The 283,549-nt window shown below is 35.3% G+C and overlaps 1 protein-coding gene across 3 annotated transcripts; it reads right to left on the bottom strand.

The window, feature by feature from the left end:
- Positions 1–62,729: 62,729 nt before the first annotated feature.
- Positions 62,730–258,936, bottom strand: LOC150104901 (uncharacterized). 3 transcript variants are annotated; one of them, XM_090395414.1, is made up of 9 exons: positions 258,572–258,935; positions 196,980–197,018; positions 166,860–166,912; positions 123,640–123,726; positions 121,450–121,479; positions 118,133–118,260; positions 89,776–89,943; positions 72,313–72,529; positions 62,730–63,210 (listed from the first exon to the last, which is right to left on the bottom strand). In XM_090395414.1, exons 1-9 carry the CDS (start codon positions 258,684–258,686, stop codon positions 63,004–63,006), a joined length of 1,044 nt encoding a protein of 347 aa, XP_090251540.1. In that variant the 5' UTR covers positions 258,687–258,935; the 3' UTR covers positions 62,730–63,003. The 3 variants fall into 3 exon arrangements, with proteins under 3 accessions (XP_090251540.1, XP_090251541.1, XP_090251542.1); XM_090395415.1 differs by lacking the exon at positions 196,980–197,018 and having other exon boundaries at positions 258,572–258,936; XM_090395416.1 differs by lacking the exons at positions 166,860–166,912; positions 196,980–197,018; positions 258,572–258,935 and adding an exon at positions 128,369–128,529.
- Positions 258,937–283,549: the final 24,613 nt, after the last annotated feature.

The following is a 283,549-nucleotide window of genomic DNA, read 5'->3' as shown; positions in this document are numbered from 1 at the left end:
AGTAACATCAACTTTAGAATTTCCTGAAAAATATATTTTTATCTTATCTCGGCGTTATCTTCAATGAAAAATAAAAACGCATCTACTCCTATAACTACACATCTATGATCACATTACACATGAAACTAATTTCCAATTATCAAATTATATTTGGCAATTAATTAAAAATAAATATTAATAAAAATAATAAATAAAATATTAATATTTATTGTTTAAGTAAAAGCAAATGACTTATTTAATTTTTTTTAATTCAGGAAATTTTCAAAATCTTATATTGTACACCATATTATAAAATAAATAAATTGTGTAGTGGTCAGTTGGATTATTTCTGGAACAATCATGGTTAGAGTCTTGGAGGGTAAGGGATGGCAATTCTGTAGCCAATGAAGTTCTAACTGAAGCTCAGCTATTGCTGTTACCCTCCTGCCATGATCAGAGCTTTAATAGCTCAATAACACCTTATCTCTACACTGTCCTCTACGGATAACGGAGAAGATAAAAAGGATTCTTGCTTCTCCCCTTTAAGCCAGTCATTTTTTTTTTGAACAATCATCAATGACTTGTTGTTGATGGGAAGTGTAGATTTGATTGATTCGTAAACTATCCTTAATTTCCGGGCGTTCGTCTTTTTTCTCTAATTTTGACTGCCATATACGATCAGAGTCAATCACGTGACAATCTTGATTTCATAAAATTAGTTTCGCGACGAAATTCTTGGGTAGATTTCATCTTATAAAGTCGCTCCTACAACTAAAAACATGCTAATGCAGTAATTTATGTTTGCAATTGACTGAAATTTAATTTCTGGTTTGATTGATCAAGATTGGAATCGACTCATAAAAATAAGCATCTACAAACATACCCAACAGCAAAAGATCCCTTTCATTCAGTCAGAGCAGATAACTTTTTTTAGATATGTTGTTAGATAATTTAAATATACTCTAAAAATTAATTTTGATTGCAAATAATTTTTTATTATGTAAATAAATTTAAAAGTTATGAAATATTTATTTACAAAATATTAATAAAAATATATATAAATTTATTTCTTAAATTTGGATTAATTCTTAACTTCCTTTGAAATATTATATTTACATTATTACACCATAAAGTGTAATAAATAAAATTATTATATATAATTGAAACTAGATGAAAAACACCTTAGATTCGCTCAATCCAATACCCTTGGAGGGTAATGGATGGCAATGCTGTAGCCAATGAAGTTCCAACTGAGGCTCGGCTATCGCTGTTACCTTCCTGCCATGATCAGAGCTTTAATAGCTCAATAACACCTTATCCCTACACTGTCCTCTACAGATAACGGGGAAGATGAAAAGCATTCTTGCTTTGCCCCTTTAAGCCAGTCCTTATAAGGACTATAAGAAAACACCTTATCCCTGTACACTGTCCTCTACAGATATCTTTATACACTGTCCTCTACAGATAACGGGGAAGATGAAAAGCATTCTTGCTTCGCCCTTTCAAGCCAGTCCTTATTAAGGATAAGCATTTGAAATGAAATTTAATAATGGTTAATAAGATTATTCCAGACTCTTTGAAACATTTTATGTTCCAAAGTCACTTAATGCTACTTCTGTGGTTTCACACCATGTGAATTGTGATAAACGTTTATTTCACTATCTGAAGATGCCACAAACATCGATACCGATGGTGGAGATTCTAAACCGCTGCCTGATGGTTGTAAATACATATACGCTAACCGCTCAGCCAACCAGATCAACAAGGGATGAATTTCAGTTTAGTGAAGCATTCAGAAAGATTTAACATGGTGTCTGAGTGGAATAGCAGACCGGCGGACACTTAAAGGCAATCGCTTTTGATTTTTTCTGTTAACATTATCATTTCATAATCTAGCTATTTTATTTTAATGAAATAGATAATTTTTTTATATTTCTTTTACAAAAAATATCTTTTTGTAAGTTATCTTCAGAATTTGTAATTATTATTTGGTCATCGGCAAAAAAGGAGAAGGTTTAAGTTCACAGTAAGAGAAAGTTAATATCTTGATTGGAAATTTTATTTCATGTAAAGAGTTGCTGAAAGGGGACATCCCTGTAGGACTCCTTGGTCTTCTTTGTATTTGATTATATAGAATATTATTTGGTATTTGTCTTTCTCTTAATATGTTAAATAAATTATTTCTTTTAACTTTATCAAATGCTTTTTCAAAGTCCATAAATGTGATATGTGTTTCTAAATTGTATTCTCTTATTTTCTCTATTATTTTCTAAATCCATTTTGTACTTCTGAAATAAAACTTTTAGAATATTTTATTAGTTTGTTATTTAAAATTCTGCTGTATATTTTGTAACAGGAATTTAGTACATCGATTCCTCTATAATTTTAGGTTCATTTCTACTACCTTTTTTAAAGATTGGGATTACAATTGCTTTTTTTCCATTCTATTGGTGAGTTAATTGTTAAATGGATTTTATTTTAAAATAATGAGAGCCTTTCTTTAAACCTTATTCCTGCATATTTATAAAATTCTGAATCTAAATTATCTTCTCCAGGTGATTTTCCATTTCTTGGTTCTTTCAGGCTGATTTCTAATTCTTCTTTAGTTATTTCCTTTTCAGTTTCATTAAATGTTTGCCGGTTATCTTTTTTAAAATATGTATCTGTTCACGATTCTGTACCGAAATTTAGAAGCTCTTCTCATTTCAATTCGGTGTTTAATTTTACGCTTTCTAAACTTGGTAACTGTACTTAAATGTTTCGAAATCTTATATACGAGACAATGGGTCTTATTTTATATATATCATATTCTAAATTGAAACCAAATTTCTTCCATGATTCTCTGTGTTTTTCTGACTTCTCTTTTAGTTATGGCTGTTGTTCTTTTATATTTCATCTTCTAATCTTTTACTGCTTAACCATTTATGATAGGCTTCTTTTTTCATTTTGATTATTTCTTCGATTGTATCATCCCGTGTCTTCAGTTTTTCTTTTTATTGAATTTTTTGGTCTTTCCTAAGCTTTCATTTGCTGCTGTATTTAATATCATTTTTATATTAAGCCATTTATTTTATATTTCTTCATTTGATTAATTCTTTGTTCATATAGCAATTGTATATTTGAGCTATTTAATAATCTAGTTTTCTAAACAAATGTTTTAAATTTTCTTTCTGTTCTTTTTAGCATTTAGGTGGTAATCTTAATTTTATTTTAACGAGGAAGTGGTCTCACCACTTGGTTCATATCCTCCGTGAACTCCTAAAGAGAACTTTGATGTCTTTTCATTTAAGATAAATCAATCTAATATTGATTTCCATCCTCTTGCTGTCCAAGTATACTTATGTATGTCTTTATGTTTATAGAAACAATTCAATATTTTAAAGTTAACGCCTAAATAAAAAAAAGTCCCAGGTACAGATGGCATCACCAACAAAATCATAAAGTTACTCCCAAGAAAGGCTATAGGGCACATCGTCAACATAACAAATGCTATCTTAAGGATGCAATACTTTCCCACAGGATGGAAAACCGTTGACACCATAACCCATAAAGAAGCCAGGCAGTGACCCCCCCCACACACACACGCACAGCTCCTCCAAAGTTACCGCCCCATTAGGTCTCTATCCAACCTAGGAAAAGTCACAGAAAAAGTCATCCTCGCAAGAGTACAAGAAACAACAGATAAACTAGAAATCATACCAAATGAACAATTCGGCTTAGCACGAGAGCACGGCACAGTTCAGCAAATCCACCGACGAGTAGAATACATCACAACAGGATACAACGGGAAACAGCCTTATATCTAAGTAAAGCCGTCTCTAAAAATTCAGACGATCCCTAAACCACTCTATAGTGGCCAAAAGACCGTCCATCTCAGCGTTGGCTCCGCTCAGTGACGGGCTTCCTCACCACCGAGCAGAACCGCTCGCATTATATATTATTACAGAGAAAAGCATCCACCGACACAGCCCCTCAGCGGGCCATGTCGGACAACACCCTCTCCGGAGACTCAAAATGCTCTCTCAGGGCAACCCCCCCACCTCAGCGGGAGCAAAACTTCGGAAGAAACCTAAGAGAGCAAAACTTATAATAGCAATAGAAATATATTATAATAGAAACTTATAATAGCCTCAGTTAAAACTTCATTGGCTACAGCATTACTACAGCATTATAACATAACAAGAAACATAACAAGAAACAGCACACCGGAGAGGTATTCCTAGGCGCGCTAAAGCCTGTGCTAAAAACAGTCGAAGTTTAAATTTTAAATTACTTTATTTATATTATAAAAGGGTTTCCTTTTGACTTCATTGGATATCGTAGATAAAAACTACATACACTTGACAATCAATGTAAAGATTTCTCTCTTTTTATTTCTTCGATATACATGAATAAAATTTTCTTTGATGAAAGAACTGTCGTTCACGCAGGGACAACATTCCCATTAAATCAGAATCGCACGGAAATTCCCAGAACGACTTGCTTTTGCAATAATAATAAACAAGTGCAGTACAGTGAGAAATGACCACATTTATGAAATAAAATAAAAGCAATGATAGACCACAAATCATTGATGGCCTACGGGTTTCAAATCCCTGCTCTAGACGATTTCTAATCTGATTCGTTTTCCAAAGATTAAATCCATTAATCTCATAGAAATCCCAAATTCCCATATCGCTGGCAGGCACTACGATGAAACCCATGGTAACAGACATGCGCAGTGTAAAAGAACACGATAAGTTCTGATTATTGACAAATTACTAGGGATCTTTCTAGCTGTGAAGGCAAATATTTTTTTTTTTTCAGACCCGAATGTCCTTCTCGTCGACCCTGGTTGTAGTAAAAGTGTTTTATGTGAAATAGGGTGACGAGAAGTTGGTTTAGCTGGTACTAAAAGGGGATTTTAACTATCGAAATATAAATGGGAACGAAGAAATTGCACACAGAAGAAAGGAGAGAAAATTCTTGAGATCTGAAGAGATAACTATCTGATACAGTTTATGATAGAGGGACTGGGTTAAGAATAATAAACTTAGTAATAACGTGGAATAAAGTGATTTGGGACAAATTATCAATTTTTTTCTCTAGTTGATAACAATGATCATATAGTCATGACCTGAAAAGTGCAAAGCCATATACACATACCCACTACTGAATTAGAAAAAAAATCGCTAAAAGTCACTTACTAAGCATATATTTCTAATTCTAAGCTATTCTAGGCAACTATGTAAGAATGTTGCTGGTCAGTAATCGTCAGTAGAGTAGATCACAATGGGAAAAACAAAGGATCTTTCGGAGTTTGATAAAGGACCTATTGTCGGTGCCCGTCTGGCTCGATCACGATTTTGAAAACAACAGAGCAGACTGGTTTCTCAAAGAGTGTGTTTATTCAGTGGAAAAATAATCCACATTGCTTGTCTAAGTGGCGCAATTGTGCTCCTAAGACAGACTGTCAGGAACAAGATCACTGCGTCTGAGAAGGCTTGTACGGACAAACAGAACTTCCTGTGTGCAGAAAGTGACCAAAGCATTTAATGAAAGCTGTTTCCGACCTATGCGCAGGAAATCGAAGAGGATTGGTATTGGTAGTTCTATACGGAAACTGCCGTGTCAGGAACACCGTGGCTGGATACTGGAAGACGGAAAAAAATCGTGTGGTCCGATGGATCCGGGTAAACCTTGTTCTGCACCGACGGTACGCAGAGATTTTGGAGGGAGTCTCATGAAGCAATGAACCCATCTTGCATTGTAAACACAACTAAAGGTTCTGGGGTGGTGTCATGGTGATCGAAGTGTTCTTTTGGCATAGAACGAGTCTCCTGATATTACTGGGAGTTCGGATGTCCTCCGAGGAACATCTGAACAATTTTGGCGATCAAGTCCATCCTGCAATGTTGAATTTTTATCCTGCAGGTGACGATTGTTTCATGGACGACTACGCTACTCTCCATCGCACAAGAACTGTGGTTCAGTGAGTATGAGCTCGACTTCCACCATCTTCTCTGGCTACCACAAAGCCCGGACCTGAATCCCATTGAGAATGTATGAGACATGATAGAAAAACAGATCAGGGACCAAAGTCCTCTTCGGCGAAAGCTAGTTAAGGGAATGTCTGGTAGACGTCCCGTATGTTGTTGACGTAGATGCAATCCACGTCTACAACAACTCGTGCTACCGAATTACAGTGCATATGCCGAACCGCATATGCACTGTAATTCGGGCTATAAGAGGTCCAACACCTAGTATTAAATAAAGGTTTATTTAATATATATATATATATATATATATATGCTACTCGCTACTATATATATATATATATATATGCTACTCGCTACTATATATATATATATATATATATATATATATATATATATATATATATATATATATATATATATATATATATATATATATATATATATGCTACTCGCTACTATTATATATATATATATATATATATATATATGCTACTCGCTACTATATATATTTGAAAAAAATATAGATTTAATGACTATAAGACCGAGATAACATATAAAGATTTTAATGATAAATACTACTAGTTTCGGCATATAGCAGCCTTCTTCAGGTATTTATAAAGGAAAAGAATACTAATAAACATTGAATTATTTAACAAACTGGAAATTACAGGTACAAATTGCCTCACATAATCGATACATAAAAACGTTGTATTTTTTCAAGTTGTTCCAACTGGCGTGCCATTGTTTGTTGCAATTGTGCGTGCAGATTCACGTGAACGCCAATATTGAATAACTGCAGCATGGCTATCTGGGATGTTATAACTTAAATTGTTGTTTAAGTGGACCGGGTTCAGTAGGATTTCCCTTGATTCTACGATTTTCCTTTCAAACTCATCATCACAGCGAAAGATATTTTCTGATCTATTCCAGCAGACAGAGTGGCTTCGTTGGATAACGCAGTTGCATGAGATCTTTTGTAAGAGATGTCTCTCTTATGCTCTTCTATTTGTTGTTCAATAGATTTGTTAGTTTGACCAAAGTATGGGATATTGCAATCGCACCACAAAATAAGAGTGAGGTGATTTATTTTTAAACAAAATGGATACTCTGAAAAAACAATTAAGAAATTTCTTCTGAATCCTCCTAGGCAGTGCACAACAGAGACTATTAATTTTAAAGGTAGCATCTCCATTCCATACATTAGCACAGTCTCTAAGAAAATAGCTAAAGTTCTTAAAAAATATATCAGGACCTTCTTCACCACACTTCTAAAAATCCGTTCTCTAATCAGCCATCCAAAACCTACTCATCACAACCTTAAGTACCCTGGAGTATATAAATTGTGGTGTGATTGCAATATCCCATACTTTGGTCAAACTAACAAATCTATTGAACAACGCATAGAAGAGCATAAGAGAGACATCTCTTACAAAAGATCTCATGCAACTGCGTTATTCAGTCATGTTCTTTTTTCAAATAATCCTAATGTTCTTTTAAGAACTCTGCAGTAGTGATGTCTCATGTTTAAGTTGCTATCACTCAATCATATCTGTTATTGTGAAATCATGATTTTCTTTAGCGCAAAGCAAATCGAACCGAAACATTACATATCTGTGACAAACATCTTGAAGAGAGAGAATTTACTGATGTACTACTTGAGGATCATATAATGCTTCTCTGACTATCGTGTTACTTCTTTTAATGACATCAATTACATTTTATTGTACAATCATCTTCCATCTAACAATAATGATTTATTATGCGTTGCTTTGCCTTTAAATACACATACCAATCACTGAATTAGCAACTTTTATTTAATACCGTGTTGGACCTCCTTTAGCTCGATTTACTTCACATATGGGGTTTAACATAGACTCCACAAGGTGTTGGTTGCGTCTACCACACACACTAAGCGTTCGCCAGACAATCCTTTAACTGGCTCAGATTTGAAGGACGAGGCCTTTACTCCAAGATTTGTTTCTCTAACGTGTTCCATACGTTCTCAATGGGGGTTCAGATCTGGGCTTTGCAATGACCAGAAAAAATAGTAAAAGTATCTGTCCTGCTCGCCTATTCTGTCAACGTTGACTTTTTATTGCATAAAAAGTCAACGCTGCAGAATAGGCTTGATTGAGAACAATGTTCAGTTGATCCTTGGAGGACTCCGACCGTCCAGCAATATTAGGGGACCAAATCGGTATTAACAGAAATCAGCGGTTTCCGTATAGGCATGCGACTGCCAATACAGATCCTTTTCAATTCCGTGAGCATAGTTCGGTGAGATATGGATCGGGAAAAGCCTTCATTAAATGCTTCGGTCAACTGATGCACACAGGAAGTCCTCTTTCTCTGTAAAATCTTGTCAGACGATCTCGTTCCTGATAGATTGTCTTAAGACCACAGTTACGCTTCTTAGTCAAGCAATGTGGGTTGTTTTTCCATTGATTAAACAGCCGGGATATCTCACCTTTTGAGAACCCAGTCTGCTAAAAGTCCTTTATCGATATATATATATATATATATATATATATAATGATGTTGCATTCATAACTTTAACCGCCTTTGCTCGAGTTTCCCCCTCCCCAATATGCACTATTTTACTATATTGATTCATTGTATTTTATAGCAGCGGTTCCCAAACTCTTACAAAATACAGTTCGCTCATAATACTTAACACAAATAAAGTAATCCAAACTCCAAATGTAATTAATAATTACAAAAAAAAATTAGAAAATAAAGTAACATTTATGTTTCATTTCATAGCCCTTAGCAGCCTTTTTGATAAGCTTTTATACGCAGTTACTATGCTAAAGAAAGTGTGAAATATTAGCAAGTTGCCCCTGCTGACCAATACTGTCAATTAGTATACATTAGAGGAACAATAGTACAGATTAACTAGTAAACGAATAGAGACGCTCTTGCAATTCCTGCCACACACACAGCACATACTCGATTTATCCCCACTTTCATTATCCTGAACTCATGCACTTGGAGACGGAAGAAGCTAATTACGGAAAGTCGCAGCCATTCAGGTGATCTAAGCCTTCCTGAATGACTGAGATAAAGCTAGCATTGCCTTGCAAAAAATAAAAAATAAATAAATAAATAAATAAATGTGAAGTTTAAATAGTAGTGACTTACGATCCTGTATGTGTAGTATATTGCTAATAAGTAATATATGTTCTAATAAATATTAATCTCTATAGGACTATAACGCATATTTTAAATCGACATTCATGATATTCATCTTCTTCTATATTCTTACCTTAACTTACTTTTATGCTGATTTATTTCCTAAAAACTTCATATAGTTTATATTAGAAAAAAAGCCAATATTAATTAAAAAAAGCTTCTGGTCTGCTACATAGTAGTGTACTAAAATCCGTAGAACGTTACTGACTATGGGTGAAGCACAAGTGCTTTTTGTATTCCCCTTTATCTGAGTATCAAAATCTATGGATTGATATTATTGAGTTTTAAGCTCGTCCTATGAGGGCAGTGAGATTAACTGTATTCAGCTGGATGTAGGATTGAGTTGGATCTTTTGTATTTGCAGTGTTCCGCTTCGTTGTAGTCAGTAGCTTGTTTGATCAGTGGGTTAGGGTGATTGCTTGTCTTGGTAAAGAACGTTTCTGCTAGATCACGGAGAAGAGTACAGATGTAAGGAATGTTGACTTCTCTATAGATCTGGGAGTTTCTAATAAACCATGGGGCATCTCGAATCATCCTCAGACATTTGCTCTGGATGCTTTGTAATTTTAGAATATTTGTTTCAGAGGTACGGCTAAATGCAGGGAAAGCATAGGTTATGACTTAGCGTATTACCATCTTGTAGATAAGAAACTTGGTTTGAATATGGAATTTGCTTCTGCGATTGATCATGGGGTAAAGCTGAGAAATTACTTTGGATGTTTTCGAGCCTATGAGTTTTATATGATTGTTGAATTTCAGTTTTTTTTTTTATCTAGTTACACTCCTAGATATTTAACTTCTGTCTGCCATGAGATCTGGTCTCCTAAAAGATGGATGTCGTCCTTGCTGTAGACCTTCTTTCTGGAAAATAGTAAGGGTGAACTCTTTTGGGGATTTACCAGGATCCTCCAGTTTGCCAGTCACTTCTCCAGAATATAGATACTGCCTTGGAGTCTTCTGATTGCTAGATGTTGACTAAGAGATCTTGCTAGTATTGCAGTGTCATCTGCATATAGGGAAGTAATGGTTGTACTTGGGTTTTGTGGGATGTCAGCTATGTAGACTGAGAACAGTAGAGGGGCCAGAAGAGACCATTTTGGAACACCTGCCAAGATTTTACGTCTGTTGATATTATTCCATCTATTTTGATTTGGGTAAATCTGTCTATAAGGTATGCATAGATTCTTTTAACCAACTTTATTGGGATGTTAAATTTTATTAGTTTGAAAAGAAGCCTTCGCGGCATCAATGAAAACTGCAGCTGTGTTGAGTTTCCAGTTGAAGCCTTTTGTACTGTGCTCAACCAGTCTGTGTATCTGTTGCACAGTGCGATGACCTTTTCTAAATCCAAATTGCTCGTTTGGTATAATTCCAAGTTTATCTATTTCAGCTTGAAGCCTTGTGAGGATAATGTTTTCGGTGACCTTTCCAAGACTGGATAGAAAACTAATGGGTCTGTTACTTTCGGGGAGTTGGGGATTCTTTAGTAGCTTCTTCAAAGGCATGACGTCGGCTGTCTTCCAAGCTACAGGGTAGTGCTGGCATCTAAAGATGGCGTTTGTTATGTTTACTAGATGTACTATAGCTTTTCTTGGGAGCAATTTTATTATTCGGTTGGTAATGCCATCTGGTCCTGGAGTCATTTTGTTGTTCCGATGAGTTATGATGTTTATCATAACTGGGGTAGTTGGAGTAATAGGTTCTGAGTTATCCTTCTGATTACGTAAGGTTTTATTAACCTGGAAGTGTACCTTGTAAATGAGGTTAATGTTTAGGTTTTCATAAGAAGGATTGCATTGTGTTTCTAGGTTATCTATTAGAGGTTCTGCTTTTTCTATATCTGTGTGAGCAATTTTTTCTTGATGTGTATCAGGGAAATGAGTTGACTTTTAGTGCGGAGAGTTCTCAAGACCTTCCAGATGGAGTGATACTCTTGGTTTATATTGGCTAATTTGGTTTCTCCATTCATGATTTCGGTGTTTTTGAAGATCTTAAAGGACTTGTTTATTTAGACTGTTCGATATTGTTTTTTCTTGTGGGCTCTTATGTTGTGAAATCTCTTTCTAGCTTTGTTTGGAGAAGCGTGTCTAGAGTTCTAGAGATCATCTCCCAAGCTATAAAGGAGTGCAGCGAAGATAGCTGCTCTTGTGTACCGAGTTTAAGCTGAATGGGGTTGTGGTCCGATGTTAACTCGTTTATCGTTTCCAGCTGATATTGATATCTGATGTTCCTGAGAATGGCGATGTCAAGTACATCTGAGCTTCCAGATGGGCTGTGATGGGCATGCTCCTTGGGTGATCGGCTATGGAGTTTTGTGTTTTGAATAATTGTATAAGGTACATCCTTTGTTGTTGGATGTGGAGCTGAAACAAGCAGTATGTTTGGCGTTAAAATCTTTAGCTCAAATAATGAAGTCTGTGGAGCCGAGGATGGAGTCCAAATTAGATGCCAATAATGGGATGCTAGGTGGGTTGTATGCAGCATAAATCCTGATTCTACCGGCATTGTCAGTATGAACTTCAATACCTGTTATCTCAAGATTCGTGGTTTGTGGATTGGTTAAGACGTTGTGGCTTAGAAAATTTTCAATGAATACGGCTGTGCCTCCTCCACTGGTAATGAGTCTGTCTGTTTTGCACATTGCATAGCCTCTCAGTTTAGGTTAATTAGCTGGTCTGAGGTGCGATTCGTTGATTAAGATTATGTCCGGATTATATCTGTGAGTGAACTCTTGCAGTTCTAGGATTTTGTTGGTCAGACCATTTGCGTTCCACTGAGTGATGATGATGAGGGAGTTAGGCTTATATTTCCTTTTACTCATCATTGATGGCTGTCAGAATTTAATGGGTACTTGCAGAAAAAATTCAAATTGCAACTGTGAGGAAATAAAAAAATCAATGTAATAACTTATTTCGGATTAAAATTTATAGTAATTTAAGTGGGAAACCGCACATCACCGATGTCGTAAATAACGTAAGGATTATTATTATTATTATTATTATTATTATTATTATTATTATTATTATTATTATTATTATTATTATTATTATTATTATTATTATTATTATCTGAGACCTCCAGGGGAGTCAAAGACTCGTCTAGAGAGGCTATAAACCACCCACACCAGCTATCATACCTTCCCTTAAATTCATTCACACTAGATGCACTCACTACCTCTAATGGCAAATTATTCCACTCACTCACTGCTCTCTTGGAGAAAAACCTAGCTCTTACCCCTTTTCCTGACTGTGAACAAACTTAACTGCCATGGATGCCCCCATGTGCTCTCTTCACCTTCCACATAACGAAAAATTTCATCATTTGAAATCCTATAACACTCATTCAAAAGTTTAAAGACCTCTATCATAATCATCCCTCTTTCTCCTGTTAACCAGAGTCTGCAATCCACATACTCGCAATCTCTCCTCATAATCTTAATCCCATATTCCGGATATAATCTTTGTAACTCTTCTTTGCACCCTTCCTTTCCACAGCTACTTTATCCCCTTCAAACCCGGGAAACCAAATATGCTCACAATAATCCAGGTGTGGTCTTATCAAAGACTTATAAAGAGGCAAAATAGCTTCCTTATCCTTACATGTCATGGTTTGCTTCAACATCACAATTATCCCCTGAGTTGTATTTGCAACCTTTGCTATGTGACCGCAAATTCCAATTCAAATTCCTATCCACCAATACACCAAGATCCCTTGCTTCCTCAATTTCTTGTAGCATAACCCCACTAATATAATATGCCGGTGGAACTCTAATCACGCCAAAGTTCATAACCTTACACTTACTAATATGAAACTGATAGCCATTTTCGTTTGCCCAAATCTCCAGTCTATTCAAATCATTTTGTAATTGCTGAATATCAATAGTATCCCTGATTGCCTTCCTATCTTCGCATCATCGGAAAACAGTTGCGCATCTGATGATAGACCCTGCCTGATGTCGTTAATGTATGGATTGAACAATGATGGCCCAAGGACTGAACCCTGAGGTACACCACTGGTCACCTTAAATCTGGCAGGCTCATACCCACTGTATACCACTTTTTGATATCTGTCTGTCACCCATTCCCCCCCCCGATCCAAGTCAATAGATTATGTTCCAATCCCATATTCTCCAGTTTATGCAACAGCCTTTTGTGTGATATCCCATCAAATGCCTCAGAAAAATCCAAAATTATCATAGTGTATCCATTCCCTTTATCCTTTATAACATTGTTATAAAATATGAGCAAATTGCTAAAACATGACCATCCTTTAGTAATTCCATGCTTTTCTTGCAGAGTATAGCATGTTTCTCTACCCATTTCTGTATGCGCGTTCTTACCAACTTCTCTAAAAGCTTCACTACCACACCAGAGATATCGATAGGTCGGTAGTTAGACACATCCGTTTTTGCACCGCCCGTGTACAATGAAACTATCATACATTCCTTCCATTCCTGTGGTATCATTCCTGAGCTGAGACTCAAGTTATACAAATGTGTGAAACACAGACATGTTACACAGACTTTACCACCTAAATAGATTCTTAAATTTAAATATGTAAAAGTATTATATTCTGCATGGATATATATAGAGAGGGTCATTAACCAGTGCCTAATATCTCTCTTCTGCATCGATTCAAGTCAACCTTTTATTATCTTTGGAATACTATCCAAATAAAGGTGAGAACAATATTCAAAGTTCGATCGGACTGTGACTTATGTACAGAAAGGAATTGTTTCAAAAAAAATCACTGCATTGAGAAAAAGAGAAAACCTAATTTTATGGATGATAACGATACGGTGCAATAATTTAATTAATATAGTTAATATATTTCTAACACAATTACGTGAAAAGAGAATATCTAGGTTAGAGTAATTCCAAGTAGAGAAGTTTAATCCAAGAACTCCAAATTTCTCTCATAACAGCTGACCTAAAGATAAACCAAAAGAAGACCCGAGTCATTTTCAATAGCGCTGTCCAACCAGAAATAATAAAAATAATTTAATTAATATAGTTAATATATTTCTAACACAATTACGTGAAAAGAGAATATCTAGGTTAGAGTAATTCCAAGTAGAGAAGTTTAATCGTGCTAGGTCTCGCCTGTGTTTCTGTTGCTGGGACTCGAGACATTAGTTTCATATGTCCCGGAAACTCCCGGGACAATACATTTTCTTTGATGTAAATTATCTTTTACATATTTATTATTTACTATATTTTTTTATAAAATGCGCCAACAATAACGCAATGAATGCCATGATTATTGAGAGTAAATTTTTAACTGCGTTAACCTGTAAATTTATGGATTTTCTCTTCATCTATTTAAAACAAAAATGTCTTTATTTTTATTTTTATATTTTTTTAATGATTAAAAATTCTTGCATTATGTGAATTCACAATCCACAATATTCTGGATATCAATAGAAGAAATTTGAATGAACAATAATAATGAACCATTTTTTGTTAATTAGTTCATACTGATCCACTCATCCAATGTAACACTAAAACAATATTTGCTCTTTTTTTTTAAGTAAACATTGATGTTTTAAGGATACTTGTGACATAAAGACTGAATAATATATGCACGTAAACACATGAAAGATATTTAATTAACCATATATTTCGGTCTGGAAATAGCAGACCATCTTCAGTGGCACTACAAGAACAGTTTTTTTGATAAACATTAACTTTAAGATATCTGATTGACTGGTAATACATAATTCTGTGCTTATATGTACCAAAACGAAATATTCGATGGAAACTTGCGGAAAGGTGGTGTAAGCTACAATAGTCTATTTCGTAACATATGTTTAAGAAATTTAGTTAATAAAATACTTAAATTTATAATAACTCTGTATTATAAATTCTCTATAATATAGTAATCGATAATATCAGAAATCTTGTAACATATACAAATATTCATAATCATCTGTTCTGATACCATTCATTAATTTTAATATGAAAACCTCTTTAGCGATCTTCAGCGGCTACGTCTGAGACACATTCGGGTGGAAACGTGTCATACAATTCCACTTTTCCCGGCCAATTATCACTCAGCAGCTTTCCTAGTCTGAGGATTATACTTCCTCGAATTTGGTTTCGTTCACAAGTTTATTCATTTCAAGACACAGATGGAGAAAGAGTAGAGATTTCTCAGGTGTCCCGAGCAGGTAAAGATAATCCTGTGGACCTTTGAGGGTCCACTAGCAAATCCCGTAGACACTCTTAGGTGTCTACCAGCAATAAACTGTCACTATAAGAAACAAACAAAGGCGATACTAGCGGCTGTAGGCCTAGCGAATCGCCCTTGTAATTCAAAATGACAAGATTGAAGAAAAAATGGCGGATCATGTGTTAGTGTTTAGTGTCGTGTATTATTGATGATGAATTATGAGTTGGTTTGATATGTTTTTAGCGATTTATATTTATGCTTATTCATTAGTAATAGTAGTTAATTGCTTGCTACCATAAACAGTCACTTTATTTTCCATAGTGCTTTATCCAAGTAAGTCATTTGTAATTACAAAGGCGATTCGCTAGGCCTACAGCCGCTAGTCTCGCCTTTGTTTGTTTCTTATAGTGACATTTTATTGCTGGTAGACACCTAAGAGTGTCTACGGGATTTGCTAGTGGACCCTCAAAGGTCCACAGGATTATCTTTACCTGCTCGGGACACCTGAGAAATCTCTACTCTTTCTCCATCTGTGTCTTGAAATGAATAAACTTGTGAATGAAACCAAATTCGAGGAAGTATATAAGGAATTCCTCAGACTAGGAAAGCTGCTGAGTGATAATTGGCCGGGAAAAGTGAAATTGTATGACAAGTTTCCACCCGAATGTGTCTCAGACGTAGCCGCTGAAGATCATTTAGAATCAGTGCCTTCTACTTCTTCAGACTTTGTAGAAGTGCGCGCACGCAAAAAGCGAAGAACAACAGATGAACCGCACAATGACAATAGTGAAATGGAACAAGATTCTCAGGGTTCAGACGCCACTGGTTCTCCCAAAGAAAAGGTGCCTCCGATCATCCTTAGAGAAAAGCATAAGTGGGCAGCTTTAAAATCGACAATGTCCAATTTGCACATTGGCTTCATTAAGGCCAAAAACATGGATGAAGGCATACAAATCCAGCCAGCAACAGTGACAGACTATAGAAGGTTGTCCAAAGAACTGGACGATAGAGGCATACAGTATCATACCTTTGCGCTCAGCTCCGAAAAAAACTTAAAAGTAGTCCTTCGTGGTGTCTGTGAAGACATTGACACAGCAGAAATAGCTGCTGACCTAAATTCTCAGGATCTGCCCCCAGTCAAAGTGAGCAGAATGTACAAAGCTGACAAGACTCCCATGCCATTGGCCCTTGTTGAGATTCATAAAATATACAAGGATATTTACAACTTACAAACAGTCTGTGGTCTCATCGTCACACCGGACCCACTCCGTAAAAGATCATCTTCTGGGCAGTGTCACAGGTGCCAGAAGTTTGGCCATGCCCAGAATCTATGCAGAGCGGAATATAGATGTTTAAAATGTGGAGACAGCCACCCAACCAATACCTGAACAAAGCCGAGGACTACCTCGGCCAAATGTGCCAACTTCAGTGGCCATCATCCCGCGAACTACAAAGGATGTATTCAGCACCCAAAGAACAGACGGATGGAGGCAATCAATCAGCCCTCCTCCTTCAGCATAAGAACACCAGAGGCCCAGACATCAAAACAGGAGACTCAGCGGCCACAGTCGGAGACACCTGAAAGCAAACAAGAAGCTATGCTGATGTGACCCGTACAACTAGACCAAATCCAGAACAAAATCAACCAACAGCACCTACAAACCTAACAGCTTTTAATACGGCCTCACTAGCAAACATGCTACAAAATTTCAGCCTATCAAACCCTACTGAAACCTCCACTAAAAGATTTCTTCGTGAAACACACGTCATCCTCACAGCTCTCATAATTGAACAGTAACAAACTCATTCCAGCATCTCTTCAGATAGTTGCGTGGAACGCAAATGGCCTTAAAAACAAAATTCTGGAACTCCGACACTTCACATCTAGGTATCAACCAGATGTTATTTTAATCAGTGAAACTCATTTAAAACCCTCAGACAATCCTACAATAAGGGGCTAGCACCTATACAGAAATGACAGACTACTCTACAGAGGCGGCGGCACTGCCATCTTTATAAAAAACTACATTAAGCACCACTCTGTGAGCATTCCTTCAACCACTAACTTTGAGATCAAAGGAGTGGAAGTAGTCACCAGCTCCACTGGAAAACTGAAAATCTACTCAGCTTACAACCCTCCCCAAAAATCTCTAATTCACTCTGATCTAAATGCCATCTTATGTACCAGAGAGCCCACCATTATTGCCGGGGATCTGAATTCCAAGCATCCTGCGTGGAATTGTACAACCACAAACAAGAATGGTTGCATCCTTTACAATTACTTAGGATCAAGCAACGCTGTTGTGGCAGGCCCCCACCGAACCAACTCATCTCAGTACGTTCGGCACAGGTGACATCCTGGATATAGCTATCCTTCAGGATATTAAACTTCAATTCAGCATCATATCTATGGATGAACTATCATCCGATCACAATCCAATTCTACTACAGCTGGGAAATAAAGAATACCTATGTCCTCCTTCTCACTCCTACATTGCATGGGAAAGACTGTCAGCAGTACTGAAGGATTATATTGGACCTGTTCCTCACAAAAGAAGAAGTAGAAACTGCAGTTACATATCCCACACAACAAATTAATTCTGCTATAAAGGTAGCTTCCTCCTACAAATCTGCCCGTAAGCCAGATCATTTGCCTGAAGACATCATGAACTTGATCAGACAAAAACAGAGCTAGGAAAAGATACCGTAACACGTGTGCACCACAAGATAAAATAAATCTAAACAGATTAAATGGGGCAGTAAGAGATGCACTCAGAGCCCATAGAGACCAGTATGGGATGAAAAGTTATCCTCCATTTCTCCTACTGATCACTCCATTTGGGGACTACTGAAAAATACCAAACACAAAGACAGATCCCCCCCCCCAATATTCTCTGACCAGGGCCTCGCTCACACAGATGTAGACAAAGCAGAAGTTATAGCACACAACTTAGAGGAGCAATGCAGGCCTTCGTATGGAAACCTTGACTTTGACCACATATATAAGATTCACAGCAAGGTCAGACACTCACTCAAACTTCCTATCTCCAGCACTGACCATATTGCACCAACATCAACTGCTGAGTTATATGACATTATTAAAAAATTAAAGAAAAAAAAAGCTCCTGGGCCAGATGGCTTTACTAATCGGGTGATTAAACTTCTGCCCCAAAAAGCAGTAGTGCACCTGACCAGTATAATAAATGCAATTTTAAGATTTCACTATTTTCCTTCCACCTGGAAACTGGCTGACGTAATTCCTATACATGAGCCAGGCAAAGACCCACACCTACCGCAAAATTATCGTCCAATCAGTCTTATCTCAAATCTGGGTAAGGTTGCAGAGAAGGTCATCCTCTCACGACTCCAAACCTCAGTAAATGACCTAAACATCCTCCCTAAAGAACAGTTTGGTTTCAGGCAACACCATAGTACTACCCAGCAAATCCACGGAATTGTGGAATACATCACCACCAGCTACAACTGGCACCAGTGCACAGGCGCTGTTTTCCTAGACTTATCCAAAGCATTTGACAAAATCTGGCATTTTGGACTCCTGCACAAACTTATCTCAGCCGGCACCTCACTAAAAATGGTTCACTTAATTCATTCATATCTTCAGAATAGAACAATGCAAGTAAAAATCAACGGTTCTACATCCTCTCAGCGCCACATCTTTGCTGGAGTGCCGCAGGAATCTCTACTGGCTCCATTGCTGTTCTCTATATACATGTCAGACATCCCACCCAATCCGATGACTTCCATTTTGGGGCTGTATGCGGACGATACAGCAATACTAACCAGATCTCTCAAACCCCCATTTTATTACCAGAAAGCGTCAAGAAAACATTCTAAAGCTGGAGGGTTGGTTCTCTAAGTGGAGATTGGAAGTCAACCCCCAGAAAAGCTCAGCCGTTCATTTCTCAAAAAGGCCAATGTCTCCTGCAGGAGATGTGTTACTATTCAATACTAAAATTCCCTGGCAGACAGAAACAAATTACCTGGGTGTGATTCTCGACAAAAAGCTATCTTTCAATCAGCACACTAAGTCTGCATGCACAAAGGTATCTAAAGCCAGCTCTCAGATCTATCCGCTAATTAATAGAAATAGCAAGCTCAGCAACAGAATCAAATTGCAACTATACCTGATGACAATTCGTCCAATAATCACTTATGCCTCTCCGGCCTGGAGCCACACCTCTAATGCTAACATTATTAAAATACAGCGAGTGCAGAAAAAGTGCTTGAGAATGATTCTGATCGCCCCGTGGTATGTTAGAAACAATCAACTCCACAGAGACACAAATATTCCCTATATTCACTCTTATCTACAATCCTTAGCATCCAAGTTTTTCCTAAAGACGTCCACACATCCCAACGATTTGGTTCAGCAAGCTGCAGCATACGATCCAACGGACATATTCAAATACAGAAGACCAAAAGCTATATTAGCCTCCTTTAGTGATGCATAATCTCCATGCCCTTTCAGGGCGAGCAATCTGCTCATAAATTTTACCTTCACTATAACCACAACAGATAGCGGGGAATGTGAAAAGCATCTTGCTTCACCACTAAAGTCATAAATGTCAATTACCAATTACCCATAATGCATTGCAGTATACCTCTTCTAGTGAGATGTGCTTTATACATTATGAGAAAATACTAAGAATAGTGATCAGAGCTTTATCCACTTTTACAATGCGTTGCCCTGGTGTTTTCACATCTTTAGACTTGAACTTTGTTTCAGGCGCAAACTTAATTGTTTGCATACCTGGGATTAGGAGTCAAAATAACCAAGTTTATAAAATTACTTGGTTATCCTAACATACAATATCCCCAAGTTAAAAAATTTATTACATTTATATATATATATATATATATAGCGGAATATAACGCGAATATATAACGGAATATATATAAAGCGGAATATATAACAGAATATATATATATATATATATATATATATATATATATATATATATATATATATATATATATATATATATATATATATATATATATATATATATATATATATATATATATTCTGTTATATATTCTGTTTTTATTAAGGATTAAGGACTATTCTGTCATTTCTAAATGCTATTCGTAAATATAACAAAGCCCTGCATAAACAATCCAATTAATCAATCCACAGTACAACGAAGCTGTGGGATTATTATTACACTTTGAACAATAATACCACATTTCATTGTTTCATTGCCATCAATACGCAGACATTCAAAGACTAGTGCCTTACACTTCAGAATGCAAATCTATCTGTACCAAAGAAAGGAAAAACCACAGTAACAAATCTTTCCCGCTATCTTACTGGTACGTTAATATTTTATTTCTAATGTCTTTCTTTGTCTTTGTTAACGATAATGAACTTATTTGAATTAGTAATTTGAGACTAGAGAATATGAAGGTTAATTGCATCAGTGCTGTGGACATGACTGGAAATAGCATTTCATTTTGCAATAATGCATATCATCGCTTAGTTCGAACAGTTGAAATAATGTTAAATCTATAAAAACAAATGTTAATCTTAAATCTTTTAATATTTTTAACTGTTTTGAAATAGTGTGAGATCTAATATCTTCTTAATATAAACAATATTAAATCTATTATAAAATAATGTTGACATTATAAAAATAATGTTAACATTATAAACGATTTAAGAAAATTAATTATATATACGCTAATAGGATGCTTATAACTGTTATACTGCAATAATTATGCTTATACTTTGCATTTCTATTTCCATCGCTATCCAAAATAACTCAGCTACTTCCGTGTTTTCTCGTCACTAGATGGCGAGAATGTAAATCATTACAGAAAGTTGGATTTACTTGGGATTAGGAGTTAAAATTGTTTTATTTTAACTATTTGTGGAAATAATTTTATTTTAATTATTTATGTAAGAGAACAAAACAAGTGTTCTCTTCCATTGTTTTTGCATGGCTGTCGCCATGCAAAAACAATGGCATCACTAGAGTTAGCATTAGAAATACACAAATGGGTCATTATATCAACCAATACTTAGTCTTTATTTGAGTTGTAGGTCAGCAGTTAGATTTGATGGAAGTACAGGTTTAATGTTAAATCTGGTGTCTTTATATATTTATTCTTATAGTCTTTATAAGGACTGGCTTAAAGGTGCGAAGCAAGAATGCTTTTCATATTCCCCGTTATCTGTAGAGGACAGTGTAGGGATAAGGTGTTATTGAGCTATTGAAGCTCTGATCATGACAGAAGGGTAACAGCAATAGCCGAGCCTCAGTTAGAATTTCATTGACTACAGCATTGCCATCCATTACCCTCCAAGGGTATTAATCACCTCATCTCACGGTCGATTTGAATCTATTTATATTTATAATCTTATAGTCCTTATATATATAAGGACTGGCTTAAAGGGGCGAAGCAAGAATGCTTTTCATATTCCCCGTTATCTGTAGAGAACAGTGTAGGGATAAGGTGTTATTGAGCAATTAAAGCTCTGATCATGACAGAAGGGTAACAGCAATAGCCGAGCCCTAGTTAGAACATCATTGACTACAGCATTGCCATCCATTACCCTCCAAGGGTAATATGATTACCAATTTCGACCGTCGTTATCCTTCCATATAAAATATGGAAGGATAACAATGGTCGAAATCGGTCAATCTTATAGTCCTTATAAGGACTGGCTTAAAGGGGCGAAGCAAGAATGCTTTTCATCTTCCCCGTTATCTGTAGAGGACAGTGTAGGGATAAGGTGTTATTGAGCAATTAAAGCTCTGATCATGGCAGGAGGGTAACAGCAATAGCCGATCCTCAGTTAGAACTTCATTGGCTACAGCATTGCCATCCATTACCCTCCAAGGGTATTGGATTGAATGAATCAATCACCGCATCTCACAGTCAATTGATTCATCGGTCAATTGATTCATCGATTGTAAAATACCTATTCAATTTCTAAACAGGTGTGTTATATCTATGACAAAAGTTTAATAAAAATTTTAATTATTAAAATTATTTAAATTTTAAAAATTCATATTTTAAATTTATTTATGATTTAGTTTAAAATTTGTTGGAAAATATTTAAAATACACACATTTAAAACAGACGCATATTATAGTTAATGGTTTCTTTATGAATTAAAGCAAGTCTAATGTACATTTTGAATTATTTCTTACCAGTTTTTATAACACTTTTCCGAAGAAATCTCTTCCAAACATTTTTAGTGGTAAAAATATATAACTTTCAATTACAAAAACAATTCTTATTCAGTAAAAAAGCTTGTTTCGTGTAAAATGGAATTTGAAGTGCTGCTAGTCAATAACTTCAACTATTGAGTACAGTAACATAAATTGAAAGCCAAACGGCTATTTTTCTGGCATTCTTAATAATGATTAAAGGGATACAAATCCCTTGTTGTTCAACTTGAGATTCGTAGTTCTCGATCTTCGAGTTTTGCTTACTGGCAGTTGAACAACAAGGGATTTGTGTCACAGTAATTATTATTGAATACAATATTAAAATATACCAGTCTGGACATGCGCATTATGTTTGTGATTACGTCATTAAAGTTGTCATTAAAAGTGTCATTCTCTGGAAAACTTCGCTTGACATCATTGATGTTATATTATTCTTATATAGTGTTTCACTGACTTATGTTTTTCCAATATTATTATGAGTAAGAAATTAATAATGTGAGTATTATTATTATTTTTTCGATCCTGTACATTTTCTCCCAAGTATAGTTATATTTTCTCTCTTTATTTGTGAAAAAATCACTCTACTGTATTTCCCAGCTCTGTTCAGTCAGAATAAGCTCTTGTAAAAGCGTATTTTATTCTTTAACAGATTTCTGACATTGCGCCTTCCTGAATGGTTCCATTCTCCTTAAAGAAAGTCTCGAAAATGCAAGCCATCCACCTCATCGAAATCCTTCCATCAAATTCACCTTGTCAGATTATATTTTCCACAAAATAAATGTTTTACTTTTATACGTTTTCAGACAATTATTTTGTTTTTTTTTCTTCCACAAAGTTTTTTCCCACCATTCCTCATACATAATCTGCTTTTTCATTTAGCCTCTGTCATACCATAGCAACAGTCATACCACATATATTTTGGAGATATTATCCTGACCCCCGCTTCTATTGACCCCAAATCCATTCAAATGCAAGCCGTCCACTTTATCGAAATCCTTCCATCAAATTCACTCCACACATCCACAAAGGCCAGACCATTCCTCATCCCTATGGCTTTCAAAGTGAGGTCGATTCCACAAATTTAAAACAACTCTTCCTGATAAGAAAAAAAAAAACTGTTGTTTGAACATATGACAGTAAAACACTCATTTTGTTGAAAATATAATCCGAGCAAAAACTGCTCGGACATTACCGATAAATTCTCAGAATATTAATAGAGATAGTATTGATCCTTATAGTCCTTATAAGTAAGGACTGGCTTAAAGGGGCGAAGCAAGAATGCTTTTCATCTTCCCCGTTATCTGTAGAGGACAGTGTAGGGATAAGGAGTTGAGCTATTAAAGCTCTGATCATGGCAGGAGGGTAACAGCAATAGCCGAGCCTCAGTTAAAACTTCATTAGCTACAGCATTGCCATCCATTACCCTCCAAGAGTATTGGATTGCCACTCCTGAGATAGTATTGAATATTCTAGGTATATATTTGAAGAAAGATTATATAAAAATAAAAGTGGTGTGAAGTAAGTATTATTTTTTATAAAATCATTTAAAGAAATCTCCAAATACGTAAAAAAATTTTAGTTCTTCAAATAATTTAATAATAGTTTTATAAACAGTTTTTTGTTTAAAATGGAATTTAGATTTTTATCTTATTAAAGTAGTTTTTAAACGAAACTGCCGTAAAAATTAACCATAGCAATAATAGAAAAGGAGAACATTAAAAATATTATAAAAACCTGTACAACGAAGAATAAATATCTGTAAACGCTAATATACGGATAAAACAATAAAAACAAGGAAACAAATCTGGACTAGATTGTAGACGAAGCTGCCAAGAGAAGAGACTGCATATACAGCTCGCATAAAGCGAATTTAGCCAAAGGAAAAAAAAAAATGGAAGATTTCATTTGGATGCTATTTGTTATGGTATAATAGAGCGAAGATATCCATAGATCCCACCTCGGAGATGAAAGGAGTCAAAGATGTGTGGATGAGTAGTGTTTCGAGACGGTTAAGATATGCTTCCGTCAGGAAATAAAGGGCAGACCGAACGCGGAAGTGAACATCTTTATGATTAGAATGTGAGAGTGCGTATATCCTCGAATATATGTATATTTTCGAATATACATGAATTGCATAAACCCATAATTTAGGTGAAGGGTTATGCTATCAAAATATTGCCGGCTTGGTTGGCCGAGTGGTTAGCGTATCCGCTCTCCAGCCAAAAGGCTGCGGGTTCGAATCCCGCCATGGAATGGATGTTTGTGATTGTCGGTGAAAGTGCTAGTGGTGGTGGTGGGCGGTAGATGGCGTCGGAGTAGTTGTGGTTTATTGTAGTTGGTGGATTGAGTGGTGGAGACAGAGAGTTGTAGAGTAAGTCCTCCATCGATGAGTCTTTGGACTCCCTGGAGTATCACTTAATAATAATAACAGCGATTCGATGCATAATCTATGTAGAAAAAAGGGCTGCCGGTATTTGAATGTGTGGAGTGAGTGTAAAGGAAGAAGGGATTTATATAAGAGGGATGGCCTGCAGATGTGCATTTGGCATGAGCAACTTAAGGAAAATATTTATTGCAATAAGACCAAAGGGAGAGACAGACAGTGAGACGAAACGAAACTAGATTATGTGCTGAGGAAATGGAAAAAATCTATGTTCTTTCCACTTAATCGTAAGAACGACTAATCATCTGTTTTCATGATGAAAAGGTGAATGCGTATTGGCCAGGTTCAGACTTGATAAATATATTGAAGAATGTCTGAAAAAGGAAGCGTTATAAAGGAAGTACACAAAAAAATTAGAACAAAAACATGGATTTAACTTATTAAGGCTGCGTACAAATGCCTGGAGAATAAGGAACAATGGGGTAGAAGTTGCAGCTTTAATACGGTGGAGCCAAACATTGTTAGCCTTAGTCAGAAATGGTTCACAAATGCCGATATATTAACTGGTATAAAGTGTAAATGGATACGACATCTTATTAAGGAAGAAATTCTTGGGGGAAAAAGATAATGTGAAAATAATACCCCAGGCATAAGAATGATGACAGCTATGAAAATTATAAGGCTCTGGCCTAAAGAGTGACAACTATTGTACGAAAAACTAAATGTGGCAATGAAATGAAACTGGCTCTGCAAGCTTAAACACTCCCAAAAGAATTCTATCTTTTTGTTGCAAGTAACAAAAAGTGAGTGTGAAAGAATAACTCCCCTCAGTTCGGATGGTGTGCAGGTGGCGGCTGCAGAAAAAATTGATCAACTAAACAGTATCCTTTTGATAAATGGTGTCAATCTGGTGTAAGCAACATCCATCTCACAGCTACCTCTATACTGAAGGAAATAATTCAGGTATATATGAGGAGCAGGTATTAAAGCTTTTCTTAGCATAAATGGAATACGAACACGGCAATAGGGATTTGTGTGTGTGTGTGTGTGTGTGTGTGTGTGTGTGTGTGTGTGTGTGTGTGTGTGTGTGTGTGTGTGTGTGTGTGTGTGTGTGTGTGTGTGTGTGTGTGTGTGCGCGCGCGTGTGTGTGTGCGCGCGTGTGTGTGTGTGTGTGCGTGCGTGCGTGCGTGCGTGTGTGCATGTGTGTGCGCGTGCGTGCGTGCGTGTGTGTGTGTGTGTAGTACAGCAAAGTGCCCTCCCGCCGTCAGTCCTTGGACTCCTTGATAGTGTCCTGTAATAATAATAATAATAATAATAATAATAATAATAATAATAATAATAATAATAATAATTCCTTTGCACAAGAGATATGATATTTCATGGCAAAGAGAAAAAAAGACCTTCCTGTCCAAGGTCAAAAAGGACATTTACTCATTTTGATGAAGCTCTCCCAAGCGAATGAAGATGAGCTCAAACCCTGAAGGGAGGTCCAACGCTGATAAAAGAACTGGGAAATCCATCACGAAAACTTCTACTAAAACTATAACATATCCGACTACTCAAATGTATACAATAAAAATCGCTCATTGAATGTCCGTACATTACAATCAGAGGATTAGATTAGTAGAATTACAAGAAACCCTTGAAATAAATGAACTGGAACATCATGGGACTTTCAAAGGTGAGACGTGATATCCAAAAAATTATCGAAAGAGACAATGGCTTTCTATTTTACCATAATCAAAGCGAAAAGGGACTTTATGGAGTCGGTTTCTTAATTAAGAGAACATAGAAAAGCATATCGCAGAATTTAAAAGCTATACGAGCAGAATTGCCTTCTTGAAGTTAGAATTAAGAAACAAAAATCACTAACAATAATGCAGGTTTATGTTCCCACCACAGGAACAAATAGAGGATTATATGAACTTACACTAGCAATAACATCTCACAACTCCCAGGTTATTATAATGAGAGACTTTAATGCCCAGGCAGGCACTAAGCAACAAAAAGCAGATTTAGTTCTTGGAAACCATGGCAGCCAGAAAAGGAAAACGAAAACAACAGAGGAAGGTGACTCCAACAATTCGCTTTTAATTGGAAATTCCTTCCTTAGGAAAAGAGAATAAAGAAGATCGACATGGATTTCACCGGAGGAAAAAACATTAAATGAAATAGACTGTATTATTAAAGATTCACTTAATCTATGTAACTGTGAAGTTCTCATCAATTTCAACTTTAATTCAGATCATGGATTAATAAGAGGAACCTTCTGGTTCCAAAAAACCAAAAACAGGAATAACTGGTTGAGAAACAGACAACCAGGAGTTCAAGATCTACAAAGAAACCAGAAGAAATTTAAAGACAACTTAAAGCAAATATTAACAACTCAAAAATCAACCAGGTTAAACAATACTAGAAAGCTATGGAAATTGACTATTTGGGAAATATTGATCAAGTATCTAAGAACAACTATTTTAATACCAACCAGTTTCACCAACTTAGGCTGTTGGTATCTTCAGGGTACAGAACTGATGATAGGCACTAAAGCTAACAAAACATGGTACAAACTAGACATCAATCGAATTCTAATTATAAATTACAAAACAAAACTGAACGTGTGCAATACACGTGTAGCGTGCACATGATATCACTTGTTGTTGTTTAGGAGCGTTCTATTGTTTGCACTAAAATTCATTTCTTGCATGCTTAGAGATCTAATAAGTTTCTTCCAGATCTCGGATAGGATTAAACCTTGGTTCCTATTAAGGTTTTCTACAGAACGGACGACTGTTGTGGCTTCTTTAAAAATTCGAGAGCGGTGATCCTCTTCTATGTAATTAATCCACCTTTTATCCCATTCAATTATATGGTTGGTTCTAGAAAATGGGAAGATAAGCCCGATTTATCTTGTCTGTTGTTTTTGACATATCCGATGTGTTCTCTCTGTCTTTTCTCAAGGCTTCTCGAAGTCTGGCCGATCTAACTTAAACCGCACGAGAATGGGATATTGTAAACGCCAGCATATTTAAAGAAAGGATGGATATCTTTTGGAGATCTTAAGAGTTTTCGAATTGTTTCTTCAGGTTTAAAGGTCACTCTTATTCTATGTAGTTTGAGGAGTTTAGCAATCTTGTTAGAGGCTGTCCCCACGTATGGAATGACGATTGTGGTAATATATTGAGTGTCGTCTCGTTGTCTTTGTGGTGGATCAGAGAAAAGAATCTTGTTAACGAGTCTCCCGGGGCTAGACATTCATGGTGAGGTTGTTAGATATCAGTGTCAATTCGTCTTGGAGATCTTTTTGATCTGTTGTAATCAGGACAACTCTCTTCTTTAGCATGTGTACAATACTGAGTTTTGGAGAAAGTGGTGCGAGGAGCTGAAGTGTAAATAACGTCCTGTATTCGTGGGTTTTTTTTTGTGTGGTCAAGAAAAAATAACGTTTAATAATACTAGAAAGCTTTGCGATAATGTAGAGGAAGTAACGAAGCAAGAATGCCAACCACTAAGTAGCAACAAGAGAAGTAAAAAGTCAAAAATAACTGATAACACCGAAAACTTAATAAAACGAAGAAAATTAATAAAGAAAACAAAAGGTTCCAATTAATACAAAACAAAATAGAATTTGTTGAACTAAACAAATTAGTCAAAAGAGAAATTTGAACAGATGTAAGGAATTTCGGCATAAATAAAATCAAATAAACCCTAGAGCAGCTCATGTTTAAAAACAACAAAACAATGGCCTAAAATGGCAAATCCTGGATCTCTTTTTTAGTAGATGAATTTCGTCATAAAACAAATAACAGATCAGAAATTCTCAAAATAGCAACAAAATTCTACCAAGAATTATATCGAAGTAATCAAGCAAATGATCTAAGAGACAACCAAACAAATAGAATGTGTGATGATGGCATCTTGGAAATCATCGAAGGAGAAATAGAGCAGGCAGTCAAACAAATGTAAAACGGCAAAACACAAGGCAGTGATCAAGTTCCAAATTCTTCAATCAGATTAGACTCGTGGACTATTACCAAAACTTCTCAAACGATACAATGGCATCATACACAACGACAATATCACGGTAGTTGTAAAATTCAGAAATAATACTACTTTATAAGAAGGGCGTTAGCTTAAACATAAGCAACTACAGACCCATAAATCTCGTTTCACATAATTATACAATATTTTTAGGATGGTCCAAAATAGAATTACAAGCCAACTAGATCAGAAATAACCCTATGAATAAGCAGGATTTAGAAAAGGTGTTTCAACTCCTGATCATCTACATACTATCAACCAAATTATTGAAATTATGGAGTTTAAAAGAATGGATGAAGGGAACACTACTAATGAGCCTGAAATGCAAACTGTATAATATGATCATACTAACCATTGTAACCTGAATGGTAATATGTCTCTCTTGATCACAAACATGGTCACTAACAACTGAACAAGCGATCCTGCTAATAACATGCCAAAGAGCAATGGAAAGGAGTATGTCAAACATCAAAATGATAGAAAAAATAAGAGCCCTAGAAATAAAACAAAAAACCAAAGTCACTGACGTCATAAGAACAATAAAATCCCTAAAATGGAAATGGGCAGGACACTTGATGAGAAAACAACATGACACATGGGATAAACGCACCACTTACTGGATATCTGGAGAAGGAAAGAGAAGTAGAGGTAGACAGAAGACCAGATGGACAGATGAACTAATTCTAACAGCAGGACTAACCTGGTCGAGAACAGCCCAAAATGGAGCCGAATGGAATAAGATGGGGGATGCCTTTGCCCAGCAGTGGGATTATAGAGGCTGACAGCAACAACAATTGCACAAGGGTGGTACAAATATTGATGCGTCAACTTCACTACCGCTCCAGAGATATCAGGATCTCTGGAGCGGTGGTGAAGATTTTGAAAATGTTTTTGAAAGCACATACAGAAGCATGTTGAGAGTGATTTTTTGTTCTGCGATGAACAGGCTGGGTTTACTAAGGGTAGGTCGTGTTTGAGGAATTTTCTCGCATTATATAGCAATGTCGCAGTTGAGTTTGGCAAGGTCAATTGTTAGACCATGAGAATTTTTGATTTTTTATAGATTTTTCCAGGACTAAGCATTTGATGGCTGTTGCATAAGTGGACGATAAGGAATTGGAATAAAAATTACATTTTGGATAAGAGGATGGCTCTGTGAGAGATATCCAAAAGAGGTGTGGGGGTAATGAGAGTCTCCAAGATTTAAGGCGACCACACTGTACTTTAGGAATGAGTCCTTAGTCCAATTCTTTTCAGTCTTTATATTAATATTATCGTTTTTTTCTTGAAATGCGAAATGAGATTCAAATGTTTTGTCACAAAGTAAACTGATAAATTTTTAAATTTATCAATTCGTGGATTAGGCCTACCGGGGATACCACGTTAAAAAAAACGCGCCTGGTGCTCTACCCCTGAGGTGGTGTGGAAAAGAGTACACCTTTATCAGTTTTCTGTTCTGTCAATTTTCATTAATCAGAGATTTCGACATTGTTCAGAGATGCTTTTTGGATCCGAATATTCTTGTTTGATGCATGCATTTTCATTTCATCGACATAGTTAAATAACTATGTTTGGAAAATCCAAATAAATCCCGTAGACTAATCTCTGCCAACAGAAAAAATCGCGCACTACCAAAGTGGTAATGTCAGCAAATACCAATATTCTAATGATAAAAAATATATTAATAAAATCTGCCTTATCCTTATCAGGACTGGCTTAAAGGGGCAAAGCAAGAATGCTATTCATCTTCCCCATTACCTGTAGAGAACAGTGTAGGAATAAGGTGTTTTTGAGCTATTAAAGCTCTGATCATGGCAAGAAGGTAACAGCAATAGCCCAGCCTCAGTTAGAACTTCATTGACTACAGCATTGCAGTCCAATACCCTCCAAGGGTATTGATCACCGCATCTCACGGTCGATCAATCCTATAAAAAATCTGTCTTATTAGTTCTTATAAGGACTGGCTTAAAGGGGCGAAGCAAGAATGCTTTTCATCTTCCCCGTTATTTGTAGAGGACAGTGTAGGGATAAGGTGTTATTGAGCAATTAAAGCTCTGATCATGGCAGGAGGGTAACAGCAATAGCCGAGCCGAGTTAAAACTTCATTGGCTACAGCATTGCCATCCATTACCCTCCAAGGGTATTGTTCACCGCATCTCCCGGTCGATCTCAAATCCCATGCATGATGATATACTCTGAAAAATATTGACTATAGAAAAATTATTATGGCGTTTATATAGTTTATTGGAACATATAGTCTAATTTAGTTATAATAATACAATAAATAATAAATTTATAAATATATAAATAAAGTTATTATAAATATAGTTTAGAGATAAAATTTATGCTTTATTTTCACCAACTTAAGGTGTTGCATCATTCTAAGAGCAGAAGCTGACTTTTAATTACAATTCGTGCATCCAGAAATATTGTACATTCAACTGTTTTGAAAGTTTAGTGTCATTTAAATTTCAGTGATTTATTTTTGCCACTTCTGATACGCATGCCACACTTTGGGAAAATTACCAATTAGAAACATTACGAAAAAAGTACATAATAAATTAGTTAATTAAAACAGTATTCAAATTAAATTAAAACAAATTTAGTCCGCGCGGTTGGCCTAGTGGCTGTGCGCTTCGCAACCATATGCCTGGGGAAGGAGTGTCCTAGGTTCGATTCCCGTCCACGACGTGAGGAGCTTAAGGATCTTCCTCAGCCATAGCCAAGTTAGCCGGTCTTGGGCGTGGACAGCAGGGTTTTTCCCCAGTTTATTCTGGGGTTTTTCATCCCGCCAAGCAGGCAAACTGGCCTTGAAAACTCAACACTACAGCCCATAGGATATACCGGGGCATAGGGCTGACCACCTAATCCTGTAAACGGATTGAGGTCCGATGATCAATGGACCCTCAACACCGCAAGGTAAAAGAGATAAGGAAGATGATGAACAGTATTCAAAGCAGTGTGAATTAATTGTCAATTAAAAGGATATTAAAAGGCATATCAATTTTTATTTTTTTTTTAAGTTTACAACCTAATATATTTGATGTTAATCTCAAAAAACGTTTTTTGGTTAAAAGCCTTTTGGTTTGTTTGTTGTTTCTCTACAGCAGTGTTTCTCAAACTTCAGATATCCCTTCTTAAATTTTCATTATTACCAAGTACCCCTGATTAATTAATAAAAAAAATCCATTAATTAATTAAAATTAATAAATTAATTAATTAAAAAATAAAATCTATTTTATTTGAATTTATATATTCATGTAAACACAAAATATGATTTATTTTTAAATTTTGGTTCTCTAGAGATGTCAGACGACACTCTTATCAATTTTATTTGATCCACATGCAATATCAACGTTTTCTTGTTGCTTACAGCTACTTGCATCTGCTATGTTGCTCTCTTTTGGGGGTTTTATAAATCCAATCTTTAACCAATGATCCATACGTAAGAATTTGGAAGCTAAAAAAATACTTTATTTACTCGAATATAACTCTAACTTTTTTCCCAAAATTAAAGCTCAAAAATCGTTTTGCGAGATACGTGCGGGAAGTTTAGGAAAATAAAGTTTTCAGAAAAAAACTGAAAATGGTGCGACTTACCAAGAAGCTCCTACTCGCTATCACTACTTTTGGCATCGAGAACAGTTTCTTTGTGTGCTTCGTCAAAGTTATCTACCCAAATAGCGTCATCTTCTTTCCCATTATTTCAAGCAAAAATTACCGGTAATTTACAAGACTTGAGATACGTAGATCAGCGAAGAACTGCATATGATTGGTGCGGTATTAACAAAAGATCGCGCGAACCAAAGACAAATTAGCGTTTCAACAGTTGAGTTGAAATGCTCATTCCCTTCAACCGAATTCCGTAATATCTGAAACACATTCACTATATATTTCTTAGTTTTAACACGTTTACGACGTGCGTGGTGTCAAACAAAACCATATGTTCCACCGGCAACATATGGTTTTGCTTGGTCTATATAGCAGTTTCTGTTGGAGAGGGGGATGTGATTCAGTATTTAGTGCCGCTTTATCCGGGTTGTTTCTAATTGCACTGTTTGTTGAAAAATATAATGATTCCTTTAATTATGCATAGCCGAAAACTGTCATGTACCCAGAGCCGGCGCTAGGGTCTTTGCCGTCTGCATGCAATGTCTATCTAAGCGCCTCTGTAACGATCCGGGCTTGTGTGGTTCTTTTACAATAATAAAAATTTAAATTATTTGAAATTTCTTAAATAAATTTTGACAGAACAGCCACACGTTGGTTCGCTAAATGTAACGAACGGTGGGTGTTGACTGAGCAGGATAATCGGTAAAAACCCGAATATTCAAAAAATTCTCAAAAGTTAAAGCAAATTTTGATAAAGCCACCTCACTTTAATCGTTGAATATAATGATACAGGAATTATAGCCTTCTCACCGACCAGAATCGCTAAAAAAATTAAAATGAATTTTAATTAAAGTTAAAATTTATTTGAACTAAAGTTTGAAAAATTCTTGCATTTTACAAGTTACTAAATTCTTATAACTTGTAAAATTTTTTTAATAATTTTTATAAGTGGAACTATCTTTTAGGAAAATAAAAGCAACTCAAGATAGATGAGAAAATAAGAAAAGAATTCAGAAATAATTAGAACATTTAATATAAGTATTCAAAAAATAACATCTTTACAGAATAACAGAAAATAAATTAATTTACATAAATAAACTTGAATTTTTTTAATTAAAATTTTAGGGTTTTTAATTGCATATTCATAAAATTAGAAATAATGGTCTTAACGTCTAATTCCGCACATATATCATTTTCAAAAGCTATTAACGCGAAACTAACAAGCCTTTTTTGTGACATACTTGTTCTTAAGTAGGTTTTAATCAATTTCAACTTAGAAAAGGAATGTTCACCGCTCGCTACACTAACAAAGTAAGGTTAATAGTATTCTTAAAGCAATTGAAAAGTTAGGGAAAGATAAATTATTGAACAAAATAAAATTAAGAATATTCAAAGAGTTTTGAATATTTAAATTATCCTTCCAAAAAATATCCCGGAAGGCACATAACTCGTCATATAGTTCTATTGCATTTACTTCTTTATTGTCGCCGTCCTTCAAGAGAATCTCTAAATCGTCATAATTTTTTCGTAAATCTTCGTTATTAATTTGTAGTAATCTATACAAGAAATTGAAATTATCATAATGTGTTTTTATTTGTTCAAAACGTTCTATTAACGAACACATTGCAACGTCTAGAAGTGTATAAAACACATTCACTGTAAATTTATCTTCTGGCGATTGTGGCGTTTCGTGATGATGCATGTAGTCAAATTGCCGTGTCTTCTTTCGTCGTCGGACTTCCGTACCAATTTTAAATTCTTGTTCTCCGTCCACCTCTTCACTCAGTTCTTTTACCGTTTTAGAACTTCTTTAAAATTTGTATCTGATCGATACTCTTGTAAGTATATTTTTAAGTTTTTGATAGATTGTAAAGCAAGTGTAATGTTCATATTTTTGTTGGGTTTATTCTGTTAAGAAATCATGCCCAGTTATTAGAGAGCAAATAAATTTGTAGTCCTTTATTTTAGCACATGATGTTTGTGCTTCATGCTGAGTTTCTTTATTAAAATCTTCATTATTTAAAATTTCAAAAAGTGCATCGTAAATTTCTCCTAACTGATAACGTAGAGGGCGGATTGCATTAATTTTACTTTCCCATCGCGTATCTGATGGGTGTTTCAATGTTAATTTTTTTACGAACTTTAAAAGGATTGCCCAACGTTTGTAAGAGAATGAAAAGAAATTGTATATTTCTTGAATAATTGCGAAGAAACTAATTGTATCTGCATTCACTTTGGCTGCATCGTTAATGATTAAATTTAGAGTATGAGCAGCACATGGCACGTAAAAAGCTCGAGGATTTTTGTTTAAAGGCAAATTTTGAAGCCCATATTTTTTCCCTTTCATATTTGCCCCATTGTCATACCCTTGACCACTCATGTCTTCAATGGGAATGTTCCATTTTTCCAATTGTTCCATTATTGTTGCGCATAAACCACGTCCTGTGGAATCTGATATATCTGCAATACCTAAAAAGTTTTTCCTGATCTTAACAATTCCATTGTCACAGGAAACAAAGCGAATAATAATGGTCATTTGTTCTGTTTTACTTACATCAGGTGTGCAGTCTAAAAGTATGGAATAATATTTAGATTTTCGAATTGATAATAAAATTGTATCCCTGATTGCGTTACTTAAAGTTTCCAATATTTCATTTTGTCTCTCTTTACTCAAATAGTGTACTCTATTGTTTCGTTGTAGTCCTTTCAACATGATTTTCCATAACGGGATCAAACTTCGCAAACAGTTCGACTAATTTTAAAAAATTGCCTAATTCCTTTCATATAATTTATGAGATGATCCGCGAAAAGTTAAATTTTGGCTACCAAGGAATTTTATAATTTCAATCAAGCGTTCTATAACACTCGTCCAATGTTTCTTTTCCATTGAGTCTCTCAATCAATAGTAGTTTTTATTTTTTAAATTTTTATCAACTTCCTTCCATTTTAAGAAATTTTTCATGTGAGTTAAACTAGTCTCATGTATATGCAAAGTTGTACTTACATTTCTCCAATTGTTATAGCCTTCTACAAGACTACTTGATTCGGTAGGTGCGAATGGTTTGCAACAAAAGCAAAAAACAGAATTTAAAGTTTCGGAATAAATGAGTCATGTTCTTGGCACGAGGTCACCGTTTTCCATTTTTCAATTATAATACGTGTCGCCAAATTTATGACGATATGTATCTCTGGGATATATTATATTTTTCTTTTGAACAGGCCCCATTTCAATTAAAACAACTCATAATTTTTCATCAATATTTCCCCATTGACCGGAATCTTCTAAATTTACAGAGACTAACAATGTGTTAGTTTCGTGGTCAACTACAACTAAATCTTCTCCTAACTATTTTTCACTTAAATCATGCATCTTGTTATCTTGTTCAATAGTTGCAATAGTACTTTCATGCGAACTGGATGATGTACACTGTTCTTCAACTCTGATTTCTGATGTATCGAGTTGGTTACAATCTACATCAGAATATTTTAATATTTTAAAAAATTTATTAAGAGCCCCAGTTTGTTTCTTAATATCTGCTTCTTTCGCAGCATGACGCCTTACGATTTTGTGCACCGAATAACTTTTTTTTTAATTTTTGATTCCATTTCTATTTTATACTCACAAGAAATTATTACACAAGGCGACACAGAGGCGAAATAATAGTCCGCACTGCGCTACTGTCAGTAGCCTACTGAAATGCGTACCATATAACTGGTTAACTAGCAACAAATGTTTTGTACGAAAATTCGTTTCTGACATAAAAACTGTTCACCATTTCACTTTAGATAGACTGCAGTAGACACAACATTCTTTAGGCAAGCATTTAGCCTGCTCTTGCTGCAAAATTGTAAAGAGGCGGCAATATACAATTTTTTTTTAATTTTTATTCGGTGTATCCGGCCAATATTTATTTTAATATTTGTTTTCATGATAAAAATTTTGTTTCTTAAAAATGAACTTATGAACGGTGCCCCGGCGGCGGCGCACCCTTCGTAGCGGCGCCCACATGTACCGCATGCCTGCTTCCTCCGGCCCTGCATGTACCCCCCTAACGACCTTTCGCGTACCCCGGGGGTACGCGTACCACACTTTGAGAAACACTGCTCTACAGCTATCAGACTTAACTAAGCCGATTCTACACCGTCGTTTAAAAGAAAATGTAATAAACATTGAATTACGAGGGTCATAAAAGCTTTTATAGTTTTAGCTCCTAACATTATTTTGCACACTGGCGTAAGAAGTCTGCAATGGTAGCACAAAGGAAGAGTGAGTAAAACAGCAAACTGGAATCATTGCCCATGTTAGTTCGGTCTTATTGCTTTGTACCGAAAGCAGCGAACTTCATTACTGGTATTATTAAAGTCGGTTATTGTTAACGCGGATTGATCTTCGAAATAATGGCCTAAACTACTTTTGTCTCTAAATATATTGGACATTCACTATTTTAAAAAAGCCAATGCTTGGCATTATTTTAACTTTAAATTTCTTCTACAGCTAACGTATTGACCTTTTTATACTAATCGTTCGTTAAATGACGCTATTATATGTTAATTTTATTTTTTTATTTTTTTATTTTTTTATTTTATTTTTTTGGGGGGGAGGGGGAGTGAGACTGCCGCTCTCCTTATTGGAGACCCGAAGTCGCTTGAAAAAATTTTCATGTTTGGTCTCTAAGAGTACAGTTTTGGGTCTATGTAAAACATATAGCATAGATGCAAAAAAAAAAAAAAAAAAAATGCAAAATTAATCAAAAATAGAAAAACAATTTACCCACTCTCGGTATGAATGTACCAGAGGTTTAAAAAAAAAAATTACTGGGTGGAAGCCGAATAAAAAAAAAGAAAAAAAAAAAGAGAACAAAAGGAAAAGCAATTCTAGCACAGAAGAAAACCAGTTGGCCCTCTTTTTTTTTTGTAGTCTTAGAAACTAAGTAAAAAACTGTAGTCAAGAGGCAAAAGGATGTTTTGGAGACAAAAGAATGAAATCTTAATAAGATACACAAGATAATTTTATAAAACATATGTTTTTGTTATTATTATTAGAAAAAAATGAATTGGTTTATTAATAATTCTAAAACGTTTCTGTTTCTTAATCAAAATTAGGACACATTTATAAAACTCTTAATGTATCCTTTAAAACAGAAATTACTAGAAGCATTGTGTGGTATTGGTGTGGTAAGGGCGATACCGTGAGATGCGGTGATTAATACCTTTGGAGGGTAATGGATGGCAATGCTGTAGCCAATGAAGTTCTAACTGAGGCTTGGCTATTGCTGTTACCCTCCTGCCATGATCAGAGCTTTAATAGCTCAATAACACCTTATCCCTACACAGTCCTCTACAGATAACGGGGAAGATGAAAAGCATTCTTGCTTCGCCTCTTTAAGCCAGTCCTTATAAGGATATATTTGTGTTATTTTATTTAAAGTGATTTGTGGTTATATGTTGTATTAGGACTTAATACTGAACATTCGAGTTCCATATTTAAAGCACAATGCATAAAAGATCGGTGTTGAGATACAAAATGAGCACCGCTTAATACAAAACAATACTTTGGGCTGCGAATCTCGTCCTGGCCCACCTGCCATTTAACAACACCGTCATGTTCTTCATACTAATTAATATAAGACGAGGAGAACATCCTACGTCTACATCGCATGTTTTTGTGAATCTCGACAGTGGGTGCAAAAAGACTAGATAATCCAAAAACCTTGCTCTACGGATCAAACCTGGAACTTCTTTCAAGCCACTTCACATCTCCAGTAAGCAAGGTGGTGGGATTCGAAAGCACAGCCTATTGGTTGGTTGGCCATTGAGCTGTCCACTCGACAAACAAGTCCAGCAATAGTCATTAAATAAAAATCTGATTTGTTTTGATGTATTGTGCAACATCACAGGCGTTGTCATCTTTCAATGAACTATTCTCCTCAGATACTTCTTATGCCACAAAATAAAACAAAGAAACGACAATCCTCGATGTACATCTTATTTTAATCATTTTTCTGGTACTTCTTATGTACCTTCCATACATGGTATTTTGAAGAATCTATAAGTACAATTAGTAGTTACTGTGCTAACTGAAGGAGCATTAGGATATGGAATAATCCAATAAACATTTCGGTGCTCCTGTGGACTTCATTAGAAGATAACTGAAAGTGAGCGATACTCCAGGCTTAGTCTTGATGGTAAGGTTTCCCTAACCATGTTTAATACAGCTAAAGAGTATCACGGAAACTTTTAGTACGGCTCTGCTACTGTCACCAAAAATAAATAAAGATAAAATAATACCGATAAAACAAATGTTATTACTGCTAGTTAGAACACAGACACACATTGTCCTGAAACTCGAACTTTACTTAATTTTTAATTAAGTAAATATATATATATTTATATAAACATATATATTTAACATATATATATAATATATAAATATATATATATATATATATATATATATATATATATATATATATATATATATATATATATATATATATATATATATATATATATATATATATATATATATATAAACATATAAAATAAGTTTAATGACTATTACCGAGAGAAAAGATGGCAAGATATATTTAACAAGATACTACTAGTTTACTAGTTTCGTTACAAGAACATCGTCAGGTATCATACTCAAAGAAGTATATAAAAAATTACAGAGACCTAAAATTGTACTAACAGAACAAGTATAAAAAACAGTACGTGTTTGAAAAAATGCAAGTATGAGTTCCATACAAACGAATACTACGCATTGTCGCGAGTGCGCCAGTACTGAACAGAAGCAACGTGTGCGTCCAAGAGATTGTAACTCAGGCTGTTGTTGATATGAGAGGAATCTAGAGAAATTCCTCTTGATTCAACAATCTTTCTTTCGAGTTCATCGTAGCACACATGGATGTTAGCAGTTTGAGTCCAGTTTACAATGTGCTGGCGGCCTTCGTCTGAGTTAGCAGAAAAGAGAACGTGGCTAGAGAGAGCGCTAGCTCTAGTCCTGTTATAGGCGATATCTCTAAGGTGTTCATCCAAACGTAGAAGGATGGATTTAGCAGTCTGTCCATAATATGGCTTTCCGCAATCACACAAAATCTTGTACACTCCTGGAAACTGAGTAGGAAGATGTTTCTGTTTATGTTTTCAAAGTAATGAACGAAGTTTTGGAAGAGTAGTGAAGCACGTTTTGAAGTTAAATTTCTTTAAAGTAGAGATATCTCCTATAACAGGACTAGAGCTAGCGCTCTCTCTAGCCACGTTCTCTTTTCTGCTAACTCAGACGAAGGCCGCCAGCACATTGTAAACTGGACTCAAACTGCTAATATCCATGTGTGCTACGATGAACTCGAAAGAAAGATTGTTGAATCAAGAGAAATTTCTCTAGATTCCTCTCATATCAACAACAGCCTGAGTTACAATCTCTCGGACGCACACGTTGCTTCTGTTCAGTACTGGCGCACTCGCGACAGCGCGTAGTATTCGTTTGTATGGAACTCATACTTGCATTTTTTCAAACATGCTACTGTTTTTCACTTGTTCTGTTAGTACAATGTTAAGTCTCTGTAATTTTTTATATACTTCTTTGAGTATGATACCTGACGATGTTCTTGTAACGAAACTAGTAAACTAGTAGTATCTTGTTAAATATATCTTGCCATCTTTTCTCTCGGTAATAGTCATTAAACTTATTTTATAATATTCCAACCGAGTAAAAATTAATTCTCCTAATATAAACATATATATATAATAATTATTTCAGAAAGGTATCAATTTTATCAAGACACATCTCTATCGAAAACAAAACCGGACTTGCAAGAAGAGGCACCTCTAGGATTCTTAATGTTGATCTAGATTACAAACAAAAAAGAAAGATAATGCATATCAACTCTTCCTTCTTCATATGAAGTATTGCTTGATATAATGTTCTGTTTACATCAATATAATTGAAGCGTTTTGAGTAGCTTTTCTCTTGTCATATGCTCTTTTCTGATTGACGAAATTTTAATACAGATTGTTGTTCTAATTCCATGATTTTCCTATTTTTCTGAAAATTAAATTTTGATCATGAGCACCTCTTTTGACCTAAACCCATCTTGTTCTTATCTAAGCTTCCTTTCCAGAAATTTTCTTAACGTTTTCTCAAGTATGGTTGCATAAATCCTAAGAGGAAGTAGGGAAAATCCCTGTAATTCTCATATTCAGTTTCATTTCTTTTTTTATAGATGAGTTCTATACGTCCATCGTCCAAAATTCGACACTCTGACCAGTGTAGCTACTGCAAAATGTTTATAACCCCATACTTGAACATTTCTGGCCGAATATCATCGGCTTCAGTTACCTTTCCACATTTCGGTTTTTGATGACTTTTCATGCTTTCGAGTATTGGTAGTTATTTTTGTTAATGTTTTCTACCATAGCACGTCACTGCTTGCTTCATTTCATTTGAAAGCAACCTTTCAAAGTAATTACGCCACATATCTACACAAACTGGCCACTGAATTAGAAACCTTTATGCAGATGCATGTAAAAGCAGCGTTTATGCAAAATACTTGGCTAGGGGACGGTTTAAGAATGCTGCTGGTTAGTAGTCGTCAATAGTTTCGATCACAATGGGAAAAACAAAGAATCTTTCAGAGTTCGATAAGGGGCTTATGGTGCCCGTCTGGCTGGAGCAACAATTTTGAAATCAGCAGAGCTGACTGGTTTCTAAATCGGTCAACGTTTTTTTTTCAGGGTTTGCAACTGAATCTTCAAGGTTTGGTTGTTGTTTTCAAACTCTTTCATGTTTTTGATGTTTGTGTATTTGAGTCTACAGTTCGCCTCTGAAAACTGCTCAACTTTGATTTGTTTTAAAACTTTCTTGACCACACTTCTCTTCAATAGAAAATGCAATTTTATCCTGCTCAAAAGTAAATAGTGATGACTTCCAATTTCAATTCCTCTGTATATTCTTGTATTCTGGACAAGTGGGGAAAACATCGCTACCAACAATAACATAGTCAATGAGAGCTTAGACTTTTCTTCTTTTTGCATTTTCTCTTCATGTGAATTTGTATACATTTCTATACTGGAACATGGTGTTAGTAATAACTTGTCCATGTTCTGAACAGAAATCCAGCAGTTACTTACCATTATCATTCGAGTTTTCCCAAAATATTTGTATACATATTGTAATCATTTTCTACTCTGCTGTTTGGGTCTCCTACAAAGACCAACGTTTATTTTTTCGTTCTGTTAGCTGCCTTCTCTAATGCTTCGAAAAATATTCCTCCACTTCTTTAGTAGAACCATCTGTCCTTCTGTTGGACCAGAGTCACAGATGTCTCATTGTTCAGCTCCCATTTCTGATATTTGCCCACATCATGTTGATGCTGCATGCCATTCAAGATTATTCTCATATTTAGAGGTGAATACTACACCGTTGCCTTCTTTTCGCTGACTGTTGTTGCCTAAATATAATATTCTATTTTTATGTTTTGGTGAATGTGAAAAGGTAGTTAAGAGGGTGGTGACAGAGGTCTTTCCCACAATGCTACCCCACCCCACCCCACCCCTAATCCCATCTTCCCCTATTCTCCTGCAGAAGATGTCTGCTCAGGCTAGTAGAGATGAGCGAGCTCATCGTTTGCAGATATCTTTTAGTGATGTCACCTCCAACTGATACTGATATCTTTGGAGGGAAAAAACCTCCAACTGATACTGATAAATGTGCAAAAAAAAGAAAGAAATGCTTCCCTACAATGCTTCCTCACCCCATACTCTAACCCCTTATCCCTCACTCCTCCAGAAAATGTCTGCTCAGCAATGTGGAGAGGAGCAAGCCCTTCATTTGCAGATATCTTTTAGTGCGTTTTTCCCTCCAAATTTATCAGTAGATAATTAACCCAAAAACGTGACTTAAACTCTTAAAGTTTGGTATAGAAAACATGCTTTACTCTGCAGATAACATAAATACATATTTTACCTTTTCCCACACAAAGTAAGATAAAAACACACCAACAGTATATTCAACAGCATGCAAAAACATGTTGTTGAGTCATCTGCAGAAAACATTCATTTTTGAAGGAACAGTCTGGGAATGGCATAGTAAGGGTAAACAGTACTATAAGAAAAAACCATAGCATCGAGTGACTTTGGACTTAAGGTAATCGTTCATCGACTGCGGCTGCTATATTGTGTTGTGGTGTTTTGTGTTTGGTAATGTAGAAATAATGGGTCAGCCACAAAATTCTTTGAAACTTTCTTTGTGAAAGTTCTAATTGGTCAGTATTTTGTAACAGAAAGTTAATATAAAATATATGATCAGAGCTAATAATCAGTGAAATAATAATAATAATTATAATAAATAACTATTTATTTGTTGGGCCAAATGAAGTAATGTAAGAAGAAGAACGAAGGAAAACGAATATGCAAAGTGGGTGAAAAATACGTATTTTCGGTTATCATTGCTATAATGGATGTTCAATTTCCTTTGAATAAGACTTCAAATTTATTTCCTAAAGAAATGTGTATTTCTGATGGAATTATTGTAAGATATGCATTGATAAAATCACTTTTTAGTTGGAAAGAATTACCTGAAAGAGTTAAAAAACAGAATTCTTGGTTAATAAAATATAACCATCAGCTGAAGTGGGAAATTGGTTCACTATCTCTGAACAAATAAGAAATTGGATGATAGAATCAACATGCAAATATCAAATATTACTCGCCAAAGGAAGATAAAAATTAAAAAGATTAACGTGGATAATATGGAGGCCTGTTCTTAATTTAAAGGAAATTGGATGTCCAAAAGATAAAAACATGTGATTTTAAATGGTTTTGGAAACATAATTAAAGATTCTATGCATTTAATAATTCTCAGTAGTATATGTATTGGTTTCAAAAAAATGAATATGCAACCCTTAATTTTACTACAGTAATAAATTCCCAATGATCACCAAATGAAACTTAACTTTCAGATGAGAGTCACATTGTCGAAAACCACATGATGGGAATTCCACAAGAATAGGAAGAACCTTTGAACAATAGTGCAAATTTGACAATAAGAAGATTAAGGAACAAAAAAATAGATTGTATTTTTTACTTTATTTATTTTCTGTATGTTAGATTCAGTAAATACAATTTGTAAATAATATTTCATTCAATTAAATATGTAAATTTAAATGAACAAATTGGGTGTCGTTGATGTGTTAGACAAATTTAAATAAGACCATAACTTTTTTCCTTGTGAAATTTCATGCCACAAAGTAACCAAGAGTCTTTTTTACTCAGTGAATTAAACGTTTTATTTGTTCATGCAAACCCTCAAATATTTCAAGAAACTGTCAATACTTGGAAATAAAAGGAATAAGCTGCTATTAAATTAATAGCCAGAATTTTAGTAGAGAAGATTTCACCTGAAAAGTCACAATACTGTTCGGAATTGGTTATTTTCCAGAGATGCATTAGGTATTTTAAACCAACCCGTACTAAAGCTTTTTAAAAGGTTGCTGTAGAAAAAAAAAGCATCGTTGTGTGCAGATAAAATCAAGTGAATCAACATGCATATATCAAATAATACTCGTCATTGGAAGAGAAAATAAAAAAAAAACATTAATGAACTTAATAGCCAGTCCCGTTCTTCATTTAAATGATACCAAATGATGAAAGCAATATTTGCAAAATTTTCAAAACTTTGAAATATATGATGAATTTCTTGTTTTCTGTGATCATAAATATTTATTTCAGGGTAAACATTTTTTTCTTTCTTTCTTACTTTCTTTCTGTGCTAATTTTCATTTGAAATAAGAATAAATAATTATTTATTTGTATTGGAAAGAATATCTAATATAATAATTGTGTTAAAATATATATATAAATATCCCTATTGTGAAATAAATGTTGGGCTGGGCGGACAACGATCAATTGGGACTAATGGAAATGAGTTTTACATAATTGACTATGTAAAAACCAATAATTCAACTTGTTTTGAAATGTCACATGGAGAAAAATCATGTGAATTATACGTAAGCACCAATGGCAAATCATATGCTATGAACATCAGTGCAAATGTGAAATCAGAAGAATAAGAAAAAAATACTGTCTTTTTCATTTTATTTAATTACTGTCTGTTAGATACAGTAAATACAATTTGTTAATAATATTACAGTCAAATAAAAGTTAATATAGTAGTTAACAAAGTATATTTATTAGAGAGCTAATATTCATATGAAATAAATTCCAGTTTCCTAGCTACACAAAATGTAAACAGACAAACAAGCCATCTACTTGAAAACAATAAGTGTATAAAATCCTTAATCAGGAATGAATAATATTAGGAAATATGTGATCACAATCATGTGAATGCTAATGACTTGGTCATATGTAAGTATTTGAAAAACATCCAACCGTGGGAAAATGATACCTTTTGATCAATACCGCAACTCATATATTACAGGTTGTGATTAATACAAACAGACTAATATGGGAAATAAATGAGATAAATAAATAAATAAATCAACAATTTGGAATATTCAGAAAACCTAAATAGTACCAAGATGTTCCCATTCTGGAAAGAAATGTAAGTTAATTTGTGTTTTTAACTTAAACATAACAATTGATAATTGTAATTTCAATAATTACGGCTCACATGTTTTGGTAAGCATAATTGCAATACTGAATAGTTTTTTTTTCATAAGAATTATCATGGGGTACATATTAGAGTATCAACATGGATACATTAGAGACTTTTCATGTCTAATGTGTGTGTTTGAAGACACCAGCATATAATTAAATTATTCAGAAAAGCCTAATCACTGCCGCCATCACGTCTCTACTCTAAGAATTCCCAACCTTTAACAGGAAAGAAATACTCCAAAATATATTGGAAAATTAGTACAACCATCTATAGAGAACCAAAGACAAAACATGATGACAGTGATGAATGTGTGTTACCCTGGGAAAATTCCAAGATATCTTATTTCAAAAACGTTGCCCACAATTCCAAGACAAACCAAACACCATGTGGTATCACAGAGAGAAATATGTTTCCCAGAAATTTCCGAACACATAACATCATGATACTTATCTCTAAATACCACCCACAATACTAAATGTGAACCCAACACACCACATGATCTCCCTGACAGAAGGTGGGGGACCCAGCGAAATTCCAAACATTCCAAAATTTATCTTATCATTATCCATCACCCATAATACCATACGCAAACCATTTACTTATATACAACTTATAACAACTCGCATCCTGGACACTGATGTCGCTTTCACTCTACCCCTATTTGTTTCATAGTGTCCCACCAATCACGACACTAATGCTTATCCAATAATATATCTCCCTTTTCCATTCAAAACAAAACGTCACTTATTTACAACTAACAGATGAGGTCACTTATCTACATCTGATAATAAGAAACATTTATGACACGATTCCTTATCTTATCTTGATTTTGATCTTGTTCAAAGTGTTCCACCAATCACGACATGAATCCTGATCTCTAATCATCACCCATAATTCCATACGCAAACAAAACAAACAACGTGACGTCACACACAGATGGTCCCCAGAAAAATTCCTAACATTCCAAACTCATGACGTCACACACAATGACGTCATCATCTCAACAACCAATCACGTCACGAATCCTTATATTATCTTGATCCTGATCTTGTCAAAAGTGGCTACCCTTCTACCAAATCCCTCAGGGCGAGCAATCGGTACATAAATTTTTCCACTCACTGTTTCCCTACCAGATAGCGTGGAGTATGAAAAGCATTTTGCTTCACCCTTTATGTCAGAAATGTTAATCATTAAATAAGTGATAATCGAAGGCTTGGGAATTTGATGAGATCATACATGTTATTTTAGACTGTGCCTGATTGAATTTTATATAAGGTTTTTTTGGAATCTCACAATGCACTGGTGCTAACACAGTTCGAAACCTACTGTCTCCCCTCTGCATGAAAAATGCATGAAGTCTGATGGCCATGTAGGCCCCACCCACGAAGAGGACCAGTGGTGAATGTAAGGTACCTTAGGGAAGTAGATTTTCGATCTGTGGCCAAATGAGTGCATAACACTCCTTTCTCCTGTTATTAGGGCATTATAAACTTTGACATATATTGTTTTGCTGGTAGACACCCGTGTGTCCACGGGATTTGCCAGTGGACCCTCCAAAGTCTACATAGGATTATCTTATAGACACCGGAATATTCTTTGACAATATACAGTGAACAATAATAGAAAACGTAAAACACATTATGGACGCCATTCAAAATTTAAACAAAGATCTGACACTTGACGTTCTTAAACTTACCTTAAAGAAATTTCAGACAGAATATCCTGGCTGTCTGAATCTCTACTCTCAGGTTAATGACACGGAAGAAGTTAATGTGGACACTGAAGGGGACTTCTCACCTGTTCCACCACCAAAGACTCACCGCCAATACGATTGTTCGCAGGAGGAATAATCAAACCAAAGACGAAGAACATCTGAAGATGATATGGAAGAGGATGTAGCAACACAAGTTACCAAAGATAGAAAAGAAAATGTCCCTCCAGTTATCCTCTGAGATAAAGAGAAGTGGATTTCAGTCTCAAGGTCCCTAGGAGAATAAAACATCAACTTCTCCAGGGCAAGACATTCTGATGAGGGTGTAAAGATTCCTTCTGCTACTGTTTCAGATTATCGTAAGATGACGAAAATGCTGGACAACTCCGAATTGCTCTTCCATACCTCTACCTAACTGTAGAGGACCACATCCCGCTAATTACAAGGGATGCCTTTTCAACCCAAAAAATCGTGAGTCAGCAAGAGTGAACCCTGCTCCCCAATGCAATGACAATAAACAACCAAGCAGGTCGCCCTTCTGATCGAAAAATACCTCACATTTAGCAGCACAGAAAAGCAATTGACCTTCATCCATGACCAAAGCATATGCAGAGGTGACACAAACTCAGATTCCTTCATCTCAAGAGCAAACAAGCTCCAAGTTAACATCAGTTCTAACTGCTTCACTTGTTACAATGCTTCATGAATTCAGCAAAGCAAGCACCTCACCATCTTCCAGAAAGAGATTTTATCTAGAAACCCAATCCATATTGACAGTTCCCTACACTGTATAAAAAATTCAAACTCCCTCATGATTATAGCATGGAATGCTAACGGCCTGACAAATAAAATTCTTGAGCTGCAAGAATTCTCAAAGAGATACAATCCGGACATAATCTGGATCAGCGAATCCCACATCAGACCATCAAACAACCAAAGACTCAGAGGTTATATTCTATATAGGTCAGACAGACTTATCTCGAGTGGTGGTGGCACAGCCATTTCTATTAAACATTATTTAAGCCACAATGTTTTAACCAGCCCTCAAACTTTAAACCTTGAAGTGGCAGGTGTGGAGGTGCACACCAACAATGCAGATAGACTTAAAATCTATGCAGCATACAATCTTCTCAGCATTCCGTTATTGACATCGGATTTAGACTCCGTCCTCAGCTCCACGGATTCCATCATTCCATCATAGCAGGAGACTTCAACTCCAAACATACAGCTTGGTTCAGTTCATCAATCAACTCCAAAGGCAGTACTTTATTTAGCTATGCATCACTCAACTCTTCAACAGTAGCCGGACCTACCAAGCCCACCCACTACAGCCCATCAGTAAATTCAGATGTACTAGACATAGTTATCCTCATTAGCAGCACAGAAGACTTATTTCAGATCATAATCCGTTCTAACTCAAGCTAGGTACCCAGGATCAGCTCTCCCCTCGAAAAAACTCTTTTATAGCATGGGAAAAGCTCTCTAAGGTTCTCTCAGATCACATCAGCCCGCCTCCTGTTATTCTCAAAAAAGAAAACATAGACTTAGCTGTACACAACCTAACAAGACAAATAACACAATAATAACATCATTCACACAAACCACTGTCTTACAGTCGGATTCCGGAAGAAATAATGGACATGATTAAGGCTAAAAATAAAGCCAGAAAGCGATACCACAACAGGAGACCACCGTAGGACAAAACAACCTTAATCAACTTGAACAGACAGGTTCGCGAAGCTCTCCAGAAACACAGGAATTCCAAAAAGTTGTCTTATCAAAAGACAACTACTCCTTCTCCCTATGAAGACCACACATGGAATTGCACACTCAGATGAAGAAAAGTAGAAGCCCTAATTGACAACCTGGAAAATCAATGCAGCCCATCTTACAAAAACTTAAATTCTAGTACTTTCCCACAGCTTGTAAAACTTCTGACATCATCCCTCTGAAAAATTTTGGTAATAACCCACAACTCCCAGAATGCTACAGGCCCATCAGTCTTCTTTCCTGCCTCGGCAAAGTAACAGACAAAGTCATCCTAACAAGGCTACAACTAGTAGTGGACAAATATAAAATAATTCCAAATGAGCAATTTGGTTTTCGCAAAGCTCACAACACAGTACAACAAATTCACCGATTAACAGAACACATCATCCATTGTTTCAACTGGCACCTTCACACTGCTGCTGTGTTCATGGACGTTGCCAAAGCCTGGCATCAAGGCCTTATCTTCAAACTTATTGAAAACAACATCCCAATTAAGCTAGTAAAACTTATTAACTCATACCTTAGCGAAAGATACAAGCAAGTAAAGCTTAGCGGAATTGTTTCATCAAGGCGAAAAATTCTAGCTGGTGTACCTCAAGGTTCCCTTCTGGCCACACTACTGTTCACAATTTACGTATCAGACATCCCTCTAAATTTAAGAACAACCATTACGACCCTTTAAGTCGACGACACCGCTATTCTAGCAAGGTCTCTCAGCCCTCACCTGGTAATCAGTAGACTCCAAGGAAGTATCAATGCAATGGAAAAATCGTTCACCAACTGGAGGATCCAAGGACTCAAAAGCTCAGCCATGATGTTCTCTAGAAAAAAGATCTGCATTAAAGAATACATCTTGCTCTCTGGTCAAAAGATCCCATGGCGATCAGAGACCAAACATCTTGGGGGTACTACTGGATAAGAAACTCCTTTTTAACAAGCACATCAATCTCACTGGATCCAAGTCTTCCAAAGAAATAGCTCAGCTCTACCCAGTGATCAACTGCAAGAGCAAACTGAACTTACAAAATAAATTATTACTACTTTACCTGATGGTTATACGTCCAGTTATTACCTACGCCTCACAGCATGGAGTCACACTTCACGATCAAACATTTCAATACTATAAAGAATCCAAAATAAGTGCCTAAGGATGATCCTAGACGCCCGATGGTTTATTAGAAATTCACAGATTCATCGAGAAACCGGCATTCCGTACATCTCCTCCCTTCTTCGTGATCTCGCAGAAAAATTCTTCGTCAAGTACACATTCAAACCCACTGATCGTACAAGCTATCAATTACAATGAAACAGAGTACTACAAATACAAAAGACTGAAGGCTATTCTACTCCCAGCGGATCGTAACTAATAAACTGCCCCCAGAGGGCGAGCTTAAAGCTCACAAAACTCCCTTTCCCAAATAACTTCCTTTACAGACAAAGAGGAATATGAAAAGCATTTTTGCTTCACCCATCCTGACAGCAGCGTTATACGTTATAAGTGATAATCGACAATAAATAATAGTAATCAATAAATAGCGATAAATGAAAGATAAATAAATAATAACTTTCAGCAATTTCCGTTTTGTTTTCATGCATATATGGTATATTACTGCCAGGAAAAAAAAGGATGGAAATTTTTTTTTTTTTTAAGTTAAGGGATATTACATCCCATATTGTTTCTCAGCTGAATAAGAAACTCAAAGAGTTTCATGCCGAACATAGAAACTATATAAAGTTCGGCGATTCCAAGCGTAAGCAAATACCTGGATAGTGCAACACCTGACCCATTTGGTAGTGCAAACTGAGGCAACTCATAGTAAGGATAAAGCAAGCTCCGATCACTATTCTTGGTATTTACCCATAATGTGAACTTAGCTCCTAGGAGCTGTATTTACTGTTCTACATTATGTATACTACTACTCACTGATGAGACCTCAATAAAGGTTGAAACCGGTCTGGGTAGTGACCTTCTCTCATAATATAGAACAATAAATACAGCTCCTAGGAGCTAAGTTCATATTATGGGTAAATACCAAGAATAGTGATCGGAGCTTGCTCCAACTTTGCTACGAGTTGCCTCAGCTTGCACTACCTTAAGGGTCAGTTGCTGCAGTATCCAGGTATTTGCTTACGCTTGCAATCGCCGAACTTTATATAGTTTCTATATTCGGCATGAAACTCTTTGAGTTTCTTATTCGGCTAAGAAACAATATGGGATGTAATATCCCTTAACTTAAATAAGTTCATGTCGCCGAATTGAAGCTTTTGGCTCTTCATATAATAAGTAATAGAAAAAAATGTTTATCGATGATTATTTATTCCAGTAGTATTTGTTTTAAAAAAATAAAAATGAAATAAAATAAAATAACCGAGTAACTCCAACGTAAGCAGTGATTTTAAGGATAAGTATACTTAATCAGATATGATGCATTAATTTAAATTCGACTCACTGTTCTATTTTAATTATTTCTGTGTCACCATGCATGTTTAAAATAAACTTTGCTATCTTCAAAAAACTTCTCATGAAGTGCAGTAGTGTAATTCCGTTTATTTATTTATTAACCCAAACGTCATTACAACCAGACTTCACTCGGGCTCCCATGAGAGAAACTTAAATGCCCTACAAAAAGATTTCCGGTTATTCCGACTGACCCTACTTTTACTATAAAAAATGGAAAATTCTCGTAATACAACGAATACATTATCTCATAAAATCATACTTCGTTTCATTTATAAACTTTTTTATCAAATAAGAGTAAGATAATTCAAAAAAAGTGATAGGCTCTACTAAAGAAAGCATTGCATTAATAATTCCATTTAGTATACATTTTTAGAAATGAAGTTCTGTAATTTTATTTATGGGTGAAAGATGGCGCCACTTCACAGTAGATGTTGAGAGCCTGAAAAATGTTTTCGTAAATAAATTCCATTAAAGCAGGGCATTATTATTGTTGTTAAGTTAATATTCAATTATTATTTATTTTTATTAGTTGTATTATTGAATTACTACTACTAAAAATAGCAATAACTGGAAGTCTTATATAAATTATTATGAATAAATTAAGACAGGCAACAAAAGAAAAAAAACATTATATAAAATTAAGATTTAAATTAAATAAAAGTGAAAACATTGAAAGGTTGGCTTCCATGTGGTTAGGGTCGAGATGAATTTTACTGAGAGCATTAGTGATTTATAAAGAAACTGAACCTACAGATAAGTAGGAAATTAACCAGAAATACTCTACTTCATGACCTTAAAATATATATAGCACAAGCGTTCTCTTTCTCTCTCTCTCACAATCATTTCACATTTTACTCCAGGTGTTGGAAATCGCTGATCGCTATTGCACGCCTCAGCAGCAATCACCGAATCCATTTTATGTAACATCTGCTGAGTTAGTTTCATTAATTTTTTTTTTTTTTTACTTTACTTTGAAACAGTTTAAGCGCAAAATAAAATCAGAAAATATTAAATTATTTCCAAAAGAAATTTTTACTTTTTGTACATTACACAAAGAATTTATTATTATTATTACATGATAATAAAATTAATACTTTGATGTAGTTGATATATTTAGCTACATTATTATTATTACATGATGATAATAATAACCACAAGGAATCCCCGGACTCATCGAGATAGGGCACTCCACACCACACAAACTCACCGTGTACATTGCTTGATCCTCAATCAACATAATACGTCACATCTTCCATCTACACACTACGCTATCTATTGCTATTACTAGTATTTTTGTTTGTTAATTGCTTGTGTTCCTTGGCCAATTTTCTAGGCGGGATGAAAAACACGCGTGAAAAACCTTACCTTCGTAATTTCCAAGAATTGAGATCGGCTAACTCAATGAAAAATGCCTATGTGGAGATTCCTCTCGTCACGACTAGAATCGAATTTAGGTGTTTTCAAATAGTAATTGTACCTCTTCAAACTGAGCCTAAGCCTACGGAGGGCTATTATTTCAAGTTCAATTTTAACCGACCGCAATTTTTTTGCTGCAAAAATGGTAGACTTGTAATGTTATCGGAAGAAGGTGGTAGAAATAACTAAAAACTTCACCTATTTTCTCTAACGAAGGAAAGTATATTCCGATTATCGGAAGTATACGTGAAGGAAGGAGAAAAATGCATGTAGTTGACATATTTAGGTACATTAATATTTATTCATATTCATCATAACTTGAAATTCTACGCGTCCTTTTCTTCAAGTTCTTTTCTACTTGTTTTCTTAAAGTGTGATTGGTTGAAAGTAACGGAATCCTTTTGTTTAGAGTACAATTTATTTTTCTGATGAATACGCTTTGCAAATGACTCTTCTATTTATATTGCAACTGGCAATCATATTTATGCATCTTCTGTTGTAAAAAAAAAAAATGGTGAGGTTGCAGTGAATGCAGGGAGAGAGAAACATATCAAAGGCAATGCTTGTTGGCACATTCAAATCAATGAAACTTCAACTGATACTTTTGCGATAGCAATATTTCTTTTGCTATAATAGTTTGCGTACACAGTCTAAATTTTATCATTCCTTCCAATTAAATTAATAGGATCGAATTATAAGACTGCAATTGTTTGAAAACCATCGTTTTCATTTTGTTGCAACGTACATCAGTAAAAAAGCTTTATTTGACACTGATAACATTATTTGCTTACGTGTATTATTACAGTGCGATCATATAGTGGGAACGTTGACACAAAATAAATATTTCCCTGTTTTCATCTCTTAAATATCCTGGCATAATACGTAATTTCTATGAATTACATCAGATTTTTGTCCACGTGACCACCGATATGAAAAACATGTGATCATATAAGCTTAAATTAGTCAACTCTATTTAGAATAATGTAGTTTTTCTAGTCTATGAAATGGCGTTTTCGAAAATCATACGAGGGTTGTTTGAAAATTGATAAAAAAGTAAGTTAAATACATTTTTTGGAAAAAATCACCTTTATTTCTCAACATAGTCTCCATCAAGGTCTACACATTTCGTCCAGCGAGTTTCGAATTTTTTCATCCCATCTAAAAAGTGGGATTTGTCAAATTGTGCAAAAATCATTGACAGCCTTGATGACATCCTCGTTCAAAGAAAATTTTTTTCCCACCGAGTCAAATTTTTAAGTTTGGGGACAAGAAGTCACACGGGGCCAAGTCAGGAGAATACGGTGGATGTGGAAGCAATACGAACCTTAATTCGTGCGATTTTGCCATTGCGACAGCCGATGTGGGACGGTGCATTGTCTTGATGAAAGAGAACTTTTTTGTGCTCCAATCTTGGCCGTTTTTTCTTCGTTCTTCTTTTAAAGGGTCCAACAATGACGCATAATAGACTCCTGCTATTGTCTTACCCTTTTCCAAATAATCTATTATGATTATTCCTTGGGAATCCCAAAAAAAGAGTGGCCATCACCTTTCCAGTTGACAAAACGGTCTTCGCTTTTTTCGGTACTCTTTGGCCAGGGATTGTCCACTATTTTGACTGCTGCTTGGACTCAGGTGTGTAGTGGTGGGATCAAATGCGAAATGCGATTAAACATCCAAACACTGTGTCAAAATATCTTTTTTCATGCGTTTTGATCGACAGTCAACAATCGCGCATACATCTTTTTCATGTATGCGCGATTATTTGGCAAACATTTAGAATGACCGTGTTCGCATTTTTCATAAAAATGGAGAAAAACGAGTTTCGTGCAGTGAAAAAACACTTGTTCAAATTCAAAATTTTAGCCACGGGCATTGCACGTGGCAAAAATTTTGCCAGGGATGATGAAAAAGATGATATATGCTGACACTAGTATGAATGAACGAATTGTGTCGCCGTCTATTGGAAATTTACCAAACTTTTCAAACAATCGTTCGTATATAATGCTCGAAACAAATATCTCCGTCAGCTTAAAAGCAATTTATTTACGTTATTTTACTCATTTGATACAGACTACTCACTCTTTTGTTTTATTTTTCTGTTCTATTATTCACAGATAATAATAACAATAATTTCGGAGCAGCTAAGGCAATCAATTAGCAGCCAGTGTATTACACGTCTGCTAATTGATTGTTATTCGGGCAGCTTATGTTTTATGGTATGAAAAATTTGAGTTACCGGAAGAAAAAAATATGCCGCTTGCGCAGCTTTTACGAGGGGAATCTGTCACTTGTGCAATGGACTAGCTAACTCATCTCCATTTGAAAAGTCCTTATGAAACGTTTTTAGGGAATACCGTGTTTGTTTTCTGTCGAAGATTTTCTTGGGATATAACAATCGTTCATCGCTTCTATTGCATATATTTTGGTAAAGATACACCAAGCAACGAACATTAATTTAGTAGTAAAACATTCACAAATACAAAAAGTGGTTGGATGAACAGTTTTCTACGTATGATTACTCATCAACTTCGGAATGATACAATATGTTGTTTTGGGTTAATTTAATTGATACCCAATAGTCTGTTGCGGTTATTCACTCAAAACTGTCGTGATAAACACATCGCCATTTTATCTATACACTTTTACACGGAGAGCTACCGTTTCGATTCGCTAGACCAGGGCCAGCCTTAAGCCTATTGGTCGACTGGGCTCAACTCGGCCGCAAAGCAAGAAATTTAAAATTTGATAAGTCTGGAAAATTTTGCTGAAAAAAATATTTATAATCAATAAATATATATTTATTATTTAATTTTTAATAGTTTAATAGCATATATTTCCGAGACCTAACTAAAATAATAAATAAAAGACCAATCAAGTGAGTCACGATAACACGTTATAGATGTTATGTTGAAAGATATTTCTTTTTAGAAATAAAACGTAAAGCAAGCAAGTTATGTGGAGTGTAGAAGCACAATTAAGCTGTTGCATTATCAACTCTTCTATATCTACCCTACATATATAAAATGATAAGCCTTTTTATGTCACGTGAAACTCGGGGGCTACTCTGAGTGTCGAGTCTTCAAAATTCGAATCATCAGAATTCAAGGAGAACTGGCCTACCAGTCCGGAACACAGGGGGTTGGGCGTCGTAGCCCGCCTAGTGTATATATATAAAGAAGAAAAGCAATGATCTTGTAAAATAAAATATCTAATTGTAGCTAGGATTGTATTAGAATTTTCACAACTAGTACAATAGTCAATAAAATAGTTCTATCCCATCTGGCACATACTCGTGAAGTAATATGGGGAGAGAAAAAAAAAATGTATGTCAGCATTTTGAGTTTTGCATACCCCAAAACAGTACTAGATGAGGGGTACCACTTTATGGAACATTTCTGTGTTACTAAGAAAAACATCACGTCCATGTTTAGATCTCATTTTAATTCTCCTGAACTGCTTCCAATATTGTTGATGGGCTTTAACTGCAAAGCATCATAATAATAATAAATAAACAGTCATAACCTTCGTTACAGCATTACCTTCACGAAAATATTTCTTAATGGAATATTTAAATTTAAAAGTATTTTTAGAGAATGTGATTATGATATGTGAGCTGTTCAAGCTGTGCACTTGCTAACCTCCATTTCTTATGGAAAAGGGAGAGGGGGGCTTCCTGTGTAGAGTACTTTTTGATACAAGTATCCAGACAACAGCAGGAAACTGTATTCACCATACAGAAACACTTTAATAATTATCATTACAATGAAAGGGTTTGGGAGTGAATTGTCTTTAACTTAATCTGAATTCACCCAGAATTAGTCCTATGTATACTGACGTCCAGAAATGAACTTAATAGGGTTTTCTAGTTTACATCCCTGCTGCTCCACCAAAGTAATGTCTGTAGAATCCATCAATTTCTTAACGATGGTTTGAACCTTTGATTACTTTCAACAACTGGTCCTGGCTTCAGCTACTGCTCATTTGTTGATTACTTCAATCAGCAGATTAAGTGAAAAGGAACAAATACTCGGCAATTGTTTATCCCCTTTACTTTTCACCAAAAGGAAGAATTGCCAAGCAAACTGAGTGCTTATTGCATTTGGTTTTTCCTACTAATCCCTATCTGTGTTGCATGTTCATGATTGCAAACTTTCAGTAAATTTTTCATCCATGTAATTTTAAGCAAATGTTCAATTTTTGTACGTGAGTTAAGTTCATAGCATCTTGGAAAACCTGCTTTGAAACTCACCGTTCACGCTGCTATCTACAGTGTGAACATCTTGGAAACATCTCAGCCTATTTAATAAACGATGTAATTTTATTTCGTCTTTATATGCTCTATTATGATTATATTGTTATATCAGTTGAAAGAAATATATTGCTTATTTTGCGAGACTCATTTGAGAAACTAGCTGCAAATCGTGGTACACTGAGGAAGGAATATGCTGTCATCAAGAAAATATTCTACCTCTTGTTAATTAACGCAATTTCTTAAATGCTATAAAAAATCTGACTTTCACAAATTGCATTTGTATAAATAAATTGTAAAAAAAATATGTATCATTCAAAAATGGTATATCCATCACCGAAAACAGCAAAAAAAAAGTCACTTCAATAGATAAATATGCGTATTTTTTTTCTTCAATATTTAATCATTTTCTCTTTCTCTCCTGAAAAGCTTTCATTTATTGATAATTTGAGCACACTATCAGCAAATAATTGAAGAATGGAAACTATTTGCCTACTAATCTTAAAAAGTTAATTGGGGATAAAGGAACTCTGTCTACTCCTTTTGGAGAATAAGTTGTCAGAAGATATATATATATATATATATATATATATATATATATACACACACACACACAAATACTGCTTGGAAAGAAGTCAATGGACACCACAGCATGAGGAACAGACAGGTGTGGTGCCAACCTGAATAAAATGTAGAACCTCCTTTCAATGCAATGACTGCAGCAATCCTATGGGGCATACTTTTCACAAGCGTACAAGTCACTGGGAATTTTGGACCATTCTTCCTGTGGGCAAGTAATGAGGCCCTGGACTGTAATGGGGCAGATATCTGTTGACCTCAGCAGATGCTTCAGCTCACCCCACAGAGGTTCAATAGGGTTGAGATCAGTGGAGTATTGTGAAGTTCCTGCCCACAAACCATGCAGTTACAGCATCAGCCTTATGACGATGTTTCTTGCTGAAAGAGACAATGGCCATTTCTTACTTTATGACATAGAAATGCCATAAAGTAGGAAGCATTGCATCGTCCAGAATGTTCAGATACCTCTCGGGGGTTGTGTTCGTGGCACCACAGTGATCCAAGGCCACACCAGGAAAAACAGGACCATACCATCACATTGCCACCTCCAAATTTCACAATTGGAGTTGTGCCCCCTGGTACGAGACGTTCACCAGCGATCTGCCACATCCATACCAGTCCATCTGCTCAACACAGGATGTAGTGTGATTCGTCGATCCATAACACAGCTTTCCAAGCTTCAATGTCCCACTGTACATGCTCTTTGCCACTGAAGATGCCTGTTGGTTTTGGGTAATGTAGTTTTTGTATATTGCAATCCTACCATGGAAACTCATGTTGTGAGCCTCAATTCCGAATGATTTTGCACAGGTTCGTGTTTCAGTCGATGTCTGGATCTCTGCATTCGACTTTTCCCTGGCGAATGGAGGTGTTTACATATTATCCTTCATAGCTTTGGTCACGTTCGGTGAGTGTGGTGGATCGTCGACTGCGGGGTAGCACTTGAAGTTTACTCCCTGCGCTTCCATCTCAGTATGGTATTGTTGATTGTTGACTTACAATGGCCCAATAAGTCAACAATTTGTCTAACAGATAGGCCTGTAACCTGGCATCGTACCACAATGCCTCTTTCAAACTCCATTAGTTCCCTTCTCACAGCCATTTCACGCAGACACAGTTGCAATGACTCGGGAGCACCATATTCATCCAATTTATACAGCTACAAACATGACTTGTTACATGTTATGATTAAATAAATTTAATGACCAGAAGCTGATATATATATATAAATATATATATAGCATGTGCAGATATGAAGCTCTACTTCATAGAACAAATCATAATCGTAACGACTTACTATTTTGAGGGTGGTAAATTGTTATATTCAATTGCGTTAAATATACTGTATCATAATTAATTTAATTATCATTTTGGTTCAATAGTTTTAACTAAACGCGCAACTACTTCTACAGAGGGATTGAAATTCGGCACGTGCTGTTCTGCTTTATTGTTCAAATTTCTCATCGTTGTTCTGTTTCTTGTCATACGATATGTCATCATCATCATGCGTATCAAGGATTTAGGCCTAACATGGCCTGTTCCGGCCTTAGAAGTCATCGTTGAATCGTTTAAGAGGACATCCTGGTTTTCTTTTTCCTAATGGCTTGTACTTTAAGGCTTGTTTCGGTAATCTTTCTGTTTTCATTCTTTGAACGTGTTCCATCCAATTATGTTTATATTTTTTAATTTTTTCTATTACTGGTTCTTGGTTTAATTCTTTCATTATTTCTTTGTTTCTTTTGTGATCAAATAGGATATACTTTGCAGTTTTCTCATAAACTTCATTTCTGCTGTTGATAACCTTTGTCTTTTTGTTTTATTGTCCAGATTTCGCTTCCATACATTAAGACGGGTAGGGCTAATGGATTGTATACTTTTAGTCTGGTTTGTTTTTGAACAAGGTTTGGTTTAAATATAGTTAATTACACCTGTTATTTTTATATATTTTGCAATTTTTATGTATATATCATTTTCATATGTTATCATACATCCTAGGTAGTTAAATGAATTCACCTGTTCTAAGATCTTGCGATACGTAAACGAAATATTTGTAAAATGTTTTTTATTGTGGCACAGGTGTGAATGCTTAGGTTGTTATTATTGCCACATTCAGGATGGTATGGGAATCAGTATTTCGGACACATATTGTAGATAAAACATCTGTAGCTTCAGATAATTTAAGTTCTGCAAGGCTGTCATATGAAGTTAATGACATCCCCCCATAACTTTAGACAACTGAGGTCAGAGCAATAGGTCGATAGAGAGTAGACATGTCACCATTTTTGGAATCTGTTGTATGTGCGCTTGCTTCCTTGCTCTAGGATAGATGTCAACTGAGTATGTAAGCAATGTCATATACAGTTGATTCCAAAAATGGTGATGTGTTCTACTATTCTGGTGCACACTTCTTGAATACGATTGGTAGGATTCCATCAGAACTAGAAAATTTTTGTTATCCAAGAATGCTACAGGCATGTGTTTCAGATGAACCTGGAGATGATTTACCCTGGTCATCTATGCAGGAACTAGTTGAAAACAATGCCAGGCAGTCACCTTCATCTTTAAATGTTGCAATAGTACCATTATGGTGAGAAAGAGGTAGAACTCTTTCTCAACTCTTAAGCCAAACATCAAAAAGGTGAGATGATTAGGCATCTTCTAGGAAGGAATATTGGATTGCACAAAAGCTCGTGTTCAACCCTTTTTAGTCGACTCTTACATAATGTAGTTTGGACAGTTAAAATAGACTGACAGTTGTGGCAGTGATTTGGGATTATCGAATACAAAGATCAGTTTTGGATGTTTACAGGTGATGGTACAAAACACTTGCAGGCAGGTTGGTGTTTTATGCAACAAATGCTGGTGAAGTGAATGTGGAAGAAATTTTTTGGTGTTTTTTTTTTCTTCACTTTCCACACATCCATAACTGACAGTGTTTCATCATCATTTAGCTTGTTCAAAACATACTGAAATGTTCGTCTGACAATATGTTTTTAAAAGTTGCAATAATACCCTGATCTAGAGGTTGTAGCAATGATGTGGTATTGGGCAGCAGGAAAAAAAAATTGAACATTTGGGGGTTCTATGGCAGGATGACCGGGTGCATTATCAAGAATCAAAAGCACTTTAAATTAAGAGACCCTTGTCATTCAAATAGCATCTAACTTCTGGCACAAAATGTTTGTGGAACCACTCAGTGAAAACATCAATAGTCACCCAAGCTTTCTTGTTGGCCATTCAATGAACTGGCAATTTTTGAAAATCTACGTCTTTCGTTGGCCATGGTCTTAATGATCGATTTATGTTTTAACATCCGATCTCCTAAAGCATTCGAACACAATAGGAGTGTTATGCAATCCTTTGCTGCTTTGAACCCACCAACAGTTTTCTGCATTTTTTTCCAGAAAAGGCCGGTTTCATCCATATTCCAAACTTGTTCACAAGTGTAACCTCCATCTTCAATTATTTTAGCAAGTTTTTGTGGAAATGCTTTAGCAGCTGTTTCATCAGCAGAAGCCATTTCACCTTTAATTTTTATATTATGAAGAGCATTTCTTTTAATAAACTTAGCCAGCCAACCATTGCTTGCATGAATTTCATATTTTTTCCTCGATTGAGATGAAGTATCTGGCTGCAGTTTTTTAATCTGTTCATAAAATCTCAATGCTGATTGCTTGATGGAATTTCTGTCAACTGGCATTCTTTTTTATACATTATCTTCTATCCACATCACTAAAGCTTTTTCGGCCTTTTCTAGAACATCTCTTGTATATGATGAAAATTTTGCACTCGATTTTGTACCAGAACATACCACTTTTCTAATAGCCTCTTCATTTTTCTTTATAGATCTGACAGTTGATTCACGGACTCCAAAATGCTTACCCACAGCCGTCGCACCTTCCCCAGTTTGAAGACTATCTGAAATTTGAATTTTTATATCCAAGGAAACGGCTTTCCTTTTTTTTTTTTTTTTTTTTTTTTTTTTTTTTTTTTTGTTATCGGCAACATCGTGTGAGGGCTGCATTAAAATCTTCGGTTAATGAAATGAAAGTTTGAAAATTACATATAGCTTACCATTTATTATTTCTTGGCAAAATTGTTAATTTTATAACGCGATTTTTATTTTGATTTCACTTAAAAAATGCAAATGCAAAAAATGCGGTAACTGTGTTGTCTACTCAAACTGCTAAGAACTGCTTTTTTTTATATGCAGTCAGTTATGTAATTCTGAGAATTCCCAATAAATGATATTCATAAGAATTTAGAATTTTCTTAATTGAAACGAGAATGCAATTCTACAAAATTCTCAGAATTTTCTTGAATTGCAGATTTTTTCCTAACTTAGACTTTAGGTTAATCACGTAAAAGTGAATAAAAATCGCATAAAAAATTATTTTTGATATCCCAATTTGTGTAAAAAAATTTGCATAAAAAGAGGTTTAGGTGTGTATATATATAAAATGTGAAAATACCATTCTTAGAACCATGTAGATATTTTGAAAATAATATAAGCATTTAGTTCATGGTACAATTTCTACTGAGTATTGAAAACATTCCTCACATACCCATTTTAATGTTACATATAAAAAAAAGTTCTAACAAGAAACTTTGCAGGACAGAATTTTAATTAAGTTTTAATAATGGAATACCGTGAGCAGACATAAATAAAAAATTAACACGTTCGCTGCCAACTACGAGTATACTCGTAGTTGGTAAACCAGCCACATAAGCCAGCTACGAGTATACTCGTATGACGCTTAACGCTGGCAACGAGATTACTGTACTAACCTTGAAGAAGTGAAAATGCTTAGCTTGTGGAGCTAGCATCAAAACTGTGTATTCTCATAGATGGTATATGCTCTGCACAAGCCAACTACGAGTATAATCATATGACGCTTACCGCCGGCAACGAGATTACCCTACTGACCTTGAAGAAGTGAAATTGCTCAGTGTACGGGAACAGACTATGCCGAAGTAGCGTGGCAGCGAACGTGTTAATAATGGAAAAACTCACGTAAAAAGATTATTTAATAGTATAATTTACGCCTGTGTGTCAGAGGCATCTTCAGTACATTTTAAGCTCAAATTAAACAATAATTGACAATTCCAAAAAGCGCCAACCTAAGTAGCTAGTACCTTAGTTGTCTTATGCTAGCTACTTAGGTGGAGCTTTTTTGGAATTGTCAGTTATTGTTCAATTTGAGCTTAAAATGTACTGAAGATGCCTGTGACACACAGGCGAAAATTATACTATTAAATAATCTTTTTACCTGAGTTTTTCCGTTATTAATTTTGTATTTAGAATTTTAATTCATGTCTAACATCTTTATTTTCATTAGTGAATGTTTTATCTTGAATTAATAAATTCTACAGAATTTTAAGAACTTTATTTTCAAACATACATAGCTAAGTTTTTGTTTTGTTTTTTTAATGAAAATATCATGAATATGAGAATTAGTACATTTGGAATTTTTAAAGCGACTACCTATGTTTGATGTTTTCAATTACAATGATAAAGATATAATGGATGAATTGTGTTTTATGTCTTGATGGTAAAAACTAGCAAGAGATTTGGAAAATACCACACTGTGAAAAACTACAAGGCTGGATGACAAAAATGGTTTACAAGTAAGTTTGTTTCTATAGTTAACGAGATTTACTTCTACTCCTGCTGCGACTGACACTTCTTTCTCTATCACTGTGATCCTCATTTCTTTCTGGATTTCCATCTTCACTTCTACTGCGACTTCTGCTATCTCTTGAACCATAACGCTTCTCAGGTGTGCCACTATGGCTGCGACTATGACTGCGCCTTTCTGCATCTCTTCCATTTTCATCATTATCATCATGTTTCTAAACAGAACATGACTATATAATTATGTAATACTTCAATCTGAATAGTTTATTGCAGTTCACATTAAGACTTGAGAAAAAAAACTACAAAAAACACAACAGTAATTCAATTTACAACAGTAAATATTTCAGATAATTTGTTTTTGCCAGGGAACCAGGGCGAACAGCAAAAAGTCAGCTACTGGAACAAATCTGAAAACAAACCCCAACTCAACATCACCAGAGTTAAAGATTGGTACTATCAACGTAAGAAGCCTGAATGGCAAAGAAATGGAGCTAGCTGAGGAATTAGATAAGTACCAGATCGACATAATAGGAGTGACTGAAACAAAAAAGACCAAAACTGGTGAGATCTTTCAGAGCAATATATACAAAATGTTATATTCAGGTAATGACAATCAAGGAAAAGAAGGTGTAGCCATAGTATTCAACACAAAATACAAGGCTAATCTTCTTGAATGGCAGTCAGTCTCAAGTAGAGTAATGTGGGCAAATATGAGAATGGGGAACTGGACAATGAGACTTATTTGTGCCTATGGTCCCACAGAAGGTTCTACTAAGGTAGAAGTGGAGGAATTTTTTGATGCTTTAGAAAAAGCAACTGACACAATGAAAAAAGGAAAAGTTGGTCCTTGTTGGGGATCTAAATATCAGAGTAGGAAATGATTGTGAGACATACAAAAATATTTTGGGAAAATTTGGAGAAAAGAGCAAAGCTAATAATAATAGCAAATATCTGTTGGATTTCTGCTCAGGACATGGACTGGTTATTACTAACACCATGTTCCAACATAAAAATGTGCACAAATTCACATGGAAAGAAGAGGCTAGGAATAAGAAAGTCTCATTGACTATGTTATTGTTGATAGTGATGTTTTCTCCCTGGTGCAGGACACCAGAGTGTACAGAGGATTTGAAATTGGAAGTAATCACTATTTAGTCTTGGGCAGGATAAAATTGAATTTCATATTGAAAAGAATAACATGTAAGAAAGTTTTAAAGCGAATAAAAGTTGAGCAGCCCTCAGATGTGAACTGTAGACTAAAATACAGAAAGATTATTGAAAAAAAAATGAAAGAGTTTGAGAACGGGAATCAAACCTTGGAGATTCAGTGGCAAACTCTGAAGAAAACATTGATTGATTCTACCAGAGAGGCATGTGGTGAGGTTGTCTGCAAGGATAAAAAAATCAGAACTCCCTGTTGGACACAGGAAGTTAAAGAGGCAGTGAAGGAAAAGAAGAAAGCATATCAAAAGTTCCTGTCAAATAAGTCAGCTTGTGCTCTTAGAGAATATAGAGAAAATGCAAGAATGCTAAACGCTGTGTAAAACTAGCTAAACAAAAGTCATGGGAAGACTTTGGCAAGAATATAGAAAATAAATATCAAGAAGGTGGCAAAATATTCTGGAGGTTGTTGAAGAAGCTTAGGAATGGAGGAAAGAGTGCTGTAAAAGCAGTTAGAGATGATAAAGGTGACATGAAAACAGGAGAAAAAGAAATCCTTGAAGAATGGAGTAATTACTTTGAAAAACTGCTAAATGAAACAAGCAGTGATGACAGCACAGTGGTAAAAAGCACTGACCAGGCATGCAGTCAAGAATACATATCCATACTTGAAGTAGAAAAAGCCATCAAAGGCTTGAAATGTGGAACGGCTGCAGGAGTAGCTGAGATGATATTCGACCAGAAATGCTGAAGTATGGAGGTATAAAAGTCTTACAGTGGCTGCACTGCATAGTTCAGAAAGCCTGGACAGAGGGATGAATTCCCGATGATTTGAGTAGAGCTCTCATAATACCCATATATAAAAAGGGAAATAAAACTGAATGTGAGAATTACAGAGGTATTTCCCTACTGATTGTTCCTGGCAAGATTTATGCAAGTATACTTGAGAAACGGTTGAGAAGAATTGTGGAAGAAAAGCTTGGTGAAGAACAAGCTGGATTCAGGCATAATAGAGGCTGTCAGGATCAGATCTTCACTTTGCGACAAATAGTCGAGAAAGCATGGGAATATAACAAAGATCTGTATTTAAGTTTTGTCGATTTGGAAAAGGCATATGACAAGGTGCCAAGAGAGAAGCTACTCAATACGCTGCAGTTATATGGTGTCGATGGGGCATTATATCAAGCAATACTTAGTCTTTATTTGAGTTGTAAGTCAGCAGTTAGAATTGAAGGAAGTACAGGAAGATGGTTTAATGTTAAATCTGGTGTGAGACAAGGATGTACATTATCCCCTCTGTTATTCATTATCTATATGGATCACATTATGAAGGAAAGTGGTATTAAACATGATATCAAAATTGTAGATGTTAATGTCAGCCCTTTGCTTTATGTGGATGATGTTATACTTCTAAATAAATCCGCTACAAGTCTGCAAGATTCTCTGACTAAATTGAATAGCTGTTGTAATAGATATGGTATGAAGGTCAGCAATAAAAAGACAAAGACAATGAAAATAGGCAGAATCATTGAAAATGTCAACTGTGTTGTGAATGGAGAACCTGTGGAACAAGTAAAACATTTCAGCTACTTAGGCACGATTTTTACTGAAGATGGTAAATTAAATATGGAAATAGACAACAGAATCAGCAAAGCTGGTATGGTGGGAAGTCAATTGAATAAATTCATATGGAATAAGAGAGAAATTAGTCGGAACACTAAATTAGCTGTATACAAGACAGTGTTCAAACCAGTTTTAACTTATGGATCTGAGAGCTGGGTCAAAAGTAAAACCCTTGACCAAAGACTAGAGACCGCAGATATGAGAGTCCTGAGAAAGATTAGAGGCATGAACAGATGGCATCAATGGCAATATCATATTAAAAACTAGGATATTAGGAAAGAACTTGACATTGTCAGCATCCAGGAATGCGTTAGCAGAGCTAATCTCAGGTGGTATGGTCACTTAAATAGAATGGGTGAGAAAAGATTAGCAAAACAAGTGTTCTCTGCTAGGTTGGCAGGAAAATGATACAGAGGAAGACCAAGATATAGGTGGATTGATACGGTACAAAGTGCCTTAGACGATAGAAATATAAGATCTGATAATGTTGGAGTCTTGACAAGTAACAGACTGATTTGGCAGAAAATTGTAGATAGGAAGTTAGTAATGATGTAATTTTTTCATGTAGTACTATCATATCCTGTACACCCCTTGAGGGTAAATGGCAGGAATTTGATGATGATGATGAAAACAAAGTAAGCAAAGGTACATTGTTATATGAGATTAAAATTTCAAACATCATGTACAAAACAATCGTGTCTGAGCATAGTTCATGTCTATAGTCCTGTAGTAATTCATTCTTTATTATGATGCTTTAAAGATTCAACCAGTTAGACACTTAAAAGGCTTGATCCCAAATTTCTCTCTCTCTCTCTGACACGCGTACACACACACACACACACACACACACACACACACACACAGAGAGAGAGAGAGAACATTTTATACGGCTGCTAGTGTTTCACAAAGTATCTATTCATTAGGAGCCAGAATGCCATACAGAAGAGCACTGTTCTCAGTGAATGGCATACTCTCACACACTGATCTAATGCTACTCTGAAAAAGAGAGCAATTTCTCTTCTTTCCCACTGTAGCGAAGAAGTGGGATTCACGTCTTTTAATCAACTTTTGTTACCAGATTTTCTAAACTTGGTGTACAGTCTTAAAATCTTCACATAATGTCAATTGGCAGGCTAGCTGGCTTAGCAGGCATCCAACAAATAGGATGTGGGCCTGAATTCCACAGAAAACATAGATATTTGTTAATGCCTTTTGAAATATATCTATGACCATAAAAGTCATAGATATATTTCAATGTCTTATGTTTACAATACCACCATTCTTGTTTAGTTTTTAGAGCAGTGTTTAAGGATTATCAAACCCTTAGTCCACTCTGACAGCATTAATATATATAATACATTTACAACATTTTTGTAGGTGGGATTCATATTTTAAAAAAAATTACTGTAGAAAAAAAAAATCCTGCATGTCAGCTTTCTGGTAAGTACCTTTCAGTGTGGTTTCCTATTAAATTAAATTAAATTAAAAAAAACAAGGTTAACACCATTTAGTAGATGCTGTATCTCTAGGAAGGGAAGAAAGCTATTTATTTCTCTTTCTATAGTGAAGTGCATTTTCAACTGTTGGCTATACAAGAATAAAGCCAATGTATATCTAAGCTACTAGACCAAATAGCAAGTATTATCCACACAGCAAAAGACGAACCACTAATTCGTGAATAGAGGCACTGGACTCTTGGGTTTTCTTGAAATTTCATGTACTGACTGGTTGTTCTGTTGTTTGACAGTTTGCATCACTCTGCAAGTACTGCATATCAGCAGCATTCCTGATTACCCTACCTATCTTTGTATCATCAGCAAATAGCTGTATGTATAACCCTAATTCGTGAATAGCGGCACTGGACTCTTGGGTTTTCTTGAAATTTCATGTACTGACTGGTTGGTCTGTTGTTTGACAGTTTGCATCACTCGAAAGTACTGCATATCAGCAGCATTCCTGATTACCCTAGCTATCTTTGTATCATCAACAAATAGCTGTATGTCAAATCCTGTCCAATATCATTAATGTACAGACTGAATAACAGTGGGCCAAGCATTGATCCTTGTGATACATCACTTGTTATTTATTTTATTTTATTTATTTATTTTTTTAATCTATGAGAGAGGAAAGTACTGAATTTGTGAATTACCACGTGAAGTCCAAAATTTTAAAAAAACACTTTGCATTATACATATTATAAACATTATATATCTGAGGTGGTTTAACATGGTAACATTTTAATTTTAACTTTTGGTAATTTTTTGAGAAACGATTCGAATTGTTTCACTTACTCATTGTCATGTGTAAACTGTAACATGTTACTTGCTCTGAAGATGCTAATTTGAAATCTGGCAAAATATAAACCAGTTAATATCTTTTTATAATTTAGTCTGATGTTGTAAGTGTTAAAATAAGTTATGAATTCCTTAGATGATTACTAATCTAAACGATTAGACTAGGAATCATCTTCATTATGCAGTTAATACTGTACCGTTTACTGAAAGAGAGAGGAAGACTCGCAAAAATTAATCATCATCAAATTCCTGACATGTACCCTCAAGGGGTGTACAGGATATGATAGTACTACATGAAAAAAGTTACATCATTACTAACTTATTCCATACTTCTAGGATATCTTTATCTTCAGTTTTCATGTTGCCTTTATCATTTCTAATTGCTTTTACAGCACTCTTTCCTCCATTTCTGAGCTTCTTCAATAACCTACAGAATACCTTGCTACCTCCTTGATATTCATTTTCTATGTTCTTACCAAAATCTTCCCATGACTTTTGTTTACCTAGTTTTCAGCATTTTTGTTTACAGCATTTAGCTTTCTCACATTCGTCTCTGTATTCTCTAAGAGCACAAGCTGACTTATTTGCCAGGAACTTTCTGATATGTTTTCTTCTTTTCCTTCACAGCCTTCTTTAACTTCCTGTGTCCACCACGGAGTTCTGATTTTTCTATCCTTACGGACAACCTCACCACATGCCTCTCTGGCTGAATCAATGTTAGGGCACTTGCCACTGGATCTCCAAGGTTTGGTTCCTGTTCTCAAACTCTTTCATTTTTTCTTCAATAATCTGTGTATTTTAGTCTACATTTCACATCTGAGAGCTGCTCAACTTTTATTCGCTTTAAAACTTTCTTACATGTTATTCTTTTCAATATGAAATTCAATTTTATCCTGCTCAAGACAAAATTGTGATCACTTCCAATTTCAAATCCTCTGTACACTCTGGTGTCCTGCACCAGGGAGAAAACATCACTATCAACAATAACATAGTCAATGAGACTTTTCTTATTGCTTGCCTCTTCTCTCCATGTGAATTTGTGCATTTTATGTTGGAACACTGTGTTAGTAATAACAATCATTTCCTACTCCGCTATTTAAATCCCCAACAAGGACCAACTTTTCATTTTTTTTATTGTGTCAGTCACTTTCTCTAAAGCCTCAAAAAATTCCTCTACTTTAGTAGAAGTTTCCACCTTAGTAGAACCTTCTGTGGGACCATAGGCACAAATAAGTCTCATTGTCCAGTTCCCCCATTCTGATATTTGCCCACATCACTCTACTTGATATTGCCTGCCATACAAGAAGATTAGCCTTGTATTTAGTGTTGAATACTATGGCTACTCCTTTTCCTTGATTGTCATTGCCTGAATCACATTTTGTATTTATTGCTCAGAAAGATCTCACCAGTTTTTGTCTTTTTTGTTTCTGTCACCCCTATTATGTCAATCGGGTACTTATTCGATTTCTTGGCTAGCTCCAGTTCTTTGCCATTCAGGCTTCTTATGTTCATAGTACTGATCTTGAACTCTGGTGATGTTGAGTTGAGGTGTGTTTTAGGATTTGTTCCAGTAGCTAACTTTTCACTGTTTGCCCTGGTGAAAACAACAGGTACTTGTTTAACCGGGTGATGCCTCAGCTGACATGAAATTCTGTCATGTTGCACAATGTACTGCTTCTCTTCTGCTCAACTCCTAACACTGACCTTAGAATCCTTTTCTCACATCTGGGGTGACAACCAAAACATTCTTCCCCAAGAGCTCTTGACTGTACACAGAAGAGAGCAATCTATCTAATTAGTGACCTCTTGTTGGATTCTGAATAAGGAGAAATTTAAATTATTAATATTCCTTACAGAATCCAACTTAATCCACCATACCAAAGGCTGTACTTGTAAAAATTATTTGATATTAATCCCATGATTGTAAATTATTATTCATGTAATTGCCTTGAGTTTATTTATTAAATTTTATTAATTAATCTAAAATATGTGTAAGCAATGATAGGACCTTGTAATGAAATATTATTCTGTTTATTTTGATTATTCCTAATTTAATATTATGAGGAATTGTATATATAAGTTTAATATGCCTTATGTGAATTATATTTTAATTTTTTATTTATCACTACCAGTATGTAAAGGTATAATGTTATGCAATATTTCTGTTTTTTATTTTATTTTGTTTGTTACTATGGAGACGGGCTAGAAATAGCTAGCGAGTGCTTGGATCGCGAGATATGGTATTCAACGGCAGAGAAAGAATTGACATAAGCTAGAGCATGAGAAACAATTTTGGGGGGAAAAAGAAGGGAGGTATATAAGCTGAGAGCGGAGAAAACAGTGGCTCTTCTCTTTTTCAGAACAGACCATGGTGGGACACGAGAGCATGGAGTATAGCAAAGACAGACGAGGAGAATACTGAGAGGCAGCAAAGTGAATGCAAAGGATTGCTGTGTCTAGAACTTTAGTGCTGTAATTGGAATATTTAAGGACCGGGAAAGTAATAAGCAACTGAGTATAATTCTAGAAGTTAAAGAATTACTACGTGTTCCAAGAGTTTCATGGAACTTTAACAGAGAGCTGAATTGGTCAAATAGTGTTAAAGAAGGAATGAGCATTTTCCTTTATCCAAGTACGTCTATACACGTGAAGTGCGACCATTAATAGTTCAGTTATCATTGAGAAGATTTATTCTAAATAGTGTTGTCATAGTGTACTAAGTAAATATAGTTATAAAGTGTGCTCATAGTGAAATTGATGAGCAAAAGATTTATCTGGTAAGAACTGTCCAATTTTATGTTACTTCAGTGCAGAGATATATGTGTAATTCCTCCTGTTATTCCCCACATTAACTATAACGTTTTTTGCTGAAATCAGCCAGAGTATGAAGTATAAAAGCGTATATTCATGAAGCAGTTGTTGCCACCATTAATGTATTGAGACTTTACTGACTGTGTGATAATAGTAAAATTTGTTACTAAGAGTTTTTGTGATATTGAACTCTATTAAAAGCTATTTTAATATTGTGAAAGCTATAAGTCTGATAGCAGAATGCCCATAGGCTGAATCTGTAAGATGTTGTGGCCAGTTAAGTTAAGACATTTATATTATCTTGTTCTCAGAATTGAGTTTATGCGTATAAGAATTAAGTGTTTTGTTTTGATGATTTTAAAATTGTGTTTGACTAAATCTCCTTTACTGCACCGTTCATGAAATTATCGGACTTAGTGGGAGCTTAAAACATAAGGGATAAACTCGGTCTACTTAAGAAATAATATTGATATAAAATTAGTTGATGCTTGGTGTCACTACATTTCAGTAGTACACTAATCTAGATATAGAGTGGTGCAGTCTACAAATATAAATTTCTCTATATTTAAATTAGTAATCAACCAGCAACTTATTACTTGGTTAAGAACAGAGTTAAAACAAGACGGCGGATCAAAAACAAGGAAGTACAATCCAACACACTCTCTCTCTCTCTCTCCCAGAAGTCCTCTAATCATTTTCTTATAGGCACTGTTTCTGCATTATGCTTTTTTGTAGGTACCTTCATGGGTGTTGCTCCACTGATATTTGTTGACCAATGACTGCTTTTATTCTTATATGATTAATGAAAAGAAGAGAAATGGTAATGGACAGCAACCATGCACAGTTCAACTCCAAACAGAAGGGAGGAAATTACTTTTTTTTTTAACTAGATCATCACAGAATACAAATTGATCGCTTTAACACACACACACACACACACACACACACACACACACACACACACACAGAGAGAGAGAGAGAGAGAGAGAGAGAGAGAGAACTTAAAGATTCTAATTCTATAGAACCAAAAAGAAATGAAAGTGACAGTTATCTTTTAGGATAAATAAATGAGGAGTAATGCTTGTGGAATTTACAGAGCAAAATAAATGCTGTCTCAAACTATGTCCTTTACAAGAACCCGAAGATAAACACACAATGGATCAGATGCAAGATGATGTTCAGTTCTGGATCCTAACACAAGGTCTACAATTCTACACTGCTTGTATCAATTTAATGATATTAGGCAGTGAAACATTCTACTGTCAAGGTGACTGTGAAAAAACAGTCTACAATTGTACACACGAATAAAAATATGTTCTTACTTGACAATCCTAACATTATATATTCCCAGCATATACAATGTATAAATTAATTTTAAATTATCCATTCATTAAATTCTCTTAAAAAAAGTTCTCTCTCCAAACATACCTTCTCATCAATTTCTTCAGTAGGGGTGACACTTCGCCGAGGTGACTTGCTTTGCCTGTCTTCTTTCTCCCTGTCCCAACTTGCAGAACGGCTTCGGCTTTTGCTCCTACTTTGACTGCGGGCTGGAGTTGGAGATTTGCTTGCACTCTGTTCACGACTTTTGCTGCGAGAAGCCTTCATTCTTTTTCTTTTTTGTTCTACTTCCTTGCTTGCAGACCTACAACAGAGAAAGTAATACAGATAAGAAAATAGAGAATTTTAAAATGGGTTCTAATAAAACAATTTTCAGAAAATAGACATATTTAAGATTGAAAAGTAGTTTTATATTACTTTCTTATACAGGTGACTATAACAAATTGCAAAACAAGTAGCAGCCAAATCCCCACAGGTCCAATGCTACTCCAAAGAAAATTCATTATAGCAAACTATCCATCATAATGAAATATATGAGCTTGCCACAGGGAGAGTTCAATATATTTTGCTGGTAATTTTAAACTGGCATCATCAGACAGGAATGAAAAAAAAAACCTACCTCTCAAGTGTCTGGCCTCCAGCCCTCTAACCCTCACTTTATTCAAACACTGCCATGACTGTAAAATCAGTTAAAAATGAATCTTTCCATCAGAAAGATTCATTAAAAGAAAGAAAAGAAAATGTCTCTCAGTTTGCAAAAAGGTTAGAATTATTTGTGAGTTAGAATGTGGTGTGAAAAATGTTGAAATGTGTAAAAAGTTTTCTTTGTCCTCTTCAACAGTATTGACATTATGAAAGAATAAGTATCAGCACTAGAAAATAACAATCAAAACAAACAAACAAAAAAAATGAAAAGTGATGCACTGCTTCACTACACAAAGAAGTGCTGGATTCTCAACAGACGGTTCAACCTTGAAGGCTCAAGTAGGAAAATTTGCTAAACAATTTGGGAAGGTGATTTTGTACGTAACAATTTTTGGCTGTACAAATTTAAAAACCGACATAGCATCGTTCAGTTTTTTAAAAAAAGACTAATTGAAATCATTTAATTAATTATTGTTTTTAATTATGGAGAAATAAACTGTGTTCAGTATTATTTTAGTAAGTGTATTGTAGTTTATACAAGCACATTCATACAAATAACATCTAGGTTATGTAATTATATTAGTTTTTCTTTCTAATACTTCTTTTATTTGAATCTATTTTTTATCGAGTTATTGAAAACTAAAAAGAAAAATAGGAGGTAGATTTAACTCATCACTGACATAGAAAGTAATGGTTATAATGAGGAAATTTTTTGGTCCTGTGGTGTGTTCATTATAACCAAGTTCAACTGTATTTCCATGATTATGAATGATGGACATAATCATTTTTGTTTAGATTTGGGTGATGTAACAAGACCTCGTGAGATTTTTCTGAAATATGCAAATTTAGAACAATTACAATGGAAAAGGATCACAGATTTCTCTATCATATAATCTGTTAGCCAAAGCATTGTCTGTAAGTCCTGAATTTCCATGTTGATGAAATCTGAGTTCGTACATCATTTTCTTGTAATTTCTACAGAATGACCTGTCTATCCATAATAATCTAACAAGTATATTACTAGACAAGCCAAATCAGAACATTTTCGTAACTATCACTTGAGTAAAAGACAACTTAGAAACAGACTAACTGTGTTTTAAAGTTTAGTTATTGAAATATCTCTCTCACTCTGATCCAAAAGTTGGCCTTGTTCTTTCTGTCTATCTACTAAGTAGATTTCACTCATGGTCTCTCTTTTCCAGGAATAGTTTAAATTATTATGGAAGACTGGTTATGTTTATGGAAATTAAAAAAGAACACAAGGGCTATATCCAATTTCACCAACATAGAAAATCAGGACTCGAAGACCATGTCTTGGCTGCACACTAAAGCCCAAGGCTCAATGTAATGCTGAAAGAGATTAACAATGCAATTAAACATAGCACTGTTACTTTAAATTCTAAATTCTAAAGCATCTTTTAACATCCAAACTGCCTATGGTAGATGAAATGCATTATGTTGTATACCTATGTTATTTGAAAGGTGTATCAACAGCGACTGATATCTAAACATGGTACGGCCAGTAAGGTGATTAAATAAAATATGTCAGTGTAGAGAAAACTCTAAGTGAGTCTAGAAGGTGGAGGGGGGGGGGGGATATTCAACAGAAAGAAACAGGCATAATGCCCATTGAAAAACAGCATAATCCCTATCCATTAAAGAAGTGACATGAAATCCTGAAGACAAATACATTTGCAAAGTTATGCATAAAATAACACAGAATCAATCTATGAAGCACGTGCATGAATAAAACTGAATGGGGAAGAATAAGCTGCCTTTAGCAGGAACATTTGACAACAGATCAGAATGCTACTCCATTATGTATCCAATAAAGACAGCTATTTGTAGTTTAAATAAGCCTTCATCACAATAAATCACAACACGATTGAGAGAATAATAAACTTCTTTACCAAATATTATCAAAGGGGGGAAAAAGATAATTATTACAAAAATATCACAATAGAAAAAGGATAATACCAGATGTATGATCTTTCTCTCCATCTTTGTTAACAATTACCCTAAAGAAAGAGTACACTATTGAAGATAAAAACAGAATAAATATAAATGGATAGAGAATCTACCAGTTCACATGAATGAGGTGAGATTATTTTTTCTCTAAACACTCAGTTTTTGTTTTCATTTTTTTTTCTTTCAGGAGAAAAAATTCTGCTTCACATAATGGATGCTCAAAAAGATTTGCTCCTCCCATAGCCATATACTAATAAAAATCTACTAAAAAAAAGCCTATTAATTAAAATATAAATATAAAATATAACCCCCCCCCCCTTTAACAGCCTAAGAGATGCTACAAAAATCTATGAACTGTTTATTACTGGTTATTTTTTCAGAATGAATCCCTCTTCCTTTTGTTACCTTAAAATCATAACAAACAAGCAAGTAATTCATAATTACAGGCTTGTGTAATTCATCCCCCATCAAAAAATAAATAAAATAAAACAAACAAAATAAAATAAAAAATAAATAAATAATAGGTATTATTTCTGGGAAATTCCAATGTTACTCCTCTTAAAAACTAGTATTTTTACGGCTATTTTAGCCTGTTTTCGTTTAGGAGTGCCCCTTATTTTAAATACATTGGCTTTTTACTCAAGAATTTTTAGGATATTATAAGTGTATTTTAAAGGTAAATAACAGAGACAAACAGAGGAAGAAATTTTGCAGGTACCTTGTTTGGATGTTAGGATGACTTTGTTCTCCATACTTCTGCTGTTAGGCTGTTAGATGGGGGGGGGGGGGGGGTAGAAAAACATGGGGGATGATTGGGGCAAGGTGTGAAGATTAATTAGAAAACCTGTTTTTTTTATTAAAATAATATATATACATACAGTAAAACTCCTTTTTTTTACACTTTTCAGGGGACTGATGGAAAAAAGTATAAATAGCAGGAGAGTGTCAATAGCAGGAAATATAAAAAAATTTTTAAATAAGGCTAAAAGATGACTTACTGCTAGTATGTGAGTCTACATACCAGATTACAAAATTTAATAACTGAAAATAAATTAATTTACAATTACTTACATTTATCTATTTAAAATAATCATTATTTGTTGATTGTTTTTTTTTTTTTTTTTTTTTTTTTACATCACGCCAGATTGCTTTGCATTGAGTTCAGTGCTTGACCTGTTTTTTTTTTACTATCGTATTTAAAGTGGACAAGGAGAGCCCAAGATCTTTTGCTAAATGCACACGTGTTCCAGAATGGCAATCTACACATCACAGAATTGCCATCTTTTCTTCTACCGAAATACATTTTCTGTCTTTTTTCTCCATGTTACTAAAATGGATAATCCACCACCACAACTTGAAAGCAACTTTTGCACGCTAAATTACTTAGCAGAAATTCTGCAATATCAATTCACACTGTGATTGAAAAATCACGGTATCACTCATCACTACATTACTGCGGCAAGCGTGCAGATCACCGTGAGTGCGGAAACAAAACTACAGCTGAAAGTAAGTAACGCCATCTGGGAACAGAAATGCGCAGATTTCCGCAGCAATCGATTCAAAAATCAGTATTGCCACCCAAGAAAAAAACGTAAATCACGGGAGATAACGTCCACATCAAGTTGTTAATGGCGCGAAAACAATACATCGTAAGAATAGGCCTTAAGACGGCACCAATGGAAAATGACGTAAATGGCAGGAAAACGTAAATTGCGGGAACGTAAAAACGGAGTTTTACTGTATATGTGTGTGTGTGTGTGTGTGTGTGTGTATATATATATATATATATATAATATATATATATATATATATATATATTATTATTATATTTAAGGGTGCTTCTTTGGGTTAGGGTTTTATGGGAAACAGGGGCGAGGGAGAGAGCGTTAACAGGGTACGAGCCGTTTCAATCGTGCTATTGTCTTCAGAACATTTCGGGATAAGTGTAGGGCTATGTTATAATGACTTGGGGTATCTGCTTTAGGGGAGCTTGCGTTATTGCTCATTGGTCAGAGTCGTAAACTAATTTTTATGTTGTGGAGCTTCCAACACTCGGAAATTAGGTAGGGTCGGTGGACGTTGATTGAGTTTTCGTCACATTTTATGGCAATTGTTTCCAATATTCTAAGCATTGTTTCATTGTCTTGTATGTCTATTTGTATGACAAGGCCATAATAACAGACAAACAAGATAACGAAACAATGCTTAGAATATCAGAAACAAATGCCATAAAATGTGGCGAAAACCCCAATTAACGTCCACCAACCCTACCTAATTTCCGAGTGTAGGAAGCTCCACAACATAAAAATTAGGTCATGACTCCGACCAAAAAGCAATAACAAGCTCCCATAAAGCAGATACCCCAAGCTGCCATGACATAGTCCTACACTTATCCCAAAATGTTCTGATGACGATAGCACGATCGTAACGACTTGCATCCCGTTAACGCTCTCCCCCGCCCGTTTCCCATAAAACCTTTCACCCTTCCCCAAAGAAGCGCCCTTAAATAGAATAATATATATGTGTGTGTGTGTGTGTGTATTATTTTTAAAAAACTCTGGTTTTCTAATTAATCTTCCAACCTTGCTTCAATCACCCCCCAATGTTTTCCTACCTCCCCGACTTAACAGCCTAACAGCAGAAGTATGGAGAACGAAGCCATCCTAACATCTAAACAAGGTCTGTGCAAAATTTCTTCCTCTATTAGTCTGCATATATTTATCTTTAAAATACACTTATAATAACCTAAAAATTCTTGAGTAAAAATCCAATGTATTCAAAATAAGGGACACTCCTAAACAAAAACAGGCTAAAATAGCCATAAAAATAATAAATAAATAATAATAAAAATAAGTTCTCTAAATTACTGTGTGTTTGTCTTCCTATCTGGTTGCCCACTAGTCTTCAAAAAGTTACTCAGGGATTAAACTGGCATCATACTCCCTTTCCTTTGGAGAATAAAAAGAACAGACATATGTATTGAATTTCTTGAAAGTTTATTTTTCACTTGGTTAGACTCTAATAAATTTAGTTTAATCCTTTATCCAAGTGTGAGCAAACAAAGTTTGCACCTGAAAGTATCTTCAGGACTGGGGTAGGTAGTACAACACCGGGCAACTCGTAGCAAAGGTGGACCAAGAAACCATCACTCCTATCTTAGTATCTCCCATAATGCAAAACACATCTCCTTGCGGATATGTATAATGTTATGCATTAAGGGATGGGCCCCTACCCAGGCTAGTTTCAACCTTTATTGAGGTCTCTTCAGTGGGAGCCAGGCCCAGACGTGGAAATACCAGGCAGAAGCAATAACGAGGTCATCTTTACCTACAGGAGTTGCCAAAAGGTGTGCCACCTTTTTATTAAATTACTCTGGATTTAGAGAAAGATGTTGAAAGTTTATTTTTCACTTGGTTAGACTATAATATCTCCAAGTCTGGGCCTGGCTCACACTGAAGAGACCTCAATAAAGGTCAAAACTAGTCTGGGTACTGGCCCTTCCCTTAATACATGACATTATACATATCCGCAAGATGTATTTTGCATTATGGGAGATACTGAGATAGGATTGATGGTAGCTTGGGCCACCTTTGCTACGAGTTGCCCGGTGTTGTACTACCTTACCCCAGTCCTGAAGATACTTTCAGGCGCAAACTTTGTTTGCTCACACTTGGATAAAGGATTAAACTAAATTTATTATAGTCTAACCAAGTGAAAAATAAATTTTCAACATCTTTCTCTAAATCCAGAGTCTGGGCCTGACCTACTGAAGAGACCTCAATAAAGGTCGAAACTAGTCTGGGTACTGGTCCTTCCCTTAATGCATGACATTATACATATCTGCAAGATGTGTTTTGCATTATGGGAGTACTGAGATAGGAGTGATGGTAGCTTGGGCCACCTTTGCTACGAGTTGCCCGGTGTTGTACTACCTTACCCCAGTCCTGAAGATACTTTCAGGCACAAACTTTGTTTGCTCACACTTAGATAAAAGATTAAACTAAATTTATTATAAGATTGAATTTCCCTTTATAACTTATTTTTTTATCACTATTAGTTTTATAATTTTTTATAATTATACATTGTCAAAAAGCTGATTCTTTCTCTTATAGTTTTTGTATAGGAGAAAATATTATACATATCACAAATTGTGTATTTGTGATAAAAATTCTGGAAAGTACATATCACCATTAGTAGTATCCATCTGATATGCAAACAGAAAATAGAAGATAACTGCATGACCAACTAATGAGTAAGTGCAACAGAATATAATTGATCCCCACCTTCTCTTAACTGAATATCTTAAGAGAAGGGAAAAACTACAAGCCTTCAAAATGGAGTGCCTTAGAAAAATATATTTCTAAGGATCAAATGAATAGCTTCTATAAGTTAAATTTAATATAGCATTGCCTATGGAGCTTTTGAATGGAACTTTTCAGATAGTTGCTATACTAAGTGACTTACCTATAACATTTGCTATAGCGAGATTTGATTTCAGAACCAGTTACGCAGAGAACAAAACAAATAATGTGGCAAGGGAAGAGATGGTGCATTAGCAAATGCCATTAGGGAACTCACTTAGTGTAGCAGCAGTATAGGAAACAATTAGAGTAAAATTTGAAAATGTATGGGAATGTACCATAACAGATATCGACACAACCTGAACAGGAAAAGCAGAACATCTGAAAGATCCTGGATCCAACAGATCACAACTACACGAGCTACCAGGCGGAGTGAGTCATAACACACTCCACTTGGCAAACTATTTGCTATAGCGAGTTACATGTTACAAATTAGTTCCCTGTTTCAGAACACTGAACATTGAAAACTCAAGCAAAGAGAAACAGATTAAATAAAAAAATAAAAATAAAAGCCATCTCCTCCACACCTTCTTCAAGATTCACTTCACAAATATGTCTGTGCAGCTGCTACATCACAGCAACTATTTTTTCTGAGAAAAACAATTTTCAGCTTCTTCAACGACTATTCATCTTCAATCAACTGCTCTTTGTCCAATTATCTGCTCTTCAACTTTGTCTCAAAAGCGGCATTCATGCATGTGTTTGTTCTTATATCCTGTGTAAGAAAGTCCAACTCAGAATTTCTCTTTTTCAGCTGAAACTCATATTCTATCATGCTTGTTTGCTATTTTATCACTCTCCTCATATAACCAACCATTCATAATTTGTAAGATATTAAAATAGATGTTGAAAATTTTTTTTCCCCATTTGGTTAGACTATAATAAATTTAGTTTAATCCTTTATCCAAGTGTAAGCAAACAAAGTTTGCAGCTGAAGTATCTTCAATACTGAGGCAACTCGTGGTAAAGATGAACCAAGCTCTCATCAGTTCTTGTCCCAGTATCTCCCATAATGCAAAGCACATCTCCTTGCAGACATGTATAATGCTATGCATTAAGGGAAGGGCCACTACCCGGACACCGGTTTCGACCTTTATTGAGGTCTCATCAGTGGGAGCCAGACCCAGAAGTGGTGATACTAAAGCATAAGCAATGAAGAAGTCATATTTACCTATACGAGTTATCAAAAGGTGTACCACCTTATTATTAAATTACTCTGGATTTAGAGAAAGATGTTGGAAGTTTTTTTCTGCAAGGAAATGTGCTTTGCATTATGGGAGATACTGGGACAAGGAGTGATGAAAGCTAGGTCCACCTTTACCACGAGTTGCCTCAGTCCTGAAGATACTTCAGGCACAAACTTTGTTTGCTTACACTTGGATAAAGGATTTATTATAGTCTAACCAAGTGGGAAAAAAAACTTCCAACATCTTTCCCTAAATCCAGAGTAATTTAATAATAAGATGGTACAGTTGGATCGTCCTTCCTGTCTTTTGATCCGCCATCTTGCTTTAACGTTGTTCTCATTAAGGTTAATTAATTGTATGTTGATTACTAATCCAAATATAGGAAAATTTCTATTATACTGCACTACCCTATATTCAGATTAGTCTATGTAAAATAGTGTAATCAAATATTAATTAACTTTAGCAGTCTAATGTTTACATATAGGCCAAATTTTACATTAACATTTAAGGTTCCCGCTAGGTCCGATAATTTTATGAACGGTGCAGTGGAAAAGAATCACGCTAACAACAAATTGAAATCAATAAAACAAAACATTTAATGCAAGGTTATATAATATATACATAAGTATACTTTGGATACAAGATAATGCAAAATTAACTCTGTTCAAACAACTCATAGCATTCACTCAACTCTTGGTATTAAACACTGAGCTTCAAAATCTAATTTCTCCCTAATAGGCAAAGATAGTTCTAAAGTTCATTACCACTGAAATTCACAGCAAATATTTTAACAATTGTATTCTTTATCTATCCCTTAGTCAGAAATCCCATAGTTCAGTCAAGAGATAGCTATCACTTTAAGGGGGGGGGGGGACTATTAATCTTCTAGCTTCGGCTAATTTCAGCATAAACACCACAGTTAATGTTAGGCTTTAACAGGAGGAGTTAATTCTTAAAACTTCACTCTAAAATGCTATAAAGTACAACTGTTCTTACCGGAATAAATCCACATATTATTTACTGAGGCACACTTAAAACTTTAGTTAATTATCACACTGGAGCAACACATTTCAAAAGTAATCTTCTTTAAATTAACTTAATCTTTAATTTCAGTACATCACAAATGCAGACACACTTGCTAGAAAATTCACTTATTCTTCATATACTACTTTATAATAGAATCAGCTTTCCACTAATCTTCCTTGATAGCTGTGGAATACAACATTAACTTCAGAATTCCATATCAATATTCAGAGTTGCCAATTTACATCTCGATCCTTCGTAATTTGATTACAGCACTTAATTCTTTGTACTACAGCCTCTTACTTAACTCCGTGCTGCTAATAAATTATTTCCTCATCTCTATCGTACTGTTCTGAGTGCCGTTCTTGTGCTGAGTGCTCCAACTGTATTCAGTACCTAGTTTCCCAGTTCTAGTGCTATGACTGACTGTCGACCAACTGCTCCTGTTTACTCTCGCTTTCCGTTTATATACCTTCACTCCTTTTTTTCCACCAAAACTTGTTCTCACCGTCTAGCTCATATCAATTCCCTCTCACGTCCATAACTCATGCGCTACCACGCTCGTGCTTTCTACTTTTAACTCCGTCTCCATGACAACAATTAGAGCAGTACATAAGCATTACATAACATTTTACCTTTACATACAGAAACTAAATAAAAAGGATATTCTTCAATTCAAATAATATATAATTAAATATGAACACAAATTCTTCTACTATTAATATAGGAATAAACAAAATAATCTGAACGTTATTTTTATACAGAGTCCTTTCTATTATTAATACATATCCTAAATTAAATAACTAAATAAAAAAACCTCAAAGGTAATTATATGAATAATAGTTTATAACAAGAGATTTACATTAAATAATATCTACAATTGCAGCCTTTGCCATGGTGGATTATGTTGGATTCTGAGGGGAGTATTAATAATTTTATTTTCTCTTCATTCAGAATCCAACAGAACACTTTTTGGTAACTTGTATAGATAAATATGACTTCTCAATTGCTTCTGCCTTAGTATCACCACTTCTGGGTCTGGCTCCCACTGACGAGACCTCAATAAAGGTCGAAACCAGTTTGGGTAGTGGCTCTTCCCTTAATGCATAGCATTATACATGTCTGCAAGGAGATGTGCTTTGCATTATGGGAGATACTGGTACAAGGAGTGATTGAGAGCTTGGTCCACCTTTACCACGAGTTGCCTCAGTCCTGAAGATATTTCAGGCGCAAACTTTGTTTGCTAACACATGGATAAAGGATTAAACTAAATTTATTATAAAATAGATGTCATGGATTCAGCCATATTTTATAGACAAATACAGAACAAAAAAGTTTCAAAAAATTACCAGAGAATTTATGAGAATATAATCTTCAGCACCAGAGTTGCCATGATTTGAAATACTTAAGACCCAAGAGCCTATGTTCACCTTTTATTATTGCTTAAATTAGGTTTCACTGACCTGACAGCTGTTTCAAACTATTGGTTCTCATCAGAGACCAAGCAGAAACCTAGATAACAAAAACTTTCAATACCCACCAAGAATTCATTCATGATGAATTTAACTCTATGACATTAGATTGCTATTGTAGATGGTTTTTGATCTGTACGTCTCTGATAGGAACCTGATCTCTGATGAGAACCAACAATTTAAAATATATCAGATCATTAAACTTATTTTAAGCAGTAATAAAAGGCAAACATACAGGCTCCCAAGCAGTACTTGGATCTTTTATAAGTAGTGCAAATCAAGGCAACTACAATGCCAAAGGTTACATTTTCATAACCTCTCTGGTAAATTTTTGAAACTAAGTTTCTTTCTATATTTGGTTATAAATTATGGCTGGATCCAGAATTTTCTGTATTTTAATATCTTATCTATGACAAATTGAAGGCTTTCAGCTCTATACTTTCTATCTGATTTTCCTTTTCTTAAATGTGGATTTTCTGACTAACTTTCTTATTAAATTCATCTTCCTACGAGATTTTGATAATCACAATACCAACAAGCTTTCCTTTTCCAACTACACTGATCCAGCAGGTAGAGATGGAAAGGTATTTGGTATCACACATGATCGCACAACTTGTTCAAATGCCTATCAGAAGACCAATTAATTCTAACCTTTCCAAACACTTAAATCAACAATTTAGTCTGATCAGAAGTGTAAAGCTCATTGATGATTCTTCTAAGTATATATGAATGTTGTCTGTCCTTTAGGCTAAGCTCACAACCTAACTTGCTCCTCCATTTTCCATATCTGGTAACCAAAGAATGTCAAATGAGATGGTTTTCATTATTCTGTGTTTCATTTCTTTACCGGATTATTGTTTTCAGTCTTTTATACAAGAGATTTGCACAACATGCATCAGTAAAACAATTCTTTCCCAATTCTACTTTAAATTCTGATGCATTATTCAATCTGTGATTCTCCAAGAAGTGTGCAAAAGACATAAGAAGAGTTATACACATTGCAACTGACTTGTGTGGAAATCTCCACCTTCCTTTTCTGCTTATATTAAAGAATGAAATAATTAAAAGCAACTTACCATATTTAGAACTAATTTTGAAATAGCCAAAAATAGGATAGATGCATAATTCCAAAAGTTATATCGTCTTTTTTCCATAACTCCTGATTAATCCATCTACTATTTCCATCATTTTTTGTATTTGGATGGTTCTAATGAATTGTTATCCACACAAAAAAAGCCAATATCATGGTGTTTTTTTTTTTTTTTTTTTTTTTTTTACTTTTTTGTAATTGCTTGCATCTCAGTAAATATCCTCCCATCATTATAAACTCAAAATATTCAGTATATTTCATCTAAAATGGATAACTGAAAATCGTTTGGTCCTCATGACCTTTCTGCAATTTTTCAGAAGGTTTGTAGTTCTGGGTTTACTTCTGTCCTATGTCACCTTTTCCACTAGTATCTATCCTGCAACTTGGAAATTAACCCATTTTCAACATATTTTTCTAAGAATAACAAAAATATTTATAATCAAATTATAATATAAATTATATATAATTTAATTTATAAATATAATTATAATGATTATAAATATAATTTATAATTAAATTACATTCAATTGCTGGCACTTCAATTATTTCTAAGAAATGCAGAAATCTCTGAGAGGTCAGCTTTTGTATCACCTGGAAATCTCGATTAAAACATGACTGCCAGTTATGAATTCTGCCACTGGCAATTGACATGGACACCTATCTTTTGGGAAAATCTGAATGAAAAGTCAAGTTTCATCTAACATCCCTAAGGCATTTGATCAGGTTTGGCACAAGTCTATTAAACAAACTCTGATCTTACAGCCTGTTTCCCGACTTCTGCAGTCCCAGGTTATGTGTGATGGTGAATGGATCATTATCCTCAAATACTGCAAGTATTGCTGGAGTACTAAGGGATTCTGTTCTTTCACTAACTCTCATATGATATTAATGACATTCTCTAGTTGACTGTAAATCCAATCCACAGTTTTGTTGAAAACAGTAGTACATTGTATTTCTCTTTTTCATTTGAAAAACTCTGCACTATATTAATGAACAAAAACTCCTAAAATATCTTTTTCATCATCATCATCATCATCATCAAATTCCTGCCATGTACCCTCAAGGGGTGTACAGGATATGACAGTACTACATGAAAAAATTACATCATTACTAACTTCCTATCTACAATTTTCCTCCAAATCAGTCTGTTACTTGTCAAGACTCCAACATTATCAGATCTTATATTTCTATCGTCTAAGGCACTTTGTACCGTATCAATCCACCTATATCTTGGTCTTCCTCTGGGTCGTTTTCCTGCCAACCGGGCAGAGAACACTTGTTTTGCTAATCTTTCCTCTCCCATTCTATTTAAGTGACCATACCACCTGAGATTAGCTCTGCTAACACATTCCTGGATGCTGACAATGTCAAGTTCTTTCCTAATATCCTCATTTTTAATATGATATTGCCATTGATGCCATCTGTTCACGCCTCTAATCTTTCTCAGGACTCTCATATCTGCGGTCTCTAGTCTTTGGTCAAGTGTTTTACTTCTGACCCAGCTCTCAGATCCATAAGTTAAAACTGGTTTGAACACTGTCTTGTATACAGCTAATTTAGTTTTCCGACTAATTTCTTTCTTATTCCATATGAATTTATTCAATTGACTTCCCACCATACCAGCTTTGCTGATTCTGTTGTCTATTTCTATATTTAATTTACCATCTTCAGTAAAAATCGTGCCTAAGTAGCTGAAATGTTTTACTTGTTCCACAGGTTCTCCATTCACAACACAGTTGACATTTTCAATGATTCTGCCTATTTTCATTGTTTTTGTCTTTTTATTGCTGACCTTCATACCATATCTATTACAACAGCTATTCAATTTAGTCAGAGAATCTTGCAGACTTGTAGCGGATTTATTTAGAAGTATAACATCATCCGCATAAAGCAAAGAGCTGACATTAACATCTCCAATTTTGATATCAGGTTTAATACCACATTCCTTCATAATGTGATCCATATAGATAATGAATAACAGAGGGGATAATGTACATCCTTGTCTCACACCACATTTAACATTAAACCATCTTCCTGTACTTCCTTCAATTCTAACTGCTGACTTACAATTCAAATAAAGACTAAGTATTGCTTGATATAATGCCCCATTGACACCATATAACTGCAGCGTATTGAATAGCTTCTCTCTTGGCACCTTGTCATATGCCTTTTCCAAATCGACAAAACTTAAATACAGATCTTTGTTATATTCCCATGCTTTCTCGACTATTTGTCGTAAAGTGAAGATCTGATCCTGACAGCCTCTATTTGGCCTGAATCCAGCTTGTTCTTCACCAAGCTTTTCTTCCACAATTCTTCTCAACCGTTTCTCAAGTATACTTGCATAGATCTTGCCAGGAACACTCAGTAGGGAAATACCTCTGTAATTCTCACATGCAGTTTTATTTCCCTTTTTATATATGGGTACTATGAGAGCTCTACTCCAATCATCAGGAATTCGTCCCTCTGTCCAGGCTTTCTGAACTATGCGGTGCAGCCACTGTAAGACTCTTATACCACCATGCTTCAGCATTTCTGGTCGAATATCATCTACTCCTGCTGCCTTTCCACATTTCAAGCCTTTGATGGCTTTTTCTACTTCAAGTATGGATATGTATTCCTGACTGCATGCCTGGTCAGTGTTTTTTATCACTGTGCTGTCATCACTGCTTGTTTCATTTAGCAGTTTTTCAAAGTAATTACTCCATACTTCAAGGATATCTTTTTCTCCTGTTTTCATGTCACCTTTATCATCTCTAACTCCTTTTACAGCACACTTTCCTCCATTCCTAAGCTTCTTCAACAACCTCCAGAATATTTTGCCACCTTCTTGATATTTATTTTCCATATTCTTGCCAAAGTCCTCCCATGACTTTTGTTTAGCTAGTTTTACACACTGTTTAGCTTTCTTACATTTATCTCTGTATTCTATAAGAGTAAAAGCTGAGTTATTTGACAGGAACTTTTGATATGCTTTCTTCTTTTCCTTCACTGCCTCTTTAACTTCCTGTGTCCATCAGGGAGTTCTGATTTTTTTTATCCTTGCACACAACCTCACCACATGCCTCTCTGGCAGAATCAATCAATGTTTTCTTCAGAGTTTGCCACTGAATCTCCAAGGTTTGATTCCTGTTCTCAAACTCTTTCATTTTTTCTTCAATAATCTTTGTGTATTTTAGTCTACAGTTCGCATCTGAGAGCTGCTCAACTTTTATTCGCTTTAAAACTTTCTTACATATTTTTCTTTTCAATATGAAATTCAATTTTATCCTGCTCAAGACTAAATAGTGATCACTTCCAATTTCAAATCCTCTGTACACTCTGGTGTCCTGCACCAGGGAGAAAACATCACTATCAACAATAACATAGTCAATGAGACTTTTCTTATTCCTAGCCTCTTCTCTCCATGTGAATTTGTGCACATTTTTATGTTGGAACATGGTGTTAGTAATAACAAGTCCATGTCCTGAGCAGAAATCCAACAGATATTTGCCATTATTATTAGCTTTGCTCTTTTCTCCAAATTTTCCCAAAATATTTTTGTATGTCTCACAATCATTTCCTACTCTGCTATTTAGATCCCCAACAAGGACCAACTTTTCCTTTTTCATTGTGTCAGTTGCTTTTTCTAAAGCCTCAAAAAATTCTTCCACTTCTACCTTAGTAGAACCTTCTGTGGGACCATAGGCACAAATAAGTCTCATTGTCCAGTTCCCCATTCTCATATTTGCCCACATTACTCTACTTGAGACTGACTGCCATTCAAGAAGATTAGCCTCGTATTTTGTGTTGAATATTATGGCTACTCCTTCTTTTCCGTGATTGTCATTGCCTGAATATAACATTTTGTATTTATTGCTCAGAAAGATCTCACCAGTTTTGGTCTTTTTTGTTTCAGTCACCCCTATTATGTCGATCTGGTACTTATCTAATTCCTCAGCTATCTCCATTTCTTTGCCATTCAGGCTTCTTACATTGATAGTACCGATCTTTAACTCTGGTGATGTTGAGTTGGGGTTTGTTTTCAGATTTGTTCCAGTAGCTGACTTTTCGCTGTTCGCCCTGGTTCCCTGGCGAAAACAACGGGGGCCTTGTTTAACCGGGCGACGCCCCAGCCGGCATGAAATTTTGTCATGTTGTACCATCATTTTCTATTTTGGTTTAACCAATAAGAATACAATTTGGTCGGCTAAATCCCAAATTGCCAGCCCATCCTCGTTCGTTCAGTATCAAAGTAGATACCCAACAGGGTGCACCACGAGAAGGTGAGGATTGGACATTAGGTCAGAAGCCCTGGTTGGTTATTGGTGATCTCTAAACCATTGTTCAGTATATATCCTTGTTAATTTTGATGCTCACAGAACTCACTCCAGTTTAATGCTTACCTTTAATCTTTCTGGGCATAAGCATATTACTATTATTGCCTCCTCAGCAGCTTGGAAATCAGGTTTTTTCTTTCACTCCCATTTATTATTTTACCTTTGAAAGCTAATGGTTTTTTATGTGACTCCCACCCATGAAAGGCTATAAACCTATAAGTGCATTAATACCATGTGGGATAAGTTTTTTTTCTCTATTTTTATATCCAAAAACCCCACCTTAGAGACCAAACGTGGAACTTTTTTTCAAACCATTTTGGACCCCCAACTTACTGGGGTCCAAAGTGGTTTGGACATTCATTAAATTTCTGCAACAGAAATCATCCACTGGGCAACAAAATTCACCTCTCACCTACAGACAATCACCAAAACATCCATGCTCACAACAGGGTTTGAGTCTGCTTGAACCAGCTGTTGGGTGAAGAATAAATATGCTAATCACTTAGCCAACCAGGCTAATAAATTGTATACAAATCACAGATCCATCTAATCATTGAATACTTCTCTCACGTTTGGGATGATGCCCCTAAGAATTCCCTAAATATACTTGACTTTATGAAATTACACTAATTAATGACCTGATTCTCATCAATTTACTCTACTCTCCTTCTTCATAGAGCTATTTCAATTTTTTCTGCTTACATTTTCTACACTTTTCATGCAACGTTTTTGAGAGTTGCAAATGAAAATCCACATTACTAATGAACTATAGGTTAAACAACCTTTCATGTGTGTATGTGTGTGAGATTGCTATATATAAATGAGAACCTAATGCACTTTCGTTAAATTTCTTCAACAGAAAATATTGTTTTGATGAACTCATCCACTGAAATGACTTCTGCAAAATCCCATACAATAAACGGTATTCCAAAGGAATTCAATACATTCTACTATAACACACTATTCCATTTTGATTATTAATACTAATGTAATTCATAGACAAGATTAAATCACTACACTTGAAAATTACATAAAGAAAATAAGGAATTTTAAAACACTAATATTTTACAATCCCACCACATCAGACTAAATACACAACAGAATATTACATAAAGCGAGAAAGAATTCACTCTGATGATGCGATAAGATAATCATTACAAAATATTAGTGTTTTATATTAAATTACTTTCCTTACATAATTTACATGTCTAGTGATTTAATCAAAACTATTCCATTGGTCAGTATGATTTCACTACAGTCATCTTACTATAGAAAACTTTTGCAGACCAAAGGAGTAGTTTGTATAGTAAATTTCCTTTAGCATAGCCTTCATGGTATGGAGCTTTTGCTGGAACATTTCAGTTGTTTGTTATACTGAGGAAGTTCATTATAGCAGTATTTGCCATACAAAGAGCATACAAAGACAGCAGTGAGAAGCGACTATAAACTTTACTCATAAAACATCATTTTGTATGAATACACTACCTAGATCTAGAATGGGACATTGATCTGGACTGTGACCTGCTCTTGCTCTGACGTTTGTTATGTCGGTCCATACTTCGGCTTCGACTCTTTTGACGTCTCTCTCGGCTACGGCTACGCCGTCTTTCCCTTCCCTTTGATCGACTCCTGCTTCTACTATAACTGCGCCTACTAAGAATATTTAGTAAACTCACTTTAGTCAAAAATAATTGTGCTGGACAGTTAAATAAACAATAGCTACTATATATGTAGACATTTCAAAACAATTATGTTTGGACTACCAGGGTTGGAGAAGATATATAACATTCACAATGGCTGCTCAATTTTCTTTATATGTAAGGAAAGACGGCTACCTCAATTTTTTGGCGCATGTGGGCAAAAAATGGAATTTCCCTGTATGAAATTTAATATTCTCTAATAAAATTTATAGCATTATGGAAATGAGCAATAACTTAATGCAGTATTTTTATAACTTTAAGTACCCTACTAGATTTACTTAAGTTAATTTTTGCAAATTAGCCTCCCCTTCCCATCTGCCCGCAAAAAAAAAAAAAAAAAAAACTCACAATTACCAATAATGATGCTGTATATCCTCAGATATGAGAGTACATTTTCATGCATCGATGAATAATACAGATAACAAGATGGTCGGACAAAAATAACATCACTATTCAAAAAGTAATGTAGAACCACATACACACACATAAATTAGAAATCTACGTTTTTTCTTTTTTAAATATATAACTGGTATATAAAAAGGAGGTAGTGATTTAAAATACTGAGCAAATTGACTACTACTTTCTGAGACAACATACATATACAACCATTTTCTTCCAAAATCTGATCTGTTAAGTCAGAAAATATGATTCATATTTTCAGACTTGAAGTGGTTCTAATCATATAAATCTATTCATATTCTGAACATCCTCTGGGTCTTTTAACTACTATTTTGACGTCGCACATCTATTTTGCTAATTTTGCAACTTGCATACTCTTGAATATTCTTTTATTTTTACCGTATCTACAAAAATATGCTCTCGTTTGCATCTTAGCTGATTAAATTAAAAGTTGAAAGAGGGGGACGCAAATTTTCTATGAAGAAATTTCTATATTCACTTGATGTAATGCTATAACCTCACTAAAATATCTGTTGTTGCCCAGTAATCTACATACAGTGTAGATATTTCTATCACGACTTGAGAATGCAAGGTATGTAATCCACAAAAAAATTACATTTTTTTTATGGGTACTTCCCACAATTTTTTTTTTCTGTGTAAAGAAATTCTTAACTGCTACTTTAAGCCAAGGAATGTAGTATAGCCTCACTCAAGATCTGACCATGTTCTGAAATTTTGCAAAAGTGGTGCATCTATGTAAAATCTAGTTCCAAATTGTTATGGTTGAGCACACCAACTACCTGCATAGTTTTTCCTATAAACAGTTACTCAGCTTCCGTAATTCTTTTATGTATTTATTGTCCACTGATATCAAACTATTGGAAGTGTGGACTCTGGTTCTCGTGTTTTATTTATTTTTTTTTTTTTATTGATCACACACATCAGAGACCACAAGACCTGTAATACAACAGTGCCATGTGACAAGTTATTAAGGAAAAAGGAAAAGAAGTAATCTATTGAGGATTTTCTTGAAAAGCTTGGGGTTGACCCACTTGGATGAAACATTGGTTTGATATTTAGAGCTGGGCTGTGTATGGTTGACCAGTGGCTGCTCTAGTACTTGCATTTGCATGATTAGAAGAAAGTGGAGGCATGGTGGCTGCCAGTGCACCGAAGCAACAACATCCATGAAACTACCTATAAAAAAAAAAAAAAAAAGGCATAATACATAAAAAGAGTGCCAAGAAACTGAAGGGAATCTGTGATAGAGAGGGAGAGGAATTGTCTATTAGGCAGAGTGCACTCTCAAGAATTAATATGGTCTGGAGTGCACCACCCCAAATGTGAGAACAATATTCAAAGGTTGGTTAGATTTGAGATTTATAGTGTTTAGGTTTGAGTAGGAGTGAAGTAGTGTTTTGAAGGGGAAAAAATATATATATCAAGTTTTTTAGAAGCTCAGGAGACTATTGATGTAATATGTTTATGGCAGGATAAGCTAGATATGAAAGTTAGTCAAAAAAAGGGGGAGGAGGAGGAGGGGATGATCTTGAAAGGTTATCTGAACATTATCAAAAGTAAGATGGAGTGAAGTAGGATCTTGCTTGCAGGTAATACGACAGGACTGTGTTTTAATAGCAATGAAAAACACTACTGAAAAGAAGAACACATACGATTAAAGAGAATAAAAGTTGAGTAGCTCTCTGATGTGAACTGTAGACTAAAATATACAAATATTATTCAAGAAAAAATGAGAGTTTGAGAGCAGAAACCAAACTTTAGAGATTCAGTGGCAAGCCCTGAAGAAAACACAAGCTATGATAGAAAAATCAGAACTCATGGTGAGCACAGGAAGTTAAAGAGGCAGTGAAGTAAAAGAAGAAAGCATATCAAAAGTTCCACACAAATAAGTCAGCTTGTGCTCTTAGAGAATACAGAGACAAACGTAAGAAAGCTAAACACACATAGAGATTCAGTGGCAAGCCCTGAAGAAAACACAAGCTATGATAGAAAAATCAGAACTCCATGGTGAGCACAGGAAGTTAAAGAGGCAGTGAAGTAAAAGAAGAAAGCATATCAAAAGTTCCACACAAATAAGTCAGCTTGTGCTCTTAGAGAATACAGAGACAAACGTAAGAAAGCTAAACACACATAAAACTGGCAAAACAAAATTCAGGGAGAACTTTGGCAAGATCATAGAAAATAAATATCAAGAAGGTGGCAAGATATTCTTATAATTGTTGAAGAAGCTCAGAAATGGAGGAAAGAATGCTGTAAAAGGAATTAGAGATGATAAAGGTAACATGAAAACAGGAGAAAAAGATATCCTTGAGTATGGAGTAATTACTTTGAAAAACTGCTAAATGAAACAAGCCGTGATGACAGCACAGTGGTAAAAAATACTGACCAGGCATGCAGTCAGGAATACATATCCATACTTGAAGTGGAAAAAGCCATCAAAAGCCTGAAATGTGGAAAGGCAGCAGGTGTAGATGATATTCGACCAGAAATGCTCAAGTATGGAGGTATAAAAGTCGTACAGCAGCTTCACTGCATAGTTCAGAAGGCCTGGACAGAGGGATGAATTCCGGATGACTGGAGTAGAGCTCTCATAGTCCCCATATATAAAAAGGGAAATAAAACTGAATGTGAGAATTACAGAGGTATTTCCCTACTGATTGTTCCTGGCAAGATTTATGCAAGTATACTTGAGAAACGGTTGAGAAGAATTGTGGAAGAAAAGCTTGGTGAAGAACAAGCTGGATTCAGGCATAATAGAGGCTGTCAGGATCAGATCTTCACTTTGCGACAAATAGTCGAGAAAGCATGGGAATATAACAAAGATCTGTATTTAAGTTTTGTCGATTTGGAAAAGGCATATGACAAGGTGCCAAGAGAGAAGCTACTCAATACGCTGCAGTTATATGGTGTCGATGGGGCATTATATCAAGCAATACTTAGTCTTTATTTGAGTTGAAAGTCAGCAGTTAGAATTGAAGTACAGGAAGATGGTTTTAATGGTAAATGTGGTGTCAGACAATAATGTTCATATTCATTATCTATATGGATCACATTATGAAGGAAAGTGGTATTAAACCTGATATCAAAATTGGAGGTGTTAATCTCAGCTCTTTGCTTTATGCAGATGATGCTATACTTCTAAATAATTCCATTACAAGTCTGCAAGATTCCCTGACTAAATTGAATAACTGTTGTAATAGATATGGTTTGAAGGTCAGCATTAAAAAGACAAAGACAATGAAAATAGGCAGAAACATTGAAAATATCAACTGCATTCTGAATGGAGAACTTATAGAACAAGTAAAACATTTCAGCTACTACTTAATCATGATTTTTTAGTGAAGATGGCAAGTGAAATATGGAAACAGACAACAGAATCAACAAAGCTGGTATGGTAGGAAGTCAACTGAATAAATTTATATGGAATAAGAGAGAAATTAGCCAAAACACTAAATTAGCTGTATACAAGACAGTATTTAAACCAATTTTAACTTATGGATCTGAGAGCTAGGTTAGAAGTAAAACACTTGACCAAAGACTAGAGACCGCAGATATGAGAGTCCTGAGAAAGATTAGGGGAATGAACAGATGGCATCAATGGCAATATCATATTAAAAACGAGGATATTAGGAAAGAACTTAATATTGTCAGCATCCAGGAATGCATTAGCAGAGCTAATCTCAGGTGGTATGGTCTGGGAGAAGAAAGATTAGCAAAACAAGTGTTCTCTGCCAGGTTGGCAGGAAAATGACCCAGAGGAAGACCAAGATATAGGTGGATTGATATGATACAAAGTGCCTTAGACGATAGAAATGTAAGATCTGATAATGTTGGAGTCTTGACATTTAATAGACTGATTTGGAAGAAAATTGTAGATTGGAAGCTAGTAATGATGTAAATTTTTAATGTAGTACTATTATATCCTGTACACCCCTTGAGGGTATATGTATCAGGAATTTGATGATGATGAAATACACTAAGTTGTCAAATATCATTCATAGCAAAACTATGTATGGTATTTGAAGTCAGAGAGAGGGGCATGGGTGAGAATACAGAACCCTGGAGTATTCCAGCACAGATAAAAGAAATCTAATCAGAGGAGGTCATTCACTATGACAAAGAATGACTAGAAATGCAGTTGGCAATCCAATCACAAAGGGCAGAAGGAAGGTGAGAAAACCTTGGTGCAAGACACAATCAAGATATATCAAGTGTGATCACGAGTTTCTCAAAATCTTTCCATAACCTATGTTCAAAGGCGGATAAGGTTACTGAGGCAGTATGTTGTAAAACAAGAATGGCAGAAAGAGGTCTACTACTGTAGAACAAGAATGGTGGAATCCATATTGGTGATCACTGATTGGTTTCCAGGCAGTGAAAAATCCTTTGGAAGTACTGAGGTGAATGGCTGACTTATCTCTCTCTCTCTCTTTTTTTTTTTTTTTTTTTTTAATAGTTACAGGCTGGATAAAGGCTTACTGTTGATAAAGGATTCCAGATGAATCTACCCAACTTTCAGATGAATTCCCCAGCCAGCTATTAGCACCCGAATGTCATACTTGGCTGATGCTTGCATGTGAATGACAGATCTTATAGAAAGGTAATGAATGAAAATCAGAATATAAGAATAATCCCATCTCCACCCGTTATTTTGAAATATAAGCTCTTGATTTATGCTGGGGTAAGGTTTCTGAAGCTTCCAACATATATCAAATTAACAAACAGAACCTGAATTATGAATTACTTATTGTATTTCACAGAGATGCTTCCAAGTATATGAAAATTTACACTTTCACATAATAATACAAAAATTTAAATATGTTAAACATATCATATACAGGACTTGAAAAATTTTGTGCTGGCTCACCAGTAAGGTATACTCTACATAGCAGTCACTAAATATATCATAGCCAGATGTTTAATCCCAGATCTGTCTGCGCAGTTAGCCTAGTGGCTTTGCGCTTCGCAATCATATGGCTGGGGAAGGAGTGTCCTGAGTTCAATTCCCGTCGCCGACATGAGGAGCTTAAGGATCTTCCTCAGTCATAGCCAAGTTAGCCAGTCTTGGGCGTGGACAGCAGGGTTTTTCCCCCAGTTTATCTGGAGTTTTTCATCCCGCAAGCAGGCAAACTGGCCCTGTGAACACACATGGATCTACAGCCACAAATACTTAACCCTCCCCATGAGGGGGCGCAACGTGCCCCAATAGGGATGGGGAGAAAAGGGAGGAAACTCCATATGAATAAATAAATAAATCTCAGATCTGGTACATTCATAACTTTTGCTAATATTGACTAATTTTTATTCTGTACCACTACCACTGCTGAAGAAAATATGTTGTTGACTACTTATATATTAGCATGTTTATCAGTCTGTGAAGAAAAAATTCACATTTTATAAAAGATAAAAGACAGTTTACTTATTTTTTTTTTTATTAATAATACACCTGTTTATTATATTTTTGCTTCTAAAACATATCTTGAATCACTTTTATGTAAAAAAATAAATAATTTCTTCTCTGCCATTATAAATAAATGTTGAAACATTCAGTATTATAAAAACTCTCAATAAAATAAAACACTCAGGTCTACACATATGATCACATCAGTGGGTTTCCTGAATTTTGACTGGCTCCAAAACATGGTTAGACAGACAGGCAAGTGATGAGATGACACAGAAGCAACTTAAACAATCAAAAAACATTTAGGTTGGATTCAATATAAAGAAATAATTTTGGGAAAATAAATAATTCTTTCTCAACTTTTCATATTCTGCATATGCCATCACTACTTAAGAAATAAGCTAACTATTGGGTTGGCAAATAAGTTCGTTCAGTTTTTCAGAGTGGAATGAAACACATTTTATTTAATGTATATAATACATACTAGTCAGTTATATATTGACCCTCTTTATCAATGGCTTCTTGGCATCTGTCCACCAACTTCATTATGCCATGCTCATAAAACTCCTGAGGTTTACTGGCAAAAAACTGATCAAGGTGTCTTTTGACAGCCTCCTCATTAGCGAAGGTTTTCCCGTTCAGAGAATTCTGCAACGATCGGAATAAGTGGTAATCGGAAGGTGCCAGGTCCGGTGAATATGGAGGATGCGACAAAACATCCCAGCCAAGATGTAACAATTTACTCCGAGTTGTTAACGATGTGTGGGGTCTGGCGTTGTCATGGTGAAAGACAATTCCTTTCTGATTTGCCAATTCAGGATGTTTTGTGTTAACTGCACGGGCTAGTCATGTTAACTGTGAGCAATAGACATTTGAATCAATCGTTCTGACTTAAAGTAACACCTTGTAGTAGACAACACCTTTATAATCCAATCCCGCCACACAGAGCATGATCTTCTTTGGGTACAATCTCGCTTTCTAGGTTATTTGCGGCGGTTTGCTCTTGTGCCTCCATGATCTTTTACGTACCATGTTATCGTACACGACCCATTTTTCATCTCCCATAATCATCCGCTTCAAAAATGGGTCGTTATCTTGGCGATGTCACAGCGAATCATAGATGGATATGCGAGCAGTCATATTGGCCTCAGTCAATTCATGTGGCACCCAAACATTGCGTTTAGAAACATATCCAAGCTTGTGCAATGGTTTTCAAGGCTTGTACAGGATATGTTCAATACTACAGCAATCTCCCGCACTTTTTGTGACGGATTTTTGTCGATGATATCCTTCACAACACTCGAATCAACCTCAGCCAGGTGACCAGTGCAAGGTGCATCACTGACATTAAAATCTCCAGAACGGAATTTGGCAAACCACTTTTGGCATACGTGTTCTGTTAAGGCACCATCCCCATATATGCTGAAAATTTTTTTATGGGCATACACAGCTCGTTTGCCTTTTTTGAAATAAAAAAGCAAAATACGCCAGTAATGTACTTTATTTCCTTCCATTTCTAAAAATATGTTACACACATGCAACTGAAGTAGGCCGAACAAAAATTCACTGAAAGGTTATGTGAAATGTCACCTTTCAACTGAGCAATAGCATTGCACAGTCATGCAACAATAGCGACAGGCGAAGCGGCATAAACTTGTGCTAACAGATAAACCAAACGAACTCATTTGCCAACCCAATACATCATCATCATCATCAATTTCCTAATATATACACCCTCAAGTGGTGTACAAACTATGACAGTATTATCAGGTCATTCCATAAGTATTTTTTTATACTGTACTTGTTCAAGCATGTCTCAGCTTGTCTAAATATGAATTTTTAAAGTTTTATAAGTACCACTAAGCTGAGGCAGCCTCATTCTAAGGAATTCCACCTTGCAATTACATCAATAAGTAAGTTATTGTTTAAATAACCCTTTATTACTATGGAGTAATAAAGGACTATTACTGAAGAGCACATTAGGCTCACCGTGCTTCATGAGTTCAAAAAAGGCAAAAATGCTGCTAACACTGTAAAAAATGCACAAGAAGTGTATGGCGATAATGTTTTGAATGTGTGAAAGTGTCAGCAATGGTTCCAAAAATTTTGACAAGGGGACTGACTTCAGCTTGAAAGACTCCCCTCACTCTGGGCACCCTGTCTCTCTTGATAACGATATGCTGGAAGCCGCTATCACAAAATGGCATTGCAATTGTTAAAGATTTAACAAAAGATCTTAATTCATCATCATTGGCCATCCATCGCCATTTACAAGAACTTGGAGTAATACTGTCTAAGCTCAGCAAAATGGGTTGCTTTCTTCACAAACTGATGAACAACAATTGAGGAGAGTGCATCGACATCTGCATTGCTCTTCGTTCTTGAGAGGTTCGATCTCTGATTTTGAGTCGTGTAGTCACCAGTAATGAAAAGTGGATACTTTACAAGAATGTTAAGAGCTGAAGGCAGCGAGTTCATTCAGAGATACAGACTAAAACTTGGCCAAAACAAGACCTTCACCCTCAGAAGGTTTTGTTAAGTGCTTTGGATATGGCTGGTATTATACACTTTGAATTCTTGCTACAAAACCAAACAATCATAGCTGAAGTATACTGTGAACAACTACATCAACTGAATGAAAAACTGAAGGAAAAGAGGTAGTTCTCTGGTTAATCGAAAGGGTGTCGTTTTTCACCATGATAACGCACACCCTTATAGTGCAAAATTCATCTGTACCAAGATTGAGGAACTCAGCTGGGAAAAGCTTCCACATCCTCCGTATTCTCCTGATCTTGTACTTCAGTTACCACTTATTTCGAAATTTGCAACATTTAATTAATGAAAAAACAATACAATACATTAGAGGCATTGAAATTGATTTTAAAATGACTTCTGTTTCCAAACCTTCTGAATTCTATAGAAATAGCATTATGAAGCTTTCACAACATTGGAAGAGCATTATTGATTCAAATGGAAAATATATCTCATCTTCCTTTTATCCTCTATTACCTTGTGGTGTCGAGGGTTTTATTAATCATGGGAGCTCAAATTGTTCACAGGATAAGGTGGTTAGCTCTACGCCCTGGTGTATCCTATGTCCTGTAGTGTTGAGTTCTCAAGGCTAGTTTGCCTGCTTTGCTGGATGAAAAACCCCAGGATAAACTGGGAAAAAAACCCTACTGTCCAAGACCGGCTAACTTGGCTATGGCTGAGGAAGATCCTTCATCTCCTCACGTCATGCATAGGAATCGAACCTAGTACACTCTTTTCCCAGGGATATGGTTGCGAAGTACACAGCCACTAGGCCAGTGATGGCAAACCTATCACACGCGTGTCAGCACTGACACACTTGAGGGTTTGAGGTGACACACCTTGGATGTTGAAAGATATTGGTATTCTGATGAAAAAACTGCAATAAATCGTGTAAGATCGCTCTCAGTTAAGGCGGAGGTAGGTTTCGGTTCATTGAAAAATTATATTTTATAGTTAGCCTATTTCTATTTTATTTTGTAGTTAGCTTATTCTATTTTATTTAGTAGCTAGCCTATAAATAACCAGCGTTTTAAATTTACGTTTTCTTTCTTAATTCTTATAATTTCTGCATAGTCATATATTATAAAAACTTATAAAATATTATTATCAATATTTTACGATACAAACTTATAAACGTATAAATCAGGCTTAAACGATTTGGATGATGTGATGAGAATTGTGACAAAGGTAACTAATTTTATTGCTGCCAGGGCTTTAAACAAACGAGAATTTAATTCACTTTTAAGCGAAGTTGAATTAGTGTACAATGGTCTATTAATGTACAATAATATTCAATGGTTAAGTCGTGGCCAAGTACTTGAGCGGTTTGTTGAATGTTTAAATTAAATTAAATTATATTTAAATACGAAGGGCATGGAGCACGAATTTTCTCAGTTGAACGATCAGCTTGGCTCAGTAAGCTGATGTTTTTCACAGATTTTTCATTGCACTTGAATGAACTTAATATACAATTGCAAGGTTTCGGAAAATCTGTCGATGTTATGTTTGGCACGATCAAGAGCTTTGATAATAAACTCAAAATATTTTAGCGTGATTTAGAAAGTAACAATTTAAGCATTTCCCAAGAGTGAAATTTTTTTTTAACGACACCAGCCCCAAAAAACGTGAACATCATATCAACCAATCTATCGAAGTTATAAAGTCAGTAACTGAGCCGTTTTCTTCTAGATTTGAGCAATTTCAAATGTTGGAACAAACAATCCAATTTATAAAGTACCCTGATGAAACAGAATTCACTGATCTTAAATCAGATGGCGTTGAGTGGTTGGATTTAAAAGATCTAGAAATGCAACTAGCCGACTTCAAGTGTAATCCTATCTGGAAAAGAAAGTTTATTGCTCTTAGAAATGAATTAGAAAAACTTGAGCGGGAAGGCTGCATGATACCGCGTGTAAAAATTCAGACTGTGAAATTCTAAGCGTGCCTTCCTGAAAACTTTCATGCTCTTAAAATTTTTGCTAAAGCTCTTCTAACAATTTTCTCTTCTGCATACTCGTGTGAAACTCTAATTTCTGCCTTAAATAATATCAAATCGAAAGGGAGAAATAGATTGCACAATGATTTAAGCGCTGCCTGTGTAGCATTAAAATGTACATACTATAGCTCTTCTATAAAGGAACTTTCTACCAGTAATCAGCAACAAATAGTCATTAAATGTAATGTAAGTTTGTAATTTCAATTTATTAAATTAATTGTATAATATGAATTCACAGATTTTATATCAATGTCCTATTAAATAAATAGCCTAATATGATATGTATAAGTCACCATCTATGATTATGTAGTTAAATTTATAAAGCATGTAGGCAAGTGGCACATCAACAACGTCAATATTTTAAAAAAAAAAAGATGTTTGACAAACCTGGGTAAAAAGGTTCGCCATCACTGCACTAGGCTAACCGCGTGGACTGGAAAAATATATATTTGATTAAATTAGCAAGTGATTTATCTTTTATATCCTTTTAAAACTTAATGCTAAAAGTGGCATTACTTTTGAGATGACCTGATACATGATTAATTAAGTTTAAATTACTAATCCCCTATCAACAATTTTTCCTCCAAATTAGTCTATTACTTGTCACAATTTCAATATTATTGTATGTAACATGTCAGACTTCTAAGGCACTTGACTGAATCAATCCACCTAGATGGATTGAGTCTTTTCCTGAGTCTTTCCTAGGTTATCTTGACATCAAACATATTTTGAAAACCTTTCATCTCTTATTCTGTTTAAGTGACCACCTTAGATCAGCCATGCACACACATTCTTGAATGTTATGAAGCAACTTGAGATTGTTAACCTTCCAGATCACCATGTAAGCATGAGGGAAAGGTTGTTAACATCTTCATTTTCAATGTGATATTGCCACTGATGCCATCTGTTTACTCTCCTAATTTTTCTCAAAACTCTCTCATATCTGCAGTCTAATCTCTGATCAAGTACTTTATTTCCAACTTTCATATACTTTACTTAACACTGGCCTGAACACTGCCTTGTATACTGCTAGTTTAGTGTTTTGGCAAATTTCTCTCTTATTTCATATAAATTTATTCAACTGGCTTCCCACCATACCAGTTTTGCTTATTCTATTGTCTACTTCCATATTTAATTTGCCATCTTCACTAAAAACTGTGTCTAAATAACTGAAATATTTTACTTCTTCTATAGAATCTCCATTCAGAATACAGCTGAAGTTTTCTATGTTTCTGCTTATTTTCATAGTTTTGGTCTTTTTATTGCTGATTTTCATGCCAAATTTGTTACAGCTGTTACTCGATTTAGTTAGAGAATTCTGGACATTTGTGCTGCATGCGTGATATCTCCAATTCTAATATCAAGTTATATGCCATTTTCTTTCATAATGAAATCCAAATACGTGATGAATGAGACTGCTCACACTTGTCTCATACCTGATTTCACATTAAAACATATTTCGTAATTTCTTTCAATTCTAACTGCTGACTCACAACTTAAATATAGACTATATATTTAAGTTCTATAGTTCCATGAACTCCATTTTCTCTGGGCACTTTGTCATACATTTTTTCCAGATCTGCAAAACTTAAGTAGAGAAGCTTGTTATATTTCCACAATTCCTCAACTTTTTGCTATAAAATGAAAGTAACAACCTCTGTTTGACCAGAATCAAGTTTGTTCTTCTCTAAACCTGTGGAAAGGCTTATGTGTTCATCCTACATGTTGATTAATTTTAATGGTATAGACAAGAACACAGACTAGACTGATAAGAAAATAACTATTTATTAACTTATTGCAGATATTTCACTGGTATTCTATCCGGCATCTTCAGAGCACAAAAAGAGTCTGTCACAGTATATGACACAACAACAATCCGGTATAACAATTATAATTGTTATACCGGATTGTAACATACAACACAAAGACTAAAGTCCCAATTAAACGTCATTTATGATGAGAAAAAAAAAAAAAAAGAGAGAGAGAAAGCAGGTATTAATTAGGTCTTAAGATGACTGTCTCCCAAATCTTTGGCAAATTTATGCAGGAAAACCTCACTTAATGCAAATCAATATGCGCAATAATTATTATTATTATTATTATTATTTCCCAAGATCTCATGGAGTCAAAGACTCATCTGGGAGGTCCTTTTATCACACACATATCTCATCGTACCCAAACTCCTTGCAGACACCACACTCTCAGGCAAGGCATTCCAATCATTCATAACTCCGCAAGGAAAAAACCTGCCTCTCACTCCCCTACTCACACCCTCTTTATACAGTTTCCAGGGATGACCTCTGGTTCTCCCCTGATCTTCCACTATTCTCTGTAGAACTTCTCCACCACTGATCTTAAAACAACCCCTTACCAACTTGTAGGTCTCTATCATATCTCCCCTCTTCCTTCTCTCCACCAGACTCTGAAAATTACATCTTCTCAATCTTTCCTCATACTCAACATTCCAGAGGTCGAAACTACCTTAGTCATTCGCCTTTGGACCCTTTCCAACATCTCTTCACCTTCTGAAAACCCGGTGACCAAATCTGGGCACAATAGTCCATGTGTGGCCTAATCAAAGCCTTATACAATGGAACAAGAATTTCCCTACTTCTACACGTTAGTGTCCTCCGCATCATTCCCAGAAGTCTTTGTGTTGTCTTCACAATTTTGGCGATGTGTCCCCTAAATTTTAGATCCTTATCCACTATCACCCCCAGATCTCTTATTTCCTCTACCTCCAACAATATATTCTCACCAAGCATAAATTCTGCATCCTATCTTTGTTTTCCAAATTTTAAAACCTTACATTTTGCAACATTGAACTCACATCCCCATTTGCTTGCCCAATCACTCAATTTATTCAAGTCTTCTTGCAAGGCCATAACATCTTCACTACTCTTTATGGTTCGTCCCAACTTTGCATCATCTGCAAACAACTGAATATCTCCATCCAAATGTTCGCCAATATCATTAATATAAAAGTTAAATAGTAATGGCCCTAAAACAGACCCCTGAGGCACTCCACTAGCGACTTTCCTTTTCCTGGATATCGCACCCCCATACACAACTTGTTGATACCTATCAGATAGCCAGTCTCCAATCCGATGCACTAATCTAATATCCAACCCCATCTGCTCTAGTTTGACTGTCAACTTATCATGAGGTACTCTATCAAAAGCTTTTGCGAAATCCAAGTATATTACTGTGTATCCTTCTCCTCTGTCCAAGGAAGCAGTCACTTTATTGTAATAAGTAAGTAGATTACTAAAACATGACCTCCCTTTAGCAAATCCATGCTGTCCATCAAAGATTATACCATTATTGTCAACCCAACTCTGGATCCTAGTTCTCACAAGCTTCTCCAACAACTTAACCACAACACCTGGCACAGAGATAGGCCTATAGTTTGCTGCTTGAGTTCGATCACCTCCTTTATGAAGTGGCACAATCTTGCCCTCCTTCCACTCTTTAGGAACTTGACCAAGTGCAAGACTCATATTAAAAAAATATGTCAAGGCAGGTGTCAACTCTCTGGCACATTCCTTCAGAATACACGGTGATGTATTATCAAGTCCCACAGCCTTATTTACATCTAGTTTACTCAACTCCACAAACACCTCTTGCTCGCTTACAGTCAGTCTCTCCTCCCCATCATCAACTGTTCTCAATCTCTCCATGAAGTCACAATCACAAGATTGAAAGATCTTTATGAACTGCTCATTAAGTATCTCCACCACACATTCCGCAACAGCTGTCTTTATACCATTTCCTCCAATCAATGTCATCTTTCCATAATCATTCTTTCTTTTGCTGGCTACATATCAAAAGAACTCCCTAGGATTCTTTTTGGCTTCCTTAGCTAACTGCTGTTCATACTTCTCTTTAGCTACTCTCACCAACCAAGTCACCCTCCTTGCCTGGTCTTTGTAGACCTCATGAAATTGGTTACTTCCACTTCTCTTATGCTGCCTCCACAATGCCCTTTTTCTCTGTATCGCAAGCTTAATCTCTTTATTCATCCATCTCACACCCACCTTATTTAACCTTCTCACCCTTGGAATACATTTAGACATTGCATCTACTAAATAGTTTTTGAAAATCCCCCAAGCTGCAATGATCTCTTTTCCAGCTAACTCCTCATTCCATGCTACACCCGCAAGCCGTCTCCTGAGCTCTTCATAATCACCCCCCCCCCCCTTGTAGTTCCATATATACCCTTTTTTCACAGGGGTCCTTGCACTGCTGGCAACCACCCAGGTAATCACCTCATGGTCACTTTCACCAATTGGTGGATGATTTGACACCTCATTTATAATTACATCCTCTGATGAGATGACCAAATCCAAGACCTTAATCCTCGTGTGCCCTCTGTTACATACTATCTAAGGTAGTTATCCCTCAAAAACTCGAAACTCATTTTCTTTACTTCCAGTTGCTATCTCTTCATTCCAGTCTATATTGCCATAATTAAAATCACCCATAATGATCACCCTTTTCTTATTTGTTTGGCTTATTTGACTATACATTTCACTATCACCACCATCCACATTACCAGGTCTATAACAACATCCCACCAAGTATTTGATACTATTCACCTCTATCTCACACCATACTGCCTCAAAACCACTGGCCCTATTTCCCTCTTGCATCTCTACCTTGTATGGACATAACTCTTTCTCTATCATCAATAGCTTCCCCTCCCTTTTTACCCCTTCTATCCTCACGAAACATATCATACCCTTCCATCTCTTTTCCTGTCAGGATGCCATCCTCATCTAACCATGTCCCACTTATTCTGACAATCTTTGGGTGAACAGATGCAATTAGTGCAACCATTTCATCCGCCTTGTTTCTTATACTTTTAGCATTGGTATACAAACACGACAGCTCATTTCTGGATCTACAGCTAGTTCCACTGATGCCACTCACTCGATGTGATCATTCCATGCTGGACTGGGGCCATTTCCCTTTCTGCTTCTTCATTTTAGAACCCTTTTCAATTTCATCTGTTTCCTCTTGATCCCTGGTCATCCCATTTCTTTCACACTGTGTACCCCTGTCCACCCTGAGCCTCCCCGTTTCCCTGCTCCTCTTGCACACCCATTCTCTCATTTTCTATACTCATACCACTCACTTCCCCATTCATTTCCACTTCTTCAATCTCTCCTGTCTTACTCTCCTGCTCTTCCACATCACTCCCCTCTCGATCTGATTCATTCTCTCTATTCACTTCTCTACCTTCCAGCAGAGTCTCTCCAAGCGACTCACACCATAACCACTCAAATGCAGTCCATCGCTCCCATACAGCTCACTTCGTCCCTCAAACTCATTCCACACATTAACAAACTGTACTCCCATCTCCTCACACATTTCAGCCAGAATATCATTCATAATCCTTGCTCTCTGCCTCATTTCACCACAATCATACCTAGGCAACACACTGACTACCCTTCCTGTCACACTATTCTCTTTTATCTTTCCAAGCAGCCTCCTGACATTCATTCTGACATGCTCTTTGTTCTCTCTCAAATCATTTGTACCAATTAATACAATTAACTCTTTTGCTCGCTCCCGCCTCATATCCGATGCCTCAATCACTCTACTCATTTTACTGCCTGGAAAAACATACCTTGTGCATTTTATCCTCTAGCACACCTTTAATAATGGAGTCGCCATACAACGCCACTCACTCATCTTTCGTTAACTCTTTCATGCCATCATGATTTATTTTAATAGTTTTGACCTGAATTCTCTTAATTTCATTCCGCATCCATTTCATTTCTTGCCTCATCCAATCCAATTCACTTTCCGAATCTCGCGACACATTCTCTCTATCATTAAATCTTTCTAACTCTCGACCCCGTCTTCTCACTTTCCCTCTCATTCATCCTTCTTTGTTTCCATACTTTCGGTCCAACATACGTCTGACTTTCACTCTCCTTTATCTTTGTTTCAGTACTTTCAGTCCAAGATGCGTCCAACTTTCGCCATCATTCATTTTTTTTTCGCTATCATTTATTCTTTCGATTTTTTTTCACTTGTGATTTCTGCATCACGCCATTTCTACTTTCATTCGTTCTCTCAATTTCGTTTCTTTCCGCACCTCACTTTCATCCCTTTTAACATCCGTTACGGTTTTCAAATCGCTCTTTTTCTTTTTCTTTTTTTCTTTTTTTTTAAGATTTTTTCGCCTCTCTTTCTCACCATCCTTCTCTTTCAAATGTGCACTCGCAACACAGTCGTTACTAACATTTTCTGTCATCAATTTCATATTTGCATTCATCAATTCCTCATTCAGGTCACACTTCGCACACACCCTTCTTCCATCCACGCTAAACATCCACAAATCATTTATGTAATCGAAGGAATACATATAACAGACCTCACACTTAACGAAACGACTGAAATCCAAATTAAAATCATGGAATGACAATGTCACTGCCTTTTTTTTTTTTTTTTTCCCTGCAGGTTACTAGGTCTAATAATAACGATTTCGTAATTAAGTTTAGGCAAGAAAAATCCCCCACACTAATAATACCGGTAGCACACAACGTTTACAGCCGCTCTTACTCAAACAATTACGCATATATAATTAATTATTCCTAGAATAACTTATCTGAATAATCAGTGCAATTGAGTGAAATTATACTATTCCCCACTTTAAGCAAGTGATTAATCAGTTAACGCGCTTTTTTTATATTATGCGCATTTTCTCGTTGGCAACCTGCAGCGAGTGGAAAAGCTGGAAGTCATTAAGAGACATGACAGTTGTGCTAGTAATACAATGACTGTGTGAGACCTGGGATACAGAGAGTCTACAGTTTGGACTATATTAAACAATAGCAAAGAATACAAAGAACGAGGAAAAGTTGCTACTGCTTTGTTAAGCATGAAGATCACCTGAAATAGAAGCCATATAATGATCAAGATGGAGCATCTTCTATCACTCTGGATTGAGGATTATAAACAAAATAGTAGAGGGAATATTCAGGCAAAAGCTCTCAATATTTTTATCTCATTGAAAGAAACCAAATTTCAAGAGGAATGTGAAAACTTTACTGCAAGTTTGGGATGGTTTGACCATTTTAAAAATCGAGCTAGACTGCATAACGTAAGAATAACTGGGGAATCTGCTAGTGCTGATAAAGATCTACAGCCAAGTTTCCTGAAGAATTGCAAAGGATAATTCAGGAGGGTGATTATGATGGTTGGCAAATATTCAACGTCGATGCAACTAATCTCTTTTGGAAGCATATTCCAACAAAAACTTTCCTAGCTAAAACAAGCATCTCAACCAGGATACAAAGTATCTAAAGATCGTCTTACGCTTTTGTTAGGAGGCAACGCAGAAGGCGATTTTAAACTCAAACATACGTTAGTTTATCGTGCACAAAATCCAAGATCTAACATCATTGAAGAAATTAGCACAACTGGAAAAAAACTTGGATTTAATGAACTGGATAATGAAGATGTGAGAAACTTATCGATTCCCATTCGGAATAGTTAAGCAAAAATGATCTCCTTCAATTAAAAGAACAGGGTGCAAATGAAGAAAATAAGGAGCGCAAACAAGAAGAGAATGTTACGACTAAGAAGCTAACTGCAAAAGAACTTGAACTAGTTCTCAATCACATTCAGCATGCTAATGAAATTTTGTTTGATGCTCATCCTGATATGGAATGAAGCTTCGAAGTCCACCGAAATCTTGACAAAGCGATCACCAGCTATCACAAAGTGTATGACGAGATGAAAAAGTGGAGCACAATTCAAACATCTTTACTTAATTTTTTTTATTAGAAAAGTAGCTCGATCAAATTTAGACATTAAATAAACATTTAATCAACTGATTTTTATTAACCTTGATGATTTTATCCTCTAATATAGCTTAAACCTACAGCCCCCTTGGGGGCTGTAGGTTTTGTTGAGGGGGGGGGCATGAAATAATGAAAACAAATTTAAAATCTTTTAAGACTAAGTAGACTTTTTTTATCTTAAAAGAAACGTATTTAATTTTTATTATTTCTTTCATGTTATTTTTTTATATTTTAATGGAAAAAAAATCACACATTGGTGTTCGTTCACAAATTTTGCTTCCTGCGTATTTTGGCACTTAATGAATATTAGTAAATATATGCTTATTCATATAAGTTTCATTTCAAAGCAGAAATTTAAGAACTGCAATTCAACTATAAAAATCAGCTAATGCCTTTTATTCCCTTATAGGGAGTAGATGAGGCCTTTATACCCTATCTAGCTTTTGGAGACAGAGTGGGCAGTTCAATCTCCACCAGTAGCCAATCAGAGATAGCTGGCCAATGTCTATCACTAATTACAGGCAGCCACCGATGAAGAGAATGGAAAACAAGTGCTGCCATCTCTTGGTACCTAACCCTAACAGGATTTATTGTCTGAAATAATGTGGATACTACGGTCGATATTCTTGAGTTTATGGGACAAAAAAAAACCTACTTGCCCGTGCCAGAGAGATACTAACTCGGGAATCGGTCGAAAATAGGCTTAGAGAAAGTTCCTGCAGTTGGCGACTAGACTTGAACCTAAGTCTCATTTCAAGCGACCAAGCACAGAGAACACAAGCGCCACTTCCACTGAGCTACACAGGCCTCCTCTAAGAACTGCAGTTTCAAATATTTCACCTGATATTAACTTTTTGTGTAGCAGTATTGAAACACATCCATCACATTAAATTGTTATTAAACTTTTATGTTTTTAATTCGTTCTTCATTACTAATTGTTTTACATTTCATGTGCTTGTACTGCAAATGTACAATAACAATATATCTATCTATATAAAATATGAGACAATGTGCCATGTCAAATGTGTATGTAAGATGCTAATTTTTCTTGTTGAGAGGCTTATACGCTGGTTAAACATGATAACTAATATTTAAGGAATTGACAGCGTATACTAGAAATATAGATTAAATAAACTTTAATATATACTTTCCGATATTTCGGCGAACGTCACATTGCCATCTTCTTGGGAACTTACTACAAGACACGTGCACACAAGTACTAATAACAGCAAATGAGACTGAGGCTAGGAAGCTAGCGTTTCCTAAAGTCCTGATGGTGCCCCCTGGCGGGCTATATTGGTAGTTCTTGGCCTTTGGGCTGAAGTTCTTCTGATAAAAGTTTCCCAAATTTGGGGCAGTTTCATGCATCCAAATTTGTTGAGGTTTGGCATGTTCCTAAGGGCCGAGGCTGATTCCATGAATAGTCTTTCATACTTGAACTTGCTGCGGTGTATTACTGTGGCGAGTATCCAGAGCGTGGTCTGCAAGCCCAGAGTGGCTGTACTGGTAAAATCGGATGTAATCCTTGTGTTCTGAGATTCTGATATTTGCTGTCCTGCCTGTTTGGCCAAAGTAGGACAGTTTACAGCTGCAAGGGACCTGGTATACACCAGGTAGGTCTAGGGGAAGTGGTTGGTCTTTGGTGGAGCGGATAAGGGATGCCAGTTTTCTATGTGGTCTGTAACAAGTGGTCAAGTCATGTTTTTTTAGGATTTTATTGATTTTTTCCGAGGTGCCTCTGATGTAGGGAATCGTGATAGATTTAGAGTAATCTTTTTTGTGAAGGGGAGGGGGTGGTGGGTTGTGGATAACTGGGTTAAGTATTTTTTGGATTTTTTGGAGGGGGTAGCCGTTGGCTGAGAAAGTGTCACGGATGTGATTTAGTTCAGTGGTTAGGGCTTGATCATTAGAACAGATTATTTTTGCCCTGTTGAATAATGTTTTAATAACTCCATATTGTTGTGAGGGGGGGTGGGATTGTTGGTGAATGTATCTGCCTGTATGGGTGGGTTTTCTATAAACTGAGAAAACCAAGGTTCCATCAGGTTGGCGGGTGACTAGTGTGTCTAGGAAGGGGAGGTTATTGTTTTCCTCTTTTTCCAGGGTGAATTTGATTCTAGGGTGTTGGTTGTTCAAGTGTGTTAGGAAGGAGAGGAGTGAATCCGGGCCATGTGGCCAAATAGCGAAAACATCATCAACGTAGCGAAGCCATATGGTAGGTTTTTGTGGGGCTGAGTTTAAGGCTTTCTCTTCAAACATCTCCATGAAGAAGTTGGCCAAGGGTGGGGAAAGTGGTGAACCCATGGCTGTCCCCTCTATCTGTTTGTAGAATTTTTCCTGCCAAACGAAATAGCCTGAGTTCATTGTAAACTGAAATAGGGCTGAGATATCGGGAGGAAATTTAGCTTGGATTAGCTCCAAGGTTTCTTTGAGGGGAACATTCGTGAATGGGGAATGTTTGAAGAGAAAGCCTTAAACCAAAGACCAACCACTTCCCCTAGACCTACCTGGTGTATACCAGGTCCCTTGCAGCTGTAAACTGTCCTACTTTGGCCAAACAGCAAATATCAGAATCTCAGAACACAAGGATTACATCCGATTTTACCAGTACAGCCACTCTGGGCTTGCAGACCACGCTCTGGATACTCGCCACAGAATAAGATGGAAGAAAGCCACAGTAATACACCGCAGCAAGTTCAAGTATGAAAGACTATTCATGGAATCAGCCTCGGCCCTTAGGAACATGCCAAACCTCAACAAATTTGGATGCATGAAACTGCCCCAAATTTGGGAAACTTTTATCAGAAGAACTTCAGCCCAAAGGCCAAGAACTACCAACATAGCCCGTCAGGGGGCACCATCAGGACTTTAGGAAACGCTAGCTTCCTAGCCTCAGTCTCATTTGCTGTTATTAGTACTTGTGTGCACGTGTCTTGTAGTAAGTTCCCAAGAAGATGGCAATGTGACGTTCGCCGAAATATCGGAAAGTATATATTAAAGTTTATTTAATCTATATTTCTAGTATACGCTGTCAATTCCTTAAATATTAGTTATCAGTAAGATGCTAAAAATGTAATATTTACATTTAATTTTTGCAATATTTGCTGTGTATGTTTTGTATTGAATATAAATACAATATATATTATAATAATATATGTCTATATTACGGTTTTTTTTTTTGGGGGGGGGGCGTGAAATATTTTAATTTTTCCAATGGGGACCCTGACATCCAAAAGTTTGGGAAGCACTGGTTTATTGTATTCGCTTAATGCGATTTCTGCTTAGCGTGCATTATTTGATGGATTAATTAATCGCATTAAGAGAGGTTTTCCTGTACAGCCATACTTATTGAGGTTTGGAGTATGTTTCAAGGCTTCTGTTGATTACAAGAACACACCCAAAAATCCATTTTACAATGGAAGTGGAAGCTAATGACTGTCTACCCTTCCTGGACACACTAATCACATGTCTTACAGATGGTTCTTTATCCTTCAGGGTAAACCCACATATACAGGGAGATATTTACACAAACAATCACACCATCACCCATCTCGATAGTATGGTATCCTAAAATCACTAAACCAGAGCTAGAGCAATTTGTTCCAATGACAATGCTCTCACTGCTGATCTCATTCATGTTACACCTTCCTAGTCAATGGCTATAATCGACATAAGATAGACAAAATATTAAATGCTCCCCAGAAATCCCCCCAACTGTCTACCACATAAGGCTACAACAAAACTGTCACCATCCCATACATTAAAGGCACATCTGAAAAAGATATCTAGTGCTTAATAAACATCAACCATGTGCTGTATTTAAACCATATGTCCAATTGGCAACTCTCATCCATTCACCCGCCTAGAATTTTTTTTATCACATCCAGGAGTCTATGAAGTATCCTGCTCATGTGATCAAGCTTACTATGGACAGACAGGAAGAACTGTGGACATCTGCCTCAATGAACATAAAAAATACATCAGCCACTATTGCTATGGCAAGTCAGGTCTGGCAGACCATGTGTGGATACCCCTGCACACAGGATCAATTGACACACACACACACACACACACACACACACACACACACACACACACACACACACACACACACAATCTTTTATAAGTCAGAGATTGTTCTTGGATTCAACTGAAACATTCAATTGAAGCCTTGAAACATACTCCAAACTTCAACAAGAAATCAACAAATTTCAACATCCAAATTATACATTTGGCTGTATAAATTGCCAAAGATTTGGGAGACAGTCAACTTATGACCTAATTAATACCTGCTTTCTCTCTCTCTCTCTGTTTTTTCCCTCAACGTAGATGCCGCCTTAATCAGGACTTTAGTCTTTGCGTTGTACATTACAATGATTCAAACTAGTCCCATTGTTATACTGGATTGTTGTTGTCTCGAGTACTATGACCAACTGTTTTTGTGCTCTGAAGATGCTGGATAGAACCAATGAAATATCAGCAATAAGTTAATAAATACTCTTTTTTTTTTTTTTTTTTTTTTTTAATCAGTCTGTGTTCTCATGTATACCGTTAAAATTAATCAACATGTTCTTCTCTAAGTTTCTCTTCCACAACATTTCTTGCCCTCTTTTCAAGTATGCTTGGATATATCTTACTGGGAACACTTAGTAAAGAAATTCCTCTGTAATTCTTTTATTCAGCCACCTGTTTTTATAGCTGTGAACTATGTGAATTCAGCTCCAATCATATGGAATTTTACCTTCTGACCAGGCACTGTGAATTATGTAACCACTGCAAATCTCTTATATCTCCATATTTGAGTATTTCTGGTCAAATATCTACTCCAGCTGCCTTTCTTCATTTCAGGCTTTTGATAGTTTTTTTTTTTTCCCTACCTCAAATATTGATAAGTACTCCTCTTTGCATTTGTCTTGAATATTTTCTATTACTGCTTGTTTTCTTTAACAATTTTTCAAAGCAATTACCTGACATTAGAATATCGTTATCTTCAATTTTTTGTTACCTTTATTTCTTCGATTCCTTTTATAGTACTCATTCCTCCATTTCTAAGCATTTTTCAATAGCCTCCAGAACATTTTGCTACCTTCTTGATATTTATCTTCTATATTCTTACCCAAGTCTTCCATGACTTTGGTTTAGCTAATTTTACACATGGCTTTCTTACATTTTCTCTTTATTCTTAGAAGAAAGCATACTGCAATCTGCTGATTTATTTACAAGGAATTTTCAACGTGCACTCTTCTTTTCCAGGACTGCTTTCCATGGTATTCTTTTTTTTTTTTTTTTATCTTTACAGACAACTTTGACAGATGCTTCCCTGGATGAATCAATCAATGTTTTATTCAATTGCCACTGACACTTCAAGGTTTGATTCTGGTTTTCAAATTGTTTCATTTTTTCCTGAATAATGTTTATCTATAAAAGCTATTCAACTTTAATTCTTTTTAAAACTTTCTTATATATTGTTCTTTTCAATGTAATATTCATTTTTATCCTACTTAAAACTAAATGATGATCACTTCCAATTTCACATCCTCTGTATAGTCATATTCTAAACTGTAAATTGTTTCTTGTATCCTCTCTCCACATGAACTTGTGCACATCTTTATGTTGGAACATGGTGCTAGTAATGACTAGTCTGTATCCTGAGCAGAAATCCAGCAGGTACTTACCATTATTATTAGCTGTGCTCTTTTCTGCAAATTTTCCCAAATTGTTTCTATATGCCTGGTGTAATTCATTTCCTACTCTGCTATTTAAGCTGATTACAGTCCACCGCACATCTATTTTAGGTGGCCATGTCGCAATTAGTTAGCACATGATATGAGTGAGTGCTCTCTAAAGATAAATTGACTGTTTATCCTATCTCACTATCTCATATTCCTATGACAAAATCAGTGATAATCAAGAAAACGAGCATTTGCAATGACCAGCCTTCTCCAATAGATGTAATAAGTAAGGTAAACAAACAAAAAAACTATTTATGACATAAAACACAAAATGGAATCAGCTCTGCATAAATAAAACTGACACTTCCGATTTTTAATCGTCAGCTAAAAATTCTCACTCATCACAGGCAAGTGCATTTTGCAAGCCTTCATTACACACATGAATTAAAAATCACATTTGTTTCATAATACCTGTATAATAGACAGTAAACAGGTAGTCATTACTGACAATATGAAAGTCCTGGTTGTGGATCATCAGGGTCTACTGGATCATTTTCTGCCATCTATGTATCAGTTGAAGGCTCAGTTCTTGAAATTTCTTTTTTAAATTCAGAAAGGAGAGTTATTTACATTTCTTTATGCCTTCTATGATTCAAAAGATGGTAACAAGACAGCACTGCATTGACTTCTCTTCTAATAGAACAGCTTCAATTTGCTACAAATCATTGATTTTTATAGACCATGAAACAGGCTTCTTTTTCTTGCTGTTCCTCAGTTAAATGTGCAGTCAACTCTTCCAGTTCAATATTTGTAAGAGATTGAAAATGGCTCCAAATAACTTAGCCACATCATCAGGCTCAATGTAGTCAAGCCCTATCTCCTTAATAATTGGTAATCTCTCAAACTGGCAGGTTTAGGTCTAGAAAGGTCTAGAAAGACAAGTAAGTTTCTAATATTAACAGAAATAGCTTCATAGACAGTACATGATAACTGGTTTTATAAGATGCTTCAGTCTTAGGGACAAGTTTCATCATTTGATGAAACATCACCTTGCTTAGTGGCCTGAAGTGGCTGTTGTCATGTCAAAACTCTATAGCAATATATCTAATTTGTCTTTCCCATCTCTTTTTACATCAAGCAGAATGGATGACACCCTTCATGATCATGTTTCACACACACTGAAATCGATTATGGAGCCTATGTATAAATTTATATACCTCATCCACACAATGGTGCAAAAGTGGGTCTGCAATATACCAGTGAATGAACTGGATAGTAACACATCAGGAAGTTTCATAATCAGCTAGTGAATAATCTCAATGCTATTTACTCTGCCATATCATACCTAGAGGGAGGGAGTGTAGTGGTATGCAGAGAGCACTGTCAAGGCCATTGCATGGAGAGGAGACCAAGTATACTATGTGCAGAAGGACTTCATGGCTTCATTCATGCCTTTCACACAAACAAAGGATATACATCGCTACTGACACACATCTGAATCACAACTGCTTCATCAAAGAGCTCAACTGGCAGCCTCAACAAGTACCATCCACCTCAACTATCCAAAATACATTTTACATATTTTTTTTTGTCAAAAGGAAAACATGTGCAAATCCTAGAATCTCCTCCTTATGACCTGGTTTGGCTCATAATTTCCATGCCACACTTTCTTGTATTCATTTGCTGTCATTACTACTTGTCAAATTCTAATGAACACTCTGAATGCTCACTGTTTATCTTGGAAGGTTGATTTTCTGCAGCCTAATTGCCCAACCAGTAAGGAAGTTTTTCTTGAGACCTCAATGTCCAAAACAAACTGGCTTCCTTTCTCTAACTTTAATGTTCAAGCTGGGGAGGAGATGATATCAAAAGTATCTCTTGTAATAAATTAACACAATTTGTCCATTTACCGTTATAATCCTCATCATTTTCCAACATCCTCAACACTTTTTTTAACCAGCTCTTTCCAAATATACTGTACTTCTTGGCAACTCTGAATATATAGCCTTGTTCATAACTTTTTCTACAGAATATTCTTAACCTACACATTCTTAGTCTCCTCCACAATTTCCACTCCTCCTTCTTTCCATGATCTGATTACTGGCTCTGATTAACTGATATAATCCTTGCTGAACTGAAGGCTTTCACACTGAACCCCCTCCTGACCACTATCTAAGGATTTATTCTCCAGCAAGTGAGCCAATGCAGTTCAAGAAGTTTAACACAAATTTAGCTTACAAAAAAACTTCCTACACACTCAGCTTGTATAGCAATTCACAATAGCTGCAATAAAAATAAAAATAAAATATTTTAAAAAATAAAAATCATTAATCAATCCAAATCAGATTTTAAAGAAGCTGAATCAGAAAACTTGTCTCCTACTCAAATGCGATCAAGACTTCTGCCCTCACACCTGCCTGATAAAGCTAATCTCCTCTGATATAAAGAACAGTTCTTTTGTTAAAAAAGCATAAGATGAATCTTTAATAATTTGCGTACCAACAATCCTTCAGGTCTGGTATCACCCTCCTCAAATGTAGTCAAAACCTGGGCTATAGAATTACCATCCATTTATTGTCTGTAGAAGCCATCATGCTCATCTGGCAGCATGTAAGTAAGCTTATATTCAGTTCATTTCAAAAAAAAAAGACAACCATCAGCCATCAAACTATCAGAGGAGATTAGCCTTATCAAGCAGGTGTGAGGGCAGAAGGCTTGATCGCATTTGAGTAGGAGACAAGTTTCCTGATTCAGCTTCTTTAAAATCAGATTTAGATTGATTGATTTTAATTTTTATTTTTTAAAATATTTTATTTTTATTTTTATTGCAGCTATTGTGAATTACTATACAAGCTGAGTGTGTGGGAAGTTGTTTTTTTTTTTTTGTAAGCTAAATTTGTGTTGAACTTTTTGAACTGCACTGGCTCACTTGCTGGAGAATGAATCCTTAGATAGTGGTCAAATCCTCCCTTCCCTCCATTCTTTCAAAAACAATGAATACCATCAACATCCAAAATCTTCACCACATGGAAGCCTGCCAATTAATTAGTGGTTACCAGTATGGATTTCATCACTCTTACTACACAGCAGATCTGTGTGATAATTTTACCCATCTTTGGACACAAGCCCTGGAAAGGTTTGAAACACTGTTTCCAGAGCATGTGAATATATCAAAACTGGCCTTCTGACCTTTGCAACTGAACTGCCAGTTTCCTCTTTAGATCTACCAGTGTCCAAGGGCTCTATACATTTTTTACACTCTCCTCCTATACATAAATGACCTTCACTTGCTAACTTTCAATCCTATCTATAATTTTTCTGATAGTATTGCATGTTATTCCACTTCTTCATCTGACAAATCTTTTAGTGCAAAAATTATCCTAACTAGAATAACAAGGTGTCTTAAACACTTTAACCACTGGCATTCTTCAGTGGAAGAGGACAACAAAGTGGATTCAATGCTACCCACTGATAAATACTAAAATCTACAGTCAAGATCAGATGTCTTTGACTTTCATTCTTTGCTGGCACAAACACATCATACCCACAGCCTCTTCAACCTCCTAAAAACTAGGTGTCCATTTCAAAAACCCCAACACACTAATTCTCACTTGCACAACTAATGCTAGGTAAATCTCTAAAGTCCAAATCAAAAGCGTTTGATGCTATCCAGAAAATGCCATTCTCATTAACATTCTGCTGGATTGGTCACCATCTTTTCTTCTAAGCCTGTAAAAAAAAGTGTAAACAGCTTTTAGTCAACATCTCCCAACACACACACTATAGCTTCAAACTTACCAAACCCACTCCTCATTCTCCTGAAAAATATCTTTCATTCCATTTATCTCTGGAACTATGAAAGGAAGACTATTTCTGTTCCAGAAATATAGTTTTCTACCTTCTCAAAAAAGCAGACCAACAGGTATGTGCCTTCATTGCAATGTTGCGCCATATGTTTCTAGGCCTCTGATGTGTGTGTGTGGGGGGGGGGGTGAATTATTTAAAAAAAAAAATCCTGATTTTGTATTACACCAGTTACCTTTTCATTGTACAACCATGAATTCCTAATCTAGTCTTGTATTACATGGTTATATTACTACTGTGTTATAAGAAGATAACAATAAATAAATATCTTTGCAAATATTGTCATCAGAACTTTTTAATCAAACCCAATCAACAAGCGATAATTCAAAGTTACTACTTTTTTGACAGGCAATGAAAAATTGCTATCAGGAATTATAGAGCCAAACAGACTTAATAATAACAATTTTTCTAATATAAAGAAATCATAACTTCAAACTTACTTATATCTTCGTGGTCTAGATCTAGAATCAGAAACATATCTTCTTGCATTATAACGATCTCTTTCAAGTTCAGGACAATCTCTGGCCCAATGACCAGTACGGCGACACCTATAGCATTCAGCATTAACCTACAATACATTGAGAAAGGTGACAACAAAATTAGCTGTTTAACACTGTCATGAACCTCTGATAGTTGCCTTTGACTATTTCACATGATTAGATGACTGAGAAGTAAAAAAGTTTTGTTTGTTTTAATAAATACAAGGGTGGTCTGAAACGTTCTCGGCCTCAACCATAGATGGCAACACTATCGGCATGATTTTTTTTTCCCTAAGTTGGTTACATCTGCTATAAGCATCAATGTTAAACTGCAAGTCATTCTATCAAGTAGTTTGTTTTATACAGCTATCTGAAGCAAAAGTGTTGTCTGTATCCCTTGAAAAGCACAAGATGGGTGGCGTGCTTGTCCACAGCAGATCAAAAACGCACTCACATGAAAATCTCTGAACAGTGCTTGGGGTGTTTTAACAAGAATGAAACTGATTTTGTGCAGCGATTTATTACTATGGATGAGACTTGGATTCACCATTACACACCAGAATTCGAACAGCAGTCAAAACAGTGGTCAGAAGCCGGTTGTTCAGCGCCAAAGAAGACAAAGTCGGTTCCATCAGCTGGAAAGGTCATGGCATCGGTGTTTTGGAATGCTAAAGGCATTTTGTTTATTAATTATCTTGAAAAGGGTAAAGCAATAACTGGAGAATATTATTCCGATCTTTTAACCAAACTAGACAAAAAAATTTGTGAGAAAAAGACCAAGTTTACAGAAGAAAAAAATCATCTTTAATCAGAACAATGCACCCAGGGCCTGCTGGTGGCATTTGCGAATTGTGCAATATACATAGGCGCCGTAGAAAAAAAGGCACCTAAAAGATTTCAAAAAATATGAGATAAGAGTTTAAATGAACAACGAATGGTACATATAATTATGAATGTACGTCGTCATCCGTTCAGGTCCCCTCAGATCTTCCAGGAAACGAACAAATAAATTCTGAAATTATATATCCTGGCCCTGATTATATCACTGTAATTTTTGATTAAAATTTATCAAGAAAAATATCTAAAATAGTTCTTTATTTTTTGATGTATCATAAATCAACTTATGATTAATTGTTGAGTTCCGTGTAAAAAAATGTGTATAAGCAGGACTAATCCGTAGGTAACATTATACTGTAAAGCAGTTTTCATTTGCTGTTTGTTTTATTCACACTTTATTTAAAAAAAACTTTTTTGGAAAGGTGCCGAACATTAATCGCACACACAAGAAAAAGACTAGGTGCTGATTGCACCTGCCCACAAAGATGTTTTGGCAATGGGAAAATTAAGGGATCTGCACTATGAATTGTTGGAACATCCACCCTATTCACCTTATTTGGCTCCCTCTGACTTCTATCTCTTCCCAAAACTAAAACTCTTCCTCGCTGGTCAGTATTTTTCTTCGAATCAAGGTGATTGCAGCTGTAGAGGAGTATTTTGCAGATCTTGCTGAGAACCACTACAGGGATGGGATAATGGCATTGGAATAAATGTATTAGTCTTAAGGGAGATTATGTTGAAAAATAAAAATAATTTTGTATTTATAAATTATTTTCATTGTTAGGCTGAGAACTTTTCAGACCACCCTCGGAGATTACAGAATTTTAAACTTTCTTAATGTTAATCTATCTGAAATGTTTATTTCTGTTATAAAAATTAAAATTTATTTATAAATTCATTAATTCAAGTTTACTGTGCATATTTATAGAGAACGGAACAGAAGTTCATACATTCCTTAAATATTACACATTGGATGACACATTTTATGATTTTAGAACTTAAGTGAAGAATAAAACCAAGTTATTAATAATAATGAAGAGCCAAAGGATCCAATTCAGCGACATGAACTTATTTAAGTTAAGGGATATTATATCCCATATTGTTTCTTAGTCAAATAAGAAACTCAAAGAGTGATTTCATGCCGAATATAGAAACTATATAAAGTTCGGCGATTCCAAGTGTAAGCAAATACCTGGATAGTGCCGCACCTGACCCTTGAAGGTAGTGTGCAAGCTCAGGCAACTCATGTAAAGGGTGGAGCAAGCTCCGATCACTATTCTTGATATTTACCTACAATGTGAACTTAACTCCTAGGAGTTGTATTTTGTTCAACATTATGAGAGAAGGACACTACTCAGACCGGTTTCAACCTTTTTTGAGGTCTCATCAGTGAGTAGGTAGACCTAGTTAATTAGCCAAATAAGAAACCCAAAGAGTTTCATGCCGAATATAGAAACTATATAAAGTTTGGCGATTCCAAGCGTAAGCAAATACCTGGATAGTGCCGCACCTGACCCTTGAAGGTAGTGCAAGCTGAGGCAACTCATGTAAAGGGTGGAGCAAGCTCCGATCACTATTCTTGATATTTACCCATAATGTGAACTTAACTCCTAAGAGCTGTATTTTGTTCAACATTATGAGAGAAAGTCACTACCCAGACCAGTTTCGACCTTTTTTGAGGTCGTTGCCTCAGCTTGCACTACCTTCAAGGGTCAGGTGCTGCACTATCCAGGTATTTGCTTACGCTCGGAATCACTGAAATTTATATAGTTTCTATATTCGGCATGAAACTCTTTGAGTTTCTTATTTGGCTTAACTTAAATAAGTTCATGTCGCCGAATTGAAGCCTTTGGCTCTTCATTATTATTAATAATTTAATAGGACACCTCTTGGCAATTCTCATTGAAGGGATGCAAGTTCTGTTCGCTACAAATCTGGTGTTAACTAGGTCTACCTACTCACTGATGAGACCTCAAAAAAAGTCGAAACCAGTCTGGGTAGCGACCTTCTCTCATAATGTTGAACAAAATACAGCTCCTAGGAGTTAAGTTCACATTATGGGTAAATATCAAGAATAGTGATCGGAGCTTGCTCTACCCTTTACATGAGTTGCCTCAGCTTGCACTACCTTCAAGGGTCAGGTGCGGCACTATCCAGGTATTTGCTTATGCTTGGAATCGCCAAACTTTATATAGTTTCTATATTCGGCATGAAACTCTTTGAGTTTCTTATTCGGCTAAGAAACAATATGGGATATAATATCCCTTAACTTAAATAAAAAACCAAGTTATGGTTATTACAACAGTTGTTAAAAACTTACAATGTTCAGAGTAAATAAGAGGAACTCGTGCTTAGGTTTTCATGCTAACAGTGATAATTAATTCATAAGAAAGAAAACTGTTCTATTGTTATTCATAAATTTAGTTTAATTCTGGACTTACCTGCTGCTTGAAGTTCTTCATTGATGAGCTCTAAAAAAAAAAGTTACTTATTACTTTTGCACTCACATAAAATCCACTGCCACTTTTGTCTAATTAAAAACTATGTTATATACATATGAAACAGTTATGCTGTTTCTGAGATTTTGTTGCGACACACGTTATTATTAAAATACTCTGGATTATAGATAGTTGTCGGAAGTTTTTCCACTTATTTATACTATAAATTAAAGATACCAAGAAATTATATACCTGGTTTAATCCTTTATCCAAATGTAAGCAAACAAAGTTTGCTTACATTTGGATAAAGGATTAAAAGAATATTGATGAGACCTCAATAAGGGTTGAAACTGGTCTGGATGGTGACCCTTCCTATAATGCATAGCATTATACATGTCTGCAAGGATGCATGTCTGCAGTTACTTGTATGACTGCACATTACTTGCTTTAGTATCCCATAATGCAAAGCACACATCCTTACGGACATGTATAATGCTTTGCATTATGGGATGGGTCATTACCCAGGCCTTTATTGAGGTCTCATCAGTGGGAGCCAGGCGCAGAAGTGATACCAAGGTTGAAGTAATACAGACACCTTTTGACTACTCGTATATGAAAATATGACTTCCGCATTACTTCAACGTTGGTATCACTTCTGGGTCTGGCTCCCACTGATGAGACCTCAATAAAGGTCGAAACAAGTCTGGGTAGCGACCCTTCCCATAATGCACAGCATTATACATGTCCATAAGGATATGTGCTTTGCATTATGGGAGACTAAGGTAAGTGATGTGAAGTCATTAGCCTCTATATGTAAGTAGCCCAGTCGTGAAGTTACTTCATGTGCAAACTTTGTTTGCTTATACTTGAATAAACGATTAAGTCAAGAATATAATTTCTTGGCAACGTGAATATTACATGCAACAAAATTGGAGTGCTGACAAGTAATAAACTAATTTGGAGGAAAATTCTTGATAGGAGATCATTCATGTAGTGCTGTCATAGTGGCCTGAACAACCCTTGAGGATGCATATCAGGAAATTGATGATATCTAGGAAATAGTTCTTGCTGTAAGACTATGATTTCTTCTCTGAGAATACTGGCAAATAGATTTATGGTATCTAAGCATGCTAGTCATCATAATCTCCATTTCTAGCAAGCTCATTCAGAGACTTTTAAAAAAGCAGGCCCTGGTTGTATAACTACCATTTAAAACCAAAAACATGGCTCCACTTGTAAGATCTAAAAATAATTTATGAGTTACCTAGGACATATCCATGTATAAACTTTACAATAGAATTGGAAATCAAAAGGTCCCTGCCATTTTCAGATATCCTCATGGAGGTCTCAAAGCAAAATGGGCCTACTTACATATCAGATGATAATTTCATGATTCGTCTTGTCACCAACACACACACAATGGAGTCTGCAAAACCCTACAGGACAGCTATATAGCATCACTAGTAGCATAGAGAAGAGAAACCCCCTGAATTAAATTCTAGGTCTTGCTTTATTTCAAAATGGATATAAACAAAGAAGTATAGAGAACATCTGACAGCCACTTTAAAGAAACCAATAGTCAGACAAACCATGGCAACAGAGAAGCAGTAACTCTTCTTTATATCAAGCATGTAAAAAAACAGATATACAAAAGACAATAAGTACTAAAAACAACCTTCATCCTCAATGCAAGATCAAGATTTTTATGCCCTCTGACCCCCACTTCTATCCAGTAATCGAAGATAAAATGACTAAAGAGCAAGTTTCAGGCATTAAAAAGAATTGTAAGTTAAATCTAAAGTAGGAGTAAAAATTCATGTGAGAGCTATGAAATAATCACTGCACAGGATTGAAATTCTTTGCTTGATATCTTTGGTGCATCAATATTGTGCAAATTTATTCTTGGCATATACATTTGTATTTGACAGGACTTCTTCACTATAGTACATGTTCACTGTTCCAATCTAACTCACTTACTACTACCCCCCCCCCTTTTTTTTTCTTTTTTTTTTAACAATTTCTTGTTAAATGAGGCTGTTGACAACATTAAGGAAACATGAGCAATATGTATGTAATAAAAAAAAGACATCTGAACAATGGATATATTTAAATTAAATCAATAGTTGTATTTATCACATTGATAATAAGCATCTAAATATCTGAACAAAAAAACAAGCACTTTGAAGTACTTACAGCTGGTCTATATGAGGGTCCTCTTGCCCATTCGACAACAATACTATGTCCACGAATTTCTCGTCCATTCTCATATCTTATGGCATCCTATCAGATTATTGAAAAAATCTAATTAGAAAAATTATTCCACAAACCTCAATCATCATAATATTTCCTTAGTTTTTCAATAGATATTAAAGTCAGTATTTCCCTAATCAAATGTCAAGATATCCCCCTACTGTTTGTATATGAATCAGATTATTAGAGAACATCTGTGAAAATAAGAACTAAAGTTGTAAAATCCTGTCCATTGAAGAATAGATATGACTGAAGAATAAATGTTAATAATGTGAAGAAAATGACAACTAAGCAAAATTAAAAAATGAGAAATCATCTATTATTAATTACACCATGTTGGAAAAAGACCAGGAAAAAGGAAGTAAATTATGATAATATCCAGAAAACTTACATTATAAACATTTATCTTCCTCTAATTTAAACTCTAATTTCAAGAAAAGACAAACCTTTTGCTATTAAGCTACAGTAACAAACCAAGAATTTCAATGAACAATATACAGACTGCACTTCAAAAGCATGGGATCTCTTGCTTTAAAGACAACTGAACTGTATTTTATCTTGATAAATTTATTTACAGAGAATGAACCCAAAAATTCCTGAATTACTGTACTCCTATGATACTAGATGGTGACTTTCTCTTATCCCCTTCCTCCCCAAATCAGATCATAATTAATACTTTTTCTGATGACTCAAATTTCATGTTCATTTCTGTGGTTCATTATTTTTTTAAAATATCAATAATAGGATTGTGTTTATTGCTAAAATTAATATAAAAATTATGTATTTCATGATGAAAAATCAATCTATAGGCATCAATCAGACTGACTTGCCTACTGGCATTCAATATTTTTAATACATAATACAATATAAAAAACTTCATTTTATAAAAATAACTCTTCAACAACACTGGAGCATTGAAATTTGCTTTAGACAAAGGCAAGTTTAACTTAAGTGTATACACTGATTACAAAAATGGCATCTATATTATTGTGCCATACACACTTAAAAATACTTTTGTTCAGCAGAAGTCAGCAGGTACAATAAACCAGAAGTTTACACTTGAATCAATTTAAGGTCAACACTCTCCAGGGCACATAGGTGCACAAGGATTATGTCATCACATCATGTGCTGTATCATCATTGTTCAATGGGATATCCATTGAATGCTAAGACTGTACTACCACGAATGGGGAAAAGGGAGAGGAAGGCTAATTGGGCACGACTTCTGGGTTTGCACCTAAGTGATTTAGCAGTTTTTAACATTTTTTTTTATGTTTATGAAATACATTTGGGCATGAATGCTTTATTTGTTGTTCTTTGCTAAGGGCAAAATGCATGATTTTGATCATCATCTGAAGTTACAGTTAATGTCAGATGTATGAACAGTGAAGATTTATTGTAGCAAAGTCACATTAAAACCTACTAAACAAGCATTTACTGGACTCCTATATATGTTGTAATAAGCATGTGTCTGTATTTGAGAAGAGATGGTTAGAGGGAAAAAAAAAAAAAAAAAAAAAAGATGCATATTCATCAATGCCATTTGCTATCCCAATAGTATGGAGAGAGCTGAGACATCATGCTAGTTACTGTAGCTTTTGTTTAACAAGCATCGCTGACTTTTCTGCAAAGTCGAAAATATGTAATAAAATACCCACATTTGCCACAGAACTTTATCACAGTATGTCACCAGTTCATAAACTGCTTGCCAAGGGTAATTTCATGTTCTTTGTGAACCACAATGATATTTCTAGTTGCCAGCTATGCAGAAGCACCTTATTTTGTAGTCCAAAGAAGAAATCTAAGCATCTAAATTGCAATGTTAGAACCTCCTCGAAAAGGGCAAACCTCACTTCAAAAGCATCAGCAAAATTTAGAACCCCCTCCCCGAATGATGACCTGTTTACTAGCACTGTTAATAGGTGTGAATGCAAATACTAGGGAAAACACATACTTGCCAAGATATGAATCAAAGCTTAGTTGGGTCTTCCACACACACACACACACACACACACACACACACACACAGAGGAATCATATGCCCATCTATTCCAGGTGCATATATATCCATATAAAGGACTATGAGAATGCAGCTTTGGTTCTTAAATATGTTAACTACAATGAATAACAGTGGAACATTTTCAGTAATCTCAAAGAAGTGACAGTATTTTTAATAGGCACACATCTGTTTCAAGAAATGTTTTTTTTTTTTTTTCATGTGATCTGGATGATGGAGCTCCACAATCATTATAGTACCACTGGAAAACCTCCACGAAGTTAGCCTAATGGCTTTGTGCTTAGCAACCCTATGCCTGGGGAAGGAGTGTCCTAGGTTAGATCTCTGTCGATGGCATGAGGAGCTTAAGGACTCTTCCTCAGCCATAGCCAAGTTAGCCAGTCTTGGGCGTGGACAGCAGGGTTTTCCCACCAGTTTATCTAGGGTTTTTCATCCCGCAAGCAGGCAAACCAGCCCCGTGAACACACACGGATTACAGTCAGTAATACTGATCCAGCCATAGGGCTGATTTGTCAGCTATGCTAGTCCCGAGCCCAGATAAAATTTGGGGGATTAAGATGGTGCCGTATCTTCCCGTAAAAGGGACTCAGACGTTGTATCATCATACGAAACTAACTAACCACTGAAAAAAGTGTTCCACATTTTCTCATGAAGCCTGAGGAATGGATGTGAAATTTAGTTTGAAAAAAATTCATGAAGGCTTAAGACACCCCATAAATAAATAAATGCAAAAATTAAAGCTTTTCATTATTATTATTAGCCAACATATCTGTACACTCACAAAGAACAGTTGTTCTAGCAATATCTTAAACGATGCTGAAAAAGCAAAAAACTTTCAAAGCTTACTGGGAATACTTTTGGGCATGTTAAAAGTAAATATTACAGATTTCGTAGATGTTACAGTCTGCATCTAATTAAGATCCTCTTTCTGCATTCATATTTGGATTTCTCTCCTCCAAGTATAGCTATTGTCAGCAAATGAATGAATAACAAACAATGCTGGATATTTCTCATATGGTATAAGTGCTCAGACAAATTGGAAATCCAGTATATTTGCTGATTCTTAATCAAAGAAATCAATGATGCCAGCTAGAGGCAGATTTCAAGGAAAATTTTTTTTAAGCTATAAGTAAATTTGCATATACAGTATACCAAAGGTTTATAAGAAATTCAGTTAGAATGTTAACACAATTTTAATTTCTGAAAAGCTAGAGGAAGGATGATGAGCTAGCTAATTTGCCTACTTATTATTATTACGTGACACCTCCAGGCAGTCCAAAGACTCATCGAGGGAGAGCGTGCCAACAGCATCGAACGATCGAATTCCTTCCAACTACTAACCACGCTCAAACTTGCTTAACTTTTTTCGTGAGCCATTAGCAGCAGAGGCTCTACTAATTGACCAATCTTTGATGGCTTTACTTTCACTCTGAACAAACAAAAATTTCATTTGTTGCTCATTTTAATTTAGGGGGAAAAAAAAAAAGTCACATTGCAGTGAAAAAAATATTATGTAAAACAGTCAAATGATGTGGTATGATTGCTGCATCCTGTGCATAAATATTCAAGTATATATATAATCACTCAAATACTATACTAAAATAGCTGATTGCCAGACTTTTCAAGTCCTCTTGGATAATCATGGATGTCAATTTATATTTTGAAGGACTGAGTTATGGTTCAAATTTGCTGTGAAAACAATAAAAATGAAAAGCAAAAATTAAAATCACTATTATGCTCATTTACAATGCAATGTATACAACTGCTTGAAACATCTGCTAGTAGATGTTTCAAACCATGGCTACTTTGATCATTCCCCTAAGTATGTAACTAAAAAACTATTCTCTCAATTCAGCATCATATATATATATATATATATTCTCCTCCACCATTTTTGTTGTGCTTGTTACAACTTTACTATCAGAAATGTAGCTAATGCTTTAATGCCTAACTACTTTCACAAAGTAGTAACAGGACCAACTGTCATGGGTCCTAACAGCAATGCAACATACCAAAATCTGGATTTGTATTATGAAACAGGCACATATAGGTGATTTTTTTAACTTTTAAATTATAAAAATTTAATTTTAAAATTTGGTCATGTGGAATAGTTTACCATATTATCAACAACTTTTTTTTTTTTTTAATTCATCTGAAATATACTTCTGATACCTATGGAAATTGATCTGAGGAATAAGGGGAATTGGCAGTAAAATTAAGATTTTAAAACTGCAACTGAAAATTTTCAATATTTGCTGCTTGCTTAAAGCACATCCAATTAATACTACATTAATGAAAAAATGTGGTTTCTTTGGTTAGCTGTATCATCATTTACAGGGAAAGAAATCAATGATCATGTTCAAGTCCTATTTATGATGGGAGTAACTTTATTAGTAGTTTCTCATTTCCCAACACAACAGAATAAAGTGAGCATTTAAGAATGAACACAGCTAAAGACAAAATAAGCAAGTGTGTGTGCAGCTGGCAGTGCAGGCCAACAGGCTGAAAAATTTTACCAAAAATTACAAGTCTACTAAACAAGTTAAAACAACTTAAAGAGCATAACATTAATGCTAAATACAGTAAACTGGTATTTTAAATAAATATTTTTGACATATTCCTATTAAAAGAAAAATACATGTTTAGAACACTTACTTGAGTTACTTGAATGAGTGAAATATCCATGGAAACTGGGAATTGTCAATCTTTTGTCTCCTAACTGGGATATGTTGTTTGTCCACTATTAGTTGTGGAATAACTGCATGGTCTGTATATCTTGGAACACCACAAATGCTCCCAAATGGCAGTAATGGAAATAAGCATAGGAGAGAGAGTTGATTTTATACTGATCACAACAGCATTTTCTTTTGACTTCTCTTATTTGCTAGCATTTCTTGAAAGTCATGTAAAACAATGTCCAGCCTATCTTCTTAATTGTTTTTATATGATAAGCACATACCACTTTTTGTACTGTTCTGAATGCAAAATATTTTAATATTAATTTTCTCTGGAAATATTCAAACTATGTCTGAAATGAACAAAATTCTTCCTCTGTTTCTTTCTTTCCTTTTTTTTTTCCCCCATTTTTTTTTCAATCAATATAGCATCCTCTTTTTTTGAAGCATCTTGGAAACTATAATGTTTGCATTTGGTACAGTCTTGCCTAAACAATCGCTTTTATAACCATAACAGCTGATCATTATTAAAAATTTGTGAGCGAAAACTTCAATATATAGCAAGTGATAAGAGCCATCCACGTATACTCTTTGCATCTTGAATATACAAAAATAGAAAGATTTTTTCTAGTCATCATAATCAGAAAAATACTATATAGAGTATGAAGTGGTAAGGGATTTACTATTCCTGAACTGTTTATACAATGCTTCATTAAGAAAACAAAATGTGATCAGCATGTATTGAATGCCAAGCAAAAACTACATCAGTTTCTATGATTGCCAAAACTTTATATCAGATGTGTCAACTAAGTTGGACACTTTGAATTGAAGCTGAGAGGTTTTTCTTTTCTAACCTCCTGGGCTATATAATATCAAAACAATGTATCTATGACAATGATGGAAGAAACTTTCCAAATCAGTTTATTTGCAAGTTTTTTAAAAGCAATATAGAGTTTAATTGGTGGAACATGGGAAAAATAACTAGTTATACCAGCATACAAACTACTACATAAATATAAGGGTGAAATACAATTCGTCTGAAAAGTTCTCAGCCTCAACCATAGATCGGCAAGATTTTTTTTTCTAAGTTGGTACATCTGTCATAAGCATCCATGTGAAGTTGCAAGTCATTCTTTCAAGTAGTTTGTTTTATACAGCTGTCTGAAGCAAAATTGTTGTCTGTATCCCTTGAAATGGATAAAATTGAGTATCATGTGGGTATAAAACTCTTTGTAAAAGAAGGCTTAACGCCAAAAGAAATTCATTCGAAGTTCATAATAGTTTATGGGCACTCTTCTCCTTTATGGGCTGCTGAGCTTAAACATGGCCGTACCAGCCTTGAAGATGATCCACGTGAAGGACGTCCAAAAAGTGTAACACCACCAGAAATCATTGATCAAATGCATGATATGGTATTGGATAACCAGCAAGTTAAAGTGCATAAAATTCCTGAGACTATAGGCATTTCAAAAGAACATGTAGGATATATTTTGCATGGAGAATTGCAAATGTAAAAACTTCACGCAAGATGGGTGCCACACTTGCTCACAGCAGATCAAAAACACATTCACATGAAAATCTCTGAATAGTGCTTGGAGCATTTTAAACAAGAATAAAACTGATTCTGGGTCGAACTTATTACTATGGATGAGACTCGGATTCATCATTACAGACCAGAATCCAAACAGCAGTCAAAACAGTGAACAGAAGCCGGTTGTTCAGTGCAAAAGAAGACAAAGTCGGTTCCATCAGCAGGAAAGGTCATGGCATCGGTGTTTTAGGATGCTAAAGGCATTTTGTTTATTAATTATCTTGAAAAGGGTAAAACAATAACTGGGAAATATTATTCTGATCTTTTAACCAGACTAGACAAAAAAATTTGTGAGAAAAGACTCGGTTTGCAGAAGAAAAAAATCATCTTTCATCAGGACAATGCACCTGTCCACAAAGGTGTTTTGCCAATGCTGCACTATGAATTGTTGGAACATCCACCCTATTCTACAGATTTGGCTCCATCTGACTTCTGTCACTTCCTAAACGTCGTCCTCGCTGGTCAGCATTTTTCTTCGAATCAAGAGATGATTGCACTGTAGAGGGGTATTGTGCAGATCTTACTGAGAACCACTACAGGGATGGGATAATGGTGCTGGAATAAATGTATTAGTCTTAAGGGTGAGGGTGATTATGTTGTAAAATAAAAATAATTTTGAAATTATAAATTCGTTTTTTCATTGTTAGGCCGAGAACTTTTCAGACCACCATCGTATATGCATACATGGATCTGTCAGTTCAGTGAGAAGAGATATTTTTGATTAAGATATTTTTGACAATTCTGCACTTGGGTTGAAATCTGCTTTCACTTCAGGTATTAAAATACAAAAATCAGACAGCACATCAGGTGCTAGTCTTTGATAGGTTTTCACATGCAGCATCAATGAGTAGTGGTGAAATCTAAACTACTAGAAATCTAAAACAAAAAATTAAACCCTAGTCTCTTAGAAATGTTTAGAAAAGAGGTGTCAAAATGAAATTCAAAATGACTACAACAAATTAAAGATCACACTGCAAGTTCAAGTTTCAACTATGTATAGAATGAGTGTAGCTCTGTTTCATATGTAAGAAATATGTTGAGTGCTACAAAAAAGTCCTGTATACTGAAAGCAAGAGCAAGTATCAAAATTCAGAAACCATGTACATACAATAAACTATTCAAATTTAATATAAGCACAATGATGGTATAAGATAACATGAGGATTTCCTTTCATACACTCAGGTATTGGAACTGAGCAGAAACCATTAGCCATGGTAAAAGTGTGAAGTTTTACAGTGGCCACAATGCATAATTAAGAAGGCATACTCATCAAATGGTTAAATTCTGGATGACCAGGTAGAGCTCTCATAGTACCAATCTATAAAAAGGGAAATAGAAATAAATATGAGAATTACATACATGAAAATTGCATAAGATTTATGCAAGTATACTTGAGAAAAGGCTAAGAAAGTTTGAGAAATTGAAGCTTTGAGAAGAACAAGCTAGGTTTGGGCTTAAAAAGAGGTTGTCAGAATCAAAATTTCACTTTAAGAAAAACAGTTGCGAAATCATGGGAATATAACTATCTATATTTAAGTTTAGTAGATCTGTTCAAAATATTAGTTATATGGTGTAAATAGGACATCATATCAAGCAATACATAGTCAATAAATGAGTTTTGTAAGCAGTAAGAAATGAAAGAGGTACAGGAAGATGGTTTGATCCTAAATCTGGTGTGAGACAAAGGCACATTATCTCCACTGTTATTCATCATCTATATGAATCAAGATTATGAAACATGACATGAAAATTTTATATGTTAATCTCCGCACTCTTTACTTCATGCAGATGATGTTATACGTCTAAATAAATCCAGTACAAGTCTGTAGGATTCCCTGACTAAACTGAATAACTGCTGTAATAAATTTGGTATAAAAATCAGCAAATAAAAAAACAAAGACTGCGAAAATAGGCAGAAACAATGCAAGAATCAACTGCATCCCCAGTGGAGAATCTAGTACAAGTAAAACATTTCAGTTATTTAGGCACAATTTTTAGTGAAGATGGCAATTAAACATGAAAATATACAGCAGAATTATCAAAGCCGGTGTGATGGGAAGTCAACTGAATAAATTATGGTATAAGATAGAAATTAGTCAAAACACTAAGCTAGCCAGATACAAGAAAGTGTTCAAATCGATTGTAACTTATGGATCTGAGAGCTGGGTTAGAAATAAAATACTTCATCAAAGACTGGGGAACTCTCATACTCATATTCCAACTTCTGAGAAAGATTAGGAGAATGAATAGATGGCAATGGCAGTATCATATTAAAAATTAGGATATTAGAAAGGAACTTGACTCTGTTTTCATTCATGAATGTTAACAGAGCTAATCTCAGGTGACATGGTCACTTAAACAGAATGGGAGAGGGAAGGCCAGTAAAACAAGTGCTCTATGAGGATGGTAGGTGAAGACTCAGAGGAAAATCAAGATCTAGGTGGATTGATGCAGTAAGAAGTGACTTAGAAGACAGAAAGATAAGATCTGATAATATCGGAGTCTTGACAGTTAAGATAGTAGATTCACTTTGAGGAAAATTATTGATAGAAAGTTAGTAATGATGTAATTTTTTCATGTAATATTATCCTAATATCATTAACACCCCTGAGGGATATCAGGAATTAAATGATGTAATGATAAATAAGGAAATGTGCAAGAATCATGTCTCCAACACTTTATTATAATATAAATACCAGTTATAAAAAAAATTCACAAAATTAAAACAAAGTTTAGCTTACACAGAGCATCCATATAGAATGGCCAGCTGATAGGAAATAGTGTATCATTCAAATGGAGTTTATGCACTGCAGTTATGGAAAATTCAAAACTGCATAGTCAAAACAGAATAAAAAATATTCACTGTTGCTATGGCTGAAGAAATGTTCCTATACTTATATAAATCTTTATGGCACAGGGGATAAATATAAGTTATTTTTTAAACATGCATGCAAGCATTCGTCATTCATCAGTATGATCTCATACACAAGATCACCCCAAGATCTTCAACATTTCAAAGGACTGATTTTGTTGCATTTCAAAACTCACAGAAACATATACAATATATTGCAAAAGTTATACAGATATCCTTTGATCCACCTTTGCTTGGGATTATAGATGTCACTCTCCTGGACAGATATTCCACAGAATGTTGTTTAACAGACATTTTTTCACTAAACTGGTAGTTAGCTCTTGTAATATATGTTGTCTTACTCTCAGCATGTTTCAAAGAGCATGGGATCAACTAAGAGCAAAGACTGACTGCCTACCTAGTGATTTCTGAGAATTAGGACTAAAGAGATGTCAGCTCCCTTTATGGGAAAGACAACAGAAAATGTATTATTTAATTTCACACATTCTTTGTCATATGCCAACATTTGAAGACTGCCTTCTGATACTTTTTTTTAAATAAATCCTCACTGTAAATATGTATATATGTATTATTTTCAAAAATATCCTCATTTCACTTGTTCTCCTTTTCCATAATGTTGATTTCTTCAATAATGTTTCCATGGTTTTCTATATCAGCTTTTATTCTTAATCTCAAGTCTCAATCCCCCACAAGATTGTATTATATAATTATGACTGTTCCACATCTTCCTATATCCATCCATCATTTCAATATTTATCATGAAATTCTTCAATTTCATATATATGCATTTCCAACATGACTTTACCTTCTACCTTGATTCATCTTTTATTATTTGGTTCTCTTTCAAAAATCACTTGCTCAATATATTATTACATCTTGTATTTTCAACAAGCTGAACAAAATACCATAAAGTTAATCAAACATAACTAGTTTATAAAAATATAAATCATAAATAAAGGTTGCATAACTAAGAACATAAATGATTTTTACATGTCACACTTTTTTTTATTGATCCCAGGTAATGCAAGATGTGAAAAAAAAAAACTGGTACACGGTGAGCAACAATCAATGCAAAGAAAACTGAATATGGAATTAGCAATTCTAAAGTTTGTGTCTAGATTAGTTTGTCTGTATTAACATTTAAAGAAGGTACTGAAACAGATGGTCTTCTGCAATTTGGATATTATATCATGAGTGACACTGTTCCTCCACCCCTTTTCTCCAAAAAGTAATTATTTTAATATGTATACAGTTGGGGTGTCCACTTAATATGATGAATTAGGACCAAAGAAAGGGGGGGGGAAGATTATCATAGTAAAAGAATATCATGAGCAATGGAGACCAGTTCCTCCCATAAAATTATGTAAATATTGCTATTATAATGACACAGTAACGTAGATGACATTATAATAAAGAACATGCAAAACTAGTTTGTGACCCTTTAAAGAAATGTGTATGTTACAATAAACCACTATAAATTACACTTTGTTTTAAAAAAAACCTTAAAAAAAGTTTACAAAAAATTTAAATGAAAAATGTCTTTTGGAAACCTAAGACAGGTAAAGGTATGTTCACTATAAGAGAAAGTTAGTTTTAATGAATGAAGTTCTTTGGTCATTTTTATAGCTGCCTGGGGAGTCAACAATAGCTCTGTTCATTTCTGGAGGAGAAAGCCACACCACAGAACTTTCCACCATCCTCAAAGATGATGTTAGGTGTAACAATAAAAAAATTTTGGATGTCTGATGCGGAGGAGATAGATTCTTGACATTCTTCTGAAAGAGGGGAGGAGTGAAGCACATTCTCCTTAAAGAAAGGATCAATTTTTGCCTGTTTCATTTTCAACATCTCATTCAGGATAAACACACAACTAATAAAAGAATCAATTCCTAAACAAGCCCTGAACACTCTGTCATGGTCATACAAAATAGTGACTTCAGTTTACATGCCATATAAACAATTTCATTCAAATTTTGAGTTGTGAATTCTTCTGTAGTCTCTGCATATGCAATTTCTGATGTAACTTCTTTGATGACGAGGATTGTTTCTTCATATGAAGTGCTTATCCAATGAGATTGGACAAGCACTTCATCTGATGTTCAAGGTTGAGATATACCTCGATCTGTGGTATTCAAAGGTCCAAAAACCTTCAGCATCAGGCAAAAATTTAAGGCCAGAATTCATTGCCACTAACAATCAGTCACCATGAAACACTTGATCCACTGGATGAATCAATAAGGTGACAGTTTAAGCTTTGAGCTGATGAGTTAGTCATTCCATCATCCTACCTCAGTACTTGGATGACAGGAGAGTCTTTATCACCAAGTAAGTTCTTAGTTTGATGATACTACTCTAATAGTAAAATAATTTGCAAACCAATCTTAAAAAATTTCATGGGTCATCCTCACTTTATAATTACTACCCTTAATCACTGGGATTTGGTTGGTTGGCCGATTGCTTTGCAGTTTTATTGGCAAAAGTCACACTGTAGCAGTACATACGGCACATCACTCTGCCATGCATTCTTTGATGTTCTCAGATTCTTAGAATGACAGATAAGTATATTTGAAGTCTTCTGAGGCATTTGATCCCAACATCAATGTTAAATGATATTTCATTTTGTCCAGGCAGCTTTCTGTTCATCCCTCAAATGTTCCTTTAGGCATTTTTCCTCCCAGAAAAGACCAATTTCATGAAAGTCAAAAAGTTTGGAAGGCAAATAATCTTGCATAAGTTCTTAAAATTTTTTCACAAATTTGTCAGCTGCAGATTTGTCTGTTGATTCTGCCTCCCTCATGTCATAGTTGGTTTGATCCAAGTTCTACTCTTAAAATGTCCTAAAACGTTCTATTCTTAAAAATCATCCATAATGTGCTTTATATTTGAATGTGCAATTTGGACCTTCTTTATCTCAGAGCAGAAAATATAATCCATGCCTTCTCACAAATTGTTTCTGCCAACACATCTGTATTTTTATTCATGTTTATCTACAAACCACTACAACATTTGTTTACTACTTCAGCAAGTAGTGGTAAAATTTACATCCTTAGCTAATTACTTTTATAGAGCTCTGTGCATGTGCTGCAAGTGATTATGTAACTAATGACAACATCTTTCACAGCTGACTGTCATGTATGCCTATGACCTCAAGCATAATCTTTTGACTGAGAATGTCATGTGCAATGTGTGACCAACGAATTTTTTTATTGCATCCCTTTTTCATTTTGATGTTGCTACCAACATGATAAATTGTTTAATACTGAAGAAGATGAATGAAAAATCGAAGACCTGCTCTTTCTCTCAAACTAATACATAAATATGCAAACATTTATTTTATGGAGTGATATCTTGTCAATTCCATATCTTGCTGCACTCCCTTTTTTTGAACTGGAAGGGAAAAATCCATGTGCCTTAAAAACTTATATTATGGAGATTAATACTTATTTGATACCAAATTATGATGGATGCCATCTTTACATAGCACTGTGCTAATAGTGTCAATTATGATGAAAGGATAATCCACACATGGCATAAATACTAGACTATGCATGTGCAAAACTCAAGAACAGATAATTCTTTCTTTTAGAGTTACACGGTGATCAGCATTCATTTTAAAGATTTATGGAATTTACAACCGTGTTAAAAAAAACTTTTATTATCCCGACGTTTTGATCTTCACATCAAGATCATCATCTGGAGCATACATCAATATACAAGACAAGCTGAGTTACATTATTAACTGTAAGCTAAAGAAACAATGATTTGATCATATGCTACATGGAACATTTTGAGCAACTTGCCTTGGGTTCCTCCCCTTTAAAACCCAAAGTCTGGCTTAGATACGTTGACGATGTTTTTGCGATCTGGTCCCATGGCCGCCAGACATTAGACACATTCCTTAGCCACCTAAACAAACAACACAAACGCGACAATTCACAATTGAAATTGAAAAACACAACATACTTCCGTTTCTGGATGCATTTGTCACACATCTTTCCTCTGGCAATCTTTCCTTCACTGTTTACCGGAAACCGACACATACGGGACAATATATACACAAACTCCTACCACCACCCCAACACAAAAACTGGGTGTCATCAGCATGCTAAAAAACAGGGCACAGACGATCTGTTCCAATGAACAGGCACTAAAAGACGAATTTAAAATTATCTTTAATGCTTTCCAAAAAAAACGGATACAGCCAAAACACTATTAACAAAATTCTCTACAAAACTGCAATAAAAAACAAAGACAAACCAGACTACAGTAAAATTATAACCATTCCCTACATTAAAGGAACATCAGACAAAATAAACAGAGTACGACGAAAATACAACCTCAAAGCCAGCTTTAAACCTCCTGCAAAATTTAAAAGCTTACTCAACTCATCCAAAGACCCACTCCCTCCACTAGCACACCCTGCAGTATACCACATTTATTGTACTTGCAACATACCATATATAGGAGAAACAGAATGCACAATTCCTATCAGACAAAAAGAACATAAATGACACATTAAATATAATAATTATGGTGAAGCTGGCCTTTCTGATCATGCCCTGAATTCCTTACACAGAACTGACTGGAAAAGCACTAGCTCTACATCGCACTAAAATATGGTATGAACGAAAATTCAAGGAAGCGTGTGATATTATTATCAACCACCCCAATCTGAACAATAATGATGGTCAAAAAATCCCAGACATATGGAAGGTATATATTCGCCCCACGGAACATTCCTCACTAAGAACAACTATAAACAGGACTGTAGAAAATCCAGTATCTTAAAAACAAAAATAAGAATTGTAATACTAAAAATAGGACATCGTTTCTGAAAGAAAACCATCTGAAAGAATGTTTATTCCTGTCATCGTAAATAGAATTTAGCTTGATGTATTTTTTTTTTTTTTCACTAGAGGTCATGCCAGTAGAATAACATGTGATCAAATCATTGTTTCTTTAGCTTACAGTTAATAATGTAACTCAGCTTGTCTTGTATATTGATGTATGCTCCAGATGACGATCTTGATGTGAAGATCAAAACATCGGGATAATAAAAATTTTTTTAACACGGTTGTAAATTCCATAAATTTTTAAACTGAAAACCGATAATTCCTTTTTGTGTAGCATCAGAGTGTGTGTGTGTGTGTGGTTAAAAAAGTGTAACTCAAGTTATAATTAGCTATGGCAATATGTGCTGTGCAGGTCGTTGGTAGATTTGAAGTACAAATCGATATATCAAAAGAAGTATTGATTTATATGTGTATGATACTTACCTGTTCCTAAAATGAAGAGACAGTGGAGTTGTAAACATTATTCATAGTGAAGACAACTGCATTCAGGAATTATTGGAGACAATATTTGTTTGTAATCAAGTGCTGATGTAGCTAGGTCTGAAGAAGAAATTATCCAAGGACTAGGGTCATTTTCTACGTTGCCAAAGATGTGACATCAGCATTACAGGATTCATTAAAATCAACAGCCTCAGAACTAGTGAAGTTTAACCATGTGATATTTTTGTCAAGCTGAAGCTAAGCTTATACAAAATACATGATTGTAAACCTATGTTTAAAAAATAAATAATAAAATAAAATAAAATTTTAAAAAAATATATACATATTTCTGCAGTCAGAGGCGGGAATCTTCATATTATTTTCGGTCTATTAAAATAATGTTACCTTTATCTCATTCATTCATATCTTTTAAGATTTCCTATAATTTCATTATTGTATACATTTCTTCATCTATTCTTAGTATTTGTTTAAATTTTTCCTTTTAATGGCTATTATCAACACTGCATAATTTGTGCATAGACTTGTACAAAAAATGTGCAATAATTTAAACATTTTGTGTCTTTTCACACTGCTTCGATACTGCACTATGCTTAACGCAACTAGATGAAAATTTAGATCGCAATTTTATTATTCATTGTTCATCATTGTCAAATGCACCAGCAGAAACTGCCAAGTCAGATAAACCAAACCCTCCATTTCTTTCTGTTCCATGTTACTTTTTTGTGGCCACTGTTCCAGTTTTTTTTTTTTATTTCCCATTAAGTAAACCTCCTATTCATTGCTACTGTCATTAATTTATATATGTCTACCACCTGAATCATAGCTGTTATGACATCTTAGCATGCTTAATGAATTTAAAGCTTAGAATTTATATGATGTAGGATGGCTGCTTTATGTGCAACACAACAAATTTTCTCAAAGCAGATATACCACAAAACTAAAACTATATGCATAATCTGACATGGACATAAGAATGCTCAAATCCATAACATCTGAAAATTCTTAGAATACAAAAAAAAAGCTGATGCTGCAAACAGTATGCAAGCATTTTTCTTTAATTAATGATACCTGAATTATGTACCAACACACAACAAGATTAGAGCTAACTGAAGCATCTGTCTCAGCTTAACACACTAATTAATGTTTATTACTTGATAGAATTTTAAAAAGTGTAGTTGTATTTTTAATCCTGCACTTGATAGCAAGGAATCAAGCAACAGAAAAATATTTTAAAATAAAAAGAAATACATACAAACTAAACTGTATTCCATACTATCATAAACCATAAGTATGATGGTTTAACAGAATCTATGGCAGCTGGAACAGTGCATAGTTAAACCTGCCCCCCCCCCTTTGTCAGGATACCAGTTGAACAATGAAAAGTGAACCACAGAACAACCTTAACAGAACTGCAGATAGACACCATCAAAATCAGAAGTATCAGGAAAAGAAAAGACAGTAGAGAAATTACAGAAATATCTCCTCGACACAACTGATGTTTCCAAGGCAAAAAAAAGTGATACCTCTAAATCATATCATAGCTACAACAGGTTATCCATAGGCAATAATGATTAGTGAAAAAAAAAAAAGTTTGCTACAGTATGCAAAACCAAATACAAAGATGAACTTCTTGAATGACAATTAACCTCAACCAGAGCAATGAGTGCAATTTCAAAATAGCAATGATAGAATGCCTATGGTCCCACAGAAGGTTCTAAAAAAAATTTTTTTTTAAAAGTAGAAGAGAAATTTTTCAAATGACTAGAGGGCAGAAGACAAAGAAGAAAAAAAAAGAGGCTGATTCTTCTTAAAGACTTACACAGCAAAGCAGGAAATGAATCCCAGACATACACAAATGTTTCAGGAAAATTTGGAAAAGGCATGGCTAATAGTAACAGGGGTATATGCAAGATTTTTATTTGTAGATTAGTCATTACTAATGGCACATTCATATACAAACTGACACGAAAGCAACATTCAGAAGCCTGATATGTTATTATCGACATATCTTTGCCAGTTAGTTTTGAGAATAAAACTGAACAGAATTGGAGATGCCAAACTTAGCTCTTTGCTTTATGCAGATGATGATGTACTCCTAAACACATGTAGTGCAAGTCTCCAGGATTCACTAACTAAATTGAATAACAACTGTACCAAATTTGGCATGAAAATCAGCAATAAAAAGACTAAAAGTATGAAAATATACAAGAGCATAGAAAACTTCATCTGCATTCTGAATGGATATCCTGTAGAACAAGTAAAATATTTCAGCCAAGTGTCTTTATATTTACATGGTATACCATGTAAATCTAAAGTCAGTGTTTTTAGTGTGAGGTTAACATTTTAATATAGTAGATGTTCTCTTAGCATGCTTAACTGGGGGATTTAAAAAAATGTCAAGATCAGTTGACAGTGGGACTATATATCCCCCCCCCCCCAAGAAATTAGCTAAATGTTGCTTTATGGTGGTATTATAGTGATAAAGTATGCATAGATGTTCTAATAAAAAAAATATGTAAAAAAACTTTTGTGACCTTTTCTTTTTCAAGAAAAAATACTAAAATAAACATGACTGCAAATTATGATGAGAAATTTTAACAAAATGTTTCTTTTTTTTTCTTTTCTGGAAACCTGCTCAAATATTAAAATATATTAACAACACTGGCCATATAATTGCATTTTAATGAAAATTATAAGAAATTTAAATGAATATATTTTCTTTGGCGGTTTATTCTAAAACAAAACACTACCTCCTTTAAGAAATCATAATTCATCAACTCAGTGAGGCAGTGCTGCTCCCTCTGTGAGGAGAATTCCCTCTAAGTCACTTTTACTGGATCAAGTTCTATGGTTTCTGTAGTTGCTTGGGAGTTTGAGTAGCTCTACTTATTTTTGAAGGAAGAAAGTCAGAGCACTGCCGTGATGTTGTCAGTTTGTTGTAATACACAGTAATGCTTTCCACAGTTAATGCGTGATAATATTAAATTGACATTTAATATTATCACACATTAATCTTGTTCAATAATGCAAAGTTTCATAAATCCATAAACTTTTAAAGATGTGATATTATATAATAATATATTTTAAAAGTTTAACATCTTTTATTTTTGTTTGAAAAAATTTGCTAGCATTGCTTTTTTCTTCTTTTTTTTTTTTTTGTAGGGATGTCATAAAAGTTATGACGTAGCAGGTAAAAGTTCATATTCAAAAAATTACGCTGAATCCCAAAGTACACTTTTTAAGAATAAAAAGTTCAAATGTTCCAAAATACCAAAACTCACATCTCTTTGTATTGTCTATCTGCAAACCATGTCAGTAGTTGTTTTTTAAACAGTAGTAAAGTTTCGTCACTTAGCTTTATCAGCATTTCTAGTCCTCTGCATGCTTTGTAAATAATGCTAAATATCTTTCACAGATGATCAGAATGACATTTGTATTCCATGAACGTATCTGTATTCTATTATTGACTTAGAACATCATGCACAATACAACCATAGAATGTTTTAATGCTTCTTTGTTCTTTCACTTTGAAAATAAGAACCAATCTTAATACATAAATATGCAAAAAGAGGGTAAAATTTTGGTCATGAAAAATCATACTGAGTGCAAATTACTGTTTACTATCTTTTATGGTGTGACATTCTATTGGTTCTGTGCTTTACTCCCAAATATATACTTATCACTAATAGGCAGTAAGAAATTTCACTCATTTGAAATGTGGAGGGGAGGTCCTTTGCCAGAGAAAATCAGTCAAGTAATTTGCTGGCTTGGTTAGCATATCCACTCTCCAACAGGTCATGGATTCAATGGATGTATGTAATGTAGGTGGGAGATGAATTTCACTGCCTAGTTACTGAAGGCTTGAAGCATCTTGAAAAAGTTCCATGTTTGGTCTCTAGAGCAGGGTTTCCAGACTATGTAAAAAATAAATAAAAATACAAAAAAAAAAATAAAAATTATTTAAAAAATGGGACAAAAAAAAACCTTAGCCCCCACATACAGTATTAATGTACCTTTCATGAATGGGAATTACATAAAAAATAATAAATTTGACCAATTTTGTTTTAATGCATCCCAGTAAGGTGGATATTGCAGTCAACTAGTATCACATTAAGCAGACATTCACTGTATTATTTTTTAGTAGGAACAGACAGCTTTTGTATTATGGACCAAGTAAAAAGGCAAACAAAGCCTTGATGGATCAACAATTTTCTAACATGAGTAATTATCAGATTGTAACTGAACACAGGAAATAACACTGATGTAGAAGTACTGAAATATTTTGTTTTGTCATTTCAAATGTGGCAATTCATTTACAACCTTACTGCCATCATAATTATTCATTCTGGGGATTTCAAACCTAGGACTTTCACAAAAGCATATACTTACTTTTAGCATGAATATGTAGAGTTATACTATGATTCAACAACTAGCAGCATCTCATATGAATTCTTATCCTTTTTTTGGGTTTAGATATAATTTACTATTATTTATTCCATGTTCTGGTCCTTGCACAAATATTTGGTTCAAATATATATATTTTTTAATCATTGTTTGAATGGCATCCAGTGGGAATGTATGATAATTTAGAGATGACACAAGTTATGATAATCTTTATCTTAATTTTTAATGGACTATATATTATAATGCATTAAAAAAAATTCTTCCATGTTGCATTGTAACAGAAATGTCATTCTTTACAGGCAGCATCCAAACCTTGAAAGTTGAAGGAGAAGCTTGAATTATTGACACAAACAAGTTTAGAAAATATGTATATTCTAGTTCTTACTGACTGGTAAGAATTCTGGACTGCTAGATCATTACGCAAATTTCATATTCTTTACTGGTGGTATTCCAAATGGCTGAATTTTAAAATGCTAACTAGTGCCAAGAACATATTTAGAATAATGTGCTCTTGTAAAAACTGTCTCCTATATATGGAAGTTTCAAGAATTTGCTATGTAATACATAGCATATGTAACCCATAAGAAATAAACATTATGAAATTAACAACATCAGATATAATTACAGTAATTGAACAATATGTAATTATTATATTGCACTACAAACCAACATCTCTGACTGATCACATTGATGATAAGCAAGAAAGCTGCTGAGTGGCCAGTTAGTAGAGATGAAAACAGTTTTTAGATATTGTGTCATTTACTGTAATAATATTAATAATGATCAAAAATGAGTTATTAAAACTAAATTGGAAGGGAAAAAAATCAGTTATTTCAAAGTAACAATTCTATACTTAAATTTAAAGCATGATACAATAAAATATTTTCAATAAACTTACATTTAAGTTTATGAAAAATACTATTTACATAGTCAATGTTATTTTGTAAGACCTGCGGTTTTTTTTTTTTTGTTTTTTTGTTGTTGTCGATAATCTGTTTAAAGAAAAGGTTGGATATAGCAAGTTTAGTTTCTTATGTCTAGGTCAGAGGGATAGATGACACAGAAAAGCATTTCATGTCAGTCTTTGAAAAAAATATAAATAAATAAATAAAATAACAAGATAAGTTGATAATTGGAATGGTTAATTTCTAGACACCCTCAATAACTCCTTGCTTTCAGCGAGACCCATGGTGTGTGTGTGGGGGGGGGGGGGGGGGGCTATTTACATGAGTTTTATTCCTGTCCAAATCTCTCTAGTGAAAGCAATCTTATGATTGTTAAACATAACATAACAATCGTAAGATTGTTTTCACTAGATACTGATAAGTTAAGGAACTTAGTACTACTGTATTAAGAAAAGCATTTCATCAAGTCGAATATTCGAGACCATCTATATCAGTATTTCCCAAACTTTTAGTGTCCCTTTTAAAGTTTTAGTTACATTGGCATACCCCTTCTCAGAAAAGGCAATTCAGGAGAAATTATATTTCATTCAAATATGAATAATTATAAGGTGTTTGTTTTAAACATTTATGTTATAATAAATTACAAACATGAAAGAATTTTTGTTGATTATTAAATACATTTTAATCATATGAATCCAACATATGTATTTAGAAAGACAAATTATGAAATTTAAATTTTTGATAGTTTATTGGATGAAATTTTTTTTCTGTGGAGAAGAAGTTCATTTGGTGAAATCTGGGCTCCTTATCTTCTTGACTCATGACCCAAACATGATTAAGCATGCATAGATGCACCCAAGGGTGGTGAAACAATTACCGAGGACCATTACAATTCAAGATAAGAATAATTCCAAAATTTAGTGGATAGTTCCAATCATGTGGTTCAAACTAGTTGAATTTTAAGTTTTTATTCAAACAATTCAAACTACATGACTGGAATGCAAGCATGCCATCAACCAGACACGACCCTAATGCAGCAAGTCAGTCGATACATGTGAAGAGACATTTTGCTTAAAACTTTAGTTTTTTAGTTATTAAAAAATTAACATAGAACAGACCTGCACTTATTTGCAACAAAAACATAAAAGTAATAAAAATTTAAAGAGTGCCTCATACTTTGGTGGGGGGAAAGAAGACCTTTTGTGTACACTTGGTGTGTATCACCACAATTTGGGAAACACTGATTGATATCATATTATACTGATTTATAACAGATAAAAATATGGTTAAAGAAAAATGGAATTTTATTTAAAAAAAAACCAAAGAAACTTAGCTGACATACAATAAAATGGTCATTTAGATAATCATGTTGAAACTATAATCTAACATCATTTCTAATAAATATATATATAAATTTTACATAGAAAGGTATTTATGAACAATTTTTAAATATTCATATTTACAGATAACTATGCTAAATATGAGAAATTCATATGGAATCAGTTTTGACGGGATTTGGCTGATATAGGAAACCTTTACAGGATTTTGAATAATCTTGAAAATTTAAAGAACTCTGATGAAATGCTGTATCTTGACATTAAAATGTGATTACCTAAATGACTGTTTTATTATTTGTGGGCTGTATGCCTTGTAGTCACTATATTCAGTTTGCTTAGTGCCGCAAAAGAGATATTAAGTCCCCTCCCCCATAAACTTCAAGGTTTTTTTTAACTGTTTCTCGATTATGAATCATAATAATAATGGTACAAAAACATGTAAGCTTAAATTGTAGTATCATCTATATGATCATCTTATTAGGGGTAAAAATATATATAAAAAAATCAATAACAAAATATCTTTATTCACCCAGAGTACTATTAATGTACTACAGGTTTACAGTCTTTTGTGGGTAAGAGTAACATAAAACAAATTCTATAACACTGTTAAATACATTTCAATAACTCTGGATTATTTTATTTTTAATTGAATTTCAATAAATAATTTTACATATTTATTTAAAACTTCATCATACCAAGAATGATAAAATAAAAGTGTCAACATTCCCAAAAACTGGTATAAATTCGGAATATTTGGCTACTGCCAAATATTCCAAATTTATACCAGTATCATAACTTTATGTTTAACTTTTGCAATATGATCCTAAATCAATATCCAATAACATGCATCAACAACTTTAACAATGTTTGACATCAGAAAAATAGCTTGCAAACTGTTCCATTAATAAAATTCATTGAAAACAATTGAAAAATATATAATCACAAATAATAATTTCACGCCATCAAGAGTTCTTAAGCTGCTAAGAGCTTGAAACCACATAAAAGTGATATGGATACAACTTTGATTAAACTGTTTTGAGGGAAAAAGTACATAAAATCTGTAGTCAAATTTAAGTTACATTTTATAAGTAATTCAAAACATGCAAAATAATAATGCTGATAATGTTCTACCAATAAGAGGAAACTACTAGAAATCATTTGCAATAGGCTGTTTGGTGTTAAGTCGCAATGCCACAAATTTTTTTTATGTCTCCCACTCACAAAAGGTTGTAAACCTATGACATTAGTACCGTCAATGGACTAAGCAATTTTTATCCTTTTTTTTTGTATTTTTTAAATTTATTTTTTTACAGTCTGGATATCCTACTCTAGAGACCAAACATGGAACTTGTTCAAGCCACTGCAGACTTCCATTAAGCAGAGCAGTGGTTGCTACCAGAAGACAACCACAAACATCCATGTGATGGAATATGAACTTACAGCCCATAGGTTGGTGAGCAGGTATGCTAACTACTTGGAAAATGAGGCTGCAATGGATACAATTCCATTGTGGTGATATTCCTCAGTTAATAATCCATTCTGACTTTTTGCACCCATAAGCAAAATTTTCTGAGGGCAATTATTAATGTAGTTTACAAGCATTTACCTAGGAGATTGATTAAAAATAAAGTTTTAGATGAAATGCAAGGCATCCAAATTTTTATACAAATAATATGAAGGACTAACGAAAATAGCATGCTAATATCAGAAATGCAGACAACTTTTCCAAAAAAAAAAAAAAAGTAGAACTGGACAACATAGGACAACATTGTCGGGTTTCTTTCTTGATGCTGTCTCTAAAACTGAAATTTTGAACCCTAATAATAATGTGGTTAATTCTATTCAGTATTAACCACTATCAAAATTATAACAAAAAAAAAAACATCACCAAATTCCTTACATATACCCTTAGGGGAACAGAATCTTGTGATAGTACTACATGAAAAGTTACATCGTTACCAACTTCTTATCAACAATTTTCCTCCAGATTAGCCTCATCATCATCATCATCAAATTCCTGCCATGTACCATCAAGGGGTGTACAGGATATGACAGTACTACACGAAAAAATTACATCATTACTAACTTCCTATCTACAATTTTCCTCCAAATCAGTCTGTTACTTGTCAAGACTCCAACATCATCAGATCTTATATTCCTATCGTCTAAGGCACTTTGTACCGTATCAATCCACCTATATCTTGGTCTTCCTCTGGGTCGTTTTCCTGCCAACCTGGCAGAGAACACTTGTTTTGCTAATCTTTCCTCTCCCATTCTATTTAAGTGACCATACCACCTGAGATTAGCTCTGGTAACGCATTCTTGGATGCTGAAAATGTCAAGTTCTTTCCTAATATCCTCATTTTTAATATGATATGTCATTGATGCCATCTGTTCACACCTCTAATCTTTCTCAGGACTCTCATATCTGCAGTCTCTAGTCTCTGGTTAAGTGTTTTACTTCTGACCCAGCTCTCAGATCCATAAGTTAAAACTGGTTTGAACACTGTCTTGTATACAGCTAATTTAGTGTTCCGACTAATTTCTCTCTTATTCCATATGAATTTATTCAATTGACTTCCCACCATACCAGCTTTGCTGATTCTGTTGTCTATTTCTATATTTAATTTACCATCTTCAGTAAAAATCGTGCCTAAGTAGCTGAAATGTTTTACTTGTTCCACAGGTTCTCCATTCACAACACAGTTGACATTTTCAATGATTCTGCCTATTTTCATTGTCTTTGTCTTTTTATTGCTGACCTTCATACTATATCTATTACAACAGCTATTCAATTTAGTCAGAGAATCTTGCAGACTTGCAGTGGATTTATTTAGAAGTATAACATTATCTGCATAAAGCAAAGAGCTGACATTAACATCTCCAATTTTGATATCAGGTTTAATACCACTTTCCTTCATAATGTGATCCATACAGATAATGAATAACAGAGGGGATAATGTACATCCTTGTCTGACACCAGAGTTAACATTAAACCATCTTCCTGTACTTCCTTCAATTCTAACTGCTGACTTACAACTCAAATAAAGACTAAGTATTGCTTGATATAATGCCCCATCGACACCATATAACTGCAGCGTATTGAATAACTTCTCTCTTGGCACCTTGTCATATGCCTTTTCCAAATCGACAAAACTTAGATCTTTGTTATATTCCCATGCTTTCTCGACTATTTGTCGTAAAGTGAAGATCTGATCCTGACAGCCTCTATTTGGCCTGAATCCAGCTTGTTCTTCACCAAGCTTTTCTTCCACAATTCTTCACCAAGCTTTTCTTCCACAATTCTTCTCAACCGTTTCTCAAGTATACTTGCATAGATCTTGCCAGGAACACTGAGTAGGGAAATACCTCTGTAATTCTCACATTCAGTTTTATTTCCCTTTTTATATATGGGTACTATGAGAGCTCTACTCCAATCATCAGGAATTTGTCCTTCTGTCCAGGCTTTCTGAACTATGCAGTGCAGCCACTGTAAGACTTTTATACCTCCATACTTCAGCATTTCTGTTCGAATATCATCTACTCCTGCTACCTTTCCACATTTTAAGCCTTTGATGGCTTTTTCTACTTCAAGTATGGATATGTATTCCTGACTGCATGCCTAGTCAGTGTGTTTTATCGCTGTGCTGTCATCACTGCTTGTTTCATTTAGCAGTTTTTCAAAGTAATTACTCCATACTTCAAGGATATCTTTTTCTCCTGATTTCATGTCACCTTTATCATCTCTAACTCCTTTTACAGCACACTTTCCTCCATTCCTAAGCTTCTTCAACAACCTCCAGAATATTTTGCCACCTTCTTGATATTTATTTTCCATATTCTTGCCAAAGTCCTCCCATGACTTTTGTTTAGCTAGTTTTACACACTGTTTAGCTTTCTTACATTTATCTCTGTATTCTATAAGAGTAAAAGCTGAGTCATTTGACAGGAACTTTTGATATGCTTTCTTCTTTTCCTTCACTGCCTCTTTAACTTCCTGTGTCCATCAGGGAGTTCTGATTTTTTTTATCCTTGCACACAACCTCACCACATGCCTCTCTGGCAGAATCAATCAATGTTTTCTTCAGAGTTTGCCACTGAATCTCCAAGGTTTGATTCCTGATCTCAAACTCTTTCATTTTCTTTTCAATAATCTTTGTGTATTTTAGTCTACAGTTCACATCTGAGAGCTGCTCAACTTTTATTCGCTTTAAAACTTTCTTATATGTTATTCTTTTCAATATGAAATTCAATTTTATCCTGCTCAAGACTAAATAGTGATCACTTCCAATTTCAAATCCTCTGTACACTCTGGTGTCCTGCACCAGGGAGAAAACATCACTATCAACAATAACATAGTCAATGAGACTTTTCTTATTCCTAGCCTCTTCTCTCCATGTGAATTTGTGCACATTTTTATGTTGGAACATGGTGTTAGTAATAACCAGTCCATGTCCTGAGCAAAAATCCAACAGATATTTGCCATTATTATTAGCTTTGCTCTTTTCTCCAAATTTTCCCAAATTATTTTTGTATGTCTCACAATCATTTCCTACTCTGCTATTTAGATCCCCAACAAGGACCAACTTTTCCTTTTTCATTGTGTCAGTTGCTTTTTCTAAAGCATCAAAAAATTCCTCCACTTCTACCTTAGTAGAACCTTCTGTGGGACCATAGGCACAAATAAGTCTCATTGTCCAGTTCCCCATTCTCATATTTGCCCACATTACTCTACTTGAGAATGACTGCCATTCAAGAAGATTAGCCTCGTATTTTGTGTTGAATACTATGGCTACTCCTTCTTTTCCTTGATTGTCATTGCTTGAATATAACATTTTGTATTTATTGCTCAGAAAGATCTCACCAGTTTTGGTCTTTTTTGTTTCAGTCACCCCTATTATGTCGATCTGGTACTTATCTAATTCCTCAGCTAGCTCCATTTCTTTGCCATTCAGGCTTCTTACGTTGATAGTACCGATCTTTAACTCTGGTGATGTTGAGTTGGGGATTGTTTTCAGATTTGTTCCAGTAGCTGACTTTTCGCTGTTCGCCCTGGTTCCCTGGCGAAAACAACGGGGGCCTTGTTTAACTGGGCGACGGCCCCAGCCGGCATGAAATTTTGTCATGTTGTACCATCATTTTTTATTTTGGTTTAACCAATAAGAATACAATTTGGTCGGCTAAATCCCAAATTGCCAGCCCATCCTTGTTTGTTCAGTGTCAAAGTAGATACCCAACAGGGCGCACCACGAGAAGGTGAGGATTGGACATTAGGTCAGAAGCCCTGGTCGGTTCTCCGCATTCCTTTAAAGGCTATGTGGAGGTCTCCTCTCAGTTATACAGCTTTGACCCTTAAGCATTCCAATATTATTAGATATTATATTTCTGTCTTCTAAGGCACTTCTTACTGTATCAATCCATCTACATCATGGTCTTCCCCTGCCATCCTGCAAAGACTTACTAGTGCCTGAATAGTAGAATTACTACTATTTAAGCACAATTTTTAGTGAAGATGGCAAATTAAATTTGGAAATAGACAGCAGAATTAGCAAATCTGGTATGGTAGGAAGTCAACTGAATAAATTTATATGGAATAAGAAAGAGTCAAAACTTTCCTCTCCCATTCTGTTTAAGTGGCCCTACCTCCTGGGATTAACTCAGCTAACACATTTCTGAATGCTAATAATGTCAGGTTCTTTCCTAATAGTCTTGTTTTTAATGATACTGCCATTTATGTCATCTGTTCAGTCCCCCCCCTTTCTCAGTACTCTCATATTCTGTGGTCTCCAGTCTTTGATCAAGAATTTTATTTCTAACCCAGTGCTCAGGTCCACTGGTTTGAACACTGTCTTGTATACAACTAGTTTAGTGTTTTGACTAACTAGCTTTATGTTTTGTTATGTATGTTTTGACTCTTTCTTATTTCATATAAATTTATTCAGTTGACTTCCTACCATACCAGCTTTTTGCTAATTCTGCTGTCTATTTCCAAGTTTAATTTGCCATCTTCACTAAAAATTGTGCCTAAATAGTAGTAATTTTAATTATTCTATAGGTTCTCCATTCAGGATGCAGTTGATGTTTTCAATGCTGATTTTCATACGAATTACAGCAGTTATTCAATATGGTCAGGAAATCCTGCAGACTTGTCCTGAATTTATTTAGAAGTATAACATGATCTGCAATGTCCCATTTACACCATATAACTGGAGCATTTTTGAAAAACTTTTCTCTTGGCACCTTGTCATATGCCTTTTCAAGATCTACAAAACTTAAATACAGATCCTTGTTATCTTTCCATTTCTCAACAGAAAATACAGGGGAAATAAAGCTTACAGTATGAAATGCATAAATTTTTAATTGGCTGAGTCCAGTAACATAACAGTGCATTATTATTTAATAATTCAGTATCTTGTCTTTTAAAAAAGCCATTAATTTTTCAATCTGTTCTATTAATAATTATGGTATGATTAATTCCATATTTTGTAAAAAAGCCTTTCTGAATGAATGTTGAAAATACATTTTTTTTTAATATATCAAACCAAATCAATTGAATAATCTAAGAAGTCTACTGTATTTGATCAGAGTAATGAATTTTTACAAATACATATAAAATTTATTTTATGTGTATTTGTAAAAATTTTACAAATGTGTTTCAGTTGCCAGAATGCAGCACTTTTTATACATTGAATGCTCCAATTGTAAGTACACCAAATTAGTATACATTTCCCAACCCTCTCCCCAACCCTTTATAACTTAGGTAGAATGATGGTTAGAGAGAATGCACTGCACAGCAAATGCACTGTTACATTACTGGACTCAGTCAATTAAATTTATGCACTTAATTACTAAACATTTTTCTGTTATAATTTTTACAGTGGTTAATTCTGTTTGATATTTGTTTTGCTCCACCAGATAAGAGAGTGGAGTCTAGGATTTTTCGTCTACTCTGCAGTTATAGATCAATTAGCCTCACATTGCTGTTCATGAAAATTTCTCAATTTTAACAAGGATGCACCTGACATTTAGATGTCAGGTGCAGAACTTTAGTAGAGGGCTAATTTGAAACAGCAGTTAAGAAGTTAGAATAAAGCAATTCCATTAATCCTCAATTTTATGCAGACATTTCTTTTTTAGTTCACTAGAACAAAGGAGAAATCTTCTGTTGGAACACTGCTCTTCCATAAATCCTATAACAGGATACTATGAAAAGTTAATTTTTCTTTTCAATGATTATTTTTCAAAAAGTTAAAATACGAATGAGGCACTTTGTGCACCACACAAACTATAAGACAGGCTTAGATATCATTTACCATTAGAATTTATGATTTTAAGATTTTCTGATCTGATAGGTTTGTAAATATATTTATATCAAAGCAGTGATGAGATTCAGGATATTTTATATAAAAAGGCACCACCTATAAACAAAACTTGGGTCTAGATAAAGTTGCAAATATCTATATGGAAACATTTGAACAGTATTAACACTTAATAAAGTAAATAATTTACAACCAAGATTCTATGCTTATCTTCTACAATGAAGATTCTGTAAAACACTTTGTTTCCATAATGTGGGGTTATGGTTAAAGCACTTGCAAAGAGTTTTTAAATCATTTGAACAACCACCAACCAAAAATCAAGTTTCTTGTAGAAGTGGAAATGGTTTGCTCCAGCAATTCTAACTATAATCTTTACTTCGATTAATAAAACTCAAACCTTGCTTTACATTTGGTATAACTGCAATGGCTCGTATTATGGACAAATAGAAAAAAAAAAAACACAGAGAACAAAATCTAAAACACATCAGAAACAGTAATTAGGGGATTTAGTGCCTGAAGCCTATATGGAAATGTACCATCTTCAGGAAAATAAAAAAGGAATGTGCTCTGAAATGGTTGAACATCACAACAAATTATGCATGATGTTATGAGATTGACAGGAAGATAGCAAAAGCGACAGATATTATGCTGGCGATATATTATGAAGTCCCACAGCCTTATTAACATCAAGTTCATTCAATTTCCCCATATAGCTCTTGCTCACTTACAGTCAGTCTTGCCTCCTTATTATCAACTGCTCTCCAATTCTCCATAATGTCACAATCACAAGAATAAAAGACCTTTATGAACTGCTCATTAAATATCTCGACTATTTCCTCTGCAGCAGTTGTTCTTATACTATTTTCTCCAGTCAATGTCATCCTTCTATAATCATTCTATTTTTTTTTTTTTTTTCTGGCTACATATTAAAAGAACTCCCAGGGATTCTTTTTGGCCTCATTAGCTAACTGCCATTCATGCTTCACTTTTACTACTCTTGCTAACCAAGTCACCTTCTTTGCCTGTTCTTTGTAATCCTCATGGAATTGATAATTACCACTCCTCTTATGCTGCCTCCATAATCCCTTTTAATTCTGTGTCACATGCTTAATCTCTTCATTCATCTATTTCACACCTATTTTATTTAACCTTCTGACCCTTGGAATTTAGACATTGCTTTCTACTAGATAGTTCTTTAATAGCACCCAAGCAGCACTGATCCCCTTTCCAGCCAACTCTTCATTCCATGCTACAACTGCAAGCTGTCTACTGAGAATCTCATAATCACCTTCCATATATATACCATTTCCTCACAGGTCCTTACACTGCTGGCAACCACCCAGGTAATCACTTCATGGTCACTTTCACCAAATGAAGGGTGATTTGACAGCTCATTTATAATAACATCTTCTGATGAGATGATCAAATCCAAGCCCCCTCAATCTTTGTGTGCCCTGTTACATACTGCCTGAGGTAGTTGTCCCTCAAAAACGAGAAACTCATTTTCTTTACTTCCAGTTGCTATCTCATCATCCCAGTCTATATTGTCATAATTAAAATCATGGCAATAATGATCACCCTTTTCTTATTTGCTTAGTTAATTTGATTATGCATCTCATGGTCACCACCATCCACATTACCAGCTTCTTAACAACACCCAACTAAGTATTTCATTCTATTCACCTCTATCTCACACCATACTGCCTCAAAACCACTGCCACTATTTCCCCCTCTTGCATCTCTATCTTGTATGGACATAACTCTTGCTCTATCATCAATAGCACTCCCCTCCCTTTTTACCCCTTTCTATCTTCATGAAACACATCATACCCTTCCATCTCTATTCCTGTCAGAATGTCATCCTCATTCAACCATGTCTCAAATATTCCAACAATTTTTTGGATAAACAGACTCAATGCAACCATTTCATTTCCCTTGTTTCTTGATCTATAACAAGTTTCACTGATATTGCTTATTAGATGTGACTTCTCCATCCTTAACTCGAGCCATTTCTTCCCTTGATCCCAGGTCATTCCCTTCCCTTTTTGTCTACACATGTTCAGATCCTCTTGGAGCATTAACTTTTCTCACACTGTGTTCCCCTATCCACCCTGAGCCTCCCCTCCCTGTTTGTCTTTCACACTTGCTCTCTCATTATCTATACTCATGCTACCCACTTCTTCATTCATAACCACCACTTCAATCTCTCTTTCCTTAGTCTTCTGCTCTTTCACATTGCTTCTTATTTGATCAGATTCATTCTCTACACTTATTTCTCTATCTTACAGCAGTCTCTCCAAAAGTCTCACCAAAACCATTCAAATCGAGTCCATCACTATTATACAGTCTCATAATACAGTTCAAGACATTTTTTTTTCGGATTAGTTCTTGGATAAACAAAACATCTACAATTGTCAGATAAAGCACAGGTTAACTGACCTTCAGGCAAGACACCAAAATTTGACCAGTGTGCATTCAGTACATATTGGCAATTCAGTACTAGAATGAAAATGACTATATAGTGAAACACATTTCTCCTCACAAACACCATACTACATATATGAAGGCAAAACAAAGTAAATTTTTGCTGCGTCATTAAAAACAGCACATTAGTGTAATTACTATAATTAGAAACAACTGTAATGAACAGCATACTGCTTAGTTGCCAACCAAACAAAGTAAAAGTTCTATTGTAGCACTAAAATACAGTAGAGTCCTGCTTGAGGTGTAACTTGGCTGAGACACAGCCTGGTGTATTGGTGTTGTCAGGCAAAAAATTGCCTGACAAAAATGCAAATTTCATTAAATAACTAAGCTTATTTGAATACTAGGTAAATATGCGAGAGATTACTGAATATTAACACTTTCTAAATGTACTACATCCATATGTCAAAGGTCTGTATAATAGATGTGCCAGTATGCTGTACCATTGCATAACATCCCCCCCCCCCCCCGATCAAAAAGCACTGGATATAGGAGTTCTGAAAAAATCAGGAAAGTGAACAGATATCAAGGCACAATATTACAAATGACAAGCCTAGAAAGGAACTTGGAAAGAACATGTAACATTTGACAATAATAAACTCCTGACATAAAAGACCACTTTGAAGGAAAATTGTCAATAAAAAGTTAGTAATATCAATCTTTTCATGTAGTATTATTATCATAGCATCCTGTATACCTTGGTGTACATATTAGGAATTGGATGATTAATTACCATAAAATTGTTAGTACATGCACAAACCTAACCAAGCATTTAAAACTACTAAAAATTTTATCATCGATACTGTTTTAGAAAGGTATTCATTTTTCATGTATATTTAAATATTAGAATAAAATTTATTTAATAAAAGCTACAGGGTAAAATTTCAGGATGTTAAAGGGTCAAAGCTGTATAACTGAGAGGAGACCTCCACATAGCCTTTAAAGGAATGCAGAGAACCGACCAGGGCTTCTGACCTAATGTCTAATCCTCACCTTCTCGTGGTGCACCCTGTTGGGTATCTACCAGGATACTGAATGAACGAGGATGGGCTGGCAATTTGGAATTTAGCCGACCAAATTGTATTCTAATTGGTTAAACCAAAATAAAAAATGATGGTACAACATGACAAAATTTCATGCCAGCTGGGGAGTCGCCTGGTTAAACAAGGCCCCGGGGAACATGGGCAAACAGCAAAAAGTCAGCTACTGGAACAAATCTGAAAGCACACCCCGATGCAACATCACCAGAGTTAAAGATCAGTACTATCAACATCAGAAGCCTGAATGGCAAAGAAATAGAGCTAGCTGAGGAATTAGATAAGTACCAGATTGACATAATAGGGGTGACTGAAACAAAAAAGACAAAAACTGGTGAGATCTTTCTGAGTAATAAATACAAAATGTTATATTCAGGCAATGACAATCAAGGAAAAGAAGGAGTAGCCATAGTATTCAACACTAAATACGAGGCTAATCTTCTTGCATGGCAGGCAGTCTCAAGTAGAGTGATGTGGGCAAATATCAGAAAGGGGAATTGGACAATGAGACTTATTTGTGCCTATGGTCCCACAGAAGGTTCTACTAAGGTAGAAATGGAGGAATTTTTTGATGCTTTAGAAAAAGCAACTGACACAATGAAAAACGAAAAGTTGGTCCTTGTTGGGGATCTGAATAGCAGAGTAGGAAATGATTGTCAGACATACAAATATATTTTGGGAAAATTTGGAGAAAAGAGCAAAGCTAATAATAATGGAAATACCTGTTGGATTTCTGCTCAGGACATAGACTAGTTACTATTAACACCATGTTCCAACATAAAAATGTACCCAAATTCACATGGAGAGAAGAGGCAAGGAATAAGAAAAGTCTCATTGACTACGTTATTGTTGATAGTGATGTTATCTCCCTGGTGCAGGACACCAGAGTGCACAGAGGATCTGAAATTGGAAGCGATCACTATTTAGTCTTGAGCAGGATAAAATTGAATTTCATACTGAAAAGAATAACATGTAAGAAAGTTTTAAAGCGAATAAAAGTTGAGCAGCTCTCAGATGTGAACTGTAAACTAACATACACAAAGATTATTGAAGAAAAAATGAAAGAGTTTGAGAACAAGAACCAAACCTTGGAGATTCAGTGGCAAGCCTTGAAGAAAACCCTGATTGATTCTGCCAGAGAGGCATGTGATGAGGTTGTCTGCAAGGATAGAAAAATCAGGACTCCATGGTGAACACGGGAAGTTAAAGAAGCAGTGAAGGAAAAGAAGAAATCATATCAAAAGTTCCTGGTAAATAAGTCAGCTTTTGCTCTTAGAGAATACAGAGACAAATGTAAGAAAGTGAAACTGTGTAATACTAGCAAAACAAAAGTCATGGGAGGACTTTGGCAAGAACATAGAAAATAAATATCAAGAAGGCGGTAAGATATTCTGGAGGTTGTTGAAGAAGCTTAGAAATGGAGGAAAGAGTGCTGTAAAAGGAGTTAGAGATGATAAAGGTGACATGAAAACAGGAGAAAAAGATATCCTTGAAGTATGGAGTAATTACTTCAAAAAATTGCTCAATGAAACAAGCAGTGATAGCACAGTGGTAAAAAACACTCAAAAGGCATACTGTCAGGAATACATATCCAAACTTGAAGTAGAAAAAGCCATCAAAGGCTTGGAATGTGGAAAGGCAGCAGGAGTAAATGATATTCGACCAGAAATGCTGAAGTATGGTGGTATAAAAGTCTTACAGTGGCTGCACTGCATAGTTCAAAAAGCCTGGACAGGGGACGAATTCCAGATGATTGGAGTAGAGCTGTAATAGTGCCCATATATAAAAAGGGAAATAAAACTGAATGTGAGAATTACGGAGGTATTTCCCTACTGAGTGTTCCTGGCAAAAGATCTATGCAAGCATACTTGAGAAACGGTTGAGAAGAATTGTGGAAGAAAAGCTTGGTGAAGAACAAGCTGGATTCAGGCCAAATAGAGGCTGTCAGGATCAGATCTTCACTTTACGACAAATAGTCGAGAAAGAATGGGAATATAACAAAGATCTGTATTTTTAAGTTTTGATGATGTGGAAAAGGCATATGACAAGGTGCCAAGAGAGAAGCTATTCAATACGCTACAGTTATATGGTGTCAATGGGGCATTATATCAAGCAATACTTAGTCTGTATTTGAGTTGCAAGTCGGCAATTAGAATTGAAGGATGTACAGGAAGACGGTTTAATGTTAAATCTGGTGTGAGACAAGGATGTACATTATCCCCTCTGATATTCATTATCTATATGGATCATATTATGAAGGAAAGTGGTATTAAACATAATATCAGAATTGGAGATGCTAATGTCAGCTCTTTGCTTTATGCAGACGATGTTATACTTCTGAATAAATCTGCTACAAGTTTGCAAGATTCCCTGACTAAACTGAATAACTGATGTAATAGATATAGTATGAAGGTCAGCATTAAAAAGACAAAGACAATGAAAATAGGTAGAATTGTTGAAAATGTCAATAGTGTTGTAAACGGGGAACCTGTGGAACAAGAAAAACATTTCAGCTACTTAGGCGTGATTTTTAGTGAAGATGGTAAATTAAATATGGAAATAGACAACAGAATCAACTTAGCTGGTATGGTAGGAAGTCAATTGAATAAATTCATATGGAATAAGAGAGAAATTAGGCAGAACACTAAATTAGCTGTATACAAGACAGTGTTCAAACCAGTTTTAACTTATGGATCTGAGAGCTGGGTCAGAAGTAAAACACTTGACCAAAGACTAGATACCGCATATATGAGAGTCCTGAGATAGATTAGAGGCGTGAACAGATGGCATCAATGGCAATATCATATTAAAAACGAGGATATTAGAAAAGAACTTGACATTGTCGGCATCCAGGAATGGGTTAGCAGAGCTAATCTTAGGTGGTATGGTCACTTAAACAGAATGGGCGAGGAAAGATTAGGAAAACAAGTGTTCTCTGCCAGATTGACAGGAAAACAACCCAGAGGAAGACCAAGATATAGGTGGATTGATACGGTACAAAGTGCCTTAGACGATAAAAATATAAGATCTGATAATGATAATATTGGAGTCTTGACAAGTAATAGACTGATTTGGAGGAAAATTGTAGATAGGAAATTAGCAATGATGTAAATTTTTCATGTAGTACTATCATATCCTGTACACTCCTTGAGGGTACATGTCAGGAATTTGATGATGATGATGTAATATTTCAGTTTCTAAAAATTCTGCTGATGTGATGGACTGCTTTGGGAAGGGGGCTATCTTTTACAATTTCAAATAAGAAAATGTGCAGTGCAGTGCAGCTATTGTAAGTATACTGAAAACAGATGGAATTCTTCATATTTATTGGTTATTCTTTACCTGCTATGTGGTTCTTCACACACACACACACACACACAGTATTTGTAACAACTGTGCATTCTTGCACAGGTAAAGTTATTTGTACTACCTACGAAGATGTGCCCCAAGATATTCAAGAAACAGATCTGACTAATACTGTAATAAAATCTAGTTTCACTGAGTGAAAACAATGGGTTAGTTTGCAAGAAAAGAAGGTTCCGATGACATTTTATTTCTGTTGTATGGTGAATTGGAAATTGTGACTATTTCTTGTGTTACTATTTCTAGTTGGTGATACATATGATTACTAGTTTGGTTGTCTGAAGGTATAGCATCTCTGCTCTCCAACCAATGGGTCAGAACCCACTGTGGCATGGTGGTTCATGAATCTTCATTGGTGAATGTTATCCAATACCCAGTGTGAGACCATCAAAGCTTAGTTGGAGGCCTACAGTGACTTAGGAAAAAATATTTTCATATTCAGTCTTTTCAGAAAGATTTTCAGATTAGCTTTTTGTCATCACATGGTGCTAACATAGTTTTATAACCTATACTATTCTTTAAATAATAATTACATCTTAATAACATTAAATTCTTATGTCTCATGAAAGTTGGGTTGCACAGCTGAAGTTTAGGATAACTTATAGGAAAACATGTAGAATGGTAAATGTTCTATGCAAGTCTTAATGCACATCAAGAATAAAGCAGAGTAAAGTCAAAACAAGATATCATAAGCTATTACCATATTATCATTTATTTTCCTTCTCATTGTTTTTTTTAATACTATTTGCAAGCAACATTATTTCCAACATCAATACATTCATACCACATACTAGAATCACTTCAAAAGATCTGCACATCACATGTATGTGCTAGTGGGATGAAGCAATAGTTTCTACCTTCATGTTAATTCTAACATTGCAAACGCATTAAAAACACTAAAACAAGACTTCAAAATGGAGGAAGAATTTTACTTATGTTAGATATTACTCAATGACCAGGATTTATACATCAAAATTGAAACCTTGTGTGAGGAAAACCCAACTGAGATTCACAATGATTTTCATAAAGCTAGTGAAGATGAAACAAGTCTTTATACAGTGGACATCTGCTTCTGTGAGTTGCACAAGCATTAAAGATGATCCAATATCAGCAGTTAAGCATCAATAAGCTGCTGGCAGAAGATGTACAAAATGTGCTAGAATTGTAAATAAAGCAACATCAACTACCTGTGTTTTCAGAATTCTGAATGAATTTTGAATTTGTTGAGAGACAACCAGCAAGGAACTTACAAGTGGACTGCAGAACTGCATCATCAACATGAGACTGGAGGTAATGTGAATATGAAATTTCGAAATGCAACTGAAAAGTTAATCCTCACAGTGGAAACACCCAACCTTTCCTCATCCAAAAAATGTTAGCATCAACAACTGAGAGTGGGTTAATGATTGTTATGGCTTAAAACAAGAATAAAGTGATGACAAAAAAGACAGAGCATGTGCAAATGTAGCTGACAGCAGCAAACTACCAGATGTTTGATATTTTGAGTCCTAAAATATGCAAAAAAGACATAACGTGTTCACAGCCATAGTCTACTTTTCATAAGATCAGATACTTCATGTGAAACAAGTCATGCAAAACAATAACCAGGATCACAAAGGTCTTTCGCAGCATATTTTGAGCTCAAAATATCAAAAGTTAGGTCACTTTAGCTTAACTAACTCAACTTATCAAACACAACAAAACATTTGCTGACAGGAATGTAAGTGTCTTCTTTAAGCTGATTTTTTTTTAACTGCATCCCATGCAGAGCAATAACTTTTTTCTGATCTGCATTATATTCATGAGTTTGAAGATTGATCAAAATAAGAGGTTTGTATTATAAGACTTGGCAGCAGTGATAAGGCAGAATTGAGATGATACTGCGGGCTTGTAAAAATATTTTATTAAATAAATGTTTACTTTCGCAACAGGAGTACAAAGTGCTGAACCTTTGAAATGATTCAGATGACAGTGAAATTTCAATTCAAGTTCATTTTAAAATTTCAATGCTACTATGTGTGAATGAAAAGATTCTAGAGTATTCTTTTGGATTTTGGCCAAAGCTCAGGCATTCATTCATTCTCAATGCTGAGCAACATTAATCACTTCACATTTGATCAATACTTTACTGATTAATCCAGTATACACACTTAAAAGCAATGTACTAAACAATGATAAATTTGCAAACAAAGCACACAAGTCATGACAAAACCAAACAACCTGTCAACTCTTTTTAAGCTTTCATGATAAAAGTTGACTAATTGTTTTAAGTCAATACAATCTGAACTGCTGATGGTCATCATAACTGCAAGCAACTCAAATCTTTTAGAGAATGATAAGTGACCTTTGCTTTTTTCCAATATATTTTATGGTCACTTAAAATCTGTAAGGCATAAACAGAACAACATAGTCTCTAAATAAGTTGCAAATTAGCAGTTCAAATTGAAGGTACACACTAATGAAGATACACAGTGCTGTCCATAAGTTTTAGGACTTGATTTGTTGTGCCTAAATACTGGGGTAAACTATAAGCAAAACCACTAACAAATATTTATTATTATTAGACACCTCCAGGGAATCCAAAGACTCATCAAGGGAGAGTGTGCCAACAGCATCGAATGATTAAATCCCCTTCCAATTACTAACCGTGCTCAAACTTGCTTAACTTTTTGCGTGAGCCATTAGTAGCAGAGGCACTACCAATTGACCAACCTTTGCTGGCATGATAATACCATAATACCAAATTATGTCTACACCACCCAGTTATGCAAGTTATGACATGTAGTGCAAGTACTTTTTCTCTACACATCATGGATATGAAAAGTGAACAGAGAATTGCAATTAAATTTTGATTTAAAGCAAGTCTTTCTGCTACAGAAATGGTTCAAAAGCAAATGAAGCTCTGAACTGATTTAATGTCTTCAGGTGATAGTCACAATTTTGTAACGGAAAAGAGTTGGCAGAAGATGACAAGAGAAGTGGCCTTCACACATTGACTTAAACTCAGGAAAAAGATTTCTACTGTCATTGAGTTGAAAAACGATCACTGAATCACATCATGGATGATAGCAGAAAATAAAAACATCTATAAGAGCATTGTTCTTCACATTTTGAGTGAAGATTTCAGAAAGAGAAAGTTATGTGCATGTTTTGTCCCACATGCCCTGACAGTCGAGCAAAGAGAAGATCGTGTCTTGTCAGGACATTATCGCAATGGTGGATGCAGAAAAAAATTTCTTTAACAAAAGCATTACAGGAGATGAGAGTTAGTGTTTCGCCTACAATCCTGAAACAAAGCGAAAGTTCTGAATGGATTAATGAAACATTTCCCAGACCAAAGAAGCAAAGATTCCAAAAGTCGTGCATCAAAACAATGTTGATAATTTTTTTTTATGAGTCATGGTGCACAAAGAATTTGTACCAGAGGGGAGAACATTGAATGCAGAATTTTATAAAGAAGTTATGGATCATCTTCTGAAACACATTCAATGTATTCATCATGCTGCATTCCAAGATTTTTTCCTGTTGCACAATGATGTGCCAGCTCAGAAAACTGCAAATGTGAATCACTTTTTCATACACAAAAGTATCCCCACTCTTTATCACACTTCCTACACTCACCAGATTTACCCACTCCACACTATTTTCTGTTCTCCAAGTTGAAAATGAAGCCAAAAGGACAAAAACCAATTTGCAGATGTTTCAGCCATTCCAAAACCTGTAACTGATGAATTAAAGACAACCGAACAAGCACAATTTTCTGCAGCTCTCCAAAAACTGTACAACAGTGCTAAAGCCTGTATAGATGCCAAAGGATCACATTTCAAATAAAGATGTTTTATCTTTCTCTTGTGTGTTTTTCATTTTTTCCATTTGTCCTAAAATTTATGGACCATACTGTGTAGGGTGATGCACAATTATACATTATCTCCACCACTGCTATCTATAATCTACATGGATCACATTATTAAAGAAGTGCTAATAAACCTGATATTTAAATAGAAAATAATTAAACAGTTTTATATATATATATATATATATATATATATATATATATATATATATATATATATATATATATATATATATATATATATATAATAACCTATACAGATGACGTTATGTTCTTAAATAAATCTCTTGTAAGTTTTCAAACCAAGAACTAGGTTGAAAATAAAACATCTGATCAAAGAATGGAGACCAAAAGGTATCAAGTTTTGAAGATATTAAAGGAATGAACAGATGGTATCAATAGCAGAACCAAATTAATAATGAATATATTAAACAACTACTTGCCTTTCTTAATATTCAAGAAAGCAGATCTAAACTAAGATGGCATAGTCACTTAAAGAGAATGGAGCTGCAAGATTAACAAAGTGTGTGAAGCCAAGTTATTTGAGATCTTGAGGATAATCAAAACATACAGTTCGTGTAATTAGGCATACTTAAGGGCAGTGTTTCTTAAACTATATTTCGTGAAATCACCACGAAAACTTGTACAGATTCCTAGAGCATTTAGACATTAAAACTTGTATTAAATATAATATCTGGGGGGGGGACCTTCAACAAACAGGGAAAATACTAATTTTTATTCAATTGATATTTCTAGAATGATTATGTTTATTATTTGTAATGTTATGTATCATTATGTTTTCTTGATTACAATATTTGAAGATAATGCATTCACTGTAAATTCCTTTATTTTTATGAAGATTTTCATAGTGATTCCACAAAAACACTTTTAAGTAGAGTTCTACAGTCAAAAAAAATTTAAGAAACACTGCTTAAGATATCAAAATACCAGATGATTAAATCTGATATCAGATCAATCTAGAAAATAGTTATTCATCATAAACTAGTCATGAGATATTGCCACAGTAATGATATTCTTGAAGGCTTATTAGCTGCAATCCAGTCTATCTAAAACGAGAAAATCATGCTACTAAACAGCCAACTACAGTGTCTTCCTGAGTGATAGATGATTCGCATCGCTCTGTGAAACATCAAACTGCTATAGGTCTGACATTGATATAAACCACTTTTGGACTCCAGAACATCTTTCATTTCCATTTTCTGTATCCCACCCATCACCATCAACTCTGTTTCATTTGTGAAATTGGTAACATCTTCAACAGTGTTACACATCCATGAAGGAGAGAGAGATTGCCTACTGCATTCAAGAGTGTGGCAGATAAAAAGATCTGAAGGTTGTTTCACATATCAGATAATTATGAAAGTCAGCTGGTGAATAATATTGCTGCCAACTATTCTGCTAGGTGTATTCTTAATTGCATTATGTATCTGTATGTACGTACGGAGGCTATTCAATAAGTTATAAGACTATATTTATACAGAAAACAGATTACCTTTAATCGTCATCATTTACATGGTCTTTTTCGAAGTAACTACCGTGAGTAGCGATGCATTTGTCCCAACGTTGCGTTCACTTCTTAAACACATGTGAAAGTCCGTTTTTTGAGAGTTCTTTCAAAACTGTCTCTGCAGCTTTTACACATGCTTTGTTGCTTTCGAAATGGCAGCCTCTTAGTGATTTCTTGAGCTGAGGAAACAGCCAGAAATGGCACGGTGCGAGATCAGCACTGTGTGGAGGGTGTGGTAGGATATCTATGTTGTTCTTCTGCAAAACGTCCACTACACCACCAGCAATATGTGGCCTTGCATTATCATGGTGCAATAAGAAGCCATTCTTCAGCAATGGACGCTTCCTTATGACGTGCTGTACCATTGTCCGTAAAACATCCGCATAGTATGAGCCGTTTACAGTATTCCCGGGTTCTACAGTGTGTTGGTAAACAATGCCTTCGTAGTCAAAAAACACTATGGTCATAACTTTACCAGCCGATTTTACAGTTTTTGCTTTCTTGGGGGTAGGCGAAGAGGGATGCTTCCATTCACTGCTTTGTTGTTTCATTGTAGGGTCATAGTGATACAACCAAGCTTCATCTGCTGTAATGATGCGTTTTAAAAAGTTGTCGCCTTCTTGTTCCAGTCCTTCTTTCCATTCTGTGCACACATCCACTCGATGCTGCATTTGCTCCGGTGTCAAGAGTTTGGGAATCCATCGGGCGCAAACACGTTTCAGTCCCAAATGTTCAGCCATGATTGAGTGAACACTTCCCACAGAAATATTCAGGACAACATGCAGCTGGCATACTGTAATTCTGAGATCCTCCTTGATGATAATCACTGCTGTGCTGATCATTGTCTCTGTGATGGACGTTGAAGGTCTTCCCTCACGTTCAAGATCTTCCACATTCTGCCTTCCTTCCTTAAAAGTTTTATGCCAGCGCCTTCGTCATTGCTTCATTGTGGAAAGCTTCGCGTATCATGTTAAAAGTGTCCGATGCCGATTTTTGCAAACGCGCACAAAATTTAATCGCATAACGCTGTTCCAAGGACGCTTCCATTTCGACGACTGGTCGCGGCTTGTAGGCACACCAAAACAAGCTTGCGTTTAGTCACGTGACACTCTGGCACATCAGCCCATATACGCCATCTATCAACCTCTTTTGTTAATACAGACAGCAACATTTTTTATTCCACAGAAATTAATATTGTGATGAGTGGTTTCGCGACAGTAAAATTAGTCTTATTACTTATTGAACAGCCCTCGTATGTGATATAAATTTATATCATTCAAATGTCACACCTTAAATCTTCCACATGTTCAATATTAATTGCTTACATGATAATTCTCACAGTTTATGTAAATCGATGTTTCCATGTCAAAAACTTTTCTTTTTTTAAAAAAAATTTATGATTTTATTAAAAGATTCAAGGTTTGAAATGTGGAAAGAACTTTTTTTCGTCTAATTAGTATGCAAGTGAACAATAAAAAAACTCACTGAAAAAATATTCTAAATAGTGTATTCTAAAAACATTTAACAATTTAACTGAAAGCAGTTACATTTTTTGTGGAAAAGCAACTTTCTCTTTGTATATACAAGTGGACATTACGTTTACTAAAAATATTCTTTTTATGTGATTCTGTTAAATTGAAACTCCATAGGTTTATTAAAAATTCATTAAAAATATAAATAACTATCTCTTAAAAAATTGCAGGGCTTGAAAAATTTATAATTTTTTAACTTGTCATTTGTAGTTCAGAAAATTCAAATCAAAATGTGTAAAGTGCATTAAAATACCTAGTCACAGACTAGCTAGCGCACCAATGTATTTTTTTCAAACCCTGCATTTTACTTAATGAGATCTGCTACTTACTACAAGAATGTACAATACAGATCTGTACCAAATTCCTGTTGGTCATTTTTCTGCTGCCAAATGGCTGATGAGGGGAAGCACAAAATTACCAGAGGCAGACAGATACAACAGGCCGGCTCAGGCAACTGTCTCTTTCTTGGCCGGCTGGGCAATGGATCAAGAGGCTATCTGAGCTTATGAGACCATTCGGAACAGTTGGATGGGGATGAAACAACTTTCGGAACCAAGAGATTGGAACAGTTGTAAGGATCTGAATGGCAAGGCTTTCTTTAGTTAGGAAACACTGGAAAATGGGCACGCTGGCTCATGGAGCAGCATGGCAGAGGATCGGAGGAACAGTTCGGATTCTCCTTGTTCTCTGATTTGGGCAGTCCCAGAATAGTCAAAACCAATTATTAATAAGCATCAAAATTAATTAATTCTGAAGTGTTATCTTTAAAGTTGAAACTAATTTTTAGCATTATCATAGGAGTATAAAATAAAGTTTAATTTACTAACAGAAATAGCAAAATATTCCTAGCTAATTATAATACATTTCAAGGCAAAGGTAGATATTAAAATTCATGCATATTATAAATTAGTAAATGCTAAAATTATCTAATTAAGAAGTACAAAATATTCACCTCAGCATCTCGTCTGTCATCATAATCCACAAATGCATAAGCCATTCCAGTCCCTAAGTAAGAAGGAATATAATATTGCAATGTTATAGTAATTCTAACAGGAAATATAGATTAATATAAATTAAAACAAAGTATAACATGGCTTGTTAACAGGTTTGCATGTAATTATCCCAATTTCCACACCATTTTCAAATTTGGTCTTTTTATTGCTAATTTTCTTACTGAACTTGTTACAGAAGTTAGTCAATTCAGTTAAAGAGTCCTTATAGTGAATATATTTAGGAGTATAATATAGCATTATCTACATAATGTAAAGAGCTGAGATTAACATTTCCAATTTTGATATCACTCAGACAACTAACTTTTCTTTATACAGGGAAAACCTCACTTAACACGATTAATTAATCCATCAATTGATGCGTGCTAATCGAAATCACATTAAGCAAATACAATAAACAATGGGAATAGTTATAATTCATCAATCACGTAGTGTAAATTTGAAAAAAATTATACAGCTGTATCAGAGGATCATCATAGTTAATAAAAATCGATTGCTTAAATTTTTATTTAATGTCTAAATATTTGGTTTGAGCTATTTTTTTTTGTAAAAAAATTAAGTAAAAATGTTTGACTTGTGCTTGACTTTTTCATCTTGTCATGCAATTTGTGACAGCTGGTGAACGCTTTCGGCAGACTTCGAAACTTCGTTCCATATCAGGATCAGCATCAAACAAAATTTCCTTAGCATGCTCAATGCAATTGAAAACTAGCTCAAGTTCTTTTGCAAGTTAGCTTCTTAGTCGTAACATTCTCTTCTTGTTCGCACTCATTATCTTCTTCTTCATATGCATGCTGTTCTTCTAGTTGAAGGAGATCATTCCCACTTACCTGTTCTAAATGAGAATCGAGCAAGTTTCTCACATCTTCCTTATCCAGCTCATTAAATCCAAGTTCTTTTCCAATTGTACTGATTTCTTGAATAATGTTATCAGCTGGATTATTAAAACCAATGAAGTCATTTGTACAGTAAGGTAAGACCTTCTGCCACATGGCTCTCATATTGTTGGTGGTGATTTCCTCCCATGCTTAATGAATATTTTCTACTGCTTGCTTGATATCGGATTTTTTCCAAAACTCAGGTAAAGAAATTGCCTTCTCTCTACTTGTTGCTTCAAGGGCCTGGGCAAAGGTTCTACAGAGGTAGTATGCTTTACACAATGATATGACGCCCTTGGTCCATCGGCTGAAGTAAAGCAGTTGTATTTCGGGTCAAAAATAACAATCTTCACATTTTTATTAAGATCATCAAAACCCCTAGGATGTCCAGGAGCATTATCCAATAACAAAAGGGTTTTAAAGGTAAGATTATTTTTCTTGCAGTAATCTGCAACCGAAGGACAAAAGTAACAGTTGAACCACTCCTCAAAAGAAGTTTTGGTCACCCAAGGCTTCTTTTATTTGATTTTCAAATTACTGGCAATTTTTGTTGGTTACATCCTCTTAATGATCTTGGATTTTGTGCATGATAAACTAACATAAGCTTGAGTTTAAAGTCGTCTTCTGCATTGCCTCCTAATAAAAGCATAACAAGATTGTAGATACTTTGTATACTGGTTGAGATGCTTCAGTTTTAGCTAAGAAAGTTTTTGTTATATAGGCTTCCAAAAGAGACCAGTTTCGTCGATGTTGAATATTTGACGATCGTCTCACCCTCCTGAATTATCAGGAAACTTGGCTGCAGAATCTTTATCAGCACTAGCAGATTCCCCAGTTACTCTTACGTTATGCAGTCCAGCTTGATTTTTAAAAAGGTCAAACTAGCCTAAACTAGCAGTAAAGCCTTCACATTCCTCTTGAAATTTGGTCTCTTTCAATTATGTTAAAATATGGAGAGCTTTTGCCTGAATATTCCCTGTACTAAGAAGTATTCTTTTTTGATTACAATCATCAATCCAGAGTGATAGAAGATGTTCCACCTAAATCATTAAATGGCTTCTATTTCGAATGATCTGCAAGCTTAAAGAAGTAGTAGCAACTTTTCCTTGTTCTTTGTATTCTTTGCTCCTCACACAATCATTGTATTACTAGCACCACTTTCATGTCTCTTAATGAACCTCAGCTTTTCCTCTGATGAAATTACTTTGCTTCTCTTTTTTTTTTTTTTTTTTTATTGCTGCTGCTTTCTTTATCAGTCTTTCTCTTTTCCATATCAGGGGTTTCTAAATTATGCAGGACAGCCACTGTGAAACTTTATACTCCTCCCCACCCCCCACATTTAGCATTTCGAGTCAAATATATTTTCTAACTCTCTTTTGTACTGTTTCATATTCCTTTTGAATATTTTCTGCTTACTTCATTTAACAATCTTAGAAAATACTGAAGGCTAGTTATTGGCTTGGTTGGCTTAGTAGTCAATGCATTTCCTCTCCACCCAACATATACAAATTTTGAATCCAGCCAGAGGAAAGAACTTCATAACAAAAGAACCTACTACCCAAAACATAATCACCCTAAGAGAATAAGAGAAGATACAGAAGAACTGCAGTTCATTACAGAAGATCACAATCCAAACAAATAACTTTGGGAGGGGGGGCAGATCTCAGACATTCTTAATACAGTGGTTATGGCCTTTTATATTACTCCATATGATTTGAAAAGTCTAAGATATAAGCAAAAAAAAACTGTCCACTGAAGAAATGTTGACGCTGTAGAAAAGTCATAGAAAACACTGTCTGCACAAATATAAATTATTAATAGTCAACATCAGAATCCTTAATGTTAGATGTTTTTAAACTGAACATGAAACAATCCTACATTCCTTAGTTTTCAAGAAACCTATTTCTTCTGTTATCAATATATAAATACCTTCTCCAAGAAATTTCTAGTAAGTTACTCAGAGTGATGGTGATCTGTTCTTGAAGTAATAGAAAGCTAGCACACCTGTAGATTGAAGAGCTTAACAAAGTAGTTTTCCTCCAATTGCCTCACATTCCTCTTAATATACAAATTCTAGTGATGCTATTACTTATATCCAGGACACCTCAGAAAAAACAGCCTGAACTTGAAAGAAATACCTCTGCACTGCCTTCAAACCTCATTTCAAACTAGCTGCCCTTACATCTCCTAAGGATCCACTCCTCACCCTCTCTGTTCCAGGTGTTTATCTTGCAAACTGTCATATTATGGATAAACAAAGATCAACCAACATCTGCCACCACGACTATAGTCAATCAGGTCTAGGTGACCATGCCTTGGTGTGTGTGTGCACAGAATCAAATGGGAAAAAAACTACTATGCTTAATCATAGTAAATATAAACTTCAAAGACTTCTAGAATCTGGTGGTATACTTTGCTATTGATAACTGAATTTTTTTAAAGAAATTACAACATAGACTAATATATTAACTAAAATAATTTAATACCTCCAATATTTTGGCAAAATCAAATTGCCATCATCAGGAAACAAATATAAGATATGTGCACACAGGCACTACACTAAATAAGGATGCTGAAGCATGTAAACTGAGAGTAAGTCTAAAAACCGAATAGCACCCTTGGTGGACTAAATTAGGTGTCCTTGGCTGTTATTAGGAAGAAGTATGAAAGATGAGAGCTTCCCAAATTTAAGGTAGTTTCATGCAACCGAATTTGTTGAGGTTAGATGTTATGGTAGTTTCTTAAGACAGAAGCAGATTCAAGGAAAAGTCTTTCATATTTATATTTGCTGCGATGGAGTAGAGTGGCCTTCTTTCAGCATATCCGATGGCAGGTATCCAAAGCATGGTCAGCAAATCCTGAGTGGCTGTAGTGGAAATGGATATAATCCATTAAGTTCAGGAATTCTGATGTTGGCTGCCTGCCTGCCTCTACAACTGACCTCATAAACACCTGGCAAGTCTAAGGACTTGTGGCTAGTATTTGGCAGAGTAGATAAAATCAACTTAATCTAAATAAATATGGTTATGTTAAACTTTCCAAGATTTGTAACACATTAATTCTTAGACCTGCTGCCCAAGAGATAAGGCTAGAAATTCCTGACAGCAATTTGATGACAATACACCCTCAAGGGGTATACAGGTATGATAGTACTAAATGAACAACTTACATCATTACTAACTTCCTATCAACAATTTTCTTCCAAATCAATCTGTTATTTGTGAAGACTCCAAATAACAGATTTGGAGTATCTGTTATTTGGATAGAAATCTTATATTTCTATCTTCTAAGGCACTTTTTACTGTATCAATCTACCTATATCTTGGTCTTCCTCTGGATCTTTTTTCTGCCAACCTGGTAGAGAACACCTGTTTTACTAATCTTTCCTCTCCCATTCTGTTTGTGAATGTGACTACCTGAGATTAGGTCTGCTAACAATGTCAAGTTCTTTCCTAATATCCTCATTTTTAATATGATATTGCTATTGATGCCAACTGTTCACATCCTTAATCTTTCTCAGGACTCTCATATTTATGATCTCTAGTCTTTGGTCAAGTGTTTTATTTGTAACACAGCTCTCAGATCCATAAGTTAAAATTGGTTTGAACACTTGTCTTATATACGGCTAATTTAGTGTTTTGACTAATTCCTCTCTTATTCCATATAAATTTATTCAATTGAATTCCTACCATTCCAGATTTGTTGATTCTATTGTCTACTTCCATATTTAATTTACCTTCTTCACTAAAAATTGTGCCTAAATAGGTGAAATGTTTTACTTGTTCTATAGGTTCTCTATTCATAATGCAGTTGATATTTTCAATGCTTCTACCTAAATAGGTAATATCAAATTTATTACAAGTTATTCAATTAAGTCAGGGAATCTTGAAGACTTGTACTAGATTTATTTAAAATTATAACATCATCTGCATAAAGTAAAGGGCTGAGATTAACATCTCCAATTTTAATATCAGGTTTAATACCACTTTCCTTCATAATGTGATCCATATACCATATTTTCCAGTGTATAAGACACACTTTTTACCTTAAAAATTCATCTTAAAAATGGGGTGCTTCTTATATAATGAAGGTAAAGATTGTTTCCTCTTTTCAAAGTCATACGCACTCCCTTTTATGTTCCAAGATCTTTGTAGGCGGTTAATAGTGCAATCGAATTGATGCGTGACCTTCACGTGACTTTTAGCGCTTCATTGGCAAAGAACGGGGAGTCCCTATTCAAGTTTCATAATATCTTATCCGAGTAATTAGTTACCGATGTTTATCAGTATTGAGTTGACGTGTTGAGATATTTTGTGTTCAGTTTTTTATTTCCCCATAGATTTTAGTGATGGAAAAAAACAGGCGACATTCATATACTTCAAGTTAGAAATTGCAGGTTGTAAAATATGCGGAAGAACACGGGAATAGGAAGCTGAAAGACATTTTGGACCTCCGCCTACAGAAAAAGTTTTTTTTTAGGTTTTTTTCCAGAAAATTGTATTAAATTTCTTGGGTGCGTCTTATACATAGGAGCGTCTTATACACCGGAAAATACGGTAAATAATGAGTAACAGAGGGGATAATGTACATCCCTCTTTAACACCAGATTTAACAAACAATCTTCCTGTACTTCCTTCAATTCTAACTGCTGACTTATAACTCAAATAAAGATTAAGTATTGCTTGATTATAATGCCCCAATGACTCCATATAACTGTAGAGTTTTGAATAGCTTTTCTATTGGCACCTTGTCATATGCCTTTTCCAAGTTTTGTAGACTTGGAAAATTTTAATTTCTCAACTATTTGTCGTAAAGTGAAAATCTGATCATGACAGCCTCTATCTGACCTGAATCCAGCTTGTTCTTCACCAAGCTTCTTTTCCACAATCTTTCTCAACCATTTCTCAAGTATACTTGCATAAATCTTACAAGGAACACCCAGTACGGAAATCCCTCTGCAATTCCACATTCAGTTTTATTTCCTTTTTTGTATATGGATACTTATGAGAGCTCTACACCAATTATCTGAAATTCGTTCCTCTGTCCAGGCTTTCTGAACTATGCAGTGCAGCCACTGCAAGACTTCTTTCCTCCATACTTCAGCATTTCTGGTCAAATATCATCTACTCCTGTTGACTTTTCACATTTCAGGCTTTTGATGGCTTTTTCTATTTCAAGTATGAATATGTATTCCTGACTGCATGCCTGTTGAGTGTTTTTTAATCACTGTACTGTCACTGATTGTTCCATTTAGCAATTTTTCGAATTAATTACCTTAAAATCTCTTCAGTTTTCATGTCACCTTTATCATCTCTAATTCCTTTTACAGTACTCTTTCCTCCATTTCTGAGCTCTTTCAACAGCCTCCACAATATTTTGCTGCCACCTTCTCACGACTTTTGTTTAGCTAGTTTTACACACTGTTTAGCTTTCTTACATTTGTCTTTGTGTTCTCTAAGAGCACAAACTGACTTATTCGACAGGAACTTTGATATGCTTCTTCTTTTCCTTCACTGCCTCTTTAACTTCCTGTGTCCAACGAGGAGTTCTGATTTTTCTATCTTTGCAGACAACCTCACTACATGCCACTCTGGCTGAATCAATCAATGTTTTCTTCAGGGCTTGCCACTGAATCTCCATGGTTTGTGTTCTCAAACTCTTTCATTTTTTCTTCAATAATGTTTGTGTATTTTAGACCACAGTTAAGATCCGAGAACTACTCAACTTTTATTTGCTTTAAAAATTTCTTATATGTTCTTTTCAATATGAAATTCAATTTTATCCTGCTCAAGACTAAATGGTGATCACTTCCAATTTCAAATCCTCTGTACATCTAGTGTCCTGCACCAGTGAAAATCAAACATCACTATCAACAATAACACATAGTCAATGAGACTTTTCTTATTCCTTGGCTGTTCTCTCCATGTGAATTTATGCACTTTTTTTTATTATGTTGGAACATTGTCTTAGTAATAACCAGTCAATGTCCTGAGCAGAAATCCAACAGGTATTTGCCATTATTAGATTTGCAATTTTCTTCAAATTTTCCCAAAATATTTTTGTATGTCTGACAATCATTTCCTACTCTATTCAGATGCTCAACAAGGACCAACTTTTTCTTTTTCATTGTGTCAGTTGCTTTCTCTAAAGCTTCAAAATATTCCTCCACTTACACCTTAGTAGAACCTTCTGTGGGACTATAGGCACAAAAAAGTCTCATTGTCCAGTTCCCCATTCTAATATTTGCTCACATCACTCCACTTGATATTGTCTGCCATTCAAGATTAGCCTCATATCTAGTGTTGAATAATGTTAGGGAAAAGGAATATGGCTACTCCTTTTCCCTAACTGCCATTGCCTGAATGTGACATTTTGTATTTATTGCTCAGAAAGATCTCACCAGTTTTTGTCTTTTTTGTTTCAGTCACCCCTATTATGTCAATCTGGTACTTATCCAATTCTTCTGCTAGTTTCATTTCAGGCTTCTTATGTTGATAGTACCAATCTTGAACTCCTGTGATATTGAGTTGGGAGTGTGTTTCAGGATTTGTTCCAGTAGCTGACTTTTTGATCTTATTAAAGGCTTAAACAGCATTTCAGTAACACTAAAGTTGAAAGTGGAATGATGAATGGCACTGAAGAATGGCAAGGAGGTCAGAGTTTAATCCACTTCATTTGACAAATCTTGTGTTCAAACTGGAACGTTTGAACACAAGATTTTTCAAATGAAGAAGAGGAAGAAAGGAAAGAAAAATGTACCAGACTAGTAAAACTATGGATAAGATTCCAAGTTACTGAGTAGGGTTCATTTATATATAAGAGGAAAAACATATGTGGAAATACAGTGCTCTGAGGTACTCCAGCAATGATGCTGAAATGTGAAGAGATAATGGTACACCTTAAAATGATCTTTTATTATATTTACTCTGTAAAAAAATTAGTACTGATTATACTGTCCAAACATCTAATTTCAGATATGTGGGCTGTTTCAAGAGACCTGGAAATGTTGAGAAGGAGAGATGCAAGAGAGTTAACCAAATAAGATTAACCAGTAAGTAGAGAGTAATCTTGTGACATTTTAGTTATAAAGGTAAGTTGTTTAAGAAGCATTACATAATGCAACTGGTGATGTAAGGAAATGAGAGGAATACAATTGACTAATTTGGTGACAGCATCTCAAGATGTGATGTTAAATTTATAAGAAGTATAAGCAAAAATTTCAGCATATCTGCAAGGATTAGATACTGGCAAGAAGGGTGAAATTAAAATAAGAAGCTTGTAAGAGAGGCTAAATGCATTCCTAAGTTTTTTTTTGTTGTTGTTGTTTTTTTTTTGTAGCCAGTATAATAAAAAAGGTGAATGAGCAAATAAATTCTCAAGTTGCTAGACATAGCATCTAGATCTCAGCAAAAAATGATCATGTTTAATGAATATTGCCAAATATTTCATGTTAGGAAGAGGAGAACAATATAAAATACAACAGATGAGTAGCAATATCCATTTAATGTTATCAAGTGCAAGTTTTGCACTTTGGTCAGGAATGCAGGGAAATGCATTCCTGAATTGGAGAAAGAGGACAATGATGAATAATAGTGGATAAGGGCTGAGGTGTAAGGAACACTGTCATCCAGGAATGCTACCAATTATGCTGATGGCTTGTTTCTTTAACATATTTTTCAGTTTTACTATATTACTACTTGAAAAGGTTACCTACTGGGACCACAAAATAAAATGCTGGAACTGCAGTTCAGCTAAGTTAAAATAAAGTATGCAAAGTAAGCTATAAATTCTTGTATTGCATTTATTCCATTAAATGCAACACAAATTCAACTATCCATTAAGTTCCCAATGACTAAGTGATGGGTGCAGGCTATCTTTTTTGCATTTGACCTCAACCTACTTCCCACCTATTTAAATAAATGAAAATTGACATGAAATTGACAACAAAAACAGAGAGGAGTAAGTATGAATTATTCTTTTTGATACTGACCACTACCTACAGAAAAATGCAACCACTCCCAAACAGAGCACTGAAAATACTTTAGTACCAAGGATCAGCATATGTGTGCTGATGAAATTCTATATGGTAGAAAACACAATTTAATAACATTCCTTAATCGAACATGGATATGGACAGCTTTTGGGTCAGTTAAGGGTTTAGTGGTGCAAAAACAGCTAAAGTAATACTATGGAAATGCAGGTCGTAGCAGTATACAAGGAAATAATTATTTAATAAATACATAAAGCAACAGCATGAACATGTATGGAAACGAGTATGTAAAAAAGAACAAGTGCAAAAGAAAGATAAAAACTAAAAACAAAAACAAACAAGGTATTAAAAGTTTAATACAGTAATTACATTCTATAAATAAAAATAATTTATATAATATATACATGATATATATACAGGGTGTTCGGGATAAATTTGACAGTTTCGTAAGGAAAAAGAAAATCTTCTTTGTATCTATTAAATTTAATGAATTGATAAAAAAACATTACAGGCAGAGTTAATTACAATACTATCAACAAGATTTACTCAAAATAACCACCATTAGCATCGATCACAGCTTCAATTCTGCTTCGGAACCTCGAACAAGCTGATGCTACAGTCTCCCTGGGAAGGGCCGCAAAAACTGTTTTAATTTTATCCATTAACTGGGCTTTTGTATTACTGGAAGTGCGATTGGTGTCTTTTTCAACTGCGCCCCATACAAAATAATCCATGGGGTTAAGATCTGGGGAGTTTGGAGGCCAAACATTTGGACTGGTGAAGTCGTAGAAATTTTCAGACAACCATTTTTGACTTTTCCCAGAGGTGTGGCAAGGGGCCAAATCCTGCTGCCATACATACGGCCTACCATTGGCTACCCTTGTTATCCAGGGCTTGACTACAGTTAGCAACTCCACGAACAAAGCCCGAATTCCAATGCCAGGGTTCTTCAACACCTGTTCCTGCAGATTTGCGAGGAATTCTGCTGTACGAACGCAATCAGATCGTCTGCTAGGGATCTTTCTTCTTGCTACATCCTCGTAGTCACCATTGCAAGTCTCTAGTTCATGCCTGATTGTTTTTACTGTATTCAGGGAGCATTGGGCAGCAGTCGTAATATCCTTATTTTGATGGCGGGCACGAATCATCATGATACAAGTTATTCTCTTCCATGATTCAGGTGGGTTCCAGCTATCCATCCTTTCTGACATCTTGTATATGAATGAAGAAGGGTCCAAACTTTTAAATGAAGAGAAGTGTGTGTTAATACATGTAACTTACGGAAAAATATAATTAATTATAAATATGTCAAATTTATCCCGAACACCCTGTATATACAGTGACAGATTTCAATGTTCTGTAAAAAATTTAAAAACAAAAGAAACACTTGATGAATCTAATAAATTCTGCCTGGCTCAGACAGATAATGAATATGATCAAAATAGTGACTCCATTCACATTAATGAAATGAAGGTTAATCTGGTACCACAGACCTCACACAGACCTCTTCCTATTGAGACATCTTCATGTCTCAATAGGAAGGAGTGTATAATATGACTCACCTGGAGAGTGAAGCAAGAACAACTTCCTTTACAGTCCCTGTGTAAACTAAACTACCACAATTTGATTATGGGCTTGATTTGATGGATCTTGGTGGTAGTGTGTCTACTCCATACTGATTGCTGCTAGGATAAAATTCTACCTTATGATCTGCCTGTAATTTGTGTAAAGCGCAGGTAGATGGTGGAAGCTTGAGAAACAAGCTCACCTGGCTGCAGTATCTGAAGCCTTCTTTCCCTTAATCCCAACATAGCTTGGAACCTAACAGAAGCAACTGCATTGATTCTGAATGAATTGTAACTTCAATAACTGAGAGAGAGAGGACATGTTAGATAAGAGAGAGTGACTGAGATATCATGAATCTGTAAGCATACGGTGGGGGGGCTGAAAAGTTCTGATAAATACCTATAACAAAAATGATATTAAAGCAATTGATATAACCACAAGAAAGAACATAAACAACAAACAAAAGAACATATCTTAAAACTCTTTAACCCCCATGTTTTATCAAATTGTAATAATTTGCTCTTTTTCTTTTAGGATATATAAGAAGACATGTCAGAAGTTTTGAAGAATGAAATTATCACACCTTCGTAATACACCTGTGGTAGCATTGCAATCTTAGGTTGTTACATTCTAGTGGGATCTGAGCAGATACATTGTTTGGAAACAGCAGATCTCATTAGAGCATCTAATTTAAGCCACCCATGTAAACTGAAATCAGAATATTCCATTCTATGGGATGCTAACAAATAACAGGAGAGGTGTAATGTTTGGGTAGCCTGCAGAAAGAAAAGCTGCATGGTGATATGTATGAATGTCATGGCAGCAGTGTATTTGATGGCATCTGTGCAATACTGTCTACTGATATTATATTATATTATAGAGATCAATGTTAAAAATCCCATGGATAGCAAAAACGTCCAATAGAGAAGTACTGGAACAAATGGGGAAATCATATGAACTTTTAGATACCATAAAAAGAAAAACTGCATATCTTGGTCACCTACTTTGTAATGGAAAATATAACATACTTCAACTGATTATAAAAGAGAAGATAAATGGAAGAAGAGGAAGACAAAGAAATCTTGGCTGGGCAGACATCAGTGGACTAGCATGAGCTCTGAGGGAGTGTTCAGAGAGACTGAGGATTGCTCAAAATTTGCTAAGGTGGTCGCTGACATCCGATAGGAGATGGCACTCAAAGAAGAAGAAGAATATTTAGAACTTCTGAAAGTGTTTCTGTTTGCACACCAAACGTCGTATGGCAGTCTGATGAGTGTTGTACAAATTCTCGCACAGTGGGCAAAAAATTGTTAGCCATGTAGTCTGGTTTTTATTTTGGCAGCATATAACAGACAACTATTGATGTAGAGCAACAAGAATGGTTCATTTGTCTCAATGTAAAAACTGGGGATCAGTGAAGTTTGAAATACTCCAGCTGCAATTCATATAGCTTGATGGTGGATAGCGTCCAACCATCACAGCTTACTCTCTGGCAGAAGCAGACTTGATACCCATAACCAAATTTTGATCTAATCAGTGCAGTGTACAAACACAACAAAGAACATATGTACTTAGAACACCCTAAGAGGTAGAAGATAGGATATGAAGGATGTTAATCACCTTACAGCACTTATCTTTGCAACTGGCATACATCAGGGAGGAATCTAACTTTTTTCCTCAAATATGAGCTCCAAGAATTTTCTACACAACTATGATTAAAGTCTGTCCTAGTCTGAGTTCTGGATCAGGATGAAGACCACATCTGTCTGCAGCAAAAATACACACCAATTTTCTTCTGTTAGGAAAATCTGAATCCATTCACAAGCATCAATTTTGAAAGAGGATTACTGGCTTGCTGCAACTGTCTTTTGATGATTCCATATTACATGAATGACAAATGATAGTTATTCACACAGAGGGCATTGCAGTTGGGGAAAGTTGTTCAGTTATTAGGTTAAGATTGACTGCAAAAAAACATTGACACTTGAAAACTGAACCTTGAAGGACTCCCTTCACTTGGGTATACAATCAGGAGAGAGCACAGCTCCACTCAGACTTGGAAGATTAAGTTGCAGATAAGCATTGTTGGAAAAAAAAAAAAGAGAGCGGTCCCCACTGAGATCAAGCTTGTGTGGGTCTTTTCAATATTCCAAATCTCAACACAGTGTTGTATGCTTTTTCATCATCATCAAATTCCTGACATGTACCCTCAAGGGGTGTACAGAATATGATAGTACTACATGAAAAAAATTACATCATTACTAACTGCCTATCTACAATTTTCCTCCAAATCAGTCTATTACTTGTCAAGACTCCAATATTATCATTATCAGATCTTATATTTTTATCGTCTAAGGCACATTGTACCGTATCAATCCACCTATATCTTCGTCTTCCTCTGGGTTGTTTTCCTGCCAATCTGGCAGAGAACACTTGTTTTGCTAATCTTTCCTCGCCCATTCTGTTTAAGTGACCATACCACCTGAGATTAGCTCTGCTAATGCATTCCTGGATGCCGACAATATCAAGTTCTTTCCTAATATCCTTGTTTTTAATATGATATTACCATTGATGCCATCTGTTCACGCCTCTAATCTTTCTCAGGACTCTCATATCTGCGGTCTCTAATCTTTGTTCAAATGTTTTACTTCTGACCCAGCTTTCAGATCCATAAGTTAAAACTGGTTTGAACACTGTCTTGTAAACATCTAATTTAGTGTTCTGACTAATCTCTCTCTTATTCCATATAAATTTATTCAATTGACTTCCTACCATACCAGCTTTGTTAATTCTGTTGTCTATTTCCATATTTAATTTACCATCTTCAGTAAAAATCGTGCCTAAGTAGCTGAAATGTTTTACTTGTTCCACGGGTTCCCCATTCACAACACCGTTTACATTTTCAACAATTCTACCTATTTTCATTGTCTTTGTCTTTTTAATGCTGATCTTCATACCATATCTATTATAACAGTTATTCAATTTAGTCAGGGAATCTGGCAAACTTGTAGCGGATTTATTCACAAGTATAACATTGTCCGCATAAAGCAAAGAGCTGACATTAACATCTCAAATTCTGATATTATGTTTAATAGCACTTTCCTTCATAATGTGATCCACATAGATAATGAATAACAGAGGGGATAATGTACATCCTTGTCTCACCCCAGATTTAACATTAAACCATCTTCCTATACTTCCTTCAATTCTAACTGCCAACTTACAACTCAAATACAGACTAAGTATTGCTTGATATAATGCCCCATTGACACCATATAACTATAGCGTACTGAATAGCTTCTTTCTTGGCACCATGCCATATGCCTTTTCCAGATCGACAAAACTTAAATACAGATCTTTGTTATCTTCCCATGCTTTCTCAACTATTTGTCGTAAAGTGAAGATCTGATCCTAACAGCCTCTATTTGGCCTGAATCCAGCTTGTTCTTCACCAAGCTTTTCTTCCACAATTCTTCTCAACCGTTTCTCAAGTATACTTGCATAGATCTTGCCAGGAACACTGAGTAGGGAAATACCTCTGTAATTCTCACATTCAGTTTTATTTCCCTTTTTATATATGGGTACTATTAGAGCTCTACTCCAATCATCTGGAATTCGTCCCTCTGTCCAGGCTTTCTGAGCTATGCAGTGCAGCCACTGTAAGACTTTTATACCATCATACTTCAGCATTTCTGGCCGAATATCATCTACTCCTGCGACCTTTCCACATTTCAAGCCTTTGATGGCTTTTTCTACTTCAAGTATGGATATGTATTCCTGACTGTATGCCTGTTGAGCGTTTTTTACCACTGTGCTATCACTGCTTGTTTCATTTAGCAATTTTCCGAAGTAATTACTCCATACTTCAAGAATATCTTTTTCTCCTGTTTTCATGTCACCTTTATCATCTCTAACTCCTTTTACAGCACTCTTTCCTCCATTTCTAAGCTTCTTCAACAACCTCTAGAATATCTTACCACCTTCTTGATATTTATTTTCTATGTTCTTGCTCAAGTCCTCCCATGACTTTTGTTTAGCTAGTTTTACAGAGTGTTTCGCTTTCTTACATTTGTCTCTATATTCTCTAAGAGCAAAAGCCGACTTATTCGCCAGGAACTTTTGATATGATTTCTTCTTTTCCTTCACTGCCTCTTTAATTTTCTGTGTCCACCATGGAGTTCTGATTTTTCTATCCTTGCAGACAACCTCACCTCATGCCTCTCTTGCTGAATCAATCAGGGTTTTCTTCAAGGCTTGCTACTGAATTTCCAAGGTTGGGTTCCAGTTCTCAAACTCTTTCATTTTTTCTTCAATAATCTTTGTGTATTTTAGTCTACAGTTCACATTTGAGAGTTGCTCAACTTTTATTCGCTTTAAAACTTTCTTACATGTTATTCTTTTCAATATGAAATTCAATTTTATCCTGCTCAAGACTAAATAGTGATCGCTTCCAATTTCAAATCCTCTGTACATTCTGCACTGGGGAGAAAACATCACTATCAACGATAACATAGTCAATGAGACTTTTCTTATTCCTTGCCTCTTCTCTCCATGTGAATTTGTGCACATTTTTATGTTGGAACATGGTGTTAGTAATAACCAGTCCATGTCCTGAGCAGAAATCCAACAAGTATTTGCCATTATCATTGGCTTTGCTCTTTTCTCCAAATTTTCCCAAAATATTTTTGTATGTCCACAATCACTTCCTACTCTGCTATTTAGATCCCCAACAAGGATCAACTTTTCCTTTTTCATTGTGTCAGTTGCTTTTTCTAAAAGCATCAAAAAATTTCTCCACTTCTACCTCAGTAGAACCTTCTGTGGGACCATAGGCACAAATAAGTCTCATTGTCCAATTCCCCATTCTGATATTTGCCCATATCACTCTACTTGAGAATGCCTGCCATTCAAGAAGATTAGCCTCGTATTTTGTGTTGAATGCTATGGCTACTCCTTCTTTTAATTGACTGTCATTTCCTGAATATAACATTTTGTATTTATTGTTTGGAAAGATCTCACCAGTTTTTGTCTTTTTTATTTCAGTCACCCCTATTATGTCGATCTGGTAATTATCTAATTCCTCAGCTAGCTCCATTTCTTTGCTATTCAGGCTTCTTATGTTGATAGTACCGTTCTTTATTAGTCTAGTTGAACGCTATTTGCAGAAGCCAGATTGTGTTCTAGAAAACAGGTTGTTTCTCTCCAGAAACCATAAAAGATATAAGCATTGATCTTTGTTTTTTTCAAAAAAAACAAAAAAAAACTTACTCAAGTACCTGGTCAGAGCAATCGATCAATAGTTTAATGGAAATTTTAGATCCGTTCCTGGCTTAGAGCAATAATAATCAACTTTTGCCAGCTATTCAAAACATTCTCACTGAAAATGATATTAAACAGGTAGAGCAGTTGATCCATAGCAAATTGCAATAGACCAGATAACATTCATCTCAAATTGAATGTTATCTAGTCCAACAAAAGCTGAGTAACATTGAAACAAAGCAGCTTTTCATTTCTTGTTTTGTGAACAACCTGTTATCTTCCATACTGCAAAGAAAACAGAATTTGTTATTTTTCTGCTTTACATTTTTGGCCAAGGAACTTCAGGGTCTAAGAGAGTGCTGATGTTTTGCAAAAATATCCCCAACAGTGTGAGTAAGTACTGTTAGGTAAGCAGTGTATATTTTGCCCTTCATTTTCTGGATTTTATCCCACTTCTTGGCCATTGGTTGGTTTTGTTATAGAAAATATAATGGATCCAGAATTTCTTTTGGTTCTAACAATGGATGTATCTTGCATGGGTACATTTGAAAGAAATGAAGTCTGTTGTCATGAAGTATCTGCAGAAGAAGCTTCAAGCTTTCTTCTGAACTTATTTCGCTGCTGTGCAATCAGTATTCCATCATGGTTTACGGGAAAATGGAAACGAACTAGACATTTCAGGAGTAGCAGTTGTGTATACACTGTCACATGATTCATTGCATCTTGGAGATGAACTGATTGTCACAGAATTGAATTCTGCTAAGGAAGAGAAGGTAAGCCAATCAGTGTGCTTAATTTTCAACTGTCACACCAGTCATGTAAAAAAGTGGATATTACTGGCAAATGATCATGCCAAACAAGTTCTCAGTAGTTTCCGACTTAAACAACAGGAGGAGGGATGATGAGCAAACAGTTAAGTCAATGGCAGTAAATGTTTGGATATGCATATGGAAGGTGTTGAAGAGGGAGAGAGATTTTTGTTGTTAACTCTTCAACTGTTTTCAGTTGAAGAGTTAACTCTTCCTCTGATGTTAGTCAGGCAATACTCCACAGAATGTTGTATCCATTTAAATCAATTATTAAAAGTAGATGGTAACTATAATATGATGTAATCAAGGTTAAGCTGAGATATCATATCTGAGCAGGAGGTAAATAGATGCAGCATATATTGTTATAACAGATCCAAATGAAAGCTGGATGGCAACTGCCTCTACATTTGTGTTAAGTGGAACTGGATGGGAGCGAGATTGGTTACCAACAAGAATGGTGACTGCTCTGAGGATGACACCATCACATATAATGGTTAATACTTCTGCAAGAGACTATCTAATTAATGTTTTGACAGAATCCATGAAAAATCATCATCATCATGCTTATCAAGGATTTAGGCCTAGAGTGGCCTGTTCCGATCTTAGAAGTCATCGTTGAATCTCTTAAGAGGATGTTCTGGTTTTCTTTTTCCTAGTAGTTTGTAATTTAAGGCTTGTTTTGGTAATCTTTCTGTTTCCATTTTTTTCAACGTGTTCTATCCATTTGTTTATATTTTTTAATTTTTTTCTATTACTGATTTAATTCTTTCATAATTTCTTTATTTCTTTTGTGATCAAATAGAGGATACTTTGCACTTTCCCTCATACACTTCATTTCAGCTGTTATTAATCTTTGCCTTTTTGTTATATTGTCCAGATTTCACTTCCATACAATAGGACTGGTAGGGATAATGTATCGTATACTTTTAGTCTGGTTTGTTTATGAACTAGGTTAGGTTTAATATCTACATCACTTGCATTAATATCCCATAATTCAAAACACATCTCCTTGCAGACATGTATAATACCATGCATTATGGGAAGGGTCACTACCCAGACCGGTTTTGACCTTTACTGAGATCTCATCATGTATAATGATCTATAACGTATAGCATTATAGATGTCTGCAAGGAGATGTGCTTTGCATTATGGGATACTAATGCAAGTGATGTGGAGTCATTAGCTTCTTTATACAAGTTGCCCCAGTCCTGAAAAATATTTAAGGTGCAAACTTGTTTGCTTTCACTTGGATAAAGGATTAAACCAAGTATATTGCTTGGTTTAATCCTTTATCCTATATATCTTTAAATATCAATTTTTGTTTTCATTTTCATATGTAATCATACATCCCAGGTAGTTAAATGATTTCACCTGTTCTAAAATCTTCTTATCTATTACTAATTTTAATTCTTACTGAATCTTGTTCTTTAAAGGCCATCGTTTTTGCTTTCATTCCATAATCTTTGGCTATCTCATTAAAATTTAAAATACCTTTCTGTAAGTAAATATCTTTCAGAATTTGCAATTATTTGCTCATCAGCAAAAAGGAGTGTGCTAAAGTTTACAGTAGGAGAAAGTTTAATACCTTGAGGGAAATTTTTATTCCGTTTTATTATTATTTCATTTAAATAAATATTAGAGTTGCTGAAAGGGGACATCCCTGTCAGACACCTTGGATTATCTCTCTCTCTCGTACATGATAATTCATAATTTAATCTGATTTGTATTTAATTATTTTCATATATACTTATGATAGCTTTTAGGATATTATTTGATATATGTCTTTCTTTCAATATGTTAAATAAAATGCTTCTTATAACTTAGTCAAATGCTTTTTCAAAGTCAATAAATGTAATATGTGTTTCTAAATTATATCCTCTTCTAGGCAAAAGGCCAGGTCTATACATGATCATCCTTTTCTAAATTCATTCCTAAATTCCTATTTTTCTAAATACTTCTAAAATAAAGTTTTTGGAATATTTTATTAGTTTGTTATTTAAAATTCTGCTGTATATTTTGTAACAGGAATTTAGAATACTTAACCTCTCTAATTTTTAGGGTCATCTCTACTACCACTTTTTAAAGATAGGAATCAGATTTTTTTTTTCATTCTACTGGTGGGTTACTTGTTAAATAGATTTTATTCAAGAAGAATAAGAGTCTTTCTTTGAACCTTATTCCTGCATATTTATATAATTCTGAACCTAAATTATCTTCTCCAGGTAATTTTCTATTTCTTGTTTCTTTCAGGCTGATTTCTAATTCTTCTTTAGTTTATTCCTTTTCATTTCATTTAAATGTTTGCCATTTATCTTTTTTAAAATATTTATCTGTCCACAATTCTGATAGAAATTCTTCTAATTTCAATTCGGTATTTACTTTTACATGTTCTATCTGTACTTAAATGTTTCAAAATATTATATATATTATGTCTTATTTTATTTAAATTATGTTGTAAATTAGAAACAAATTGGTTCCATGATTCTCTCTGTCTTTTTCTGACTTCTCTTTTAGCTATGACTCTTATTCTTTTATATTCTATTTCATCTTCTAATCTTTTACTGCTTAACCATTTTTGATAAGCTTCTTTTTTCATTTCGATTATTTCTTCGATTGAATTGTCCCATATCTTCATTTTTTTTCTTTATATTGAATTTGTCTTTCCTAACTTTCATTTGCTGCTGTATTTAGTATAATTTTTATATTAACCCTTTGACATACAAATTATTTTTAAAATTGGAACAGATAAAACTTATGCAAACTTCGTAACGTCTGCAATATGTCAAAATCAATTTTGGTGCAATAAACAAAAGACGTGTCACAGACGTCTTTGTACGAAATTCATTTGAAATTTATGCGAACTTCGTAATGTCTGCGATACGTAAAAATCAACTTTGGTGCAATAAACAAAAGACATCTTTGTATGTTAAACAGTTAAGCCATTCTATTTCTATTTCTTCGTTTTGTTTAATTTTATCTAAATATTGGTTAATTCTTTATTCATACAGCCATTGTATATTTGTGTCATTTAATAATCTAGTTTTATAAACAAATGTTTTAAATTCTCTTTCTGTTCTTGTTATTTATAGCCATTTAGGTGGTAATTTTAATTTTATTTTAACGAGGAAATGGTCACTACTTATTTCATATTCTCTGTGAACTTTAACATCTAAAGAGAACTTTGATGTCTTTTCATTTAACATAAAGTAATCTAATATTGATTTCCATCCTCTTGCTGCCCAAATATATTTATGTATGTCTTTATGTTTATAGAAAGAATTCATTATTTTAAGGTTATTATAAACTAAAGTCGATCAATTTTTTACCATTCCTTCCATGACAAATCCATTGCAGAAATGTTTTCATTATTTATTGTCATTATTTATGTCACTATCTTCTGATATTGTAAGGTCTTGTTTTCATTAGCCTTGGGATTTTTTTTTTTTTTAATTTTTGGAGAATTGTGCATGACCAGTGTCTATCACTACTTCTTCCTCAGGAAAAATATCCAAGACATTAAAATGGACTTCCACTAAACCAGGTAGTAACTGTTATGATATCTGTCTCATCTATTAATGGATCTCGAAGTATGTCTGATCTCTGCAGCACAACTTTTTTTTTTTTTTTTTTTTTTAAACAGATGCCCTTTCATCATAGAGTTTACCACTAAATGTTGCTACTTTCTTGGTATACTGCCTCTTGATAAAGGATGCCGCACAAGGTTTTTATTTTTTAGATATTTTCTTCCTTCCACTTTTGGCATGCTCAGGAGTAGACAGTGTGATCTCCCTCAACAATTAGGACATTAAAGTGTTTTGCTATTACTGTCTTCGTTCTTGTGACTTTTACTACCACATCAAGCACAGCAGTCATGACAGGTAGTGCCAGAAGCTCTGATCCTAAGTCATCAGTCAGTATACACATGCCACTGTTCTCTGCAAAATGTTCATTTTTCATGACATCACTTGGTGTTCTCAGAGGATTACGGCAGAGGCATGCCTTCACAGCCCTCACGAGATGCTGCATCCTAATACAGCATGGTTGACCAGTTCTTTGGCAGTCAGCTATTTGTTCTGTATTGTTATAATGGATATCAGTCCAATACACAAACATCATACTGATCCCGAGTGTTTTTTAGCATGCTGAAAATAACAGGTGGCTACATTCCAATGTTGTCAAGTGCTATTACAGCTACATGGTTCTCATAATCTTCCCATTGCATGTTAACGCATACAGCAAAACACACTCTCTTTAGTAATAAACAAGTGGATGTTGGTTGCGAACAGCACCACTAACAGAATCGGGCCTGCACAATTCTGTAGGCAGCACAGTACTTTGCAGAAGTTGTAACAGTATTTATAGCAAGTCTGTGTACAATCATGAGCCAAAACATTATGACCACCCAGCTTGTTTTCAGCCAACCAAGACTGCACAGTTGGTCAGAAAAAAGCTGGTGCAGATGGCAGTATCCTAGTATGAGGATTTTTCTTGTGGACATTGCTGGATCCTCTCATCCCCCAGTGAACACACACACCTTGATTAGTTATTACCTGGGGATTGTTTCATATTAGGTATTGCCCTACATGGTGAGAAAATGATGCAATGGATCTGGACCCTTCTAGCATGACTATATCCCATGTCACAAGGCTTGAAATGGACAAACACAATTCTAAGAGCATATCCAAATGTTTCCCTGAGTGCCCAAGCTTCCTGATTTGAATCATACGGAATGCAACACTCACTGGTTGATGCCAGTGCCTTGCTCAGTAGCAGTCCTCTGGGACGTTGTTCTATTCTTCACTAGATTGGAACACCTTCCATGGTCTAATGGAGTCAATGCCAAAACAGGTGTAAGGGATTATCTCAGCCAAAGAAGGCCTAACCCACAAGTAGTGTGTTAGGCCTCCTGCTTATTCTTAACAGAGTACCTCATGAATATAATACATATTCTTTTATTTCTTTTATGTATTTTTATATTTATTTTTGTTCAGACAATATAGTCAAGTTCTGATGGATAAAAACATGAAAAAGAAAGTTCAACACAAACAAAATAAATAAATATGTGTTAATTTCACACAAAAAGTTGTGAACTATAGTACATTAGGAAGGGTGCTTAAGAGTCAAAGCTGTATAACTGAGAGGATATAACCTCCACATAGCCTTTAAAGGAATGTGGAGAACCGACCAGCCTTCTGACCTAATGTCCAATCCTCACCTTCTCGTGGTGCACCCTGTTGGGTATCTACTTGGATACTGAACGAACGAGGATGGGCTGGCAATTTGGGATTTAGCCGACCAAATTGTATTCTTATTGGTTAAACCAAAATAAGAAATGATGGTACAACATGACAAAATTTCATGCTGGCTGAGGCATCGCCCAGTTAAACAAGGCCCCATTGTTTTTGCCAGAGAACCAGGGCGAACAACAAAAAGTCAGCTACTGGAACAAATCTGAAAGCACACCCCAACTCAACATCACCAGAGTTAAAGATCAGTACTATCAATATAAGAAGTCTGAATGGCAAAGAAATGGAGCTAGCTGAGGAATTAGATAAGTATCAGATTGACATAATAGGGGTGACTGAAACAAAAAAAGACAAAAACTGGCGAGATCTTTCTGAGCAATAAATACAAAGTGTTATATTCAGGCAATGACAATCAAGAAAAAGAAGGTGTAGCCATAGTATTTAACACTAAATACGAGACTAATCATCTTGAATGGCAGGCAGTCTCAAGTGGAGTGATGTGGGCAAATATCAGAATGGGGACCTGTACAATGAGACTTATTTGTGCCTATGGTCCCAAAGAAGGTTCTACTAAGGTAGAAGGAATTTTCTGGAGGAATTTTTTGAGGCTTTAGAAAAAGCAACTGACACAATGAAAATTGAAAAGTTGGTCCTTGTTGGGGATCTAAATAGCAGAGTAGGAAATGATTGTGACACATACAAAAATATTTTGGGAAAATTTGGAGAAAAGAGCAAAGCTAATAATAATGGCAAATATCTGTTGGATTTCTGCTCAGGACACGGACTGGTTATTACTAACACCATGTTCCAACATAAAAATGTGCACAAATTCACATGGAGAGAAGAGGCTAGGAATAAGAAAAGTCTCATTGACTATGATATTGTTGATAGTGATGTTTTCTCCCTGGTGCAGGACACCAGAGTGCACAGAGGATTTGAAATTGGAAGCGATCACTATTTAGTCTTGAGCAGGATAAAATTGAATTTCATATTGAAAAGAATAACATGTAAGAAAGTTTTAAAGCGAATAAAAGTTGAGCAGCTCTCAGATGTGAACTGTAGACTAAAATACACAAAGATTATTGAAGAAAAAATGAAAGAGTTTGAGAACAGGAATCAAACCTTGGAGATTCGGTGGCAAGCCTTGAAGAAAGCCCTGATTGATTCAGCTAGAGAAGCATGTGGTGAAGTTATCTGCAAGGATAGAAAATTCAGAACTCCATGGTGGACACAGGAAGTTAAAGAGGCAGTGAAGGAAAAGAAAAAAGCATATCAAAAGTTCCTGGCAAATAAGTCAGCTTTTGTTCTTAGAGAGAATGCTAAACACTGTGTAAAACTAGCTAAACAAAAGTCATGGCAGGACTTTGGCAAGAACATAGAAAATAAATATCAAGAAGGTGGTAAGATATTCTGGAGGTTGTTGAAGAAGCTTAGGAATGGAGGAAAGAGTGCTGTAAAAGGAGTTAGAGATGATAAAGGTGACATGAAAATGGGAGTAAAAGATATCCTTGAAGTATGGAGTAATTACTTTGAAAAACTGCTAAATGAAACAAGCAGTGATGACAGCACAGTGGTAAAAAACACTGATCAGGCATGCAGTCAGGAATACATATCCATACTTGAAGTAGAAAACGCCATCAAAGGATTGAAATGTGGAAAGGCAGCAGGAGTAGATGATATTCGACCAGAAATGCTGCAGTATTGTGGTATAAGAGTCTTACAGTGGCTGCATAGTTCAGAAAGCCTGGACAGAGGGACGAATTCCTGATGATTGGAGTAGAGCTCTCATAGTACCCATATAGAAAAAGGGAAAAAATACTGAATGTGAGAATTACAGAGGTATTTCCCTACTCAGTGTTCCTGGCAAGATCTATGCAAGTATACTTGAGAAACGATTGAGAGGAATTGGGGAAGAAAAGCTTGGTGAAGAACAAGCTGAATTCAGGTCAAATAGAGGCTGTTAGGATCAGATCTTCAATTTACGACAAATAGTCGAGAAAGCATGGGAATATAACAAACATCTGTATTTAAGTTTTGTCAATTTGGAAAAGGAATATGACAAGGTGCCAAGAGAGAAGCTATTCAATACGCTATAGTTATATGGTGTCAATGGGGCATTATATCAAGCAATACTTAGTCTGTGTTTGAGTTGTAAGTCGGCAGTTAGAATTGAAGGAAGTATAGGAAGATGGTTTAATGTTAAATCTGGGGTGAGACAAGGATGCACATTATCCTCTCTGTTATTCATTATCTACATGGATCACATTATGAAGGAAAGTGGTATTAAACATGATATCAAAATTAGAGATGTTAATGTCAGCTCTGATTTATGCGGATGATGTTATACTTCTAAATAAATCTGCTATAAGTCTGCAAGATTCACTGACTAAATTGAATATCTGTTGTAATAGATATGGTATGAAGGTCAGCAATAAAAAGACAAAGACAATGAAAATAGGCAGAATCATTGAAAATGTGAACTGTGTTGTGAATAGAGAACCTGTGGAACAAGTAAAACATTTCAGTTACTTAGGCACGATTTTTAGTGAAGATGGTAAATTAAATATAGAAATAGACAACAGAATCAGCAAAGCTGGTATGGTGGGAAGTCAATTGAATAAATTCATATGGAATGAGAGAGAAATTAGTCAGAACACTAAATTAGCTGTTTACATGACATTATCAGATCTTATATTTCTATCGTCTAAGGCACTTTTTACTGTATCAATCCACCTATATCTTGGTCTTCCTCTGGGTCTTTTTCCTGCCAACCTAGCAGAGAACACTTGTTTTGCTAATCTTTCCTTGCCCATTCTGTTTAAGTGACCATACCACCTGAGATTAGCTCTGCTAACACATTCCTGGATGAAGTGAAACAATTGACCAAAGACTAGAGACCACAGATATGAGAGTCCTGTGAAAGATTAGAGGCATGAACAGATGGCATCAATGGCAATATCATATTAAAAACGAGGATATTAGGAAAGAACTTGACATTGTCAGTATCCAGGAATGTGTTAGCAGAGCTAATCTTAGGTGGTATGGTCACTTAAACAGAATGGGCAAGGAAAGATTAGCAAAACAAGTGTTCTCTGCTAGGTTGGCAGGAAAAAGACCCAGAGGAAGACCAAGACATAGGTGGATTGATACAGTAAAAAGTGCCTTAGACGATAGAAATATAAGATCTGATAATGTTGAAGTCTTGACAGGTAACAGACTGATTTGGAGGAAAATTGTAGATAGGAAGTTAGTAATGATGTAATTTTTTTCATGTAGTATTATCATATCCTGTACACCCCTTGAGGGTACATGGCAGGAATTTGATGATGTTGGAAGGGACTAATGTATTTGATAGTACTTATTTCTTGTAGATAAGCTTATACATTTTCTAGACATACCTCCAATTTTTTTTTTTAGAAAATGACAATGCACATTCAATTATTAATTATAAAAACTTCAATAATTACCTATATTTCGGCAATGTTACATTGCCATCTTCAGGGATCACAAAACAATGATATGTGTACACAAGTAGTAATACTAAGCAAATGAGGTTGACAAAAACGCAACTGAATTGGTAAACTTTTTTCCCAAAATTAAGCTAAAAAAAATCGTGGTGCAAGATATATGCGGGGATTTTCGGATACAAAAGTTTTCAGGAAAAAACTGAAAATGGTGTGACTTACCAAGCAGCACCAATTCACTATCGCTACTTTTGGCGTCGAGAAAAGTTTCCTAGTGTGCATCGTCAAAGTCATCTACCCAAATAGCTTCATCTTCTTTCCCATTATTTCAAGTAAAAATTACCAGTAATTTACAAGACTTGAGATACATAATGAACAATCCTTCACAAATGACTAATGAGAAGTAAAAGCAGAGAGTGAAACAGACAGCAATGGCAGGACAGCAATGGCAGATAGAGCACCTATGTAGAAGTGCATATGATTGGTGTGGTATTAACAAAAGATTGCGTGAACCAAAGACAAAGGCAAGCCAATGGTTGAATTGAAATGTTAATTCTCTTCAACCAAAATCCATAATAGCTGGAACACATTCACTATATATTTCTTAGTTTTAACATATTCACGACAGGTGGTGTCAAGCAAAGCTTGAGTCTATACAGCAGTTTCTGTTGCAGAGGAGATGCGATTCATTAGTTAGTGCTGTTTTTAATCCCAGTTGTCTCTAATTGCACTATCTGTTTAGAAATATATTACACAGACTGCAAATGTCTCTGTACCTTATTCAGTGATACAATAAAACTACTTATTTTTTTTGTGTCTCAGTATAGTGATGCTGTTGGGGAGTGCATGTTGTTTACCACAGGGAGTGAGTTAATATCAGGACGTTAACGTCGTGCCGATAGTAACTCGCAATTTGAGTAAGAGAATTCATACATAATATATAATTTATTGAAAAATATATACTTTTAAAATAATTCTTTTTTTCTTAATAATGATTCCATGAGTTAATGATGCATAGCCTAAAATTGCCATGTACCCCCTGAATATACCTTTCGTGTACCCTGGGGGATACGCGTACCACACTTTGAGAAACACTGCTTTAGACCATTGTTTCCCAAAATGTGGTATTTCGGGGTACATAAATACGTCTTTTTTTGAAGTTTTAAACAAAATATCTGTTGCCAAGTATTGACTGACTTCCTTAGGACCATGTCTGATTGACATCATGATCACATTCCAGCTGCCTAGTTTGAACCATATGGTTTGAACTCCCTGCTAGATTTTGGAAATATTCATACCTTAAACTGTAACATTCTCAGCAATTGTTCAACTACCCACACACATACATATATATATATATCCATCATTGATAGTACTCATGTCACAAGTTGTTATGGATGTAGAGGTTATATGGAAGAAGTTGGGTTTTCTGCATTTGCGACCACAAAACAAAACTATCTTCCTGATGTGGAGTCCCATCTACAGATAAAAATAACAATTACAGAACTAGATTTCAACAAACTTCTTCCCAACAGACAAAAATTTCATTCATGTCATAAACTATTTTTATTGTTGAAAATTTTAAATTTCATAATTTTTGTTTTTAGGTGTATTTGGATTCATATAACTAAAAATGTTTTTCATAATTTAAAAAAATTCAAGTTTTTAATTTGTCATAATACAAATATTACAAAATTAAATACCTTAATAATTATTCATTTGAATGAAATTATTATAACATCTATATCTGCCCTTTGACTGAGAGAGAAAACAAACTAGTATTGCTGTGGTTTTAAAATGGGTAAAATTTGGGATACACTGGTCTAGACATTAAAGTACTCAGAGAAGCATCAGAACACTAACTTCATGCTGCTTACAAATTTACTGGCAACTTTTTTATTCTTATTTAATGTCACTCTCACCCAAGAAGGATTGTAAACCTATAGTACATTATTACTGTTACTGAGATGAGGTTTTTTTTAATATACACAGTATGCCTGTTAAGTAATGAGAGTGATTTTTTACAGGACAGCCCTTTGAATAAAAGTAACAAACGTGTTTAAAGTTTTGATCACGAGAGAGAGAGAGAGAGAGAGAGTTTTTGAGTCGAGTGACACAGCAATTTTTGTGTGGCAACTGTTGGAGTGAGAGTGTGTGAGAGGAGTGTATAGGAAGTTGTATTATGGAGCAAAGAGCTGTGATAAAATTTTACTGTAAATTAGGAAAAACTGCAACAGAAATGTACCAAGACCTAAAAAAAAAGTTTGCAATGATGACTTTCTGAGCCACGTACAGGTGTTCCACTGGTTTTCAACATTTAAAGATGGGAGGGAGTCCTTGAAGGATGAACCACGCTGTGGATGGCCAGTTTCTGCAAAGACAAATGAAAATGTGCTGAAAGCTAGGGAAATTGTTGCCCATGAGAGGCAAATAACCACTAGGCTAATCGCTGTACAACTTGGTGTTCATAAAAAAAGGCCAAACTAATCTTAGAAAGAGATTTGCACAAGAGGAAGAATTGTTCAAGGTTTATACCACACTTGCTGACACACAAACAGAGAGAGAGCACCAGGTTGCATGTTGTCAAAATTTCAACCATCCAGATGATCAAGATCATGATGTGTTGCAAAAGAATTGTCACCAGTGATGAAAGCTGGAATTTTCAGCTTGATCTAGAAATGAAATGCCAGAGCATGGAATGTCTTCTCCCAGCAGAAAGTCAGATTGCAAAAATCAAGTGTCATGACAATGGTCATTGTTTTTTTTCCGACGCTGCTGGAGTTATCCACCACGAATTTGTTCCTGAGGGCACCACAGGAAACGGTCAGTATTATTTAGGAGTAATACAACGTCAGTATGCCTGCATGCGACGTGTCAGGAAACTATGCCACAACAATTGATTTGTTACATGACAACATACCTGTGCACTGCATGCGAAGCAGTTTCTGACTTTGAAGTCGATCTGTGTGATCGAACATTCCCCCCCCCTGCCCCCCATTCACCAGATTTGGCTCCTGCCTCCCAAAAAATGAAGTACACCTTGAAAAGGGGGAGTGCTTCAGTGACATTGAAGGCATCCAATGTGGTGTGACCCAGAGACTGAAGGAGGTTCCCATTCAGGATTTCCACCGTGCCCTTCAAACACCTGTACAACAAATGTACACATTGTTTTGAGTTGGAGGGAGATTATTTTGAATCTGTGTAATTGACAATTCCAAATATAGTTCTTTGTTTTGATTACTTAACAGTGTATTTTACTTTTCATATTATTTATTAATTTTTCACATTTATTCCCCCAAGCCACTTCATGCCTCTAATAAGCAGGGCTGTGATCTCACATTAGGAAATTAAATTCATCTCACCCACCTAAAGACTCAAAAATCCATGCCCATGGCATGATTCAAACCTGCAGCCTACTGGTTGGAGAGCAGGAAGACATAAGAATGCAAATTGATATTTCTACAATGAGATAATATCAAAACAACACCGACTAGGTTTACTAAGGCAACTGATAAGGCAAGTCATCATCCTTTATATACAGGTAGCCAGTCGTGAAGATACTTCTCACGTACAAACTTTGCTAATACTTGAATAAAGGATTAAACCAAGACTATAATTTCTTGGCATCTTTAATTTATACTATGTTTAAGATTTCTATGAAACAAAAGTAAATATGTGCAAGTAACTGAAGTGAAGAGTGGAGACATCATATCAAACTTGAGTATAAATTAATGCCTGACAACCTAATATTAAGTAAACAGGGTATAAAAACATTACCTCTAATAAATAGCGAAATGTAACATACTGATGTGATATTTTAAATAGTTTTAAAGAGTAAAACATGAATAATTACTTCTATTGAAAACTACAATCTTAACAGTGTTTTTAAATGTTAAACTCGCAATCTTATAGCTTAAGCTTGAAGTTATTTTTCATCCACTTCAATTTCTCTCCATATTATAAATAGCAGTGTTATAAAATTCTTCCAATTTCTTGGTGACAGTATTCACATAAACACTAATGGGGAGGGGAAAGGGAAAAAAAATCACAAAACAGTTCTTGTCTTAAAACCGTGTAGTTTACTGCTTAAGGACATTCCTTGCAAAATACATAATAAAAATATATTCTGAAATAAGTCATGATACTTAAACCTGCCACTGGTTCAAGTCTCAAGACCCTGCACCTTTAATGTACTGGTGATGATGCAATGACAACTTAATTTCATTGGAGAGAAATGTTATATCACTATTTTCCATATACCAGCCACACTAATGTATTACTAATGGCTATCGTTTAGTTAGCTATCAATTATTAATATTAATACTGAAATATAACAGAAATATTAAGTATAAGAAAAATCTTGATTATTCTGTGAAAAGGAGAGGTGAAATTTTTTTTTACGAATATAAATAAACTACACAATAACTCAGAGTTTGATACTTAATAAGAAAATCTCTTTTCCCCCCAACACTGCTTACTTCTCTCTGTTTCATAACTTTTACTTGCCAACTAATTATAAATAACCAGCATGCTTCCCATTTCAGAAAGTTTCATATGTGTTATGATAATTTATAAACTTAAGCAAATCTTCAAGTTCCCAGGTTAAAATGGACATAAATTTGCTATGTAAAACATGAATTTAAATGAAATTTAAACAATGCATGCATGCTTCTTATCTATACCTAAATGATATAAAAAATGAGGTTTTACACTAAATTAAATTTTCTTCTCAAGCACTGCAACTCCACCCCCCTCTTTTAGTATACAATCATCTAGCGATTTATAGCATGAACACTGATACCACCTATGCCATAAGATAATTTTCAGCAGAGTTCTATTTAAATACTTACTTGAACTGGATCCCCTCTTCCGAGATGATCCATATACACCTGAAAGAGTATTACTTCATTAAGAATTGGAAAATGGCTCAAGTAAGTTTTCTAAGAGATTATTATTATTTTTTTTCTTTAAATACATGGTGGTGAATCAGGTGTGCTAAGAATTAAAGTTTCAAAAAGTTTCAACTGCTGATAAAAAAAAAAAAAAATTCCAATATACTTTAAACTTCTTCAAGTGCTATTTAAATGCTAAGGAATACTAAGAAATAACACAATCAAAAACTTCAAGTGACAAATGTTAAACTCAAAAAACAATTTTAGTGATGATTTTTCATATGTAATGAGTTAAGTACTGCATGTAATGTTTTATTGTTAAATATTTCTTCACTTAACAAGATTTTAAAGGCTGCTTAGCAACAACCTGAAGGTGTGAAAATATGTTCCAATTAATTGTTACACAGTTCTCAAAAAATGATAACATTTGAGTTATCTTTTTTGCTCAGAATGAATTCTTACATTTCTACTAAATATGAGAACATACTGCACAAAACTCAGACCGGTTACCAATGCTTACTTCTCTTATCATATTCATTAGTTTATATCTATTCATTCAAATTACTAGAATAGAAAATGTAACACAGTACTCGTGAAATAAAAGTGAAGTTAATTTATCGACTTAACTAAATTGTGCAGCTTGTGATGTTTCATACACCTTTACAGGTGATATTATCAAAGGAATATTAAAACTGCAACAATGAATGGCAGAATCACCAAACTATGAAGCCCTGCAATGTCAAGTGGGAGCTATAATAGGTCTAATGACAGCTTCCCAGAAAAGATAATTGTGAATGGATGGGGATCATTTTTACACTACTGATGACTTTATAATTCATACTTTGGCATCATAACATTAGAAGAGTGAAGCAAATCAAGAAGACAGGTATTTACCAAATCAACTCTAACTAGAGGTGGGTGACAATTTAAACAGGCAACTACATTATATAGCATTTTCCTTTACATAAAATTTTTCACATTCATTTAAACTGGCCCTGAGTCACATACAATAATAATTTAAGTGTCAGTAGCATGGGTTCTGTTGAGCGCAACATAACTGTCTGTGATGAATATATATTGAGATAAATAGATTTCTAATTTATCAAAAATTGCTTAGACAAGTGTTATGGCAAAAACAATTTTAATGTTCCTGGCATTAGCAACAACTGGCCATACATGCACTTTCATCACGCCAAATCTGTGCAGAAAACAATCAATGCAATTGAGATCTCACTGATAATCACCACAGCTTCTATAATTAAAACTGCAGCTCTTCATAAAGTGATGTTTACACAGACTGCACTTGTAGAAGATACAAAAGTTTCAGATATAGAACTGGCAAGCAAAGTATTTTATGATCAGGGTTTACCATCTGAGAGTAAAAAAGCTGCCATACCTTTATATAGTTAGCTTGTAAGAATGATTAGTTCAAAGTTTTCCACTGGGTAGCTAATTTCTATCACATATGGATAAAAATCTGATCACATCAGGTTGTATGTTTTATGGAAATTATTGAGAAAAAACACTTTACCTACTATCAGGTAAATGTGTGCATAAGCTTTACAATGAGTGGCTTAACATGCTTTTGCTATGTCACTTTTTTTTTTGACGACAATCCCAATAACAAAATGCTGTAAAAACCTATTGCATACTGGTACTATAGGGTGAAGGATTAGATAATACTCTGTTCTAAAGAATAAACATGGTGCTTTTTTAAAGCCACCACAATTGGTCTAAGCCTCTAAAAGAGCTGGCAATGGCCTCACCCAGGGAAAAATCATCCACCAACATCTACACTAAAGTGGAATTCAAACCTATAACTCGCAACTTATACACTAGAAAGCAGAAATGACATCCATTATAGATGAAACTTCTGCAAATGAGAACTATAGCATTAAATTTAAAATAATAGAAAATAATTTTATACATCTAATAAATATGGCCTAGCAATGTATGTTCATTTATTAGGTCATGGATAAACTTGCAAATTCACTATCTCAACAGATCAAAATGGATTAAAGAATTAAGCAATCGATAGATAGAGCAAACACTCGACAATCCAAAAAAAAAGTGTAAAATAATTCAGGACTATCAAGGGTTTGCCTTTCTATAAAACATAATCTACACAGAACAGAATGAATTTAATAAAATGTTCTTGCAAATGGTTCAATCTAAGAAGAAAAGCAAACATCTTTTTTTTTAAGAATCTTAAATCCATCTGGCTACAGCAATTATTAAAAGTAATCAGGATGTGTTAAGCAAAATAAATCTTACAGACTTTGTGAAACACCTAATGAAAATGGAGGTTATTTCTAGACAATATCTAGTAAATCTTCCAAAAACTACAAACACAAATGACTATCCATTGCCACTCCAATGACAGAATAACAGAAATAACAATCCAGCTCAACATAATTTTATCACACATTATATAAGTTAATATGTGCATAATTACAATAACAACCATTTCAATGTGCTTCAAAATTCATTTGATAATATACGTGTCAGAGATATAACTTTAACATAACCTCTGAAATGAAATAACAAAATAAAACTAATAATATTTCATGCATGAGTGGTTATTAAATGAAATCAAATCAAATCAAATCAAAGTAAAGATGAGTATTGAGAGTGAAATAATGGTTTGGAACAAGTTTCAGGATGTCCCAGGCTCAGAATCTTAAGTAATGCAAAAGGTGTATCTTCCAAAGTTACATTTCTAATAAATGTCAGGAGTTTTTGAATCTTTCATTTAAATATTTGTGTATATATATATAGATACTTTGAGGTGTAAAAGTTAACATATTTTAGTTCTCCAGTTCCCTCTCATTGATTTTCTACCAAAATTAATAATGTAGCATTTTAAATTTATAGTTGAAACAAAGTAAAAAACAACAAAAAAATATAGAAAACATATGCATGCATTTTTCATTCTAATGGAATACAAAATTCTAGCACCATAAAAAATATTTATGAATTTTTTTTATTCTATTATACACACATAATAGCACTCTGCCTACCCTCCAGTGCTTCACAATTTCAGCTGAACAACTTTGTAGCTCAATGTCATAACGACATCAATAACAGAAATGCAAGGCAACCAAATGATTGTTGCAAGATGTAATGATTCATTTGTTACAAAAGATACAATTTAATCACAGTAGTTCTCTCACTTGTAATAGCAGTCATATCTAGCAACACTTTTTATCAGTATTTTTTCTCATTTTTATTTATTAATACTAGATTGTGAGTGCAATGCATTTCATATTTTTTGCTACACAACCTAAATTGTAAAATTATGACAAATACATATTTTCATACAAACACACAATGCTGAAATGCATATTAAGATGATCCTGAATTTCAAAGAAACCAAAACTGCATATGGCTCTCTTTAAATCCAATCACACCTTGCAACCTGTATTACAGGAATACTCTCCAGTAATTATGCACACACACAAGATCACAAACCTATAATACCAGTGCCATGTGTGTGTGTGTGTGTGTGTGTGTGTGTGTGCAAGTTAACAAGAATGAAAGATTCTATTAAGAAGTTTCTTGAAAAGCAGGGGGGGGGGGGTATTCATTGGGAAAAACAGTATGGTGAACACTGTTCCAAAGAACAGAAACATGGGGATTATAAAAGAAAATAAGATGATGGTTTGATATGTCTAGAGATAAACAGTGTACGGATGTTACCCAGCAGCTACTTCTGTATACAGTCCTTATGTTCAGATATCCTGATATTGGTTGTCCTGACTGGCTGTAATAGGAGTTTTCAACTGCAAAGGACCTGGTATACTCCAGGTAGGTCTAGGGATGGTGGTTGGTCTTTGGTGGAGCAGATAACAGATGCTAATTTATGTGATTTGTAACTAGTACAACAGTGTATGGATGTTACTCAGCAGCTGCTTCTGTATACAGTCAAGACCTCTTAAGGAGGTTTTAGATACATGATACCCAAATGTCCAAACAATATTCTAAGGTTCGTCAGATCCGTGATATACAAAGTGTTTTAGGAGCTGAGCATAAAAGATGCCATGCTATAAAATGAATACAAAGTTTTTGGAGGCTGAAGATAAGCTACATGTGAAAGATAGCTCAAGAAGAGTAAATGGATCTTTACTGGAAAATACATATCAAAATGTAAGGAGTGAAGCAGGGTCTTTCTTCTGGATAGTAAGACAGGATGTTGTTCTGATAGCATTGCAATTCACTAGATCACCTTCATTCCACTTAAGAACTGTGAGGATATCAGTGTTTGAGGACACTGATTCTGGAAGTTCTTGAAGCTTGAATCATTCAAATACTACAAGGTTTCTCACATGAAGAAGAGTTTGGGGAGAACTATCTCAACAAAAACTATGGATAGGATTTAAAATTTGAGAAAGATCATTAATGAAGGAAGAGTGTGTAAGAGTTACAGAACCATAGGGGCAAAATCCAGTAAGAGGAATCAACCACCAAAACATAATGAACTACCAGAGATGAAATTAGAAATCCAATCATAAAGGGAAGGAGGGAAACCTCCTTTTACTGTGTTAATTATGTTGCGAGTTATTTTGGATCACTCTACCTCCATGATTGTTGTTGGATGCACTGGTCTGGCCTGCACTTGACATCCAATTCATCTCAAAAATGTTCTACTGAGTTGAAATCATGACTTATGAACACTAATTTTTTTTTTTTTCTCTCTACATCATTTTCTCAAAACCATGTTGCAATAGTAGCTGCACTATGGTGTGTGGCACACCATCGCACTAAAAGAAACAATGGTCTACTCCATAAAATTATATTGGAAGTACTGCATTATCCAGGGGTTGCAAATCCATCAGCATTTACCCTTCAAGGTGTTAACAACCAAAATTCTCCAAAACATATACCGTTTGTTGTTCCATTTCAAGGAATGCCAATAATTTGTGGACAAGTCACTATTGTTTTTATACCAATGTGATCTGCACTGGTGACTACTAGACAATATCTAGTAATGTACAATCTAGTATTGTACACATAAGCCATACACGGCTTTCAGCTATGACTCTTTACAGCTCCCACTCGTAATTAAAAATTAAACAACAGCAGATCATATACCAATGTGATCTGCACTGGTGACTACTAGACAATATCTAGTAATGTACAATCTAGTATTGTACACATAAGCCATACACGGCTTTCAGCTATGACTCTTTACAGCTCCCACTCGTAATTAAAAATTAAACAACAATGAAGGTATGTGGAAATGGAATATCTCCTAATATTCGGTCAACAAGACAGTGAAATAAAAAACAATACTATTAGAATCAAATGAAGTGTGGGTGTGGGTGATTAAAAACAAAAATCATATTAAACCGTATAGTTCTTAATAATAATTTCTCAGAGTTTTGACATGGAAAGTAACAACAGTGATCAGGTTCGAGGGTGTTTGGTGAACGCCATTGATTTGTAACACTGTGGAAAGATAAGCATTTTTTTCCTTCAAATTTTTGCTAATAATACTGAGTAAATTTATTGTAGTATAAATAAGTATTGTGGAGTAAATAAGTGCACAAGATACTGAGTTATTTAGACTTAAGTAAAACATGCATATTTCCTTAGACTATATATTGTCATTTGAATGTAAAATTTGTGAGATGTATTTATCGCGAAAGTTGAAAGATTTGTGAAAGAAGAGTGAAACTGATAGGCAAGTATGTTTTGCTACTAAATGAGGAGAGAAAACAAATTATATGATAGTAGAATAGAGAGCACTGTTAAAAGACTTTAAACTGTAAATAGTGATAATACTGAAAGTTCGGTGGTGGAAATTCAGGAAAATATAGACGACCTGAATAAAGAAACAGCACGCTAGCAAGCAGTTTCTGTCTAACTCAGGCCCATAGGTCCACAAACTACATAATTCCTTCTGCACAACCTGCATATTGATTCATTAGATATCATCACCATCTTTCTGGGTTAACCTAGATCATAGCATGGCAGAAGACTTACAAACTTCACCTTCTCGCTTTTCTTTTTCGCTACTTCCAATAACTTTTGCATTCTTGATACAATACTTCTCACCTGAAATCATTGGGTCTAGCCAAAACAATAAATTCCTTCACCTTCCCTTAATAATAATGGCAAATACTTGTTGGATTTCTGCTCAGAACTTAGAACATAAAAATGTGCACAAATTCACATGGAGAGAAGAGGCAAGGAATAAGAAAAGTCCCATTGACCATTATTGTTGAGAGTGCTGTTTTCTCTCTGGTGCAGGACACTAGAGTGTACAGAGGATTTGAAATTGGAAGTGATCACCATTTAGTCTTAAGTGGGATAAAATTGAATTTCATATTGAAAAGAATAACATGTAAGAAGGTTTTAAAAAAAAATAAAAGTTGAGCAGCTCTCAGATGTGAACTGTAGACTAAAATATACAAACATTATTCAAGAAAAAATGAAAGCGTTTGAGAACAGGAACCAAATCTTGGAGAGTCAGTGGCAAATCCTGAAGAAAACACTGATTGATTCAGCCATAGAGGCATGTAGTGAGGTTGTTTGCAAGGATAGAAAAATCAAAACTCACTGGTGGACATGGGAAGTTAAAGCGGCAGTGAAGAAAAAGAAGAAAGCATATCAAAAGTTCCTAGTAGATAAGTCAGCTTGTGCTCTTAGAAAATACAGAGACAAATATAAGAAAGCTAAACAGTGTGTAAAATTAGCTAAACAAAAGTCATGGGAAGAACATAGAAAATAAATATCAAGAAGGTGACAAGATATCCTGGAGGTTGTTGAAGAAGCTCAGAAATGGAGGAAAGAGTGCTGTAAAAGGAATTAGAGATGATAAAGGTGATATGAAAACTGCAGAAAAAGATATCCTCGAAGTGGAGTAATTACTTCAAAAAATTGCTAAATGAAACTAGCAGTGATGACAGCACAGTGATAAAAAAACACCGACCAGTCATACAATCAGGAATACATATCCATGCTTGAAGTAGAAAAAGCAATCAAAAGTCTGAAATGTGGAAAGGCAGCTGCAGTAGATGATATTAGACCAGAAATGTTCAAGTATGGAGGTATAAAAGTTTTACAGTGGCCACACTGCATAGTTCAGAGGGCCTGGACAAATGGTCAAATTCCAGATGATTGGAGTAGAGCTCTCATAGTATCCATATATAAAAAGGGGAAATAAAACTGAATGTGAGAATTACAGAGGTATTTCTCTACTGAGTGTTCCTGGTAAGATTTATGCCAGTATACTTGAGAAACAGTTGAGAAGCATTGTGTGAAGAGAAGCTTGGTGAGGAACAAGCTGGATTCAGACCAAATAGAGGCTGTGAGGATCAGATATTCACTTTACGACAAATAGTTGAACAGTCATGGAAATATAACAAAGATCTGTATTTAAGTTTTGTAGATCTGGACAAACATTTTATGACAAGGTGCCAAGAGAGAAGCTATTCAAAACACTACAGTTGTATGGTGTCAGTGGATCATAATATCAAGCAATACTTCATAATATCAAGTCTTTATTTGAGTTGTAAGTCAACATTTAGAATTGAAGGAAGTACAGGGAGATGGTTTAATGTTAAATCTGGTGTCAGACAAGGATGTACATTATCAATCTATATGGATTACATTATGAAGGAAAGTGGTATTAAACCTGATATTAAAATTGAAGATGTTAATGTCAGCTCCTTGCTTTATGTGGATGATGTGATACTTCTAAATAAATCCGCTACAAGTCTGCAAGATTCCCTGACTAAATTAAATAACTGTTGTGATCGATATGGTATGAAGGTCAGCAATAACAAGACAAAGACAATGAAAATAGGTAGAAGCATTGAAAATATCAACTGCACTGTGAATGGAGAACCTATAGAACAAGGAAAACATTTCAACTACTTAGGCATGATTTTTACTGAAGATGGTAAATTAAATATGGAAATAGACAACAGAATCAACAAAGCTGGTATGGTAGGAAGTCAACTGAATAAATTTATATGGAATAAGAGAGAAATCAGTCAAAACACTAAATTAGCTGCATACAAGACAGTGCTCAAACCAATTTTAACTTATGGATCTGAGAGCTGGGTCAGAAGTAAAACACCTAACCAAAGACTAGATACCGCATATATGAGAGTCCTGAGAAAGATTAGGGGCGTGAACAGATGGCATCAATGGTAATATCATATTAAAAACGAGGATATTAGGAAAGAACTTGACATTGTCAGCATCCAGGAATGCGTTAGCAGAGCTAATCTCAGGTGGTATGGTCACTTAAACAGAATGGGCGAGGAAAGATTAGGAAAACAAGTGTTCTCTGCCAGGTTGGCAGGAAAACGACCCAGAGGAAGACCAAGATATAGGTGGATTGATACGGTACAATGTGCCTTAGACGATAAAAATATAACATCTGATAATGATAATATTGGAGTTTTGACAAGTAATAGACTGATTTGGAGGAAAATTGTAGATAGGAAGTTAGTAATGATGTAAATTTTTCATGTAGTACTATCACATCCTGTACACTCCTTGAGGGTAAATGTCAGGAATTTGATGATGATGACCTTCCCTTTCTGCATTCTGACGCATTACTAATTAAGTTTTGCATCAGGAAACAAGATTTTGTAGCACTTTTGTGAAATACTCCCTTTATCATAGAATCGCTGTAAAAAAAAAATTATCAGCTTACGCTCTTTGTCTGGTTTATTCTTATAGTTTTATTTTTGGCTTTGAACCTCTCGCTTACTGTTTCTGCAGCCTTTAGAGTGTAAGATGATAATTTTTTACAGCGATTCTATGATAAGAGGAGTACTTCACTAAAGGTGCTACAAAATCTTGTTTCCTGATGCAAAAACCTAATTAGTAATGCGTCAGAATGTAGAAAGGGAAGGTGAAGGAATTTATTGTTTTGGCTAGACCCAATGATTTCAGGTGAGAAGTATTGTATCAAGAATGCAAAAGTTATTGGAAGCAGGGAAAAAGAAAAGCGAGAGTGTGAAGTTTGTAAGTCTTCTGCCATGCTATGATCGAGGTGAACCCAGAAAGAAGGTGATGATATCTAATGAATCAATATGCAGATTGTGCAGAAGGAATGATGTAGTTTGTGGAACTATGGGCCTGAGTTAGACAGAAACATTTGTACAATGTTGATGGACTGGACTTAGGTGTCTAGAAAAAGCATTGTTCACTGAGTGTGGAAGTGTCGAAGGGAAAACTAAAGAAATTTGGGCAGATACAGGCAAGTGTGTGTGAAGGCACCAATGAAGCAAATGAGTAACTGAATAAACAGAAAAAATCAAAAATCTACTCTGTCGGACATTTGATATAAATGGGATAATCAGTATGCAAAGGCAATTTGAATATGAGGGAAGAGTTTTTGGCATTTGTTGGTAAAAGCTCACCAAAACTTATAGGCATTAGTGAGACTTGACTAAGAACAGATGACTTAGTTACAGGAATAGAATGTGATGAATTTAGTACTTTCAGGGAGAACAGAATAGACAGGACAAGTGGTGTGTACTGCTGATGACAGCAGATGAAATGCCAACAAGTAGGAGTTAGTTGGGTAGATCGAAAATTCTTTTGCATCATAATAAATGTGGTTTAATCCTTTATCCAAGTGTAAGCAAACAAAGTTTGTGCCTGAAGTATCTTCAGGACTGAGGCAACTTGTGGTAAAGGTGGACCAAGCTCTCATCACTACTTGTCTTAGTATCTCCCATAATGCAAAGCACATCTCCCTGCAGACATGTATAATGCTATGCATTAAGGAAAGGGCCACTACCCAGACCAGTTTCGAACTTTATTGAATGTTCAAGTACAGGTCAAACTTCAAAAACTCAGCGTTGTTCCCCTCAGTAACAGGCTCACCCTACCACTGAGAAAAACTCTCAGCGTTGGTTCTGCCCCGTGGCAGGCTCACCCTACCTCCAAGCAGAGCCGCTCATTTGCTCATATGTCATCTGAGGGGGTAGCAGCAACAGCCATGCCTCAGTTAACTTCACGGGCTATAGCACTGCCATTCATCACCCGAGCTTCCAACTGGTTTTGATCTTTACTGAGGTCTCGGGAGCCAGACCCAGAGGTGGTGATACTAAGGTGGAAGCAATGGAGATGTCATATTTACCTATAAGAGTTGCCAAAAGGTGTGTCACCTTATTATTAAATTACTCTATTAAATTCTCTAAATCCAGAGGCTCGGCTGTTGCTGTTATCCCTCAGATGACATATGAGTGGCTCTGATCTGTGGTGGGGTGAGCCTGCCACGGGATAGAGCCAACCGGTTCTGAGAGTTCTCCTCAATGGCAGGGTGAGCCTGGTACTGAGGGGAACAACGCTGAGTTTTTGAAGTTTGACCTGTACTTGAACATTCAATAAAGTTCGAAACTGGTCTGGGTAGTGGCCCTTTCCTTAATGCATAGCATTATACATGTCTGCAAGGAGATGTGCTTTGCATTATGGGAGATACTAAGACAAGTAGTGATGAGAGCTTGGCCCACCTTTACCATGAGTTGCCTCAGTCCTGAAGATACTTCAGGCACAAACTTTGTTTGCTTACACTTGGATAAAGGATTAAACCAAATTTATTATGATCCAAAAGAATTTTCGATCTACCCAAATAACTCCTACTCTTGTTGGCATTTCATCCAACAAGAGTAGGAGTTAGTTGAGAAATTAAAATTTTCTCAAATAGTTGAGAAAATTTTAATTTCTCAACTATTTGTCGTAAAGTGAAAATCTGATCATGACAGCCTCTATCTGACCTGAATCCAGCTTGTTCTTCACCAAGCTTCTTTTCCACAATCTTTCTCAACCATTTCTCAAGTATACTTGCATAAATCTTACAAGGAACACCCAGTACGGAAATCCCTCTGCAATTCCACATTCAGTTTTATTTCCTTTTTTGTATATGGATACTTATGAGAGCTCTACACCAATTATCTGAAATTCGTTCCTCTGTCCAGGCTTTCTGAACTATGCAGTGCAGCCACTGCAAGACTTCTTTCCTCCATACTTCAGCATTTCTGGTCAAATATCATCTACTCCTGTTGACTTTTCACATTTCAGGCTTTTGATGGCTTTTTCTATTTCAAGTATGAATATGTATTCCTGACTGCATGCCTGTTGAGTGTTTTTTAATCACTGTACTGTCACTGATTGTTCCATTTAGCAATTTTTCGAATTAATTACCTTAAAATCTCTTCAGTTTTCATGTCACCTTTATCATCTCTAATTCCTTTTACAGTACTCTTTCCTCCATTTCTGAGCTCTTTCAACAGCCTCCACAATATTTTGCCACCTTCTCACGACTTTTGTTTAGCTAGTTTTACACACTGTTTAGCTTTCTTACATTTGTCTTTGTGTTCTCTAAGAGCACAAACTGACTTATTCGACAGGAACTTTGATATGCTTCTTCTTTTCCTTCACTGCCTCTTTAACTTCCTGTGTCCAACGAGGAGTTCTGATTTTTCTATCTTTGCAGACAACCTCACTACATGCCACTCTGGCTGAATCAATCAATGTTTTCTTCAGGGCTTGCCACTGAATCTCCATGGTTTGTGTTCTCAAACTCTTTCATTTTTTCTTCAATAATGTTTGTGTATTTTAGACCACAGTTAAGATCCGAGAACTACTCAACTTTTATTTGCTTTAAAAATTTCTTATATGTTCTTTTCAATATGAAATTCAATTTTATCCTGCTCAAGACTAAATGGTGATCACTTCCAATTTCAAATCCTCTGTACATCTAGTGTCCTGCACCAGTGAAAATCAAACATCACTATCAACAATAACACATAGTCAATGAGACTTTTCTTATTCCTTGGCTGTTCTCTCCATGTGAATTTATGCACTTTTTTTTATTATGTTGGAACATTGTCTTAGTAATAACCAGTCAATGTCCTGAGCAGAAATCCAACAGGTATTTGCCATTATTAGATTTGCAATTTTCTTCAAATTTTCCCAAAATATTTTTGTATGTCTGACAATCATTTCCTACTCTATTCAGATGCTCAACAAGGACCAACTTTTTCTTTTTCATTGTGTCAGTTGCTTTCTCTAAAACTTCAAAATATTCCTCCACTTACAGCTTAGTAGAACCTTCTGTGGGACTATAGGCACAAAAAAGTCTCATTGTCCAGTTCCCCATTCTAATATTTGCTCACATCACTCCACTTGATATTGTCTGCCATTCAAGATTAGCCTCATATCTAGTGTTGAATAATGTTAGGGAAAAGGAATATGGCTACTCCTTTTCCCTAACTGCCATTGCCTAAATGTGACATTTTGTATTTATTGCTCAGAAAGATCTCACCAGTTTTTGTCTTTTTTGTTTCAGTCACCCCTATTATGTCAATCTGGTACTTATCCAATTCTTCTGCTAGTTTCATTTCAGGCTTCTTATGTTGATAGTACCAATCTTGAACTCCTGTGATATTGAGTTGGGAGTGTGTTTCAGGATTTGTTCCAGTAGCTGACTTTTTGATCTTATTAAAGGCTTAAACAGCATTTCAGTAACACTAAAGTTGAAAGTGGAATGATGAATGGCACTGAAGAATGGCAAGGAGGTCAGAGTTTAATCCACTTCATTTGACAAATCTTGTGTTCAAACTGGAACGTTTGAACACAAGATTTTTCAAATGAAGAAGAGGAAGAAAGGAAAGAAAAATGTACCAGACTAGTAAAACTATGGATAAGATTCCAAGTTACTGAGTAGGGTTCATTTATATATAAGAGGAAAAACATATGTGGAAATACAGTGCTCTGAGGTACTCCAGCAATGATGCTGAAATGTGAAGAGATAATGGTACACCTTAAAATGATCTTTTATTATATTTACTCTGTAAAAAAATTAGTACTGATTATACTGTCCAAACATCTAATTTCAGATATGTGGGCTGTTTCAAGAGACCTGGAAATGTTGAGAAGGAGAGATGCAAGAGAGTTAACCAAATAAGATTAACCAGTAAGTAGAGAGTAATCTTGTGACATTTTAGTTATAAAGGTAAGTTGTTTAAGAAGCATTACATAATGCAACTGGTGATGTAAGGAAATGAGAGGAATACAATTGACTAATTTGGTGACAGCATCTCAAGATGTGATGTTAAATTTATAAGAAGTATAAGCAAAAATTTCAGCATATCTGCAAGGATTAGATACTGGCAAGAAGGGTGAAATTAAAATAAGAAGCTTGTAAGAGAGGCTAAATGCATTCCTAAGTTTTTTTTTGTTGTTGTTGTTGTTTTTTTGTAGCCAGTATAATAAAAAAGGTGAATGAGCAAATAAATTCTCAAGTTGCTAGACATAGCATCTAGATCTCAGCAAAAAATGATCATGTTTAATGAATATTGCCAAATATTTCATGTTAGGAAGAGGAGAACAATATAAAATACAACAGATGAGTAGCAATATCCATTTAATGTTATCAAGTGCAAGTTTTGCACTTTGGTCAGGAATGCAGGGAAATGCATTCCTGAATTGGAGAAAGAGGACAATGATGAATAATAGTGGATAAGGGCTGAGGTGTAAGGAACACTGTCATCCAGGAATGCTACCAATTATGCTGATGGCTTGTTTCTTTAACATATTTTTCAGTTTTACTATATTACTACTTGAAAAGGTTACCTACTGGGACCACAAAATAAAATGCTGGAACTGCAGTTCAGCTAAGTTAAAATAAAGTATGCAAAGTAAGCTATAAATTCTTGTATTGCATTTATTCCATTAAATGCAACACAAATTCAACTATCCATTAAGTTCCCAATGACTAAGTGATGGGTGCAGGCTATCTTTTTTGCATTTGACCTCAACCTACTTCCCACCTATTTAAATAAATGAAAATTGACATGAAATTGACAACAAAAACAGAGAGGAGTAAGTATGAATTATTCTTTTTGATACTGACCACTACCTACAGAAAAATGCAACCACTCCCAAACAGAGCACTGAAAATACTTTAGTACCAAGGATCAGCATATGTGTGCTGATGAAATTCTATATGGTAGAAAACACAATTTAATAACATTCCTTAATCGAACATGGATATGGACAGCTTTTGGGTCAGTTAAGGGTTTAGTGGTGCAAAAACAGCTAAAGTAATACTATGGAAATGCAGGTCGTAGCAGTATACAAGGAAATAATTATTTAATAAATACATAAAGCAACAGCATGAACATGTATGGAAACGAGTATGTAAAAAAGAACAAGTGCAAAAGAAAGATAAAAACTAAAAACAAAAACAAACAAGGTATTAAAAGTTTAATACAGTAATTACATTCTATAAATAAAAATAATTTATATAATATATACATGATATATATACAGGGTGTTCGGGATAAATTTGACAGTTTCGTAAGGAAAAAGAAAATCTTCTTTGTATCTATTAAATTTAATGAATTGACAAAAAAACATTACAGGCAGAGTTAATTACAATACTATCAACAAGATTTACTCAAAATAACCACCATTAGCATCGATCACAGCTTCAATTCTGCTTCGGAACCTCGAACAAGCTGATGCTACAGTCTCCCTGGGAAGGGCCGCAAAAACTGTTTTAATTTTATCCATTAACTGGGCTTTTGTATTACTGGAAGTGCGATTGGTGTCTTTTTCAACTGCGCCCCATACAAAATAATCCATGGGGTTAAGATCTGGGGAGTTTGGAGGCCAAACATTTGGACTGGTGAAGTCGTAGAAATTTTCAGACAACCATTTTTGACTTTTCCCAGAGGTGTGGCAAGGAGCCAAATCCTGCTGCCATACATACGGCCTACCATTGGCTACCCTTGTTATCCAGGGCTTGACTACAGTTAGCAACTCCACGAACAAAGCCCGAATTCCAATGCCAGGGTTCTTCAACACCTGTTCCTGCAGATTTGCGAGGAATTCTGCTGTACGAACGCAATCAGATCGTCTGCTAGGGATCTTTCTTCTTGCTACATCCTCGTAGTCACCATTGCAAGTCTCTAGTTCATGCCTGATTGTTTTTACTGTATTCAGGGAGCATTGGGCAGCAGTCGTAATATCCTTATTTTGATGGCGGGCACGAATCATCATGATACAAGTTATTCTCTTCCATGATTCAGGTGGGTTCCAGCTATCCATCCTTTCTGACATCTTGTATATGAATGAAGAAGGGTCCAAACTTTTAAATGAAGAGAAGTGTGTGTTAATACATGTAACTTACGGAAAAATATAATTAATTATAAATATGTCAAATTTATCCCGAACACCCTGTATATACACACCATTATTTCTTTAAGTATTTCTTTATACACACACATGCATATTATGTATTCATGATACTACTGTTTTGAATTACAGGCAAAGCAACTAAGGCTATAAGGTCAATGCATTATATCCATAAACTGTGTTCTTCTGGCATTTTCTGGATGAAAAATCTTACATCAGTAAGAGACTAACTCAGTTGAAAAGACCATGATAATTAATGTAATCATCATGGTCTTTTCCATTCACATAATACACTTTTGTTTCATACTGATCAAAAATGAGAGCATTATAAAATTAATATATATAAAATAAAATTATAAAATCTTTACTGGTACCGTAAAGATGTGGTAATGCAAATCTTAAAACATATGCCACTGATCTCTACTCACTGTAAAATTATATGTATGAAGTAAAATTGTAATAACAAACTCAAATATTTGCTAAAAATGTTAATTAATAGATGCCATACTGCACATGTTACACCAACCTTCATCATCTGTTCCACCCATTTTTTGTTTTCAAAAATTTCACATTATTGGATGGATTGATTTTCATGAAAAAAAGTGTTATCATTCTTGAGTGAACAATTTGTTTCTAACTTTATAGTTATTGACAACATTTGTGGGAATAATATCTACATCATGTATGTCATTTTCTCTTTAAGATAACACTATCACTTTCAATGATTAATAATTTCTTATTACTATTTCTAGCATTATTGCCAAATTGAGTGGTCCACTCCATGTTATCACTAATATGAAGTGACACTGAGCTCAAATTCATTATATCCAATGTAACCGTTTACATCACTGCTGGTACCATTCAATCCTACATGAAGCTACACGTCAAGGTCCAAGTATTACTCCACAACATTAGCTGAGATGATCAGTTTTTATTTTTATGTAGGGATATTTTCAAAGTGATGTAATGATTTTATTCAAAGACCTTTCCTAAAATGGAAGGTAAAGGATCCCAATAACAGATGTTTACTCTCAATTTTATACCAGATTACCGGAGTTACAAAAGTAACTATACAAAATGTTATATATGCACGAGATCAAGACTTCACACTTTTAGCTACACAAGACACCTAGGATTGAATCCAGTCTAGGATGCAAAGAACCTTTTATTAGAGCTTCTTCAACTGAAGGTAAATTGGCTGGTCTCATATGGAAGTGTCAGGGTTTATCCTCTCGGAAACTTGGGATTTCCTGTAAACCGACCACCACAACACATGCAATTAACAGACATAATACACTGGCATCATAGCCTGAATTGCTTCAGCCATAAATCCTAATCAACTAAACACAAGAAAGACAGTCTATGAACTTCTGATTGTTACTGGTAATTATGAAGGTCAAATTAAAGCTTAATGTATGTATCCATTCACAAAAACACAGATGCAAACTATACTAATGAAACTAATTAAAGATGCCAAGAAATTATATTCTTAGTTTAATCCTTCCTAAGTGTTAGCAAACAAAGTCTGGAAGTGAAGTATCTGAACAACTGGGCTACTTATATTATTATTTTTATTATTACAGGCAACTCCATGGAGTCCTTAGACTCATCGAGGGAGACCCTAAACATCATGTCAAGAACAACTATTCAATATCCACACAGTATCTATCATACTATGCCTTGAACTCATTCACAGTCATGGCACCCACAACAGACTCTGGCAGCTTATTCCACTCATTCACCACTCTCCAAGTAAAAAACCTAGTTCTAACACCCTTGCCAACCACACTCTTGCCCAGTTTCCATGGATGGCCCCTAGTCCTCCCACCACCAGTCCTGTTCTGAAAAATATCCTCTGAATTAATCTTATAGAAATCCTTCAGTAATTTGAATGTTTCAATCATATCACTCCTTTTCCACCTATCAACCAATTTCTGCAACCCATAAATCTTCAACTTGTTCTCATAAGGTTCATTCAATAGACCTGCTATCATCTCGGTCACTCACCTCTGGATCCTCCCACCTCCTCCCCATCAAGAAGAAACCCTGGTGCCCAGATCTGGGCACAGTAGTCAAGATGGGGTCTTATCAAGGCTCGATACAGAGGAACAATAACTTGCTTGTCTCTGCTTGTCAAAGTATTCTTCAGTAACCAAGTGATTTCATGACCTGATTTAGCCCTTTTGCAACGTGTCCCCTAAACTTCAACTCCCTATCCACCAACACTCCCAAATCCCTGGCCTCGTCAATCTCCTGGAGCACAGTTCCACCAATGTGGTATACTGCTGCTAATCTTTTCACCCCAAAATGCATAACCTTACACTTTGCCACATTAAATTGACATCCATTCTCCTTAGCCCAGTCCACCAATCTATCCAAATCATCCTGCAAAATTTTGACATTGTGTGCATTCACTATTGCTCTACCCAACTTTGCATCATCAGCAAACAAATGAACAGTTCCTCTCGGAACCCTTCCTACATCATTAATAAACAAATTAAATAGTAGTGGTCCAAGAACAGAACCCTGCGGCACACCACTAGTCACGGGCAGTCTTTTGGACTCTACTCCTGAATAAACTACTCTCTGATATCTCTCCATCAACCACCCTGCTATCTATCTCACCAACCCTATATCCATCCCCATTTCCTGCAGTTTTACTGATTAGAATTCCATGTGGTATCCTGTGAAAGGCCTTAGCAAGGTACAGCAGTATCACTGTAAACACATTACCCTTATCCAGTTCAGCTGTCACTGAAAATGTTGAAAAGTTAAGCCATCATGACATTAAAAAACATCAGCAAGTTACTGAGGCATGATCTACCCTTCACAAAACCATGCTGTCCCCCATACAATATCCCATTTTCATCTATCCATTCCTGTATTTTTCTCTTGACTACTTTCTCCAAAACCTTGACAATGACTCCTGATCGATTGGTAATTTGCAATAGCAGTCTTGGAACCTCCTTTATACAGTGGAACTATTTTTCCCTCTTTCCACCCCCTCCTAACCCAGACCCAAGCCTCAAATTAAACAAAATGGTCAAGGGCACTGGCAATTCTTTAGACGTTTCACGTAAGACCTGAGCTGGTATACCATCCAATCCCACAGATGTATTCACATTAAGGTTTTGTAATATACTATTCATCTCCATTTCCTTCACCTCAATTCCCGTACAAGCTATTGGTTCCTGCAATATCATCATCTGGATGATATACTCTTGCAAAGTGCTTGCTCAGTAATTCCACTATATCAGCTGATTCAGTTACCTCCCTACCATCGGCATTCCTTAAAATCATTCTGCCATATGCATTTTTTCTTTTACTTGTACCATATCGAAAAAACTGTTTGGGATTCTCTTTAGCTTGCGTGGCTAATTTCCTTTCATAATTCGCTTTTGCTTTTCTTACCACACTCGTTACCCTTCTGGCCTGTGCTTTATACTGTTCGTGTGCCTGCAGGTCACCTTTCTCCTTAAGTTCCCTCCACAGTTGTTTCTTTTTTTGCAGCTCAAGCTTAATGGTGTTATTCATCCATTTAACACCTACTTGATTTACTCCAGATTCCAGGTATACAATCAGCCATTACCTCCTTCAAACACTCCTTTACTCTTCCCATGCACTATCAACTGCCAGCCCTTGTAGTTTTACATGCCATGGCACTGAACCAAGCAATCTCCTAAGCATGTCATACTTACCAGCCCGGTAATTCCACATGTATCCTGTCTTAATTGAAAATTCCACGCATTTAGCCACCTCCCAGGTCAAGACCTCATGATCACTCTCACCAACTGGTGGCAACGTGGTTATATTAAATACAATCAAATTCTCAGATGCAATTACTAGGTCAAGCACTCTCGAACCCCTAGTATATTCCATTACATGCATATATAGAGGCTAATGACTTCAAATCTGTTGCCTTAATCTCATAATGCAAAACACACCTTTTGAACATGTAATGCTATGCATTATGAGAAGGGCCACTACCCAGACTGGTGTCAACCTTTACGACACTTGTATATGAGAAATATGTGACTTCTACATTACTTCAACCTTGGTATCTCTTCTGGCTCCCACTGATGATACCTCAATAAAGAAACTTGTCTGGTTAGTGGCCCCTTCTCATGATGCATAGCATTATACATGTCCAAAAGGGTGCTTTTGCATTATGGGTTACTATGGTAAGAGATGTGAAGTCATTAGTCTCTATATACAAGTAACCCAGTCATGAAGATACTTCATGTGCAAACTTTATTTGTTTACACTCAGATAAAAGGATTAAACCAAGAATATAATTTCTTGGCATCTTTAATTTATAGTATAATCGAGTGAAAATAAAAGCTTTCGACAATAAAATTGAAATATTACTGAGATACCACTGAAATAAAAATGGATATTGAGCATAATATGGCTGATATATTGCACTTGCCATGATTGGTTGAGTGGTTAATCTCTGAATATTTTTCAAAATAACTAATGCATAATAAGTGTAAATTCTGAACTAAAAAAAAGTAAAAACACATAACAGCCTAGTGCAAAGATCTTCGATAAGTGCACATCCTAAGTCCATCTTTTTCAACTAGATGCAGCTCTTTCTCTGGTTGCATAGCATATGAAGTATGAATCTATAAACCTCAGTAATGCTGGAAAACTAGAACTGCATTGTCTTCCTTTTCTATATTTGTCTGACGATGGCAGGACTGAATTGAATTAAAGGACTAATATTGCTAATGAGTCCATGAGAAGATTATGCAGGGAGAACGGTGTGCAATTTGTAGATGTATGGAATAAATTTCATGGACAAAAGGACTCTTATATGCCTGATGGATTGCATTTTAATGGTTTTTGGAGTTAGATGTTTAAAGAATGATTTGTTCAATGAGAGGTTGGAAGTGCAAATTCTGAGAAACTAGGATTCAAAGGGGGGGGGGGGGAATACAATCAGACATGTGACTAGCCACCCAGGAAAAACGAACCAGAGTGCAGAAATTATCATGAAGAGCTGGATACAGTTTCCTAGATTTTTAATCTAAATGTGTTGGTAATGACCTTATGAAAGGGTAACTATGGGCCAAGGAGATGTTGAAATACATATATGAGGGTGGTATGAAAAGTTCTCAGCCTGGACCATAGATGGCGACACTTTTTTCTAAGTTGGTATATCTGTCATAAGCATCGTTGTGAAATTGCAAGTCGTTCTATCAAGTAGTTTGTTTTATACAGCTGTCTGAAGCGAAAGTGTTGCCTGTTTCCCTTGAAATGGATAAAATTGAGTATTGTGCGGTTATAAAATTCTTTGTAAAAGAAGGTTTAATGCCAAAAGAAATTCATTCGAAGTCCATAAAAGTTTATGGGTACTCTTCTCCTTCATTTTCAACAATTAAGAAATGGGCTGCCAAGTTTAAACATGGCTGTACCAGCCTTGAAGATGATCCACGTGAAGGACGTCCAAAAAATGTAACAACACCAGAAATCATTGAGTAAGTGCACGATATGGTATTGGATGACCAGCATGTCAAAATGCATGAAATTGCTGAGACTATAAGCATTTCAAAAGAATGTGTAGGATATATTTTGCATGAAGAATTGCAAATAAAAATGCTTTGCGCAAGATGGGTGCTGCACTTGCTCACAGCGGATCAAAAACATACTTGCATGAAAATCTCTGAACAGTGCTTGGAGCATTTTAACAAGAATAAAACTGATTTTGTGCATTGACTTATTACTATGCATGAGATTTAGATTCACCATTCCACACCAGAATCCAAACAGCAGTAAAAACAGTGGACAGAGGCTGGTTGTTCAGCACCAAAGAAGACAAAGTCGGTTCCATCAGCAGGAAAGGTCATGGCATCAGTGTTTTAGGATGCTAAAAGGCATTTTGTTTGTTAATTATCTTGAAAAGGGTAAAACAATAACCAGGCAATATTATTCCGATCTTTTAACCAGACTAGACGAATAAATTTGTGAGAAAAGACCTGGTTTGCAGAATTTAAAAAAATCATCTTTCATCAGGACAATGCACCTGTCCACAAAGGTGTTTTGGCAATGGGAAAATTAAGGGAACTGCACTATGAATTATTGGAACATCCACCCTATTCCCTCAGATTTGGCTCCCTCTGACTTTTTTCTCTTCCCAAAAGTAAAACTCTTCCTCGCTGGTCAGTGTTTTTCTTCGAATCAAGAGATGATTGCATCTATGGGGGGGGGGGGGGTATTTTGCAGATCTTACTGAGAACCACTACAAAGACAGGATAATGGCACTGGAGCATCGCTGAAATAAATGTATTAGTCTTAAGGGAGATTATGTTGAAAAATAAAAATCATTTTGAAATTATAAATTTGTTTTTCATTGTTAGGCCAAGAAATGTATCCAATATAACCAGCATACACTGTGCTTTTCTAACTTTTCTAACTAGTAAATGACACGTGCCCCTTGTCCTTTTTTTGAACATCAAATAATGGGCTGGAATAATACGATATATGCATACAACATGTATTATGTTATATGGGTAATACGAGGTGTAAATCCATCCAATAACAGTCATTCAAGCTAAATTATTTCTAAGAATTTATGTATTGGTAATGTTATATAATGCAAGTGATGTCTTGCTTTGAATTCTACCACAAAAACTTTTAACAAAGTGTGCTCTTTAATAACTTGTGTCTTAAGAGCAACATATAAATACATTCTGAGTGATAAAATGGTTGATTATGATTGATGTTATTGACACCACTGATGCACGCGAATGGCAAGTATCAGAAATAAAGCAGAAGAGTATCTGGCATTAATCAGCTTGACTTGGCCAAAATTACTGGCAACAGCAAGACCTGTTTAACGGGAAATATAGTTACAGGGACAGACTGTAAGAGATGTATTTTCAGAGAGGACAGGGGAAATAGGACGGGAGGAGTATTATTAATGAGAGCTGAAGAACTTCAACAAAAACAGAATTTTTTAAAGTAATTCACTACAAGTAGATTTATATCAACTTTTAATGATTAACCATGTTTAACTCCTAGAATTTCATTCATTAAAACTGAATGTTTCTCTGACATGTTTCACTGTCTATACAACTGACAGCAAAACATGTCAGAGAAAATTCAGTTTTAATGAATAAAATCTACAGGTCAAACCTGGTTAATCATTAAAAGTTACCAAAAAAAACAGAAGTCAAGAAGGAATTAAGATCTGAGGGAGTTTGCTCATCAGAGGCTATCTGGTAGAAATAGAAGCCAACAGGACAATATATATATAGTTTTTTAACTTGGGTATAATATATGTTAAAGATACCAAGCTATTTTAACCTGGTTTTACTCCATTTCCCAAGTAAGCAAACAGACAAGTCAGTCAAATTTGTGCCTGCAAGTTTGGGTGACTCGCAAAGTAGTGCAAGTTTAGGCAACTCGTGATCAAGGTGGAATAAGCTCTGATCACTATTCTTAATATTTACCCTTAATGCAAAGCACATCTCCTTGAGGAGATGTATAATGCTATGCATTGAAGGCAAAGGGCCACTACCCAGACCGGTTTTGACCTTTATTGAGGTCTCATCAGTGGGAGCCAGGCTTAAAATACCAAGATTTACGAAATACAGAGCTTATAAGTATTTTACCAAAACAAGTTACCATAAGGTGTTTTGACCTTATTAAATAAAAATCTCAGGATGAGAGATAGATGTATAGCATCATACATCTACTCAAGGAGATGAACTTTGCATTAAGGGTAAATATTAAGAATAGTGATCAGAGCTTATTCCACCTTTACCACGAGTTGCCTAGACTTGCACTACTTTGCAGGTCACCCAAACTTGCAGGCACAAATTTGACTTGCTTGTCTGTTTGCTTACTTGGGAAATGGAGTAAAACCAGGTTTAAAATAGCTTGGTATCTTTAACATATTTTATATACCCGAGGTAAAAACTTTATACACTAATTATGTAACAAAAAAAAAGTGCGACTATTTAGGGATTAAACTGACACACGTGTGAATGTTGCCATCTACAGTCCAGATCATCCTTACAGTCAACTTCAGTTATATCAGTAGACTTCTGCATAATTCTCCAACAGTAAATTTACCATGGTTATAACATTTTTTGGTTAATAATTAAAAATTTCATAACCATTAATATGTATTTTGCAGTTTCAAAACTAGATGGCACATGTGATAGCATCAAGTTTTCTGAGGCTCAAAATAAACATTCATAAAATTTTAGAAGCAGTTAACATTTATGGACAATATGGCATCAAGTAATAGCAATATCATATAGAATGCAGTTTCAAGAAGTATGGGTTTCACTAGTTTGAATAATTAAGTTATTCCGACTGGAGGAACTTTTTCTAAGCCTTTCTTCAACCGGTTCCCAAGTTAGTCAATCTCTGACACAGGCAAGCAGGTTTTTCCTCCCAGAAACTCGGGTTTTTCGTCCCGTAAACTCAAGAAAATCAACCATAGTACCCACATTATTTCAGACAGTAACATATCCTGTTAGGGTTAAGTACCAAGAGATGGCAGCACTTGTTTGCCAGCTATAATTAGTGATAGACATGGGCCAGCTATCTTTGATTGGCTACCGACGGAGAATGAACTTCCCACTCAGTCTACAAAAGCTAGATAAGGTATAAAGGCCTCACCTACTTCCTATAAGGGAATAAAAAGCATTAGCTGTTTAGTTTTTTTTTTTTTTTATGCACAAGAGCAGCAATGCATTATAAGATAAGGTGGAATGCATTTCTGATATTACAAAAACACTCTCGAACATTACAACAATAGAAGCAATGAGTGAAATAAAGAAAATGTAAATGTAAAGGAGGTGAAGGACCCAAGAAACAAACGTCAACATAAATGTTTGAAACCCATTATATTGATGGTCTGCTTCAATCAGTATTGAATATTTTTGGCACATGCATTAATCTCACTACTTGAGGTAATTCTATACTTCTAAAACCACTAAGTAGTTGATCCTCTTGACATACTCTAATGTTACAAAGGAGGATATCATTACAGCAGTCCCTACCCATACTATAATTGAGAATAAAAAGTGAGACCAGTTAAATGTAAATAAATTGCCCCGCTAAATCATTACAGAAAGCCTGTGATGTTTAATGCAATATTTATCATGAGGCATGGTAAGGTTAACTTGTTTGCCAAGTGGATAGCTAATCCACCATCCAGTCAAAACACGTTGAGGTTTGAATTCTAAAATGGCTTGGATGTTGGCAAGTCTTTAGAGTAGACAATTTCTGATGCCTGCTGTGAGACCACCATCCTGAATAATAGAGGAGTAGATGTGGCTATAAAAGATATTATGTTTGGTATTAACATCAGCAGAACCTGATTATTTAACTCTTATTCCACCACTGGTACTAAATATCCAATAGCTTTAAGACCTGATGTGTGATTCTCTTTCTCACACACAAAACCATTATCATCATCAAATTCCTGCCATGTATCCTCAAGGGGGTATACAGGATATGCTAGTACAACATGAAAAAAATTACATCATTACTAACTGCCTATCTACAATTTTCCTCCAAATCACTCTGTTACTTGTCAAGACTCCAACATTATCAAATCTTATATTTCTATCGTCTTAAGGCACTTTGTACCGTATCAATCCACCTATATCTTGGTCTTCCTCTGGGTCGTTTTGCTAATCTTTCCTCGCCCATTCTGTTTAAGTGACCATACCACCTGAGATTAGCTCTGCTAACACATTACTGGATGCTGACAATGTCAAGTTCTTTTCTAATATCCTCGTTTTTAATATGATATTGCCATTGATGCCATCTGTTCATGCCTCTAATCTTTCTCAGGACTCTCATATCTGCGGTCTCTAGTCTTTAGTCAAGTGTTTTACTTCTGACCTAGCTGTCAGATCCAAAAGTTAAAACTGGTTTGAACACTGTCTTGTATACAGCTAATTTAGTGTTCCGACTAATTTCTCTCTTATTCCATATGAATTTATTCAATTGACTTCCCACCATACCAGCTTTGCTGATTCTGTTGTCTATTTCTATATTTAATTTACCATCTTCACTAAAAAAATGAAATGTTTAACTTGTTCCACAGGTTCTCCATTCACAACACAGTTGACATTTTCAATGATTCTGCCTATTTTCATTGTCTTTGTCTTTTTATTGCTGATCTTCATACCATATCTATTACAACAGCTATTCAATTTAGTCAGAGAATCTTGCAGACTTGTAGCAGATTTATTTAGAAGTATAACATCTGCATAAAGCAAACAGCTGACATTAACATCTCCAATTTTGATACATACATACATCTTCAAGGCCCACTCTTCCTAATTGAGTTGTGGGGGCAAAAGCTGCAAGAGGAACTTCCAATGGTTACGATCCTCTGCCACCAAGCTCAGGTGTTCTGGTGGGATTCCCAAACGAGTCCACCCAAGGTTTTGGATATTGTCTATCCAGCAAGTCCTTGGCCTTCCACGTGGCCTCCCACCCTCTGGCTTGGCAAAGAGGGCCTGCTGAGGGAGCCTCTCTTGAGGCATTCTGACCAGGTGCCCATACCAGCGTAACTGTGATCTCTCAACATGGAGAAGCAGTGGTTGAGTATTGAGGGTTTCCCGAATTGCAGAGCTTCTGACTCTGTCGAGTTTCGTCAGCCCCGCAATCCCTCGAAGAAACCTCATTTCAGCCGCTTGGATTCGTGTCCGCATTCTTTCGGTCATTACCCAACTCTCATGACCATAGGTGAGGATGGGGACATAGACTGTATTGAAGACAGCCAGCTTTGCCTTCTGGCTTAACTCCCACTTCAATACCACCAAACGGCCAAGCTCCCACAGTATTGAGCTTGCTAAGCCAATTCGAGTAACTAGCTCTACGTCTCATTTTGCATCATTCGTGAATATGGACCCAAGATATTTAAACTTCTCCACCTGCCTCATCGGGACTCCACTTACATGTAGAGTGCAGTGCGATGGTTGTCTTGAGACCACAAATGTTTCAGTTTTGGCCACACTGATCTTCATTCCGGCGTCTGCACAAACAGCCACAAACCTATCCAGGGTCTGCTGGAGGTCATCTGTGGAAGAGCTAAGCAGAACTAGGTCATCTGCAAAAAGCAGACGTCCAAAGCTACATTTTCCAATTCTGACACACTCACTGCCTCGGCTGTGCCTATTGATCCAGTCCATAAACATTATGAAAAGGAGGGGTGACAGAACACACCCTTGGTGGAGGCCAACGGAGACTGTGAAAGGTTCAGACTTTGTGCTGTTTACCCTGACGCAAAACTCTGGGCATTCATACAGGGACTTGATGGCAGCTAATAGTTGACCATCCACTCCATACTCCTGTACTTGCCAAAGCTTATTCAGAGGGACCCGGTCATATGCCTTCTCCAAGTCCACAAAACATGTGTAGACATTCTTGGCATATTCCCAAGATTTCTCAAAGACTTGCCTTAAAGTGAAGATTTGGTCAGTTGTGCTTCTACCAGGACGAAAGCCACATTGTTCTTCCTGGAACTTTGACTCAACTGTGCTCCTAGACCATCTTTCCAAGCACTTAGCATACACTTTCCCAGGCAGGCTGAGCAGAGAGATGCCACGATAGTTACTGCAATCCTTCTGGTTTCCCTTCTTAAAGACTGGTATTATTATGCCTGTCTGCCATTGTTTGGTGCTCGCCCAGATATCCAAGCAGCCTGACACCCTCGAGTCAGCCAGAGAACACCGTCTCGATTTAAGGCTTTTAGCATTTCGGGCCGAATTTCATCATCGCCAGCAGCCTTGCCCGATTTTAGCGATTTTATTGCTAAATGGACCTCTTCTGCTGTGAGACTAGTCATTGCCTTGATCAGCACCTCTTGGATGTCCACAACTGCTGGGCCACTCGGGTTAAGAAGGCTCTCAAAGTATTCCCTCCATCTGTGAAGGATATCCTTCTCGGTTGTTAAAAGTGCACCATCAGAGGCCTTAATTGCCCTTGCTGTGCACTATTTCCTCCCTTGATGGTGGCAGATGGTCTGCCAGAATACTTTGTTTGCATTTGAATAGGATGAATCTAATATTTCTCCAAAGGATTCCCAAGCATTCTGCTTTGCTGTCTTTACTGCCTTAGCAGCAGCTTTTCGTGCCTCAGCATACCGCAAACGCATCTCAAGTGACCTGACTCTAAGCCATGTTAGGTAGGACTCCTTTTTTGACCAGACAGTTTTTTGGACTACTTGGTTCCACCAAGGTGTCCTTTTCTCACTGCCTGTTGCCACGCCGAACGCTTTCTGCCACACCATGAGAGTGCAGAGGCAGTGACAGCTGTTCTGAACAGCTTCCATTCCTCCTCAACATCTGCAGTATGCTTGGGAATCTCTTTGAACCTGGAGGAAATGTCACCTGCAAAATTATTCCTCACAGCCTCATTTTCCAATGTCTCCTCCCATTTCACACGGTATAGCTACTTAAGCCTACCAGCATTGATCGCAGCATCTGGTTTCTGAAGCCGTAGAGTGCACACAAAAAGGTGGTTGTCAGCTGACAATTCTGTCCTTCTTCTAACACGAACGTCCAACACTGAGGAAAATAGTTCTGCTGAGACTATAAAGAAGTCAATCAGAGACCTTTGTTCTAGTGTATCTCTCTACCAGGTATACTTATAGACTTCTCGGTGCTGGAAGAAGGTATTCATTATGGACAAGCTGTTAGTACAGCAGAAGTCCAATAATTTCAACCCATTCGCGTTAAGGTCAGGGGCACCGTTCTTCCCAACCACACCACTCCATGTCTGGTCATCTGTTCCAACATGTGCATTGAAGTCGCCCATTAGCAGGACTGATTCCATGTCTCCCACCCTGTCAAAAGCAGCATCCACTTCCTCTAGGAAGGCAGAGTATTCTGACTCCAGATTAGGTGCATAGGCTTGCACCACAGCCAAATCATGGTTTTTCATCTGAAGCCTTAACACACATACCAGTCCCCCCCAATGGGATCCACTCAGCAACACAGTCTGACAACTGGGGGCTTGTGAGTATCCCCACACCCGCCTGAGCAGACATTGTCGGGCTCACACCAGAGTAGTAGAGCTTCCACCCCTTATCCAGGTCAACAGTTCCAGAGCCTCTCCTCTTGGTCAAAGGAAGCCCGACTAAGTCTAGCCGGTAGCGGTTGGCTTCCTCGACCAGTTCCAACTCCTTCCCTGTCAGAGAGAAGATGTTCCAGTTGCCTAAAGCCACAGTCTGGTGCCGTTGTCGTTGCCATTTCCGTCCTTTTGCAGAACCATTTCTTTGCACTGCCCCTAAACACCTCCCCAAACGGGTAGCGGGCCCATTGATGAAGTTTCCTCTAGCAGAGTACTGAGGAGTGGTGTCTAAGGGAGCCTGTAACATATTTTTAGAACGGGTCCCTCTGCCTAAAACCCGAACGCGTCCCTTGGTAACCCGCGCGACGGACGATGCGGTATGAACATTTTTGATGGCCTGATCATGTTACAGTGTTTGATAATGTCCTGTTAGCACAAGACGAAATGACATAGAAAAATAGGAAAGATTCCCCTCGAATACTCTAATAGCATTCAGGGGAAGGAGCAAGAAGAGAAGAAAGAAAGAATCAAGGAAGGAAGAGGAGGGACTAGTCTACAGATAATATAACAGATGTATATTACATGAAGTAAGGCATGGTCCAGCATCAGGTACCTCGGGTTTGCCACACCCGTACTCACTAAAGTGAGCCCCTGAGGATATAATGTTTCATATCATGTTTAATACCACTTTCCTTCATAATGTGATCCATATAGATAATAAATAACAGAGGGGATAATGTACATCCTTGTCTCACACCAGTTTTAACATTAAACCATCTTCCTGTACTTCCTTCAATTCTAACTGCTGACTTACAACTCAAATAAAGACTAAGTATTGCTTGATATAATGCCCCATTGACACCATATAACTGCAGCGTATTGAATATTTCTTCTTTCTTGGCACCTTCTCACATCCCTTTTCCAAATCGACAAAACTTAAATACAGATCTTTGTTATATTCCCATGCTTTCTCGACTGTTTGTCGTAAAGTAAAGATCTGATCCTGACAGCCTCTGTTTGACCTGAATCCAGCTTGTTCTTCACCAAGCTTTTCTTCCACAATTCTTCTCAACCTGGCAAGATCTATGCAAGTATACTTGCATAGATCTTGCCAGGAACACTCAGTAATGAAATAACTCTGTAATTCTCACATTCAGTTTTATTTCCCTTCTTATATATGGGTACTATGAAAGCCCTACTCCAATCATCGGGAATTCGTCCCTCTGTCCAGGCTTTCTGAACTATGCAGTGCAGCCACTGTAAGACTCTTATACCACCATACTTCAGCATTTCTGGTCAAATATCATCTACTCCAGCTGCCTTTCCACATTTCAAGCCTTTGATGGCTTTTTCTACTTCAAGTATGGATATGTATTCCTGCCTGCATGGAATACATATCCTGCCTGGTCAGTGTTTTTTACCACTGTGCTGTTGTCACTGCTTGTTTCAATTAGCAGTTTTTCAAAGTAATTACTTCATACCTCAAGGATATCTTTTTCTCCCTTTTTCATGTCACCTTTATCATCTCTAACTCCTTTTACAGCACTCTTTCCTCCATTCCTAAGCTTCTTCAACAACCTCCAGAATATTTTGCCACCTTCTTGATATTTATTTTCTATATTCTTGCCAAAGTCCACCCGTGACTTTTGTTTAGCTAGTTTTACACAGTATTTAGCATTCTTGCATTTGTCTCTGTATTCTCTAAGAGCACAAGCTGACTTATTTGACAAGAACTTTTGATATGATTTCTTCTTTTCCTTCACTGCCTCTTTAACTTCCTGTGTCCACCATGGAGTTCTGATTTTTCTATCCTTGCAGACAACCTCACCACATGCCTCTCTTGCTGAATCAATCAGGGTTTTCTTCAAGGCTTGCTACTGAATCTCCAAGGTTGGGTTCCTGTTCTCAAACTCTTTCATTTTTTCTTCAATAATCTTTGTGTATTTTACACAAAGTTCACATCTGAGAGCTGCTCAACTTTTATTCGCTTTAAAACTTTCTTACGTGTTATTCTTTTCAATATGAAATTCAATTTTATCCTGATCAAGACTAAATAGTGATCCCTTCCAATTTCAAATCCTCTGTACACTCTGGTATCCTGCACCAGGGAGAAAATATCACTATCAACAATAACAAAGTCAATGAGACTTTTCTTATTCCTAGCCTCTTCTCTCCATGTGAATTTGTGCACATTTTTATGTTGGAACATGGTGTTAGTAATAACCAGTCCATGTCCTCAGCAGAAATCCAACAGATATTTGCATTATTATTAGCTTTGCTCTTTTCTTCAAATTTTCCCAAAATACTTTTGTGTGTCTCACAATCATTTCCTACTCTGCTATTTAGATCACCAACAAGAACCAACTTTTCCTTTTTCATTGTGTCAGTTGCTTTTTCTAAATCGTCAAAAAATTCCTCCACTTCTACCTTAGTAGAACCTTCTGTGGGACCATAGGCACAAATAAGTCTCATTGTCCAGTTCCCCATTCTCATATTTGCCCACATTACTCCACTTGAGACTGACTGCCATTCAAGAAGATTAGCCTCGTATTTTGTGTTGAATACTATGGCTACTCCTTCTTTTCCTTGATTTTCATTGCCTGAATATAACATTTTGTATTTATTGCTGAGAAAGATCTCACCAGTTTTTGGTTTTTTTGTTTCAGTCACCCCTATTATGTCGATCTGGTACTTATCTAATTCCTCAGCTAGCTCCATTTCTTTGCCATTCAGGCTTCTTATGTTGATAGTACCGATCTTTAACTCTGGTGATGCTGAGTAGTGGTTTGTTTTCAGATTTGTTCCAGTAGCTGACTTTTCGCTGTTCGCCCTGGTTCCCTGGCGAAAACAAACAACATGGGGCTTGTTTAACCGGGCGACGCCCCAGCCGGCATAAAATTTTGTAATGTCGTACCAACATTTTTTATTTTGGTTTAACCAATAAGAATACAATTTGGTCGGCTAAATCCCAAATTGCCAGCCCATCCTCGTTCGTTCAGTATCCAAGTAGATACCCAACAAGGTGCACCACGAGAAGGTGAGGATTGGACATTAGGTCAGAAGCCCTGGTCGGTTATCTGCATTCCTTTAAAGACTATGTGATGGTCTCCTCTCAGTTATACAGCTTTGACCCTTAAGCACCCCACACACAAAACCTCATGGAAAAAATTTGACTGACGCATTCTCATCAAAATACATTTTGCCAAAACTTTTTTCAATATCTGGATCACTAAATATATAGTATTATAAAGAAAGAAATACAAATACTCCAGCACAATTAACCATTATATGTGAAATGTTTCATTACATTATCATCACCATCAATTTCCTGTTATGTATCTTAGAGCAGTGCTTCCCAAACTTCTGGATGTACGCTCCCTTTGCAAATATTAAAATATTTCACGCCCCCCCCCCTCGAAAAAAAATCGTAATAGAGAGATAAATTATTATAATATTTATTGTATTTATATTCAATACCAAACATACACAGCGAATATTGCAAAAATCAAATGCAAATATTACATTTTTTGCCTCTTAGCGTTTGGTTCTGAGGACGATGCGGGCTGTTCTGGTAAAATATGAAATACTATCTTTTTTTTTTTTTTTTTTTGAGTCTGTTTCTGCTTCTTCTGATTGTTCGCAGGATTTTTTTAAATTTTTTATCAGCCACTTATCCATCTCAGGGTTAAATTTTTCAATGTAGAATAGATCAAATAATATCACCACTTACCGATAGTGGTACACCACAGACTGAACACATGAAATTACTGAATATTACCTGAATAAGGGAATCCCCGAAACAGGAATATTTTTATTTTTTGTGATTTTTCTCCCTTTAGGGTAATTAAGCCTAACGCGAAACAGACAGTAAAGGCAGGTTATTAAAACGTGCATATGATTGGTGCTGTATTAACAAAAGATCGCGCAACCGAAAGATAAACGCATAGCTGACAATTGAGTTGAAATGCTAACTCTCTTCAACCGAATTCCATATGTGAAACTGCCATAACATTCATTATATATATATATATATATACATATATATATATATATATATATATATTACTTAGTTTTAACACTTTTACGAATTTTAACACGTTCAGTTGAATTTTATTGCTGCCTTGGGAAATCGAACTCACACACATCTAATTAATAACAATAGTTTTTAGTTAAATACTGTGTTTGCCCATGCAACATATGGTTTTGTTTCACTCTATACAGCTTAGTTTCTGTATGAGGAGACATGTGATTCATTAATTAGTGTGTTTTTATCCCAGTTGTCTCTAATTGCACTATTTGTTGAGAAATATATTACACAGACTCCTCATACCTTATTCACTGGCATAATAAAAGTACTTGTTTTTATTGCCTCTGCAGTATAGTGGCTGTTAGGGAGGGATATTGTTTACTACTGCAAGCGAGTTACTATCTCCCCACATGAACTTGTTTAAGCTTTTTTTTTTTTTCATGTGTGAAGTATATGCGAAACTTTTATTGGTAACAGAAAACTAGCTCGGATGACAGTGATAATATAAAACGAGTTTTGATATGTATATAAAGTCAATATCAACAGTCCCTGATTAAGAATGGGTGATGAAAGGGACAGGAAGATTGGGAGCTTCCTTGTAGTGCATTCGAAGTAAATACAATTAACTGCTTTGAAATGAAACATATGAATAAGCAATATTTACTAATATTCATTAAGCGCCGAAATACGCAGAAAACAAAGTTTGTGAACCAACACCAATGTGTAAATTTTTCCATTAAAATATAAAAAATAACAAAAAAGAAATAATAAATAATAAAAGTTAAATACGTTTCTTTTAAAATAAAAAAAATCTACTTAGTCTTAAAACATATTAAATTTGTTTTCATTATTTCACGGCCCCCCCTCAACAAAACTTACAGCCCCCAAGGGGGCCGTGGCCCACAGTTTGGGAAGCGCTGTCTTAGAGGATACAATATCAAGCTACTATGGCAGCATCATATGATTTAAGTTTAAATTATTATTGATCACCTATCAAAAACTTTCCTTCAAATTAGTCTATTACTTGTTAGCACTCCAATATAGTCATATCTAACATTTTTTTCTTCTAAAGGCACTTCCAAATCCACCTAGACCTGGTCTTCCTCTGGGTTAATTTCCTGCCATCTTGGTATCAACCATCTGTTTTGCTAATTTGTCTTCCATTCTGTTTAAGTGACCATACCACCTTAGATCAGTCCTAATCTCACATTTTCGAAAACAAACAATGCCAAGTTCCTTAATAATGTCTTCATTCTGAATATGACTGCTACTGATCCCATCTGTTAAGTTCCATGTTTTTATCAGAATTCTCATATTTTTGGTTTCTAATCTTTGATCAAGTGCTTTATTTCTAATCCAACTCCCAGTTCCATAGTTTAAAACCAGTTTGAATACTGTCTTGTATGCTGCTAGTTTAGAGTTTCTGCTAATTTCTCTTATTCCATATAATTTATTCAACTGGCTCACCACAATACAAGCTTTACTTATCCTGTTCTCTATTTCCAAATTCAATTTGCTATCTTCACTAAAAGGTCCTAAATAGTTGAAATATTTAACACAGATTTTAATGAAGAACCTTATTGTATTCTCAATGACAAATTTATAGAACCTTGCTCTTTAGGTTCTCAATTTTCTATGTTCCTGCTTATTTTCATTTTGGCCTTTTGATTGCCGATTTTCACACCAAATTAGTTACAGCTGTTATTCGGATTAAAGCATCTGCATAAAGCAAAGAGCTAAGATGGATATCTCCAACTCTCATGTCAGGTTTAATGCCACTTGCTGTCATAATACGATCCATATAGATGACGAATAAGAGTGAAAATAATATTCATCATTGTCTTATGCCTGATTTTACAAATCATCTTCTTGTATCTCTTTCAATTCTAACTGCTGACTTACAACTTAACATAGACCATGTATTGCTCTGTAGGGTGGGGTAAATGTTCCATTTACCCCATATAACAAATGTTTTGAAAAGCTTTTCCCTGAACACCTTGCAGTATGCCTGTTCCAGATCTACAAATCTTAAGTACAGATCCCTGTTATATTCCCATGATTTCTCAACTATTTTTTGTCAAGTGAAAATCTGAACTTGACAACCTCTCTCTTTGACCACTGGTACTAAATATGTTATATGTTTTAATATATATTACTTTCAAAACTATTAGATTTATTATTTTAAAAAAAATAAAAATAAAAATCTGGCTTTTTTTCAGATATGGTTTTGTGTTCAAGGCTTCCATGCACAGGAAAGAAACTTTTTCCATTGGTTACAGTACAGTTCTATATGAAACAATAACATAAGTCAACTCCTTAACTGCTTTCTCATAATTTTTTTTTGTAATTGAGACAAAAGGCTAATTTAGGCAAACTGAAATATCAGTACAAATCATTTCTAACAAACACAGTGTCCATGTTACACATCAAAATAAAAAAACAGGTTTTAGTTGTACATGCAATGCAGAGGACCATGGATAACAACAGATTAATCACTCTGAACTATTCAAAGATATAAAATTAAATCCACCTACAATATATGAAATTTTAAAAAAAATGAATGAATAATCTGAAATTTTATAAGACAAGTAGATATGATTTCAGTTGTGAAATGCATCGAATTAATCCAAATTAGCCAGCCACTCAACATTATGAAAGAATGGAAATTCATATTTTTCACAGAATGCATCTGAAAATAAAATCAAGCTTTTTTCTGTTTTTTTTATAATACTATAGGCCTAGTCCCAATTTTTTAATTCTCAACAAATGGCATTACAGAGGCCTTCAGAAATTCATTGTACCTCATAACAAATTCATAAATTTTAAAATTTCTTTACCACTACTAATATAAAAATATTTCAAGGTAATTATATTATTCCATCGAGCGTACAGAGGATTCTACAAGTAAATTAACTTTAATAAACAGAAAGACAAATATTAAAATCCAATTAATGGAAAATATGTATTATTACCTTATGCAGTTCTACATAACAATATACCACACTTTTGTAATGGTTAAATTTCATACCAATTGAGAATGAGACATCGTAAAAATTTCAGCTTTGAATATTCATAGTTGCTTTTGTGTAGTATTTCTCCAAAGAATAATTCTGTGACTAACTTCAACTGTATACTGCACTAATTTGGATTTCTCTTATATGATAAACCTAATCTTGGTACTCTTCATTCCTTTTCTTTGTGGACTAACTGCATAACCAAAATATGACATATTGCATGTGCATGATTGATATACACCTGAGGGGAATGAATAACCTGCCTGTATTGGCTGAAGATCAGAAATTAACAAGTTTCTTAGAATGTTCAATGGCATAAAAATGATTCCAAATCATGTAACTTTCATTTTTATTAATTCAGGCAAATTTAACACGAGTACAAAAAAGCATCCAGTTGTGAAAAGGGTGTTTGTTTCCTAGTACCTTGTAAATCTTTATAAAAATAAATATCAGTCATCAAACTGATTGAAGTACTTGTACTAGGCATTTTATGGAAAAATGTAGTGGACAAAATACTTCAAATTATGGTTTAATGCATGTAAGGCAAATTAGAATTTATTAACCACTATATATTTCAATGTTATTGAAGCTGTTGAGGAGTTATTGAAAATGAATTGACTTCCAAAATAGCAAAATTAAAGCAGATTATCAGAGACGACATTGAAATTATAGAATGTCGAGGCATTTGAATTAACATAGGGAGGAAAAGAAAATTAAGCAGCAAAATAAGAAACAACAAAGCAAGGAATCGGGTGAGTAACATTGTTTCTAAAAAGAAGGATGTTATTTGGCATGGCAACTATCATAAAACATGCAGCTGATGAGAGGATTGTAATATCAAGTTTTCCAGCAGCTAAAATTAAAAATATAGCAATCACTCGATTAGTGCGCTAATGTGTTCCTTAAAACAGGCACATTAATCGAATATAATAACCTATGGGAAAAAGTATAATTTGTTCCTCAAATTTCTTTTCAGAACCTTAATTTTTTTATAAAAGAATTAAGGTGTCTCAGGGCCTAGTTAAAGGCAAACCATGAAGCTGAAAGACAAAACATATTCAGAATATAAATTTTATTATTTTACTTCTTAACAAAGAATTGAGCTAATGTAGTTTGGCAGGCATTTTGTTCCTTTTTTTCATACAACCGACGGTATGGCCCTATTGCCTCTTCTGCAAATTTTACTGCTTCTCTCTTCATCAGGGTCAGCCTCTAAGCATTGCTGCTTAAAAACTTTGATTGTATGAAAAATATTTTCAAATTGTTTCTGTGAAATCTCTTTGGCTGACTATCAGTAGTTAAATTTTCTTCATATTCTTCGGAATCTTCCCGCTGTGCATCTAAATTTAGCAGGTCAGAATCACTCAATTCTATAGAATGAGATTTAATTAACTCTTGGACATTATCATTGTCAAGCTCATCAAAACCCAGTTCATGCCTGAAGTTGGCAATTTCCTCAACAACATTATCCATTTCGTTTGAAAAGCTTCCAAAATCTTTTGCACAATGTGCTTCCAAACGTAATTTCATTCCAATATTGATGAATATTTTCAATAGCAGATTTAACATTCAATTTCTTCCAGAATTCTACTAAATGTCATAGAATTCTCACCAGATGTTACTTCTATTGCCTGTTTAAATGTTCTTCTCAGGTGTATGCCTTAAAGGTTGTGATAATCCCCTGGTTCATAGGTTGTATGAGAGAAGTTGCATTTGGCGGTAAAAATTTGGAACACAGTATACATGGAAGTAGTGTAGTATGCCATTAAAAATAACTTTGTAAAATGTTTTAAATCGGTAACTAAATTATTTCATTCTGGTGAGTGATTTTTTTAAATAGTTTGCCATAAAAATGTATAGATAGAAAATTTTTTAAATCGGTAACATTTATTTTTAAGATGTATATAGGTGCACTAATCGAGGGATTACTGTATAGCACATCCAATTCAAAAACAGAAAAGTAAACGAGATTGTAATTGCAGTAAGTACTAACGACTTAACTAATGATAAGTTCAGTATGAGAGAAGACATGAAAGGGTTGTTGGAAAAGGTGAGAGTGAAGAGTGAGAAAATAAAGTATATTACCTCGATATAATAAAAATGAATTAAGAACGGCTATTCTTAATTCATTGTGTAGTTGAATTCTTAATTCTATTGCTATTCTTAAACGTGGAATGGATGCGAGTTTTTGGATGTGTGGAGTGAGTTTGAGGGAAGATTAGATTTGTATAAGAAGGATGATCTACACCTGAATGCATTTGGTATCAGGATGCTTTAAAAACTAACAACTGGTATGAGACCTAACTGAGAGAGAGAGAGAAAGTCAGGGTAACTAAATAATAATGGGAGGAAAGGTGACAATATGAGTGTAAGAGGGACAATGTTATATAATTCTGCTAATGACAGGAATGGGCATTATCAATGAAATGATTACAAGGAGAAAATGATTTTGAATTTGTGTTTTCCCGGTTCAGACCCATCAAACGTGCTAAGATGTCTACATGTAAAAGGCACTAGAGAAGAATAGAGATCTGCAAGTTGTTCAACTGTGTCATGCAGACTACAGTATACAAAGAAACATGCATGTAGCTTATTATGTCTATATATGAATGCAAGGAGTATCAGAAACAAAGGAGTAGAGTTTGAATTAGTAGGCATTAGTGAGACCTGGCTCTCAGGATCAGACATACTAACTGGCATCAAGTGCAAAGGGTACAGTATTTATAGGAAAGAACAGGATAGGAGAGGAGGGGCATGCTGCTAATGATATCAGATGACTTGAATCCAGTTAGTGTTGAGAACTATGATTGTAGTACTACTAACAGTATTTCATGTGGCAGTGAATTTAAAGTCATCTGGTATGAGGTGGAATCTAACAAGATCAATTATACAGTGAGGTGTTGTTACAGATCTGGTGAATCGGTTGCTAGTGATGAAGAAATGCACCACCAAATAGAGATGATGGGTGCGAAAAGAGTAATCATAATGGGAGACTTTAATTATCCAAATATGAAAGGAGCGATTGGACAGCAGTAAAATCTGATGAGAAGAACGAAACTGAATTTATTGAGCTGTTGCGGGACAACTTCCTCAAGCATGTGACAGAAGGAACTTGAGGTCAAAGAGTGTTATATTTGATTATAGTGTCAAAGGGCATTCCAGTTAAAGACGTAACTATTCTGCCTCTACTTGGTGACAGTGATCATGCAGTACTCACTTGGGAAGGGACTAAGTTTATGAATGTTCCATTCAGAAAAGATTACATGCTAAACTACAAAGCAGGAAATTATGACCAACTGAGATGTATACTGAGTTCTGCAGATGGTATTGGTTGCTGGATTGGAAGAATAACAACAGTGCATGGGAAGCATTTAAAACAAAAATACAGGATTTCAGTTGATAGAATTTCATTTTATGGAGGGTGGGGAAAGGACAAGAGGGTATCCTTGGAAGCTGAGAATAAATATTGCTAAGGGAGTGGGGGGAAGATTTTTTTCTTATAGAGTGGTGCGCGATTGAATTGGATTGCCACTGGATGTTGTGCATACAAGCAGTGTGAATGAATTCAAGAATAAATGTGATAGCTGGTGTGTGTAGCATCAGAGAGAGAGAGAGAGCAAAGAAGTATTTGAAATGGAATGAAAAGGAGGAAACACTCAAAATTAACTGGAGAAAAAAAAAAAAAATATATATATATATATATAGAACAAAATAAATTAAAATAAAAAAATAAAAAATTTATTATATATATATATATATATATATATATATATATGAACAATTTAATGTGATTACTTCCCAAAGCTTGGAGATATGCATGTTGTCTAATTAAGATTAGGGCAACGATGCAAGGAATACTTTCACAAGGAACGGAAGATCAAATTTAAAGAAACCACGTTCAGAAAATAACTGATAATTATCATGGATATTATTTATGGGAAAACTCCCATGAAAGATGATAATTGTCATCTTTCAACTAAACTACAATCTGATGTTATGAGAATTTCCACATCCTAAACGTAAATGGACTTCTGAACAAAGCAGGGATAGCAAGGATTCTCCACAAATATAATTTCTACACTACTTTCACACCAGCAAGAAAGTTCATTCCTACCATCTCCCAAAGAAAAATTGTCTCCACTATCCTTACTTGGTGTTTATCAAGTACCCTATTCATGTCAATTTTACTATTTTGGGCAGATTGGCTGTTCTGCTAAGATCCAAATCCAAGAACACCAAGATTACATAAGATTTCTAGAATCAGAGGGCTCAGGCCTTGCTTCTCATACCATCAACAGTAGGCACAGAGTTCACTGATCAAAGATGTTACAACAGTGAATTTAAATTTCTCAAAACATGCAAACTCTGCATCTTTGCACTAATTTTAATCGAACAGACTGCATGTCTGTCTCCAAATTCTGGGAAGTAATTAAAAATATATATAAATAATTTATGGAAAGTTTATTTTTATATATTTTTATTTCAATTGATTTTGAATTACAGAACTATAACTGGTTCCTTGAAACTTTAATAATGTTTTCTCATACTCACTGAGCTGCAACCAAGATACATGGAAGTGTGTTCAATCTGTCTGAGCCATTCTTGTGTTCATATTTCAAATTATGTCAGCAATTCTTTTGCTCTTTCCTTGAATGATGCTCATGTTAAAGTGAGTAAAATATATAGGAATTGTTAATAAATTCTAATTTCCCTTACATGTGTTAAACCTTTTTTTTTTTGTATTATTATTATAACTGAGGTACTACTATAACATTATCTTTTGGCAAAAAGTTGGTAAATAAATTATAATTCCATGCAACATAGCAGAAGTCTCAGATAGCATGGTGACATCACCAACCCAGTGTAAACTATATAGTGAATTTGTTTCCAAAAATAAAAATATTAACAATTTATAAACATGTACCTCAAAGAAAATAAAGAATTTCAAAAAAACATGTATGATATAAATCTCTGAATTTCTTATAATACAGGAAATTTGACATTTTTTTGCTATTAATGCTCTGCATATATCAACTTACTGTTCTAGGTGTGATCTATATTGGAGAAATTTAAAAATTGCCACCAGGTACAATCAAAGAACATTCTTAAATACCAGTTTATCCTCTAAAAAGAAAACATGTTTCATGTCTTCGCACAAGATACAAATGACTGATGCCTCAAGCATAGGCTTACAATACCACTATTTAGATAGGTGCATCTGGAGGTGGTCTAATTGATGATAAGTGGGAACAACTGCCAAGCCCATAATTTGCAAATGAGTTGGATGAAATTCTCCAAGTGTATGGCTAAGAATTGATTATGGTATATTTGAAATCTCTGTCAATTTCAACTCAACTTAATAACCATGAAAAGTAAAGATCAGAAAGATAAAGTCCTGCCTTATAGAAAAAGGTAAAACCTTCCAAAAACTGCAGTTTAACTTTGCAAATGTATGCAGTCCTAGTTTCAACCTCCACAACATTTATTTCCAATCTGCAAAACCAAACCTACTTTTCCTAATAAAATCAAATTTCAGCTCCTTCAGGTACTGTTGATCTCAGTTTTCCCAATTAAGCACTCAAATTCTTTTCATAAAAAAAAGGAACATTTAAGCTCATGCCAATCCAAACTGCCCTATATCATGTCAGAAATTTTTATACTTGCCATTTCCTGTTTTTGATCTTCTTTAGCTAAAAATCTATCAAATTTACTATTTCAATGAATTGAAAAATAAGCATTTTATGAAAAATTTATGTTAAGTTTTATTTGCATAATCATGAAGGTGCCCCTCATATAATAATAATAAATTTTTGCTCAAGTATCAAGAGCATCTTCAGTATGAATTCAAAGATTCAACAAGGCATAAGCAGAGTAACCAAAGAATAAAGTAGACAGACAATCCAAACTGCCCTAAAGTTTGGATGTTTTTATTTATATTTGGTACAAAAAAAAAAAAAAATTAGGATGGGCTGTGCAAAGAACAATTTCCCATAAGGGGATAACTTGAGCCCATCAGCTCAATTCAACTCAACTTAATAACCCAATTTTAGACAAACCTGTTCAAGTATCAGATTAGAATGATGTAGCAAGTTTTCACAACTTTCTTTGTACAACCATTCTCTAAGGAAACAAACTGGTCTGTATGTAGAATATGAGTATTTTTCAAAGAATTGGAGGAAAACATGCCTTGGGACAAACAGCAACAACAGATCTGTTGTTTGGTCAAAGTATTACCCCACAAGCTCAGGAAACAGTTGCCAGGATAAGATAAAGTGGGAAGCCAATCATTTACAGAGCTTAGTAATGAAGCAAGTTTATTAACTGGGCGAATGGCCAGTTGGATACCAATAGAAGCAATTTCATTTGGATACACCTTTAACATACAGGAGATGATATAATTAACTTCTTATGAGGGGAGGTGATGGGGAAACTCCATAACTGTTAATGACACTGTTGATGAGTGACCGAGTGAAGCTATTTGATAGTAAAACAGTTTAACTACATATTTCATGCCTTAGTCAAGCTGGCACCATAAGTTTTTATGGTGTCAGCTTTACTAGTAATCAGACAAACCTCTTAAGTATCAGACTTAACAGGTTTGTTTGTGATGCTATGTATTGTAACTATAATAAGCATATACTGAAATGATACATACTCTAATTAAAATTTTTATGCAAAATATAATAGTTATTATGCACATTACAATAAGCACATGTATCTAAATGTGAGCATGAAACAAAATAAAGTGCATAAGGCTTCACTTTGCTACTGATAGGCTACGGGTTCAAATTCCACTAATGATAAACACATTTGTAACATGCTTTCCAGCTTGGAAGTGCCTATCACTATGTTGCTCAATGGTGGCCTGAAGTGATAATAAATAAGAAAATCATCTTTTGTTTCCAGAGTAGGACTCCTAGCTAAGATCTGGCCTATATTAATGTAAGACAAGTTTTCAAAATCTTCTTGTGGTTGGGATTCTTATTTAAAAAAAAAAAAAATTTACCTGAAAACTGACATTTTATGCAAAGCTCCTCATGAAAATAATGGCACTCCATTTCGTCACTATAAACTTAAATTTTTTTTTAAAATTCAGTTTATTAATTTTACATTGCCAAAAGTCTTTTGCTAGTTTTGTAAATTTATCTGTTCAAATTATATTACTAATTATAAAAATTGATAGATCAATACTGAATTTTAATGAGTAAATCTCCAGTGATTTCATTTACAATACTTTTATATCCAAGATAGAGTTCATGCTGTTCACCATTTAAAATAAATCTGATAAGGCAATAAAATAAAATAAAAAATCATTAACAATTTTTGATATTCATCCCAGTATTTAAAAAAACAAAATTACTCCATCCTGCTGAGAAGAAAATTTGTACATAATTATGGTAAAACCTCAATTATTTTGGATGAACCAAGGAGAATTTTTGAACGTATTATGCATGCATCTTAACTTAACTTCACTTGCCAAATTTTATGTTCCTTTAAACTTAACTAAAATAAATGGTTAACAAAAACAAATTATGTTTATTAATCTAAAAACACTATCCACACAAATGTTTTTCTTCTTAGTTTTAATGAAAACTATATTTCATCTTGAATTAATATCCAAATTAGTGCAAGATGAAAATAAACTCAATGAAAATAACTTGCAAAATTTAGCTATTGTTGGCTTTTACAAACAGTCTGCTATAGTTTAATTTCAAGATTGTATCACAAATATTTATTCTAAGTATCACTACAACACCAAAATGAAAGTTCATGCAACCAAATTTAAGAATATTTTCTCAGCAGTTCTATGTCAGTAGATTTAAAACTACATCTCTTTTATATTTCAATTATATTATATGCATTAAGAAAAATTCCAAAACATTACAGAAAAATAAAATTGGAAAATTTCATAAACCAGTGATAGAAAAAATAACCTTGAATTTTCTTTATACAACATTATGTTAAAAAATGAAACTAGTGTTAATGAAGTGAACAGTCATGGCTTAAAAATTCAAAGCAATGTGCAAATTCTTTTATATTGAAAATCGTGGATTCTACTTACATTAATAATAAAGGTGGATGGGGAAGACATAACACTCTTGAAATTTGTTACAAAATACTTAAAAATAATACAAATTCATTTAATCTTAACTTATATTTTCATCATTTAAAATTCTGGTATGATCTATTTTGTGTTATTGTAAATATTACATTTTGTTAAAATGAATATCTACATCATTTGCAAATAAGATCTGAAAAGCTTTAAGAATATCCAACTTTACTTCAGAGAGAAAAATGTAGTTCAGACACAAGACAATACAATGGCTTTACTTCCTACTACTTGATCAGTTCAACAACTTTCCTAGAGTTCATATTAGATTACAGAATAAAATCACAAACTATACAGCTAAACATTTCAAATGGAGAAAATATATTGATGCAATATATTTAAAAAGTTAGACTGCTGTTACTCAACTGTCAAGCTGAGGGCAATTTTGCATCAGTCACAACTAGAAGCAAACTGCCAGTCTTCAAGTTTTGGCTGAGAAAGTCTGCTAACCATTTGGCCAAAACAAGTGCTAAAATATTGACATGTTGCATTTATATTTGTTTCACTTCCTACTACTTTATCTGTAAATTGTTAATGATAATAATACAGTATTTTGCAGTTTGTGTTCACAAGCATTTTTTAGTTTATCCAAAACTTACTATAGTCATACTTAAAAAGTTTTTTTTTATTATTATTCAGGAATGTAATACAGCTGTTTTAAATTTCTGCACAGACTCAAATTGTGTATGTTTTTTATGATACCTGTTATCATGAAAAGATTATTATTAAAAACATGACTGCAAATTTAAGATCTAAATAATTCTAAACAATAAGAGCAAAGCACACATTCCACATAAAAGAGAAAGTTCCAAATATTATTAGGAGTACTAAATAGACAAGTCACAGTAACAGGCTATCCATTAGCAACTAATAGCCACAATCTTGTCATTGCTGTAATAAACTGCAGGATGATATGATGTACTAATTTCTATTTTCCATTATTTGAAACTATTATCACACGTTCTTGCAGTTTCATTGTGTTGATAAGATTCCCTCATCTAAAATAAAACTTTGTGATGCAAGTTCTAAATAATATAGGAGTCCATGAATTGTACAAGTTCTTTAAATGCTGATAATCCTTTGTGTAAACTGATGAAATTTCAAACTTGCACTATGGCACGATGCGTTATCACCTTGAGAAATTGAATTACCATCAGAACAAAAACCCAGGATATCAATTTAGTATCTTTAGCTCAACATCCTAGATACCATGCAATCACAGTTACTGTTATTTGGTATCAACACATTAAGAACAATTACAACCACTCAGAATATGAGGGAATAGAAATCAAATTACTAATCACTTACACCCATTACAAGTGGTGGTAAGCAGTGAAAATTTAATAACTAGTTTTCTATGCTATAAAAATTTTTTACATCTATCTCTAATCCAGAGTATTTTAGTAATAAGGTTTGACACCTCTTGACTACATGTATATGGAAATATGACTTCTGCATTACTTCAATCTTGGTATCTGGTCCGGGTCTGGCTCCCACTGACGAGACCTCAATATAAAGGTAAAAACTGGTCTGGGTAGTGGCTCATCCCATAATGCATAGCATTATACATGTCCGAAAGGATGTGTGTGTGTACTTTGCATTATGGAATACATACTAAGGCAAGTGATGTGAAATCATTAGCCTCTATATACAAGTCGTGAAGTCACTTCACTTGCAAACTTTGTTTGCATGCACGTGGATAATTTCTTGGCATCTTTAATTTATAAATAATGGCATCAAATAAACAAGTTATATAAAATAAATGAGCAGTACTGAAAAATGGTATACTTTTTTTAAAAAATACAAATCATGTTTGTATTTAAAATCATTCCTTTATGCTACATTCTAAATCATTTTTTCATTACATACTGACAGCATTCAATAGCAATCGGTATGTGATAAAAATCATTCCTCTCTGCATTTTACGATAATATCTTACCTTCAACTGTATGTAACAAAATAAATCTACAGATTTCACTTTTTAGACTTATTGCTTGTATAATAATTTGTTTTCCTTCCACATGGAAGTTTGTAGTAGGTGCAATTAAACATGCAAACATCTAATGTTAAAAAATGTATATACAATAGTTTTATTTAAAGAACTGGCTATTCAAGAGAAAGCATGTTCCAGTGTTTCAAACATGGAGATTATGTCAAAAAAGTTTAAGGATTCCTCTTTAATTTGTATATTCTAACATGTTCTAAATTACTAGGAACATATATACAGGCTGATCAAAATTAAAGCATCCCTGTTTAAGGCCTTGTGGAGTGCCATCCATTGATCCAAATGCTGCAAAACTTTGCAAGAATACATTGTGCATCACATAGAAGTGATGCACAACATATATATGTTCTGAGGGGTCTTCCAAAATTCACCACCAGGGGCACTGTGTGATGTAGTGAATTGGGTGTAGTAATCTCTGTGGGTGGGCATGCACGCGCACGCATGCATGTGTGTGTGTGGGGGGGGGAGGTGACAAGCAAAAATAATACATTTTTTATTCACTTCCATTATGCATTCACAGGCTGTACTGTTCAATGTGTTGCCCTTCCCAGTATGCCACAAAGTGCATCCTTTGCACAGTGCGTTCGATGGCAGAATGCAGCCAGTCAGGACTGATGTTGCACACATGCTGTCTTTTAGCGATGGCAAGTTATCAAGATGATTCCGATAAACCCTGTCTTTGAGAAATCCCTAGAGCAAAAAGTTACAGGGAAATTTTATTAAAGATAATAAAATTTCATGCAGTTTCAAAGCAGCACATGAGATCACGTCAAGTCTACACTGTTCATTTAAGATAGAAAGCAAAATGAGAAAAGCAAAAGCATTCACATGACTCGCTATTCACTTTGCTTGAATTGTTACTAATACTAATAGGGGAACAACTACCAGGAAATAAAGTAAGTTCTCCAATTAAATCACAGCTACTGTGTGCCTCAGTTTACTCCCACTATCGACCATGTGAACAGATCGTAAACAGGTCAACTAGGGTAATCCTGCATTGTAATCTACTGTAGAAAGGATATTTATAAAACCATAGCAAAATTTATAGTTTGTTATTTGTTTGAAATTTTTAAAGATGGATTAATGCAGGTAGTGCCCATTTAGTAATGCCTTAGAAAACTGAAATACAATATCTAGTATTTGAGAGACATGAAAAATAACAGATTAAACTGGAATAAAATTGTCACAGGAAACTAGCATAAATATAAAATTAATTCTCTAGTAATACTATATTATTACCACACATCCCTTGAGAGCATATATCAGGAATTTTGTGATAATAAAATTTATAATTATGCAGTAAGTAAATGGACTGTTTTCCCTCTTCGGAGACCTATGGGAATTGTAGTCTGTATGACAGAGTTCAAATTATCGAAAACAGGGTGCTGGGATTTCAAGAATATCAACTGCTTTAGCCATACATATCTATATTTTATTAATAATTAGTAAAATAATCTTTTCAACATGTGTGTTTTTGTGTCCCTAAATTTATAAATATGAATGCTGATCACTGTGTAACCTTAAAAGAAAAAATACATATCTATAATATGTGAAACAGAGACTGTGAAATTGATGAATGAAGAACAATTAAATAAGGTAATCAAGAAACAACTAAGCACTAAAAAACAGCATAATGAAAATATTAAAAATGACAAAATTAGCAAGTTCAAAAAGTACACTTCAGAGGACAAGAAAAAAATTAAATAAATATGTCAATAGTGAATACAGTGGTATCTGAACTGTGCTAAGAAAAGTGTTTTTAAATAATATATAGTATGGCTTTTTTTTATTGTATAATTGTGATTCATTTTTTACATGCTGGATACAAGTATCGTTCATAGTGTTTGTTGTTGGAAATTTGTTTATGTTTTTGCTATCCATTTGTTCTTATTATTTCTGCTTTCTGAAAATGGCAACCGTAAAGAAGCACATGTCAGCAACATGGAAACCTTCAGCACAAAGATTGAGTTCTGCCTTGGATTTTTCCCAGTGGATGCATTGCAAAAATTGCTTAATTTTTGCACAAAAGATTTGTGGACTAATAGAGTGAATGAAAAGAAGGAAAGTATTAATGTATGTGAAATGTGTATTGATAGGTTGGAATATATAGAAATAAAGTCAGGACTGTAGTTGAAGAACTTATGCAAGAATTAATGAAAATGAAAAGTGAAATGAAGCATCTGTAAGAGGAGATTAAACACCTAAAGAGACTGGCTGATGTAAATGAGGAGGAAGTTAGTATTACAAAGAAACAGTCAAATGACAATCATACGAGTATAGGGATTATCATTAGAGGTGTGATGACTAATAAAGTACACAAAACACTTTTCTGGTGGAGCAATGAAACAAATTCAGATGACTGCAGAGAAGAAAAGAACAGGCATCAATTTAGTGGTAGTTGTGGTCACAAATGACTTGATTAAAAAAGAAATGTTGATAGACTTGAGGAAGGTGTTGTGAGAGGTAAAGGATAGTGTTGTTGGAAAAGTCATTAGCATTTTGCCCAGATATTGAGTTGACAAAATGAGCAGAGATAATGAATAGCAAGATGGCTGAGTTGTGTGAGGCAAAGAGGGTTTACAGTTTGTGAATCTATGGAGGAAAGTTGGAATGGTTTAAAGTTGATAGTCTGCATTTGAATGAGTTTGGTGTTGTGCATTTAGAAAGACTATTGTTTGCTGAGAAGGCACAGAATCAATAATTTAATGAACATAATGATCAAAGGGTACTTGTGAAGCAGAATAGCATGGCTGAACAGATTGTATGACAGGAGGAAGATTGATACGAGGTTTAAGATGTGGCTGCAGCAGCACAAGGTGATGGAATGCATAAAGGCAAGGATGAGACAGGTATGAATGGCAGTCAGAGTCAGAAGAAAGTGGTTAGACCAAAGAGATGTGTGGTATAGCAGCTAGAGTAGAGAATGTTGGTGTTGGTAAAATAGCCTCAAAGACACAGGGATTGTCATGTTTGTATTCCAATCACTAATGGTCAGCATTAAGCAGTTTATTATTATTGCTCTTTTATCAGCATTTTGTCTGCACGATTAGCCTGGTAGCTACATGCCTCGCAACCATATGCCTGGGGAAGAAGTGTCCTAGGTTTGATTCCCGTCAATGACGTGAGGAGCTAAAGGATCTTCCTCAGCCATAGCCAAATTCACCAGTCTTGGGAGTGAATAGCAGGGTCCAGAGCCCAGTTTATCTGGGGTTTCTCATCCTGAAAGCATGCAAACCGGTCCCATGAACACGCACAGATTAGTCATGAATATCACTTTTGGGGGATGCAGCAGAGGAGTGGCAAACCTGCTGCATTAATACACCAGTAAGCCCTCATTAGGAGGGGACTCAACCCATCCTAGGACAGATGAGAAGGAAGGATCAGCATTTATCAAAAGTGGAAATCTGAATTTTCGTTCATAAACCTTACTATTGTTGACCTCTAGGCTAAACTACTATGGAGCAATGCTGATGCTGCCACAATTTTATTACGTCAATGAGAGCTTACTGTCATGTTTTAACAAACATATGCATTATTTTATTTTTTTTCCCCTCTGCACTAAGTGTCTAATTAATAACTATTTTAGCTGAAGCAAACAACAGAATTATAGTGCCTTTCATTTTCAGCTACTGTTCAAGAAGTAAACACATCCTTTAATGATTTTGTACAAACATATCCACTATCACCAATTCATATAACTTTCATTTACAGATTTCAACACATCACCAGAAACTGATATCGCGATTAACTGATATGTATCCATTTCAATGACAGTGCAGAGATCCTTTCCAAGCTATGTTTCAAAACCAGATGAAACAGTGAAGGCATTTTACAGAAAACCGACCTTTCAGTTTTTCATCCCAATAAATGGGTCTTTTCTAATAGTATTCAGTTTAACAAATGGTCTTCAGTATCTTTCAATTTCATCAATATAGTCTACAAGGATGTTTAAAATAAATAAATAGATAATAACATATTACATATGAAACATCATTCAGGGGAGTAGGATAGGTGAAGGATGCATTTGCAATATCTGTTTCCTCATACAACTGAGACAGGATCATATGGACATTATGACCACTACCGTAATTCTTAGGTTGATTGTGTATTTCAAGAAGGCAGCCAAAGAAGAAATGGAGAGAGCTGGTGAGGAGGGCTTGAGGATGAAGAACTTGGATGTGGTTACTGCTCAAGACAGGAGGATGTGGATAGCAACCCTACTTATGTGGGATAAGCTGCAGAAGAAGATGGTGTATTCCAAGATGGCAGAATGAGTGGATACATAGAGTTGCACAACTGCAGTTTCATTTCTCTATGTTATACTGAATGTGCAGAAATCCATCAATTGGTACAAGTGCAAAGAACAAATCTACCACAAACAATGTTTGTTATTGAGTTTTTTCACTTGGTTATAAAGTAAATTAAAGCTGCCAAGAAATTATATTCTTGGTCTTTGCATGCAAAGTACCTTCGTGACCAGGCTACTTGTATATAGAGGCTAATAACTTCTTATCAATGGCCTAAACATTACTTCAAACTTGGTATCTCCTCTGAGTCTGGTTCTCACTGATTAGAATAGAATTAGAATTAGAATTTTACATACTTGGAAGGACATGTGCTTTGCATTATGGGATACTATAGCAATTAATGTGAAGTCATTAGCCTCCACATACAAGTAGTCTTGTCGTGACGTTACTTCTCATGCAAAATTTGCCTGCTTACACTTGGATAAAGAACTGGAGGAGCAAGTAGGGATGTTGATATAAGGATTGAAAAGGCAAGAAACGCATATGCTAAACTTAGTAGAGTATGGAAAATGAAAAATATTCATACAGATACAAAAATAAAAATATTTAATGCATGTATGAAATCAGTTCTTTTACATGGATGCAAAACAATGGATGTTTACCATCTAGTTTCAAAGGAAATACAGAGAAAGCTATAAACATTCATAAATCAATGTCTGTGGAGCATACATAAAATTTGTGGCCACAAATTACTAGTGAAGATCTCTGGAAAAGAACAAAAAGTCAACCTTGAAATCAGATAGTGAAAATTTAGATGGATTGGACACATATTTAGGAAAGATCATCAAGAAATCTGTCATGCAGCCCTGGAATGGAATCCACAAGAAAAGAAAAAGCCTGGCTGTCATAAAAATACATGGAGAAGATTGATTTGAATGGAATGCAAATTTTGTGGAACTAAGACCAATAACAAGGATAAGGGACCAATGGAAAGCATTTAAACAGCTGAAGTCTCCCATGATAATTGCTTGGCTTGCACTCATTGTGCTAATCTGCTGGCATGTCATCCAAATCTTCTGGACCCCCCCCCCTCAGGTGTATAGCAGTAACCAACAATATATTTAGTCTTATTGGCTTCTCTCAAACCAGACAAATTAACCATTTCCATCAATCTACCTTTACTTCTATTTTTGTTGGTTGAAGTTCTTCAGCTATCATTAATAATACCCCACCTACTCTTGCCCTATTTCCTCAATCTTCTCTGATAATACAATATATATTACATTCTATCCCTAGAGCCTCCATAGCTCAATCAGTATAGATGAAAACCCTTTGGTCAGAAAGACCTGAGTTCGATTCTCGTCCATGACATGAGGAACCTAAAGGTCCTTCAGAACAGGCAAACCGACCTGTTCTGAAGGACCTGATCTACCCAAACTTGGAATAATCTAATCATGCACCTGAAACTTCTAAAAAACTGACACTGTTCAAAAGAGGGCATTTTGATTGATTGATTATCCCTGCTCTCACTGATTCTCTTTAGCTAATGTCCCATACAGTTCCTGCATGGTGTTTCTTCAACTTGCAGCAGAACAGGGATCCATCATGCCCTCATTTCTTCTAAACCTACAATAACATGAATAGCTGGCCAACATCCTTTTACAGTTGAACTCGTAACTTAACAAACCTGCTAAATCCATTTATCTTGGTTCTGTTGATTTGGCTTCCACATGAAGCATTCCCTAAAGACTACAACCCAAAACCCTTCATAAAATATATGAACAGATTAATTTACTGTTTACTCCTATCCACACACACAGTAATTATGTGCTAAGAACTTGCGACCCCTTATATGTGAGTATGATTTATATATCTGTGCACACTGTGTGTGTGTGTGTGTGTGCGCGCACACACACACATGTTCACATCTGAGCTCCTTGTATATAGAGGCTAATGACTTCATATCCTTAGTGTGTATCCCATAATGCAAAGCACACACCCTTTTCAGGTATGTATAATGCAATGCATAATAGGAAGGGCCACTACCCAGACTGGTTTCAACATTTATTGAGGTCTCTTCAGTAGAGGAGCCAGACCCGGTAGAGACACAAGGTTGAAGTCTACTTGTATATGAGATATATATGACTTACTGCATTACTTCAACCTTGGTATCTCTCCCAGGTCTGGCTCCCACTGAAGAGACCTAAATAAAGGTCGAAACCTGTCTGGGTAGTGGCCCTTCCTATTATCCATTGCATTATACATGCCTGAAAAGGGGGGGGGGTTGCATTATAGGATACATACTAAGGCAAGTGGTATGAAGTCATTAGCCTCTATATACAAGTAGCTCAGACGTGAATATGTTTCAAGTGCAAAACTTTGTTTTGCTTACTCGGGAAAAGGATTAAAACCAAGTATAAAATTTCTTGGTATCTTTAATGTATATTTCACGCAAGGTAAAAAGCTTTCTACGCTTATACACACACACACCTTCATGACAAGACCAATAACCAGACTACATGGTTGGCCAGAAGCAGGTCAGCGGTCACAGTATTTTGGTATGGAGCTTGCTCTGATGAACATCACTCTGTCCTCTCATCCCCACTGAACACACCATGACCCTAATTCTTACATAGGGATTGTTTTGGGCTAGGTAATGCTCAGCATGGTGAAAATTACCAGATCCATCAGTCCCTGCACATGGCTCAATGAATGTGGACTGTTCCAGTAAGATAATGCCCTAGGTCACAAAATTGGAAGAGTTTGGGAGATGGGGGGGGGGAGTAACAAGAATATAATTTCCAAGATATATTCTTGTTAATCCTTTAACCAAGTGTAAACAAAGTTTGTGTGATCAAAGTCATGAAGTACTTCATGCATGCACAAACTTTGCTTACATCTGGGGAAAGGATTAAAATAATTTCTTGGCAAGTATAATTTACTTGCCAAGAAATTTTCACTTGAATAAGTGAAAAAACTTTATATCTGATCCAAAGTATTTTAATAAGGTGATACACCTTTCTGCTACTTGTATATAGAGAATATATGATTTCTGCATTAATTAATTCAGGTCAAATAGTCTGAATAGTGACTCTAATACATAGTAATAAGCAAAAAAGTGTACTTTACATTTCAGGATACTGAGGCAATGGAATCAACAGCCCCTATATAGAAGTAGCCTAGTCATGAAGATATTTCACACAAAAACCCTGTATGCTTGGACGTGGGTAAAAAATTAACAAGAATAACAGGGTGTGCTAAAAATTGTGATAATCACCATGAAAGAATTAGAACAGAACCATGTAACTTACACATTATTCTACATATTCCCCATGAAGTGTAATACACTTGGATTGCAGATGATGCAGCAGTCACAACACTGCTGCATCATCTGCAATCCTCGTTGCACAAAATCCTCAGCTGCAGATATCACTTATGTAGTAAATTTTGTTCCTTTCAAGTGTTTCTTTAAATTTGGGAATAGAAAATAGTCAGACAGGGGCCAATTCTGGAGAATAGGGTGGGTGAGAAGACATTGAAAGCCCAAGCTGTGTATTATCTGTTGGGTTTCATGAGCAGGTGCATTGTCCTGCAAAAGCAATATGTCTCTGCTCAGTTTCCTACAGCATTTTTCCTACAGTAACCTCCTTTAATTCCTTTAAAGCTACTGAATAAACTGCTGCTGTAACGGTTTCACTTTATTTTTTTAATTTTTTGAGGTACTTGGTAAAGATTACACCATCCATATCCTAAAAGATAGTGGCAAGAACCTTCTCTGTTGTCTTTTGGGTTCAGAATTTCTTTGGTCATGGAGAACCTTTGTGTCTCCACTCCACTGACTTGTTGGTCTCTGGGTAATAGTGATGAAGCTATGTTTCATCAACAGTAACAATATGAGCCAAAATATTTGCACCTGATTTCTCAAAATGGCCTAAAATCCCTTGAGATGATAGCACACATTCTCTCTTTTGGTCAGCATTCAAACATTTGGGTACCCACTTTGCTCAGAGCTTCTACATGTCCAGATGTTGGCGGATAATGACCAACTCATTCCCTGGATTTTGGATGGTATTCATCTAGTATCAAGGATCATGGCATGCACTGCATCAGTGTTTTCAGGTATGATTGCTGTGGAAGGTCTTCCTGAACTGGAGGCATCTGTCTCAATCTGCCTAGTTTTAAATTTGATCACCCATCTGGTAACTGTTGGATATGCTGGGCACAGTCCTATGTAAAGTCTCCCAAAATGTTTGGTGAATCTCAGTTGCAGGCTTTTCTTGCAGCATAAAAAACTTGTCTGACATGTCTTCTTATATATTAGACCTCATCTCGACTACTGTGCCCAGATTTGGTCACCTAGGTTTCATCTTGATGGGGAGGAGATTGAGAGGATCCAAAGGCAAGTGACCAAGATGATAGCAGGTCTATGGAATGAACCTTATAAGAACAGGTTGAAGATTTGTGGGTTGCAGAAATTGGTTGATAGGTGGAAAAGAGGAGATATGATTGAGATATTCAAATTGCTGAAGAGTTTCTATAGGATTAATTCAGAGGATATTTTTGAGATCAGGACTGGTGGTGGGAGGACTAGGGGACACCTATGGAAGCTGGGCAAGAGTGTGGTTAGTAAGGGTGTTAGAGCTGGCTTCTTTACTTTTAGAGTGGTAAATGAGTAGAATAAGCTGCCAGAGTCTGTTGTGGGTGCTATGACAGCGAATGAGTTCAAGGCAAGGTATGATAGATACTGTGAGAATGTCGAATAGCTGTGGGAACATGATGCCTCCTTAGACTCGTCGAGGCCTCCCTCGATGAGTCTAAGGACTCCTTGGAGTCACCCGTAGTAATAATAATAATATTCTAAAAGAAAAAGAACAAATTATTACAATTTGCTGAAACATGGGATTAAAAGTTTTAAGATATGTTCGTTCTTGTGGCTTCAGTTGCTTTAATATCATTTTTGTTGTATGTGTTTATCAGAACTTTTTTTGGCTCCACTCAAACAACTTCTTGGCAAAGAGCACAGCCAAGTATTCAATGTGCCTTCCTGATTGCCTGGTTTTGAATCCCTGATTGTCTGATTTGAATCCCATCAGACATTTATAAGATCATGTAAAATGCAGCATCTGCCAGCACCTCACTCGGTTATTGAGTTCCAGGACATTATTCTGTCCTGTTGGTCCACAATATCTCAAGACAACAGTGATCTAGTGCAGTTAATGCTAAAACAAGTGCGAATTATTTCAATCAGAAAAGGTCCAACATGCTAGTTAGCCAATGTTCTGCCTCTGTCTGTGTGTGTGCGCACGCATGCAGAGTCATGATTAGTAGGGAGAAAGAAACAGTCTTGAGATTGTGAAGCTGCAGATTATGATAGAAATCTTTCAAATGCTGGTTAAAGATTATTTAAAATCATTATAACTCAAAAGTCAGTAAAAATTAATAAATACCTTTTCAGTGATAATAAGTTAAATTAGATAATAGCATTAACTCCACTAAAAGAGGAACTGAAAACCAAATCACAACAAGCGACACCAAACTAGACAGAATTGTTCTGACTCCCAAGGGACAGACAGAAGTGGAAAGAGCTCATTCAGCCTCATCATCATCCATATAGATGATGGAAAAGAGATGAAGATAATAAGTTACTATGCAGTAAACATACTGTTTTTATGACAATGGGTTGCTGACAATTATACATACCTGGAGATCCTTGATAGACCATTACGACTCCAGGAATTAGATGAAAAGTTTGAGGATAAAGATTCATCAACCATTACATGTAATGAACTAACAGAATGAAAAGTGGTAACCAGCTTCATAAGTAAGATTCTCATGTATCTCCTACCATACATGAGAATCACAAAACCTATAACATGATAGTGCCGTGTGTAAACAAATTATCAACAATGAGGAAGGCTGTGTCAAAAAGCATAACCACATAGAATAAAAGAGGAAGATGAAAAGTTGGTTTGAAAAGAATAAAGCTAAACCTTGTATGGATGTTGACCAGTAGCTGCTAGTGTTCTTACATGTTTAGAGGAAAGTGGAGTAAAGGTGTTCAGCCAGTTCAGTAACCATTAAATTACCATTAAAAAAGAGACATAACAAAAAAATAGTCACTATGAGAAAGTGAGTGAAAAGAGTTAGTGAGGGTTATCTATTAAAAGCAGACGGCATCAAACACTGTTAAGGAGATTTTTGGTGCTATCCCAAATATAAGAAAGTATTCTAAAGCTGGGCTGATTTGGAATTTTTAGTGTCAGGGTCATGCAGGAAAGAATAGTACTGTTCTGAACAAAAGAAGGAAAAGTGTTTTGGAGGCTGGGAAAATTATGGATGTGACTAGATGTGAAAGTCAAACCAAAAATTGGGGAAAAAACTGATCATGCTGGAGAGATTTTGAGTGGCATGGACATTCACTAGATCTTCACCAGAGTGGAGAAAAGACAATATTAAGACAATATGTCATGGTAGGCTTGAATCGTATGAGCACTACAATGTTTGTAGAAATGAGATAGGAGCTTAATTAAACATAATCAAATACTTCAGAAATGTCAGGAGCAAATGCCAGTCTGGTTAGCCAAGTGGTTAGTGTATCCGCTCGCCAGCCGAAAAGCTGCAGGGTTCTAATCCTGCCGTGAACATGGATGTTTGTGATTGTCTGTGAAAATACTAGTAGTGGTGGTGGGAGGTAGTTGGTATGGTTGCAGTTCATTGCAGTTGGTGGATTGAGTGGTGGAGACAGAGTTGTAGAGTAGGTGCCCTCCCTCGATGAGTCTTTGGACTCATTGGAGGTGTCAAGTAATAATAATAAAATTAAATCAAATCTGATTAAAAATGGATGACATAAGCAAGAATACCTTCCTCAGTGGGATAGTGGTGGAAAAATTACTATTAACAATCATTCAGTAGCTAAGAAGTTTCCAGGCAGAAACAGGTTGGCTGCTAATGGTTATTTCCATTACTTTAGAAAAAAAACTGAAATGATAGTAAATGAACAGTAATTTGTGGCAAAGATTTGTCGCTATTCTTAGGAATAGTTTGAAAGCAGGCTAAATTCCAAGCTGCAGAACTGGAGAGGATAAAATGCCAACACAGAACAAGATTCAACTCTAGAGCACAAAAAAAACCATCTAAACAACTCAAGAATTGCCATTAAGGCCAGGAGACTTTCTGATATCCAGTTTGGATGAGAATTCATGGACTGATGATCAATCTTAAGAATTAGTAAAAAAGGAAGAAGTTAAAAGTTTTTTCCCTCTATAGATAATGATAATAATGCAGCCCACTAAATGCAAAAAGAGGTGGAAGCATGATTGGGATAATAACTATGCAAGAGACAAGAAAACATGACTGCTGTTTGGATGCAACATGTTTTCTGTTTCTTTCAAAATGAGTTTGGGATGTACTGATAACTGTTGATAAGCATTCTGGCTTCATACGTACAAAAACGAAGATGGCCATTTCGATAAAAGCCGTTCCCAATATGCATCATTTTTCAATTGTACAGTTTTAGACCTACTTCTTGGAGAATATCCCCAATAACTCTGAACAACCATAAAATATTAAATGATAAAATATCAAATAATGATTTCATTATTTCCTTCATTCCAAGCACAGAAACTGATCAAAAGTGCTAAATGTAATTTACCCAGCACACACAAATTCAGAATCCTGAAGTTAAATCCAAATCTCTCAAATGATATCATCATCATCATTAGTGTTCTGTCTCTTGACAGGTCCAATGGTATAACTCAGCAGGTTCTCTTCCCCCAATTTCCTCTGTCTCTTGCTTCCTCCTTCCATTTCCTGATATCTTCTTGTTCCCATTATATCATCAAGCATCATTAGTCATCTTCTTCCTCTCGGTCACTTTCCTTCAATTTTCCCTTCTATCATTCTTTTCAGTAGGCTGTCTCCTCTTAATACATGTCCTATCCAGTTATGCTTTCTTCTTCTTATGGTCTTTAGTAAATTCCTTTCTTCTTCAACTCTTTGTAATACTTCTTCATTGGTGATTGTTTTCAGTCCACTTTATTTTCTCCATAACCACATTTCAAATGCCTCCAACATTTTAGCTTCTTTCTTCCTAATTGTTCATGTTTCTGACCCATATAAGGTCAGATAACTCCAAATATAGCACTTAAGCCTTTTCTTTAGATTTTTATTCATTTTATTAATAAACAAATTTTTCTTGCTATAAAAGGCATATTTTCCTTTGTTAATTCTTTCTTTTATTTCCATGTCACATTTTCCATTTTCTTGTATTATACTAACAAGGTATTTGTATTGTCTCACTTGCTCTACACTTTCTCCATTCATCATCACCTTGATACTTCTTGGTTTCCTGGAGACTCTCATCACTTTTGTTTTCTTTACGTTAATTTTCATACCATATTTCTTGCATATATTTTCAAATTTTTGCATTAGGTGCTGTAGTTCATCTTCGGTATTAGCTAATACTGCTTGATCATCAGCAAATTTAATATTTTGTATTGTTCTTCCTCCAATAGTGATTCCTCTTTCCTCTTCATAAAATGCTTCTTTTATCATTTCTTCTGCAAATATATTGAAGAGCGTCGGTGACAGGAAGCATCCCTGTCTTACACCTCTGCCAATCACACATTTTTTAGTTTTTCCTACTTTTGTCTTTATTATGGCCGTCTGGTTCATATATAATTCAGCTATTAACCTTCGGTCTCTCCAATCTAAACCTATTTTGCGTAATATTTCCATCAGATTTTCCCATTTCACCATGTCAAATGCTTTTTCAAGGTCGATGAAACAAATATAAATTCTTTATTTACTTCTATATTGCTTTCGCATATGGTCCTCATTACTCCAATTGCATCTCTGGTTCCTCTGCCTTTTCTAAATCCAAATTGATCATCCCCAGAAAATACTCCACTCTATTACACAATCGTTGATTTAATATTCTTAGCAGTACTTTGGGGGCATGCGAGAGTATGCTTATAGTTCTGTAGTCACTGCAGTTAGCAGGATTGCTTTTCTTTTCAATTGGTATAAGAATACTCTCTGTGAAATCTTTAGGCCATATTCCTGTTTTGTAAATGAGGTTGCAGAGTTTCCATGTTTCTGTTATACCTTTGTTCTCCAGTTGTTTTAGGGTTTCACTAGGTATTCCATCCACTCCTTCCACCTTTCCACTTTTTAATTCCTTAATTGCTATTTCTACTTCTCTCTTTAGTATTTCAGGACCTCTTTCTTCTGTTGAGATTTCATTTTGCTCTTCCAATTCAATTTTTGTTGGTTTTTCATTTTTTGCATAAAGTTCTTCGATGTATTCCTTCCATCTTTCACCCTGTATTTCAATATCATAAATCAGTTTTCCTTGCTTATCTTCTAATGGCAGATTTCTTATGCTTTTTTTAATATTTGTAATTTCTTTTGCTCTTTCAAACATTTTATCATATCGCCCCTTTTTTCCATTTCTTTACATTCTGTTTTTAACCATTCCTCTCTTGCTTTATCAGTTTCTCTTCTCAGTTCATTATTTAATACTTTGTATTTTCTTCTTCCCTCTTCAGTGTTTCTTTACATTCTGTTTTTAACCATTCCTCTCTTGCTTTATCGGTTTCTCTTCTCAGTTCATTATTTAATACTTTGTATTTTCTTCTTCCCTCTTCAGTGTTTACATTTTTCCATCTTCTTCTTTCTTCCATTTTTCTTATCATTTCATTTGTAATCCATGGCTTTTTAATTCTTTTCCCTTCCACAAAACCTATCTCTTCAGCAGCTGTTTCATATATCAAATTTTTCAGTTGATTCTATTTTGCATTAACATCTCTAATTTCTTCAGGTATATTCTCTTTGTTCCTTATTTTATTTTCCAGTTCTTCTTTGAATTTCCTACCTGCATCTCCTTTGAGTTTTTCTAGGTTCCACCTTTTCTTGCTTTTACCTTTGTTTATTTTCTTATATCGTATTCTTAATTCCATAACAAGCAAATTATGGTCTGAGTCAATATCGGCTCCTGGATGTGTTGATATCCTTTTTACACTGTTCTGTATTAACATATAATCAATCTGGTATCTTGCAATGTCACCTGGCATTTTCCATGTATATCTTCTTCTCTTTGGAAGTTTAAACCAAGTATTACCAATGATTAGTTTGTGTCTTTTACAAAACTCTAAGCCTTTCGCCTCTCTCATTCCTTTTTCCAAGGCCATATCTCCCTGTTATTCTCTTCTCTACCTTTTCACCTACCACCGCATTCCAGTCTCCCATCCAGATGGTACACCTTTTAGTTCTGTCTTCTTCCATTATCTCTTCCATTTGATTATATATCTCTTCTACTTCATTTGCATCATGGTCACTTGTGGGCATATATATCTGTATAATCATTATGTCCACAGGCTTTGCTTTCAGTTTAATCATAATCACCCTGTCACTTTCATATATTATTTTTTCTACTGAATTTTTAACCTTTTCATTCAAAACAAATGCTACTCCATTTTCCCCCGTGTTCTATAAGAATATATAATTCTATAACCATCACTTTCAAAATCTCCTATATCTTCCCATCTGACTTCACTTAGACCAACCACATCCAATTTATACCTCTTCATTTCTTTCTTCAAGTTCTCTAATTTACCAGCTCTTAACATTGTTCTTACATTCCAAGTTGCAACATGTATAGTTTCTATCTCATTCTCTCTTGGATGTCTTATTTTCTTCCCATTTTCCTCAATACTTGGGATCCCATCCTCATTGTCCATTTGAGGATTTCATAGGTTAATGACCTGAGAAGCCTCATTTCTTCTTCTGCCGGGCATGACATCCATCGTTTGCCGATAGACCCCATTTTTGCAGGTTGTGGAAACTAAATTTGCCGAGTTCACCATATTTCTTAGAAAAAATACTGAGGTGGTTTCCCATTGCCTTCCTCAGGAAACCATTATGGTATGGTTTCAAACTTGGGAGAGCAGCAGACTCCCACTGCTTAAAATAGGCTACTTCTCTCACTACTAAAGGTAGAAAAATAAAGTAATTAGAAAAGATTCACCCCTAGTCCTCGAATTACTCTAACAGCATTGGGGGGAAGGAACAGGAAGAAGAGAGGAAGTATAAAGAAAGAAGATAGGGACCAGTCTACAGATAATATAACAGATGTACATTATACGAAGTAAGGCATGGTCCAGCATCAGGTACCTCGGGTTTGCCATTCCTGTACTCACTAGAGTGAGCCCTTGAGTATGATATACAATACTGCATTTAATTATCTTTTCACTAGTATTAATAATTTAAATACACGTTACCACCAGAAAGTGAACTTGTGATATTACAATACTGGATAGATGTACTCATCAGTCATTAATATTTAAAAAATATTAATTTTTTTCGTACACTTAGTGGTAAAAATTATTATGAGCGTATGTAAACATAAGTGTGCAGGTATACTTAGGTAGCACTTCATGCAATTTAAATTCGCTTTCTGTTTAACTTATAAGCTTTCCTGTTATTTAAAGATCTAGCGATATATTGGTACAGGGCCGTTATTTCTTACCTATTTTAAGTGAAATAGGTTATGATAATCGAAAGCATAAAATATTTATTACTATTTGTGACCAGAAACTGCAAAAGGATTAACCCTTACACATCTTAATCACGTAATTGTCCTCTTTTTTTTTTTTTTTATGACAAGAAAGCAACATTTCCAATAGAATAACAATCCCAATGGACATCTCAGGCACTTCTCACCAAGTGCTCCTAAAACACCGAACGAAAAATTGTCCATATTCAAGAAATGTATATATATATATATATATATATATATATATATATATATATATATACATACATACATACACATATACACCAAACGTTCCAAAAAAAGTTATATTTCACACCCACACTAATAATAATGAAATAAAAAAAAATAAAAATAAAAAACAATATATATACATACCATACTTAACATCGCATCGGAGAAGTCGACCATATCTCTCAAACACTTGTTCTACTTCTCTTTCTCTTACATCCAAAGGAAGACGACCAACAAATAGCTGGGCACGGCCAGACATATTGTTGACAGCTTACTTCTGCTAATATTTATAACAGCTAATCTGAAATGTTTCTAAATACAGTCAAACTGATTCAATTTCTTCAAGTGATCAACTACACACATACAATCATTTATATTTTTCACATAATAAACATATACATATACATACAGAACAAAGAATCACGCACAGACACTCTTAAATTGCGAAGAGAATAAAAAATAATGTTACGTCGAGTTCGTTTCGTATTCAACCGCTGCGGAAAATACTTTTCAAATCGATTCTACTATTACATATAATAGTAGAATCGATTTAAAGTCTACTATTACATATAACGAAACAATTTCAAAATCAATAATCACAGTCGATTTTCTAAAACATTCTTTAAGACGCAGTTCCTTTAGGAACGATAGATCCTGGTATCTAGAGTGAACTGAATAAATGACTTTCAGGTTGGTCTGTAATTTGCAAGAAAATATGTAGTGTATACCAAGCTATTTTAAACCTGATTTTACTCCATTTCCCAAGTAAGCAAACAGACAAACAAGTCAAGTTTGCGCCTGCAAGTGTTGCAAGTCTAGCTGACCCTGCACGTAGTGCAAGACCAAGGCAACTCATGATAAAAGTAGAATAAGCTCTGATCACTAATCTTAATATTTACCCCTAATGCAAAACACATCTCCTGGAGGAGATGCATGATGCTTTGTATTAAAGACAAGGTGCCACTACCCAGACCGGTTTCGACCTTTATTGCGGGCTCATCAGTGGGAGCCAGGCTAGACGCAAGACGTTGCTGACTATAAGGGCGAAGCAAAATGCTTTTTTTATTCCCTGCTATCTGATAAGGATTACTGTGTGAGGAAAAGTTTATGAGCTAAGAGCTCTGCCTGAGTGGGTGCGATTCAGAGACCTTCATTTGGAAGTAGGATGGCCTTCGGTCTCCTATATTTTGAGAAGTCTGTTTCATCATAATTTGCTGCTTGTTGCACTAATTCATTTGGATGTGAAGAGGACACTGAGAAGAACTTCACTGCTGAAGACTGCAGGAAAGAATAGATGTAGGGGATATTTGTATCCCGGTGAAGTTGGACATTTCTGACGTACCATGGTGCGTTTAATATCATGCGGAGACATTTGTTTTGCACTTTCTGTAATTTGAGGATATTTGTACTTGAGGTGTGACTCCAGGCTGGGGATGCGTAAGTGATAATGGGTCGAATCAACAGTTGATAAAGGAACAGTTTTATTTTGGTATCCAGCTTGCTATTCCTATTGATAAGAGGGTAAAGCTGTGCAATGACTCTTGATGCTTTTGAACATGAGGCTTTTATATGTGAACTGAAAGTTAGTTTTCTGTCCAGCAGTACACCCAGATATTTGGCTTCTGCTTTCCAGGGAATCTTGGTATTAAATAGGAAGATATCATCTTTGGGGAATATTGAGTTTTTAGTGAAGAGCATGGCAATACTCTTCTGAGGATTTACTTGCAGTCTCCATTCCGAGAACCAGTGCTCTAATCTCTGCAGATTTTCTTGCAGTTTCTTGGTGACAAGGTGAGGTTTAATAGATCTGGCTAGTATAGCTGTGTCGTCTACCTATAGGGCAATGATAGATGACATTGGATTGTGCGGAATGTGCGCCATGTAAATCGTGAAAAGTATCGGTGCCAGAAGGGACCCTTGAGGAACTCCTGCCAAGATGCGTCGTTGGGTAGATAATATATCATTTAGTTTGACTTGCATTCGTCTGTCACTAAGAAATGACTTTATAATTTGAACTAGATCTGATGGAATGCCAGCTAAAATCAACTTGTATAGTAGTCCAAAGTGCCATAACTTGTCAAACGCCTTCTCTAAATCAAGAAAAACTGCCCCGGTGTATTGATGCCAATTATAACTTGTGATAATGAATTCTATTAGTCTGTGAATTTGTTGGGTGGTACTGTGAAATTGGCGAAAACCAAACTGTTCTGAAGGAAGGATGTTTAATTTTTTTACTGAAAGTTGAATTCTGGAAAGGATAGCTTTTTCTGCTATTTTGCCCAGATTAGATATCAGACTTCTGGGACGATAACTTTGAGGCTGCTGAGGATCCTTGCCTGGTTTGTATATAGGAACTACGTCTGCCAACTTCCATGCAGAGGGGAAGTACTTAAACCTGAACATAGCATTCATTATTGTTGTGAGATATACGATGGCCTTTCGGGGTAGCAGTTTAATAACTTTGTTGGAGATGCCGTCAGGCCCTGGAGCTTTTTTATTCTTTAAATTCTTTATAATGTCATAAATTTCAGCTGGGGAAATAGGTGTGAGTTGGCTAGTACAGGTATCAGGCCGTTTTAACACGTGTCTGACGTGGCGGTGGACTTTGTAAATATGATTGAAATTTAGATTATTGTATGAAGGGCTACACTGTTTTTCTAAATTTTTAGCTATAGTTTCGGCTTTTTCTGCATCTGTGTAAACAATGTTCAGGTCAGATTTGAGAGGAGGAAGAGATTTGTTTTTGTTTTTGATGTTTCTCAGGAACTTCCAAACGGATTGATCACCAGGTGATATGGAGGCTAATTTATCTTCCCATAGTTTGTTTCTATGGACTTTAAGTGCATCTCTCACTGCACTGTTCATTTTGTTGAGATATTTCTTGTCTTGGGGTGCTCTGGTGTTGTGGTATCTTTTTCTTGCTTTATTTTTCTCCCTGATTAAGTTCATTATGTCATCTGGTAGTCGTTTAGGCTTGAAGGCAACTGAATTTGAGGTGATAGATGTTATGGCTGTGTTGATTTGATCAGTAAGTTTATTGACTGCAGAATCAATTTCTTCCTTGGAATTAATATGAGGGATGGGATCAATGTAGTTTGGAAGCATTTTGGATAGTTTTTCCCAGGGAATGAAGGTATGAGGCGAATGGGGAAGATCCCTCTGATAACCCAGTTGGAGCAGAATAGGATTGTGGTCTGATGATAACTCATTCAATGATTCCAGGGAGTACTGTAGGTTAACATTCTGAAGGACAGCTATATCCAAGACGTCGGATGAGCCAGTAGGACTGTGGTGAGTTGGCACTGAGGGACCAGCCACAGTTGCGCAATTTGAGCTTGTGTAGTTATAGAGGATGCGGCCATTCCTATTTATAGACCTACTGCTCCAGGCGTGATGTTTTGCGTTAAAATCTCCTGCAATAATAACCGGCAGTTTAATGCCGAGGATAGCATCCAGATCTGTGGTCAGCAATGTTTTTGATGGTGGGTTATAAGCAGAATATATTTTTATGTTTCCGATAGAGTTTGTGATGACATTGATACCTGTAAGTTCGAGATTGGTGGTTGTAGGAATGGCTACAGAATGATGATTGATGTGATTTTTGATGAGGATGGCTGTGCCACCACCTCTGTAATCCAGTCTATCATTCCTGTAGAGCTGATATCCTTTGAATTTAGGATTGTCAGCAGGTCTCAGGTGAGTTTCATTAATTAATAATATATCCGGATTATATCTGTCATTGAATTCCTGTACTTCTAGTATTTTATTTTTAAGGCCGTTGGCATTCCATGAGATAATCATTAGAGAATCTGGGGTAAATTTTTTCCTATGCATTGGCGAGTGCAGATAAAATGAGCTGTGTTTGCTGCAAGAAACTTTTTGTAGTGCTCAGTGATGGATTTGCGTTACTGAAATCCTGTAACATATTTACAAGAGAAGAGGTGATGATGGCTGTTATATTTGAATGTGGATTTGTCATATTCTGGTCATGAATTGCTTTTTTGGGGTGGGCCACATCAGCATATGTTCTTGTTTGGTGTTGAAGATTTATTTTCTTAGGGGGCTCAGTTGATGGTGGGTGAACACCTGTCATCTTGTTCAAGCTAATAGGAGCCTGATGAACTTGGGATTCTGGGGCTTTCGTTGCTGTCAGTGAGCTAGACTGACTGATTAACTCAGTTTGTCTGTTTTTTGGGTGGCATATACATCCTCTGTAATTTGCAGGGTGGGGGCCACCACAATTAGCACACTTAGCCGGGGTGGTTTTTGGCTTGGAGCAGGTGTATGTGGGGTGGGTGTCACCACATTTCAGACATCTGTATTGGGCTTTGCACAACTTCTGGGCATGACCAAATTTTTGGCATCTATGGCATTGCCCAGAAGAGGCCCTCTTCCTAAGTGGCTCTGGTGAGATCTTGAGCCCGCAGATTGTCTTCAAATTGTAAATATCTTTATAGATGTTGTGTATTTCTACCAATACTAGAGGCATAGGGGTCTTGTTAGATCTGTACATTCTACTGACTTTGATGGGAGGCAGATCTTGCATGTTGAGGTCAGCAACTATTTCAGCTGTTTCAATGTCTTCAGATACTCCTCGGAGTACCACTTTAAGATTTTTCTCCGAGGTAAGTGTGAAGGTATGGTATTGTATACCTCTTGTGTCCAACTCCTTGGTTAGATTTCTATAGTCAGACACTGTAGTGGGCTGAATTTTGATGCCCTTCTCTATGTTCTTGGCAGTGGAGTAATTTATTTGCTGGTTGGCAATGGTGGTTCTTAGGGCTGTCCATCTCTGTTTTTCCCTAAGAATGACTGGAGGCACCTTTTCATTGGTGGAGGCAGAGGAATCTATGTTGGGGGCATCTTCATCCATGCCATTTTCGTTTGCTGACTCCGAGGCGAGAGTTTTGCGTTTTTTACGCACGTGCTTCTCTCCTTGATCTGAATGAGTAGATTCAGAGGTGACTGGATTTAAATTTTCCTCCATTTGAGGAGTGTCTTCATTTGGATCATCGTCAGTCTCAGGTGAAGAGTAAAGATTCAGGAAGCCGGGCCATTCACGCTCGAACTTCTTAAGGAGTTTCTTTATGAAGCTGAAAGCCAATCCTTTATCTAGAGAGTCTATAATTGTATCAGGATCTATCAAGTTTGATGGCCATTTGAGCTTAAATTTCCTTTGAAGTTTATTTACAAGTATGAGCGCTGGATCTTCGTCCAGCGAATCTGTGAGGGCGTCCAAATCTGACACATTCATTATTGAGAGTTTGCGTATAAACGCAAGTAAATGTATCTGGAATTGCTAACAATGGCGATTCTATCGGCTGTTAGGCCTAACGAATCGCCCACGTTGCAATTACCGTCCACTTACCTTTGCTGTTGTTCTTAGATTCAGTATAGTTCGCAATTTAATGACTTTAAATAAACGCGTCTCTGCTTGTTAATCTAGCAGCTACACTTCAAAACCATCATATTTAATTACCACGTTCTACAGAGAAGAAAGTTCACAACCGTATCAGTGAAGACTCACTAGCGACCAGCCAGGCTAGAAATACCAAGACTTTAGTAATACAGAGCTTATAAGTATGTTACCATAAGGTGTTTTAACCTTATTAAATAAAATTCTCAGGAGGAGATATAAATGTAGAAAGTATTTTACCTTGGGTATAATAAATGTTAAAGATACCAAGCTATTTTAAAAATTTTACTCCATTTCCCAAGTAAGCAAACAGACAAACAAGTCAAGTTTGCGTCTGCAAGTGTTGGGAAATCGAGTAAAACCAGGTTTATATTATCTTCACTGCGTACCGATGAATCAGTGATAGCCTTGGGCCAGCTATCTCTCTGATTGGCTACCAGTGGAGATTGAACTGCCCACTCAGTCTCCAAAAATTAGATAGGGTAAACGGCCCCACCTTTTCCCTATATGGGAACAACATAGGTGTTAGTTGATTTTTTTTCTCTTATATTATATCGTGGGATTTCATTAGATCACCGCGTGTCATAGTAACTTGATATGTGACGGCACATAAATTCTGGGGAAAATGAACTAATGAATGGTTAGTTGTCCTGCTGTCTGTTTTAGTATTTCTCTGTTCAATGTGACAAGTATTATACATGATCATTTCCCCTAAACAAAAATCATGAGTCTTTTGTCATCGGTGAGAATAAACGAAGTACGATATTAAAGTCGTTAAATTCAGTGAGTAGAGGTTTTTCTTATTGTTATATATTCCAACTATAACGAGAGACATCGTAAACAAATGTTTTTCCTTTTTCCATCCGGAAAAAGAGCCTGTGTAGCTCAGTGGATAACGATTAATTTAATCTTACAACACACACCCGATGATACAAGACACTAGACTGCACAACAACACTTACCCATCAAACTGCTTCAAATACAAGTTACAAACAATGTACCATATCGCTGCCGAAGAGGCTCAGACCAATCGAATAGGTGGAGTTACTACACTAATAAAAAAATCCAGTAATCGCCACTGAGTCTGCTTAGCAAAATAATGAATTACTGTCCATTAAAAACTATATATTTAGAAATTTATATACATTTAATCATACAAATAAAACACTTATTTTACAAATGATATTCTATCTTTTTCAATTTAGCTGACCTGCTTCAATGCAAATTCTACCCTACAGTAGAATTCTTTATGAACTGGTCAATAACTTCGTCATAAAAAGTTGGTTGTAATCTAACTTTCCCAAGCAACACGCACACTTGTAAAGGCTGGCTGAAGCTCACTGACTGGGGCTACTTTGACTGCGTATAGCCTGTGTTTAAGCAACAGAGTGGGACGACGTGAAGGGAGCGTAAATGGCTATGCTCGCGCATGAAATCACAGTGCTGCAGCGTGAACGTGGAAGCTCCCACAACCGAACAAGACAACTTTGACTAGACGAGCAAGCATCGGCCTTCGATACATAACGCATTGTCGCGCAAGCTTAAGACATCTTCTGTCTACAAAAATAAAAGCCTAAATGGAATGCTTATAAATGCATGCATTTATTAACAAATAAATATTACTTCTTTCTCAAATAATGAGCTTGCGCAGCAAGCATGGATAATTCACTCCTGCTGAACGAGCACCTTTATTAAGCCACGCCGTGAGGGGCTGCCACCATACTACATCCTATCGACGGTACTAAGTAAAGGATTTTACAGCATTTACATTGTAGACTATTTTTTAATGCATAGCAAGAAGTGAGAGAATGCAGAGTAAACCCAGAAATTATGTAAGAGTGGGGGTTATCAAGGGTATGAGAACCAGATTTTTTTTTTTTTTTTTTTTTTTGCTTCGGGGATAGTAAATGGGAGGAATGGAGTTCCAGAAGTGGCTATGAATGCTTCGGCGGTAAATTAGTTCAATGAATGTATAATAGGTAATGTGAGCATAATAAAATTGACTACCCACGATTAATTTTTACTCTCTGGAGATTCCCATTTATAATGTCTGGCTCATTGAATAATCTGTATAGTTCATGGTTATATATTTTTCTCCAGACACCATTCTCTTGTACTGCTCTAAAAATATACCTGAGAACTATATAAATCAAGTGAATATTAAATCCAGCATTATCTCAAAGCCGAATGCAGAAATTATGAAAGTTTCGTACGAAATTTGACCAGAGAGCTTACGGGAATACACTCGCCAGCATTTACGAGTTGCCCTGGCGTAGACCTTATACAAAATATGATCGCTTGCCCAAGCGGCCATTTATTTGCTTTCTATCCATTTTGATGAAGTTTCACTGGCCTGATAGCTGTTTCGAGCTGTGTGGTTCTCCTCAGAGCCCAGGCAGAAACTTTAAGAGAGCAAAATCTCTTGTTCAGTACTAAAGAACTTGAAGTGTCGGAGATGTATATTTTTCATAAGCGAATTTTCGGTCGATGCTTAAAGTATTTCCTAAAATAAAAAGCCAAAAGGCTTCATTTTGGCGATGCAAATGATATAAATCAAGTGGATATTAAATCCAGCATTATTTCAAAGCCGAATGCAGACTCTATGAAAGTTTCTTAAGAAATTTGCCCAGAGAGAGAGATTGCGGGAATACACTCACCGACATTTATCGTCATTGCATCTCCGAAATGAAGCCTTTTGGCTCTTTATTTTAATAAATACTTTACGCACCGACAGAGAGTTCGCTTACGAAAAATACACCTCTCCGACACTTCTCCGCGCTGAGGCAACTCGTAAATGTCGGCGAGTGTATTCCCGTAAGCTCTCTGTCAAATTTCGTACGAAACTTTCATAGTTTCTGCATTCGGCTTTGAAATAATGCTGGATTTAATATCCACTTGATTTATATAGTTTTGCATCGCCGAAATGAAGCTTTTTGGCTCTTTATTTTAGTAAACTCTGAGAACTCTTCTTTCAAACAGACTAGCTATCTGTCATCTGCCATTGATAATACACAGTTTTCAGAGGCTTAAGTTAACACTGGTCTTTCAAGTACTTTGTATATCATTATCTTTGTTTTTCTTGAAATCAGATGTGACTTTAGGGGTTTCTTAAGCCTTCAGAAGCATCTATTTGCGGAAAGAATACGTCTCTGAATCTCAATACTGATATCATTTTTGCAATTAACTTCTGAACCCAAATATATAAAACTATATGTACAATTTCAAATTTATAGGAACCAATTTCAATTTGAGAAAGATTATTATTACAATTCTTTCTAATTACTGGCATATACTTTTTTCCTTGTTTAATCTGCAAATTCATCTTCTTTGCTGCATTTTCTAAACTGATGAAAGTTTCTTCCATTACTTTTCGTGTCCTTCCTATAATATTGATGATGTCGGCATATGTTATAGTTTGTACTGATTTGTAGAAAATAGTTTCCCTTGTATTAATACCAGCATCTCTAAAAACCTTTTCAAGTACTGTGTTAAACAGTAAGAAAGCTCAGCCATCCTCTTGTCGAACACCATTTTTTATATATATTGTATTAAACAACATGTTCTGAATTTTGATCTGACAATGAGCATTTCTCATTGTAGCTTTAACTAAAGCAATTCGTTTTTGTGGAATCTGTAGTTCCTCCATTGCAATACATGAGTTAGATCTGTCTATGTTATCATATGCGGTTCTAAAATATATGAAAAGGTGAAGTGTTTCAATTCCAAACTCGTTACATTTTTCAATTGGCGTATATTAAAAATGTAATCATTTCTAGATCTTCCTTGGCGGAATCCACTCTGATAATCGCCAATAACATTCTCTGATAATCGCCAATAACTTCATGGGGATAAAGTCTCTTAAATAGAATGTAAGAGAAAATTTTATAAGTTGTAATAGTAAATTAATTCCTCTATAATTAGAACTAACTGCTACCAGATCATTACCTAAATCCTAACACTCATATTATTACCTCTGATAGTGTGAGTTCTGTTTGTACTAGGTGCAAGGTTAAAGCTGGAGGTCCCAGGAAAAATCCTACTGGCCAGATAGGTACTGTCTGGGGAATCTAGCAAAAGAAAAGAAAATCTCAGAAAAAGTTCCTCTACTTGGCAATTAGAATCTCACATTAAATGGTCTTTCCTAGGTCGACTTAGCACAATCGATACTAACTTAAAATCCACAGAACTAAACAGCACTATGAGATGATAATGACTATGATAATAATTTATCGTAATAAGTTATGATGATGATAATTAATCATCATATTTCACTAGACATATAGTACCTAATAGGGATACCGATCCCAGAGAATTCTTTTCTTTTTTGGAAGTGAAAAGGTCTATGTAGCTCAGTGGAAGTACGTTTGCATCCTCTGCACTTGGCCAAGAAAGAATGAAGTTCTGGTCTAGTTGACAACTAAAGGTACTTTTTCCAATTCTTTCTTCAACTGATTCCAGAATTAGTCGATCTCTGGCACGAGAACGTTGGTTTTATCTCCATGAAACTCAAGATTTTCCTACGGTAAACTCAAGAAAATCGACCGAAGAATATACACTATTTCCACTTGTGGAAAGTCAACTTCCCACTCAGTCTCGGAAAGTTAAATAGGACTAAAATGGCTTCGCCTACTCCATATAAGAGAAAAAGGCTTTAGTTGATTTTTTCTGAAAAATACGAAGTCAATCTACTCTCCATTCTACCCACAAATTGTACATTGTCTGACCATAGAACTCACTTTATTTCAGACAATAAACAGTGTTAGGATTATTGCAAAAAACTATTACAAAAACTGAAGAGGATGGGAATGGATATAAGGCTAATAGCATAGATAAGGGGGATGGCTGATGAACAGACACCAGAGTAGTATATGGTGAGGTGGAGTCTAGGATAATGATGATGATGACTACTGGAGTACTTCAGGGTTCATTACTAGGGATACTACTACTTTTTAATATGTGTATCAATGACATAGGGAAAGATTTAAAACTGTGGAGAGCAATAGGTGATAAAGGTGAAATAGATATCCTGCAGGATGATTTAAATAAATTCGCATTGTAAGTAAAGGATAATGATTGATAATTTAATGTTGCAAAATGTAAGGTTATGCATTTCGGGTTGAAAAGGTTGCATATCGTGTATCACATTGATGGTACTGGTTTGCAGGAAACTGATGAGGCTAAGAACTCGAGGACAAAGAGTTAAAGTTCAGAAGGCATACGAATTACTTGGATGTTGAAAAATACCAACAAGTAAAGATAAGGAAGTTATTATTACACTTTGTAAGGCTATGATTCGGCCATATTTTGGCTACTGTGCACAAATTTAGTCACCTGGGTTTCTTGGGGACCAAAAGGAGGTCGAAAAGATTCAGAGGCGAGTGAACAAGAGGATGACAGGTCTGTGAAATATACCATACAAGGATAAATTGATGGTCTGTGGCTTATTAGATAGGCGGAAAAGTTGAGGGGGGCATCATAGAAACTTTTAAGATATTAAAGAGGTTTTATAAAATTGTTGCAAGCGAACTTTTTCAACATATAACAAATAGTAAGAGAAATAGGGGTCATCCTTGGAAGTTGTGTAAGGGTGTAGTTAGTAAGGGTGTGTGCAGACCAGATTTTTTGGATGGAGAGTGGTAAATGAGTGGAATTGATTGCCAAAATTTGTTGTGCGTTCCCTGGTGATGAATAGATTCAAGGAGAGGTATGATAGGATTTGTGTGTATGATGGTTGCTTTGTTTCTCAGGCAAAAAGTCTCTGGACTCCATAGATATGCTGTAAAATAATAATTATTATTATTATGGGCCACGACATGGAGGCATTTATCAGTTGTCTCTTCATTGAAGGCAGTTTAGTGATAGATCGGACTAAAACCGACTTGTTAACTCCCTGAAGAAGACAAAAAGGCTTAGGCGGCTTTATTTTATATTTTATTAGTCTTCGGCCAGCTATCTGTGATTGGCTGCTGCTGGTTTTTGAACTGTCCACTCAGTCCCCAAAAATTAGTACTCAAGCGGCCTCACCTACTTCCTATAGGAGAATAAAAAGATTTAGTGGGTTTTTTTAATTTGTCAGGCTATTTTGCAAAAATCAAAATTTGAGAGAGGGAGGGGGAGATCCAGCTGTTCTTCAATGACCCCGGATAGAACGACTTGAATTAAATTTAAAAAAAGAAAAAAAAATGACACAAATTTCTCGCATCATCGGGTTTTCAATTTGGTCTTTTCAAAAAGAGCATATTGCATCTTTCCAATTGTGTTATGGAGGGCTATATATTTATGCAACTTTGTTTGCTTCTTACCAACACATTTTGATTTCAAAACTTAATTCTTCTATTCTGTGTTAATAGCTATTCAGTAAAGACTTGAAAACTATAGATCGTTAATACTATGAGTGGGAAATGGAACATTACTCTAATAATATCCAAATATATCTGCCACTACAGGTTTCTATCCTGCAAGGTGACGATAGCGCATAGTGTCCAAATCAGAAAATCATATATCATTTTGTTCTTTTTTCTGTCAGTTGCTGGAAGGTTCTAAAGCTAGCAAAAAATTTAAAAATTACTTATGACATTTATATAAAACAATGATATTCGAATCTCTTGCTTACTGCAGCAAACCAACGTTTTTACCAGCTCGATCTTCGAAATCAACACTCTACAAAGCTGAACATTAGATATTTTGATAATACACAAGCAAGTTCCTATGTAGCCATGTGGCAATGTTTCACATTCCATAATACTAAGCCACCAGAAAGAACATCAGGTTACTTAAATATAAAGAGCCAATAGGCTTCATTTCGGCGATATAAACATTATTTAAATTAAGGGGATATTATATCCGACATTGTTTTATAAAGAGCCAATAGGCTTCATTTCGGCGATATAAACATTATTTAAATTAAGGGGATATTATATCCCACATTGTTTTAAAACCGAATAAGAAACTCAAAGATTGGAATCAGAGAGTTTCATGCCAAATATAGTATAGTAAACTATAAAAGTATCGGCGACTACTAGCGTGAGCTAATGCATGTAGTCCAAGTACGTAGTACAAACTCGGGCAACTCGTAGCAATGGTGGAGAAAGTTCTAATCGCTATTTATAGTATTTTCCATAACGTAAAACTCATCTCCTAGGAGATAGGAGATGTATGATGTTATACATTATGGTGGGAGGTCACTACCCAGCCTGGTTTCAGCCTTTATTGAGGCTTCATCAGTGAGTAGCTAGACCAAATTAATACCAAAGGGTATAGTGAAAAGAACTTATATACTCTGCTATGCGAGTTGTCGAACAGGTGCACCCATTAAGTTACTTAAATATAAAGAGCCAACTCGCATAGCAGAGTATATAAGTTCTGTTCGCTATACCCTTTGGTATTAATTTGGTCAGCGACATTGTAATGTCCATTTTTCCGTTGCTCATAGAGGCATAAGTGACATCAAACAACATCCACGTAGCCAGAAACATAAGGATGCTATAAAGACTCTGGCTTTAGTTAACAACATCAGCTCATTTATGGTGAGACGTGATGATGATAGCTAAAGCGATAAAATTGCAATTGACGCTCTTTTTGTTTATCATACTATGCATCACGGCCAAAGTTTTCGCGCAAATGATTGCTTGTCGACATTGATAAATAAAATTTATGAACCAAAATTTTCTTCAGCGCGTATCAAATCAGAAGCAATAATTACCAACGTTTTATCACCATACATATTGTGCAAAGTAATAGAGGAGTTCAATAAAAACAAAGAGCATTATAGTCAGTTTAGATGCATCAAACTTTTTCCAATCGTTGTGCGGTACTTTTTCCAAATTGTGGTGTTCAAGACAACATTATACTGTATTTCCTTACCAGGCGAAGCATCCGACCTACAGTGTGCTATGTTGAAGGAACTAAGTGACAAATTTGACTTACAAAACAAAATTGTTGTTTTGCGTGCAGATAACACAAACACCAATTTTAGTGGTTGCAAAAGACTTGACAAAAATAATGTGTAGCAAAATCTTGAAACCAACTGACGAGGCAGATTATCGGTATTGGTTGTGAGGCACACATTATACACAATTGTCTCCAGTGTGCTGTCGACTGTTTACCAATATATATACACACAGTCAGAGTTGAAGAACTGAAAAACTCTTGCGACTTTACAGGAAACAATTACACTAAACTGTTAGAGCATAAAAATACAAAATTTTTGTCCTTAGGTCCATCAATTGACAGAATTTTAAGCATGTTTGATGGATTTCGTTCTCATTTTCTTTCTCAAGAAAATTCCCTGTTATGTTGCGAAATTGTTCGAAGATCCCTGTTTGAAATTGTGGTTGTCATTTGCAAGAGATCAGATCAAGTGTCTACGTTCCAAAAATACATCAGCTTAATTGAAAAAGATAATATTTCAGCTAGAGAAGTAGCCATAAACACTGAAAATTTTGTAAACCATTTAGACTCCAGAACATAACCCTTGTCCCGTTTTTGCAATCCCAATGTCCCGTTTTGGTCTCAAGGAAATATGGTCAGCCTAGATCGCATTTTGAATTATTTCAGTTACGTTCTTGTAACAAATCCCATGAAACAATATATTATATCTGCTTTCTGTCTAGTTATCCTGTTTTGTAGGATGAAGAATCCAAGTTTAAGAGAAATAAAGCTGTTAAGCTCAGTGAAAGCGACATTTGCACCTCTATTCACCAGACCACCTGAAGAATGGCCTACGTTCGATTTTTGTCGCCGAGTAGAAATACGTTTCTGAGCCTTTCTTCGACTGGTTCCAGAATACGTCGATCTCTGGTATTGACAAACGGGATTTTTCTGCTGGAAACTTGGGTTTTACTTCCTATAAACTCAATAAAATCGACTATAGAAAACACACACTACTTCAGACATTTAAAATATTGTGTTACAGTTAGGGACCAAGAAATGGCGGCATTAGATAGCGGTCTCCTTACTGTATGCCGCATAAAATTAGTGATAGTCTTGGAGCCAGGTATTTCTGATTGGCAGACAGTGGAGGATGAACTGTACACTGAGTCTGTAAAAGGTAGATAGAGCTAAAACAGCTTCGCTTACTCCTTATAAGGGAATAAAAGGCATTAGCCGAATTTTTTAAATCCTATCGTCCTGAATGAACTGGTCAGCTCTCGTTTCATTGAGATTTCCAAATAGACTTCTCGAAAATGTAAATAGGATTCCAACCACAAGGAGAGTGTCACCTTTCCTGTAATGATGATCTTTAATTTGAAGCAAAATAGCACATATTCAGTTATTACCTACGTATGAGCAGAATTCAATTCTTGTCGAAATATAAAACATTAATAAACAGCATTAGATTATTTTGTAAAAGCAAAATCTCCCAACATGGTCTCTAGTTCTATGGATAACTCACTTGACAAAAACGTTTTTCTATAAATTTCCCAAATCACTTTTTCTGAAATTAACACACGCAGTATATTCAACTGCCTTCTTTAATAATAAAATCATTTAATGCCTTTTATTCCATATAGGTAGCAGGCGAGGTTGTTATAGCCTTATCTAACTTTTGGAGACTCAGTGGGCAGTTCAATCTCCAATGGTAGCCAATCAGATACAGCTGGCTCAAGACTATCACTAATTTAATCGGCACGCAGCAAAGATACGGCCAACTTATGCATTCTCGTGGTCCCTAACACAATATTTTAATGTCTGGAAATAGTGTGGGTTGGACGGTCGATTGTCTTCAGTTTAGGTGAAAAACCGGAGTTTCCGGGAGAAAAAAACCTGCTTGCCCGTGCCAGAGATCAACTAACTCGGGAACTGGTCGAAAAAAGCTTATAAAATGTTCCTCTAGTCTGCAACTAGATTTCTACCCAATTCTTGCATAAATCATTGTGAGACTAAGCACTGTGGAGGGCAAGTGCCACTTGCACTGGACTACACAGCCACCCTATGTAATCCAATGGAAAGGTATCATTATAATAATGATCCCTTTTATTTCCCAAAAAGAACAGGAAGGGAGTACACAAGACATTTTTCACCACTTCCCATTGTAAACCCAAAGTTTGGAAGTACTTTGAAATAGTATGAATTCTTCGATCATTTTTCATAAGTTTTGTGGTAAAACTGTACAGAAGTGTGAAAAGATGGCACTATCGTTGAAATTGGCGAACAAAAGACTTTAAAATAGTTAAAAAGATGTTTCATCATGATTTTCTATCATCACCGAACGAGAAATGTTGTCATATGAGTATGTAGGTAGAGACCCTTCCTTCCTCGTGGCAATTAGCACGATGAATTTCACTTTCATTGGGTTAAACTATGCAGTTTTTACTTTTGTATAGTCTAATGTCACTGAACAAGATCTCATCGATTTCCTAGTAGTTCAAATATTGGTAAAAATTAGGTTCACATAAAATACCGTATAAATAAAAACACTCGCTTTATTTCCAAAAGTAAGAGAGATAGAACTCATAACCTCTCAACTCTTCGTTAACTTTTATGGCAATAGGTGAGTCCCTTCACCTATTAGCAGAATGAAAGCAGACAACTACTGCCATCTCATATTCTGGGAACCAAACTGAGAATATTATAGAAATATCTCAAATAGTGTTGAAAGGTATTCTTAAGTGAGGTACAAAATGATATGACTGTATTACACGATTAAATGTAAATTATTAGAAAATTCTTGTCAACAATTTTCATCTACTTACCCTACTATTTGTCAATACTTCAATAATATTAAATCTTATAGTGGCAAACCTCGCTTAACGCAATTTATCCATCAATTAATGCATGCTAAGCGAAATCGCATTAAGCGAATGCAATAAACAATAGGAATAATATTGATTCATCCATCAGTTAGCGTAAATTTGGGGGAGGGATTACAGTATAAACTATAATATAATAGAGGATAAAACCATCAAAGTTAATAAAAATCAATTGCTTAAATTTTTATTTAATGTCTAAACATTTGATTGAGATACCTTTTTACAAAAAAAATTAAGTAAAGATGTTTGAATTGTGCTCCACTTTTTCATTTTGTCATGAAATTTGCGATAGCTGGCGAACGCTTTCGACGGACTTCGAAACTTCGTTCCACATCAGGATCAGTATCAAATAAAATTTCCTTAGCATGCTCAATGTGATTGAAAACTAACTCGAGTTCTTTCGTAGTTGGCTTCTTAGTCATAACATTCTCTTCTTGTTCGCACTCGTTATCTTCTTCTTCATATGAACGCTGTTCTTCTAATTGAAAGAGATCATGCTCGCTTAACTGTTCTGAATGGGAATCGAGCAAGTTTCTCACATCTTTATTATCCAGTTCACTAAATCCAAGTTCTTGTCCATGATGATTTCTTCAAAATATTAGATCTTAGATTTCGCGCACGATAAACTAACATAGGCTTCAGTTTAAAGTCGCCTTCTGCATTGCCTCCTAATAAGAACGTAAGACGATCTTTAGATACTTTGTATTCTGGTTAAGATGCTTCAGTTTTGCTAGGAAAGTTTTTGTTGTCATACGCTTCCAAAAGAGTTCAATATAATTTGCCGATCGTCATAATCACCTTCCTGAATTATCCTTTTCAATTCTTCACGAAACTTGGCCGCAGAATATCAGCACGAGCAGATTCCTTAGTTATTTTTACGTTATGCAGTACAGTTCGATTTTTAAAACGGTCAAACCATCCTAAATTCGCAGTAAAGCTTGCACATTCCTCTTGAAATGTGGTCTCTTTCTATGAGGTAAAAAATAGAGAGCTTTTGCCTGAATATTCCCTGTACTAAGAGGCATTATTGTTTTGATTATAATTCTCAATCCAGAGTGATAGAACATACTCCATTTAGTGGCAACCGGTGAAATTTTATTTTGTATAGGCAGAAATCCCACTTAAAATTTCACCGTCGACTGATCCAGATGGAGTCCATCTCGATCAGTAAATGGCTTCTATTTTGTGTGATCTGCATGCTTAAAGAAGCAGTAGCAACTTTTCCTTGTTCTTTGCATCCCCGTAGATTCGCTGTATCCCAGGTCTTGCACAATCATTGTATTACTCATGCTACTTTCATTACTCTTAATGACTTCCAGCTTTTCTGCTTGCTGCAGATTGGCGACAAAAAATTTCACATAACGTAAAATTTCGAACGTAAAAAAATCGCGTTAACTGATTAATCACTCGCGTAAAGCGGGAAACGGCATCATTTCACTCGATCTCTCTAACTGATTATCGCGCATATCGAATTCGCGTTAAGCGGGGTTTTCCTGTAGTTCGGTCTTATAAGATACTACTAACTTTGGGTGTCTATTCCATTTTAACAAAAACTGTACTGCAGTTTGCAAATACGTCAATATGCCCCTTTTTTCAAAGATGAAACGAGAATTAAGAAAACTCCATTCATAAAACAATTAAGTGCTGCAGAAAAAAAAAAAACTATGATTATATTCTAACTTGTAAATTGCAGAGGCAGCTCGTGGCTTGAAATCATGCATCTTTCAAAATATACATACGCACTGTAAGTACAGTGTGTATGTATATTTTATCCAAACAATAATATTATTGTTTAATATAAAGTGTTACTTGATCTCTACTTTAGCTACATCTCTAAAGTCTGAAGCTGCATTATCTCCTTTCCTAGAAAAAAAATCAAGTTATCAATTTATATCCTTCCATCACATTCACCATGGAAAAGAAAAGGACAGAAAATAAATTTTCTTGCACATGTGTTTTCATCTCATATGCTTTCTCTCTCTTGCCTCAACTTCATCAATTCTGCTTTTTCTGGATCATAAATCTGACAACACAAAGAGCTCATGTAGCATCATACTTTTCTTTTTAGGATTCAGGAAAAACATCATCAATGGCCTGTTGCAGCAAAGTAACTTTGCATTTTAAAATCCTGATTACAGTTCATGATAGGGCAGTTAATCACTTTGCATCTGTAATCAGCAGCAGTTATCTGGTATATTTTTGGACCAGAGGTTTAAAAACTTGTATCCATAAATTTGTGATGACTAAAGATGGAAGCCAGCTGCTTCTCTACTGACTACCCCCCATCCTCCAGGAAGTAGTAGTCAGAACTCTCTAGAAATGTGTTATGTTATATGACTTATTTTCATTAACAAGTAACAGTAAATACAGCCTCTCCAATTACATATTTTGCTCAGCCATGAGAGCATATATAATCTATCCAATGTTTGGGCTATTTGACCAAAGTAACTAAGGTTAGGAAGCTAATGTATTACTGTATCTGCATGTTCTTCTGGCTGGTATGTATATACTACCACACCTGCCACCAAATCAACCTACATATCACATTTAACCCCCCTTTCTGTAAAGCTCTTAAAAAGGATCTTGCATCCAAGACAGGATATGAACTCATCTTTTCAACAAAAATGGCATCATCGTCATCAGCAGCAGTGAGAAGCAGGGTAGGATCCACTAGTAAAGAAATATTTTAGTGAAGAAGTGGGCAATCATTGGAATAAAGTTAGCTATGGAGTTTAGACTGAAAAATTACTTTATCAAATTGAATACATTCCTTGCATGTCAGTGTTTACCACTGATAGCTTCATGTGACAATCCAATACAGCTTCTGTAATCAAATTCAAGCTAGCAACTACTATTTTAATAGAACTTTATTCTAGATATGCTATTTTTTTTTCTCCTCTAGCAACATCAATGTGTTCTTAAAATATGTGGACCAGATTTACCAATAATATAAACAATAAGAGCTTTGTTCTTTCTGCTTTATGTTCTCTCTGCATTTGGCTAATTTTTAAAGTACTGTACCTGCCTGTCCCCCAATGTGTTTACATTTCATATCTGAGAGATGGTCACCTCTGATCTTTTTAAAAACTTTTAAGTGTGATAATTATATTTATCCTGCACTGAACCAGGTTTAAAGATTTACCAATAATATAAACACTATGAGCTTAGTTCTTTCTGTTGGTAAATTTATATACCATATTTTCTGGTGTATAAGACGCACCCAAGAAATTTAATACAATTTTCTGGAAAAAACCTAAACTTTAAACCATTTCAAAATTGTAATTTTTTAGATGTTGAATCACATATTTATGAAAAGAAATAATTTTGTCTTCATATTCTTTTGGCATTTTTGACTGATTTTTGTTTTTGTACGCATACAAAGTCCACTGCTTTTCATGAAACGGCAACACCATGACGCACGACCTTTAAAATCTTCAATGTTATGCTCACAGGCTACTTTGACTGCATGTGTATGAATCATTTTTGTTGAAATGGCAATGCCATTTTGCCGATTTTCTTGCACCCATTTCAAAACTTCGATCTCTAGTTCTGGCCACTTCGCAATTTTACCACGTTCTGCGCGCTTTTCATTACGCAAATTGTACAAAATCTCCTTCTGACCATGCCAAGTTCTAATCATTTTTTCTGTAGGCGGAGGTCCAAAATGTCTTTCAGCTTCCTATTCCTGTGTTCTTCCACATATTTTACAACCCGAAATTTGTAACTTGAAGAATATGGATGTCGCCTGTTTTTTTCCATCACTAAAATCTACGGGGAAATATCAAACTGAACACAAAATATCTCAACATGTCAACTCAATACTGATAAACATCGGTAATTGATTACTCGGATAAGATATTATGAAACTTGAATAGGGACTCCCCGTTCTTAGCCTATGATGCGCTAGAAGTCACCTGAAGGTCACGCATAAATTTGATTGCACCATTAACTGCCTACAAAGATCTTGGAACATAAAAGGGAGTGCATATGACTTTGAAAAGAGGAAACAATATTTACCTTCATTATATAAGAAGCATCCCATTTTTAAGATGAATTTTTAAGGTAAAAAAGTGCATCTTATACACCGGAAAATACGGTACATCTTTATGATAAAATATGATTCTCAATAACTAGTTTTCCTTCTTTGGGTGGATTATATTTATTTATATATGTATATTTAATTAAATGCTATACCTATCCATTTCTACTCCTTTATAAGTTGGTTATTAGAAATGTTATATAATGGAAGACAACACATAAGATTATGATAAAACCATATGCAATTAAATTCAATATTTCTTCCAAGAAATATAGACATCAGAGCAACACAAAACTATGTACATAATCAAAATTATGCACTTATTATGACTCGTCCATGTGATGAAAATATGACTAGTCAGGATTGGTCTACCTCTGGGCATACGTGTTGGGTATTGTTAGGACATTGGTAGTATCTCCAAATTTTTGACAGATTCTAACAACCACATATGTTAAGGTTGGCAATGTTTGTCGGTACCAAGGTTGATGACTCAAACCATTTCCAGTTCTTGCTTCTTTTTAGATATATTTTAAATATCTATCATTTTATTTCCATAGAACCTATATACAGGGTGTTCGGGATAAATTTGACATATTTATAATTAATTATATTTTTCCGTAAGTTACATGTATTAACACACACTTCTCTTCATTTAAAAGTTTGGACCCTTCTTCATTCATATACAAGATGTCAGAAAGGATGGATAGCTGGAACCCACCTGAATCATGGAAGAGAATAACTTGTATCATGATGATTCGTGCCCGCCATCAAAATAAGGATATTACGACTGCTGCCCAATGCTCCCTGAATACAGTAAAAACAATCAGGCATGAACTAGAGACTTGCAATGGTGACTACGAGGATGTAGCAAGAAGAAAGATCCCTAGCAGACGATCTGATTGCGTTCGTACAGCAGAATTCCTCGCAAATCTGCAGGAACAGGTGTTGAAGAACCCTGGCATTGGAATTCGGGCTTTGTTCGTGGAGTTGCTAACTGTAGTCAAGCCCTGGATAACAAGGGTAGCCAATGGTAGGCCGTATGTATGGCAGCAGGATTCGGCCCCTTGCCACACCTCTGGGAAAAGTCAAAAATGGTTGTCTGAAAATTTCTACGACTTCACCAGTCCAAATGTTTGGCCTCCAAACTCCCCAGACCTTAACCCCATGGATTATTTTGTATGGGGCGCAGTTGAAAAAGACACCAATCGCACTTCCAGTAATACAAAAGCCCAGTTAATGGATAATATTAAAACAGTTTTTGCGGCCCATCCCAGGGAGACTGTAGCATCAGCTTGTTCGAGGTTCCGAAGCAGAATTGAAGCTGTGATCGATGCTAATGGTGGTTATTTTGAGTAAATCTTGTTGATAGTATTGTAATTAACTCTGCCTGTAATGTTTTTTTGTCAATTCATTAAATTTAATAGATACAAAGAAGATTTTCTTTTTCCTTACGAAACTGTCAAATTTATCCCGAACACCCTGTATATATAAACTGGGGGGGGGGGGGATCCCCCCTGTTGCCCAACCCCCGAGTTCCAGGTTGGTAAGCTGGTTCTCCTTCAATTCTGATGACTCGAGACATGAGACAACAATGTGTTTGTCTCATGAAGGCAAACACATTGTTGGATGTTTCAAAACAATGAAAAGACAAAAAACGTGACATAAAAACGTTTCAAATTTCGGCTTATCTTTTTATATATATATAGAATAGATTAAAAATTGTCATTTACCCCATGTTCTTCCCTTCAGAAAAGCAGAATATCCCAAATGCCATAGTGAGGCTTCATGGAATTTAGATGTTTATGAGAAAAGGAAAGCAATGACAAGTTTACGTGAAACACCCCCCTGCCCTGCACGAGTTCTTTGTAAATATACCACTGTACTATAGGTTCTGTTTATTAGGAGAAAAGGAAGAGTTTGGGAATTAATAGAATATTTTAGAATAGAATTTTTTAAATACCACAGTTTTTTTTTTTTAAGTTTTTTTTTTATGATTTTGGTATAAAGTAAAACAAGTGTTTTTGGGTGCAGGAGGAATGCTGGGGACCCATCAATTATCTGCTATTTGGTGGTGTCATTCTGTTACGTTAGGATTATTGAAAGAATTTTAAGATTTCTTATAGCATTTTCATGAGTAGATAAACACTGTAGAAGTCTTTAGTTCTCCACCTCTCAGTGGAACTCTTTTTAATCTATGTAAAATTATTGATGAATAAGCACTATACACACTCCTTTCCCATCAAGTGAAAAAACCACCAGGAGTCAGCGTGTGTGTGTTGATCACGAGATGGTACTCACATCTCGTGTTCAATACTACACATATACAAGAGTGTTAAGGGGAAAAATATACAAAATTACATCCAAACCACAAACTGCATATGTAGGAGAGGTGGGAGAAACAGAACAGGGAAAAAGACAGTGGAATCTATATGCCTATGCAGAATGGGGATATTCTGTTGCTCTTCCAAGGAAAATACTCAAAAAGACAAATTTTTAATAAAAATTGCAATTAGGCATAGTGAAACATGACCCAGAAACTCTTCAGAGGTTAAGTTAAACAAAATACCTTACTACACTAAGGATAATGATCAGATGCAATCATGGAAAGATGCTTTCATAAAAAATTCTTGTATAATGATGACATCATTATCATCACAATGAATCAAAAGGAGTTTTGTGTACCATAAACATAATTTGGCCACTAAAAATGGTTGGATTGAAACCAAAATTGAGATGGCTGAACTATATTACCTCCAATTCTAAATAAATTCCATCTGGCCAGAGAGGAATTAGTATTATCTTTTTAAATTATTGTAGATTAAAATGTACGACTAATCAAAATTGAGTCGATAACATGTTTTAGCTTCACCATCTTTTTGATATTTACACTCTCAAGAAGTGTATATCTCTCTCTCACTCATGCACACAGAGTCTAATACAATTAAGATTTCATGATGTTTCCAATAAACAACTTCTTCCAAATCGATCTGTTATTTGTTAGATCTACCTGGTTTGATTAGATGTTACAATTCAATCATTTTCCAATACACCCTCTGTTTTCTCTAGGTATTTTTCACACACACACATCTGAGCATACATGCTAAATATCAAATTTCATGCAATTCCATTCAGCAAGGGCAGAATGGAATTCAGCATTGAACAAATTCCGAACAAGCAAAAATGGACATGGCTCAATTTTTTTTTTCAATGATTCCAAACAACAAATTCCAATAAAACCATTCAACCAAACAAATAACTTTTGTACAGATAGAGGAAGAATATGAATCTGAGTACCCTGCTCCATCCCTGCAGTGTCTAATGAATCAATAATCAAGGTAAACAAAATAGTAACATATACAGATTGGACCACTGTCATATTTACAGGGTGGATACCATAATGTAAACTAAATGTCCATTTTCCTAAATGGGGAAGTGTTCTTAATAAAGTGGCTGTTGAGTGTATATAGTGCTTTAACATACTAGTGTCACTCTGATCCCTGGCAATGTCATGTAACAAGAACGAAACACAATTTATTGTTGTCATACTAGTATTGTCTTCTATTAAGTGAACATTATATCTTAACACGTTCGCTGCCAACTACGAGTATACTCGTAGTTGGTATATGAGCCACACAAGCCAGCTACGAGTATACTCGTATGACGCTTACCGCCAGCAACGAGATTACTCGTACTGACCTTGAAGTGAAATTGCTTGGCGTATGGGAACAAACTATGACAAAGTAGCGTGGCAGCGAACGTGTTAAATGTTATTAATAAATGAAACAACTATGATTGTCTAAGAAATAATTTAATAATTCCAATTGTATCACAATGTTACAGGAGAAAACAGACAAAACTGGCATGAAAAAAGGAAAAAAAAAATTATATCCACAACTTCTGCAAAAGTTCATTCTCAAAAACTTCTCTTTATGGAGATTTACATTTATTCCACATATACTGTAATAAATTCATTTCTATAAGAAAACAAATCCTCCCTCCCTCACAAAAACTTCTGAAACTTTTGGATGAAGCTTAATATCACTAGTTATAACCAACTCCTAATGTATATAAGTAGTTATTTCTAATGATCAAAATAGTACTGGTTATAACTAATACAAGAACCTTCAAAAGTACAGCATTAAAAAACATTTTAATACTTTGACTATACTGGTAAATCCTATTTGATATTAAACAACTCTGGAAAACCAAACATATATATACAAAAAATATTTGACACTATCAGTATTACAGAGATGGTATTGAATACAATAAATTCATAACTGTGTCATGGATGGACAACATGCCAAAATGTATGGCAAGTAAATGTCACTGCATATTAATTTTTAATCTGCAAGATTTTTCTGAAAGTACAATAACTAATTACATATTAGATACAAATGTATACCTTACCCTATCTAGAAATTCGAAATGTTTTGGTTCACAGCCGCAGCTAAGAAAGTTTTATAATTAAAAATAACTGTAAATAAGCACATCAATTTGATTTCTTTTCACAACAACAAATAATTATAATCCATTCTAATGAAACTGCAGCTAAAATAAATTACCAACCACTTGGTAGATAGTGTTACTAAGATTGCAGAGAACAAATGTTTTTCTTTACTATTTAGTTTTTATGAATATTTTAGAGTAAGATTTAAACTTGAAATGCATATAAATTTGTTTTTGTATAACAAGAGACAGACTTGAATGAAAGCAATACTATCAGATATGAATTCTAAAAATGACTATTAATCAAAGCAGTGGAGTAGTTTAGTATGCAGATAGTTCATGTGTACATACAAAGAAAACCAAGAATAATTTCTTATTTAACGATACGAACCATTGTTTCATGCTTCTTTATCAGTCTTCATTACAGGTATAAATATGAATTGAGTAGTTTATGGAGTTCATGCTAC

Source organism: Typopeltis vanoorti, chromosome 7 (assembly GCF_054136105.1).
Source record: "Typopeltis vanoorti isolate ZY-2024b chromosome 7, IOZ_Tvanoo_1.0, whole genome shotgun sequence".
NCBI lineage: Eukaryota > Metazoa > Arthropoda > Arachnida > Uropygi > Thelyphonidae > Typopeltis > Typopeltis vanoorti.
This window is presented reverse-complemented; position numbering and strand designations above follow the sequence as displayed.

Bases quoted from the DNA above. Each gene is read 5' to 3' on its own strand.
- LOC150104901 (XM_090395414.1), bottom strand. From the start codon at position 258,686: ATGTCTGGCCGTGCCCAGCTATTTGTTGGTCGTCTTCCTTTGGATGTA. The intron at 197,019-258,571 runs GTATGTATATAT...ATACTCTTTCAG, and splicing joins CCGATGCGATGTTAAGTATG to GTGTATATGGATCATCTCGG. The intron at 123,727-166,859 runs GTGAATATTTTG...ATAATCTGATAG, and splicing joins ATGACAGACGAGATGCTGAG to GATGCCATAAGATATGAGAA.